General features: G+C 37.8%; 2 protein-coding genes across 2 annotated transcripts; one reads left to right on the top strand and one right to left on the bottom strand.

The window, feature by feature from the left end:
* Positions 1–1,546: 1,546 nt before the first annotated feature.
* Positions 1,547–156,265, bottom strand: LOC124157124 (kin of IRRE-like protein 2). The gene is made up of 6 exons (XM_046531629.1): positions 152,907–156,265; positions 29,344–29,549; positions 26,231–26,366; positions 5,853–5,986; positions 4,743–5,037; positions 1,547–2,461 (listed from the first exon to the last, which is right to left on the bottom strand). The coding sequence occupies exons 1-6, from the start codon at positions 152,965–152,967 to the stop codon at positions 2,346–2,348; spliced, it is 948 nt and encodes a 315-aa protein (XP_046387585.1). The 5' UTR covers positions 152,968–156,265; the 3' UTR covers positions 1,547–2,345.
* An 18,723-nt stretch (positions 156,266–174,988) lies between these two features.
* On the top strand, positions 174,989–179,830 carry LOC124157254. Its single transcript, XM_046531826.1, has 4 exons — positions 174,989–176,811; positions 176,903–177,202; positions 177,295–179,046; positions 179,820–179,830. The coding sequence occupies exons 3-4, from the start codon at positions 177,537–177,539 to the stop codon at positions 179,828–179,830; spliced, it is 1,521 nt and encodes a 506-aa protein (XP_046387782.1). The 5' UTR covers positions 174,989–176,811; positions 176,903–177,202; positions 177,295–177,536.
* The last annotated feature ends 63,963 nt before the right edge of the window (positions 179,831–243,793 follow it).

The raw sequence follows: 243,793 nt of genomic DNA, 5'->3' as shown, positions 1-243,793 counted from the left end.
TTTGGATTTTAGACACTTCTGCCCGTATGGTACTGTTTGATTGGTATTTCTAAACAAAATCTTTAATGGTGACTAAACCTCAGAATGGTAGGTGAGAAGTTCCTGATACACCAAAGAAATGAGACACAGCCCAACACAGAAACATTGAAGCCAACAGTGTGTAAGGAAAAGCTATTAGAAATCTGTTAGTTAATGGAAAAAAAAATTAAATCACTCACAAATGATAAATAAATACAAAAAATGCAAAAGGTTTCAAGGAAGATCAATAAATAGCTATTGATAACATGTAATTGTATGGAAATGAATGAAAACTCTAAAGAAAGTTCAGTGCCAGACAATACAGATAAAATGTAACACAACAACATAAGACATGTAAATTATTAAGCGGAGCAAGAAAATGCTTCATAAAATAATCTTAAATGATGCAATGAAATTGCATGAGTAGGCTGGTAATTCATAATTACTCTACATTCCTCTTCAATGTGACTATTACCTTGAAAAACATGGAAGCTTACCTCTCATTTGGCTTTCCCTGTCAGCATTTTTGCCCTGAGTATCACAACTACAATGAGGAATGGTACTTTGGTGAAGGAGGACCAAAGAGCACCTACAGGTGTTTCTTGATATTCATGTAATTTATTAACAGATACATTTATTGAGGTGCAGGCCCTAATTTGGTGTCAAATTACCATACTTCAAGCAATAGCAAGTATATTCATTATTTTAACAACAAATTTTTAAATTTTAATTAACAGCACGTTTATTCTAAACCAATTGCTCATGAAAGCTGAGGAAATACAAGACATTATGACTCCTGCAAGACATAACCAATTCTTAAGTTAGCAACTTTGAGTGGGATTAGTAATCATTCAAGGCTATTTTCAAGAAAGTTTCCTTAATTTAAGGTGCTTTACTATTTATAATTGTTGTTTTCATTTAATATAGTCCGATTTCTCCCAATGATGAAATACAAATCACAAGATTTGATTTAGAAAAACTCAGAACTTTATCAACCAAAATAGCAATTGATGCAAAAGCAGAAAGATTCATCCAGCATATAAAATAACGCTGATCAGATGGCAGCAAAATTGATGCATCCATAAGCTGTCATTTTTCACATAAGTTCCCCATAAGCATATGAAAAAAAATTAATATCATCAACACTTACCTCTCAGGCTTGGCTTTGGGGGAGCTATGGTGAAATGTGGGTTGCATGTACTGTTATTTTGAGACAGAGAGACAATGCATTTCATAAAATCAATTTTATATTTCGATTCCCAAATTGTTGAAAAATGTCATCATCGGTCATTGCCAGCCATTACGAAATGTAAATATGTTGAAAAATGGAGCGTTAGGAGATAAGTTCACCTGGGCTAGTGTTCTCCTCAGCAGATGCTTCGCGGGTAATCTACACAAGGGAAATTATTTCTGAGGGGAGAGGGGTGGGGTTAGAAAGGTGGGGGGCTGAATCCATTAAATCCTCCCACCTACGTATCCTTCACCTTCCAAATCCGTTCACACTTAAATCAAATAACGAAGAGAGACATATTTTGGGGATTATTATTTAATAAACAATTAGTTGTATGTACACTTATAAAATGGATCCACTCGTCGTCAACTCACAGTCCCTTCTTCCAAAAAGCCCGCAATGTCATTTGCTCGCCCTAGGGTCTCAATCGTAGATCAAATGGTCGATCACTGCTCCCAATGGAACAGAGAATAGAGACACAGTCACCCTTGGCTCCCCTCGACCCCTGAAGTCGTTTGAGTGACTAGGGGTTAAAGGGAGGTAAGTCTGTTCATCCTTAGTAGGCGTAATCTCACGGTGGAGGTGATGTAACGTCTGCTGCTATCCGGGCGAACAATATGGGTGAATATCTCTCGGATTGTAGACACCTCCGACTGAGACGAATCGAAAATCGGCGGTAGTTGAGCTCATACACGAGAACCACATGAATCACCGGGAGGACACGAGACTTATTTGCCGTTCTCATAAGTTGTCGGATCGAATAGCAAAAGAAGCCATCCAGATTCGAATGCACGTGCATACCACGTACGGACACACCCTCGCTAGCATCAGCACAACTTGAGACCATCTCCTGAAAGTCAAAGGTGACGAGCATGATAAAAATCAGGATAAAGAAATCGCACTAACCAGGGGAAGAATGTACATGATCCGGTGATTATGAACGGAATAGCCCTTGAGGACGATGGGATATTCGCTCGTCAAAACGTAGGAAGGAGAAACGAATGGAATAACCCAGTGGCTAACTCGAGAGATCTTCACCCGCTTTGGGCACGTTTCCTCACTTGGATCGAAGTCACGCGACGGCACTTTGGTGTCGTTACCTATCGAGGGGGCGCACGCCGCTCGTTGAGGAGACGAAGATGTTGTAGGCGGCCGAGAGGAGAAGGAGCAACAGGTGGAGCCACGTGAGAGCAGACCTCGTCGACGATGTGCCTGGAAAGTAGCAGGAGGGAAAGGAACACATTCCAGAAAAGTGCACGCGATATTCATTCCTTTAACCTCACCAACAATACCCTGCGAGTCAGATCAAGGATATGTGGCAGGAGGTGAGTATTTTCTCTCCGATATACAGTAAGCTACACGAAGGAGCTGCCACAATTGCAAACAAATTATGCAAAAGGGATAAACTCATACTAACCAATAACACACTACTACTTAGATATCAGATTACTACTGCCCGGCTATAACCTACGTTAATACGTCAAACCAGATAGACATTGGACATGCATCACAAACTTTATGCATGAAAAAATCACGTTCGCATCGGCAACGTACGCATTAATTTGCAATTTGTTTAATGCAACTGGGAACTTTATTTAGTAAATATAAATGTTATGCTTAGTAACTAATACTTATTTTATACCGAGTAAATAGACCTTTATTTAGTAATAGCAAAAAACATGACTACAAAAACGAAAAATTACAACACTGGCTAACGAAAAACGTTTTTTTATTTCGCCGTGAATTTTACGTTGCTCTTTATTTATTCTCGGGAAAAATAAATTATTTGACATCTCCGTTATCGAATCCATTTCACGATACCTTATACATCTTATAACTTCTACTCAACCGTTTCCTTAGTTCTACACTGTAAGGCTGATAATTTCAATGCAGTAAGCTTCCGCGAAGTGCTGCCTTCAGTATGATCTTTAAGCTCTTCGAAGTGACTCTGCAACCCGATCCGAAGAGGCGAATTGGACCACTTGAAATTGTAATTTCTCTAAGTAGCACTCCGCGGAAGCAATTATGATGGAATCGATATGAAGGCCGTCTTTTGACACGTTAATGAAAGCGTAAAATTAATATTCGACATTTATTATTCACGAGAATCAATTCATTCACTGTAATGGTAAATTTCTAATGAACTATTTATATTTCCGAATATTATAATCGTGGATTAATACTTAAAATACCCTTCCTGAATTTCAGCCAATTCGAGGACACCGTCTCTCTTCGTTTCATTTGTTCCCAACATGAACATCTCTCAATTTATATCTCATTCTTGGACCCCTTCAGTCATACACTTTTAGCAAGCATTTCCTTCAGCAAGAATGTTTTTAAATATAGCTCTGGTATTAGGTAAATTACAACCACTACCCCTGAGCCACCGCTTGAGAAATTCACCCACAAGAGGAATTACTAAGTAGATCCTCTTTCTTTCCTTCCTTTCTCTAATAATTTCCTTGCGAAAAAGTAAAAAGAGCCTTTAAAAAAGCGGCAGAAATTTACTGTACCTAACTATGACACTGTTTTTGGCACAATCCTCACCTAAATGTCTCCCTTTCCCGCCTCTATAAACTACACCATCACCAACGACCACCTACCTCCCCATACTCTCAATGATTTTTCATAGTTCTCTCTAAAAGCCCTACTATATTACCGGTTTATTTCTACAAATCTGTTCCTAATTTCGCAACATAAGTTATTTAAGGAACATTCGTTGAGACGGAACTACCGCACTCGACCAACTCAACCCTTTTGGAAACAATACCGCAGCTACACTCTCCTTTCTCCCTCTATCTCCATCTCAACGCCTTCATGTATCTTTTTAACCACGACAAAAATTCCCTCTCATCCTCCCTATATCCAACCGCTTCCTATTCTCTTTTCTCCTGATCTCTCGCTCATATACTCTGATGAGTACTTATCATCCCGGAAAAAGGTTTTATTTTCTCCAAAATATCATTCCATTCTCGAGATGCAGGCGAATTTCCGTATTACATCCATTAAAAATATGCTATGTATTCGTCATTTGTGGACAAATATGTTCAAATTAATGAATAAATAAACACCGTGACAATGATGCGGGAATTATAAGCTGATTTTATAATTTTTTGTGTAACATGTTAACTGCTAACTCATTCCTGCCATTAGTTTTGTCGTTGTTTTTAATGTTACGCATGGCCTGTAGGTGAAAAAAGTAAAAAATTACAGAGCTGAGTAAAATAGTATTTGTCCCTAAACATTTAATTCGATTTAGTGTCTCAAAGAGCCTATTATTGGATGATTTCAGCAAGAAAGTCTGGGCAATAAATAAAACTGAAAATAAGAAATTAAAAAATGAATACCAAAAAAAGAAATTTCTAAAAAGGGGCAACCTGCATATAAAATACTAGCCACGGTAGCAAAAAAATACATCAACAACGGTTCAGTAAATGAGCATCCATTCAAACCAACATCTCTACTGAATTTGATACATGTGATGCACCCTCACCTCCACTCCTATCTGCTCCGAACTCCCCCGATGAAGAGGCCTCAGCGGCTGCAGCGTCCCCTTGCGTCCACTTTCTTGTCTCGAGCGCGGGTGCCTTGTGTGGCCGGTCGCCCTCCACGCTCTCCTCGTTGCTGCGCCAGTACACCGTGGCGATGGTCGCTAGGCACTTGAGCTTCATGTCGCCGCCACGACGAAAGTGCTTAGGCCGCACCTTGAACTCCAATCCCAGCGTCGAAGTCTCCAGTCCCTCGCGGTCACTCGCTATGAACGGGCCGCGTAGGAAAGAGGAATTCGCCTGGACGAGGGAATATAATTGGAAATCATATCAACCTTACCCTTTTTCCCAAGCCATGGTGGCTGAGCGTTGGGGAACGAGTAGCCAAAGCCCCATGGAAGTAATGTGCTTCCGACAGTGCTGTAAAGCCGTGTTTACACGATGTATTTAGCCGTGCTGTGGCTGAACAAATGTTAGGTTTGGACGTACTTAGTTATGAGCGTAATTCATCGGTACTGTCAATTTTTGCAAGACAAGTAATCTTGTTAAAGTTACATTTCGAGGACCAACATGTCTTATCTAAACAACTGAGCTTATGAAAACCCAAGTACTACAAATGAAGAGGATAAAAATGATTCCAAATGCGACGAGCGAACGCCCAGTATTACAAAGTAATTAATATTAAGTATATGACATTCTCATTTTTCTAACAATATAAGTATTGAAAATATAGCCAAACACTTTCATTAAGAAAACAATTTTAAAAACAAAATTTATAAAACAGAGATTAAGATACTCAAAGAAATTCTCAGCACTCTTTGGGTCAAAAGATATAGTGCATACACGTAAACGAAATTGTCAGCAAATTTAAGGTACACTTTTTAGAAACAATTATAGAATAAATGGTCCTTTTTCATATATATAATCACCCTGGTAGAATTATGGCACCATCGAAAATCCCTTCTTTCATCTAACTTCTCCAGAAATTGGTGCTCCCTGAATTTGATGGATATGCATTAAAAATGACACATTCTTATCTTGATGTTTGCAATAAGCCGGGGTGTAGTGGGAGGTTGACAGACACGCATATTTGTCTTGCAAAGTTTTCGTCTCACCTGTTCCCCATTGATAAACCACATGAGTTGTGCGGCCGGCTTTGAACGCCCGGATGTGCAGTTGACGCGGACAATGTCGCCAGCTTGGTAGCGAGGACGGCCTCCCGTGATGCGAGGACCCTCTTCAGGCAGGGCTGCCAAGTAAAACAACATTTTCATAATCAATTTTCAGTATTAAGTAACATGGTGGGCTCTCCCGCAACGGGTGAACAATTAAGCCACCAAGTGATTCACTTAGCAATGTTCTTCTCTTACAATAGCACAATTTGCGTTGACTTGTTATGAAAAAATTCCGTTGGAAACTGGAAAGTAGGAGAGGAAAAAGAATTCCAGTTCCGGCTCTAGTCACAGTGACTGCAAAATCAAATAAATAGTGATCGTATCATGGTAACTAAAGGCTACGCAAAATTACAACCAAGGATATTTAAACATTGCCTTCTATGTTACTTATTACAGTAGTGTTACAACATTGTAGTTTTCAGTTGATTAAACATTACTTATTAATCAAAATAAAATTTATACGGTTATTATGAAGAGATTTATTTCTTCTACATGTAGATCTATCCCTCTGCGTCTACATCATACCCCCAAGCCACCCCGATAGGCGTGCGGAGGAGGGTGCTACGACACCAGCCTTTAAGAAATAAAAAGGAAATGCTCTTACAAGGTTCCGTCAAGCATTTTTAAAGTCATTTATTGTTTGGGTGAAAAAGAATTCCCATAACTACCTATCCTTTCGACGAAATATTTCTCTTAATTTTTCGTTTCTGCTGAATCCGGGTGAATAGCGTGCTTCTAATATGATAGCTAAGTTGAGGACATTGCCTAAAATGCCTATTTATATTGTACTCAAAAAGTCAATTTTATGAAGTTGTATATGGATTTAAAATTATTAATGGTGAAATTAAGGCAATGGTTATACTTCCTTTAAATGCCTATTTCACCTGTTTATGCCTTTTTCTGCTGATATCGCCTATTTAAGGGCCTGAAAATGCAAACTTTTTCTAACGTCATCAATATTCTCTTCAGTATAGAGCTAGCCTGTCATTTAATTTTATTTTTTAATCTAATAACGTTGAAATAATGTCATCAAGCACGCATAAAGAAATATCTTCCAAAGAATTATGATATAAAGAGCAGAAAAACTATACTATATATACGTGATGCGTACATGTGATGGTAACAATTGCCAAAAACTTGTTTTTGAACCACTCAGTATTTCTGAGTTTGAAGAGATTCTACCCCAAGTTCCTCTCACTCCGCAGCCAACATAGGTATTAATAGGTATTAGGGGGGAAATTTAGTAGTGGAGCAGGCAATACACATATTATGTTTCAAACCGACTTCGGTGATGGTTGCGTGAAGTATTCGCCTTCGATTCTTGGTACTACGAGTTCGATTCCCATATAGATGGGTGTTTCACCACTCAAGGCGTAGATACATACCAGGATCTATTTGTCAGGTCCCTGGAAAACCTTATTAGAGGCTTAGCCTTTAGCGATTCCAAGACTGGCAGAATCGACCAATATGGGAAAAAATATTTTAAGCACCTATTTTAAGTGCCAATTTAGGCCGTCTGTTTCTTCATTTTTAGTGCTTAACTGCCCTAAACTTGATGATTACCTCCGTTTCGCTCTGAAAATATCTATTTTTATTTCTCAACAAATTTAAGCCTAGCGCGAAGCCTTCAAGTCTCTAACAGCTTCCAAAACAGTGTTATGTAATATAAACGCAATGCAGAAAATTTTTAAAATGTGATGCGACTACCGCTACGAAAAGGCATCCCAAATACGTGAATATCAGGAAATCGCGACATTCTTGGGCACTCTGGAAACCACTAAGGTTACTGGCATCTCAAACAGTGTTTTCCCCAGATTCTTTTACGCTCGATTTTATTCTCATTTTATTTCATGGTGCTACTAAGCGGAATTTTTTCACCACCACATACCAATCTCCCAAGATACATTTGAAGTATCCCATCTTCGTCGTCGTGTGGCCCGTAGACTCATAAAAGAGACGGTTTACGACCAGAAAGTCCGTACCCTCTCGTACTTTTAGTGAGCGACGCTGTCAAACTCTTTTCATTTTTTAATGATAGCAACCAGATGGTAGGGTAGGGTAATGGGCATTGTAGTGCCGTAAATTTCCTCTCATTCGAGGTTGTGTCACTAATGTGTATGAAATAGGTGTTGCCCACGCGAGATGTGGACTGCGCAGAATCATTAGCAAAAATATAAGCAATATAAAATTGTAAAGCATTGTAAAATTTGTCATTAATAAAAAATCAATTTACTCTTTGACAAATTAGTCAGTAGGATTACAATTAAAACTACAATTACTTTTAATTATGCTCCTGTGAATGTTTCTACCACTGTCAAAAATTTCTCAAATAGGGAGGGTGAAACACACAAACCAGCATTTTAATTTTAATTTCAATTTCAAGTCATTGACAAAATAATGATTTAAATTTTTGATTTAGGCTTTTTAGGCATTAACAAATACATTTTACCAAAAAATTTTTAGCATCGGATGAGATAAATATAGCTGATACTGACTTTTCATCAAATTTCCTCTTTTGAATACTATGTTGTAACTACTAAACTAACTTACTAAAATGTAAGGGTGACAACCCATTAAGGTTAGAATTACGAGAAATCATCTAAAGCAATACGCTAGCGATGGAAGGTCTAGAACACAAAACGCAAACCTGTATGAAATATTTGCTCGCTCAACTTTTTATTGTTAATTAGCCTTTTCCCTACTAAAGGCGTAAATATACGTGTGGACGTTTCTTGACCCGGGAAAATCTTGTGAAACCCCTCTCAGACGCATCCCTTACGAATACGTACTTACTACGAATTCATGGTATGATCTGATGAGCGCGAATGAAAAGGTGCCTCTCACTATTTCTTTTGACCTAACCATGCAAGCTTGTGTGACTCGTCGCTTTGTTTTTTCATAAAGCCATGCTTTTTGCCATGCTAAAAATGCCGACTAGGGACGGAAAATCCCTGAGTTTGAGCAGTGGGAACAGGGGAGCAATATTCCTTACTGCAAATTGAGACGCCTAACTATTCCTCCGTTATTTCGTCCTATAGCATCACTGAAGGCAACTCACAACTCCTGAGAAGTTTCCCCGTTGAGAGAAGGCTTTTGGAAGGAAGGAATTTGAGCGAGACGCTTAGGGACCGAGAGACTTTGCTTCTCAAGTGACTTTAAGACCCACTTCATTAGCGACGCAGCTAAGTGATGCGATTTAATGCATAACGGAGTTCGTTTGGCAGTAACATTACATTGCCAGAGTAGCTCTCAGGAAATGCATGGGAATGCGAAGTAAAAACTAAATTATCTACACTAAGAAGTTGTCTGTTTGAAATTGGGTTATTTGGATCAATGCTCAGTTATTAGTTGAATGATGTTAGAATTAATTTATTATTTTTTACAATAGGTATCTTTTCTGTATCTCACTTTGTTATTAGATCAGTAAACTAGTTATTCATGTGTAAATATAATGCTGCCACCAGGCAAGAGCCTACTTGCAGCAATGCGTAGTAATAATTATAAGAATATGTGACGCAATCACAAAATAGGATAAGAGTACAGGTATATTTTCATAGGTTTGGTCAATGAAAGTGCATATTGACTTCTCCGCATTAGTTTGACGATTTAACTGTCACTTTCAGAGCTGGGAATTTAAACTAGGCTCAAAAAACAGGGAAAAAATAGACCATTTAGTATGAGAGTATATATAATAAACAGTATATGCAAATTCCCAGCCGTTAGGTTGCCAATATATCCGTCGAAACATTGACGAGGGATTTATGAATTTATTTATTACTTTTAGTGATCAACCCTCAAGAAAAATGGAAAACATACCTATAAACTTAGTGAGCAAGAGATACTGTCAATCATACAGCATGTAGACGATAATACTAAGATTGGGTGCTAAATTGAAATTACGCACTCTTGAAATGAATTATTGCCACATATATATGGATAAATAATTCAGTGTTCCCTTAGGTTTTAATAAACTAGGTTTTAATAAACTAGGTAAGAGTATCGAAAGGGAAAGGTTTTTCAGAAATGAGTGGTAGTCGTAAATTAAATTAATGTCAATTTAATTGTACAATCTGATGATAAACTCGAACAAAACCTCGTGATATGGGCGGAGTTAATCCATACAAAAGCTAGACGCGGGAGTTTACAACGAATTTTTCAGCCGTTTTTGAGATTGATTTTTTTAATCTTCTTATTTGGTTATACCAGAAGAATGTTTTTCGGAGATATCAAATACTATCAAAAAGCATATGGTATAAAATATTTATCTTATAATTACATGTCGATTTATCTTCCTAAATAGGGTTTTCACAGTCAATTTGAACTGTCGGCTACCACACAAATGCCAAATTGGGCCTATCGAGAAAAATTTTATCAATCTTTCGTTTAGAGAAATGAGTGTTGGCAGTCGAGTATTAAAAATATGTTCGCGAGGGGCCAAGATAAACGAAAGGCTAAGTTAAGAAAATTTAAATGGTACATTCCATAAAATTTCACATTTAACATAACTGTGACAATAAAATAAATACCGAAAATACGACAGCAGTAATTGATGGATATTAATTCCTGCGATAGCTATGAGCAGCGAGCAGAAGACTCAAATGATAAAAAATGCTCACTTTACCACTCTTCGTCTCAAGGCGGCAACAAAAATTTCCCTTCCATAAATACCACATCGCTTCTTTACTTGACTAGCAAAAAAATTATTTTCCCCATTATTCTCCCAACTTGCAACCACAAATATTACCCACAAAATCGAAAGCCCTTCCATGACTTTCTTAGTTGTTTAATGAGTTTTTGATTAATGGATGCGGCCAAAACTCCAGGAGAGCAAAATCAAACCGAATTATGTATGCAGCGAGGAAATTATAATAATGATGATTTACGGCATAATTTGTAATACTAGCTGCGTCACGACCTTGGCCTTGCCTTTCCTTCTCCTATTACTTCCCATCCACAAGCTCGCCTCATATATATGGCTCATCCTTCTCTAATTAACGTCTTCTTCTCATATTCGTTTTCTTTCTCACGTCGTGCATTTTCCCATTTAACTTTCCACAGGAATAAACTCCCGGGCGGGAGGGAACGACTAAAATTATTCGCTCAGGATCAACAACGCCTTAGTAGATTATTTATACATTAACCGATATAATGAAAATTAATTTGTTTGACGCTTAAAATCATACTGCTTTATAAAACTGTAGCCTTGGATTGCAGTCGAAAACTTTGGCCAAAAAGACGGGTAATCTTACCAATTACCATCATCAATAGGGACAAAATAAGAGACTGAAAAGCAGTCGATATTAGTGCTTGATATAATTGAAAAAAATAAATTCAAAATAGCTGTGGTTCAGGATAGATTTTTTTCATATTTAACTAATATCTAGCAGAACAGAATACGTCAACTACGTTGGTTTAATAATTTTGCCCAGGACTAAAACAGTAAATAATAGCCCGCTGGGAACTGCTGCCTACGAAAATGCTTATAAAAAATTCGAAATAAGAAATCACTTTGACTACATAAACATTAGGGCAAATTGATAAGAATGAACGAAGAAAAATGACAACGTAGCTAAGACAGATGTTTGGAGGGACACAATGTCATGAATTCTATTCTGATATGTTATCCTTACATTTATGTACATGGATTACTTCAAATATAAGCCGGAATCCTAGGAGAGAACACTACATACGCAGTAATCTACTCAGGAGTGAGTACTTGCTATAACTTTAACGTCGTGTACAAGTACTCACAAATGGAATACCATCGATACGAAAAAACGTTTAACTATTACAATCTGGCCACTGTGGAAACAAGAATCATAAAACGGCTAACCAAAATGAATGAACTCGTCAAAAATTGTATCAGGACGCAGTTTTGAGAAATGTGACTACTCCTAACCTACTGGCTTCTCTGATTTGATAGCCTCTAGGTATTATATTAGAGATGAGATAGTAAAACAAGGGGAATAGGAAAGAGGAAACCAGGATAAATAAATGAGAGATATAGGGGATTGGGAGGAAATGGCACTCTGGAATATTTCGTTCTATGCGTCGACTATGTGATTTTAATGGGAGCCCTGAAGCTACTTGCGTTCTCCTCTTTCTAGCCATCGCCTCCGTCCACAGCCAGTAAACATCATTCGTATTTTTTTAAAGTTAACGAAAAAAATTCTGACCCTGCTTCGACCTTTCTACCCTCACATGGCCTCATGACTTACCAATCTCTCAAAGAGCATGCAGCGCCGCCGCTGTAACCAGTGGCGCCGACTCCATGGGGCCTGAGGGGGCTCGAGCCCCGTCAAAAATTAGTTATGGGTGTGAGGGAGAAAAATGTCAGGCTTCTCGATTTTCCCGGAGTGTCCAGATATTGAGATTCGATTATCAGGGTTCTAAAATGTTAATCATATGACTCCTAAAATGCTTTAAAAACTTAAAACTCACTACCTATAACATTTCCCGGTGTAAGATCCCCGGTTTGGGTCCCCCCAATATTTTTTCTAAGTCGAACGCCCTGGCTGTAACCTGATGAGAGGCCTCTCCACTGATTTCCATGAAGCATTCTATAGAAAAAGAAGGAAGGAATGAGCAAAAAATTCAGACAAATTCAAAAAGTCCAGACAATCATCTTTTCTTGCGGTGAGAATCTCAACTCCTTCCCTTTGACTTTCTCCCTCTCGCAGTCTCTCGACCACATGCTATGACATGAAAAAGTAACGCAAAACCTTCTCCGTGACCTTTAAAGAAGTACCTATGCCTTTTTGCCTCTCCTACTACTTCCTTTTTTCCACGAAATCTACACGAGGAAACAGGTTAGCATATATTCAACCACTTGAAAGCCCATGAGAATGCCACCGTCAACTATTTCTCCGTCCGACCACACTCGTTAGCTGGTTCCATATCCAACTCAATCCACCGGGCAACGCTCGCAGGCAGGTAGTACTTCCCGACTCCCGCCTACGTAAGAGTTGATCTCTCTCAATATACGAAACAATGATAGACAAATTCAGAATGTCCATCATAGACATATAGTATAGCGCAGTATAGCTAAAGGTAAATACGGTGGCCTTAACACTTAGGCGTGCCTTCCCAAAGCCATCCGCATAATCACAGAATGCTAGGCATGCAGAATAAGACCATGGCAAAATCATTTTCCTTAACCTTCCTTTCATTTTTAAAGCTTCCTTTCATTTTTTTTGCCCAAATGTTTAGCGTTTCACTACATCGTACTCGACAAAATATTGTAGCGGACACAATGGTATTTTCGATGGTTCTTTTCGTCCATGCGTACAATTAGCAACTAATGCCATTAACACAGTATAAAATTACATATTAATGTAACAAATTTTTTAAATAGCTGCTGGCTGGAATAGTGAAACCAAACAACATTAAAAGCCATTTTGAATACCTACATTCGGTTGCCTTATTGAGGGTAACATTAAAAAGCATAATAATCGTTCATGCCGTCTAATATGGCAGGAATAGATGCTAAAATATATGCATCTGCTATTGAAGAAAAACATATCAATTCCCAAATCCTTACAATATGGAACTTAAGCATTCCTGTTAAGATTATTTACACGAGTCACAGGTTTACTCTAGATATATACTCCGTAGACGCTTCATCAATAAGAAGGAAAAATTGGCACCATGACAGATGCGAAAGTAATTTAACGAAGGATATCTATAATAATGGGTACTTCGCGATACTTTATGCGATTTAAACCATGAGAAATCTTTATTAGCGGTATTTTGGCACTTTTTCGCGCCAAATTAAACAAATTACTCGAAGAAAAAATGAGGCTTATAAGCCTACGGCGACGTACAGTACGAATGCAATAATCTGCCTAAAAGGTTATGCTCAACATTAGGGTTTGGCTAAATGTATGGCATACAATGCAATCAGTGTATTCATCAGATATTTTGTAGAAGGTGTAATCTTCCGTAAACAGTTACGTTGCATTTATTATGGCATCATAGTACATACATCAAACAAATATCCTACACATAACGTGAATTCATACACATTTTAGTATGAAAAATGGAGTAAAATAATACACAATGCCGGAAGATGGACTCGCACTGACGGCATCCGTAATTAAGGTAAATTAAAAAAATAAACTTTGTAAGGTTCACTGATATATTTGAAAAAGCACGACCCGGGTCTCGTAACACGATTAAATCATCATTTCAGTAACCTGACGTGCTTTTTCAAACATATTATTAAACCTTACAAAGTTAACTCTATCATTTTCCATAATGGAAAGGTTTTACAAAGTTAAGACTGCAATGATCATCCGTAATTAAATTGCATATCCCATTGATACATGAAATGTATAGCTCTATCTTAATTCACAGATTAATTGTGCATGTTAATTTTTGTTAGTTGGTTCGAATTATTTTCTTCTGTTGTATTTGATTAATTTGAAATTTTTGTAAATGTTAATTTTTGTAAATCGGTTCAAATTATTTTCTTCTCTTGTATTTGATTATTTTGAAAAGTTTTTACATGTTCATTTTTGCTAATCAAATCATCATCAAAGATTATTATATTTGTTAAACTGATTGCTGAGCTATAAACTGTTTATATAAAATTTTTCCATCGGATGTAAAAATCTGAGAACAATAAATTATATTATTATTATTTTTACATTATTATTATTATCATCTGATCAGCATCAACATGAATGCTAGTTCTATACGCTGTCTGGGCTTCCTTCTTCCCTATGACATGACGATACCTCCACTGCAAAAAACGCTCAACAATCGCCCACCGAAACATATCCGCACAGCTGCTAGTGTCCGGAGCGTAAACGCTCATCTCCTATTCTCCAAGTTTGGAGGTGAGTGTTTATGCTCCGGACACTGCCAGCTGAGCGGATTTCTATTTTTTGGCTACTAGATGAGCGGTTTTGATTTGGTGGGCGATTTGAGAGCATTTTTGCAGCGGAGGTATCGATGAGGAAGAAAGGTGGGAAAGAAAATGGACGTGGAAGGGAATTCCTAGGCACGAATAGACTGCAGGGTGGAAGGAAAAGTTAGAGTTTACATTTGGGAGGGAGAATCTTATTTAGAGATAAGATAGGAATACATATCAGATAAAACTTCCTTCTTTTCCGTTCCTCTCCCTCTCTTTCTCCAGTTCCAACCAGAGACGAATCCACGGGAGGCTTACGGGATCCCCTCATTGAGTAGGAATTCACGGTAGACAAAATAGCTTCATGCGAGGTTCTCCGCCCGTTACTTTCGTGGTTAGTCCATTCAGCCTCAACTCGACAATCTCCTAGAGTCTCTAGTGCATCAAACTGTCGCGTTACCATTTAATCGTCACAAATCTCTCTTATCTTACCGCATGCTTATCAAAGAGCATTATCTTTCAAACTTTTAGCGAACTACGGTCGCCCAATGCCATCGTGCCGAACGACCATAGTCCCCGTGAAACTTAACGGGATTGCGCAGTAGACGACGCATTAGTATTAGCAGTATTAGGGACTGGAAATCTCTACTTCCTAAAAACTCGTTGTCATGAAACAAAAAGTGGAGCTAGTGGGCTCATATGTACCATTTCCCTTGTAAAAGTTGGGCTATTTCAATTAAAGGTTACTAGAAATTTTCCACAGATACTTTAATTTTCCTACCACGACCGTTTCCAATGCATGTTGTATTACTCTAAAGTGACTTATTTTCAAAATATTTCGTTTAAATTATTTAGGCTGAACATAATTGGAAACAAAGGACCATTAATTGACATTTTTGCAGTATCCATCAGGAGATAATGCAAAATGATTTTCCATCGGTCTTAAAAATTATTTTTAGGTAGTTGTAGAAATGTGCCAGTAACCTATAGTTTACTTATACATTAGAAACTCCACCACATTAAGCCTGAAACAAGTCACCAACTTTGGAGTTCAACATATGTTCTAAATGCTTTTAAATGCTCCCCAGCTATTTTCCGCAGTGGCACACCGAAGGAGCGTTGTTCGTTCCTTGACGGAATTTAGCAGAGGGGTACCAGGATAGAGTCGCTTGTCGGATCCACGCTCTGAAAGTCAAATTGCCTAATAATAAGCTCGACTACCAAATCTTCATAGAAGGAGTCAAAAAAATTAACTATTTGATTAACCTATGGGTACCCTACTTCTCGAGCTATTCGCGGCGAAAAAATCGACGTTATAACCCTGTTGCAGGTAGCTTGCTGACGTCACGTGCGCCTTCCGAGTGGGTTATCGCTTCTCAGATACACCGGCCGTCTTCCTCTCATCGCCACCGATGCGTTTTTTTTGCTAACAATCATGCGAGTGATTCATTCCGTCACTGAGCGTTTCTCCTTGCACGAGTAATAGAAGGGGAATTCTTATAACATCACCAACTGACGAAAACAAGAGAGGCAACTATCATTTTTTTTATTTTAAAGCTATGATAGAATTTCTGATGAGGAAGATTTTGTACGTCGTTACTTAACTTTCCGGTCCAAGTGAACAACTCCATTCCCTGCCAAATAACGAGGGTTAAGGTTGGTGTGGTTGCCATTTGGAGTGGTGGTTATTGTGCTGCATTCCCTGTGGGCCCGGGTTCAAATCCAGACGGTGGCGGAGATTTTTCAGAGGCTTCCCAATCCCTACTTGAGTGCTTTGTCGCAAGTGCAGGACCCCGTCTGCCGTGCTGGATGGAACGTAAAGCCGCGATCCCCTTGTCAACTTCCGTTAAGAATATAGTGATGCCGACACCGGATTTCTCTCCATCTTCCTTCCCACTCCCTTCCCTGCATCGCAAATAAATAATCAAATCAATGATTCGCGAGTTCACTTCGTGGAATGGTGACGCAATAGAATCAAAAATAAACTTTTTTTATAAACCACACAGTATTTATTACAAACTCTACCGGTTTCGACCTTTTCAGGTCATTATTAAAAGGTAACAGTACAAATCAAATCCCTGCCTGCCCATAGATTTGTTCTGTTACCTCTTCACAACGACCGGAGTATGTCGAATCCGGTAGAGTTTGCAATTAATACTGCGTAGAGTAAAAAAAAGTTTATTTTAGAATCTAAAAATAACTTGGCTGTCGGTTGCCTCCTCAAAATATCATACCAAAGCAGTCTACCGGCATGTGCCATCTTAAGTTTTCCTCGATATCACACACTCACTTATACCACTTATTTTTTACACAGCGTGACCCGGGTTTCAACGAATTATCATCTTCAGGCGCACATTATGATTTCTTTATCTTATTATTGTTACCTAGTTACCTGATGAATTTTAACATAAAAATAATTAGCATTTAACATTAAAATTAATTTAGGTAACAATATTAAAATAAATAAATCATTATTTGCGCCTGAAGATGATGATAATTCATTGAAACCCGCGTCGCGCTCTATAAAAAATAAGTGGTATAAGTGATTGTGTGATATCCAGGAAAACTTATAATGGAATACCACAAAGTTAATCAAGAGTTAGTGAATTTTGTGCCATATTACTCCTCCGTTTCTTTTTTAGACAACCCACACATTTTACCCCCAATTCTGCGCATCTGAAGGCGTAAGATTTTAAATGGAGTTATTTCTCGAAACTCAACTCCTTTTCTTTCCAAAAGCCTTTTGCGACGATCAAAGCTCCTCCCCTCTACAGCCATTGATCTACTTGCAACCCTTTAGGAGTTTCGGAGACTAGTAGAAGGGTGAGTGGATATCCTACTCTCATTTCCTTTGGAAAGGATGGCAACCTTGCACCCGCAACGCTGGAGTTTTGCTCAACGATCCTTTAGAGAATAGCTTAGTGAGGAAATGATAGCTCAAAGTCACCAAAGAAGAAGACTCCTTGGGTGTAGGCTTAAAAGTAGCGACTGCCACTCAGAGCGATAAAATGCAAATATAAAATAGAAGACGCAAGGAGATCTTGCCAAATATCATGTAGCGTCTACCCACAAGGGCGTCGAAGGATGACAGCTATAAAATGCCAAGTGAAAATCAATTCAAGTCAAACTTCATGAATTTACGAGTTTCTAGCCGCGTGTAAAAATGCAGTTTATTTACCTTGAATGTTTAATGCGTGGATATACTAACTTTATTCCAATCAAGTAAAAAAATTAATATTTGTCAGTTTCCAACAATTTTCATACGTAGCTGAAAAATAATATTATCTTGAGACGCGAATATGCAATCCGAAATTGCGGCGTTGATGTAATAATCTAGGTACTTAGACATCAAATTAGTGAGGCGAAATATGTGACAATTGGTTTTCATGACATTTTCAACAAACAAAAACACCAGTCTGAAAAAGATACGAAAAGCATTAATGCATTTGGATTTGAGGAAAAAAAACATTATTCATGAATTATTTTTTAAAAAGAATCTGCACGCTCCCTTCTCCTCGTAGAATAACTTTCTTTATTTCTTGTTAAGCGATTTCCCTTCATTAAAGTAAGGTACAGCAAGTGCTTAGGAGCTGGAAAAGCTGCCATTTTCCCACACAAAAGAGACACTGAAATGATATATCTATTTATAATTTTTTTGGGAAGACAAAAACTGCATATATAGAATTCAAAAATATTTCACTCACAGTGTATAATTTAATAATTTACCTGTACGAAAATTTATTTTTATCATTATAAGCAATTATTATAAAGTCATCAATTATATCTTTTAATTACGGATTAATGCCTTCTGGGATCTCATACTTTCCCACGATTGTAGCTGTTTAAAAATGAATTTTTTTGCCGCAATCGCTATTTGATTTCCGGGGATGATTTGTTTAAACTGGTGCTATAGCATAAGTTCACGAAGCGAGCTGCACATATACTTAACTTTAACATCGTTTGCTCAACAGGGAATCGTAAACTATATCTCATACTGCGGAATACAGTCTGGACGAAGTTTCTGGGCCAAGCGAATTGCTTCCCGCTGCGATATAAATTTTATTTTTGTCAGAAGTTGGCGTTATAATCCACTCAACTTTCTAGCGTAACCACTGGAATGAAGTGAATTAAGTCCTCGACCATAATCTGGAGTATACCATAGTCATCTAATTCTTTGAAAAATAAAGAATAGTGTACAAGGGGGCTAGAAACAAGCAAGTTTCAATGAAAATAACTTTGAAGCCTGATCAAATAGGTTGATGATATAGACAATAATGAATTGAGATTGAAAAATATTTAATAAAAACAAATACTTTAGATATAATTTTTGAAATTTATTGCAGTACGAATTCAGGCATTTATTTTTTTATCAGTATTATATAAGGAAGATTTTTGTGAAAGAGTTTTCCAGCATACCATTTCTAGAGGTTCACAGAGAAAACAGTTTATTTGCCCCACATCAGCTAAATCAGTTTGACTAGCACTAACACGCCCCAGCGTAGGTTACAAAAAGTTATCATACTTTTGCAATTATCATTATTTTAACAGCAAGAGGCTCTATCGTAGGGAAGCTTCGGTGAGGACTATAGGGAGAGGTCGGAAGTGTTTTGTGCACACGTGGGCCTGGTAAGGAACGGAAGAGGGTTTAAACGGCGGAAGGAGAGAAAGTGAAGATAAGACGCTATATTACGGAGCATGAGAAACCGCAACATTACGGGGTAGAGTGGTGGTGGGCTAGCTAAGGGGAGTAGGAGCGAGGGAGAATTTAAGTGGGAGGAGAACGAAACGGGGGGATAAAAGGGGTCAAGCAAGGAGGCGGAGGTAGTAAGTGATGAGGAGGACCGCGGGAAGATAGCAAAGAGGCACTATGGAAAATTACACCAGCATAAGTAGATATTTCAAAGATACGAGGTAAGTTTCAAGACTATAACCACTTAGAAGACGGCAAGTAAGTAGGCAAGTTATATGAGGGGTTGAAAAGCCAAGGGATACAAGTGATTTTTTTGTCAACAGAGTTAGGTGAAGTTAATTGTTAGAAGAAATACACAAAAATTGGTTGCTAAGGGATGCGAGCAAGTCTCAGTTCTTTGCTGACATTAAGTGGAAAATAAAATATACTATCAAACATCTAATTGATCTCGTTTGTTTTCTTCCCCTAATTTCTGCACCTAACTCTTTTTATAAAAAAATCACTCGTACCCCTGCCTAAAAATATTAGCCTGCAGGTCCACAACGATACCATGAATGTTTTAGGCCATTAAATTAACTATAATTATATGTATCACCAAAGAAAATTTAGTAAAACATACGATTTGATAACAATGAGAGTCAAATGTCCGCCCATTACATTCATGGAAGATAATTATTATTTTTTTTCTTTTCTTGACCTTATTTAATATATAATATGGTATTTCCTGGAGTATAGGTCATTTAAACAAAAGTTAGCAGCCAACGTTTCATGGAAGATGTTATTTTCACTCAATCTTTTTAGCGCTACATAGACACGAAAGGTGAAATAAAATCCGTATATGACCACATCGCGGGAGGTAAATTTATCTAACTAATAAGGATCAGGTCTTACTTTTAGAGCTCTACAAAAAATGGTGAAGAAAAATAAATAGAATACCACAGCTTCGAAAAATTTATAAGAGATAATAGCAAGAAGATTCATCCCCCTCATCTACGCTGATATTTTTCCAAGGAATTAAATCAACATGGACATTGATCCCAGAATATTACAGCCTTGAACTTATTCCGATGAAAAGCGTCCGGGACATTCAAGTACTCTTCTAGAGTTCACATTGAAACCTGTACTATCACGCCCGTTCGAACATAATACGGCCTTACCCCATGATATGCAAATCCAGAAATCTAAGTATGGTCCATGACAACATTCCTACGGCTCCTACTCCTTCTACATATCTAAGAAGAAGCTCCAGTGCTTACACTACTTGCTTCATCTCAACACTCCTCCTCCGTTAATTGTGTAATTTGGAAACCTGGTTACCTCTTTGATAAACATGAAAGACACCCCCGCAGTTCTAGCGCAGATTGAGCTGAAAAATCCATTATTAGTCATTACCCATATTCTGATAAATCGTTAAATCCATTTTGAGCTTCTTTCTATCCTAAGTCGAGTCACATTAATTACTTTTCTGATCTATCTTTAAATGCTAATCGTTTCGTTTGTTCTTCATTTGAGTAACCAACATATTTTCAGAGAATTCGTGAAACATTTGCATAACCTCACAATTTATGCCTTACTACAGCTTTCATTATATTTTGTTATTTTCACCATTTTAGTTGCTGATTAAAGCTATGAATAATCAAAAGGTACAGTTTCCAGCATAATCCTGAGAACTTTTTTAGTATTTCACAAAATGCAATTACTTAATTTCATTTCCAAACTCTTATTTAGATTGGCATAGGTTTCGGTACATAGATTACATTTTCAAGAAAAATGAAAGTGGTATTATAAGCTGAAACCTAGGTTTGACCAAACAAAAAAGTATGGAAATAAGACTAAGTGATTTCATTGCGCTAAATTCTAAACAAATTTGAAAAGGTAATTATAGGCATTTTTAATCCTACATTTTTCATAGTAAAAGAAAAATAAAATGAGTGATGGAAGTAGGAAGATCAAATAGTAAGAAACTGTACAATCATCAAACTATCAATGATCTAGCAAATAAATTTTTCACACGACTCAACCACCAAAAAATAATTACACCATACAAAATCAATTTTGCAGCATCGTAATGACGAGGCAAGATATTCCGGCCATGAATTATTTTCGATTTGTGAAATTTCATCAACGTTCTCGTAGTAATAATTGAAACTTAGGCTTGACATTTATGATAGCTAATTAATTTCCATGATAATGTTGAAGCATAAATACCGCTTTTCTGAGTCATGCAATGGTATAAGCTGAAGGTATTCTGCGTTTATATGCGGCGTACATTCGTGCCAGTCCGACGAAAATTCGTTAACAGTTCATTAGCAAGCATCAGAGTGGATCCCATGAAAACGCTCCATTAATGCTAATTTTGCTCCATTTAAAGACCCAAAGCTTGATGATGAACTCCGAATTTCATGACGCACACGCTAACGTTTCGGTATAGACCTCAAACAACTTGATTGAAAACCGAACGTTTATAGTTCGTGTTAACGCTCCCGTCTCTATAAATGTTGAGTGATGGGACTGCATCTTGGTGTCTCTATAACCTAAATTGAAAGGGCATTCTCGTTAAATCTCTTTAAATAATACCGCCGGTAGCTGCTAATCCGCTATGGTAATGATGACGATCAATGCAAGGCTAATTGCATTTCCTAAAACCCCTGAACTTCACATTTACTCGGAAATGTGTGGTTCTTGAGTTATTTACGTGAACTTCGATTGAAATTTTCGAAAAGTGGTACACTCATCAGAAATTATTACCTCTTATCTTTTAACACTCGCCAAATGGCTTTCTTTTATTCCTTACTGTTTCCTCTAATCCAACAAAATTCTCACTCCCTCCTTTCCGTGAGCTTTGCCTGTCTCCTGCCATTTCCCTCAACCGATAATGGTAACTTTTCTTCCCATTATAAAAGAACCGGCTTCCATGGTGATATTTTCCATTGAAAATTTAAAGTTAGATCTTACCAAATGCCTGATAAAAATTTGCCGTTGTTTCCCTTGCACAACGTACACTTATTTTTTAATTTTTAGCAGCGTCAACAATTGGGTGCATGTCAGAGGGGAATATGGGCGGGTCACCCGAGTCTTCCCGTATTTAGCAGTACCAATAGGAGATAAATATACATCTCGTGTGGATGGTGCTCAAGCGTGTTGCAGATACTGGTTGCTAACAACTATAAAAGCAAAGCCGTTGCTTCTTGAGAAAAAGTAGAATACAGTTCGATTGTAATGACATAAATTTTGTTTTCCCATTCCATTTTCTTAAATTCATCCCCCAAAATACGATAATGTGCACGTCTTTCAGCTGGGCATCGGAAAAGAAATTGTTATTCACGAAAACGTATCCATCTCAACTCCTCCAATGACCACAATTCGAATGAAATTTGCGTTAAAATCACCAAATATTCTTATCACTGGCTTTCAAGGAGTTATCATTTATGATATAATTCTTTCAAGGAAAATTACTCCTCATCTCTTGCAAATGTGGCCAAGTCTACGGGAATACAAGTAACAAGAAAAACTTGGGTGTCATATTGAAAAAATTATATATTTTTCCTAGAACGTTTGTGAAAACACTAATTTTAAAATACATAGTTATGCATAAAAAAAGTCATCTACTTAACCACTTGACTAATTTGAATGGAAATGGCAACAAATGTCAAAATAAATTAATAAAATAATCACTGGTTGTCAAGGCATTATTTCTTACGATTTAATTCTTTCTAGACTAATTACTGTAGGTAGCAACCGGATTTCTTTCAGATGTTTTCCTGAGGAAGACTAGTAGAATCCTAATCACCAGGCTCTAAGGAGAACAGGAGGTATTTTGGCTATGGGCAACCTGACCAACTGTTTTGGCTGAACATTGTATCCCTCGGAACAACAAAATAAATAGGGTGACACCGAAATATTCTGTTGTTCCAACTTCTTCTGGGACAGGCTTGCTAAGGAAAACAATGGGATTCGGCGAAATAAAAATTATTTAAAATGTGACACTGGTTACCATCATTCAATTTCATTTAGAGGGCAGAAAAAACCATAGAAATCCTCCTTATTACCTACATTTAGACGATCCTTCCGGACAGTCAGGAGTAATAACAGTAATCTATGTAATTGTTTTAGCAGTTTATGGATACATCTCAACGAAGTTAATCGACTTACTAAATTCAAGGCAAACACTTATTCAATTCACTCACCCTGAGGTCGATGGACAAGTCATCCGTAAAAAATTTTGTGCTGTATAAATATTTAGCCAATTGAAAATCCAGAGAAGGCCTCGTGTAAATATGCTTAACTTGTATTCAGAAAAAATATTGATTTTACAGCTACTTCATGATTCACTAGTATATGAAAGGAGTAAATGAAGTTTCATTGGAATAATTGCTTGTATTTACTTATTATTATTATGAAAAAATCCCAGCTGTCTATGTTCAGTGAAAATACTTTTAAAAAATAAAACCAAAGGACCAAACTAAATCATTAGCATATTTAACTCAGAAAGGGTCTTTATGGGCCCAGAGGGCATAATAAAACTAATTTGGTAGAGTAAGAATCTTATCGTTGCAATAATACATTGGCAATTAGTAAATCTTTCGGGAATAATTGATTCATTCCTTGGTGTTGCATAAGTCGTGCTGTGCAAGGGCAATGCAAAGCAACTAACTGAAAACCACGATAGGAATCGGTTCCTTAGGGGACAATATCAAGAGTGTAATGTCAACGGTTGAGGTCGATGTTGGGAACGACTACCTCAACGGTGAATGATATAAAGGGGTATATCTATAGACGTGTACGACCGTGAATAAAAACCTCGTTCTTCGCTTACTAAACACGCATGCATAGATGCCGGCTCCTAATTAGGTACATCAGTCGCGATGCAACGTGATACTTACTAGTCTCCCTCTCCTCTATACTATACACTCAAGCATTGCATTGCATGGACTCGCTAGAATACTGTCTTCAGTTTTCACCTTCACTTACAGCAGAAAGGTAACACAGATTCCTTGCACTAACATCGCTGAATTACCCTTAGAGCACATCAGCGCATACATTACCGCTGATGAGGTGGATTATTCTCACCGTGCCAACGACCAGTTCCCGACCATAAAAGCTCGGGAGATTTTTGGGCGTGGTATTTTGGCGCCTCTTTCTTTCCTTCTTTTTTTATTGCCTTCCTAGCTTTCATCATAACTTCCTCTTCGTCCACTTGAGATTCTCAGCTCCTCTTCCTCCTTCACATAACCTTCAGCCCTCGCCATTCACCTACGAACAAATAGCTTCCCAATTTAGATGCAGATTGCCTTATTTGCATACTTACTCTACGTGTTCCCCTAGGAAAACTGTGCAAAAGCGGGACAATTTCGTGGAAGGATGGGTAGCGTGGGCTCCGGGCTGACAATAGGGCTCCGGAGAAGGCGTTCCCTCCGCGGCTGCCGTCAGAATTGAATGCTTGGTGGCAGAGAGATGACGGCCCTGCGTCCCGAGGTGAGTTAAGAACGTTGTGCGCCCAATGTACTTCACCACCACGACAAATATCACCCATATAAGTACATAATTGTGTGTGCATAAGTTAAATGTAAAGTTTATTTTTGTTTCTGAGCTCAATATTTTTTAAAGTAAAAAGTAAGAATGCGAGAAGGTTCTTATAAACGTATTTAAAAATTAAATACGGATATTGAAAAACTAAAATAAAAATAAGGAATTCTCAAACACAAACAGACAGAGTTAACGTATTTGAAATGCGATTCGGTTCCTTATTCGTCTAATCTCCGCTGAAATATAGCAGCCTAAGTGCCGTCATTGGCCTAACATGTAGGAATATAAAGATTTACATATAGGCCCTTCTATGGGTCCCTTCATTCCCACATGATCGGTTGAATTTTTAAAGTTTCCCTACGACTTACTTGTCTAAAACTTGTAAATGATGCCACACAGAAATATCCAGGGCACTCAAACTGATTGTTGATGAGTTGACACTGTGGAAGCCCATGGATAGTGATAATTGAAACAGCAGTAGTATTTTTTCAAACTTTTTTTATTCTTTCTCAACCGGTTTCAATGCTTACATATCATTATCAAGAGCTGTATCTGAAAAGGTCGAGAAAGAATACAAAATTTGCGAAAAAATACTACTGCTGCTTCAATTATCAATATCCAGGACTCATAAGATATACTTACCATTTTCCTATGTAAGTACCTCATATAAGAAAGTTTAACAAAGGAGGAAGTACAGGAGTAAAATATTTATATTTGAGAATGAGGTAAATGTTCGCAAGGGTGTACTTTACCTACCCTGAAAAATTCGGTATGTTATAGCAGGTTGAGAACAATAACATTTCAGGTAATCAAACTGATCAACGGTAACAATAAATTCTTAAAAATAATTAAACTCAATCCAGGGAGTTCAAAGTAACAGGATGGATGATGGAACGGATTTCGTTATTGATGAATAATTGCATACAGGTTGGATTTTCGCCTTCTGCACCGGCGACCAAGATTGAAAAGGCAAAATCTGAGAAAACAGGATGGCTGTAGTTGGCTAACTGCAACATTAAGGTCTCTTTTCGTGCTGTTTATTTACGTAGGAATTTCATTTCCTTCAAATGAAACACTCGAAAAGGAGTGGAAATGTCAGAATTAAAAAAAATTCTATACCTACGTATTTCATTTCCATTTCCCATAATAAAACAGAGGTTTGGTTCACCGTTGGCCTCAGAGTTTGCTTGCCCCAAAGCCACCTTGATTGTTATATATATTATCTTAACTCCTAATTATAAGACTCACCGACGACGACCATGTCTCCGTGGTCGGAGACGGTCTGGAAGGACGGGGCCTCGGCGGACACCTCGCAGCGGTAGCGGCCGGTGCTCGACAGGTTCACCGAAGACAAAACCACCGTGCTCTCCGTCGAATTGAGGATCTGAAACACAGACAAAATGAAAAGTAATAACGGTTTTGTGGCAAATCGTTACAAAAATGTGAAAAAAGGAAACACAGGAGTAATATTAAGCCCCTTATTTAAATTCGTGTGAGCGCTTTGTGGACTTAACTTATTGAAATATTTCTCTCCGTCTTCCCACCATCAATTTCGAATTTCCTTCGTCTTCTCTAAATGTTTCGACTTTTTTCCCTACTCCACAATAAACTAGTTTGCATCTTGGGATAAGTTTGAACAAAGTCTGCTCTTTACAGCTTATTCTGAAATGATAAACGTCTCCTAGAGTGGCTTTGAGTTCTATAGAAAATAAAAAAGAGATCTTAAACGAGCATAGATCTCACACAGAAATTTATCACTAGCGTCAAAGCCGACTGATCGCTCTTTCATCCGCGGGACACAAATTTACTGCATTAGGTGAAAGTATACGCAATTTTAGCGTTTTCGTAGGAGGTTCTTTTTCTTATAGTTGGCGCGCGCACCAGTCACTTGTAACACTGAATTTGACGGTGATATCCGTCGACCTGTAACTTATTAAGGTTTCAACTATGTCCACAATAATTTCCAGATCAGTAGATCTTTGTACACATGTATAATTTTTTGAATGGTAGAGAACACTCTGTGTGCTCTCCAAGAGAGACCCAAGGGTAGACTGCCCCAGCTCCGATACCCGACCAAGAGCGAGCGCTTCCTTCCACCTGCAGCTGCGTCGGCTGCATTTCCGAAGAGTGGCGTTAATTGTTCTCCGAACGCAATGGTATTTTTCTTGCAAGAAGGGGGGCAAGCATTGTTCAACTGGGCTATTCCTGGCTTGCCGCTTCCGGAGGAAAAGAGAGTCATTAGCACCTTAAAGCGTCCGAGAGAAAGCCGGCCAGCGCCCATTCTTACTGTTGGAAAAGGGAGAAGGAAAAGCCAACGGAACAGTGGTGGCATCTTTAATTTTCCAGACAATGTTATTTCGCGTCACTGTCACTCGCCCTATCAGCTGCTGAAAACTCCCGCTTATTCTCTTACTATGTCTTCTGTCTCTCTCCTCCTCTCTCTGGAGTCCCCATCAAGACCATATGACTGAGCGACACCGAGCTTATCCGCTCCCTCTCAGCTAGAAACGCTCTCCATTAGCACATCTCCTGCCCTCGCATTGCCCACTTCGCTCTGCTCAGGGGGAATTTATGGGGTTATTCTATTGGGGGGACGGTTCACTACTTTCCGCTGAGCCTTGGTGGTATACAATCCCTGTCAGAGATAACGAGACAGCTAATGGAAAATTAGCTATTAAATATCCACCAATCTATGCTGGTTGAGCTGGTGAAATTTTATTGGAGAGTCACCATCACCACCACCTTCCCAATTTCTCCACGAACGACAGCTTGGGAAAATCACATCACCTTACTCACCCCGCCTTTAGATAACGGAAGAGTGACGCAAGAAAATAAAAAAACGTAAGCTGTGTGGGACATTAACGAAATCTGAGGAACTTAAAATATGGGAGACGGGATTTGGCTTGCATTTTGATCCCTCTTCAATTTCACACCATCTCCTCCTCATCCCCTTCATATATCTCTTCTATTGAAAGTTACTGCACCTCCAGTACCCTTCTTTTTTCACTTCAGTTGGAATTGGATGGCAATGAAGGCGCCTCAGGCGGAAATTGAATGCCGTTAGTTTCGAAGGGAACAGTGAAAGGGTTCTACCGCTGTTTGGAGATATTTTTTTTCTTAGATAGCTTTAAGTAGCTTACTATGATCCCTTTTCATTGGAAAGGCATCAAAATAAAATTTTTCCTTTTAAACCTAGATGTTTTATAACAGCATTCCATTAATTGAATATGATATAAAATTAGTAAAACATTTTAATAAATGACACGAATAAAATAGGTAGTAATAATGACCAAAAAATGAAATAAATTCATTGAATATGTATACCTACATATTTCTCGGAAAGAGGATTTTTATCAATTTCTGGGAATAGTTTATAAATATTTCTAGAATGAATTACTAGATCGTGGAAAAAAGTATCATGCATCTAAGTCTGCCTCTTCAAAATTAAACTATGCACAGCTGATTTTGAGAAGCTTCAAATTATATGGTACTTCGGGAATTTAAAAAAAAATCAGACTCGCTGTTAATCTCATTATCAGCGAGGATAAACCAAAGCCATTGAATGGTAGGCACGAAATTTTGTCATACTCTCTCACGCACACCCTTACGAAATGAGCATTCAAGGCAAGAGACTTCAATCGGGTGAGTTAACCGTGATAAAATGAAATAAGATTCACCCTGACAGCAACGACAATCTCGAACCTCAAAACATGGATAATAAAGGCCGAATCGCGTTGTGATATTGAGAACAGTACAGTTATTTGTATTGCTAGTTTATTCTAGGAAAAAATCGAAAATAAAGTGTAAGAAATTATAAATATAATTAAATAAATAGCATATGACTCTCGTTCCGTCCGCAATTGGGCGGAAATCGAGAGAGCTACAGATGAGCCGGACTTTACATATTAACACGAAAGAAAAGTGGACTGTATGAAAAAAAGAGAATTGGCCTCCACAAGAGCACTGAGTGACTCACCCCAGGTCTCCAGGCTAGAGGCTCCACCGTCAGGCGTCTTGATGATAACAGTGATACTCGTTGGTCGGTGAGTGAAGCCGGGTTCGTAGGCTCATAGGCCCAGGAAAGCATTCGATAACGAACAAAAATTCCGACAGGTGTCGGGATAAGGGGCAAATCCCTCACTGCCCTCTTTAGGCCATAAATGAAAATCCACTCAGGGCACGAATATTAAACAGCACACATTATTCATCTTAAAATTATGTTACAAAAGAAGATAGGAAAAAATAATAGAAACTATCAAATCGCCAAAAACGCCAATGGCTGAAAATTTTGCAAAAAAAAAGGGGGAAATACAAGTGTGACAGTGGTAGAGGTCGAGGCTGATTGGGTAATTAGTACTCACGTCGATTGCGACTCCGGGCAGTGGGAAGACCTGCGCTGGGGGCATGTCCCTGGGGAGGTATCTGTAGAACTCGTTTCCGTCCTTGTACCACTTGACGGAGTAGAGGGACTCCCCTTCCATGTCGAAGTGACACTCCAATCGAGCGCTATGGTCTCTCACTGTGTGCATTGGAATCCTCACCTCCATCAGACGAATCCCAGGGGCACCTGCAAGAATAAATGCAGGTTTAGTTACAAATGAACTTTAAAAGAATAATAGGAGCATTTCAAAAGACATGCTCGATGGAAAATCAAATCTGCATGACGGTTTGAAGCAACTTATTAAGACATTAACTTGTGGAAATCGCAATAAAACCTCAATAGTTGAGTTTGGATAAGTACACTCAAACTGCAAGAAACTCGAGGTAAATTACCAGGAAGTACACATAACTATTTAATACAAAGACACCATAAATATGAAAGCAAAAACCAATATGTAATGTTGTCCGACTAATAATATATCAGATCAGGTAAGCTTTTTATCTTTAGAAAAAAATTGTATTTATAGCTTGAATTTCAGTACAATATATTCTTCCTATCCCTGAGTATTTTGTTGGGCAGCAAACATACTTCCAGCTTCGTAAAAATACTTAGCCACATCACATCATCTTGAGTAAAATGTTGTGTTTATTACCAACCATGAGGTGAGCATATCATTTTGTGAAGTCATTCATTGATTTTGATTTTGATAGAATGGAATGCAAATTAATCGAATTTATAAACTTTTCCACGACAAAGTATTTTACTAAATTAATTTTCAGCTCTAAAGTTTAACCGACTTGATACTCAATTTCATTAACTGCAAATAATAGCTGAGTTTCCACTTTTGAGTATAAAATTGATGTTCCTGCGAAAATAACATGAAAGTGAGGACACTTGAATTGATAGAAAATTTGCAAGATATTACGTTGGTATATTTCAGTTCATAAATGTTAATGACAGATATTTACGTTTTTTTTTGAGTGATTTTCGTGTTTCACACGAAAAACCCAATACGTAAAGAATTGTAGACAGACGTTGGAATTTAGGGAACAAGCATTCTGAGTGTGAATACAATGGTTTTAGGAGGATATAGGATATATTGAAACCAATTTCCTTGGGAAAGTGTAAAAACTACTTCGTGTGAGGAAATAAGAGGAAAAACCGCTTATTGTTTCCTGCGGCCATATAATTGCGGCGCACGCATAAGCCGTAAAGGTGTAATGAAAATGAAAGAAAAGAATAAAAAAGTTTAGAACATAGAAAGTATCGATTGGGTGGCTCACCCAATTACGTGAAGGAGATAGGCCGCAGAAAAAAAAATAACGCCGTCGGGGAATCGGGGAACGAAAATGCATTTGCGCGTATGAGAGTGAAAAAAAAGATACTAGGAGGAATACGCGGTGGAATCCAAGCTGGCGGAGGGGAAAAGAAATTACTATTATCGATCCACGATCTAATAAAAAAAAACTTGTTCCTTTTTCACTACCACCACTCTCTCTACAGTAAACTTATTACTTTATGGAGCACAATAGAAACAAGTCACTTTGTACGCAGTCACCCGCACGGGTGCAATGTTAAATACACCAAACGATGAAATTCGCCATGAAAAAATATTTGACTTAGCCGGGATTCGAGCTCGGATCTCTTGATTGCCGGTCAGGTGTGTTAGCCAATTACACCACCAAGCCGTTTCCTCAGAGCGAACTTCGGGATGGATTTTACCGATTTCCGACCCTCACTCCGACAGTGGCTTAGTAAGCACGACCCTCGCCACATGTGCCACATTGTGGGCTTGTGATGTCAGCATCTTGTACGGCAAAAGCCATCCCGAAGTTCGCTCTGAGAAAATGGCTTGGTGGTGTAAAAAAATATTTACTTGAGAATTACTTTTAAAAAAAGGCATTAAAATTTCAATCTAACTTGCTAGCACACCTGACCGGCAATCGGGATATCCGGGTTCGAATCCCGGCTAAGTCCAATATTTTTTCATGGCGAACTTTATCCTTTGGTGTATTATTATATAAATTTAGTGCATTTTTACTTCCACCACCTTTTCCACATCACACTCATTACTTATTATTATCATCAGCAGTAATCAATCCTACGATTGGTTTGACGGAGCCCCCACTCAATAGGGTAGTTTCCTTCATCAAAGAAAACGAAATGTTTTGATTGCGATTCCTTACCCACCATTAGTGTATTCATAATACAAATTATTTGGTTTTAGAAATCCCAGCTTAGACGAATGAAATGGTCAATTTTAACCTCATTTGAAAAAGGCCTGATTGGCGCCCATGCGATTCCACTCCACGTGACGTCACAGGGACATAGTTTCTATACGAGTAGATAGGAGTTTTACATCGTCTGAGATTACCAATGCATGCCTGAGGTACAGAGCTCAGGGAAACATCTCTTAATAATCACCAATTAAAACTGGCTAAGGTCGGAAAGTTTTCTTCGTTTGATAAGGTATTAATAATCCTTATTTAAGCCAAGCGCTACCAGTAAGCAGGGTACTCAGCTACCTGCTAGCAACCTGCGTCGTATCAGAGCTCAAACCTCGCCTCAAGGTCACCTCACAAGGCGGGAGGGGGAACCAGAAATGCGTCACACGGACTTTTTCCCATCATTCCTACTTAGCCGTCGCGTTTTCGCGCGCTTGAAATTTTTCACTTTTCGATTAATCGCGAAAAATAGATATCGTCATTTAAAAATCTAAAAGCGTGAAATACGTACTCCAGGAGTAATAGTCTTTCGATTTAGGCAATAAAAAATAATAGGAAACCACCCGATTCTACAATCGGCTAATAATTTTAGATCCTACAAAATTATTCCGCTTTATACCCTTCATCACCTGTACTACGTATCTCGCCCGTGGCCTCACTCTGTCGTTCTTCCCATTCACCTGACGATACATATTTATTTTCACTTTACCATCCTGTCTCTTGATTTGGCCAATTAAATTGTCCCGTCTTCTACTCCAGGTTTGCCCAAGAATTCTTTTCTTTCCTGCTCTCAGATCTTCCACATTACTCACATGATCTATCCATTAGACCGTCATCATTATTATAAAATACAGCATTTTGAAAGACACCAACCTTTTTTCTCCATGGCTGTCATCGTTCGCGCCTCAGCACCATAAAGAAGCATGCACCAAATGTAAGAAGTCCAAATAGGTTACTTGCTAACTTCTACGCTTATATGTTCAACTGTGAGGAGACCCCCACTTTGGGGAATGTCCTCTTCTCTTGGGCTATTATACTTGGGCTATTTCTTCCTTGTTTCACCCAGGGTTAGCTGCTCAAATAGCAGAGCTCCTTCACCACCTCAAGTTCACGAGTTCTTAGCATCATTTTGGTATTTGCCTCTTCTCTTATAATGCAGAGCAATGCATTTCTTTTCTTTTCGTGGATTCATACTTTTTATGTTCCAACTTTTTTGGTTCACAACTCACAATACAGTATAGATTTGGTATGATTCATAGGTCATGTGGCGAGGAGTACTAAGAGGTTAAGATGGGCAACTAAGGACACCTACAACCTATAACACGATATTAGTCTATGGGTGTGAGTTGGGAGGGATGGCATAAGACAGTAAGCCTAGTATAATGAGAAAGAAATTGAGGGGACAGGGAATTGATCGTGGTGTGAGGCAGTGAGGGTTAAAAAATAAGGAAAAGGAAACGGAAACTCCATTGCGCATGCACGGTTTCGATTACTTTCAATTTCGATTACGTTGGAAAAAGGACGGAAAAAAATGCTCCTCATTCCCCCACCTTTTGGCCAACCCCTGATTCCATCTGGTTCGGATCAATGTTAATTAGCGCGAACTCTTTCCGAAACCATTGGTCACGAATACCTTGCCATTCTCTTCCCCTCTACTCAAGTGTCAAGCTTGCCGATCCGTAGATAAAGTGCGCGAATATTGAATCTCTCTTTCAATTCGGGAGTCTGAGAGGAAAACTAATAAGCAGCAAAGACTTTGCGAGACACACACCTAATGGCGAGAAGATACCTTCGACGAAATTGGAGGAGAGCAGGTTCATTGTTTCACGCAGTCTTGCGGGAAATTTTGCTTGAACTTTCACGTAGCCTCTTGTAAAACTCCTTGACATGCATTCTGCCCGTCTCACCTTTCACGAGGTTTCTTGCATAGAAAAATGTAAAAATTGTACATGCTCGTCCCATTCACACGAGACACAAAGGTGGTTCTTCATTCTTATAATTAAACACAAGTGGTCACGAGTAAATTACAATTACAAAGTAGATATAAACACTTAGGTCTAGTGCAGATACTTAGGAGCGAGAACAACAAGCTATGACGATTATTTAAAAAAATGCGTAAAAATACAGATGATCTCTCAATAGAGAAGTTAAAATGTAACTTTAAACGGGTAAATAAAGTAAAAATGTCCATAATTGCTAAGATATGACTCGCTAAATAAGTGATCAAGTTTCCCCATTGCTTTTTAAGTTTGACGTTTTCCGTTCTGAATTATTAGCAAAGAATTTTTTCTCAAATTTTCAACCATAACCTTGATAGTCTAATACCTTTCAAATAATTTAAATGCCATTTTCTCGTCATCCTGGCATGTTGAGTTTTCGTCAAGTTATTCTACAAAAACCCTATCACAGTCTAAAATGAAAGACCAAGCACAAGTTATTTTACTTCCTACTCATTATAAAATATTGCTCTTATCTCACACCTTGACTTATCTCTCTTGACTTATCTCACACCTTGACCTCTGAACTGAAGAAAACACAGAAACCGCTCCACTAGATTAGTATCACCATTACTATTCCTCCAATTAGCACGCCTAAATACTCTTGCATTGGACATGGCGCAAACTATCAAGCCTCAGTTTGGGGAAATTAGCATCTATTTGCTGTACATTCTCAAAAATATAGGTAATATTTCCCCAGAATATAACTATAATTCCTCGAAATTTCGGATTTCCAGCAATCTCTCCAAGAATCGATCGATGAGTTGGGAGAGATATTTCGCTTCTTACACACATTCTTCCTCACTGTTTTCTAACCATGGTTAATTTACAATGAAGAATTACCCTTTTTAATACCTAGTCCTTGAACCGCATTTGGAAAAAAATATGTCGAATGTATACGATGTGAAATTTCTTTCCCGAAGATTCCTCACTAATCCCATGCCACTCACACATTATGCACGCGCAGAGTAACGTCAAAATTGAAATAATGACAGAATTAGGGCACGATGCACGCTGCCCGCTCACAGCGTCTTACGTTAGAAACACAGTGCCTTGCACGAGCATTAACACGCTTCGAAACATGAATAGCAGCGTCTTGAGCGAGCACAGTGCACGAGGCAGGCCTGTTGTTCGCCCCGGGGGGCAACGAGAGTGAGATGAGACGTGCTCTCGCTAATCTTTTCGCAGGGCGGAGCAGAGGGTGTAGGGGCGGAGGGGAGGGGGTAGAGTTCAGACAAAGGGATGCGCCTCTCCGCCTTCTTCTTTTTTCTCACTCGCCATTCTTTTTTCTTCCTTTTTGCATTCTGCGACCATTTTATTCTCTCGCCCAGGAACGAGAAGGAATACGTGCCGTTATCGCCGTTCGCTGCTTCAAAAAAGAAGATGGTTGCCAAAGAAGTTTCTCTTTTATTTTAAAATATATTTTTGTTACATCCTTTGTCCTCCTCTCATTCTTTTTTCTTTCAACGCTCTCTTCACTTGGACTACTCCGATGCGCTGGGTAGATTTTTCTCACTCCGCAGGCGTCCTCTTGATTTGTCACACCAACTCGACACTTCCTTCTTTCTATCTGCATCTTCTTCACTACCCTATGCCATCCCCATAACACCCGTAACTTCTTCGCTGTTGATTGGCCATACTTTCTCTCACGCTTTCTTATATTTATTATTTTCCAATTCGATGTTCCAATCCACCTTTATAAATCTACGGGTCTATAAAAGAGAAGCGTTTTCCTCCTAGCTGATTCTAGCCACGCTTTGGACATTCCATGGAATCACCTATCTATCAGTTATGCGCATTTGGCTTTTGCACTACGCTTGGTGATTTGGGTGACCTGCATTTCGGAGTGATATATATGAAAACAATTTTAACTTGCACTGATTTCAAAGAGTTAGACCAAAAGGTAGAAGAGGCAAAGCTGAGCACGAAAACCCTGAAATCGAAAATCAGAACATATCATTTGCTTCCAAATCAAAACATAACATATGACAAGGCATATCTCAAATTTACCTAAAATAGCAGCAATACTTTACGCTATGGGAGTCAGCGTAATACAACACGTGTCAGAAGTAGGCGGGGAAGAAAAAAGGAAAAAAAACTATTTCGATTAGAAATATTCAAAGAAAAATCGTACGCCATAATTCGACTCCACATTCTCTGATGTACACAAAGCTTGTGTACTTGTGTACACAAAGCTTGAGTCTAAAATCAAAAGTCTAACAAAAAATCATTTCTGCGTTACTCCCAGGTGGAGGGATCACGTACTCTGATAAATGCCAACATCATTAGTGAAATAACCCGAAAATAATTATTGAACAATTTCTTCAACGAGCTATTATTTGCATGAGAAGACGAGCTAGACACTTTTAATATCATATGAATCGGAAAATATTACAAGAACCTAGCAACCTTGAGGCTAAGTCACTTAACCTGAAAAATACAAATGTCTCACTTTTAAGTCCTTAATCCTTTGTACCATAGCCTCCAGTTACTTATCTTAAATTTGCAATAATATTCATGAAAACACGCGAGATAATAGTAAAATCAAGCGTTTGGAATGGTAAAAATATGATATCAACGTAGCAAATTTACGAGGTCACCTCATAAGAAAAATATAAATATTAAACTCCTGATTAGAAGGTTGTTAAACTCAATTTATTTATTAGAGGTTTATCATTTAGGGGAAGTAAGTATTCTCCGGACATAGAGGCCGCTCCAGGGGGAGCGAGCCAGGGGCCCACAGAAAAGGGGTTGCCAAGGGATGGAGCGCAAACGAGGCCGCCAATAACGAAGCGAGAGGCGAAAGAGGAAGAAAAAAAAATGAGAGGCGGAGAGCGCACCCTTTTCATGATCATCCCTGGCACCCGCCGTCACGTTTTTCCCAAGGAACTGATTGGGAGAGCGATGTAAGGCAACCCTTAAATCTTACTCCGCGATGCCTCGCTCCAACAAACGCCTTCCCTCTTTTTCTCTCTCGTCTTCCTCGTGCCATCACCCTGCGAAAATACCCCCCTCTCTGCCGCCGCTGCCCCGCATAACCACACGGAGACGTAATGAGGGAGGTTTCTCGAGGATTTGAGAGGGAATTGGGAAGGAGGGACATACGGATAGGGTGATTCGGTGAGGGGAAGAGAGGGGGAAGGATGAGAAAGTACGACGTCAAACGAGGAGAGAGGAAGACAGAAGTGTGTGTGAATGGGGGGCGTGGGGCGACTCTACCGTGGAGGCAGGCTCGCTATCCAATATGCGTGCTGAATTTTCGACGAAAGCTCACACGCAATGCCGACACTTTCACATACAAACTACGTACTTGTAAACAATGGCGAATGAGGTCACCAATTCGAAAAAAAGATACGTGAAGGTTGATACAATTTTATTGGCAGTGCTTATTCTTGAGTAAAGTACACTAATTCCGAGAATTTTTTATGAAATCACGTAATATGGTGATTTTTTTTGTTGCAATTCTTCAAAGGTCACCAAACTTTGATACAGCATAAATGGTAGAGTTTATTCTTAAAGTGTGATATCATGTTTCATATTACATTTTGAATTTTACTTTGTGATGCTTTTAGTACCTTACTGTAATTTGCTTGACTAATCTATATTTAAATTGCAATATTTTGTATTTATACCAGATAAAGATAATTTTATATGAAAATTCTGTTGATTCAATTTTTGAACTAGGTGAATTAATATCTGTATTAATGAAATTATTTCAATCATTACACTATTTTCCTTAATAAGTCATGTTCATTAATGGATCAACTCATTTTTTCATTTATTTGTGTTTACCGTTAATACTGTGGAATTGTAATTTATTGTAAGTGTATAAGTTAAAAACTGCGAAATTTTCCTATCGATTCTAATAATTGAGCTTTAATTAAAATTTGGATTATTAACCACAACTGAAGAGTGATTCAACCAGGAAAATGCTTTGCATTGGTGAGTGTAAGACTCGCCCAAAACTTAGCGACAATATTTAGTGAGAATATCACATGTTCAGCGTAGGGGGATATGATCCTCTCTCTGGGCTAATAAGGTCCAAAAGCTTCACCCGGCATTTGAACCCGCGACCCTTAGATAAAAAAAATTAAACCGTCTACCCATTCTGTCGTAAAAACATTAAGTCAAGCGTATAATTACAGAAAAAATGTACTTATTTATGGCCTTACCCGTAACTCGTCTCGCGATCTTTGATAGCCGCTTAGGGCGGATCGGTAAAATCGATTTTTTTCAAATCCATCTGGCCCAATGAAAAAAAGTTGTGGGACCGATCAAAAATAAGGCCTGAAAAATTTGAGACCTCTAGGTGAACCCCTGACCCTCGCTCAAATGCGATTTAGGGGGGGAGGGTCAAAATTCTAAAAGTGTAATATTTTATGGTCACACCCTATAGATTTTGCCGAGTTACTGTCCTTATAGAGCGAAAATTCCGTGCATTTTGACGTATCTGCCACCGTTTAGCCACAAAATGCCTAAGTTTAGTCCCCGTCCGCGAAGAAAATATTCCAACGCCCACGCAGCGTCGCGAATACAAGAACGGCAGGCGGATCCCGTCCCCTCCCCGCTCGCTTCTTCCCCTCCCACGCCTCGAATACAGCAAAATTCATCCCGCGTGTGCTGCTAGGAGGGCGTTCATCTTTAATAATATAAATCGGAAGATGGTAGAAGGTAAAAAAGGATGCATAGTGAGACGACTTGTCTCTTATTTGGCACCTCGTCGGCGTTAAACAAATCGATGATATCAGCTTTTAGAGAAGTGATGAAATATTTTTAGACCCGAGAACGCAGGAAAGTAGCCTACGGTCTATGAAGAGGCCGCAATCGGCAATGCCGCTCCTTCTCAAGGGTTGGTACCAGATGCCGATAAAGGTAAATAATGTAGTCTTCAAGTTGAAGCGTTGGGAGTTGTAAAGGGAAGAAGCGTAATTTTACTCGGGCATCCACGTGTTGCTTGGAAGCCACCATCTCCATCGAATTTGTGTTTTTCTTTTCTTATTTCGATGGACCCCGGAGAGAGCCGAGATATAATTTGGCTGATTCTGGCGCGAATTCAAGGGAAAAAAATTATAAAAATCAATTACAAACCTCAAAAACCTCAACAAAAAATTGAAAGTAGTCATGCTTTCTTGGAAAACAGTTGAATTCATGCCATACCACATGACTTTTCATTATTCAGATAAGTTTTGCTTCCTCGCCAATTATAAAAAAAAACTTTTGTCTACCCAATTGAATTAATATTGAGAAATATGGAGGACTGTAGATACGAATGATAGCGATGACAGTTTGATTAATCAGCGGAACATGCATTTACGAGAAATATTTCCATCTATTCATTTGCTAGAAATAAATTCTACACATGACAGCAAAGAATTTTGAAGGCAGGAAGTACCAAGAACTACGTGAACCGTGGCCTTACATCAGAACTAGGAAAGATATTTAATAATGAAGAATTGACCTCACTCAAGAATCAATTTCTTACAGCAGTTAAACTAAAACTTCACTGGTAAATTCACAATAAAAAGATATACATTAACACAGATAATAATGTGTTCTGGGCTACTTCTGGTAAAGGGTATTTCTGGAAAATTTTCATGGAATATCGAAAAAACTGAACGCCATGATATTTTCAAAAGCATTGCTTCATTTCCGAGTGCTAGTTATTATTTACAACGCTAGGGAATATGAAGCCAAAGAAGTTCGATACACGCTGTCTAAACAAATTAAGATGTACAGATGCTAAGACCCATTTTCAGAGAACATATGCATGCGTTGATCGAACAATAAAAATGGCGATGAAATAATAATTTAAGTGATAAGGAGGGGAGCTTATTAAACAAAAAGCTTATTTTTACGGATTTAATTCTTCTCCAAATAAGGCCATACGCAAAAGCGAGCAGGTGATGCTATTACCCCTCCGGTCTGTAAAATACCCCACGAAGAAACTTGCCAGCCAAATCCAGAGGAAGGAAAAGGGGGCTTAGGGGAAGGAAGGGATGCCGTCACGACTTGACGAGGCGAAGGTGAGGTACTCGGTCTCTCTCAAATGAACCTTGCCTTCAGGAACACCATTCTGGACGGCTTCTCCTTCCCCCTTAGTCGAGGAATTCATTTCTCCTCCATCTAATTCCGCCCATATTGCTTCCTCGCGTCCTATTCAGCTCCTTTTTATTCATTAGGGTCCTCATTTTCTCAATTTTTTCGAAGACATATATTATACCCCAATAAAGATGTCCACCATTGAAGACATTGCAGCTATGATGCTTATTCAAATCCATTAGTAGCTCCAGTTATATTCCATCTGCGTTATAGTTATAGAGAACCGAAACTTGAGCCTTTATCAAGGAAGTAACGCCATACACTGCCACATTTTTCCACCTTTTTCTCTGAGTGATTTGTTATACACTGAAAAATTTGCTTCCACGTGTCGACATAACGGATGTAAATTTTTTTCCAAATTAAATAATATATTTTTTTGGAATTTTCTTCAAAATTTCATATTCATTCATATATCTACTGAATACTAACATGCAGAGATAATATTGGGGGCATATTAGTCATTTAAATGTAAGACATGAAGATGTGCAAGGCTGATGAAGAGTTCCAGTACATAGGATTGCGAGGGTTTTCAGAGTGTCACTACTTTTCTTTAAAGAAACTCAGCATTCTTTTTTTCAGCCCTGAGTCACATTTTTCTCGTCATTCCCTAATTCATAAAAAAATCCACGGTGCCCAAATAAAGGGTCAGAAGCCCGAAATAAGATGAAAATTGGCCGGGAAGGCTGCAAGGTTATTGAAATATCCAAAAAAACAAATTAATGCGTAATTGTGAGTTTAAAGCCTTAAATATATTTCATTGACTAAAATCTTTAACCAAGATAACTTTATATATAAGACTTTCCAAAATTATTTTTCAATATAAAGAAAAGAAAAATCAAGGTTAGGTTTTTTCAATAATTCTCTTTCTTTGCGGCAACGGAAGATGAAAGATGAATCCCTTTTTACGATGAACAATACAAGTTTGTGAATTCAGCATGCATTAGGAATTATTAATATAAGCATCCAATTAACAGTAATAAATTTCCTACTTGAAAGTAAAAAATATATCGGCGGCTTAAGAGTCATATTAAAAAAGTAAGGCGTGAAGAAATGCAAGGATGATGAGCTCCAGAGGATAGGTGGGCGAGGGTTTTGGGGATGTCACTACTTTCCTTAACTGAACCTCACCCTCTCCTGAATAATGCACGGTTTTCAAAAAGAACAAGACAGTAGCCCGGTAGGAGACGGATGTTGGACAGAGGAGCGGCAAGGTGCCGGTAACTTCCGAAACTAGCAAAGTGGACGCGCCCAAGTTGATGGACACCGTGAGTTCCGCCCGTTCGGGAGTGAGTAGTTGGAGGGGACCGGAGGAAAATGTGTTTGCCTCCTATTCCTTGGGAGACGAGTCGCGCCTTCCGCCTTCATAAGCGGACAGGTGGAAGAGGACAGGTTGGCAAACGACCTGTCACCTTGGCTTGGGCCTCTCCGCCTAACACGACAAGGTGGTCACCGATTGGCAGTTGACGCGGGAAGGCGAGGGTCAGAATTGTGACGTTGACGAGCAGGAAGGACTTTGAAAGAGGTAAAATTTTATCAATGAAAACAGAGGGAGAGATGGGGTGATACAAGTCATAAGCAGAGATGGGAAAATATAGTTAACTAGGGACGCTTGACATAAATTTTTCACCTTTTTTGCTAATTAACTTTGTCAAGCGAGCACTTTTAAAACAGATTCTGGACTTGTAGATATTAAATTTCCCTTCTAAAAGAAGAAACAGAAGCATTTTAAAAAGTGGGGATACTTAGTATATATTTTTCCTTTCTCGAGTGTTTTCCTGGATGAGATAACTGCACCATATTTAGCAAACTGAAATTAACACGTTTTTAGCGTATCTAGCCTTGAAAATATTTCCAAACTAATTCCTGCAATTAGCGGACCGCAAAAGGCCGGATACATCAATAACGAAGACTGGTTATACAATTTATCATAAGAAAAATTTCATATAACGAAAAATATTGTAAGGTTGTCGTATTATTAAAACAGAGTGAATATATGAAAATTAGTTTATTTTTATTTCTTCCACGAAGAGCCTGAAAAATAAAAAGAGCGTGAAAAATCCGTAAATCCCCGAAGGAAAACCTGAAATTTGGATTTGGGTTCTTGGAGAAAGAGATGAAAAATGCGGAGGAAAGAATAGACGATTGGAAGATGAGACAAGAGACGAGGAACATATGATGAAGTTATTTCCACTAACATCCAGAGATTACCGGAAATGGACGGACTGTGCCAGGAATGACGGTGATGATTATCGATGTCACATTAGGGGAGGGGTAAGATAAATTAACGGAAATCGAAGAGGATGATAAGTCAACCCAAAGTTTGGAGCAATTTATTTAGTTCACGATGTCCAATCCAGTCATTTACCAGCAAGATGGCAGGCTTTTTGGGAGGTGACCATTATTTTCCTATAAAAGTTTCAAATGGAAGTAATGGATAACATTTGTATAAGCAGCGGAAATTTATGGATCACATGCACAGACAAATGGAAAATCGTACACGAAAATAATACTGAATGTCGGCCAGATCATGAGCATAGGGAATTGCCGAAGGCCATTCATAACAAAACGGACATAAGAGACCATGGCTGATGGGATGACGATAAGGTGGGTTGAAGATATGATGGGAGGCGGGCAAAAGAGTTGGACACCACCAAGATTATTCTAAGTCCGTGGGCACCACATATCACAGTCGTAAATAGGCATTGATGAAAATATAGTGGAAAAAATCATGAGATAGATCAGGGGCTATGAAAAGATAGACGGCATTTTTACCGGGCATATTTTTCATTTCTATAGCAAAGAAGTTGAAATTTTTCCGGGGTACTTGGGTAAATTTTTACCGGGTATTTCTACTGCACTTTTTCAGTCAGGTTTTCTTTGATTGGCTTAACCGTACTTTTTTAAAGAGTTATTCAACAACGTTAATCCGAGAGGCTATAGAACTTGCCAAAACGCCAAGAAACCTCTTTAGGGATAACAACTATCCGCTCCCCCATACGCGGAAGAGACTTTTTCTCGGAACCCAGGGTCAACACCCAAATGCGGCCTTAGTACATCGGAGCAAACCTGAGAGTCCTCGGCAGCTCCCACCACTTGGGCGTATAAATACAGGTGCATCTTGGGTTTAACTCCATTTCTGACCTGAAGATGGAGGCGGGAATTTCGGCGATGTGACGCTATCAGAAATCAAACAACGCAGTGGAAACCCGGAAGAAATGAAAATCTACGACTATCCATGGAATCAAGAGCTGAAGAGAGATGGAGCCCAGGAGAGACAAGATTTGGATAAGGAAATTGATTTATGACGTAGAGAAACTAGGCCTAGCGGGGGTGTGTGGAGATAGACAAAATGTGGGTGGACAATGTCCTCTAATATCATGGTTATTGATCACTTTTAATTAAAAGTATTATGCTACCATAATGAAGTGAAACCTCATTTATCGAGTGAGTGAGCTTCGAAAAAAGCGCAGTAGCCTTTGAAAAGTCCGCCAAGGTAACGGAAGGTGTAAAATAACTTGGGAGAGGAAGTCGCTGTTGAAATTCAAACAGTAGCAAGATAAAAAGTCAAAGATTGTGCGGTATTCACAACGCTACTGAAATAGGAAATAAAATGAAAAAAAAAACGCACTTTTCCGCTGAATTCCCAATGCGTTCAATGCTTAGCAAGGTCGACTGTCCGTGCTGGAATCTATCGGGCGATCGTTTTAGAGGTGATAATAAGACGGAAAAGCGGCGGGTATAATAAGTTTCAGCTCCGTAGTTGGTGCGCATGCGATGGGACGCAACTGGGGCTTTCCTCCTCTCAGCGGGGAGCGCATCATTGCCCGGATGCAGAGAACAACGGGCGGGCGTACGAAGGCGAAGGAATCAAGGGGGGGATTGGATTAAGGGAGAAGGAGATAGCTGCATAGGTACATAGGGAGGTTCAATGAGGTTGATGTGAGGTATTCAGAAGTTCACGAATTAAAGATATACTATCAGAGATACGTAATACTTAAAATTGAAGCCATTGGTCTTATTACTCGCCTCTAGAGCAATCATTACATCCATATATTTGAATCCATAATTTCTAATTTATAACTAAAATAACTTTGATTAATTCTCCGTTTGAACAATTATACAAAAAGATTTGGGCACCGCATACCACAGCCGTAAATAGGCATTAAACATCTAATTAGAGGGTAATGAAAATATAGTGGAATAAATCATGAGATAGATCAAGGGCTCTGAATAGATAGACGGTATTTTTAAGGCATATTTTTACATTTATATAGCAAAGAAATTGGCATGTTTTCGAGGTACTTGCGTAAATTTTTATTGGGCATTTCCACGGTATTTTTTCAGTTAGGTTTGCTTTTATTGGCTAAACCGTACTTTTTTAAGAGCTATTCATTAGTGTTAATCCGAGAGGCTATAGTACTTGCCATAACACCAAGAAACCTCAATAGGGAGAACTACTGTTTGAAAAATATTTGACCACCACATTCCATAGTCGTAAATAGGCATTAAACATTAGGCTATTGATAAATTCCTGCCTTTAAAATGAGCCAATAGGTATAGATACATTACAGTTTGGCGGACAGACATATTTCACGGCATCTCCTCCGGTAAAAATTAGGAAAAAATGCGAACAAATGCAAAAACTTTATTTCGCTGCCAAGGATAATTTAGTACAAGATGAAAACACAATAACACTATATTCTTTATTAAAGCCTGAGACATTATGGTTTAATCTTTTTTTTAGCTGAAATCAGATTATCCATGGTTTCGTTCTATACATACATTTCACATAATTGAATTTTAAAAAATTAATGCAAGTGAAATTGTGTTGACCAAATTCTATCGGAGACTCAAAAGATGCAAAGGCTGACCGAGATGCATGGCGTCCCGCATTAGCAGTAGTTGAAGGGTTAAAAAGGTGGGAATAGCGATGGAGAGAAGCGGCGGGAAGATAATAGAAGGTTTAGATAAGTAGATTTATTGATGGGAGAGCAGGAGGGGTCGTGAAAGAAGACAGACTGTGGGTATGGATGAAAGTAAACACGTGCTATGGAAGGTGTAAGCCAAAATTTTAATATTTCAGCATGAATACCAAGTATTGGAAGGACAGTACATGGAGGAATATCGTTGACTGGGGGGTTCTCTCTTCCGTAATGTCTGGAAAATTGAAAAATGACAACCTTTCAGGTGGCTCTCCAACAGAGGATTTAGATTGACAAGCTTGAAGATGTAGGTCTATCTACATATAATCTATAGGTCATTCTATAAACTATAGGTCAGCCTCTACACTGTAACAAAATTTGTAACTTGAGTTTTTTCGCACCAACCTGTTCTACACATATCAGACCTCAGACGCGTTATTGTTCAGAGGTATTGCATACCACCAAAGCGCCACCGCAAGTGACGAACCCTCTCCCAAAAAAATGCAGCGATCCCTCTGCGTCCATGTGGAGTATGAAAATGAAACAGTAGCAAAGATAAAAAGTCAAAGATTGTTCGGTATTCATAACGCTACTGAAATAGGAAATTGGACAAGATTACTCTTAGAATAGAAGGAATTTTCACATTGATAGCATGAATAAGGCTTCATTCCTGTTTGTGTGAGCAAGTGTAGGACAAGATTAATCTTAGCAGAGAAGGAATTTTCACATTGATAGCATGAATAAGACTTCATTCTTGTATGTGTGAGCAAGTGTAGGACAAGATTACTCTTAGCAGAAAAGGACTTTTCACACTGATAGCATGAAAAAGGCTTCATTCCTGTATGTGTGAGCATGTGCAGGACACGATTACTCTTAGCAGAGAAGGCCTTTTCATATTGTTAGCATGAATAAGGCTTCATTCCTGTATGTGTACGCATGTGTAATACAAGATTACTCTTAGCAGAGAAGGACTTTTCACATTGATTGCATGAATAAGGCTTCATTCTTGTATGTGTGGGCATGTGCAGGACTCGATTACTCTTAGCAGAGAAGGCCTTTTCACATTGATATCAGGAATACGGCTTCATTCACGTATGTGTACGCATGTGTAGGACAAGATTACTCTTAGCAGAGAAGGACTTTTCACATTGATAGCATGAATAAAGCTTCATTCTTGTATGTGTGAGCATGTGCAGGACACGATTACCCTTAGCAGTGAAGGACTTTTCACCTTGATAATATGAACAAGGCTTCATTCCTGTATGTGTACGCATGTGGAATACAAGATTACTCTTAGCAGAGAAGGAGTTTTCACATTGATTGCATGAATAAGGCTTCATTCTTGTATGTGTGAGCATGTGCAGGACACGATTACCCTTAGCAGTGAAGGACTTTTCACCTTGATAATATGAACAAGGCTTCATTCCTGTATGTGTACGCATATGTAAGACAATATTACTCTTAGCAGAGAAGGACTTTTCACATTGATCGCATGAATTAGGCTTCATTCCTGTATGTGTGAGCAATTGTAGGATAAGATTACTCTTAGCAGAGAAGGACTTTTCACATTGATCGCATGAATTAGGCTTCATTCCTGTATGTGTGAGCATAAATAGGACAAGATTATTCTTAGCAGAGAAGGATTTTAACATTGATAGCATGAATAAGGCTTCCTTTATGTATACGCATGTGCAGGACACGATTACTCTTAGCAGAGAAGGACTTTTCACATTGATTGATTATCATAGATTTCATTGAGAGCCAAAAACACGAATGGAGAATCGTTCTACCTTGGATTCAGCGGCTAATTGGAAGGTGTGAGAGCTCATGGTTTAATGAGTTTAGTTTATGTGGAGGTAGGTGAAGAAATGTCGGATGAAAGATATCGAGGCGAGGAGACGTAAGGTTTATAGAAGAAGCGGATTGATTGATATCCTGGAGTTAGCGGTGCGGGGCAGGGCATTGTGGGTGGGATGGAGTGCGGACGCAAGCTGTGGAAGCAGGCATTTTCTTCTCTCAGCGGGAAGCGCACATCAACGCCTCGAAGGAGAGAATAACGCATGGCTGGGCGAAGGATGTGGAAGGAGGAAAGGGAGGGGGGATTTTGCAAAGGGTGCTGAAGTCATAGGCGAAGAGGAAGCGCTGGTTTTTTTTTTAACACGCTGCGTACGGATCATGAGAATCTTCGGTTTTCCTAAGCTATGCTTTAAGGAAGGATAACGAGAATTCTGATTTTTAGTGCTGACACCTTTCATTTAACCCGTTTTATCCTAATTTTATTTATATGTTGTTCATATGTAACGGGAAACTATGATTAATAATATAATTTTGGATAATTTGCACAGTTCTGGAAATGTATGCATACACATTTTTTTTATAAAACTCATGTTCTCGAAGTCGTTACTTTCACGCATTCGCGTCAAACCAGGAAGGGTTGATAACACCTGATTGAGTACAAAAAATCCATTAAAATATAAAAAATAGAAAAAATGGCACTTTAAACACATCCACACAAACGTGTGAAGCTTAGCGGAACTCGGAGTGAGGTATTTAGAAGTACAAGAATTGAATATACACCTCTAACGATAGCCGTCATTTAAAAATATATGCGTCAAACATATTAAATGAAACTACTCCGTACTTTCGGTCGAACTCTTTAATTACACCGACTGATTTCAACAACAGTGCGTCATTTTAAAGGCTCTTGAGGGTCTTTAGTTGGTTCCCTCTCTTGAAAATGACACAATTTTGTTGAAAACTATTAGGTTAATTGAGTCGTTGTGGGAAAGGTATGAACTCATTTCATTCAACACGTTTACAGCATAGAAATTCCACGAAGACTTTTACAATTAAATTAAAATTCTATTGGTTTATCATTACAAGGAAAAATACATTTTACAGCATTGAGGCTCCAAAGATTATTACAGCTTATTTTGCTCACTTCAATTTTAACATTCTATGCGGCCGTTTTACATGGGCCACGTACTTACACGATCTGACGAGTGAACGAATGCGCAGTCAAAATTGCGTCATGTTAAAGCGGTAATTTGCAAGAAGGCATGCGAGAGTGCATGGACGTGAGATGACGTAATAGCACCTATTCTAATTACGTTCGTCCATTCGCGTCCATAAATAGAGATTAATGCAACTCTAACCTGCGTAATCCCGTGCCCCGAATAAAACGGCCTTTAGTTGGTGTTAAGGTCAGCGCAGCGGTGGACCAAGGCGGCGTGGGAGCCGGTGGAAGTTTAAAGAGATGTTGATGGGAAAAGAAAGACTCAAGAGGTTAGAAGACGGTAGGTTTGGAGAAGAAGGAAGGAGATTGATTGATATCCCGATAGCTGGGCGGAGTGGAGCGATGCGGGTGGAGATGAGTTTGAACGCGTGCTGTGGGGTGCAAGCAACCGTTTCTTCTCCCTCCGGCAACCACACATCGACGCTGGGAAGACGTAGGATGGCGGAATGAACTGAGGAAGTGGGACCGGGGAGGGTGGGATCCGGGAAGTGTTGGCATGGACGTAGCCGAGGAGGAGGAGGGAGAAAGCTGACGGCGTCACTCCATTAATTATAGAACCGTTTTAAATCCATCAATGACGCCGACACACGGAGGCGGCTTCGGCGGGCGGCGCTGCCGAGAGAAAGGAAACGGAGGAAGAAGAAGAAACCCCCGCAGGATTAACATTGAAACTACGTCAATCAAGAAAAATGAAGGGGAGGAGGGATTAATAAGCCAAAGAGTGAGTAAAACAAGGTAAGGAGTTTAGGTTAATATTTGGATAATCTGAATCTCTTCTTAGCTACCATGCTGTGGATAGCGGATACATTTGGACTAATGACCTTTATAAAGTACTTAATGTGATTTCAACCGATTCATTTCAATACCCACCACCCTGAGACAAATGCAGAAATTCCAGAATACCAAAGGGTATCATAAAGACAAAGGATCTCTGATTTCCACATGTGTATGCGAATTTGACTTCAGGGCTAACGAAAGGTATGTTGAAAATTATTTTATGAAAATGGAGCGCATCTTTGCATCTCCTCCATCTTTAAGAACTCATGTATGAGGTTTGGATTATGCATCACCGGATCGTCAAATTTTCCCAAGGGCAAGGTTTGGAAAAGTAAAGTATATGTTTCATGATAAAAAATATAATTTTGGACCGATTCTGAGATATAGCTTTTGAGAAAAGTCATTCAACATTTTTTTACTTAAATAGGAAAGGGTATTAAATGAATTTTATATATAAAGTGTCTTATGCAAAGTCGTAGCTTCAATATAAGCCAAAAATCATGGCTATACAGCTATTTTGTGGTGGAATGGCTGGAGTTTTATGATTCATGGCACGTTTTCTAAGCAAATACACGACAAAATAAAAATGCGCATGAAATGCAAAATATTATTCGAAAAACTGTCAAAGTATTTAGTTTAAGGTTGATACATACCGATTCAAAATATTTCAATGAAATCTAAGACCACAACGGACAAACGTTCGTTGGACATGACCCATATAAATTTACTATTATCATTTTTTTACCTGTTCACTGTACCTTTACATTTGGTCGCATCGTTTAAACGATATTATAATAAATGAACTGATACGTAAAATAAACATACCCATATACTATTAATGGCTATGTGACACATCTGTGCAACCCTAAGGTGACGTAATCCTCGGAAGAAAAGGCCAGACGCTCTCATCGACGCTTATTGATATAATTATGACGGTGGCATATGACGGCATCGGGACTCAGTAAATACGCGAATCGCGCTATCAATAATACAATTAATTGGATATTTAAAATAAGAAACTGCCTAGGAAGACAATTGTCCCCATCAAATTGAAAGGACAGAAATATAAGTTTATTAATCCGGATTTTATATCGACTGGCACTCAACACGATCCACATACTGCACACCATCTTAATGATAAAGCACACGAGCCGAGTGTTGTACAGAGTTTCCTAAACTGTATCTACACAGGGAAAATATTCCTCGGAATCACAATAACATCGATTTTTGAAAGAATTCTCTTGGTACAACCTGATACGAGTTTTTATTTTTGATTGATTTAATTTGTAAAAAAAAAAGGTCAGCTATTACCACAGGGCCCTGGAAGAAAGAATAAATCACTCAATTCCTTAAACAAAGACTTATAAAATTTTACTGAGAGTATTGCTCATCGTAGACTGATCTAAAATTAAGTGATTTTCACGTATGCATAGTAAGGCGGTCCTATTATTTCCCTGGGTTAACTCGAGCCCCGAAGATGCTTGCTTCAAAGAATTTATCCCACGCGAGTCAAAGAAGTTAAAGAGAGAGAAGGGTGTTGTGGTAATTTAACGATAAGTCTTTCGACATGAAGAGGTTACACTGCAGAGGCCGGGTCTGCAAGTCAATGGGCTTATTAACACTGAATCCTAAGAGGGGGCTGGATTAAGGGAATGGAGGCGTCGTCATGATGAACAAGACAAATCCTAAGGGTAAAGATTGGTTAGTAAGGCTCGGGAATCGAGAATCTCGCCCGTCATTGATGAGAGAAATTGCGGTTAAACTTTAAGAAGCCACGAAATTGGATATGAAAATACACTCGGTAAGTTCCATAACGATACTTTATGTCCAAAATTGTTTTCGAGAAATATTATGCCACTATCGACGATGTATAATGTATACCAATTCGCGATGGTTTCTTTTTCGTACTCCCTTAAAAATATTGCACCATTGGTTGGTTTGCAACTAAATGTAATCCTTTGAGCAGCGGCACTTGAAGAAGAGAAAATGTTCTTCCAACACCTATTATACCAATCAGTTCGTCTTTTATTATTTGAGTGCTAGATCTACAGCCATTATAATTAATCTTTGCCATGTTCATTAGTATGTACGAATGTTTCCTTCAATGCATAATTTCAATCACGAATTCAACACAATCACAACAGTATCCTCTGTCCATTAGTAAGATTTAATTATCTTTAATGATTTATCTTTTTTTTAGAAATTTGTAGTTAAATAAACTCCAATCAAGTATTTATTTTGAAATTTTATATGGATGTTAGATAATTAGGAAATCAATATAGTATTAATATTATTGCAATAGTTATTATCAGATTTCTTGATAATGGCATGCTGTTTCATGGTCAGAAAATAAGTGTGGAACGTAAATAAATGAGTTTTCATTTCTTATTTTCTATCTTACAGAAAGTATGTATCGATTTCTGTCGATAGTATCGAGACTGCACATGATGGATCAAAATCCAAAAGTTTCGCTGGACAGAGTGAGCCAGGGAAGGCGCAGGAGGTCGCGGGGAACAATCAATCACCCATTTGGACCCAACTCGCCAGCAACAAGCGAGGCAAATTCTTAAGCTGACGGAGTGAGACGATTGTTTTGCGCATTACTCACTCGCTTCCCAGACATCGCTCAACTTTTCCACACTCGGCCCTCAACTTCTCGCGACAGGCTGCAACTTCATCTTCTCGCCTCCTTCTTGCGAATGAGAGAAAATAAAATAAAATTGGGACGTAGGGCGACGAGGGAACCAATTTTCGAGGTGGCCCAATTCTTTCGTAAACCTTTGAGGGGGCAAAAAAAGAATATGACCAGGTCCACGTCCGGAGGCGTACTAGCGGTGGGTCAAGAATCTCTGCCGGGGCCCAGGATCTCTACCCGAGTTATTAATTTATGCTGGCTAAAGTATCGCGTGTAACAAAGTGTCTTGCGAGCGAATGTTTTCTTAGTCAAGATACAAACGCCCAGAGTGCACTATAGGGTGTTGCTTATTTTTTATATTTTCTCGGATTTTTTATTTCTACCTCTTAAAATATTCTATGGGGTGCAGAATAGATATCCTAAAAATTTCAGCGCGATTGTTGAACATTTAGAGGTCGCTCAAAGAGCATATATGCAATAGCATTCAATTTTCCCGATTTTTAAAATAAAATCATTTTTACGGTTAACACACAATTTTACAGCCCTTATGAACCAAAATTCGCTCCATTTTTCAACAATTTTCCAGGAATACAATACTTTTCCGCGACCTACAACCACGCGTCACACCCCTGACGGCAAGCTGGTCGCTCGCAGGCCGCATTCATGGTCAGCGACCGTCATTGCCTTACGGCACTCCCGCCTTCCCTGACGAAAGTTGGCGGAAGAAGGTAGGAGTTACTTAAAAACTTGCTTTGTTTTACATTGTCATACATTCAGGAGACTGTTTCGTTGCGATTAAGCAGAATAGAAGGAACCATCAAGAATGATGTTTAGAGACAACTATGTGTGTTTTCTTACCCAAGTTTAGGTGTTTTGCACCTCCTCTAACTCCATCGCAGTCGGATTTTGAATGATATAGAGTAAATATTCGGAGTCGAAACGCTATTGAAACAATATTGTTTATCGTGCGCAAGTCTAGTGAAGTATTCCTAATCGGCATCCCAGGAACTATAGCCCCCTGTTTCGCGAAAAATAAGGTGCCTTTGATTCGCGAAGTGCTGCAGGTGTTCTATCACCACTACTTAACCGTGAAACAAGGAATGTGTCCAAATACGAGACTAACGATGAGGTCCGTGGTCCCAATCCGGAATATAATGTCGAGAATTCAAATTATTCAAGAAATAGTAGTGCACTGCACTACTCTTTGAACTAAGAATATTTAAGCTTTCAGTTTGCATGAGCGGTGAGTTTTTTAGGCAGACGAAAATAAAATAATCGGGTACCAGCAAAGTTACCTACATTTTTAAATTGAACTCTATATTGTTTAAGCCATGAATAAATGTTCGTTTGAATGTTTCGTCTCACTTTTTTTCAAGGTGTTTCACTCTTAACATCCGCGACCATTGGGTAACAACTTCGTCCCTGGCCACAACATAAATTCGTCATCGGCTAGGAACGGTAAGTCAGTAGAAAACTGTTCTCATTTCCATCAATAAAGCACATATTACTCGGCGCGTCCAGATTTCCAGCACCCAATACAAACATTGAAAAACGCAGGTAAAATTGTATTAATTGCAAATCCATTATAAATACTCACGTATCACTGTCTGAGGTTAAGGAATGTAATTCGAAGTTACTTTCTATCGTAGATTAACACTACACTCACAACTTTCAGTGTTTCACAGCTGCATTTATGTAGAGACATCATGATATACCCAGGCCCTCACCTGAAAAGAAAAGAAAAATATATGAGCATTCATGTGGATACTAAAATAATCGCAATCCATCAAAATGTAAGCTCTAATACAGCAACCAACACAATTTTGGGTTTTGATTAATTTATTATAGATCGTAGAAGCTTTTAGAAGACACGATAAAAATAAAATACGGTTGATCGGGCTATAGCAGTAACTTAAGATATATTTTCATGAAAATACACAGGCGTACATTCAATTGCGCGTTGAAAACTGACGCCTCATAATCAAAATGCGACGAAAACGATTCTTTGCTACTCACAGTTTTAAGAAATGACTGCGTTTTAGGAAAAAAGTTGATTTAGAAGTAAATACGTTATTCTTTTTATTTTCCTTCTAAAGTTAGAATGAAGACTATTCACTAAAGATAACAGTGTGAAGAATTCCCGCTACTTGGGGTCATAAATACACCGAAAGGGAGTAAGACGCTCAACATCCAGCAAAAAGCAGTTCAAGTGGTCTTTAAAAGCAAGAATATGCAGCCATTTTGGAGGGCGGTAGAATTCTCCGAGGAGAAGGCTGTGTACGGAAGCAAACATGATAAGGAATGGGCGTTTCGGGAAATGGCAAAGGAGTTTAAATAAACCAAAAGAAGGCCGTGCGATGCAAAGGTTTACTATCGGCTGCTCTTGCATTCAGTGGGAATAGAGGATCTCATGCCTCAGGTGCACAGCGCCCTTTTTCATGTTTATTTTTTGGAATCTAGCTAGAGACCATAGTGCAGAACCTGACCAGAAGACACGATGGGACATGCGTCCAAGACACATTCCGTATTAATAGCCTCCAGGTAAAACTCAGCGTGATAAAAACAAGTTTCAATAGCACCCTTGCGCATACAAAACAGCTCCCATCCATTGCAATGAAAAAAAGTTGATCACACCGCTGGATGTGGTACTTAAATACTTAATGCACGGACCATCATTATTTGAGAAAAAAGGCATTATTTACATCAAATGTGATTTTTAATCCAACTGAATAAGAATCGTATTGAACTAATGTATGCGATGGATGCGCTGGAAAAAATTAATCAACTCTCTAATCTCCATAGCCTTATTAATATTTCGCAGAATATTATTTAACTATCACCAGTTTCAAATATAGCTTCTTGAATACACATTAAAATGCTACATAAAGGATACCAGCTGTATCACTTAATTAAATTACATGATGCAAAAAATTATCGTTGATAAATTCAAGTATGAGCTCAAAAATTGATACAACAACGGAGTCATTTCAAATAAAATGAGGAAAAGTATAGATGTTTCAATTCTAACACGGAAAAAAAAGATTTAATTAAAACTATCAAGCTGGTGAGTTAAGGAGTTTATTGTTAAATAAACTTTGATGTTAATTATTGAGCACTTGATTTATTTTATCAAACGCTCTTGATATATTTCATCGAACATTTTGATATTTCATATTTTGGTCAATTTAAAAAAAGGATTTGGTAAAAATAACTGAAATGGTTCAATACGATTCAGAATTTGGCAACTTTCATCGAAGTTATGATTAATTTTACTGAGGTGCTTGCTCGTTTGGTAACAATTATCAAACTGTGTATCGTTAACCAAAATTTGGTTTGATAGAATACACAATCGTGTTTCGTAACCCACAAACAGTCTGCCGTTCCTATTTTGTATATACATACTCACAAATACGTAATTTCAGTTGAAAGTTTCTTAAAAGGCCTTACTTAAAAGATAGGTTGGTAAAAATGATTTTATTTTCATTATTTGTGATGGCGATAACGTTTTAATTTTGCTTACGTTCAGTTTTCAATTTATGTCTGCTTTCAAGTGCAATGTTATCCATTGGCTTTCGCATCAAAGATAAGAAGTACTAGAATACGAAGGATAATTGCAATTATGGGCATTTAATTTTCAATTATTTGCTTTAAGAATATCACGTTCCATTGAGTTAATAAGTTATTTAGCTTTTAACATCTTAATAATCATAACTTTAGTAATATCGTAATATCTTTTTTATCAAAGGTTAAACGTTAAACTTCTAATATTATAATTTTCAATCGGAACAACTTTTTTTCTGGGTAGAATCTTTCATGTGTGCACGCTACGTCGGTATTATTATCCTCTTTTTAGTAGTTTTTATCGAACTGCTGAGTCCAGTTCGGCAACCATTACCAAAACAGTTTGATAGAAATTACCTCGAACTGGTTTGGTAATTGTTACTAAATTTTTCAATGTTCCATATGAACCGAACAGTTGGTAACATCAGAACTCGATAGTTCAAAAAAAATGTTTCCGTGTAGTTAAGCTTAAGTGCTAAAACTATGGACGTAAACAAAGTAATTCCTGCCTAAATAGGAAGAAAAACATTTGTCGTTTAACCCATATTGAGCGCCATTTTTCCAGATGCATTTTTAGTTGATAAACATTTCTGCACGCTTTTGGATCGACTAATTTGCAACAAAGCGCAGCCACCGACTTATTTGCAGTCTTCTTTAACACACTGCGAAAAAAAAGAAAATTACATCGACACAACCTACGTGTGAGCATGTAGGAGAAGAATTCTACATTTGAGAAAATAGGTAATTAAAATATTGCATACTTAGTCAATTGCTAATTATCTTCAAGCAGCTCAGCTCCAGAGTTTTATTTTTCTTAACCTCATCATGAAAAAATTCTTGGCTATGTCTTTTACTACGGCATGCTGACCCCCTTCCCATGAAGGCATAGACCCAACTTGCATGTAGGAAAAGGTGTAGCACATGGTCAAAGTCTTTCATGAATGGAATGCACTTTTTGATCGCCGCCAGTTCTATAAAAAAGCTCACATTCGGTCGTGGGTTCTGTCGAAGTTAATTTGGTCAATATTCACCAGCAACACAATCTAAACGTGGAGGAAGAGTTCTCGGGTTTCCAGCCGGGTCCAAGGGTTTTTCTGCACCGACGTTTCGAAGGCTAAGTCTGCCATCGTCTTCAGAGTGAATTCGGGGTGACGGGGTGAATTCAGGGTGAATCGTCTCCAGGGTGACGATGGCAGACTTAGCCATCGAAACATCGGTGCAGAAAAACTCTTGGACCCGGCTGGAAACCCGAGAACTCTTCCTCCAGTCTATTCGCCGGGAAAACCTAAGATGCTTAACAATTTAAACGTCTTCAATTTTTTCTTTTCCCATTTTGTCAGATAAAAAGAATAAAAGAATTCTAAACTAAGAAGAGTCGGACAGCAAGGATAAAATCGCCATTTAAAAGAATAGGCTTCGAAGGGATTCGAACCCGGATCCCGATAGACGATCAGACGTGATAGACAACCAAAATTAAATTGCAAAATAAAAATACACTTCCAAGGCAATTACTCTAGCCACCACCTAACCATTTTATCAACTTGAGGGTGGCCAGGTCGAACTGACTGATGCACTTGACTGTTGGTGCAATTGACTTGGTGTCCCAGATGGCTTGGTGGTATCGTTGACTGGCACGCCTAACCGACAATCGGGGGATACGGGTCCGAGTCCCGATTAAGCCAAATATTTTTTTACGGCGAACTTTGTCCTTGGTGTATATTAAATTTTCCACCCCTGAGCGTAACTGCGTATAAAGTCACTTGTTCCATACAGTGCTTTAAGAAGAGGAAGTTGACGGAATTAACTGACTAAGAGGAAGGGTAAGTGTGAGATAGAGATAGGAGAAGCTTATGGAGGACAGTACACTGGGGAGGAGGAAAATATAGCAGAGGGTTTCGGGAGTTAGAGAAAGGAGGGCGTAAATAGACTTTACCTCCCGAACCATGAGATTACTTCCTTCCTCTCAATATAGCAGCCACTCCACACGTCAGCCGCCCTTTCTCCTTCCAACCACGACGTCCTCCAATGGGAAGTCACTTCCCAATTCTCCCCAACCTCTTCCCCGCCAGCTTAATGCGTCAACCCTCCTCCTCCCTCTCTTCCTTATACACACTTCGCCCCTCTTTAAATCCCGTCCCGTGCCAGGCAGCTATAATTCCCGCTTTAATCACGAGGGACCGCTAGCCTCAAAACCCACGTCCTATATACCACAGCCCTTTCTGTATTTTCCAAAAGATAGCTTCTATCCTCATCGTGCCAAGATCAAGCACACCTTCTCCTTTTTAAGTCTGGGCTAGTTTGACCCGAAGCTATTCCTTTTTAAGAACCAATTTCTTAACTTACGAACCATTCAGAAAATAAAAATAGGCACAAAATAGTTGCAGGCATAAGCGTCTCTGCATGCGTTCAGCCCATATTCTCGGCCGTTTTTATAAGAAATGACCATAAGGCAATGTCAGGGTGACTAGAAACCAAATCATCCAGATAATTTTATTTTTAGTGTAGAGTTCTCGGGATAGCCACCGGGTCAGCAACTGCATAACTGCCGACGTTTCGATGCCCATCCGACCATCGTCCTCAGGGCTGTGAGTGTCAAGTGTGAAATTTAAGTGACTGTATATAAGCAAGTTAAATTTCTCACTCGACACTCACAGCCCTGAGGACGATGGCCGAGTCGGGCATCATAGAGTTTTGTTGCTTTTTTTGTAAAAAATTACTAATGCTATTAATATTAATTTTCTATCATTAATAAGAATTGTTTGAAAATGCGTTGGTCAATTATGCAAGAGAATTATTATACACAAGCCTTTTCTTTCTAAATGTACAGCTGTAATCCTTTCAATTCCATGGCTTTGAAATTTTTGATGTGGTTACCTTGGCAAGTGGAAATCAAATACGAGCAGCCATAAGTGACGCGTCTCCCGCCTAAAATGTATTCCACTTGCAGCACAAAAGTCACACATGGTCGCATATCAAGCAGGATGCACTTTAGACTCAAAGACAACGCTAAATATCTACTGCAAACTTCTTCAATGGGTAAGTTAGAATTTTGAGAAGTTATATCAACCAATTTCGTTCACTAGATTAACGAATAAACATACTTAAAAATATAAGACTTTGAGGGCATCACTTGCACGTAGGTATTTTCAGAAAAAAGGCAATGATTGACTGATCGGCTTCCTTAAGCAGTCACTAAGAATGCAGCTTCCCTCATAGACGATGTGAATCTCATTTTTTTAAACTTCTTGCTATGAATTACTTGTAGGACAACAGACGTAATTTTGCCCATTCAACTCTATCCTCCACCTCTTCAATGGCCCTAACAAAATCTTTAGAAAGCAAAAGTATTCAAATTTATTCATGGAAATAACCGAGAAGAGAAAAAATATTGAATATTTAAGAGAACAGCTATTGAAGTATGCAATAATCAAAGGTAGGTAAAAGGAATCTTTACATCATGCACTACATTTTAAGCTAAATTTCAATGGCAGTTCGAATTGCTATCCCAAAAACTCAAATATTTGCATTTTCATGAATTTTGATATTTCTTTTCCATAACATGCATATTTTAGGCTTTCAGTTAACTGTACGTTTTTGATTTAAAAATTCGTTATGATTATTACGTTTACCTATCTCTCCAACACTTACTCACTACACGAAACCCGGCACCTAATTACTTTCACGTTAGCCTTGAAGTTTGGTTTTTCTGCTGTGAATAAATGTTCGTCAGTTTAATAGTGAAAGCTATGCGCCGTTTTGAGGGAGTTTGTATTTCGTTAGCCTTGAAATGTTTCAAGCATTGTTTCCTTCCATCAAACCACCATCATTAGTCACGGGCAGCGAATTTGTAAACTTTCTCATTTCCCAACGCACACCATGCGAATTTTTGCTTTTCCATCATCACCTCTGCTCTATTAAGCTCTCATCGCACCTTTCCATTTTATCCTGGCTTGGAGCTTTGCTTTCTCGAGAAACTTCACAACTGCCATCACGAAGTTCTGAAAACCTCCTGATCCGGCAAGTGAACTCAATCCTTTATTTCACAGGCATTCACATACCTTTTTTAGAACAAATTAAAAAATTGCCCTTAGCTAAGGCAAGGAGGAGATACTCTTAGACGAAGGTAAAAATTGTTTAAAGCCATTTAAAAAATTAAAAAATACGTAATTGCAGGCCATTCAATAAAATATATTGTGAGGATTATAAAAGCTTAGGGAATAAAATAACGTAAGGACATGCTTGAACAAGGATGAATAAAAAGATTTACTATAATCAGCAAATAGCTACTATCACAGATGCATAAGAATGTAGAATATAATTAAAGATTTGCTCGGTAGGAAAACAAGAGGAAAATATAACATTATTATACAAGCGAATATGATCCACTTGGAAATGACGTAAAGCAGTATGTAATCAATTCGTTAATTATTTCACCGATGGTATAGTTAAATTAAAAGTAATTGTGATTAATATTTCAAATTCGATGATAGTAATATTAACATGTGCTCCAATGTGATAACTGTAATAAAAATAGTGTTTTAATGAATGCGAAAATGAATATACGTGAAAGCTCTAGAGGTAGATAAAATCACAATGTGCGAGCTAAAATATAATGCATTGTTTTATCTATTAATTGCTAAATTAATAAAGTTAATTACAACATTAATTTTACATCACGGCATTGGTAATTGGCAAGTACAATTTTAGAGCGTTAGCTGGTGCAAGAAGAATCTAGACGGGGTAATCACTGCAGTAGTCTGGCGTGCTCTTTCATTTCGCAGGTCATGCATCACTGGCATTGTCCAAGGGACATAGAGGGTGTTGAAGGAGTCGTGTCCCCGAGGCCATCCGGGGCCATCGGCCCCGTGAGACCCCGAAGGGCCGGAGACACGGCGAACTAGCCAGGCTTAGGATTCCCGCCCTCCCACCCTGGCTACTCCGCCCCTGGTAAATCATAAGAGGAGTCAACAAACTTGACATAGGAATCTACTTCACACTCACCCTCGAAGGCCATCCAAAGGAAGTTAAGAAAAGAGAAAATAAGGGCGGGTGATAAACCTAAATCCCTAAATTCGTTGTGTGGAGACACAGTCTAATTTCCAACCAATTACCATTTTCTCCTCAACCGTATTTATTCACTTTGACGAGACTTGTTTTCATTATTATTCCAGATCGATCACTTTTTTACATTTTCAATCTTCCTCCTTCACAACTACGGCGTAATCATGCACTTTGAACGAAATTTACGGCAATTTTAGCAGCGGGCGAAATAGAGCGGAAGCGAGGCTTTCTTCCTGCTTTTACCCAGCCACTGGTCTTCAATCAGATTCTCCTCTCATTCCCTCAGTTCTTCGACAGCAAATGCCCTCCCAACATGTTTTGAAATTATATAAAAACAAACCTTTCCTTCCACAACGCCCTTAAACTTTCCGATCCACCTAATGCAAAACGGGAGCGACCCCTTCCGCTCCCCAACCGTAGTTTCCCCCTCGAGTCCCCAGAGGGCTCCGCCCACCCCTTGCCGTCTAAATTAACCAATCAATCAATGTACCCATCGCCTTGGTTCCACCCTCTCTTCCCACGTAATGATCTCCTCATTGGCGACGTTGGCCCTCCGTGAAAGGCTGCTAAAGAGGAAATGAGCGAAGGGATAGGAAAGAGAAAGTGATGGAAGAACGCGGTAGAAAGGGAATAAGCAAGGGCTCACGCGACATTTTAACACGCTATGGGAGGGCCACAACTTTTTTCGTACGTCGCAGGCCATATATTTAAGTTTTGAATCAAAATGTGCGTCTTAATTTGCCCAAACAAAATTAAAACTTTACTTATATATCTAAAATAGGGTTCATAGTATAATCAAAAAACAGTTATAAACACAAAAAATGCATTACAATAATAATAGTTAAAACATTTAAATTGAACACGTTATGATTACACACTATCACTGTCTGGAGTATTTTAATTTAGTATTTATTGAAAACAGAATATACGGAATTCAATGATGGTAAAAGAAAGCAAATAAATGAACACGATCTACACATACGTTAAATGCAACGATAGCTGCACCTCAGCTTCATCTTTAATTTTTCAGATATATTTATTTAACAATGAATTTGAGGCATATTTATCACACAAATAGTGGAAAAAATAATAACCATAATAAGATTAAAATGATCATTACTAGGCAGGACGTAATTTTTTTCAGCAACAGGTAACGAGGTTAAACGACTATGTTTCTTTACACCTTATTATAAGCAAAGTTAACCATGAGTCCATTGAACATACGGTTTATTATAATTGAGGAACAGCGGAAATATGAGAGGGAAACGTTCATGACTTGGATTTTTGGGGAAGATAAAAGTAATAGATAGTGATCGACAGCAGAAGAACATACTGGTTGTTTGATCCAGGAAAAGGGGTCAAAAGGTAGGAAGGAACGAATTTGCAGAAGGGATTGGGAAAGAGGTAAAGAAGGGATCACAGACAGAGATATTGATGGCGAAGCGGAAGGACTAGGATTAGGTTAAGAGGATGATGGCGAGAAAAGCGATGGCTCATGATAAAAACATGTATAGCCATAGAAAAACGGGAAAGAGGTCAGATGAAAAAAGAGAAAAGAAGATATGTTGGAAAGAAACGACGTACCTTGACGGTAAGGTCAGAGGGAAGTGAAGTGGGCGGGTGCGAGGGGACGGGAAACGATTTATGACGCAAGTGGAAGAAGACGGGGGAAGTGACGATAACGGGTAAAGTTTGAGAGAAAAAGAAGAGAAAATGCACCAAAAGAGGGGGCGAGTATATAAAAAGGAAACGGAAAACGGAAGTAGAAAAGGCCTCCAATTCCTTGCCTGCCCTTTTATTTTTAGATGAGGAGAAACTTCACCTTTCCCACTTAAGGTAAAAGATGAAACTTGAGAGCTATTTCCCCTGGCAAGCAACCTTCAGAAAACTTTAAGTATGAATGCAAAAAGTGATTGCTCTTCTTAGGACCGGATTAAGGTCGTATTAGGTCCTGATTAAACAAAAATATCAGACCTACAACTTCTTGGATCAAATGTATGCAAAGTCTCGCGATCATTAGTCTAACAATAAGCGGAACGTTTACAGGATTCCATAGAATAAGAATACTGTGAGTAATTGTGAGGATCTACAATACTTATATTGCATACTAAATTTAGCGCCTTCAACACTATGCAGGACCATTTTATATTCAATTTTCTGAAACACACTTCAAATTCATAGCATACAATTTGAAGTGTGCCCTTACACTTTGAGATACCATTATATACGAAAAGAAAATTCACCTTATAGCCTTTACTACACTTTATTACCGATCATGACTAACCGTCGTTTTGATACGGATCATTGTTGATCTTTATAATGATTTGTTACATGGGTCGAAGCCATGGTCGGTAATTGAGTCATCGTGGAGCGTAAGCATTACATTTTAAATCTCTAGGTGAAAAGTGGGGTCAATAAAGACTAAATTTTATAAATTGAGCCATATTATTAAAATAATTTTATAAACACTTATTGAAAAATAAATCAGGCATACACCAAACGTAATCCAGAAAAGTATTTAAAGAATTTTGCAAACGCAGTTAAAAAATAAACACGATTAAACAAATTAAACACACACTTAAATCTACTCAAATATCACTAACACGATTCTCTACCTAATCACCCGATCAGAATATAGAGAAGAATAAATCATAGTCTGGTCTCCAAAGAATATTTGGTGCCGCTGTTATTTGGATAATCCTCCAAGAAATGCTTGTATCTGAGACGTCTGTTGAGACCCTGGAAAATTACCGTTAAGTATTCTCGGACGTGAATGATATTTCGAAATACGACCTACATCCCTTTTACCACACTGCAGAAACCTTCATCCATATAATCCAATTCCGGAAACCTACTTTTTCCGCTCATTTGATTTTGCGATTTCACCCTTCCCCCTTTGTCAATAAAATCGATGATAAAGTACACCGATGGGCGAAGCAAAAACCCGACTTATTCTGTGATATTTTATTTCACCATGACTAGTGCTCTTCAATTGGCGATAAAACGACGATGGATGATGCGGCAGGTTGAATAAAGCTTTATTTTTCCATCACTCACGAATAATAATTGGGCTGAAAGCATTTCACCACATTTCTGCAATAGTCATCAATAATAAGAATCGGTTTTATGGTAAAAAAAAGAGTAAAACCTATCAATCAATGCAATATAATGAACTTGAACTCTTGAATCCTGTTACGCTTTATCGTTGGGGTTCTATTATTCATTCGTGGTCACACCTAATTTAGAATGTAGGCCCATAAAATGAGTAAAAAGTTACATAATTCTTTTCATCAATCCAGGAATTCATATCCACCATATAGAGGGTGGAATATATCACAGATCAAGTTATTAAAGCAAGCCTATTGTATTTCGACAGTGAATAATAAAACCAGAAACCAGGGGACTGTAAAATGTTCACCCGACGTCCGTATTAACTGTCACGCAGTAGTTCGGGGGCAGAAATACAACTTACCTCCAAATCAAAATAGTCAACGCATAGATGTTGTTTTTAATTATTATCCTCTAAATCCATTCGGTTGAAAACTTAACTTTCACATTAGCGGCGTGTGATTTTCACAGCATGCAAGTAAATATCCGTAATATTTTCGGTTAGTTAATAATAAGACCAATAGAGACCGGACTATAGGAACTTACGGGCCGTTTTTTTGGAGACACCGCCATTAAATGATAGTACGGAACTCTCAAAGTGAGTAGGTACCTAATTAGGAAGTAAACAGAATAAAATAAAATAAATCAACAGGGTCGTTAACAATTTGATACCTATAATGCCTTGGTGATGATCATTAATAGGACTATAGATAATTAAGTCAATAATTTTCTTATGGTAGCATTTAATAAATCAATGCAATATTTGTTAAAAATTGCTACGATAAACATAGTCGTGTAGCTGAATTAATTAGGAATTAAAATGGGAAAGTTCAATCGCTTGAATGGAAAATTTGAGTTTAAATGAGGGGATAATATATCACGAGGTACAAGTGATTAAAAAAAATAGATACGCACAGAAAGGGATAAAAGAAATACATTAAAACTTAGTGACCAAGCGATACGATAGTCTCTATTCCCTGCTTAAATCGAGTGGAACATCAAATTCATTATTAAATAAATATCTAGCTGATCTCGTTTGTTATTTATACCTAATTTCTGTTCTTAGCTATGTTTAGAAAAAAATCACTTGTATCCATTGGTTTCTCACCCAATCAAATATTTTGCGGAGATTTCAAGTAGATTACTTTTTGCTTGATGTTCGAGATATCTTGAGAGAGCCGAACTCTTATGGAAGAAACGATCACAAGAATAAGATAAGGGAATTAGATCTAAGTTGCCGTTCTCTCCAGGTACTAATAGGGACCATAATACCCGCGATCTCTAGAATAGCTTGACTCGGAATAAGTAAAATAGATTTTGTATGTGTAGTTAATAACTTATCATAATTGTAAACACCACGTATCTGCATGCCTTTTTTTAAATGTTTTAACTCCCCATGAATCACTAACTACGCTAAATTTTCGTTTTCCAATCACTAAGTAGTAGTTTTATTTACATGGTAGCATGTTCGTGTCCTTAACATTCTCCTAGTTTCTGGTCTGACCGTATTTCGTTGTCCTGAGTGCTTGGTCTCTGCCCGGGCTTGGTTTCTCATTATTGTTAGGATGAGTGCTGCATGCCCGGTGTGGAATCACCTCGTGCCAGATACTCTGGCGGTGGCTTTCCACGGTACCTCGTAAATGTGGAATCTACGTTGTAGATGTATACTTCTCGCTGAGTGAAGTGATGTTGAGAAATACGAGAAAGGAAACAAATACCCTTTCCCACCATTTGTGAAGGAATCCATTACCATTATTTTCTATGGCATTAATTGGTTTTTTAAAGATCAGATCACATTAAACTAGTGGAAAATTACACATGACCAGATTTCATAATATCATGCGTGAATATTTATCATTTAAATGCTGAACAAAACACGCATCTATTCCACGAAGTAGAGGGATAAAACAGTCTTCCTATTCTCCGGGAATATGAGTTACCTGCGTGAAAATTAGCTTCGCAGTTTAGGAAGCAGAATGTGAGAGACTTCCTGTGCGAAATTCCACGAGCACAGTGCATGAATGAATAGTTTTATTACCGGAAAGAAGGTAGGTGACGGGACAGAAACGACCTTTACGAGGAAGGACAATAGTAAACTTGGTGAAGGTCATGACCACAAAAGGCGTGTAATTACTTGCGTGGCGGTGCGAGGGTGACTTGCGGAACGCGGCAGTAGAGAGGGCGTTTCCGGCCAGAGAGCCTAGTTTGCAGCCTGCGTAAAGACTCGCTCCGCGCTTATTCCTGCTTCACGCCTCCTGCGCGCCACCAACGAGTGAATTGCGAGATTACGGATCCCTCTACTTCCGTCAACTGAGGTTTGAATACGACCAGCCACTGAGGAAACATCGAACGTCTGTTGGCTAGGTATAACTGACTTCTATTACGTAAGGTCCGAAATAAGACCTTGATTAAGTAGGTGATACATTAGCAAATATTCCGGCTTCAATTTAACACAGAGTAATTTTTTGATATGAGTAATGTTTTTGTACGCCTATACTCCAAAAAAATTTTGTGGTTGCATTCATAAATTTTTGAAAAGATAAGAAAGACACCCTAATTTTTCAACGCAAAAATTCCATATTTGTTAAAAAATATTATGATATAACATTGAATTTACAAGTGTTATTGAAGATTAAACTTGCATCCAAAAATGTCACCATAATTTAAATGCGAAAATATATTCAAAGTATTTCTTTAAACACAATGCTTAACCTTTCAGCCATTAACAGCGGCGCATTTTCTCGAGCATTCACTTTTAAAAAAATATGTAAATACCTAGTATAACTCTAGCGAAAATTCCAGATTGCATTCTGCACCGGAGGTGGTTATGTATTAATGCCATATACATAGTTCTTTATTGCGTTGATTGCTAATCAAATGTCGCATTTATTTAATTTTTATCGCACATTTACCTGTTTCATCTATCAATTCAGCCAGCTGGTTTACTGGATTCAGCATTCACAATTTTGCCCGAAAGAAAGTTATCTTCATTATAAACAGCGGACACTGAGAAATAAGAGGGGTTTCTACCATAAGAAAAGTTTAATTTATATCTGCTCTAATTTCGTTCACTACTAGATTCTAATGCCAACCAGAGATTACAAGTCAATATTTCGCGAATAAAATCAAATAAGCAATAGCAGCAATATAATCAGAAAGCCAATAAAACATTACATGCATTATATTTCACTAAAAGACAGCAGGGAATAGGCTACTGAAAGAGACCCCTCACTTTGATTCACCAAAATCGATGCGACAACTCCAGATAAGCCTTTGCTGGTCAAAATAAATCTACATCCACGAATGGACAGGCGTGTAGACGAACAAAAAGCAGGGCCACACGACATTTGTGCAGGAACCTAAGTGATCCATTTACGAAGTGGGTTGAAGCTGTATCCGAAGTCTGGCTCCTGGGTAGCAAGGCACAATGGAATTTTTTTGCCCTTACTTATTCAATTCCTCCGCAGCCTCAGCTTTTGTATTCCCAAAACTGTTTCCAGGCAACCCTTTGCTCGCTCTTGGTACGGGGCTTAAAGCACAAAAACTGGGTCGGCAGTAGTTCAAAAAGTTAATGCAGAGAATTTTCTTCTCACCATGATTTTTGGATCAAAGAGAAGTTGAAATACTCGCAGTATTTCCTGCCCTGGAAGGGCTTTATGGGCGACCAAAGTTGGATGTAGATAGGAATAAGTACGCCATGAGATTTAAGTTTTTTTCCATTACTTATAATCAGTTAATAAGGGGAGACATGTTATGTCAAATAGCCTTATCTACCACATTAGACCTAGGTTTTTGAGCCATTCGTGCTGTGAACGAGTTATTATTCATGCATGTGAGTTACAATTCACCACAACGTAATTTTTTTTACTGAGAGCGATTTCCGCTGGGTAGAAATTAAGGTTGAAAGCTAATGCATATGCAGATACAGAAGAATGATGAATAACAGGATGGAGAGATTGTGTAAGATGGTCTAAAGGAAACTATCGTTGAAAGACAGGTGAAACGGAAGAATGGGCGTGGTGGGGGGCCTCGGAAAAGACACAACCGCAGGTGGAAAAGATGTAAGCACTAGAGTTTTGTAGGTATTAAAAGATTAGTCGATAGTAGAACTGAGTGGGGATATGCGTCATAAGGTCTTTGGGTTGAAGACCATGATGATGACTTCGGTATGCTAAGGGATTGATAATAACTTTATCAGTACTGAAATATGAGCAAAAGCCCCTGATTTTGCTAAACATATTGAATTTGATAGTATAATAAGGGCAAATAACAATACGAGATAAATTATATTTGATTACAAGAAGTATTACTGCAATAAGACGGATTGGAGTATTAAGCAGTGAATTGATAGGCGAATAGATAGATATTTATACATAGAGAGAGAACAAAGGTCAGCTCCGAGTAAGAGGAAAATTATACTAGAGATAGGAACTAAAGAAAAGATTAATACCATACGATTGATTAAGAGAAGAAGAATCGGATGAAAGGAAACATTAAAATCTTCGAATAATTCTCCTACAATATTACGAGATCAGAATGAGCAAGGAAGACAGCTCATTGCTGTACGTAACTGCAAAAGGTCCGCGTTTTTTTCGACCCCCAGCAGAACTTTTTAAAAGAACTACTTACGGCTAACCACATGAAACACATTCTCTCCCAGTTCATTATTCTTCTCTTCTTTCTCCAATAAACGGATTTATTCAAGATATCGTATTTCCACGAGTAGCCATATATAAACCGTAAATTGTATTTACTCATAGCCACTCGGAGCATGGATTTCGTATTGCTCCTTAAGCATTAATAAAATACCTCACTCCATTTGCTTGATGCATCTAAATCCAAATAGGTTTGCCAATTTCAATAGATAAAAGGCGATTAAAGTAATCACCTCTTGCCTTCTTAAGGAGGTTAAAGGACCGAATCTCTACGTATAATATGTTTACGAGATAGTATACCACGGAAAGAGCATTTCGAAGAGATGATACTGAACTCTCCAATCCACTGTTCATAAGGTTTATAAAATTCAATGTAGTCTACAGTGAAGGATACTGAATCGGCATATTTCCCATTAGTGGGCAACAAGATTTTTTATGAACGCTAGGTAAATTATGTCGTTTCACGTGAAAAGAGTAAACTGTTGTTTACAAAGGATTGATAATTATTTCTTGTTCTGCGGATAAAAACGATTACCTACATCAGTAATAAACTTGTGCTAAGTAACTTAAGAACTAAAAACATAAAAATAACAAATTCAAGTAAAACTTTATCGTAGATCACTGGGAAAAGCGAGAATAAATAATGCTCTCACTTTCCGGCATCTTATTTATGTAAGGACAGTTTTATATGTTTATTATCATGGCTCATGGTATAACCTAATGTCCTTATATTTCAAAACTTGGTGAGTTTAAAGAAGCAGAGAACATTTTTTATTTGAAAGCACCCGAGCCTCCACAAGACTATCGCCGCCGTTGCTACGAAACCATAAACAAATACAAAAAGAAAAAGAGCTCACCTGATATTTCCATAGCAGTGACTTGGCAAAAAGCCATTATGAGAGGGTCTGAGTAACGTCACCCTCCCTCAACCGATACTCATACACAATGGCATAGTGGGGAGAGAGAGGGTGGGAAAGTTACAGGGAGGGGTTAGCTGAGGAGTGGGATGGGTTCGGCGGAATATCAATCAGTCCGACACACAAGCGAATTGTCTCCCCCACCGTCTCTTGAAAGGAATGCAGACGTCCGCGAGCGATTTATATCCGGAGATCCGTCCACACGCCTACTTTTTTACTCACCCACGCCAAGGTGCATGAATCATTGTGTTCCGATTTTCGCTCAATTCATTTGCAAAAGGGGCAAAGTGGCCAGGGCGGACGGAAGGAAATGCTCGCTGGGGCACCAGAGCCCACCTTTTCGGTGACCCCTGGGGTCATGTTTCGTATTTCATCGGTTCACACCGATCGGTTAAGGCTTTTTCATCTACCGACCGGCAGCCAAATCGAACCGATAAGCCTTCTTGCACCGACGAATCCTAGCCACGAGATTCTGTACAGTAATTGGTTGCATATCATTCGGTAAGGCTACCCCTCCCGAATCTCCCTACCTACCAAAGTCTACCCCTAATAACTTATTTTAATAAAATCACTAAAATAGACATCGAGTGGATAATACCATGAATATCTTCGCTCCAATTATAGAAATATATGTAGCCTACGTTCCACCTAGCAAGTTCACCAGAAAGCCATTTTGTATCATATATGATTCATGCACATTTGTAAGTGTATAACCAATACGTATCCATAAATTAATTCAATAAATTCTCAGGTTGTTGTTTAGGGCTCAGGCAACAATAAAACATTTTTCTTAGCTTCGTTTTAGTATAAATTCTATGATATCACTCGGGTGAATCCATCTTACTCGTTTGTCACGCGGAGAGCCGACTTCCTTCTACGTAATGAATAGCTTATCACCTATAACACCAACTGACTGCTTCGAGGACCACATAGTATAACAACTGGATGCATCATATCTGATACATCATGTATTAGAAAAGAAGAATTGTGCTCTTCAGAAATAACCGTCACTGTGTGGAGTGAATCACATAGGATACAAAATGCAGTGAAGGGTTAACTCAGTCACTGCGAACTAGCATCAGTTTAATACCTTACACAAAAAGTGTATTTCAGGTACATTTCTGTTAAATATACATCACCTTGCCTGTGATGCAGGCAGGAAGACGAACGTAATTTTTTTTTACCGCACCGACTAATTTAAAATTCGATTTCATGCTCAAGAGGTTTTAGTTCGCTTTTATGAGCTATAATACATTAATCGTGTGGATAGTTAAGATTAAAAAAAGAAATCATGTAACTAGTCACCAGTAATTCAAACAACTAAGGTTTAAAGATAGTGTGGAGCAAGAGTTAGCCAGTTTAAAAAGAATATGTAGTTTCAAAATCAAAATTTATTATAATTACCTGCTAAATTTAGCTCGGGATCATTGAACTTATGGAAACTACTGATTACTAGACGAGTAAACATAATTAAATTTTTCATCACATTTGCTGAACTCCTATGTGACTATTGTTTCATCACTTGATTTCCTTGTTTAAAAAATTATAATCATAAATTAATTATGAAAGGTACTGATTCCTTAAACTTTTACAATGCTTTGAGTAAAAACATTACAGCTAAAAGCAAACACTGACAAATCATTGCAAGTGGGTACTTATACGAGACATGATAGCGGACGTAACTACAAAAAATTTGCAGAGGCAACTATCTGCATTTTAGGTTCATTCAGATTGCAAGAGGAAACATGAAAAGGAAAAGGAAATATTGTTCCATTCTAAGAAACAAAATAATTCCAATACAATGACTCTCGAGATCTACGCTGGAAGCCCATATTGACTTAATGTATCAAATTACTACATTAAACGTTGCTATTAGCAATTCGAACTGTACAGATATTTCCGCGGCTATATCTACGAGAGATCTCGTAACATAATTGAACTAAAATTTCATTAAAATTTGATCTTCCTGAAAGAATAAATCGTTATTCTCCATCGCCATCTGTTCACGAAAATCGATTGTCCTTTCGCCCGTAATCAGCTGAAAGCCCTGGGTGATCACTTTTCTTTTGACGTCGAGAGGTGGCGATACTTTCCCAGCGTTTCGCTACCATACATCCAACGGGAAACTTTATCATACTCCGAACCTTGAATGCTTTGAAGCTTTAGCGACAATTTGACATATTGCATCCAGCTGGTCCTCGACGTGACGGAATGGATTGCGCCCTCGGTGACGGGATATGGAGGATATCGAGGAGAAGAATGGAAAGTTGAATTCACTACATTCAAAGCGTCAAGACAGATGGACGAAAGGATTTATGGCCATCAAAATCTCCTCAACCGATAAAGTAGATCAAGGCTTAGGAAAAGGATATATGAATATTCAGCAGATGCAATCTTGGCTTTCAAACAATCTATTTTTAAGGTTATGAGTCAGAGAAAATAATAACGAAGGTTAATAAACAAAACAAATAATAAATATTTCAAATATTTTTGGGGCCTTTAAAGTAATTATATCATCACAGTTTTTTAAGACACAGTTAAGTCCACTGATAAGGTACAAATTTTGATTTTAGGATTATCGACCGACATATTACACGAAAAGAGAGCTTTTCCCGAAGGAAAAATATGCACCTGGTATTGGTTTACCAGAAATTTTCAGTAAATAATTGTTTATAAAAGTTGGCAGTGATGATCAAAGAAAAACGATAGCTGCTTCACACGCACCAGCAGCGCTTACTACAAAATAACTTTGATTTTCAAAGCCGTAAATTATCCTTAATACTTTTCGATTCTGAAAATTTATCGAACAAAATATTGTGGCCAATAATTTTGAGTTGTTTAAATTTGAGGGATTTTGGATTTCGAGGTATATTTGGTAGATTTCGTAGAACTCTGTAAATATTACCTACTCTAGTTCCATTTTCACCACAATATCTATTAACAGCTCATCTCGATATATATCTATGAACTATAAAAAAAATGGTGCAAGGTCTTAGAGAAATAGAGCCAGTTCCGATAATGTTTCTTTTTTTTCCTTTTCTTGACCTTGCTTAATATACGATATAATATTTATATATATATATACGATATAATATATTATATTGGATAATGTTTCTGTCAAATTTGCATCGCAACTTCGAAAAATCCATCTATAATGAAAAAAAAAAGAATAAATCATTACCAAATTTAGCCGAAATTAGAATGAAAATTATTTAATACAAAAAAATTTCAACACTTTACGTTCACGTATGTCTATTTAACTGCTACGCTTCTCACCCAAGAGCCTACAACTGCGTTCATTCAAGAACCTCATGCCCAATAAGTAAGTGTTTGTAACTTAATATTTAATGAGGGAATTTTGTAAAACTATGACCAACCCTTGGGTAAAATTGGGCAAGTAAGAAAGGAGTGGAGTAATTGATTATAAAGTTATATCACGAAAGAAAGTTTATAAACTGTTTGCTAGGTTGGGCGTAAAAAGAGCACAAAAGTAGATGTTCAATGAATGGCGAATAATCATTCTTCAAAGCATCTTCTTGAACATGAAAAAAGAAAGCCTTCAAATCATGTATAGTGATGTTAAATTCTCACTCTGACAAGTAGATATAGTATTGAGAACAGATGACTGAAATCCTGCTGGTATGTTTAGAAAATACTAATACTACACAGGGGGTAAAATGGCTTGATTAAAGAACTAGTAAAAAAAAGTTAGCACTTTAATGAAAGCAAAGCAGAATTCCGATTGTGCCCAGAAAACAGATATTTCAATATTTTACTGCAGCATATGACATTTTAGAAAGTATATTACTAACATAACCAACCGCAAATATATAGCGTGCAAAATAACTGATCGTGGTACTAAACTATAAAAACTAAATTAACTAAATTAAACGTGGTGGTGTTATCTTTTGATCAAAAAGTCAAATTTAAAGACTGAGAATTGAAAAACCGCCTCGAATTTTCAGTTTTAGGCCTCACAGACAATAAAAAGTGATTTAACAAAAATGCCTTGCGGTCTTTACTCCAAAATATGGCTTATTTCAGAATATTATGAATGACAAATAGGTTTCATCAAAGAGTGAAAAAAGTAATAATTTATAACAAGAGTAATTTACTTAAAACTGAACTTCCAGTATATTCCAGGAGAAAGTTTTAAAAATGAAAACAATATTACTATATTCTGAAATTATTACCTCTTCCCTGGAATATTTTGGATAGTTACTTGGATTTCGGATAGCGCGATATATAACTTAAAAATTTAAAAGGACTGGTCTTCAGCTTCATTGCAGAAAGGGAAAGGTGATGACTAATCTCTACTTTTATGCGGTACTAAGCTCAAAGTAAGTAAGCCGCATTCAGGCTAACTAGAACACCCGGGTATTGAGAATGGTGTGAATCGTGCAGGCAGTGACGTTGGCACAGCACAGTTAAAGCCATATCCGTCCATTTCCCGTCACGAGAGCTAGCTCGCACCACGAGTCACGGCGCTCAAAGCCGACTCATGCAGTCACGTCAGTGAATAAGACAATCGATCCCCTCGGAGCTGTAAAATTTCGCAGGAGCGAATCCTGACACATCCACGGCGTCACCGGCGGCATTACCCCCCCAGGGGGGTGTTTCAGAGTCTCCCTTTCCGAGCGGATCGGGAGACTTGACGCGGATTCTGCGTCACTTACTATCGGCCAGGCAATCCGTGCGTTTCAGAGCGGCTTCCTATCGACTCAAGGCCGGCTTTCCTATCGGATAGAAGTCGAGTGGGCTAGAGGTGCCGGAAACTCATTCCGGTGGCGAGTGGAGATATGTTATATTGCTGTTTTTTATTAAGTATTTGGCTATAATAAAATCATACCACTTTATTTCATGAGTGCTGATATATGTGGATATTCTGATAGAGTAATATAAGTGCTAGTGACTTTAATTCTCCTGTAAATTAGGCGATAAATAGGCAGACTGTATCACTGACGGTACAAGTTCGTTTGCGTTGTTATTTGGGCGAGTAATTTGGCAAAAAGAACGTGAAACAAGTTGGAATGCATGGCGTAATGACTTACAAATATGCAGGTAGCATAATGCATTGAATACGTGTCCGTGGGTTAGGAAGTGTAACAATTTGTATAGTTTGTAATGATTGTGTGCGACTTGACATCGTAGTCACATCGAATTTAGACGTGGATATGCACCTTATTCAGTTGATTCCATGGTACATGGTTTCAGTACATTCCATGTACATTCTAAATATTCATTTTAATATGAAATATTAGTTCAAGCATAACGGGAATAGCCACGATAACAACTATACCGTAGCTCCCTCATACCATCCTTTTATTTATAGCTGTTTATAAGTTACAAATTTCTACCTCAAATCAACAATTGACGGTGGCGCAGCGGGTTAAGGCAGCCATCCGCGAGGTTAAGGTTATAGGTTCGATTCCATTGTGCAGCAAATATTTTTTTTCTTTGTGGAATTTTCGCTCACTGAAATATAATTTAGAATATGTATTTCAAGGTGCATCAATAGCAACAATTTGTCATTTTCGTACCAAATAAAATGGTGTTATAGAAATAACCGAGAACGTGCAAAACAGATAACAAAATTATTTTGCGTTATTTTATCGTACATAACTCGAACCATTACTATTAATTCAACCTAATGTAATCGCTGTATTTTCTTCCAGCGTACCTCCACTTTCACGGAAAATTTGTAAGACGTTTACAGCATATCATGAAGGCCATAACATCATTTATGATGATCAATATTCATATTTAATTGAGATACTGAATGAAAATATGACAATTTGGTTAAACAATTGAGTAAGTAAACCATATGTTGTTGGAAAAAATTATGGATTTCGTGACTGCCTGTAGTTTAATTCTTAAGAACAATCAACTATGCTCTCATGAGAATGACAGAACAAACTCGTTCAAAATTTTCCTTCATTCCCGTAATTTGATCAAAACGACAGGGTATTACGTTAAAAAAAAGTACATACGAACAATTCTAAAATAATTTTACCCGGCAACAGCGTCAATTATGTGACACTGTATCAATTAGCACTTATTTATGCCCGTACATACCTTCCGCCTCCCTTGTGAAGTATCAAATCTTGCGGGAGGTTATTTTCGCTGCTCACTTGTCTCTTGAAAATTATGACGTGTTCTCGTTTCCCGGAGGAGGATGACTGTTGACGTCATACCAAAAGCGGAACGCTTTCCGATAGTATGTGTGAAACGCACGGAAGACGAGCGTAGGATAGGTTCCCGATCGACTCGGAATGAATCCGTTTCCGACGCCGCCAATCCTACGAGACTCTGAAACACCCCCCAGGTACAGCCTTCGCACATCTGCGGTCGCCTAGTGACGACAAAAGAGGCGCAACACGTCCGCGCAACAGTGCGCAAGCGAGCAGACCGGCGGACAGGAGGCGGCATATCCCTTCGGATTCGAAGCCAGCGAGTACAAATCCAAGCGGAAACTCGGGAAAGCGCTTTAGCGGGCATCCCTTCACGCTTAATCCCCATCTCCCCGAAGCGGAAGGCCATGAAGTAACGGCCCACCAAACGGCGCGTTCTCCAGCTTTTTGGAAGATCCCGTATATGTGGGCGCTTCATCCATTTTTGAAAAGCGTACCCATCGCGCTAAGCTGCGTCTCCGCTCTCTCACCCGGCCATCACGAAGTCTCAGTGAAGCTTGCTCGCCGTAAACCAATAATCCTCGAATATCTTGACGGGTAATATATTTTTCGGAAGAGGTCCCTAATCGAATCATGGATTTCCAAATGAGCGCTCCGCGTCCAAAGGATTTTCAGAAGTATAAAAGAGGTTCTGGAAAGAACTCGATGTGTCCCAAGGTATTGCGTCCAAATTTTGTTGGTCCAAGCTCATTGGTTTCTCTTTTTACTTGGCTATCACCCCACGCTTTTACCCTCTTCATCCTGCTCCCCTATAGGAGTTCTGGCGTTCAATTTCAAAATGCCAAGATAAAAGGCTCTCATTTTTCAATCAATCCACTAATCATGTGTCAAGGATACGAAAAGAGGACCTGCTTGCAAAATTTAGTTAAACACTTAAAATGTGCCAAAATTATGGATCCAATGAGGTAGCAGTTGTAAACCATGAATTAGCTAAGCTATGAAGGCATTGAAGAACCTTATACTCGACATATTAAAACACCAATAGATATTAGATGAATCTGACATAGTTATTGTGTATTTGTTTTGAACAATTCCCGTTCAAATTAAAAGTGTAAACTAAAATATCTCCTTAATAGAACATACAATGCAGTCGGTCATCGTAATTAGCTATCCCCGCATGATTCTACGAGCATTGCGTAAAAATGATTGATTTATCATCAGAGAAAAGACCGAATCTAAACTTTTTTCTATACAAATTACCAATGCAAAATACATATTTAATTAAGAAGATATTTATGTATTAATCGTTGCTCCATCTATTTTAAAGTCGGTGAATATTCGAAACATGATGTTACTATATTCTTCTATGAATGTCAGAGTTTAAGGCCATGTATTTATTACTCCGCAACTGTTTGAAAGAAAAAAACGAAGCTAAGCCGACGTTTTTGTCACGCTTCTCACTTCCAATTACACCACTGAAGTCTTCATATAACCGAGAATAAGGGCTTATCGCGAGGAGGATAGCAAATTATCTGGTCTCACCGTCAAGCCTCGGTGTTGATTTTAGATATTTTAAGTCGCAAATGTACTAATGACTGAAAGAACTTTGGTGGTTACTTACGCAACTCCATGACCTAATTGGCATTTGATTGTTTTCGTTTTATTTCGTAAGGCCTCGCAGTAGCAAAACCGTAAGGAAAAAGTTTATCAAGTTTAGAACAGTAAATAATCCCATTAACGGTATAAACTTATTAAATTTATGAAAGGTAACTGATTTCTCATCATAATAAGTAGGTACTAAATGATACATAGTAGATGAATAGTAAGAGGTCACTAAATTTCTCAATTCAAAGCTTTAAAGCCGATAATTACCACTTGTAGGCACTACAATAATAGGGAAGTGTAGAAGTTTGACATTTCAGTCAATCGTAGCAAGGCCTACGTTTTCCGACCCTCAGATGATCGGAAAAAACTGAATGAAAATTTTGTATCTTTCGCTTCAAGAAAAAATATAACTTGTTGGCAGCAAAACGTTTCGTAGATGAAACGGCTCTCATGGCATCAAACATCAATTCCTACTCATTCACTACCCACATTCCTATTCGTAACATATAAATCGCTTCTACCTCGCGTTGAATATCAATAACAAATGACAACGAAACCAGGTGCCTTTTCATTCTTCCATAGTCCCACTAGAGGGTCATTGAGAGCTTCGAGGCATTGAGAGAGGTCATTTGAGTCACTGAGAGCTTCAAAACTTCATTATTTGCAAGAATGTATGCGCGTAATAGGATGTACCGTCAGTACTCAACAATTATTATTTCGGAACACAGGCAAAGTAAATAGACAAGGTGCTTGAGTTTTATAATACCAAGCATTTTTATACAATCAAAAGTGTTAATTCCCTCAAATACAAAGATAATCTACAGCCATGGCATGCTAAAATTCCATGATGACGAAATACTATATGTGCAATTAATAAATATGGCAAAGAAACCGAAACGTTCAGCATTAACACATGTAGCAGAATAAAACTGTCTCTGTCGAGGAAAAACTAATTACACTTAAGCATATTTTAAGCATTGAGGAAAAGATAATTACACTTGAAGAAGGATATTATAATTAGTTTTCATTTTATCCAATTTATCCTCGCATTTATACAAAATATTTTAACAATTTTTTATGGCTGCTACGCAGCTGTAGAAAAAATCGGCAATGAATCGTTATGGCCATGAGATCAGAGATAATAAATCCCCAGAAAATAAAGAGGATAATAAAAAAATCTTCACTGAAACATTGAGATTACATATTTTCAAGAAGTTTTTCAACAGATATTAAGTGTAAATTAAAATACCATACTTTATACCATTTTTAAATATCCAAAATACCGTTCGCGGAATTTCAAAGGTAATTACGCAAAAAAAGATACAAGTTTTAAAATGTTTCATTCATTGCACTTATATTCCGATGAAAAAAGAGTTACTACTTCACCACATTAAATAATCCGTGTTCGTATTCCTTAATCGAATGAAAGATTTTTATATTATTATTTTATTGTGTAACACTGACAGCTATGCAAAAATATACGAATACTTGGCCCTTGATTACCAGAAACAACAATCCTGGACTTTAACTAAATTGAACCTAAAAAAACTCATTATTTTTTAATAATACTGCTATTCTCTTGAACTACTCTGTTATCCTCGTGACGGTTAAATCGACTGAACGACTTATAATTGCATGCATTATGATTATTTTCCTTTTTGGGAAAAAGACTCTCAGACGAAGGAAGCGCAACGTTTCCCTGTGCTGAACTTCCAACAATCCTATAAAAAATAAGCCCCGAGTCCGAATAAAACGCCGTAAAATCCAACGAATGAATTCATTACTGATGAATATTTTTTTATTTTGGGCTACATAAAATTTCCCTTCACAAGACCGCATTACTAGGCGAAGTAAAAATCACTTCCTTTCAAGGTAGTGGTAGTTTAGTTAACTATGAGGCTTTTGCTTCTTATTCTTTGCGAATGTATATTGGTTCAGCAGTTAAAATATTAAAAAAAAACCGTAAACTTCTTATCCGTTAAAGAGTCCACCTTAATTTGGAGTTGGTAACAACTCAGTAATGACGAATTAGATCATAGTATACTATCAGTGATAATATTGGCTTTACAAATAAAAAATCTATTTTTAATCCAGATAACTCATCCTATTCAATTCCGACATATTTGATTGAACGAATTTAATGAGGTCGTTTACCTTTAAGTAAGGCTATTTGCTACAGCAGAAGAATTGAATTGCCATTTCATGTATTTTTCGGTGCTTTGGATTTGAGATGCACCATATTTTCTTATATGATACAGACTTGGATGCACTATTTTTCGAAACCCTTCTAAGGCACGCTACCATTGTGGTTGAGACGTTATGGGAGTTTCTGTGTGCTCAATTATTTAACCGTTAGGTTTGGTTTTAACATATTCATGTAACAAGGAAGAATATAAGTATTCTGAAGCATGCCCAACAAATTGAAAATCCACAGACTTAAAACACGAATAGTAAGAAAAAAAATAAAAATCTCATAAGCATGACATAAAGGTCTAAAGTAAGGGTCTAAAAATACTTGGTAGATAACGCAATGCAGTATTTTTGCCATCATAGCAGAAACGGCAAGGTAATCAATCTTCCACCTCCCGTAGTCCCCATGCTAATTTCATCCAATCGAACGGCGCTAGAGCAAACTGCTTAGGGTGATAAATTATGGAGGGAAGGATACCACAGTAAGGGTTAATGGCAATTTACTCGATAATTAATTATCCGAGCTGTATAAAAAAGGGTTAAAAATGGCGAGATGAGGAGTTTGTGGGATGAATCGAAGGATCGTAAATCAAAGATGCGTTAAAAACAAACTTGTGTCAAACCAGCGGCCGTCATTATACTTTCCAATAGCTTATATACATACAATTCATCTGGGCATGAATGGTCAAATCATAAATGCATCGGCAACATTTGCCGTTGACTGTTCAAATCAATGTGCCAAGATACATTAAATAACACATACTTTGCTCATTAAATGGCATAGATTCCATACGTAATCTTCATATTTCCAAAGAGAATGGCGCTTTTTAATTCTTCAGTCTGGGTTACAGCATCGGCATAAAACGTAGCTAACACAATTCATATGCATATTAACTTTAATCGCCCTGCCACTAAGTTCCTACTAGAGTCACAGTTTATACCTAACTAACTCGACCTTTATGTTTAGGGACGTGTACCTTGTATAAAACATGCCCTTGCTCCCTCAGAGATTTATATCGAAGGTTGGCATAGATAGGTTAGGGTAGAACTCTCCTCAAACTAAGCCACAGGCGTACGAATTTTGCACATTCAAGGTAGGGGGGCTAGCACCCTTCTCTCGGCCACAATCAACTCTCCATTGGTCACGTGGCGTCTACCAGACGCTAAGCCATTTTCTTTACTTTACCCCAATCTTATTTTCAAAGTTAGGAAACTGTCCTTCCTTACATTTTATTATACTATTCTTCTGAATTAGTCACCAATATGATTTTATGTTTCATCGCATTTCTATAATTAATAGGAATATTTTGTTGCTTTTGGCGTCTGGTAGACACCACGTACAATACCTTATATGCTAATTCCTTCAGGATATTAATTGAAAAGGTTTTAAATGCGTTTAGCAATTAATAAAAAACATTATCAACAACTATTTTAAGTATTACATTTGGGTTTCCTGACTTTTTGCTACAAATATATGAGTGCAATCAATATATCATATGAATTAAACTGTTATTGCTATAAAAAACGTGAATTAAGTATTTTAATAATATGTATATCTCCATTATTTTTACGCATGTATTTGATGCACATTCATGGGTTTTAAATGATATATGAATGATTTTTTTTCAGTTAAAACAGTTATTTCTACTGGCATTTTTTTCTTTAACCATTACTAAATGGCGTCTGTGAGAAGTATTGATAAATAGAAATAGGTAACATTTAATGAAATCACAATTAATTTTTACGTAAACGAAGAAGCATTTAAAACATTAACTACCAGTAAAAAAGACGGAGAATGATCCTTCTAGGTATCAACACAACCACGGTCCTTCTAATGCTAAGAACTAAAAACAACACGGCCACAAACTCCTCTAAATTGACTAGCGTTCCTTCCCTCCATCTTTGACGACCCCATATTTTTCATACCTCCATTTAGTGTCGCCAGCTTGCTGCTCCATTATGGCTTATAATATCTCGGGTCCTGGAGTTCACTATGGCTAACCGTCCTCCCGTACTGCGTTAGGTGCCGTAACATAATTCAGACAGTTCCATCGTCTCGCCTGACGTTTAATTCCCTTAAGCCCCTCAAGCACAGCAGCTAGTTACGTCCTCTCATGATGGGTGGTGGACCGATGCACCACATTGATACTCGCACCACATTGATACTCCCACTGTGGAGGGAAAAAATGGGAGAAAATATCCTGAGGACAGCTGATAGGGTTAGGAGGAGAATAACAAAATTTATAACACTGAGGAAGTCACAAAGCTGACTGATGGAAGGGAGCAATATACTAATTACGCCAACTCACAGTTTTTACCAAAAACCTCAGTCATTTCGCGTCGTAATAAAATACGTTCAAAACTGATAAAAATAAAAGTATAAATATAATGGAACTGTAAAATATATCAAATAAAATTTGACTAAGTGAGCCGACTCTACTATATTTTAGATGGCATTGATACACAAAACCAATAAAATCGTGTGTAAAATTAGTAATCATGACTTTTAAAAATAATAAAAGAAAAATTACGAAGAATGAGAAACTTAAAACGTTTTAGTTGCAGAAAAACGAATTATAAATGAAAACCGAACAAAACAATGAAGGGTGCCGTGTCATAAAAGTTTCCAAAAATATATATTTTGATGCACAATTTTGAGTAAAAATAATTTATAAAAGGAGTATCAGAAACATTAATTCTAAAGTCAATAGTATTTTCATAGGATTAAAAACCGTTAATGACATTATGTCATTATCAGTAGTTGCGTACTTATAATATAATTTCTGACTGCTCCTACAATCCGAAACACAGATTTGATGTCAAAATATTACGAAAAAATTAGCAGTAATTTGCTCTGGTTAATCGAAAACGTAATAGTTATTTAGCATATTAGGTTATGTTCTCCGCGTATGGTGTTATGGTTTTTCAACTTATCACGCCTTCAATTTATTACCGAATCCATAACGTTCCCGTTGTGCCAAAAGATGTTTCCATTTCAAGAGTTATGATAACCTTGTTTGGTTAGTGTAAAGTGCGGTCATTTGAAGGTGATGGCTCGGAGGCTAGCGATGTAGCAGAGAAGTAGTTGAGGCCAATGTTTGCAACATCTGGTCGGAGGAGTGATTTGGTGCCTCGCTGCTATGATAAAAGCGAGATTTTGGGGCTATGCAGCTGGAAAGAGACGAGGCATTGAAAACATCAACGGCTTATGATACAATCGAGATGACCGTGAGTCAGAGAAAGGCCACGGATTGAATTTTAGGAACCTTTAGTAATGCCTATCCATTTAGCGGGTGCTTTCTGAGCGTACGAGATACCATACACCTCCTCGTAACCGTTCGCATTTCATGACTACCTCAACTAACATTTACGATTTCAAAAAGTGTAATCTGATCATAAAATTTAATTAAACTAATTTAAGGAGAGTCGTCGCATGAATACGACATGGGTATTATTAATAAACTCTTGGGAAAATTCCGCATGCATTGATGAGTTCTGGAAATACTGGGATAATAGCTACCGATTTCAGGAGCTGATGCAAGGTGAAATTTGGAGACCCATTATTTTGACCTACTAAGTACAAAAAATATGATAGCCGTTAACCACACATGGTCCCGAGGAAGCCTTCAGCAAAAGAAGGGCAAAGTTAGTTGATATTTTAAGAAACAGGAAACTATGTGACATAATAATTATGTGTGTCATTGATCCGAGAAAGTTTAAGCCAGTTTCAGAATGGCTATCGTCGAATAGGGAGTTGTCACCTAATTTTTACGTGAGCACTTCCTCAAATTTTTATATTCTAAACTTATTAGCAAAGTATTCTTATTAAATTATATAAAATAAAACGTTTATTCTAAACTAACTAACAAACCTACGTGAGCCCGTTTACTATTCGACACGCTTACGTAAATTAGTATGGAAAATGAAAGAACTTTAACATTCATGGAACTGCATAACATTTATGCTTGAAACTTTCAACGTTCCAATATTCCTAAATTGGTCATTATCAAGGGACTTATGATGAAGAGACATGAAAACTCGAGGCTTTCCCCAATTAATATTCGTGGAATCATAAAATTAGAAGTTGTTTGCTACTTACGAGCCTAAATAATGCCTTAAACAGCCCTTATAAACGCCTCACATAATCGGTTGTGATTGGATCAAATACAACTAATGCTTAAAGTCAACATAAGTAGCGGTGAGAGTTCTCGTCCTTAATAGGCGACCACATAGTTGGAGTAAGATTATTGTCTTTCAATGGAAATAAGTCATTATTGCATTTATGACAAAAAGAAAAAAAACCATCCTTCCAAAACGTTGAGGACTTCAAAGAGTGGTTCATCAGGGAAAAAATAAACAAGTATGCAATACAAAGTTATGATGTGACCCGTAAGCGTAAATTTAAAAAAATTTGAGGATTCCTATTTCATTCTTAATAATCTAAGCACAAAATATATAACACACGCACACGCGTACTTCGACTCAAAAATATTTCCAAAAACCTAGATTTAATGTGCCTTTAGCATTTTTCCAAGCGTAATAAATATATTGATATCAAGTCCACGATCGAGATTGAGTGTAATTGAGATAATGAAATAAAAAGCATAAATGGAAAGGCAGATACTTCTATGCGATGCGAATATGTCAATTTCTTTCCCATATACCGTCATATTTGGCGCTATCAAGCACCCCCACCGAACAAAATAGCTTTCCACCCGCGACCCATACCGCAGCCGTAATTCGCAATGGAATCACATCCAATTAGGAATGAAAAGCAGACGCGAAAGCCAAAGACCTGGATTATGAGGTCGCTCCCCGTCAGTAATGCCCATTGGTCGATATCCTACTCCGCATCATCGCACTCCATTTTTAATGACAAGCTGCCAGCAAAATCAACGGTTTTTGGTCAAAAAAAGACGACTTTTGATACAGTGGGACCAGGCGCGTCGATATGACTGCAAACGAGTAATATGCCACGACGCGCCGTTTTTACCACCGGTCGGTTCGTTTCAGAAGGGTCATAGGCATTAACATCGCCATTAATCAAGCAAGGACCCTAATAATTACAGAGAATTTCACAGCTCCACTGCAATTAATTGTTTGTGACTTGCTACATACACTCACCAAGAGTCTAATACTCATCAAGTGGAGAACTGCATTTCTCCATCCATCAATATAGAGTTAACGGGACCATTTGTCCCGAAGTGAAGTGCAATGTCTAGGTGTGATTGTTCCCACCTATTCAGTGTTAACACTTATGCAAGATCACGAAGGGTGATAGCGAAATAGAAAAAAGGGCCATTATAACTTCTCGTGTTGACGGAGAAGGGACTGAATTTCTTGACAACTGGCCACCGCATGTTGCGTGGGCCTTGCGGTCCAGAAAGCGGTATTGAGCGTGATTAAATAACGAGAAAAATATAAATCAAGGGAAATGAGAGCAATTATCAAGCTTCTGCTGGACGGACTGGGGCCTAAGGGTGATTACGTAATCACAAAGTTTCGAACTTTTGCGGGGCTTTTGGTGATTTTGATTTCAACTTGACCCAAAATAAAGTCCACCAAATACGGGCCGAATCGAAAAAAGTTTCGAGGTTTGTTTCAAATTATGAAAAAAGCGATGTTTTCGAATCCGCCTGTTGTTACTAAACCTTCTTTTGATGAACTCTATCTCTGGACGAAGACGTAATTGGAGGATCAAACCACAGCTGAAAAACATTAAAATCATACTTCGAATGGACATTTCATGCACTAAAACGCCATATTAAATATGTAAAACCGACAAAAACCGTGTTTCCTTACTGAGAAAATGGCTATTTTTCATAATTTAAAGCCAGTTCCGCGACTTTCAAACGTCATCTGAGCCCAAATTATTTGGGGTTCATTTTGGGTCGATTTGAAACCAAAATCTCAAAAAAATCCCCACAGCATTACGAAACCTTGAGATTTTCTAATAACCCTTCACGGACCTCCTCTATAGAGCCACCTCGGCTTGAGCATTGGAATTCGCCATCGAATACATTACTCATTCCTGGGCGAGTGTGTTCTCCAGCTGACTCGCGAATACCATTTCCAGCGCTATTTCCTCCATCTGCACCCACTCTCTCCCCCGCCCACTATTTCACTCTCCTCCAAGAGGCTTCTAATCACATACACCTTCGTAGCCAATCCTCGGGGCTCCAGCAAGATGAAATATGGAACAAAGTCGGATGTGATGGAAAAAGGAAGAATAGAGGCAAGTGAATTTCCGGGATGGGATGAAAGGAAAAGCAGAAGGGAAATGCTTTTAAAGTGAAAAAGACACAGTCGGAATGGAAATGGATAAAACAAAGATAAATACCGGAATAAAACGCATTAGGACAATACGCTTTCACACAAAAAGTAAAGGATGAAGATAAGTGCACTTTGGCATATGCTGCGTCTACTCTTTCAAGTTGTTGGAAGTAGGAGACCCAAATGTGAGGACCCTAATGGCTGACATGAAATCAAAGGTGATATCTTATGAATTTCTTTGACTATACACATGCACACACAAATTTAACATTGTAATGAAAAAGCTATCGTCACCTCCCCAAAGAGAATTAACTTTCACCCAATAGACCGAATTCATTATTCTTTGCCACATATGTCTCATTTTAAAATATTTTTGATGATAGATAGCATTTGAGTGAAATTTATATCAGTATAACGTAATATCTCCGCAAAGCATTGAAACTCCTTGAAAGCCTACATTTAAGCTTTATTGAAATGGTAACATATTCATATAATAAAAGGAAGAGTCAATCATGAGGCAAGAATGACAAACGAAAATTTACTAGCCTAGTATAATAGGATAAGTAATAAATTTACACCTTACTAACAGTCATTAGCATTTAAATTTATACTAATCAATGTCTCCTTTAACTTTCGCTAATCGCTTATCACAATTTTATGGCATGTGACAATGATAATATCAACCTAAATATATTTACCTATTGGGCCATGGTTTTTGATGGGAATTCCAATGTTAGGACAAATATTTGACACAATATTGCAACTTATTACCATTATTTAAGATTTCAATAAAGAATTTTCTCGTCCCTGAGGAACGGAAATGGTCTCAGTACAACATATTAACCGAATTATGTTTGAAATAAGTTTCTTTCTATAACTCATGGTGTAATTATTACTATAAAAACCTGAATCCTTGAACTGATTGAGGTGAAATTTCCGCTTTTGGAAAATGATCTCATGATGACGTCATTTTGTATAATAATACAAAGCTATTTTTTTTTAAGATTTTATCAACAAAATATCAATAAATTTCAACTTGTTTCGGAGTTTTTTTATCATGGTTCTGAAATGAGGACGTCAATTTTGAAGTTACACATACGTTTTAACTCTCACTGTATTTACGAAAGTGCACCTAAATCTGAATCATACATGTCTAACAAGATGTTTACATCAATTATCAAAATGTAAAAGATGACGAAAATAGGACCGAAGCGGACTGGGTACCCAACATAAATAATTTGGATGTAAAGGAAATGAAATATGGTTTGCGCTTATTTATTTGTGGGCTGAAGACTTAGGAGCCGTGTGGAAATATAATGGAAGAGATGAAGAAAATGTTTTTGAGGTACAAGGAGAGAAGAAAGCGTACATTTTCTGCTTGAACTTCTCCCTGAACAGGTTTCTTCAGGAGAGAAAATGAGTATAAAACACGATAAGGGTGAGTTGATGGAAGGAGCGAGGCCAGAGGGGGTTGAGGAGAGCAGGAGCAGAACGAGGGAAACAGTGAAAAACCTTCGTCAGTGAAATAAAATAAAGAAAATGAAGTTACGGAGAAAATAAGGGTAGTGACCTCAGGTAAATGTGCCGCGCAGAGTGAGGGAATGAAATTATAAAACAATGGAGAGACTCGAACGACGCCAAAAATGATAAAAATATAAAACGTAGGATTGAGGACACGTTTGGACTCATTCAAATTCAAGTACCTATTCGTACGCACAATTCACAATCACATGCGTTATCCTTATAATTTCGCCAAGAAAAATGTTTGGACCACTAAACATGCTTAGTCGCATTTCATAATATTACAAGATATAAGATGATACAAAATATTATGAGCAGCAACGCCTTGAGATTTATTCGTAAGTAATTGACTTCTAAATATGTTCTATTGGAACAGACCACTCCAATACTTCCCGATAACAGAAATTCCATCGGAAACTTTGCAACGACAGTGCATTTTCAAGACTGTAAACATTACAGTGTAGGGTAGTCAAATATATATTAATTGATGGCCCAATAGAAAATCTTACGAATTCGCATTTCGTGCTTTAAGGACGTACTCAAAAATTTAAAGCAAGATAGTGATAAAAAATTTAAACATAAATTAATGCTTTTCCTCGTAAGATATTGGATAAATTGTCTCCACGCTTGTATGGAGTCGGAATTAATGGGCGCAAGTAACTTAGCTAATAGTCATCTGGCATAAATGCGTAAATGACTTGAGAAGTTACATTATATCAATTTCCTTTATCTTGAGAAATGTACAATACAAAAGGTAAAATATACTATAGTTGTCCAAGACAAGTTCTTAGGGCACCAAAAAATTACTAACGTGGAATTCAGTCTTCATAGAAATGACTAATACGATCCCGTTTTAAATTCATGACGACATCGACTAGGATTGATTAGAAAATCTCGCTATGGTCTTTTACAATTATTTCCGGGATCCAAAGCTTTCATCTCATTTAGCAAATGGAAGCATCAAAAATCTTTAGAAACACAATGGATATCATGAAAAGTTGGTAAATGAAACCTCCATCATACCTTGAAAATTAACCGAGAAATCATGTTAAAGTAGTCATAACATGAGTTCCCGGAGACATGAGAGGAAGGAAAAAAAGGGCTGCTTGCTTTAATCAAGTGGAGATAATAAAAATACATTTACCATCACCAGGTACTAATTTAACGAAGACAGGACATAAAATAAGAAACACTAAACATTAATTTTACTCAGTGAAATTTTTTATCCGACATTTGAGTGTACATTCTTAAGGTACGTATGGCCTAAAAGAAGGTAAAATGTACCTACCTATTCAGGAAATTAACTTAATATTTAATTACCGTTTTAAAACATTGAAACCCAAAATAAATTTAAAGAAAAATTATTTTTCCTACTTTAAAAGATAAATAGGATGTAAGATCAATTTTCTTTCGTTGAATTCGGCAGAGGATAAGAATAAAAGCCATTTTAATTTTTTTGCAGGATAATGAAATAGCTCAGTGATTTATCTTCAACGGTTTGCGCTCTGGTATACGTGGATGGGGGTTTCATAGGATGCTCTCTTGAGAGTGATGAGATCGCAGCAGCTGTGAGAGTATTTGTGAAGATAAGCGAAGACAGTAACTCGTGGAGGTGGAAAATACATTAAGGAGAGGAGTAATGGGAACATTTTTATGAGACTCGCCAAGATCCAACAGTGTACTAGAGGTTCACAGCGTGGGATGAAAAGGTGGTAATTTTATATCGATTTGGTGAGTAAACAGCATAAAACGTTGACCTCGCCGATGAGCCACTCAATGATCAAAACGTCTTCTTTTCAAACCAAATTGAAGTTTCCTGTGGCAAACCAGGCTGTGCGATATCCAGTCGCTTTAATAGATCTAGTGGATATTTATTTCTTCTCCCATATCGTGAATTGATGTCAACGAGGGATTTGGGTTCGCAGAAGTCATTAAAACTTCAAATCCTCAATTTAACTTGAACAATTGATATTATTTCACTCTGGAATACCAAATCTACTGTAGTGATAGAAACAACAGAGTGATTAACAAAACATAATGAAAAAATCGTAGTATGAAATTATTTATGATAAATGTTCAAGAGAAAAGAAGACAATTTCAGACTGGATGGATGGTAATAACCTAACGCACTTTCATCATAAGTCCCTGATATTTATGCAGGACAGTCTTTGCAAAAAAAAGTCCCAAAATATTATAGGGAAATTCAGAAGCTACTATCCACCTTGCTCCCATTCGTAACACGTATTCACTGTCCGAGTAAATATAATAAATTTAAATTAGCTTCCTTATATTGTTGCCACTAACTATAGCCTATACTTAATTGTGGAGATAAAAACAGTTCGGAAACCCAAGTCTACGATGAAAAATAATTGGTGGAATACCTTCAATCATAATTAATCGTCGCTGACTCAATTTTGTGGGATATCGTCAATTTAAAGGGAGTAAAAACATCAACTACTTTTTTCCACAACGATCAATTAACCTCACCGGTTTTGGTACTTCCTTTGTCATTCATAAGGATATTACTTCCCACCTCGAGCTATACTACTGTAATCACATTGACATGATAATAATCATGGTTTAAGTGTGGTCCAGGTTTAACCCCAGAATTTCCACATTGCCCATCTAATGACCATCGCACATGAGTTATCATGCGCACTTGAGTTTCCGGAGGAGAGGGTGAAGGGTAAGCCCAAGAAAAGAAATGACGCGATGCAGCAGATCTCATGTCGCGCTCACGCTAACCCAAGTTTACTTCATTCGACACTCGCGTAATTGACGTTGATGTGGCACGAGGTTGAAGTGAGGGAAATGGCGAGGCAGGAAGGAAATGAAGAGAAGGGCGGACGGAAGAGGGCCGCGGCTGCGACGGAGACGGAGTGAGCGGGGATAAAAAATTCATCCCTGAAAAATTACCAAGGGAAACTTCGTGGAGAGGCGCCCACGGGAGAGAGGGTGGGGGGAGTGGCCGCCGAAGGGTGCGGTCCTTCGCCACTCGAGGTGGCAGCACTTGCCGGAGGCGTCCTTCCCCACCCCACCCCCAAGCCTGAGAGAAAAACGAGCAGCGGGTGTGGAAGGGGCAAAAAAAAAAAGTTGAGTTGAGGTGAGTCTGAAACGATGGATGCCTTGAAGGTTGCACGGAAGGCAAATCATCCAAAATGACAAAATATAATAATGAAGACTCGTACCGAGTGGGTGAATAACTACGACATACGGGTTTTAAATTAAAAATATAAAGTTAAAAATATAAACTTTCCTAAAAAATATAAAAAAATAGAAAACATGAAACATCGAAAAACAAATCCAAGGAGTATTTTTTCCGATTTTCTTCCAGGAGCTTTCTCCATTATCTCCATTTTCGAAATGTCATTCCCATTTAAGGTGCAAGGTAATTAATTTCATAAATGTACCTGTCTTGATTGCAATGTTGTACATAAATTACCCGTAGAATTTCAAGAAATATTAGTATTTTATTCGCCATTATACGTCTCAACTCGAGTCATTGTCATTTGTATAACTCCATGTGGAAGCTGCTTGCGTCATAACCCTGGTTTTGTTATTGTCTTAAACCCTAATAGTAGCAGTAAAAAAACCATTTATATATAAAATATCCATTTTTTCGACTGTAAATGCATGAAGATAGTAGTCATTGACTACAAAAACATTTCCCTGAAACAGATAAAACTAATAACCGAGTAAACAAAACTTATTCATATTTCTGCTATGGGGCCTGGGTCTTTGTAAACAATCTGAGAGCTAAATATATTTTGAGATTACTTAATATGTTAAAATGTTTACCTTAGAGGATGCGGCAAAGTATGATGCATGCTTTGAAACAGTTTTAAACGTATTTATGTCCTATCAATAAAACCAAAATCAACCGAATACGCTTACTACTTCTTAAAAATTAAGCATACTATATCACTTGTAATTTACACGAAATTAGCAACGAATTTCCGCGTGCAACATTTTGAAATACGATAGTGTTGAGATGAAATACTTTCAGGTTTTGCCAACGCTGTGGCCTACTTCCTATTATTAATACATTTTCAAATTATCAACAAAAACAGCAACAGTACCAACTGCGCCGAGAACAGCTCTACATACACTTTTCGATGATTTCAAACATGATTCTTCAGTAATCTTTTCTTTACTTCCAATTTATCATTATCCTTCAAGCCACCTACAGATGTGTTTGGCCGAATGTGTACCGTTACCAATATCCAGAGGATTAAAATATACTGTCACGATCATACTCAACGCAACATGTGACAGATCTATGAGACTAATCTATACTCTGCTAACGAAGGCAATCTGCATATGAAGCTAGAAAAAGAAAAGAAAATGCTGTGAGAAATACTAGGAAAATTCAGAAACATACATCAAGGCATATATTTTAGCATAACATTTAATAAAGTTAGTAAGCTACTTCTATCAGTAAACTAACCAATATTCCTATCCCTTTTATCCATTTCTATCCCTTGGCTTCCAATCTTCCTCAACTGAGGGGAAAAGATGAAATAATTCGAATTAAAGAAAGAGTGAAGAGAGAGATGGATAGATAAGGAGAGGGAAGTGGGAGATGAGTAATCGGCAGGGAGAGTAAATTAAGGGAAAAAATGGAGGTGGGCTTTAGTCTAAAAGTTTGAAGAGATGAGTTGGAAGTGAAATTGGGCAAAAAAGGGAGAGATGAATGGGAGTGAGAGGAAGCGAGAGATATATGAGTGGAGAAGTATAGGGTTTGAGATGCGTCGGCTACGGAGGTCGGGCTGAAGGGACTTTTCGCGGGCGAGGTCAATAAGTCAGAGGCGCGGGAAGGGGTGAGGTGCGGCCGGAGTGGAAGTTGTGAGTTGAAGTAAGGAGAAGAAGGAGAGTGGCGAGGGAGAGGTGAGGTTAGGTGGATCGAGGTCTAAAAAGAGGAAGACTCCGAAGGCTGCGGTGGTCTTGAGTTACGGCTGGGATTCCAGCGAGCCAAGAAGGACTGAAGGCAAGAGGAGTAGGTACGTCAGTCGAGGGAGGCGAGAAGTTGCACGAGGAGGTAGATTCGGGGAAAAGGAGTCGGGTGCTCGGACGAAGATTAACGAAGAGGAGCTCGGACTCCCTCGGAAGGAGGAGTCTGAAGGGTTTGGACGGGGAACCAGGGAGAACCCATGACTTCCTCCAAAGTGTTTGAGTGGGCACGCGGTGAACCGTTCATTTTTTCCCCCTTTTTCCGCTTCCACGGTGAGAGTTCAAGGGGATAAATACTTAGTTAAGAGGACGCGTACCTCCTTCTGGTCGTATTTTGTATTTCTTTGGCGAGGTATTACCCATTTAAACCTTATCTAATCAACTTGAAAATTTCGTGGTAAGTAGATTTGCATGCGTCTAAAGTAAATTAAAATACAATTGATATCTGCTAAGGTAAACTTGTCAAATTTATGGCAAAAGCAAATGTTTCACATGGTACATCGACCACGAAGGCCCCTACATGGAAGTAGAGAAAAAAAATGATGACAGGTGGGAAGAGGCTTAGGTGGTAAAAAATGATAGATAACATGGAACATTAGTGCGAGAGAGTGAATTTGGAATGGGATAGAAGAGAGGCGAAATGAATTATACAAATGAAAGACATTGCTCTCTAACACACGTAATGCCAAAAAATACTTCAATGTTTCGCAGCGCCGGGAAAACTCCAATGAGAAAATCGATAACTATGATATCCAAGTGTGTTAATGCAATAATTTTTGAGGAAAAGTTTTCTACAATATAGTATTGTTGAGGGAATTTGGTATAATTATTGATAACTATTAGACTTTCCATAGACCTTCATAAATCTTCGATTAAGTATGGACATTCCACAAATGATTTAAAGAGAAACGAAAAATGGTAGATCTCATCTCAAGCGCACTGAAGCTGACATCATGGGTAAGAAGAGTATAATAATAATTCGTATTTTAATTAATATCATAATACCGTTTGAGAAATACTTCCATTTATTTCGTGTTATGCTGTATTTTGATAGGCACACTACACAGAAGTACGGGCTTTCTAGTCGATTCTTTAACCGTAGAAACTATATGAACGATAAACCATGGTATACCTACTTTATTTTTTATAATAATCCGTCCACCATCCTTTAGTCTCCCTTCCTCGGTTAACACTTCTAGAAAGCCAGTAATAAAAAATATTTACGTGAGTGGCCGTTGAGGAAGCTATGTGGATAACGGTGGACTTCGTGAAAAAAAATTACGCTCGAGCGTATCTCCCCTGGAATGTCGCGAATAATAAAGGACAAGAGGAAGAAGAAGCAGGTGAAGTGAATGGGGTGGAAAGAATAGTCCCGAGGGATGTGCGAGTACACGGAGGATAAAGAGGCGAGCAGGAAGAGCCTTCGCCGTAGCCATCTCTTGGGAGACACTGCAAACAGCTGCCTTTATGATATTCGCCTCGGGCGTAACTCATCATGGGTACAGAACAAGCCTAGGCCTTCCCATTTAAAGGAAATGGTGTGATGCCATGATGACTGAGAGGACAGAAGGATGCAAAACTACCCTTCTGGCAAAATTTTCTACTGTTACCGAGAATAAAGGACATTAATTAGCGTATGCTACGACCAAGCAGTTATTTTTCAGATTTTATTATTTCTAGCTTTCTTTGTTTTAATCCCTACGCTAGATAGCGGATAATTCTCCAAACGTAGCAGCCCGCAACATCTCTACAGTTTTCCCCCTGCATAACCATATGCCGTCCCGTTCCATCACAGAGCCCGGACATCAAAAGCACCATCTGCGTCCCTCAGTGTCCTCTTGATTTCTCTCCCATGTGTTTTTTTATTTGACGATTCTTGGCTTTCACCATCCATCACATTCATTTCCCCTCGCCTCATTTGAGGCTAGTTTTCGGAAATTTCATTAAGACACATGCAACCATTGACTAAATATGTGTCATCCCATTTTCTTGTTTTTAATTTTCCATTACAACAGTTCAGTGTCCAACTCTACTACGACACCGCGAAGCAGAAAAATCTAACAGAAACAATATAATTTTTCTGGGCACAGGTTATCACAAAGAAGTTCGAGCAAATATCCAAAACGGTCATGTATATACAAGTGAAACCTAGTGGATACAAGTTAAAGAAGTGAGCACCAAAAATGCTCAACACCAACACAAATGCCATGCTAAATACTCTATTGTTCTCTAGAACCTCTCATGGAACACTTCAAGGATAACACATGTACACCTCCCAAGGACACCTCCCACCACCAAGGATACCTCCCAAAAGTAATATAAAACGTCCTTCAAATAAATTGACGACTACATACGCATGATTAAGATTGTAGCTAATCATAAATACCCGTAAGAAAAGGTTATAAATGATTTTATTTTCGCCTTTAAAACTCTATGGTTCACTAAAATTCTCTCAAGTAACTTAATAGACACTATTTCCCTCTATTTAAGAACGCTAGCTCAAAAACACGAGTCACACGTATAGGTTGCGAAAAAATTGCTTATCTTTTGATAAATAAACAAACCCAATCACTCCAAGAAATACAAAATAATGCAAAATGCAAAGAAAATTTATTTTGGGGTAATATGTACAAAGGAAATACAAAGATGCTAAATACTGATACTAAGTAAGACCCGCAATACATAAGAAAGATATTACATAAAATGATGTTTCCTGGAGTTTAGGTCAATAAATTAAAAGTTAGCAGCCAACGTTTCGTTTTATTTTAAAAACATCTTCAGGGCTATGTTAGAAAAAAAAATGTGAAACAATATAAAATGCAGAGAATTAGGCAATATACAATATATATACATAAAAAAGGAGCAATCGGGCTTTTTTTAATAAACAATATATAAATATAAATATAAAATATATATAAATAAAAATATATCTTCTATATATATAAAAGAAAGTCGAAAATCGTGTTAGTTAGAACACTTATAACTCGAGAACGGCTGCACCGATTTCAATGAGATTTGGTTCTTTGGATTCGTCTCAGGCGGGGTTAACATATAGGCCATTAAAAAAAGGATAATTTCACACAAAAAATTCATCTCTTTCTAACAATATGTTTTTAGGAGTTAGCAACGCAACAGCAATTGATAAGTCGGTCAAAACTACCAATTAAATTATTTATTTTGTTTTTACCCATTTAATAACTGAACTTCGTAACAATATAATATTTTAATTATTAATATATTCAAAATATTGAAATTGCATTTAAAATATTTAATTCTAGCTAATTTTAAGCCCAGCTCGAGTTGACTCTTCACTACCGTGTTTGTAAACAAATCTCCAAACAATTGTTGACAAAAGGTAATGTCCGTGTTCCTGTCGAGGAATCGAGCAGTTTGATTACACTTTCTCCGAATATTTGCAATTTTTTTGGAAGGTGAGCTCATCAACAAAGAGTTCCAGAATATGATTGATCACCACAAAAATCAAAAATGGTTGATTGAGTGAGCAATTTCGACGGCCTAGAACGAAGATGTGGATCACTCAAACTAGGTAAATCAGGATCAAATAATTGGTACTCTGCATGAATTCAAATCTTTTAACTGAGTAATAAACGAAGACGAAGTCACCAACCATCTAACTGAATATATAAAGTCCTTGGACGTACCTTGCTTACCACGGCACGATTAACAGCTAAAGGAAGGCTCTGTGTTCATGATATTTCGAAACCTAAACTCACCATAGCTATCCAACGGAACGCGTTTGGTTATTTAAAAAATTGATAATGAATGTGACTCACGCGACTTTACTCAAAGGAAAACTCAAAGATGAGGAAGTTCTCATTCCTCATCTTTCCATGATCCCAACATATATGCCCTTTTGAGCTTAAATGTATTCAATTTCCAAGTAGTGTTGCATTCGCGATAACGATTAACAAATCGCATGGTCAGTCTTTCAGTTTTAGTGATGTTTGTGCTCATGTGCTAATGAAAACCCATGATTTTCTCATGGTAAATTAAACCTGCTATGTTTACGAGTCGGTAAACCATCCGCTGTATTTCTTCCTTCGCTTCAAGGGCGCAGCTAATACTACGGGTCTTTAGGGTATGGAAAACTCGCTAAGGTAAGCGAGAGGTGTGGGGGCCCTCCCCCAGACATTTTTTCAAGATAAATGGTTCAAAATAGCGGATTTTGCGGCTGTGTGAATAGTTAAATATGTTTTGTTTGTTACCTATCCGTCCCCCTAATATTAGTAACAAATTTTTTTATAAATAAGTTCTCTGAGCTCTTGGGGAGGTTTTAACCCCCCAAAACCCCCCTCGCTGCGTCATTGCTTCGCTTCGCCATATTTATTTAGCGTCATCTGTTTTATATTGCGCCTGATAAAAGAAAAACTGTTGTTTATCATAAGGTGCTTGACGCACTACATTAAACCCGAATGTGTAGGACACACCGAGGTGCGTTTACGCAGTGCATTTTTTCCAAACAGAGATACTGTAACTGGCGCGCCTAAAGTCATTTGATACGAATGCTGCTGCTTCATAGGGGCTTTTCTCACACGATTTTGAGCATCAGTCAAGCGTCGGTCTGGCGTTGTGTTAACCTGCCCCGTGAACGGGCTAAGTTTACGCTACAGACTTGGACTTAAAAACTTTTTTTTACGGTTGAAAGCCAGCATCAAATAGCCAGAAAGTGAATGCGTATAATTTTTATTTCATTAACTGCTTTATAAAACTACAATGCCCAAAATTTCTTAAGCTATTTTCATGCTCATTTACGTAGTTTTATTGAATTAGTATCTTATTTTATTATAATAAACATGATTATAAACGATACAGCCGCTCTTGATTTATAAATGTGTAACTAAACTGTTAGTTCATTGATTGTTAGGGGGTACGAAGTCCGCCGGGTCAGCTAGTATATATATATATATAATATAAATATAAACAATATAATTTATATATTGTTTATTAAAAAAAACCGAACCATCGTGATTTCTAATAGTTAGCATAAACCATAAATAGTTAATAGTTAGTTAGTTTTGTAGATTGGTGGAAGAAACCACACAAATCGGACAGATTTCTAAATTTCCAATCACATCACCCTCTTAAACATAAAGTAAATGTAGCGCTTGCACTAAAATTTAGAGCTCTGAATTTGAGCGATAATATATTTCACGAAAAAAACATTAAAATAAACAGAGGATATTCTAAAGAAAAACCATTTTCCAAAAAAACTTGTTCATTCTATACTTCACAAAAACAACACTAGATTTTCACGTACTCAAAATTCACTAAACAAAAATGATTCAGCAAATACAACATCCCCATACCGTGGAATCATCTATATTGGTAAATTATCTGAACAAATTACGAACGTATTCAAAAAAATAAATTATAAAATTGCACACAAGAATCATAACACTCTAAACAAGCTCCTATACACAAAAATAAAATCTGAAACCCCTAAAAATCTAAACAGTAATATAATACATAAAATTTCTTGCCTCGATTGTGACACTTGTTATATAGGACAAACATCGCAACATTAAAAAAATAGAATTTCACAGCACAAATCAACAATAAAAGGTGGTATAACTCTGTGTGATCTTGCTAGCCATAGCATAAACAATGGCCATATTTTTGATTTTGAGAACGCCGAAATTTTGGATCATGAAATTATATTGAAAAAAAGACTTTTTAAGGAAATGGTTTATATTTCAAAAACAAAAAATTGTTGTAATAAAAAAACAGACATCGATAACCTCAGCAAAATTTATTTTTATTTAATACATCAAAATTAATGGTAACCTAGGTTGTGGCAATACCGTAGAAACCAAATATCAATAAATGTATTCAAAGTTTAGAGGCATGTCAAAATTTTTTTGTATAATCCATTCTGTTCATATATATATGTTTATATATATATTTCTATAAATTATATTGTTTATTAAAAAAAAACCGATTGCTCCTTTTTTATGTATATATATTGTATATTGCCTAATTCTCTGCATTTTATATTGTTTCACATTTTTTTTCTAACATAGCCCTGAAGATGTTTTTAAAATAAAACGAAACGTTGGCTGCTAACTTTTAATTTATTGACCTAAACTCCAGGAAACATCATTTTCTATATAAAAATAAGGTCAAGAAAAAGGAGACAGAAAGATATTACGTTACATAGGAGATGTATTCAACATGAACCAGATGTATGGAAGCATCGCAACATTCAATAACATGGCATTCAGCATTCAAGGAACCTAAACTTTTGGACATCTCATCAACAATTCCGAGGTCATGTGGTTAGCATTACATCATTTTTATGGCTCTTCAATTTTTAGATCTCACTGAATACGGTAGCCAGACCTAGAAACCGCGGCAGCCGCACCCGTCACTTTGCTCCTGCCAAAGGACAGTTAGGGGAGGTACTGCTTCCTCACGATCTACTCATCTTCAAGCGTACACACTGTATGAAAATCAGCCTGTGGAACGTTTTGCAATTTAATCTCGATATTTAACACATGGCAACATTTAAGCATAATAAATTGTTGGGTATAATAACCATGGTAAAAGTGCGTAATTTGTTATATTGGCACATGTTACTCAAAAGAAGCTCATGAAGATATGAATAATCACGATTACTCTTTGGTCCATTAAACTATCCAAAATTAAGGTTTTATGAGTGTTGAATGACATAACTCTTCAGGTACACAAAAACTAAATTGTGGATATGTTTACTCGGGCATCAGGAAAACTTTTAATTTGCATTGTAAATTGAGCTCTTTTATTTAATCCATTGAAAAGTACTTATGTAATTGTTTCATATCACTTTTTGAAGGGGGGTTGGCCTTTTGCTTTTGGGGCTCCTCGACCGCGACCCTATTTGTTGTCACTAGCTATAAATTTTGCTGAGTGACCTCTGACCTAAAGAGTTACCCATTTCATCGTATCAGCAACCGTTTAGCCACACATTGGCTATTTGTATTGCGTGGGTGGGATACCCTGGCCACTCCAGCCCTAGGGGTAACGGCTAACCTAGACGACTCATACTTTTTGGACTCTATTTCGAATTTTTTCACAAGTATTTTTCAGTGGTCCAAGTTTCACAGGTATTTATGTTAAAAGTGTTTTTCCGATCCGACCCACTGTACGATCGGCTGAGATAAAAAATGGCAAAAACTTCAAAAACAGTTTTTTTTGGCAGCGATGAAAATGAAACTTCACATTTACATTCTCAAATAACTTTTGCATTATGAGATGCTTTTGTATTTTCCAAAAAGTATGCGGTTAAAGTAACAAAAATGCCGAAAACAAACGCCCTCCTCCAATGTTGCGGTAAAGTACCAAACTTGACCATTTTCTGCCCTGTATTGGGAATTATTAAGGAAATATTCCAACAAATATCACATTATAAAGATCATTCTCTCTCACTAGACGCTGAAAACTTATTGGAGTACATCATACATAAATTATTCCAGAAATATTACACCAAGTTTCAACTTCTTGGCTCGATAAACCAATTGCCGTATTTTTTCGGCTCAATCGCCCGTGAGCCGGTGAGGTGTTAATCGTTTTTGCCACCAATTTCAAAATCCGTTGTGCTATGCCTTCAATATATATGTATACCTCCTGCCACACAGTCACGATAAGTATACAGCAAGGACCTTCTTCTCCCTAAGTATATTGCAGCCGGCCGCATTAGTCAATAAAATGAAATAATTTGGCTTATTTAGTTAAGTGATAGATACGAAATGTGAATTTATTCGATTAATCGATTTGATAATTTGATCCTTTCAAAGATTCATATTACTAGAATCATTGCTTCATATCCATCGATCATCGACTCATTTTCATGAATGCCAAGAAGCGACAATATGTTAGCCTCGCTGCCTGCAATATGCTCACTTTCCCTTCCGTTCCTTCTTTTACTACTCCCACTCATTTCACCTTCTCTATTCTGAGACACAGTGCTCGCAAAGGATTCCGCCATCTAGATACAGAGATAAGGGGCGCTAAAATGGGTGGGAGGGGTGAAGAAAAAGATTGGAGAGGAAGTGAGAGCAAACAGTACACTAAATGGGCAAAGTAGTAAGAAATTGAATACATGAAATTCCGAGATGCATTGAACAACACAAGTATTTAATGTAGCACGAGCATAGAAGCCAACAGCGGCGAATAGCTTGTGTTCAGCTAGCTTGTTAAATTGTACCCTTAACCTTTATATGCTACAATATGGAATTATTTTTAATAAAAAAATGTTATATTTTTTTAATGATGGGCATAAAAGTGATATGATAAAACACAGGCACACGACGAATGTGCTTTGCAGCTGTCGATGAATTCTAACATCTTCATATCACCGGCTACAGGAGCACACCGGCAAGAATAAAGTGGTTTCCCACCGCTATTGGCAAAGCTCTTTAAACAGCATGTCGCGGCACAACGTCATCAATATCTCTTTCCCTTTAATTCTTTTCCAGCGCTGCATTTGCAAATACACACAGCTCTCCTACAGTCAGGAAAAAGGGTCGGCTGTGTGTGAAAATGACCTGAATTTACCAAACCACCGCATTCTGTTCAAAGGATATGTCATCCACGTTCACCATTAAAAATAAGGCAGAGATTATACTTTGGTGATTGAATATTCGAAATAAATGATAAAAAACATTGACTTGAAATATTTTCATACGAGAGAGGTTGATAAATAGAGTTGAAAGAAGAATTATAGGATATGATTTGAAATATTTGCTTAGATATCCCCCAACTAGAGAAATCAATAACCAAACGATTATCCAAACCACCGTAAAATTTTCCAGAGAAAATAATTTTTGCTTGAGAGGTATATTTACTAAATATTAAGACAAATGAGTCACTCCGTTATATTAAATGAAAAATACAAATAATAGAGGTATAAATTATGTATAGTAGGTTGAAGTAAGAGAGATTTTGGTATGAATTACTCATTACAATAATTTGAGGGTTAAAAAATTCCATTGTCATTAATAACTGAAATACGATAGGAAAGGAGTCATAGGAGATGGAAAATTAAGGTGCGAATCACTTAAGGAGAAATGACATCGGCAATGATTTGGATACGTTAATATGACGTAAAGCCACATCGGGCATGTGCAGAGAACTTAGCTTATATTAATAATGGTAATCTCCGAATTCTACTCTAGGCCGCACTTTCACCAATAGGAAGCTTGTTTGGTACACTTCTACTGCGGTCCAACTCTTCTCACTGGGCATATTTGTGGCACTTTTGAAAAAACATAATGGTATTTAACATTTCAATCCTACCGTGGAAACGGTGAAATTCGTATGACTTGCCATAAAAAAAACATTTTTCCATTGCAATTTAATTGGGCATATAATAATGATAACCTGATTTCAAATTAACCTGAAAACAAAAGACGACGATCTCAAATAAAAATTAACGAACTACCTCAAACAGAAGAGACATCTATCATTCATCTTCGAGTTAAAAAAGGAGCATCGAATTTCCATTTCTATTTCTCACGGGCATCACGCACAGAGGTCATGAACGCATGGGTCACCGCTAGATGTCACTTCCCTTACAAGTAGTTCGTGAAGTGCCATAAGAGGTTGTCCTTGATTGCCGTACCAACATAACTATTAGTTATTTCTAAAACGTCCTAAGCTTGTGATAAGTTAAAACTATGGACACAAAATTACTAACAGGTAAATCTGAGGTCTTTTAAGAAGAGTCATGAAAGAAAAAAACTTTAATAAGGGGTCCAAGAATGCTTGTTGTAGTTATCCACGTCATATTTTAAAGCAAAAGATTTTTCTCTGCTGCTGCAGAGATTTCATCAAGGCCAATGGTGTAGTGACGGAATAAAACTTCGAAGACAACTGCTACGGCCGCTCGCTTACGTTGCGAAAGATATGTGTATCAGCAAGAGACGCGGAAGGGATAAGAAGGGGGTGATGGTGCGTTGGGAATGATAAAAAGATATATGGAAGATTGGGATATTTCCAGGAATAGATGAAGCGATAGGAATGAGGAATTTACGACCGACAAGGAGAATGGTGGATAAAGATGCGGCGAGGAAGGCGTAGTAGACGTGAAAGATATACGATAAACGTAATTGCAGGCATCCGCCGTTAGATGCATGCTTATCAGAAGAGACACATCACAGTCATTTGATTCGTTTAATTTTTTTTCTCTTCTTTTTATCCCTCTCGTACGTCAGCAAAGGGTCCGCTACTGAAATCCAATTGCAACAGTAATATTCTTACAATGGATATATATTCATATATACTTTCTATACAACATTACGTCTACCTTCGCCAAAATATTGATGGGCACCTCACGTTCGCTCACAAAGTCAATGCAAATCAAGGAAAAGCTTTCAGAGGAGGGATATGAAATTGCTATCACGTTCATTGGAGACTACTATATCAGAATCACAGCACTGTCAAGTATGTCTAATGGTGATGAGGCGTTGTTCCGCTCACTCACACAGTGGTTCTGCCCAAAGTTATTTTTAATAGGTGAAGGCAAACATTTCTCAGAACAAAGCCGCAGGACTGTGAAATTCACATATTGAGGAAAATTTTCACTGGGATTTGGTCCTTGTGGGTAGAAAAATTCGCCATTGTTCAAATGGTTTAGGGTTCAAATCCACGAGATTACTTTGGATTCTCCTACCTAAAATTTCATCGGGGAAGAAGTTGCTCCACGTACGTGAACCTCATGGTCTCATTTCTGAGCGAGTTATTACCTCATCTATGCAGTTTTATCACCGGAATGAATGAATTATATAAATGAGAAAAAATTACTTTGCGTAGCCAATTCAAAATAATGGCGAAATTTAAAGAAAAAAGGAAAAGTATCACTTCCAATAATTTTTTTCGGGAAATATTCCGACAATACTCTGCCGAACGCTTTAGAACACGTTAAATTGGAAGAGGCGAAGGCGTCAGCGGGAATATGAGAAAAAAGTCTGAGCTGCCTATATATAGAAATGAATGGAATGAGACCATAAAATGTGTCATCGACCATATGCAATACCTCATATTAGGATTATTCCAATTTCGAATTCAATGGATTTACGGCCACCAATTAGAAATGCTCGAATGTCAATAGGCTGAGGACTTTTAACAGAAAACTAAACACGCGATTTCATTAAAAAATGTAAACATATTTAAAACCTTCAGGCTTGGATGTTCCCAGCAAAACGTTCGATGTATTCTAAAAATAATGCCTTCATTTTAATCTGACACCTGTACAAAGAAAATTGATTTAAAGCCAAAAATTAATCATCAGATCAACGGCTTCAATCGGACAGTTGGAGATTAATCGTGAGGTTGAAATTAAATTCCGGGGATTTTGCTGCAAATTATTATGATCCTCTGCATCAAATATTACACGTTCATCTGCTACACACAGTATTCATGGCAACCAACGTTTAAAATGGATTCCGCACACGCCCTTCCGGTGGGCAGTAGTTTAATGTGATGAAGTGATGATTCTGAGACACATTGATTAAAAAACTAAAGGTGATGCCTTTAGAGTGAGTTCACGGAATATGAATCGATGCTAACAAAGTTGACCAATGTGCATATCTAATGAATTTAAAAATAATTCCACATGATATGACTACTTTTTCAACTCCAAATAATAACTATTGCCCCTCTGTGGCGATTTTAAACTCTAACATCTCTCACCAACTACAATCCCGCATTTCCTTAACCCACAAATATTATTCCTTCACTACCAACCATTTCATTCTTAATCTGCTCAAAAAGTTTCATTTGAAGAAGCATAAAGACCATTAAAATTTTTTCATTCCAATTTGAGGGTAGGAGTTATAAAACCAGAAAAAAAACTTCAAACATACCACTAGAATCTATTACAGTTAGTGAATATAACCCAGTGGCGTTACTGATGAGTTTTCAGAGTTACGAAAAATCCTGAACTTAAGGATATATATTTCTCACAACCTCTCTTTTTCATCAAATGCTCTCAAAACATTTCATAATAAATAGTGTTGAAAATAATAAAAAAATATCATTGAGATATTTTGCAGAAGTTAATGAAGAACTCTCGGGAAAATTACCATAGGAGTCAATACAATGCATACTCTCCTGCGGCACTATTAAGAGTTAGTTACGAATTAAAAGCATCCCTTTAGAATAGAAATCAAGTACGAACAAAATTAGATCATTACACTTCACTAAGAAGAATACAAATATGTTGATTTCCGAATTTATCAAAATCAACCACTGTTGTGCTATGAAATTCTATCACATTTTCGAGTTTTTTTTAGTGAAAATCCAATATAATTGAAAACTTTATCACAAAAAATACACAGCCAATTTTCTCATACTATTGTTTACTTAATATTCGTAGAAATGATTTAAGATATTAATCATAGAATTTCTCAATTTTACACCATTTCGAGCTAATATCTTCATGTGCCCAAGCTAGCCAATAGACAGCCTTTTAACCCTTCGCAGATGGGGGCAGGAAGGTGGGATGGAGGCGTCGTTGTGGGGCAAAAAACGGATTCCAGAGATTAAATGACCCTTTAAGATTCTCCATTTTTCATCGCTCCGACACGCCCAACGGCTCATCGCCTCCACGCCTCCAGAAAGTCTTGGCAGAATACCCTCGGGGGATATTTAAAGGACGCCATCACGATGTGTGCCATCGACCGGAATAGCCAGGACAAAAGACACCTACCACCGTGGGGGCGCAGTGCATGAAAACAATTTGCTAAGAAATTCAAAGCAGCAATTGCGATAGTGAATTTCCCATAGAATCGATAATATTCAACCCATATACCAGAGAATACCAATGCCTCAAAAACAACAAAACATAAAATCCATCACACAGACTCCTAGGTTTCCATATTACCAAGACGATCACCAAACAATCGATAACTTTTGATGGCCAATTGCAATATTTTAAATAAATATTAAAAAGACTAATAATGGAAGTAAACCGGGAAAATAATACACGGAAACGAAAGCAACATCTTCGTCATTCACGGTAAGTAAGCCCATATTCATATAAGTAAGCCCACGCCAATTCGTCCTCCATAATACTTATGTATACATATTTTAGAGGCTCATTTCAGTTTCCCTAGCTTAGACTGCTCCCCTCAACAAGATAATTCAATAAATACATGAAACATGTCGTCAGGTCATATTTGTTAACAATCCAAAATTTATAATGAGCTAGCATATCGCTGCCCTATCTCTTCTTACTCACATGCATCCAGAAAAAAATACATATCTGGTACAATTTGTACACAATTTAACACATGTATAAATCGTTGGTTGACATTTTCAGCTTGAAATATTACTGTATTATATCGTAATTCTTTTTTAAAAGAAGTGAACGTTTCTGTGACCAAATTTGATCGTTATCGGTTGGCAAACCCTGAAAAATGTAGTAACTAAAATCTGCTTAAGTTATTTAATTCTCAAACGCCCTGAAATTATTGCTATACTAAATCGTATTTAACTGATAGCGCGCAATGGTAAAGGCAAAAAATATCTACAATATTGGTAGACGTAATAATAATAGGGTGGTTTCCTGTTATTTTTTATTGCCTAAATCGAAAGATTATTACTCCTGGAGTTCGCATTTCACGCTCTTAGATTTTCGAAAGACGATATCTATTTTTCGCGATCAAACTAAAAGTGAAAATTTTCAAGCGCGCGAAAGCGCGACGGCTAACTCTAACTAAGTAGGAATGATGGGAAAAGTCCGTGTGAGGTATTTCTGGTTCCAGCTGCCGCCTTGTGAGGTGACCTTGGGGCGAGGCTTGAGGGCTGATATGACGCAGGCTGCTAGCACGTAGCTGAGAGCCCTGCTAGCAGGTAGCGCTTGGCTTAAATAAGGATTATTATTCCCCTATCAAACGAAGGAAACTTTCCGAACTTAGGTATTTTAATGTGTGATTATTAAGAGGTTTCCCTGAGCTCTGTGCCTCACGCATGCATTGGTAATCTCAGGCAATGTAAAACTCCTATCTACTCGTTTAGAAACTAGGTCCCTGTGACGTCACGTGGAATGGCATCGGATGGGCGCCAATCTGGCCTTTTTCAAATGAGGTTAAAATTGACCGGTAACATTCGTCTAAACTGGGATTTCTAAAACCAAATAATTTGTACATTATGAATACACTAATGGTGGGTAAGGAATCGCAATCAATGTATTTTGTTTTCTTTGATGAAGGAAACTACCCTAATGGGACAAGATGAATATCATTCCATTAAATTTAGGTCGGAAATGACAACCCAAATTCTCCTTTACTGCTCCTTATAGTCTTTTTCTCTCCCTCGTGCTATGTCATTCATTCTTTACGCAATAAATTTCTATTAATGTAATGATACCATAAAAATTATCATTGGGATTCGTACCCCTAAAATTAAACTCTTTTTGAGTGAAAGTGACATCGTCAGTCAACTCTCGAATAATATTACTCTATCTAAGTTAAAAATCTCTCCTATTCTTACTGACTAACAATGTCAAGAGAGCCATTTGATTTCATATCGGTATTCAATTTCACATTCCGCGATTATCTATTCAAAGGAACTGAAACCAAGAGGTAATGGCTTGGATAAAACCGATAGGAAACCTACCTTCTCTCTTTCCCTAGAGTGCAAGTGCTTTTGATAGCCAAATGAGTGCGAAATACGTTAAAATAATATACACAGAGAGAGCTCAGAGGTGAGGGAGCTATGAAAAAAACTGGTTTCATACGCCCCTTCCCTTTTCCCTCTCCAACAAAGCTTTACCCTTCGATGAAAAAATTCAACCTACGAGCATTATGGAAGGGTTGGAATTGGAAGTTTCGAAACAGCTGACGCACGTTCAGGTGTCTCTCCCCTAAGGCATTCGCACGTGTTTGCTGAAACAGAATACGTCCACGAATATGGACGACGGATCTTCGATGCCCATATGCGATCAAAAAAAATTTCAATCAACTATCAAATATTTAATCAAATAAAGAGCTACCATTGAATAGGTATAGTATTATCGTTGGTAGCCCGCACTCCCGATATGGAATTAACATGTACTGATGTGATAAGCAGTATGTATATGTAATGATCGTCTGATTAGGACAAGAAATAGGATCTAGAAAACCAATGTTAAAGCATATCAGAATTACATCATGAATTACAGAAAATTTGACATCATGCATTACCTTAAATCATGATATCATGCATAACAGTTACCGGAAATTTGTTTATACTCGGAGATAATCTATTATTTATTTTTTCTGCTACTTATTTGCAAACAATAAATCAATTTCCGAATACCTATTATGTAAATTTGGAAAATAAAATAAATCAAAATCATGATGAACTCACCAAGGACTATAAAATAGAGTGAAGCATATATGGAGGTATTTTTTTGTCTTATTTTACCGCTAACTCATTTAAAGAAGCAACATTAAATCATTGTAATAGGATAGTTATAATTACCCAAATTTGCAAAGAGGAAGCGTAGTAGTAGCCATATTTATAATTCAATAATTTTCGGAAAACTTGAGTAAATAATTCTTTTTATTCAAATTTGCTAATTTCAATGCCATATAATTGGCCAAATTATAATAAAAATTTCTGAGTAAATGCAACAACAACGGATGGTTTCATTAATCTCATTGCTCTTCCAGAGCTAAAATGAATTAGTCAATGCCATTACAGTATAGGTAGGTACTCAATTAAAAATCGGCGATAACTGTGAATTCTCCAATTTTCGACAAAAATACAATTATATCTTTTAATAAAAAAAGAAAAAAGGGGCAGAAGATTCCACGATTGATTTATTCATAATTCATTACACTTGTGAGCCTAATTATCCTCTGATAAATTCTTGGATTCCACAATCCAATACCCCACCATCCCGATTGCAACATTTATTTGAATAATTAACCAAAATATTCTCCTTGATTTAATAGCTGCAGCAGTTAATTTATATTCCACCGTAAATAAATTATTTTCCACTCCATGAAATAATTGGAATTCCTTCAGAAAGTTAATTAATTTAAATGAAAATGCAATTCAATTTAAACGTAGAATAATATATAATTAGACTATATTATTAATTTTATTCCCTGCATCGCTCTCAGTCAGCCCTTTAAGAATTGAGAGTAGATACTAGCAATACTTTCAGGCTGAATTTCAAAGACAACACTCATTTAGATGCATCAAATTCCGTTCAGAGAGAACAGTTTTACAATATTACTTTTTTATCACATCTTAACGTGGCAATATCTAAAAACAATGAGCAGATTGGTATTCGCGTACTAATTCAACAGAAGTTAATGCTGAAAAGAAAATACTGCTGTATTGGGCAACGTGTAGAAGAAAATATTTTATAGTCATTATACCTTGCAGAATTTTGAATTCAGTGGACTCAAATGAACTGACCTAGATGGTTTGGAAGCCTAGGGACGCGTATGTGCACTATGGGCTCCTTATTAACAAAAAAAAGATATAATACTTTGTTAATGAAAGACACGAAATACCAGATATGCTACTAGAAAAGAAACGTGTAAAGGGAGTAACCATACAAAAGTACTATGGAGTGATATTGGATAAAAATAGGAAGTGGTAATCAAGAGATCAACAACAGAATTACGAAGGGAAGTACTATCACAAAAGCTCAAATTTATATGATTTGGGGCCAAAATATCAGCGGAACACCGAAAGTAAGATAGCAAAATAAATGATGGAATGTATGAAAGCATATGATGCTGACGTATGGGACACTAGGGGAAGAAACAGAAATAGGTTTTTGATGACCGAGAGAGATTGATTTGCGGAAAGAGTAGACTAGATAAAGTTATAAATGATACAACAATGAAGATGAAGGAATTGGAAAGCATATAGCCGACGAGATTGAAAGGAGGCAACTTCCCCCGTTTGGTCATGCTAATAGAATGGATGACAGCAGACAGCGCATTTAAATATCGAATTGGAGACCTACAGAAAAACTGAAGATAAAGAGTAACTTGGATACATGGAATACGAAGGGTAATCGAAACAAGAGAAATAATTCAAGATGAGTGCAATGACCGAGAGATGTAAAAGCCGAGTGCCGGAAAATGTTGCAATTTATAACTGCGCAGTAATTAAATGTGGTTCACATTGATCGAACGCAATCAAAAACACACACAGCCTAATTTAACTTGCTTCGGTTCAACTTCCAACATCCAGATAAACAACTTGGCCCACTGTTATTTGGCTAAAGATGGGAGATATATCGTTCGTAAAATACCAATCAAAGGCATTTATTTTTTTAAATATATTTTTTCAAAGTACCTCGAACACATGAACGCAAGTAGCTTTCATCATTATAAAGCTTCCTCTGTTATTCCTCATTTCAGTATCATTTCGGATAGTTGGTCATACAAACATACTTACCAATTTCGAAGCCAGAAAAAAACCGCTTCAATAAATTGAACGTATTTTTACAGCTCCCGCGAAGTGGTAGTATACAGTTGGAGACGTACCTAAAACAGAAAAAATATTTCTCATAAATATGCAATGACAATAAAAACATAAATTTAAGCTATATCTTTTAGTACTTTTCAAACTCATTAAAACGAGTGCAGACTTTATGGGTTTTTTAAGTCCTCTAAAACTCGATAATTGCACTACAACTGTATCTATAAGCAGGAATGTTTTGAGGCGGCGATTGATTAAAAATATCACGGTGGTTGGAATATATACTAATGCATATAAAGACAATTGAAATAAATATGCCAGAATAACATAGGATTTGAGTTTACTAATAGCAATAGATTTCACAATAGGCGTTGTTACATATTGAGTAGAATATTGGGATACTGTCCGGTAGGCAATGGGTTGAAATCCCTGGTAAAGTTTTGGCAACTTCCGGAAAAAATTCCCACTTAAACGAAGCCAATCTTTGGAATGAAACACTATACAACAGTAAGGTGAGCTTCGCCAGAAGGTATTCAGACCTTCATACTTTGATCAAACAAGCTTCTCATTCCTTAACCAAACTATACCGCTCAAGCGTTGAACCGAAGCACAAAACATTACAAAGATCAATTTACTAAAGAGCAATCATGACAATTAACCAATAATCTGTAAATATAAGAGAGTTGGCTACCATACCGAAGTTATCTTTTGGCGAAATTGATCTCGTGAATGAAATTGCAAACAATATTTCAAGGCAACCGGAAACTTATATTCACAATTACACATCCAATTACAAAGATTTTGGACATCCTGAACACGGATATATTTTCACAAAAAATCAAAACTTTCGCATGAAAATATAAAAAAGCACTAGAGGAACAAGTGAATTTGTACGCAGTCAAGCGCACGGGTGCAAAGTTAAATATATCGTTCGTAGGCGTTTTAATCAGTTCCACCACCAAGCCATTTTATCAGAGCGAACTTGACCGGCAATCAAGAGATCCGGGTTCGAATCCCGGCTAAGTCAAATATTTTTTCATAGTGAACTTAATCCTTTGGTGTATTTATGAAAATATAAAACAATTGATGCAAACAACCTTATATCATTCTGTTGATCTCAAACATTCAAGGCAAGGAAAAACATGCTGTATTCATATCATATGACGTGCGTCGCGTCGCCGACGCGTCGGCAGAGGATGTGAGTAGGATATATGCAGAGCAAACGAAAAGTGTCAAAGGAAGGAAGAGGAGGAAAATCAACTTGATCATTGGCTTTTCTCAAATGGTGAAGGAACATGAATATGATAATCCTCATTGGATGATACTGACGTCTTAAAAAGTGTGGATTAGACAATGTCTAATGGTCCTATACACGATATGAATGATCATGCTCAGAAATAATATTAAAAAATTAAATTTTGAAAATCATGATGGTAATGAATTGGATTTATATTACAAGTAGCAACAGAGCAGATGTCCGTTACGAAATTTTAATAACATTGCACGCATTCAAATAACAAATGGAAATGTGAGACTAAGCGCCAAGTTTAATCAGACACAATTCCTTTCGACCGCAATTCTCTTTCTCCTCCTTATAATCACACTATTTCCTACAATCGTAAGTCTAGTGTCTATTTATTACTTACCATAGGTTTTGATTTATTCATAATTTACGCATGTAGCCACATACAGGATATGCTGTTAAGTTCACTGTTTCAAGACTTAAAATTTTTAATAGCAAATCAATCATTATATTCACCTTTAATCTTACTTTAGGAAAAATATACCGTTAGTTGATGCCCATAACGTCTCGTGCAAAAAAGGTCGTATCATTTCTAAACTTGTATCCCAGCAAGATGCCAGCTGGAGTCTTTGTGACAGAACATTGTCGTATGCGATAACTCTTCTTTCCTTTATTCCGTAAATTGTGTACCATGGTAATCTACAATAACCAAGGCCCTCCCCTTTACAGCGAGGCACATGAAGAAAATCCGCACGGCCAAGTATACACGGAACAAGGCAAAACATGCGAACCAGCTGACAGGGAGGAGGAACGGTGCCGAAGAGTCGTAAGAGGAGGAAGTGGAGAGGATTGAAGCGTGAGTCACGAGAAAGCAGAGCTTTGGATGAGGACATCAATGGCATAGACCACGCACCCATTTAACTCCCTTGAAAGGAGGGAACGGCGGAATGTGTGCAGGGAACCCCCAGGTTATGTTACGCAGGCCGAAATCTGAGGAGTTTCCAACTCCGCGCACATAAGTTAAGCAAGATTAAATTTGCAAAGAGCTAAGGGGTAAGCTGGCTTGCCTTGCTGCATGAAATTCCAGCTACAAAAAGAAAAGCGGTCCGCATAATATATTTTACGGTTTACATCTGTAGAGAGAGGAAAATTAGTACAAGTCAGCCACCAAGGGATGAAATTTGAAATTTAAATTACGAGAACAAAGTTTTTCATCTTCTTCATATTGTTAGTAATATGAAGGTTGTGGAAATCCCTCGTTTGGGTATGCATTAAAACTTTTCTTCGAAGGATTAAACCCTGGGAACTTTTTTACCCGCTTTGTGCAGTAACAAATGGTTTGTTCCGCACTTCAGCGAATTATACTCTTTTCCTTCGCCGATGTCTAAGACATAACTATCACTCGAATATTTTATTTTCTAAAATATTAACATTACTGTGGCTAGTTACTCATCTGTGATCACAATCTAAATTACGTACAATTCCTCTAATTACTCAGAAAATCATTTATATTGTGAATTTAAACAGCTCCTAAACGTTATTTCTCTAGTAAGGTCGGCGAAAACGTCCCTAAAGGATTTTGTTCATCCAGTACTAGGGGACGTCTGCATTTTGTGCGGAAATGCAATTTCCCGCTTTTTTGTTGAAAAAGATAGAGAAGGAATAAACAAATCACGAAGAAAAAATAACACCATATCTCCTTGGTCCCTTAATATTAATCAACCAACCAAGATTTTTCCAATTTTGTATTTTTGATTAGCAGCAATAACAAATAACACTTTGAGACCATAATGTAGCCAAACATTGCGGTAATGTTTCGAATCCGTTTATCCACCATACATCAGGGGAATGTTATTTTTAACAAAAACCAAAATGTACTAATGATAAAAACATCAATTTCTGGTACTTTATATGCATGAATTTAGTACAAAGAAATGCTTATATTTAAAAAGAAAAGCACAAAGCTAATCTCAAATCTAAATATACACATACAACTGCCTTGATTACCACTAACTGGGAGTTGAATGGTTTCACCATTATGTTGATAAGTTTTCGAGCATCTACATTAATACGGCTACCGAATCGATTTCAAACATGGGTCGGCACAATTATTCACAGAACGATCCATTTCTTCGATCGATTTTCAGTTGAATGTATACATGGAGGCTGATGATGATTGATGATGGAGCATGGATACATGGAGCATACCTGATGATGATTGCAAGCCAAACTAAAAACGTGCAGTAGAGCTGTGAAATAAATTTATGTGGGCAGTATTGTATCTTTGTTTATGACTTGATATGATGTTCCACGACATCTCTCAAGAGAAAGTTGACTTTAAAACTGTAAAAGCGCAAGGCACTTTTTCATGCGTAGACTAACGAAATTCTGACTCCTCACTTTATGGAACCAATACTGAGTATACGATCATCAAAACAACGAACTGATAGACTGAAAATATTCTAGTTTTACAATGGGAACTTCAAATATTGCGTTAACCATAACGCTAGTCGCATATTTTCAAAAATTGTGAATTTATAAAATTAGCCAACATTTTTTACATTTTATCTGCCCAGTCGCCCTCATAAAAATTAAAAAGTCTCATTATATTTCAAATTTTATATTATCAGACAGAATAATGAAAAGGATTTCAAATCGAAGTATCCATCAAAGAAAATTCTAGTGAATCTTTCCCTTTCTTTTGGACCCTATGGCATCTTCTTAAAGGCCTTCACACTAAACTGGACAATCTTGAGACTCATATGACACATTTCATTCATAACAACTGCTTCTCGCACCGATTACTAAGTACAATGCAAATCTCTTTCTTTCCTTCGGCGTTGCTTGTTTACTCAGGATTTTTCATGAAGGTTGATCCCTTTGTGTTCCCCTTGAAAGAGGAGACATCATTGGCCAGAAGAGTGCGCCTTTTATTCAATGTTTTCGTCCGTTATTTTTCAAATGGTCTTACGAGGATAAACACGAGGGAAGTGGGGGTGAGGGGAGGAATGTCCCTTTTATTCTAGAGCCACTGCGCGGAAATGACGAAAATATTCGTGCTACGCGGCACGTGAAAAACTCCTGCACTTGGTGGCTTTTGCGAACCCTTTACACCCCAGCGCCTCACAACAATGCCATCCTCATCCTTTCTTCTGTCATCTCCTTTCTTCGCCTCCGTGCAAAAGCCTTTCCCTTCGGTGTTTCGCTTTTACTCATCTTTTTATTTTCGTCAGCTACACCCTCTCTTATTCTCTCTCCGTACGTCCTCTTCCCCTTATGCAAACACTTTGCTCACTTTGCCGCTCCCATTTTGTGCGATCCTCAATTCCTTCCCTCATTCACAATGACTAACTTGGCGTTAATTGACTTATTATGATTCAGACCAGGAATGGTTAATCTGTATTTCGAATATATATATGGTCACGTTTAGGATTTTCAAATTAAACGTTCAATGAGTCACTCATCGCACGATTCAGCAATGCATACACGATGAAAATGAACCGTTCTCGTGGATAAGACCGGTTTAGATCATCCGTCGTTCGCGCGCCGTAGGCGGTCACTCATTGAACTTCCAAAATATGGCCATATTTGGCTAAATCCGTGACGTTATCTCAATATGAACCCAAAGTAGGAAATACAGAATAATTCCCCAAGACCAACTAAGGGAACAGAAAGTATTCCAACTAAGGGAACAAAAAGATGCCCAAAGTTTCATGAGAATAAATCTATATTTCCATTGCAAAAACGCTCATCAATCGCCCACCGAATCAAATCCGCTCATCTAGTAGCCCAACAATATGAATCCGCTGAAACCTCCTATTCTCCAAGTTTGGAGGTGAGCAAACACTGCTCCGGACACTGCCAGCAGAGCGGATCCGTATTGTTGGGCTACTAGATGAGCGGATTTGATTCGGTGGGCGATTGGTGAGCGTTTTTTCAGTGGAGGCATCGAAATGAAACTTCGAATAATGGTTGAAAAATATTTTGTAAAATCCATGAAAATGGCCAATTTGACGACTTTTCGAACGCCTTCAGTGAACTGAGAGTTAATTAACTAGTCGATATTTTTTAATTTTCTAAAATATTCGCCGATGACATTTTATTTGCACTTTATCAACTCAGCATTATAAAATTAAACTCTTTTCGCACCACCATAAAGCACACCTACTTCATGACGTAAGTAAGTTTTGGCTGGTAAGTTGGGAGGAGGAGACCGACTGTAAAAGTCTGCGGAAGAATTGCAAGGAAACTATCAACTGAAATTACAGCCCGCAGCAACCACGTGGGATTAAACGGAAACAAATGAATGGACAGTCAAATATAAATATAAAAACTGAAGAGAAGAATTCAGTACCTCCTTATTTCACGAAATAAATCATTCAACGAATGTAAATTAAACGGAGAAGGAGATCAAAACGAGAAATTTATGAACACAATCATTACTAATCAGTGATGGTTCTGTGGAAAAATGTGAACGATGAAAAGAGACACAAGTTTAAAGGAACATTTTGGCTCCATTATTGCCTTTCCAGAAAAATGATAGCTACGCAAGTACGATAAGTATGAAAGTACGATAAAATACAATGCAATGCCTGTTTCTCTGTTTCATTGGTATCATTTAATAAAAGTCATTTCTTGTAGTAGATTCGATATATATGTGCAATAATTTCTACAAAGCAATAAATCCTTGTGTTACTACTAATGTTTATTCCTTATATAAACTTTGCCAGGGGTGGTAATGCAAATTTTGGAAGTGGAAACGGACGCATCCAAGCTAATCGCGTATATTAAAAATGCATTTCATTTAAATGGTAATGTTTTTAAAACCGAGCAAAACATATGTATGCAACAATCGATTATGTTCCAAATCGTTTCGATTTTCCGGGAGCACTTCAAAATCTCGTTTTCTAATAAAATAATAAATAAAAATTTGTTTCCAAACATGTAATGACCATAATTTCGGTTCACGCTCTTTTGCATGCAATACCATCTTACGGAATTCATTTTGGGTTATTTGGCGATGTTTTCATGCTTTTGAAAATATTACTGTATCAGTTTAATATCAAAAGCCATTGCAGTAATTCTTCTACCTAAGTTAGCATACGATATCTTAAAGTATACTTCTTCGAATGCATATGATGATAGAAAAACTACTTGGATGAATTAAAATAATTAAGTTATAAACAAATTAGCAAGTTCATGCGGAAGAGATTAGAACACAAAATAGCAAAATAGTAGTCTTTGGGGATTCTAATGGTCAGAACGAGAGGTAAAATAATGTTGTTGAGGAGAGAGTGATTCCAATGGAATAGAGAATATATAAACTTATTGGTGGCCCAAAAATTATGACAATTTGTATAAGGAATGAATATATGAGATCTTGGTGGTGGTTAGCGGAAAATCCTCTCGACCACCTTTGAGAAAATTCATCGGGTGTCACTGGTCGATGGCACGGAGGTGGAGTGTCACTGGAAGGTTAGCCGAATAGGTGGGGGAAGGGCACAGATATGATGTGGAGTCAAGGGACTCACAAAGAGGATAAACCAACGTCACGAAACGTAGTGATAGTAAAGTCAATCTTATTTCTCTCATTTACAAGATATTTTTATAAAAATTACGTAAAAACAATGGTAAGTTTGAATTTAAAGATTTATTGCACCATTAATTGTGAGCGAAATAAATGTTACTAAAACCTACATTTTTCTTTAAATAACTACATGAAAATTAATTATTTGTCCTCATTGGAATATCAGTTTTTCTCCGAGATATGATCACTATAAAATGTTATCTTTTCAAAATAAAACTAAATTTAGGCCTTAGAGACAAAATTTAGGACTGAAACTCAGTTCAAGTACTTTTGTGCTTAAAACTGATATGTTAACTCATCATTTTCAGTCTCCTTAAGAGTTTCAGAAGAAGGGAGCTTACAATCACGAGATAATTAAGCTACATAGTGTAATGTCAACAAAAAATCGAATTCCCAGGGAGAGTTTCAAGGCTATTATATACTAACGCCATGCATTTAATTCTATTTGTATTCTAATGAAACTATCAGTTTTCACATTCGTACAAACGTTAAGTATCTCTGTGAAAAGTACGGCAAGGTATAGTCCCTTGAATCAATCTTTCCAGTAAATTTCATCCTTATAATGCTTCTAAAAGAGAAATATAATTAGGAGATAGAAGTAAAAGTGCATTTTAACGTACAATAATGGATTGATAAAAATGAAAGATTTGGAAAAGCTTCTACACAATTCGGAAAATTCCCTCAATATTATTTATTCAAGTGTTCAAGGAAACCCTAAGAGAAATATTGCTGAAATTTGGCGGAAAAAACGATTTCACTCGCTCCTAAAACTAGTTGACAACACTTTAAAAAACATTTGATTTTGCTTTGAGGACAGCTTATTTAAAATTCCACCGAAAATATTGCTCACCACCATGTGCTCAATGCATGATTCATTATTAACGTCTGTAAATAAAAAATTTTTGTGAAAGTGTTCAGAATACAGAGAGGAAAAATAAATGATTCGGTGCTTAACTTTTATCTTCGTTGATACGTGAAACTGCGATCACCGTAAAATCAACAAAAAGAAATAAATCAAACTCCAATGAAATATGCAGAGTTGTTTAAACCACGAAAATAAATATCCGAATGACAACACGATCAAAAAAATCAGAGCACCATTTGGTATGCCGCAGCATTCTTTCCCTTTAGCTTGACGTTTAAATTTTAATTTATAAATATGAATTTCCACCGCATGCACAGAGCACCATAGTTGAGGGACGACTGGCAAACTGCGCATGAGTTTTATCAGTCTGAAAACGTATTATCCCGATAAGGCGCTGAATGGACTCCGTAAAAAGCAACAACATCATCTCGAATGCATAAAAACTCGTCAGTCAATAACTTATTTCCTCCATTTATTACCCCATAAAGAGCCGTAGAAAGGAGTATCAAGTCCTCACCTTGTTCCAGCAAAGGCTAGACTAGAGATTCAAAGTTTTTTTTCGATTGCTCGCAAAATGAGCCTCTCATTACGTGGTCTCAACCACTAAACCCAACACTCCAGTAAACTACCTAGTGGGCTAGTTCGAGTTGAATAATGAGGACGGTATCCTGTATGATAGATGAAATTCAAGAAGTTTTCACACCATTAAACGATTGAAGTCATACAGTACCAAACGGGAGACTTCCACTTAGCAGTAATTTGTAATGAATGCTTGCTGTGCCTTTTTTCGGCGCTATTCGAGATGCTACTACTATTAATTATTTTCCTTATTTACCTACTCATCGCTAAAAAGTCAAAGTGTCACCCACCAGTCCAAGTCCACCCAGTGGGTGCAAACTTGGAAGGCGGCGCATACTAGCCTTGAACTAACTCATACCATAGCTTCAAAGCTTCATGGTTTATTCTTAAGCACGAATATTACAAGAGATACTCACCGATCAGGCGAAAAATGTGTTGTCCCCACCGCGCATTTGAATGGGTTTAAAAAAAATCAGCACTCGCGCCGGTGAAGGGAAGGGCGATCCGCATAGTACGTATACATTACCTATGATGAAGGCTGTTAACCAAAATATATATTGGTGAAGGTGTTAACAATAAATTTCATAAATTTCCAATGCTATTACTCGCCATTGAAAATAATATACTGTGTTGCAGATATCTGGAATGAATAAACGTATCGCCTTGCACTACTCGCCGTGCTGCGGACGTTTCTGGAAACAAATGACAATGCGCCCCAAGCTGCTACATATATTAAGCTCCAAAGAAACGGCCTGAGGCCTACTCTGTGTAGCCATTTGCTCAGGAGACACCTGAATTCCTATACTAATCCATTCGTCCTCTTCCATGTCCGTGCGAGAGATGGGCCAAACTCACAGCTGTATAAAACATGCAACAATTAAAAGCAGGTATCACCATCATTGCAAAACGTTATAATAACTTATTTGGCTGCTGGCCTTCAATTTGTTAAACATCTGATAGTTTATTTACCATTACGTAGCTAAACTTTCAAAATTGCAATAAAATACACATTCTTATTGTAACATAGTCTTCAATAGAATGGTGAACGCTCATTCTTCTCTTATACTCTGACTTATTTTTTATGTTACTGGAGTATAAAAAATATTCCTTTGGTAATGAATTTTTAAAAATATTTCTATTGCTAAGTAATTATAGAAAACCTCGGATATAATCTGCCCAAGAATATCACGTACGGTATCTTCCTTTGACAGAAGTATACGTACTAATTTGCTCTGATCACGGATACAAATTGCAAACCCAAAAACAATTATTTTGACAAAATTACCTAATAACTGAAAACATTAAGTAAAAATAACATTAGTTTTATTATTCAATCACATTAACGAGACTAACCTTGCGATTTATATTTTAAGCTTCCAACACATTGAAATGCGTAAATAGCAATCTGACGGAGTACCGCATTTTTTTTCATTTTTTCAACGTGAAAGGTGGAAGCACAGAGCAGCTATTTTCGAGAATTTGTGAAAGCAATCCGTGGGGGGGCGTGAAAATGCATTTCCGCGAAGCAAAATCCAGCCCCAGTGAATCTCCCGTGGCTCCACTTTAAAATTAACGGGAGGAGGGGACGGCGAGTGGCGGGAGGCGGCAAGGTGGATGAGGTTCTTCCGCGGAGGGCGTCGAGATGGTGAATAACAGGCGCTCGAGAACTGTGAGTCGGAGAACAGTGAAGGATACGGCAAACATAAAAAAAACGAATTCCAGCACAAAGGGGAGACAAGTGCGCTCAAAACCGCAGGCCCAGTTTTGAAAAAAAAAATATCAAAGTGAATTGTAGCACACACGCTGGGTGGAAATGAAAATCTACGTTCACAGAGAAAACAGAGAAAAATGATAACAATGGGTCATTCAAATGCAACTACTTTCGGGTTAAAACTCCGGAAAACCGCAATAAGGACAGAAATGACACTCAAAAAAACGAAAACGTGTCCGATAGTAAAATCAGAATTATTACTGCAAAGGGGAAACAGAGAAAAGGCAATGATAGTTACACGCAGATGCCATTCACTCCGCTCTGAACAAAATTACAAAGTTGACAGTAAAACTCACGGGCTGGATAGGAAAACAGCATTTACTGAGACAAGATAGGAAAAGAATCACAAATATGAAATCATGTAATGGTAAGCTTAAAATCTACGGAAAAGCGCAATGAAGAGAGATCATATACACAATCCTATGCCTGCTCGTACAATCAGCACTATAACTACAAAGGGGAATGAAATAACGGTAATGAGAGTCCTACGGATGTCGATGACCATAAAGAAAAAATTTAAAAAGTAGATCGTCGTAAATACGCTGTTAAAATAGAAATCTGGGTTCACAGGGGCATGAGAGAAAAAGGGACTTTTCGTAACTAAGGAACATTTAAGATATTTTCGGATTAAATCTCCGGACAATGAATTGAGATATAAATAACAATATACCAACTAGAAAAAATAAAACAATAGCTGATTACAGACGGTGGTGATACTGCGATGAGAATTACAAGCGGATGGCATTGGCCCATTTGAAAAAACAAAGGAAGTGGCTAGCACTGTACACGTATTGGAAAGGAAATCAGCGTTTACAGAGGAAACGAACGCTTAAATCCCACGTAAATCACATGGAGAGATATGTCCCTCATGTGTACAGCCATCAGCAAATAGGCCCGTTAAATAATTTTTCCTGACGTATCCAAGAGTGCTTATACACCCCTATATATTTAGTGAAGAGAAAATTTAGTTTTTGTATTTATAGTTTTTCTTTTCTATTTCTAGTTTATAGACTTTTTATTTCTAGCCTGTAGTAGTTTCTTGCATGATTGTGCAAAAAGCATACCAACGCACACAAAATATTTTTTATGAAATGGCTTTTTGAGAGTTATAGCTTTCACATATTCTTATCTCGGGTTTTTTAAGTTAAAAGTCAACCTGTGTACGACATCTTTCTGATTTCCAAAGATTCTTCTGCGCCCTTTGCAGATCACGCGTGGGTACCACCGTATCATTGGCGCCCACGTAAGACACGCGAATGCACGTGACTGCTAATATGATCAGAGATATATATCTGCAAATGCGATGGATTGCAGCGCACATACGGTGGTGAAATAAGACCCAGCTTTAAGAGAGACATAATGAGGAAAAGAATGACAAAGGACACCCCATTTCAGTAACTTTAGAGTAAAAAACCGGAAAACCACGACGAAAAGAGGCACAAGACTCAAGGTCAACTCAATAATAAACTGTGTCCCCACAAAATTATTAGAATTGTAACTGCAAAAGTCAGAAGAGAGACGTTGATGAGAATTCTACACGGATGTCACTAGTCCAGTTGAAATAAACGACAAAGTAAATTTTAGTGCGTAGGTACCTACACGGTGGAAACTGAAATCAGGTCTAACAGGCACTAGAGGATGGACAGATTACCAAAGGGACGTCTCATTTATTTCCAGGTATAATCTCAAGGAAGCAACAAGGAATTCGGTGAGATATGAGAGTTAATATGCAAACCTGTCATCGGAGGTAGAATCAGATGTACTAAGGGAACAGTAAACGTCACCGGGAATTCTACATGGGCACTACTGGCCCAGTTGAAAACTAAAATGAGAATATTTCCGCGCGCGTAGAGGAAATTCGCATCCGCATTAGCTGAGACAGCACAGAAAGAGAATTGCAAGGGGACAGGTCATTTCATTTAACTCTCCCCGAAAAACCCCACTGAGGATACATTATGTAAAACTATGTCCCTGCAAATAAAATCAGAACAATATCTACAAAGGGAAACATAGAGACGGTAATGAGAGCTCTAGACGTATTTTGGTCAAGTTGAACAAAATAGTAGAGTTGTTTGTAGCACAAACGAGTTGGATGTGATATCTCCTAAGCTTTAACGTGCAGACAAGTGGAGAAAAAATAATCGCAGAGTCATTCCACTTCATCTAATCTCAAGATGAATCTGGAAAATTACAATAGAAAGAGATATAAGACTCAAATACTCAATATTACGCCCGATAGTAAAATCAGAGTTACTTAAAACTGTGAAAGGCTACATAGGAACGGCCCTGATTGAGAAACCTACACTGATTTCATTCGAAAATGATAAAAACGGAGCCTCAGACACGATTAAGTGAGTGCAAGATCTTGAAGCTTTGGTATGAATTGGAATACACCAAAAGTCACACTCGTAGTGCAGGATAATAATTGCATAAAAGGTCAACTGAAATCCTAATTCTACGTATGAGGTATTGATAAATTACCTATGAATTAACATTGCATTAGCAGAACTCAAGGATAATAAAGAGATAGATAAAGAAAAGACTGGTAGAAACTATTTTAAAAATACGTCAATTTGTTTACTTCCTAAAAGATATTTGAATTTAACTTCAGCAAAGAGTCAAGAGAGAGAAACTTAAATTGTACAATGTCGATCATTAAACTTTAACAAGACATAAATCGGTCAAATTCACATTATTATAAATTTCATTGCCTTCACTTAGGAGCCTCTGTTTGTTCGTATCTCTAAATATGGTACTGCACGATATCGTTTATGCATACAATATTATAATAAATAAAACTGAAAATATTTTTAATGCTATTCGACCTGACTACTAAATTATGCAGCAAACATTTTTTTAACACACAATAAAATATTCTGACTTCGCTAATAGAATTGCATTAGATTATTTATGCATCGAATATTTACAGCAGAGAAACTCAGAATGCAATGAGCACTGACAGACGTTCTAATTATAAAACATAAAATATCGCTCCAGAGAAACACAACAGAACCGTCTTACACACTTTCTTAATGCCTTCTTCTAGAGGCCTCGTTTCTCTTTTACGGAGGTCTGCCCAGAAGTTTTAGATAGTGTTCGAAAACCTTTTTAATTGTATAATAACGCAACATTATAATTCCTTCAATTTATTTTTTCCAACACTTCAGAAGATAGTTAACCCATTTCAAAAAGTAACCGTTTTATAAAGGAATTATAGTTGAAGGTTAAATGTGGTGTAATAGTAAAAAGCGATTGAGAGATTTTTCGTGACAAAACTCGTTAGGTTGCAGAGTAGATAACGCGACTCACACGGATAAGAATCTGAGAATGAGTCCCTCTAACCCTCGGCATTTTGTTGAAACTACCCTACCTTTTAGTTCGTTATTATAATTCCTTTGACCGCCTTAGAATGCTAGTTCCCTCTCACAAAAAATTTAAGCGCTCCTTGCATATGTCATCGTACATTATATTGAGCATAAGAGCTATTTTGGTGGCGTAGAAACACGTACTAAAAATCAAAATTATGTAATACGGGAAGAATTGAGTACGCAAGTGCTCAGAATTAAAATCTATGCATACTTCATCAGTCGAATCAAATGAAAATAAATGTAGCTACTATTTTTAACTTGATCATTTTACTTATAATGAATTGGTACCCTGTGCATTTCGATTCATTGAGCTACCAGACAATAAAATGCAACTTTTGGATTAATAAAAGTCGGGTAAATCCTGCCATTAAGATAAATAGGTACTTATTTTCTACAACTCTTGCCGATAAGGACTAAATGAGCGTTTTTGTACCTGATAATTCCTTCAAACGCTGTCTATAAATCTTTATATTTATGTCTATAAATTATACCAACTCCTATCAATATTTTTCAACTGAGATAGGTACAAAATGGGAACAATGGCTGGATGAGTGGGCTAAGATAATTTTGTAATACCTGTTCTCGAGTACATTTGGTACACTCAACTACGCTGGCTTCACAATTCTCGACGCAAAATGCCTTCAAGCTGGAAATCAGTTCCTCAACGGGTGCGGTCTAAGCGTTGACCTTTGTCCACAGATTAAGGCACTTAGTTGGAACTGGAGCCACGCAGGGTCGCGTGTGACCAGCCTCCACACCCTCCAACATCTCGTGTCGCAACTCAATTACCTTTTTTCCCCGTAATTTTGTCATGCATTAAGTTATCGCCGATAAAATGCCCTACCTTCACCAGATTAACGTCAATGGGAAAATCAGAGGGGAAGAATGACTAAATGGCAAAAACTCCAGCTCTGAAAGAGGATAGAGGGGCTATCACGGAAAAAGATCCAAATCGGACTTATCGCCGAAGGAAATGCTTCGTGATAAAAATAAACTGAGTCCAAAATAAAGTTGTAAAGGTGGAGGAAATCACACAGTTTTTCTGAGAGGTATACGTGAGACAAAAAGAAAAATGATGCTGGATGTTGTATATTCACTCTGCATTTCCGATTCGGGGCGCACTAAAATATTATTGGAGTCATCACCGGCACTATAAGTACCCTCAAAAAATAGTTTTCCACTGTAATATAATGTAACAAGAAAAGAAAAAAGCAAAATGCATAAGAAATGGATTTCTATTGAAATTAAAAGGCTGACAAAATCCGAGAAATAAATTAAAAATTTCTTTAATTGGCCATATTACCTCGTAAACGGTCCTAAGTATAAGAAAAAAAACAATACCTGATACTTTAATACACACATTAATCTACGCTATCAAAATAAATCACTTATTTCGTTAAACTAAATGAGTAAACAAATAGGTAAATGAAAATTTTGAGAAATACAATCGTTAATAACAGGAAAAAACGGGTTTGACAAATTTTTCCCTGGTCAATGTCTTCATGGGGCTTACGTGTCGCGTTAATACTTTTCCGACAACCATGGGGCTGAGGCAAGTTGCTGGGTTCAGTCAATAACAGATATTTGTACTGTTCCTCTTAACCCTAGATATATATTATTATCCGGCACTTAGCACTAAATCTATCCTCAGCCCTAAGTAATGTATCAAATATATCCAACGGGAAAACCTAAAATATTTTAATAAATGGGTGCTATACATTTATACGGGTGGTGTAAATTTATATAAGTTAATCTCAGCACTATTACGATGGGTGGGAAGTAAAGCAAATATCATAAGAGCGATTACTTATTTATTGCTCTTAAGATCACGGAATTACGAGGAGAAATGAGTAAGAAAACTTTTAAAAAGATAAAACTCAATAATCAGACCACAATACGAGTATGAGGGCATGAGCAGAGATATTGCAATATTATATTCATGTAAACAAGTGATACACGCAATAGAACATAGACATGGCCTATCTGACTATCTTTATGATCAAACGAATGCTGTCAAAAATTTATTTTACCATCAAATACCTCGTGAAATAGATTTCATCTAATACCACATTCAAGTGATGCTTCTTATCAAAAACATTTTTTGTTACCTGCGGTGACTTTGCGTACACTGACTCCAATTGGTAGACGTAGAATTCACGCGGGATATTGCATACTTTTTCTAGTCTGAATAATGATATATTTGGCAGTTTTTCAGCATATTTATATCCTGAAATTTCAAAATTGAAAAAATTCTGAATATTCCGAGTCCGTCATTGATATACCTATATTCAATCATTATTCCTTCGAAAATCGTGAAAATAATCAGAACTGCACCTGCCTGTATACTATGTGCATATTATCGATAGATACACGAAATATATTTTAATACACATACATATCAGAAATAATACTATATTAAGATGATAGAATGATATGTGAATCGACAAATTCTAAATATGTTACCCAAGAGGATAAGAATTTCCTTATAGGGCTTTATTCACATAAATTCACACCCGCCTAAATTGAGTAAAAATGACATAATTATAGTCAATAGAAGTTCTGGAATTTTTAGCGGTACATTTAATCTATTTATTACCAACTTGGTGGGGTACAAATCCGAAACTTTCCGCCTTCATATTGATTGTACATATTTATCATATATAAATGAATGTCATCAGTAAACATACGTTAAATACATCCTCATATTAATTCATCATAAAAATATTTCGTAAAAACAAAGATTATTTGAGTATCAGGAAATGTAAAATATAAAGTAAAACTGTATAGGTAAGCTATGTGTGTCTTTCGGTAAAAGGATACCTAAGGCTTTACTATTAAATGTTAGCCTTAAACAGGTTATCCTTCAAGGCTACATAAAATAACTCAAAATTTGTTTCAGGGAGTAATAAAACATTAGTATTCTTAGCATTGTTAAAACTTGTATGTACATACATATTAAATTAATAATTAAAGTATTCCTTTCTCAGCACCGTGAAATAACTCTAATGCAACGAGTACCTTCCTCTAAATTTTGCACAAATTCTATCGACATACTGTGAGAGAAATTGAGAACCGACGATGGATTCACCTTCAAATAGCCTCGACGGGAGGGTCAAGAGAATGAATTACTGCGAGGACGTGGGCGGAGGCCAACGCTTCCCGAAGAGGGATTTCAGAGTGACCGAGTTACATCGGAGAGAGGGAGTGCGCGCCACTCAGCTTTCTGCCGCCGAAGAGTAATATTTACAGTCTAAATCCGGCGCACGTTAATGAAGGCCGTAATCCTTCAATTTCCCTCCACGTCCCCCCAACTCCATATAATGTCCTTTCACTCCGTTCCAAGCGTCAAATATATACGCTTCCCTCTACCGTGCAATCCACCCTCTCCCATTCACAAAATTCCCTCCCCTTTACACAGTCCGAACGCTTATTAGATCCTTTCACCTCGACTCTCCATCATCCTCATCCCACGCGCATATTAACAGCCTCTCACGAGGGGATAGAGATGGATCATCCCTCGAAGGATAATCTTTTCTTTTTTCCCTCTCATGCTATTTCACAATGAAGTTTTAAACAGTAGAAAGAGAGACCGTATTGATCTAGTGTTCCACCTTACTTTTTGCAAAGAGAATCACTAGATGCAGCCCGTTTACAAGAACTAAGTCAAACAAACACGTACGAGAAACAGGGGGTCAACAACTATAAAACGCTTACTGCAAAACTCTTTCACACACTAGTTTTGAACAGCAGAAGGAGAGATCATATAGAGCTAGGGTTCATGGATTCAAATTACTTTTTGCAAAGGGTTCATGGATTCAAATTACTTTTTGCAAAGACATCCACTGGATTAATTCCGTTTATAAGAACTAAATAAAGCAAACAAGCACACGAAATATGGGGTAAACAACACTTAAATGCTTGTGAAATTAATTAGAATTTACCACTTCGCTTGGCATGGATTGAATTTAGTGAACATAAAGATGTTCTGATTTCACCAAAAATCATAACGTAAGTAAAATAAGCTTAAGTTGAAATTTCTAGCCTACTAACTCTTGAAATAGGGAGGCAAGGTCATTTTAAGTATTTTTCAAGTACGTAAGTATGCAGATGGAATTACCAGGTTCATCGAACCGTGAAATTTGGAATTAAGACACCCAACCATAGAGCCTTAGCTGATATTTTTAATCTTTATTCTTCCACTGAGCTACTGTGAATAGTTTTCTCCCATTCAAACTTTTAAGCATGGTCACCGATGGCGATTGCTTCTCAAATACAAAAATTTAATCAACTCTGGACTGATCCAAGAAAAATAAAATACACCGAAAAAATGCAATTCATTTATCGATCCAAATTTATAGATTAATTTTTTTTGCAGCGGCTTGGGTCAACTGACGGGACAAATAAATACCGAGTTTCAGTCGCAGTAACGCACACTTTTCTCTTCACAGTAATTATTGACTTTAAGATAATTCATCACTTCATTTGATCGCTTAGGGTTTTTTAAGCATTGCTCGTTTAAAAGTTGAAATGTCATGAATAAATTGGCAGTGATATAGATTAGACCTTAGCATAATTTACCCTCGTCTATAAAATGAAAATCTTAACTTGCTATTTCCTCATGAACAGTACTTTCATTTTACAGAAGCAGTTAAATGTTGATACGAGAGTAAACTCTATGAGAAGTAAATTTTATTAATATATTAATATATTATATTATATTAAATTAAAATAATATATCATATTATATTAAAATAATAAAATTTATAAATATGAGAAATAAATTTTTGGCCAAGTGGACCGTTATGGTAAAAAAGCTTGAATGATACGTCCTCTTACTGTGGAGGCCAACCAGAACACTCATGACGCACTAGGGGTAGCATTAAGGACATGGGGAGGGGGTGAAACAGGAAGTATCCACAACACAGCAAATGCGCCGTGCAATGCGGCTTTCCTCCCCCCCTCCAACAACACTATTCCACCCCACCCCACACCAAAACAAAAGAGAAGCAATCCCACACCCCTTCTCACTTTACTGTGTACCTTTTCCCCCGCCCCCTTCCCGGACCAAAGACACACACAGACTTTCTCACACAACTCGAGAAGGATGACTCCTTCATGGCTGAGTCAAAGAAGTGGTCCTTATCCTTTGTGTCCCCTTCATCGCGTCGCTCCTTCCGCCCCTCACAATGACTCTTGCCGCAACCCTCTCCCAACCGCGCCACCCCGTTGCTACCCACGGTGTGAGGGTACGGAGAGTGGGAGATTGTTAGCTGAGGAAACAGGATAAGGGCGCGAGGGGATGCGCGGAGCAAAGTGCACTGAGGTTGAAGTGCAATGGGAGAGGAAAGAAGAGGAGGGGGTTGGATGGGAAATGTCTCGGACAAGGGGACTGCATGGAGTAGGCCACCGTCCGTCCCGCTGAAGCCTAATGTGTGTTCCCTCCTGATTCAATTGGTTTCCAAAAATGTCCACAGCGTGGTGATGAGGTGATAGCGATCCATTCATTCTCAATGTTTACTATGCCATGTTTTAAATCATGAAGAATTGTCTTAAATTTTAGTGCGTAGGTTTTCGCGGCGATGCTCACGATCACTGCCGAATTCCCGATTCTCCAACCACGTTTGTCGTTCGGGGTTGACAATATTATTAAAATAAGACATTGCAATATTTCCACTGAGTTTTATTATTACAAAACACGTTTCGTCGTTACAAACAACATTGTCAAGTGTATTGTGGTGTATTGTGACGACGAAACGCGCTGTGTCATAATAAAACTCAGTGGAAATATTGCAATGTCTTGTTTTAATAATATTAAGAACTTCCACCATATCGTGCCCAACATTATACAAGGTATTCGTGATTGACCATTTTTTCAAAAGCTATCCTGAATCCTATCTAAAAAGCTATCCTTCATCTCAAACAGGACAGGTCAGGTGATACCTTCGACCTGAATGCGAAAGCAGGATGGCTTTTGAAGCTGTTCTCAATCATAAACGATAAAGGCGGATAGAGAACACGGAGTTTGGCAGTCATCAGTATTAAAATTTCCTTACCCAGTAAAGCTACGAATGCGTTCCAACTTACAATACACGTAGTAAAATCGCATATTATTTATCGACGAACAGATTTCGCCAGTCAAATTAAGAGTGAGTAGTAAATGATGAATTACAAGCTTAATAAAACTAACAGAAGCAGGCGAAGTGTATTGGAATGATAATAAATGAGTATTAAAAGAAAATAGAGATGGCACTTTTCCACAGGTTTATTTGAAGTATGACGCGTTTCAACCATTAGGTCATTATCAATAACAATAAGTCATTATCATTCTACTTGATAATGACCTAACGGTTAAAACGCGTCGTACTTTAAATAAACCTGTGGAATAGTGCCATCTCTATTCTCTTTTAATACTTATTTAATAATTACAAGCTTATGAGGAGCCAATACGTTACCGAAAGTTGACGACTAGAATCTCTCGTAAGGGGCAGTAAAACTGGTTGCGATGCGAGGAAGGTTACGGAGATGAGTAGTACGTTAAAGGGGAAATGGCTTAGAGTAACCGGCAGAAACTTGAGTATACATTTGTAGGTTATGTGAAAAGAGACTGAAAATTGAGTCGCCAGCGTGACATGTTATAATCAAAGACGCAGGGTTTGGTCTAGCCCATAATTATGCCTTCAAGTATATCACAGCACGTCGATAGTCCGGAATCATGATTGCACCCAGTAGGTGCAAAACCGTTTCAAACCCTAAGGCTGGAGCTCAAAACAGCCGACGTTAACACCGGCTTCAAATATTCTCCCATAAGCTTCTCCTGTTGAAGGCTACGTGAGAACGGCTGGACATTACAGTAAGCGATGATTTCTGCGCCCATGTTTACTGGAAAGCCTGGAAACAAGCCAGCTTCATTCATAAAGGCGAAAATCCTGTTCCGATATTAAGCGCTTTAGTGCCAATCTGATGATCAGAGGAAGCATATGGAGGCATATCAGTGATCCAATAAAGGATTTGCGAGGCATGTAGGATATTTGGCTAGTGATATTGCATTAAAATCTCCTTTGATGCATCCCACTGGCCGGTGATTAGACTGCTAATCGGACATTAAATATTTACAGCACTGTGCAGAATTCATATAAGTACGAATGAATAACTGAATAAAATCAGCGCATCGTTCAAACCACAAAAATCAAGGATCCATCACTTTAAAATGAAATAATGCATAAACAGACGAAAAACCCTTAATGATTATCGATTGATATTAATTATTTAATAATTGGTTATTAAATAATTATTATTAGGTTACTAAATTACCGGTATTCAACCGACAAAGAACTTAAATTATTGTAAATGTTAAACGTCAAATATTGATTATAATTCCATAATAAATTATTCCAACTACTTTTAAAGAACATATCTAAAAAAGGGAAAAAGTGCAGTTAACGAAAAAGATACGGTGTAGCGTCATGAGGTTAAAAAAATTGCAAGAATAGGCAGAGTGAATAGAAGCGGAACCGGAACTAGGGACCGCAGGCCCCCAGCGAGAGAAAGCGAGAATCTAACTATAATTGTAAGCCAAGTTTCGTAATCGTCAAAACTCCAACTCACTCGTGGATGACTCCGAAACAGATACGCAACGGACCCTTTCATAAGGTAATCCTTGAATCATTGCCATTAGAAATATTTAAAAACCAGGTTAAAGACATTCTACATCCATACATGACATTCAAATATTGTAAAAAAATGCAGATAATTGAAAAAAGGTAAAGTCAGCAGCTAAAGCGGTCCTCCTACCGAATACAGGATGGCATATTAGAAATACAGTCATAATCACTAAGTCGAAAATAATAAACCGAGAAATAAATTAGTGAGTAGAGTCCTTGTAGCTCTCACATTTCACAGAATACCTCTCACAGTTCACAGAATACTTGGGACTGAAGGAAGCTAAGGAAGAAGTGGAGACATATCAATTAAATGAAATTGAATTGATTAAGATGGCCTCATCAGGTGCACTAGCTCTTGAGAGTTTTTTTGGTTTGTAGTGGCGATCCTCGTAAAACACTGCCCATTAATTACAGATAAGAATATATGCACCACCGTTAAGATACGAGTCACGAATATTACAATAGAAGAATCTTCAGTTCACAAAAAAGGGTTGTCGCCCACCGCTCATTACAATGGGTTCAAAAAAGTTTCCGCCTACGTCGCTGACGGGCAGTGGTATCTTAGTTTCACGGAGAAATGAGCTGCTTTTAGACTGCAAACCAAAATTTAAAATCTTGAAAATATGATGTTACAAGCTTTTCAATTTTCGATATTATTCCTAGCAAATGCAAAACGATACCTCCACTGCAAAAAAGCTCAGAAATCGTCCACCGAATCAAAGCCGCTCATCTAGTAGCCCAGCAATACGAATCCGCTCAGCTGGCAGTGTCGAGAGCATAAAAGCTCACCTCCAAGCTTGGAGAATAGGAGATGAGCGTTTATGCTTCGGACACTGCCAGCTGAGCGGATTCGTATTGTTGGGCTACTAGATGAGCGGATTTGATTCGGTGGGCGATTGTTGAGCGTTTTTGCAGTGGAGGTATCGGAAAGCTACTTGACAAATATTGAAAAATAACGATCGCTATGCACTCATCGCCTTGCTGTGCGCATACCGGGTGTTTCAAAATTAATGACAGGGTTTAAACGCTTTATAACATTTATAATACTTAACTGACAACGATAAATGATAAATCACATGAAAGAGCAAACTAACGTTTTTTTTTAAGAAACGATGCGCATGTGAACCTTAAGTTTTCGTCCCCATTGGTTAGAGAGCGCTGGTATCAAATATGTGAACAGAAAACTTTATGTGTTTTACTGTTTGCAAAGACGGAATCTGCAGTTACTATGCGACATGCGTTCTGTGTTAAATTTAGCTGCGATCCTGTGGGTGATAAAAACCCTTTCATACACTATCAGCTGATTTGCACGAAACAGGATAGAAACTGTTGATGCAACAATTTTCAAAAGACACTAATCAACGCTTGGGAAGAACTCACATGTCATCATTACGTGTGTTGCATGAAGAATGGTGCACACATTGGATATTTGTACGTTTATATGCAAAACTCTTTGAGTTGCTCTTTCATTTGATGCATTATTTATAGTTCTTAGTTTAGTGTAATAAATATAAGAAAGCGTTAAAATCCCTATAACACCCTGTATTTTAAAAACCAATTGATATGCCCCCGAAACGACAACAAAAATCATTGTTTCACGGGATGAAATGGTGCCTCCTCCATGCAGTTCAATTGGTAGGAGTTGTCGCCCAAGCACTCAAGAGCGCGCTACACAATGGGTGTACGGGTGCCGCTCGGAGCGATAAACCTAAAAGATCAACGGCAAAATCAACGATGTGACGTCAAGGCGGTGGTTAGTCTACAGTTCAGCGAGCAACCAATTTTAAAACTCAAATTTGAAATTTGTAGCTCACTAAACTATGGACTAATCAGTGCATTGACGCTGAGCTGACTAATTTTGCGCTACTGTCACATATTATCGTGCACGCCTATTTTTCACCTGCCTTTGGTCAGTTCATCATGTAGGTGCAGCAAAAGCCAATCCCCAAATTACAGTTCCCTCTACATAATAACCCATGTGCTCCGACTATTTTAGTCCCATAATAATGACACACATTCTTTGAAATCGTTAAGGAACAAAACTAAAACAATGCGAGAATCTTAAAACGTGTACTTATTTAACGTTAATAGTATTTTTTTTTAATCCAACCTTAGTTTTCTTCTGCTATACTACACCACGGTACTGTATATAGGAGACAACAGTCTTCCCCGTTAAAACTTGATTTTTGTTGCCATATCTGAAGTATTTTGATCGGTTTTCGCAAATGCCCGCACCGTGGCCATGAGGCGCGAGCTATCCATTTATTCTCAATATTTACTATCGTGAGTGATAGCAATGAAAAGTCATGACTTTGACGGAACACATCATCACAAATGTAAATTCTGGTTTACAGTCTTCTTAAATAATTAAAGCTTACTCCCCCGTGAAAATCAGATGGCTCCTCCCCTCTTCGCGACTCGCGACTTTAGCAAACCCATTTAAACTCGCCGTGAGTGAAAATACATGAAAAGACCGGCTGGAGAATTCTCCGTCGCAAAATTCGCGATACTATCCCTTAAATCCCTGCTTTGATAGTCCATGCACAATCAATCGGATGCGCACAACCCAGCTGATGAATTTAAGCCGTCGATTTACGGCGTCTCCCGGATGTTTTCCGCACCTGAATCTTACATTTGCCGCTGGCGGAGCGCCACGGGAGTATTTGCGTTACGGTGGTGCTGTAAATCCGCCAATGCAGAGGGAGAAGGTGGAATGATATTGGGGAAGCGCTGCTGCCACGGTGTATTCCACGAACCCGCATCCCCGCACCAGACCACACTTGCGCGCCACTTGTCTTTGTTTTCGCTTTCCCAGGCAGAGTCAAAATGAGTCCACAAATCTCGATATTCGGATCCGTTCCTGCAGCAGGTGACTCCAAGGGAATCATTTGGCCTTGCAGGTGCTGTGTCCCCCGCAGGGAAAATAAACTACTCGCTTTTAGAAGGGAATATATTTGCATTTTTTTAAGTGCTAGTGGAGAATGACTTGGATAACCTCGGTGCGGAATGAAAAAATAATAGGAGAGACGAAGTAAGACAGGGCAGGGTATACATAAATGTGCCATGTCAATGACGCATGAACCTGGACGATTATCTCCACGCATAATTTTATAAAAGATGCACGGACATAAAATTCAAAGATATAAGAGTGCTAAGGTAAAAAATATAACTTTAAATGATACAAAAATATACAAATGCATATTTAAATGATAAAATTTTCTATCCTGAGCGAATATTTCCACTGGTAAACCAATTTTTATAGTTATTTTATTTAATTTCTTAATTTTTTATTTGGAGGCAACTTCATTTCCTGCAAAGAGCAAACATACATGAAATATACGACAATTGAAACTTCCAAAAAGTTATTAAGTTACATGTATCATATAACTCTATTTTCAGTTTAAACTGACGCATGTTATTGTCGTTCTGGATTAAAGAGGTTCGTTAGAGGGTAGAGTTATCCCAGCTAAGTTTATGCCGCCACCAAATGGACTACTATGAGGAGGAACCAGATTGTTGAAGTCTGAATTTTGCTGCCCCTTTGGGCGCATTTTATTCACTTTTCACGGATAATTAGATTTACTTGTCTTGACCTCTTATTTTTTAATTAACATGAGTATCTTGGAGTTTTGGCCAAAAGATCGCAAAGCTTTTTTGCCGACGTTTCGGTTTATTTGTTAACCATCGTTAAATGAAAAATAGAATGTACAATATTGATACATAAATAAAATTAAAGGTTACAAACAATATTTTTTACAATAATATAATCAAAAAAGGTAGATACAAGATTTTTACATACCTGATTTTTGCACAGGGTTGTTTATTGATAGTAACTAAGTTACAATCAATTAGTTACTATCAATAAACAACCCTGTGCAAAAATTAGGTTTGTCAAAATTCTTGCGTCTAATTTTTTTTTATTACATTATCGCAAAAAATACTGTTTGTAACCTTTAATTTCGATTACGTATTAATATTATTCACTCTTTTTTAATTTAAAGCCCTCATGATGGTTTAAAAATAAACCGAAATATCGACATAAGAGCTTTGCAATCTTTTGATCTAAACTCAAAGATACTCTTTTCTCGAATGTCCGCTGTGCGGTGATGATAACGACCAATCTAAGTACAATATTTACTATAATATATTTTTCTATTACAAGGAATAACAATGAAAAGCTATGAATATCATACATCACACCATCATTATCAACTATAATTACGCTAAAAAGGCCTAATTTTATCTAATTTGTTCGAAAAATTCCTTATGCCCGTAAGCGACGACAGTGGCGACTTTCGCGAACTCATTGAAATGCGCAGTTGGTGACAGCACATCCGATGACCGACTGGAGGATATTCTATTGTCCTATTCATATTCGCCACTATCCATTTTCGAGAAAATCGGTTCCCATGCAGATGGCCCAATATCCTTGAGCCGAATTCCCGTGAGGTGGATTCAAACATGCCATCAAAAATGTCCCAAAAAGGGTTACTCCACGAGCCGCGACATTTTTAGTAATTTCATCAAAGACGTCCTATTGTTTCCATCGTTAGATCGGAGATGGAGCCATAACAACTTACCTACCCCGAACGTAATTAAGGTTAGCCATCTGAACGGTGGCCTGTTGGATTATTCTGATTCAATGCCTTTGATATGTACCATTTAGCGTCATTATCGGGAATTCCTCGTATTTTTCCTCTTCCCCTTCTTTTCTATCCATATCAAGCGCCTCTATTGGCATTAGGGTGAAGTAAAAAAAAACCAATATCACAGCAGAGGATATTTTTACGGTGAACCTCTAGATATACTGACACCCACTGCATGTTTAAATGGATTTACACAAGTAGTCTCATACGTCGCAGACGCGTTGAGCAATCCAAATTATAAGATAAAATAAGCTCTAATGAAGGCTGTTAACTGAAATATATATTTGTAATTATAGTATTCATCTCCTCCATAACTTTGAAATGCATTTCCTTGCGATTAAAATGCAACGTTAATATTTAAAATAATGGATCGCTCTGCCCTTGTCGTTGCTCTACGGACATGCTTGAAAACCAAGTTAAGCGCTCTTAAGGTGGCAACAGAAACCAAACTGTTACGAGAGGGACTGGAGTCTCCAATACGAAGTCCCATTGGTCGAACGATTCAAACATGAGTCCACTTAGGTGCCAAAGCTGGAATCGGAAATGGGACACCGTTTATTCTGCAGTGGCTGAATAACTTTACTAAACTAACGACTTCAGAAAAAAATGAACCAATCTGTCACAAAATTCTACAAACTTTCAATGAAATTTTAGGAAAATTCTAGAAAAGCAAGTGTAAAATGAGAGCATCTCAAGCGTACTCTGACGCGAAAGAGTATGAAGGACAGAGGGTTTTGAGTCTAAATCCAACACCGATGTTGCAGGCACCGACGTTTAGGACCTTGCGTCAAGTCTGACAAAAAAAACTCGACGCACGATTCGCAATACAAAAGTAAAAAAAGACTGATAGTGTTAGCGAATTCCGCCATCGCTTCACCTGCATTCAAAAACGAGAGGCTAGACCGTTGAGTAACCAAGTTGTTTTCCGCTAGCTATACGTCTAGGGAAACTCAACTGCCGCCCCGTCATTGTTTCGTAAAATTCCGTTCAGTCCACCCATTTCGCTCCACATACCGGCTCCGCAGCGCAAACCCTGCAGAGACCACCGATGCAGTTAAAACCGCGCCATGAATAATTAACAATTCAGCAGCAATATTTCCGCGTTTATTGTCCCGATGAGCTGCATAGGGTCATTCACATTTCCGGTCTGTTCACTGTCGAGCTAGAAACTAGTTTTAAGCGCGGCATGCTAAATTTTTTTTACACTTATCAATAGCAATCGATGACAAAAAATGAATTGCACTCAGAAGAGACGTTTAGATAGAGGGAAAAAGGCCAAAAGGTGACACTTAGGTGAGCAAAAACCTAGGTCGAAACAATTATAAAGTACAGCGAATAAATAATGGTTCACTAATGCTCAGGGGAAACCAGTGAGAATGAAGGAAAGAAATGACATATCGTATTCTGCTCAGAAACAAATATCATTATAACAAAATATTCTACATCAGAGATAAAAATGTAACTTTTGGTTTTAAAGAAGCAATAACTAAAACTCACAATAATAGATTGTTTCTAAAAATTTTCTTTGCACATGCAATAAATCAAGTCTAAAGCAATGTCTATCTTAGGCCTCCTGTACCGTTTCACTGAAATTAAGGACCCCTAAGCACTTCGAACTTTTTCTTCCTCTATCATTCTTCCAATTATTACCTACTCCTGTCTCATCTCTTCACGAACCAATTTCTCATCCCTGGACTGTGTCAGCAACTTCTTTGCCAAAATGTCAAAAAATAGATTCCCGCATTTACGCAACATGTCCACTAATGCTATTCACTTCTCTTCATCCCTAATCTCACTACTCATAGGCTCACAGCTGATTTAAAAATTATTTATAAGATTCTCAATTCCGCCATCGACTGCCCTGAATTGCTCTCTTTAATCAATTTTTAAGTTCCACCCCGCCCTACCCGTTCTCATCCCCCAATCCACATATGCCCATTCCTAGACTTACACTTACTAAATGTTCGTTTTTCTACCGCATTACTTCTGTGCTGAACTCACTGCCTCCATACATCAACCCCTCTGCACTTCCATTGAAATTCTTCATAAGTCTTTCCCTATCCAATCTGTCACCGAAGTAGGCTATACCTGCAGATTATTGTTGTCCTTTTGTTTTTGTAAATATAATTATTGTTTTCTACTTGTTATATTGCGTCTTCGTCCTCTATTTAAATGTATTGAACCCTGGCCACTATAAAATGGCAACTATATGCTGTATGTGGTCACCTTTCTTTAATATATAAAAAAATAAAACAACACAACGAAATATTCAAAATATTTACCAAAGATGTTATAAAATATTTACAGGAATTGTTTCGTCTCTCTGTAATAACTTCAAAGAAACTTATTTAATGATTAGTAGTACCTCTACTCAAAAACATAGATATGACCATAATTAAAAAAAAACATTTGCATATGGGTTCTTAAATTCAAATAAAAATTTATTTGATTACACTAGAAGAGAATAGAATAATATCTCACTATGGACAATAATTCGGCCATACATGTCAAATTTCCAAGTAGCTATTTACGGTTTTATTCCTAAAATACACCGTAATTTCTCATTGACTTAGCTTAGTTTCCTAGTACCCTAGTTGTTTCGCCGAGGAGTTCAAATGTGGTTCAGAAAGGAAATGATTCTCAGACAACGACAGATTACCTTTCGCTGGAACGGAGAAATTACGTATAAGAAGATCATTTTATTGCATCCAACTTAAATCGAATGGATTTATTAATTTTTTCCTCGCTATCCCTCGCATATAAGCCCTTGAACACACGATTAGCATAGTTTGCAAATGTACGCCACGCCAGGCACGAAGTGAACCGGCTTCATAATAGGCTCGTTCACCTTTTTCATTTTATTATTGATAGAACTAGAGTTTGAATAGTAAGACTTGGCCATTGTTAAACCATGAAGAGACCCATATTTATCCGTTTTTTGATCCTTTGCCAAATAGGGTAGTTTCTTTAATCAAAGAAAACGAAAGGCACTGAAGGCGAATCATTACTCACATTAGTGTATTCATGCCAAACAAATTAATTGGTTTTTCAAATCCCAGTTTAGACGAATGGCAATGGTCAATTTTAACCGCATTTGAAAAAGGCCAGATTGGCGCCCATGCGATGCCACACCACGTGACGTCACAGGGACCTAGTTTCTATACGAGTAGATAGAAGTTTTACATCGTCTGAGATTACCAATGCATGCATGAGGCATAGAGTTCAGGGAAACATGTCTTAATAATCACCTATTAAAACTGGCTATGGTTGGAAAGTTTCCTTCGTTTGATAAGGTATTAATAATCCATAATTACGCCAAGCGCTACCTGCTATCAGGGTACTCTGCTACCTGCTAGCAACCTGCATCAGCAGCCTGCGCCTAGCGGTGCACATGTCCTCGCCTCAAGGTCACCTCACTTTGTGGCAGTGGGAACCAGAATGACGTCACACGGGCTTTTCTTGGCATTCATACTTAGCCGTCGCATTTTCGCGCGCTTAAAATTTTTCACTTTTCATGTAATCGCGAAAAATAGATATCGACATTTAAAAATCTAAAAGCGTGAAATTCTTGCTTCAGGAGTAATAATCTTTCGATTTAGGCAATAAAAAGTAAAAGGAAACCACCCTATTCTACAGAAATTCGTAGTAAAAAATCAGCGGCTTCACCTCTTTCGCAGGCAGCTTGATGAAGCCACTGACTCCTTCCGAGCGGATGACCGATTCTCAGATAATCCTCTACTTTGGTTAAAGGCTTCAAGTGGTTTGCTCTTGCTTGCACTCTTATGAGAGATTCCTTCCCTCCCTGTCCTGTCCACCCTGAACTACTCAAGGAACCGGAACTCTTATATCGTAACAGACTCATGAAAATAAACGGAAACTTTCGCGTTTTATTTATTTAAACTTATGAGGGAACGTTTGAATGAGATAAATGTATTTCGATGTAACAAACATTCCCTTTCCATCTATCTAATAGATGTAAAGATTCCGCTTTCGGGACTGAGTGAACAACCACAGAAAGTATGCCAGGCCAGGGTGATTCCGAAAAAAGTTATTTTTTGTTAAGTGCTATTGCTGATAAAATTTTTGGTGTAATTGTATTAGAAAACAATCCAAAGAATAAATCAGCATGATTGCAATAGATTTGACCCTGATGAATCCCGTTCGAAATTTTCAGGAGTGTTTGGTCGTCGATAATAGCATAATTTATAGGGACAACCCTCGGTTTTTTCCCATTTCTTCGGCTGATATTTCGGATATAAAAGTTAAAATCAACTCTTGATGATTTAGTAACTGCTATTAATGACATAATTACACTTAAGAAGGTTAAAATTTTTTTATAGTAGCTTAAAAATCATCTCAACCACCATGCTTCCATAGTAGGTATGTAAATTTTTTTGTACGACTCAGCCATAATCTGGCAATGCGTTCTTTCATGTCCATTATTATTATATTATATCTTCTGAACAAAGTCTGTGATTGGAGGAATTAGGCGGTAATATTTGTAATATTACTGAGTTTTATAATCCGAGGATACCCCCAGATAGGTAATGAAAAACATAATATCCAACTAGAATTGGCGGGGTGCTCGGTTATGCTGATTTCTCCTTCATTCGTTTTAAAATGAATCTACAACAACAGAATAATTCTCACTTGCAATGTTCGAACAAAATTTATGCCGGACCACAATAATGCAAGGACAGTAACGCATTGAGCCGGCTGTAGAATGGTGGATGCCAATTTGCGAATCGTGGCTCTCTTAGCTCGTTCCCACACATCCTCGTCATTGCTAATCCCGAGGGTTCTTGATCAACCACGACCCACACCAGATGGAAGGAAAAACACAGCCGGCAAGGCAGGTAGTAGGGCTTTTGAGTGGGGTGAAGGACGAAGAGTCCTCTCTCCCTACCCGCCAGCCGGGCGACATATAAACCCACTCGCCCGCCAATCCGCGGGGACTAATTGCACCTCTCTACACGGCGCCGCACGCTCGCCATAATAGCTTCCCGAGTGCAACGCGCACTCCCGAGGTTGTAAAATAGTCGAGGCATCCCACTAGAGTTAGCCCCGCATGCGAGACGTATCGCCGGATTCTCTCCCATCAATTTTTCACGGCCAGCATCTCGCCAAGCCGTCTTCAGCACGCCACGTATTTCAATGAGAGGGAACCGCGCATGAGGAGTGCAATGGATGAATGGATCCGGGAGGAATTCACTAATTAGGACATAAACCGTTGCATGTGCGGTTGACAGCTCCGCCTCTTGACGATGAGAGCATTTTTGACTCGAGAGCAAGTTCCTATCCAAACGTCTTCTCTCCTGATAATGGCAGGGATTGATAATAATTGATTTTGATTAATACCAATGTGAAATTCAACATATAAACTTTTAGTAAACGTTCCAAAAACATTGGCTTTAAAAAAGAAAATATTCAAGAATTTAAGCATGCACCAGAGGTAAACATTTAAAAGAGCAAAAGTTATCAGAACTTGAAGATGGTGTCCCGATTCCCTTCTACCCTCAGAACCATTTCAAAATTGTTTACAAAAAAAGAATTCTATGCTGTGAATAATCGCAGTTTACGCCGGACTTTCGTTGCAAACAAACTACTTGTTGGGCGGATTCAACGCAATGTTTATCTTACTTACTAACATTTTCCCCTCGAGCTTAACGCTTCTTCAAATTATCTGCGTACTTTTAATTCTTACGTAAATTCATTCAAGTGAGCGTTTCATATCCACTCAATAGTTTGAAAAAGGAAAGTGGAAAGAAAGACTCCAGCACGAGAGAGGAAACGTCAGTGAAAGTGATGAAAAAATTACGGAAACACTGAAATATAAATTTATTTCTTCTCTCACCTGTGTTTTAAATAAATTTTAGTGTTTTAAAGATAATTTAAAATTTGGACAACTATTCATTACAATATGTGTCTCACTTAATATATGGTTCAACATATTGAAAAATCAGAGAGGAAAAACACGAAGGATACGTATTGGCCATAAAAATATTCCACAGAACGAAACAGAATTTGGATAATCAATGTATTAATAGCATGCCACTCCACAGGAGCACCTTTTTTCCTAAGAGATCAATTTTTTGTTCCTAAAAATTATTTTTAAATATCATCAAAACAAAAAAACTTAAGAAAGCCAAATTCAGGGAAAAGAATGATTCTTGAGTGCGAGCCATGAAGAATTCCTAAAATAGTGCCCCAAAATCTGTTTACCCCTAAAACCTTCTGGCAATCGGACTTGAATAAAAGGCGGTCTTCCGGATGGGAAATCCGCCAAAACGCAAAGAAGCTTACGATGAACAGATGTATTTATTAAGTGAACTCCGTTGTTAAGAATATTAGTCGAGATGTTTTCAAAGTATCATACTCTATACTCATAAATCATTCTGAAGGATAGCATGATAGATATTGGATAATGACAGCCATCAAAGATTTTTCATTTGGAAAATACTTAAGCTTCTGAAAATAAATATTAATCTGCTGAAATTAAATTCATTGAAATAGTTGGAACAAGTGTAATTCATTCGTTCTATTCTCTGAACATATTCTTAGCTTTATAATTGCAAAGGGAAAAATCTGAGAAGCAGTTTTCCCGTTGCGTCGCTAAGTACCCAGCCACTATCATTGATCTTCAAAATTAGAACTCGTAGATAAATATATCAATGAGATGGGCACCGCAATAACATAATGGGCACAAGATAACCAGTAACGTATGTACTCATGACTCACGCAAGAAGACTATGTAAGTTTTCACGCCTCTCAAAACACATAAATATAAAATAAAGGCCAAAGTCATTCACAACGTCGACTTTCTTACGTACTTGAGTTGTTAAATTACCCGCACGACGTATTCTCCAGGAAAATTCTTACTAAACAAAACTAAATCCTTAAAGTGGCTGGTGGAAGAGATGTAGGAATTGAGTGAGAGATAAAACACGGGGACAGCAGGAATGAAGGCGATACAGACACAAGCATAGCCAAAAAGAAACATGAGGAAGTGCGTGAAATGCGATTTGGTGCGGTCCCCTTCCCTCTCCACAAGAGGAACAAATGAGAAGAGTGTAGCGTGTGAGTTTTAGTGGAGAGAGAACACGAAGGCGTCCTAAAGAGAAACGATGGCGGGGGAAGGGCCTGAGGAGGGGAAGAGAGAAGGGAGGAGAAGGAGCTAAAAATGGGAGGGAGGAAGAGCGTGGGTGGTGGGAGAAAAACTAAAAGGTGAAGCAATACGCGAAGGAGAAAATGAACGTAAAGAAGTAAGGTGAGAGAGAAATATGACCGAAGAGAAAGGGAGGTGCTATTTCGCACTCGCCAGCCCACACCTTGAATACGATGTGAGATCCAGCGTAGGAATACAGAATTTAACAGGAGCTAACGTCGAGGTTACACTGATAAAATACAAAGGATAGCGGCGCAATTCGTCCGAAGCGGCTACGAGCGAGTAGAAAGAGCTACAAAGTTAGTGAATACGGCTGGAAAAGAAAGAGATTCTGAGAGTAGGTGGCTTGGATCGCTTCAGCAATTTAGAATTGATATCTTTTTGAGCGACTCAGAGAACATCACCTTAAACCTCACTACAATTCAAGGTCCTACGGAAACGACAAAAAAGAGAGAACAAATCAGAATAGGAAATCGTTTTTCCTAATAATAATAAATAAATATTTATAAATGCTACGTGGAACTTCGTATGCGTATTTAATTGTTATTTTAGTAGCCGTCGCGTCGGTGCCCAAACAACGCGCGTTACACGTGTATTGAGGTAGCTAGTGAGGTTGTGGGCATATTTATAAAAATCGGTTAATGTCGACAGAGAGGGACCATCGTGGTGGACTGATCCAGGTGGTCAGGCGTAGCCTATCATCAGAACACACATCGGGAGCGACCCTTCGTATTAGGAGGGGCAAAGCCTTGAGCTGCCCGTGAGAAGTTCACTTTGGAATTTTATTAACATTTAAATTTTCCACATTTTTAGCCTCCTCATAAAATTAATCACCTCATGGCATAAAAGAGCGTATTTTAGTCGATTCTCTACGATGATAATTGTGGTTTTTTAAAATAGCACAGTAAATACGCCTATCCGACTTGGAAAAGCTGCCTAGAGGGCAATGGGACGGAACTTTTTTAGCGGTACGTCGAAAGCTTTAAAACTGTATCCTATGATGTTTTGTTCTCATTTACGGTACACGGTATCAGGAACAGAAATAAGAGTATGATATTTTCCTATATTAAGTGAACGAAAAAGTGTCTTATAAATATTATATCCTACAAACGTTTCAACCACAAAAGTTTAGTTTTTCCTAAAAATGTTAGCACAAGCAAGAAACTAATTAAGAAAGAAATTAATTATCTCCAATACGAAACGTATTCTATATCCCCTATCCATCTATATTAACCTTAGCTGCTCACTCAAGCTGTCGGAAACTGAAAATAAGTTAGTATTTCTTGAATTTATTATCAAGTAAAACTATCTTACTTTCACCGAGATGACTAAAAAAAGAGGCCATTTCCAGAGATAATCCTGAAAATATTGCGCAAAGTATTGAAATAAACGCATTGCTTCATAAAAATCGCACTAGGCATTGATAAAGATCAACTAATTAAGAACTCGAGAGGAGGAATACGGTGAGAAATCGCATAATTCGAAGTAAGAAAGACATTCAAGAAGAAATGGTGGTGTATAGTTCCACTGTATTTAAACAAAGGAACTATTATACGATTTTCCCGGCTTAAAGTTCCATTAAACGATTCCTTACACCTCTCTAACGTACGACAAGAATACTTTTGGATTCGTGCTGAGCTACCAAGCTATTCGTGCTACCAAGAGTTTTCCTCTTGAACTTCAGTAAAATATTATTTACCAAGCTTGGACTAAGCTCAATTGATGAAGCCGTATTTTAAAAACTGTAACCGCAAACACCTTTGACAATAATTACGTCTTACTAAGCATCTATTTATTTCATTTTCATGCCAAAAATGGAGATTTCCATTTTAGGGATTGGAAAATGGATTGAAATCTATCATATAATATCGCCTCATCAAATTGCCTACTCAGCAGTGTTGTCAAGTCTACTGGGCGCATTTCCTACGCAAAATTTGAAAAACTTCATTTTCATCGTAAAGAGTCGTTTAAATGACGCTCATTCGTGTCGCGAGATAATTGATTTGAGTACAATGCGATAAAACGTTGTTAATTTATCACTTTGCGTGCGAGGGACATAATATTATGCCACGTCAAATCCTTCAATTTTTGCTACAGCGTAATATTACGCCACCCGTATTTTGATCGTGGTTTTTCATATTTGTTTACTCAGTGATACTCACCTCTAAATAAACAAATGAAAAAACAAAAGCAAAATTTATTCTTCAAAATGATTCCAAACACTTATTCCTCGCTTCAAATGTTGGTTGTTCAGATATAACACAAATGTATTGGAAATGGCCTTCACTGGGATACATATTTACAGTACAAATGTCAGCACGGTAAGTGTTAACAATTTATAAACTTTCAAAATTTCTCGCGGTCAGTTCAGGGCGTTTCCTTTCTGCCACCGAGCGGTTCGTTCCCGTAGCATGAGGATTAAGAAGCGAGCAAGAGAGAGAGATAATGGTATAATGAGGGTACATTCAAACTACCCTGACCTTGCAGTGCGCTTAATGTCTTCAAGATTAATTCCCTGTTCTCTCAACAATGCAAATATATTCTTAACAGCTTGAAATCATATTTCCGACATAGGTGTCTAAGAAAATTCAAGGATGCACCAGACACTTCGTGGTGAGTTCAGAAAATCGACATTTCCCCTTGTCTTCCTATTAATACGTATTGAGAAAAGTAGATCTTATGGATGTTTATTCAATTCAGCTCTTTCCTTTTTAAATATGTATATTTTAAGCTATTTAAAATATTTTCCTAGCAAACGTGACATTGCTTTTCATTTCTGTATTGATAAAAGGGAAGACCACAAGTATTCGTAAAAAAATATCTTTTTTGGTTTACCTTACCGTAATAATGAATGATATACTTACTCCTATCAGTTCAAATAAATAACTTTAAAATTTTATCTTTCTATTCTAAAAAGATAGGTAGAATCAGCATCTGAAACCGTCGACATAAAGAAACAGACGGGAAAGCGATCACTGAATAGCAGGTGTTCCGAGCGTATGATGGATGAGAGAACGCGATTCAGAACAACCGGCACAAACTACTATGCAGTTTTTTCCCTGTTCATGTATTTCCCTTGCCCTGAAGGGTAGGATAAAAAAACAATTACGCATCCGCGTAAAAGAGCCGCTTAAAAGCTAAGAGCAGACCACAGGATGGCATTCTGCACATCTAAGGATCCTTGCTGACGCATGGAGTCATTAAGGAGATACGAAAATTTGTGCCTTAATGCAATTTGTCTGTGTATGTCACATGATAAGGAAGAGGATTAATTTTGAATTAATTAATCTCAGAAGACTAATAGGATTAAAAACTAGGGAAGAGGATTTCTCATACGGAGAGTTTCATACCAGCGGAAGCGACCATATGATTGCCTCTCTACTTTATTCTAGCCACGGCAAGTTAATATTCATGAGGTAAATGTAAAGAAAATTTATTTTAAAGGGATTTAATAAAAACTTTTAAGCCGTAATACCCCCCAGTTCGACTTTTATGACTTAATTCTGCGATACAAAGGAGATAACAGAGCTATGGAATAGGAATATTTTTAATTAAAATGGAATATACATTTCAAGCGAGATTATAAGATGTCGAGTCATTAATCTCACTAATTCATGGCTAGTTGGAACCAACTTTAGTACGAGGTACGACTGACATAAACATTTTAAAATCTTATTAGAAATGAATGCGAATAAAAAATGATTTTTCCTTGAATGTGAAACAATTTTAATATTAAACGGTGTTAATTTTCATAAATTAGTAAGAGAAGTAAGAGGAAATGAAAATTTTTCAAGACGGTCCAAATTTCAAGGTAGTCCATTTGGTAGAACGCTGCGTATAATTGCCTCCAATTTTTAAATTCTTGTCTTCAATAACCATAAAATACTTGGTAATACATGGGAACTACTGCTTGCCCTGCATTATTCATTCGATTATGAAAAACAAAACCGATTTTTCATACGCATAATAAGTTTTATTCGCTGACTGGGTGAGGAGGTGCAGTTGATAATGCAATCTGAAGTACTCTGATGCGGCATAGGCAATACTTCCTCCCCCGATAATGCCTCTACGTTATGTTCACGCATTGCCGGTAGCAGGCAAGCCACGTTGAATAGACATGAAGGCTTTTGTCTCCAACCTTCTCGCAATGCAATCCACTGCACGGAAGTGGAATCCACGGCCAACCGTGGAAACTCAAGCCTTCATGGGAGGGGGAGAGAATGATAGAATGGCGGACGGACATTAGGTTCCAAGATCCGGTTTTCGAATCATCCAAGTTGACTACCAGGGCCGGACAGGGTGCAGAGGAGTATTGCATTGCGTGTCTACTCAAAAGGCACCACTACTTGCATTGATAAACAGGCCAAGCGTCAATGTGCTTAATTTCATGCATAAATGATTTCAACTCAACGAAATGGGTGCCGTATTTTTGGCAGAGGGTCTTAATTTATTTATGTTATAATTTTTGTATATTACTAGCTAATATAATTCCTGTTCTAAAAATGGTTTTTAAATACTTATATGTTTTGGCCACCTTTATATACTTAACCGAAGATTAAACGAAAACTGTATTTCATAAATTGTTTTATTCATGGCCAACTGATAGCTCTATCAAAGCATGAATCTAAATTCTTTCTTTCCGCGAAATAATTCTTTATTATGTATGATACACAAATATTGTATTTTCAGCTGGAAAAATAAAGACATCAAACCCTCTCTCTTGAGTTTGATCCGTTGGTGATAAAACGAGCGATTAGAAGTAGTCTCTCAAGAAAAATTCAAATGGTCATTGCATTTAGTTCATCTACTTACATTCATCCCAGCTCATACATTGTATTTAATTCGCATACTCACAGTCATTCTAATTGAGTAACTCTTCCTTCTCTTTCCTCTATGTAACCGTGATCAAAAAAATATTAAAAAATTATATTAACTACCTAATGTGCATACATTTTTTATCGTTTTGACCGGCAGCAATGGCAAAAGAGGATGGTCAGAAAAATTATAATTTTAATTGAATGATTCGCCGAAAATAACCGCATTACAAAGTAGGTGAGGCCATTATGTTCCTCCGTCTAATGTCGAGGTTAGCGAGCGAGAAGCAAGAACGGAAGACCCCAATGGATCCCAATGTAATAGAGGGCAAAACTCCGTATTTTTTTATGATGCGGGAGAAATATTGAGTTGCAAATCGTGCTTAATTGCGGAACTCCACTCAATGGCATTGGCTGACTGAAAAGGATGCTCATTAGTTGCACCTCCGTAAGCAGCTGAGGGACAATCAATGGGGTAGATTCAGCGCTTCATGTAAAATAAATCAAGTATAGATGCAATTAAAAACTTATTTCCAGGTATTCCAATGGTTGCATTGACTCTCTAACAGATGCGTTATCATTTAGTTCAACGTTCGACTCTTCCCTTCCTATGTCATTAATGAGTTCGTTTAAGAACGAGTCGATTCCAAAAGCCAAGTCTCGATTCCACCAATTCTCCGACTAGGAATCGATCAACCAGATATGATTATGATTCAATCGCATCCAGGTAGATAAATAAGTTGAACATGCACTCTAAGCTTATCTCGTCAAGTAGTGAATTAAAAACTAAGAAAATTACTGTGTTATATTCCCTGCATAACACTGGTTTTAAAACCTTTGAAAATTTTGGAAAGAAAATTCGCGTGTTTATGCCACTTTCATGAGGCCGCTCAAACATTACGATAGACGTCATGTGCAGTGTAGGAATAAAACGAATGAAATTTTCTAGCAATTAATATAACAAAACTTTTGATGCAATTATTTCTTGAAAATTTCATTCGCTTTTTTTTTGAGTTGCAGGGCCACAAATTACGTTATCAGGCATGATAGAAGAAGGGGTTTTTGAAAATTTTAAGGAATAAGTGCTTTTCGATGCCACCCATAGCAAATATAATGTGACACCGGCAACTACTTGCGTCGTCATTTTCATACAAAGATCTATATTGAAGCTACGCGCATGCGCATGGATGGCAAACACGACCGTATCAAAACTCAATGCTTATAATTAATGCAAATCAGCTCTTTATAAAATGAAAACAGTAGCTTATATTGAGAAATATATATTACGGAATATCATGAGATATTTTTACTTTTTAGGACCGTTGAGCGTAACATAAACTTCCATTTCACTCTATCGTGAAATTTCACGGCAAACTCCGTTTAAAAACCTCACTTGAACCGGAATCATCATAATTCCTTTTCTTCACATACATTTTTCATTTTTGTAAAAGTGGAAATCAGAACTTGGAGAGTAAAGGGGAATCTTAATTGAGATCAGTTCTGAGTCAAGCAAACGTTTATGGGCAGCAAGATTAGGCCTCAAGTCTTCGAGTTACAGTAAATGTGAGAATGCGTATTCATAAACATTGGGAAATGGTTTGAGAGTAATCGTGTTCGATTTTCTACTTTGAGGATAATTAATTTTTTTTTCGAATTTGCCTTAAATAATTTTTGGGTAAGCTATAAATAAGGTGTGTATCAAAAGTTTTACTGAAAATTTCTCATGGCCAATCAACATACTGCAGTATAATTTGGTCGATGACACTTTAATTCGAAGGAATAGCATAGCAGGTAATGGAAGGATAAAATTTTTTTGCATGTCTTCACGTGGAATAATTAACATGGCTGGGACCGTTATTGTCACGCGATGCTAGAAGGTGAGTGACCCAAAAGAATGTAATTCCAATTTTTTTAGAGGTAGCAGGACGAATGAAACTTTTTAATCGGATACCTGCATGCTATCGTCTGCATTAACACTTCATTAAGAGAAGGTTTTTTGCAGGTACTGATCTTAGAGTTGGGCCGCTTCAGAATAATCGTATCGGGTATCGCTTTCTCCATATATGTATCCTAAATTATACGATACTTTGATTCATTACGGATAAAATGACTGCGATATTGATTCCGAATTCGACAGAGAAAATGTTATTTTTTTAATGCCGCCAAACAATAGAGCGGGAAAAATCGGCACTAATCGGGAGGCAAGTTCAAAAGAATGAAGGCATGAAAAAGCAAGGACTTATCTTTATGCCCTAAAATTAATTAAGCTAATTCCAAGCATAAATGCATTATAATTACTCAAGACAGGAAACTAAACCGCTAAAAGGCTTCTGTGGGATAGTAATTTTTTGAAATATGTCTCTTTTCCTCCGAAAACGAAATAAAAGTTGCAAACCATATCGATCACAAATATGCATTATTTAATGCAATAGAAGACAACAATAATTAATCATTGTGTGACTGCTCTACGCTCGATAAGACGTATCGACCGATAACGAAAAGGTGACGAAAAAAACCGGTCACCGTGACAACTGCAGCATACCACATTTTCCTAGCACTAAAAATACTTAGAAATGTATTAAAAGGTGTTTCCAACCTTTGAATCGATGCCCTAGATAAGAGAATATTGAAGAATTTTTTCCATCATTTAGCAGAAGCCACGAATCAATAAAGGCCGATAAATACACATATTAGCGATAAATTATCCTTAGGAAGTACTTGGCGTGAGAATTCAGTAATCATTCGTCAATGATGGTGTTCGTAGAAAAATAGCGTGTTTCCTGGCTAAGTTGAAGGAAAATTAGCGTAAAAATTAGGAATGCGTAATGTCGTAGTCATTTTTTTATCATGCGCTTTTCACCCGACTGCTGTTATGTCTAGCCGTGAATCATGGAAGAAGATATGAAAACTAACATGCATATAACATAGAAATTAGAAGCTAACTCCGGAAAAGACATGGATTCAGCTACGAAACAACTCGGCTAAAATACCTTGCGTGCGACAGTTTGTTGCTATTTCTGCGGAAGAATGTTTGATAACGTCATGAGCTATAAAGGCAGCGAAAAAGAATTTTCTCTAATTGCCGCATTAAAGTTTACTCTAAATTTTCTATTAACTTGGTATTGGAATGAAAAATAAATTCCCCTGGACCGAGAAATTTATAAAAACGTCAAAACCTAACATGACTAAGAACTCGCCCCTTGAGTTTGAATTCCTCAATATCAACAAAAAAATTAAAAATTGTTGGTAATCATTTCACTTTAAAGTAAACTGATCTTCAATTACATACTACCAAGTCATCGCGGTCCCGCTGATAAAGTATTACTCGAATCGAAAAGACAACGAGAACGTAACACATACGTTCTGTACGATGCGTACAGAACATATAATGTTGCACAGATATGTATTGTAGAACAGCGACTTCCAGGATTTATTAGTTTATTTACAAATACAGCGTTTAAAACTGTGTTCATGCGAAAATGACGGACCAATCAATATTATTACTTTTCGAGCTCAATGCTTTCCGCCATGCAAATGCTTCTTGCAAAGTAGAGAAGTGATTTATCGCAAAAGCAATATCATAAAAACGAAGTCGAAAAATAGGCTATAAACCTATTCTCAAATGGCTACACTCCGGTTTTGGAAAAATATGCGGCTTGAAGAAGCGCAAATTCATGCCCTGTTTAAAGCAGCTAAAAAAGAGTGAATAATACAATATTTTTGATTGACTCACTACAGAATGGAATATGCAAACTCATGGCTCGAACTGTATATTTTCTTAAAATACTCGCAATGAATTTTCCTGCATACCACACTTTTTTTCAGTTATTTTTTAAATTATTAATTTAATCTATTTATTATTTATTTAATTTTATTGTAACGAATAAAGCATAGCATTCTGCTAACTACAAGATTGCAAGAAGGCAATACCTGCTATTACATTTCGATCGTACTCGTGTACGCCACTTGCAAGCTCCCTTTAAACGTCTTCCTCCCCTCCCCAGGGAGCAAATTCGCCACTGGGCAGAAGCAGACCGCGACTGCGGTCTCTCCGGATACTTCCGCTGGCCAGAACAACGACGGAAGCCGCATTGACGGAGGACTCGAGGACAATGGGTCAGAAGGCCCCCTGAGCCGCTTTCATTGTTCGCAGCCAAGTCTCCGCGATAAAGGACGTCCTGTGCGGGCGGTAAGCGCACGACGAATCAAGCCCGCAAACACGAGGTCAACTCATGGAGTTCCGGGAGGTCAACATCGCGCCTCATTCCGCCATTTTTTTCCTTAGAGCGAAATGTAATACTAAGGAAAAGTATTAAATTCACACCGATATTATGACTGATTTCTGAATAGTGAGCCTGCAATCGAACACGCAAAGCTTCTCATAAACTTGGGAAAACATATCGATGGCTAAGTTCTAACAACACTTATCTCAAAATTTGGCCGGTCTGAGTTAATATTGCAAATACTGTTTTTAAAAAATCATACAAAAACAAGTCTTTGTTTTCAAACGCATGCTTCTTTGTCAGTTTTATTTATTTTTGGTTTCTAATTACAATTAAAATTAAATATAATTTTAAAAATAAATATTTATTTTGCTCTCCTGAAAAGTTGCTATTTTTGAGATACGTGTTGTTAGAATTTAGCCATCGATACATTAATTATTCACCATTGATTTGTGATTATGCCTGTTATTTATTATCCATATTATATTACGTTTTCACTGACCTTATGGCTTTAGTAACTTATTGGTTCTTTTTATCGGTCTATTTCAATCTTTTGGAATTAGAGGAGCAACAGTTAAAGCTATTATAAATTATGTTATCAACACAATTTTAAAAACATACTTTAGAAAAATGTTTTAAGGAAGGTAAAATTTTTATGAGAATGATTTTTATTAGTACGAATGATCCCTTTAACGATATTGATTAGTAAATTTGGATAAATAAAGAAAAAGAGACTTACGAACATTTAATCCCTAATCTAAAGATTCCATTCAACTTTCAGCCTGAGTTTTAGAGATTATCAACTCATTGCCCACTTTAATTTATTGGGTGCATATTTTTAAAAATCTACGAGAGCACCGAAAATAAATATTTTTTAATAAAATTCCATCCTTAATTCCATTTGTCACCAAAAGTTTTCCATTTTCGGCAGAAATGTGCAAAGAAATGCAGTTGGCTGCTCGCTAGGCGCTGGTGACCAAAGGTGACCAAAGGGGATATCGCAAAATATCATTCCATTTGAACGAAAGCAAAATCGTAAAAAACAGGAATGTAGTCGAACTAAAGAAACATCAACAGAAATTTTTTAGTAGTAGGAACTGATTTAATTTCGCCGAAAATGTTCTACCCCTAACTCAAATAGTAAAAATATTTATAAAAATTCAGTACTGTTCATGGAAAGATACTTTGAGGGGAAAAAACTAAGCGAAGCTATAAGCTTATTTGAAATATAATTTATTTCTAATTATAAATATTACTTAACGAATGTTTCTGGTATTAAAATTTACTCCGCGGAATATTTGAATAAGTTTTGTTCGAAATATTTTGTTGGAAAATATTTTAACCACTGTTGTCACTCAAAATTCCTTAGATATCAACTGGATAGCTGTAAAAATACGGCAGCCACTGACATTCCACGAGTTTTAGCCAGGTGGTGTGGTCCATGATATCCGAAGTTTCATCGCTATTGGAGCAACTATCATCTTCAGTGAGTGAATCGAATATTTCACAAGATGAGGAGAAGTGAATTGGAGCGCGAGCGCCGGCTATTATGGGCCAAGTTACACTAGGTCCCTATTTTGTCGGCAGCTTGTTATTTTTCTGTATTTATGTATGGCAATCGAGGTGTGGGCCTACAGCAATAAAATCTCTAACTCAACCGATGACTGAACTACGGGGTTTGATATGGGGTAGTACCTGAACTCTCCGTACTTGTTCGTCAAGAAAAGTAAATCCTAACAAATCACTAGCATGTACTAGACAATGACAGAAATACCATACGTATTTACCATAAATTTATCGCCAAATCGATTACCCACAATTCATTTACACCTATAATAATAATAAAGATAAAGATATATATTCTTATCTACCATATACCTTGGAATCAAAGAAAGTTCACATAATTTACGCTAATTTTCTTCTCCGAATAGCAGAGCAATAGTCACTACGAATGAATAATTGGCATAAATAGATACATTTTATGCAATGTTATCACCCTAGCGATTAACCCATGATTCCATTACGACAGAAATTATTATACGGCCAAGGAGTGATAATATATATCTCTTAAAATTATTACAGGTTTTGTCCAATGGTTGGCTACCTTTCCCTGCGAACATTTTGCTTCCCTTATGAAGCATCCTTTGCTTATAAACACAGTTTTAACGCAATTAACGTTTATATAAATACGCTAATGAAAAACTAGGGTGGCTTGGTAGAAAAAGCTTGTTTCCAAATACCATTGAAACATTTCAGCTACCACAAATTCCACAACAAAATGCAATTCACAGAAAATGAAAATCAGAACAATGAACTTCTGTATCTTGATGCAAAACTTAGGATGAATGTTATGATACCTTTGCGATTGATGGCAGGGAGAGTGTTACGTTTTTCCTATGCCTAGGATACTTTAAACACAAAAAAGTGATGCAAGGCAATTTTGATGGTTATTGATCGAATCTTCAAGAATTTTTTCAAAAGAAATATGAAAACAGAAGTGGTCAGTAACACTATAATATATATACAGTCATCCTCATCAATGGCGTACCTTTGAAGCAAGCCAAGGTGCAGAGCAGCATCCATCCAAGACATCTTCCGAATCGCCCCATGTTCGCAGCTATGCGTCTTCCTTGCTACCCCGTTACTTCCTCTCCGCACGACCTTCACCCAAATCCTCGCCTCGTATTCCTCCTTGCACTCCTGTGAAGCAATCCTGGCCGTTGGAGCTCGTATGCAAGTTCACTGAGCCAGATCAACACACGAGCTATTTCACCTCACGTATATGTTGATTAATACGCACACGAGCACACAAAATAGCAAGCACTTTCTCCGCTTAGTACAAAGCTAAAATTGTTCAATGAAGAGGTTTATACAAAAAGATAACTGCTATATTACTCAGTACACTAATTCGACACTCAGAGATCAATATTTTCCACTATGGGAATATTTTTCAATAAAATACGATTTTTATTATTAGTCATGAGGGAAATAATACAAGTTACGATGATGGATTAAGTCAAAGCATCCTGCTTGCCACTTTAAAATTGAGCAGGGCCCAGGAGAGATGTTCTTTATTCCGTATCTTTCGCCCACCCTCAAAACTTATCTGAGATCAACTCAAAGATTGTGCTAAGTTCAATATATACACTCAAAAACACAACCAAACACGTAATACTCGCACTCCTGCCGAAGTTATCACACGGCGAAAAGGGTAAGAACATTGATACGTAATAAGTTACATATAAAGCATCAGTTGCTTTTAATTAATTTAAACTCTTGACATAGACTCATCAAGACTTAGGTAAAGAGTTGAAATACATGAATTCTTAGCGGTAGCATCAAGAAGTTTTCTCTTTATACTAACACCTCCGAGTTTGGAAGATTATATAAAAATGGAGTAGAACAATTAATGATTATCTTGGAGGTTAAAATTTCTATTTGAATAAATAGTGTTCCCTTAGCACACAAAAATACTCTCATTATCTTACAAGACCAAAAATAAAGAAAGAAAATACCACAAGTTGTGTTGAAATGACCATTCGCCCTATTTAATAGGATTTTACATGAGAGTCACCTAAAAATTAATTCACATCTTCGCACATGGATATTTGCAAAGTGGGGACCAAACTCACTTCTCTGAATGAGGCTTTCTTCTTTATTTCCGGAAAAGTGGAAGGCCAGTGGCGACTACAGGACCCTCGCAAAATTAACGATGTCAGATCCCTTGGAATTTCGTTACGTGCCGAAGCGTAGAATACATGAGGGGGTATGAAGCGCGACAAAGACCAAGAGTAATTGATCGACGCAGCGTATAAAATCCTTTCTGAAGATTATTCTCACTGGATAATATTTTACGATAGGACTAATTCCCTAAACAGGATAAGTGTATTTTCTCAATAGCATTTCTTCCTTGCTTTCAGTAAAATAAAAGACAGGCTGTTTGGCTGAAACCTGATAGTCACAAACGTCATCCGACCTCTTACCATAAGCACATGTAGAGAGGAGATTAATGAATATCACCGAAAAGGCTAAGAATATAATAGATGAAAGAGCAAAATTGATCGGCGAAGTAATTACGTGCCTCCTGGATATGAAAATTACGTATTTCAATGAATATGCAATAAAAATTCTATCAAGACTATCATCAGTGGAAGTCCTCTCCCACAACCACCCTTTTGAGGACTTAATTATAAAAATCTTACGCGCTGTCTCACAGAAACATAAACGTTTCTCGGATTAAAAAAAATCTACCACAAAAGTGGGATTGTGTTAGTAAAGGTCTAACGTGAAAATATTTCGAACAATCCTTCGCTATATATCCTCATATTCCTTGCAGATGCATCTGGCATCAAATGCTCAAAACCTATGAGAAAAAATTAGTATTCACGGCGTCGAGAAAATAAGGGAGTACGTAGTAGTATTTGGCAAAAGAAAAGATAACTCAGTAAGTGAAGAAGGAAGTAGGAAAAGCTATCCCTGAACGTTTAGCTCCTGAAAATGCTGTCCCATTTTACGACTCTTTCCCAACACAACCTTCGCCACTTTCCAAATATCACTCACACCACATTCTCTTCGACTATTTTGTTTACACTTCTGAAGCACGAAAAATAACAGTTTAGAACACGATGAGTCACCCTCTAAAGAGCACAGTACAGCTTTCTGGCTCGTAAAAAACGGAAGATAAGAAGTGTGCGAAGAGGAAGGCGACGTAAGATGTTTTGTTCCGCTTCTTCTCAGCGAAGGAGTCTCGTCTAAGCGGCGAATATCTCTTCTCCCGCCCGCTGGCCAATTCGCATACCACGGCAGAAAGCACGCCACACGGTCGACGGGGTCCCCTTGCGATGCACGCCCCCCCACAAGACCAGTAGCTCCCCCTAGCGGCCGACGACCGGAAGCGAAGGCAGCGGCGGGCGCTCTTTGGCAGCGAGCTCACAGAAGGAGAGGACACACACGCAAGCGAAAGGGATCGCGCCTAGCACCCGTGCCAAGTCCTCGTTATTTCTGCACACTTATGTCACACGCGCGGCGGACATACGACTAGGGAGCAATTCTCTGAGACTATGGAGGCGCAGAGAACGTCAAAAACCGCTAGTTGTTTCACCAGCAGCACCTTGATTTATCAGCTGTTCTTGTCTACAGCTGTTAGATTAAGTCATCTAATCAAGTTTTCTCTTGTTATAAAGAGGCAGCCGATGGATAACTGAATGTCCTCCGAAACAATATTTTATAGCACTTCACGAGGGCGTTTTTTTTTTAAACGCAATGCATGACATAACTGAGAATCGCTCAGATATAACTGCTCTTGATACAGATGATGAATTTCCGCACTCGTAAAAATCAGCTGATCTGTCGATAAGAAGACACAGTCGAAGAATCACCGGCAGCCATCCCAAAACAACAACTCATGACACTTCACGGGGGTGTCTTGAAGGCAATGCTAGATATCATTGGGAATCACAATCGAAGAAGCGAAGCGTGTCGGTTGTGGGCGATGAGAAATGTGATGGTAACTCAGTCACACCCTTCGCTCCGACCGCACTTTCAGCCAACGGCATGAGCACCTACGCGTGTCAAGTGTTCTCGAGCACGCTCACTTCGACTCTCGAGCACACGCGAGCACCCCACTCGGGCGGCGATGAGCCCAGCGGTCACGCTTCCCTCGCAGCAGACAATCGCCAGACGCGGACGGCGCGTGCCGATCGCGAGAAGACCTTCCCCAGGAGGCAGGGCTGAGTAGCTCGGCCGACGCGATGTCTCAAGAGTGGTGGTGCACTACTGGCGCACGGCCAGGGGGTGGCCCGTAATACTGCTCCCGCGGTTTCATTTCGACTCTGGCGGATAAATGCGAGGGATCGAATTGAACAGCCGCAAGGAGACCAGCCGCGTCGAGGCGACCACATGCGCCGCGGTCGGTGGAACACTGCCGGGGAAAAAGGCGAGGACAGGGAAGGGAGGGGAAGTGGAGCGAGCGCCCTTGGAGGGGAGGGTGGGGGTGGAGCGTCGCGTTTGACGGCGTCGTAGCGAGGAGGGGGAGTCAAGGAGGAGGAGGGGGGGATTGCGCAGAGCGGAACCAAAATGGAGGGGGTGGCAAAGGAGGCGAGTGGAAAGGGTAGAGATGGCCCCCAGAGTGTCAGCTACTGGCAGGAGGGGAGAAGAAGGCCATTTATTAGCCACGGCAATAAATAAATTAGTTGGTAATTTTACGCCCTAATTAATTCATTATCCTTTACTGGTTTCAACGAAGTAACACACAGGCGACGTATTAATAATACAAATAATGGGTAGAGAGATTTTGTCAATAATATTGCCAGAGACAACCTTTCCATACTTAATTTGTAACCATAAATACGCGAAATGTTAGCCCTCGGAATGGAAGTTACCAGTAAATGAAGAATCTTTGCGTCGGAACAGATAGAATACAATAAAGTAACAAGTGAGAATAAATTTAAAGAGTCAGAGTATAAGTCTGACAATGAGAAGGGCTTCAAGAAATGGCATCTCCCTTATTTCCACTATTGTTTTCATTTTTACCAACGATGGTGTAATTACAGAGTAATATTATCAAGGTGTAAGGATAAATACGAAGTGATTTATTTGTGATGAATAGCTTAAAAACAGCATACAACACCTAATATAAAACTCTAAATGAGGTAGTAAGAGGGACAAGGCGTAAATAGGTGCGGATTTGAAGGTATTGAAGCCGAATAGGAAAGAGGCTAATACCTTTTAATGAAGGGATATGAGGTAATAAAATTTCATGACAAAATATGCTACGATATGCTTAGAGAAATATTAATTTTAAATTGAAAATAGAATGAAATAGATAATAAAAATAAAAATTAACGTAAAATATCAGTTTGCATACATTAAAGACATGTTATGGAATGATTAAAATTGGAAATGCATAATTTTAAATTTTTGCTTGAGAGAACAAACTACACTGACAACATAAAACATGCACCAACAATTAAATCCGTTGTTAATTAACTGGTTAGGATAAACCATTGTTCATTAGAACGGCTAGTGAACGCGGCTGCAAAAAATAATCAATAGACATTGTCGGCGATAGATTGCGTCGAGTAAAAAGGAAGGCAAGAAGCTGGAGGAGTTATAACGGTGCGACACCGCCGATGAGGATTAAAAATTACGATCCATCGGGTTCCAATTTAACCCTTAGACTACCATTTTTTTCTCCTTAATTTACAAACTTTTTATTTGTTCCTATCTCTTTATTATGGTTTCAAGAGGCCATAGGGTCATTTTCTTACATGTCAGATCACGTGTTTTCGGCAGGGGGGTGTGGGACATATATGTCCCACTGGTACTAATGGGTGGGACACATATGTCCCACTGGTACTTACGGATGGGACACAAATGTCCCATTGGTACCTATGGTTGGGACATGCATGTCCCATTGGTATATAAGGTAATTCAACTATCCACACCAATACAAGGGAATAAATACGTTTTGAGAAAAACATTTATTTTGAAATCGGCATACGTGTAGGTACAAAGAAGCAAAATACACAAGAAAAGAGATTGAGATTGAAATCGTCATGAGGGTTACAATTGAAAAAAGTAGATAATAAAGAGTTGAATAAAAAATTCTATTATTACAAACAAACAATACTTCAGTTTGACAAAAAAATTGATGAAACAGACAAATCAAGTTTTTGAACCCTAGGTGTGATACGGCGTAAAAAAATTTTTACATAACGGTATGTTACACATACAGCAAATAGTGTTTGTTCTTTTTTCCATTTTGTTCTGCGCACCTCGACCAGCGTCTCCTGGTGTTACCCTCAATAGGCAGATGGTCACCCACATTTATCATGAGCTTAGCTGCTTTCGATGGCCTCCCTCTGCATCTTTTGCGTTTTACATAGCTTTTTTCTTTCCCAGTTGCCATCAATTTTTCGGCCAGTGGAACAACGAAATGTAGCAGTTTTACATTTTTCTTTGTTATTTCCTTGTGTAAAATCCATGCATTCACCACTGCTAGCATTAGTAGTTTGTAAAATACCTTTTTCCACCACTTCTTTGACCGCCTGGCGAAGTCATACAGGCAAACCTTTTGGTCGGAGAGATCTACTCCTCCCATGTATCTATTGTAGAAACAAATAGCGGCCGGACAGTCTACCACCAACTTTGTACCATCTTTTTGTTTGCGATTTGCAGTGTGCGCTGTAGTATCGTGGAAGTTGCTAAGAACAGTAACTTATTTGCTGTCCTGCCACCTTATTGCTATTGTCCCATGCTGATTCACAACAAACTCATACTCTCCCCTTTTCAATTTTCCTTGGAACTTCGGCATATGTTCTCTTGAACTGATAGCAGTAACCACTGATGGAAATTTCATGGTATTTATCAATTGTAAACTTGTGAAAAATCTGTCAAAAATTAGTGTGACATCTGGTTTTCTTATCGTCTTACATAGAGATAGAACAACTCTCTCTCCGTGAGTGGTCAATGCAGAATAGTTTTGTCCGGATTCTTTCCCAGAGTAAATATTCAAATCATATGCATACCCAGTTACTGCATCGCAGCGCTCCCAAATTTTTATCCCTCTTTTTGTTGGTTTCATAGGAAGGTATTGCTTGAGAGAGGATCTGCCTTTGAACTTTGTCATGGACTCATCAATGCTCTGGAACGGACTTTCTTCCTTTGCCTTAGGAAATGTATGTTTGAGGCAAGAAATTACCTCATCAATATAATATGTTTTTGAAGAACCCATAGGTTCTTCAGGATCATTGAATTAGAGCTTTGATGATAAAAATTGGAATCTATTTCGTGCTATTGATTTTTTGATGGCCTCATTTCCCAAAGAAAGGTTGTGGGACCAATAATCTGAAATATTTGGTACTTCGTTGTAGCTCATTACGAGCATAGAGCCAAGGAGCAACATAATTTCCCCAGGATCGGTGTCTCGCATAATGTTATGTTTTCCCTTTTTTCGCAATATATCCAAATGCTTATTCGTACTTTGACTGTTGAATATAAATAAGCTGTTAGGAAATAATTGGAGAAAACAGTCCATTTCATCCAATGGCCAACTATCCGAAATCAATGGCATTGTAGGTCAATCAGGTATGCAACAATGTCTCGAAAGGAATTGTATCTTTGATGTAGTCCACATAATCTCACTCGGAATGTCACTTGTCGATAAAAGGGTAGAATTATTGCTTTCCTCTGTACTTACGATGTCTTGGATGTCGTCGGACTTTTTCATTGCTCTCTTCCAGAAATCTCTCATCAGTATATTCACTCCCCTTACTATTTTCAAAATCAACCCTGTATTTTTCGTCGGATGTATCACCAGATGACGCGTGTTCGTTTGATGATTCGCCCACCGAAATTTTGTTGTCAGATGCATCCAACATCTGGAGTAATTATTCTTCATTGCACTTTCTCTTGTGGCTCATTTCTTGTGACTAAAATGGAAATGAATATGTAAAGGCTGTTATGGAAGCAATTATGTACAAGGACACCAAATCACATTGTGGCATGTTTACTCACCTGGTATCAATCTACTCCAGAGGTTACACAGAAGTAGTTGTAAATCACTGTAATCCTCAAATAGCTTCAAATGACTGAAAGAAAGAGCCTCATCTAGAAGTGCTCGACGCAGTGGTCAGTATCACATGGACACATATAGCAGACTTATTTATCAGACAACGTACAGAGCCTAAAAATTTACCATGTGGTAAAAGTTCATAACGTCAAAATAACAACGGTAAGCCAGAAAAATTATTTCACGTCGGCACTCATAATTGCAGATGTGACAAGGGATAAATCATTGCGCAAAATGAAGAGTGGTAATATTGTGCAAAAAACAAGTATCCTAAAGTAACATGGTTATATACTTATCATTGTAGAATTACTAGCCAAGTCTAAATTTCCTCTGCTATAAAACCAGAGGTGACAATGAAAATCTTATTCAAAATGTCAATGTACTGTCATCTGTTGGCAAAATAAGAACTAAAAGTCGGTAAGCTCTTCCTATACCAATGGGACGATATCGTAGGTGTTTATAATAGGCCTACATCCCAAAGGTTGTTTTGTAAATCTACCTGGGACATATGTGTCCCGTTGGTAGTCTAAGGGTTAATGGCCGAGTGGGGAGAGGAAGGAGTTTAAGGAGGGTTTTCATGAAGGTAATTAGACTGATTATCAGTCCCTAACTTAAATACCAAGCAATTAGTTATGGCCTATGCCTACCTTAAGTCCAAATCAATGAGCAGTACCTAAACAATTGAATGGTTTGCGGCGTAACTTCGTGAAATTGCCTCATATTAGAATGAAAAAACTTTGTAAATTTCACATTAATTTAATTTAATTCACATTAATTTAATTCACAATAAAATTAATGTGAAATTTACAAAGTATTTTCATTCTAATATGAGCAGTACCTACTCAAGGAACAATGCACAGAAAAGCATATTCGTTTGCTATTAATTTAGAGGAGACGACAGAAATCTTACGTCATTCGCCGCAAGAGGGAAGGGCAGAGAGAGACCCGGCGTCGGCGTAGCCTGCTCCTAACGAAAGGCGTCAAGCAGACCACTGATTAGCGTTTAATCTGACGGACAGAGCACTTTTTCAAATGATCTCCACACATTATTAAAGTAGGGATCGGGCGGATTCTGAAGAAAAATCTCTGACACCACAGGTATTCGAACCTGGGCCCATGAGGTGTAAAGCCAATACAATGGCCACCAGACCAAACCAATCTCCAGAGTATAATCATATTCAGTCGAGAATACACGTACGAACATTATCCGGTGGCCGATTAACATTCGTAGGCTATCCTTTACATTATTAATTATCATTATTGCCCAACACCGTTACCGAACATATAGCTTCACCGCCATATACTCTCAAAAACTCTTATTTAGTCGCTGCTGGATCAACTTTTTGGAATATCGTCATGTTAGTATATATGCCATGTTAAGTATTGAGAGGAATAACGCTATAGTATATTTCTACAGAATGTTATTAAATCCACCCGGTTAAAAATGCACTGTATCATTTTCAAGGGTACTTACCCCATTTTCAACTTTTACCCTCGAGGATTACTCTGCGCCAAGACCGTTTGGACAAGAATAAACACCGCGCGAAAAATTACTATTTGTAAGTTATGAATCCCACTAACTCATCCATACCCACACCAGGATGGTTTGTATAAGTGAGGGTATTGCTAACCCTGAGCTAAGCCGTGCGATTAATTGAAAAAGAACGTCCTCAACAGACTCTTTAGTGATACTTTAGTCATAAAAAATTTATCTATATTTTCAAATTAAAGATGCACGCAGACTTCAACAGAGGCGTACTTCAAGGGCCAGAAAATTTCGACATTATTGTGCATGGTTATTTTTCACGATATGCAATGAATACGTCCGTTCAAAGAGAACTTATGCAAACTCCTACTACCTCCTTTAAAACAAAGGAGAACAAACTCCTTTACGCGGACCACCTCGCCACGCTATCTGGCAACGCTCCTTTCACTAGGCCATCAACGAGTTTTGTTTTTTTGGCGATTATAGGCCTCACTACGATTTAAATCTGGGATTCTTTGGATCGTAGCCAAGCACACTGCCAATTACGCCTCTACGCTCCGGCTCCGCAAAATAGATTTCTAGTCTTTCGGGTCATCAGGAACACAGGTTTGGGTCGCATGGGAAACTGCACGCACCACTGACGGCACTAACCTTGGTGCGGCCCAGTTTCAGCCAGGGGCGCTTCAAAAACCTTTCGGATGTCGCGGACCGCAAAAAAAAATCCCCCTCACCCCACGCCGTCACGGGCCGATGCGCCTCTGTGTAGGGTCACCAACTCCATGGCGCCGAAATCCGCTCCAGTGCCCACCTCAGAGTACAAGGAGCCGCGTATACAGACACTGGAATTTAAAACTGGGCTCTACCATGTGTAAACAAAATGCTACGCACGACTGACCACGACCAAGTGGATTACATGGAGGAGGTCCCATTTCATCCCGTAGAAGTTTGACTGCCGTTGCCGGTTTGGGCACATTTTAATCCATTTCCAAACATGCCAACAGCTCGGCGATGAGTAAAGTGCGAGCAATTGATTTTCAGTATTTCCAATAGAGTATCTTCACTCGTGAGGAATGACAAAGAAAAGTCATGAATTCCACAGATCGCTTCATCGAAAATGTAAATTTCGGCTAGCAGCTCTAATAATAGCTTATTCCTCCCAGAAATCTGGAGCGCTCTTACGGTCAGTGACGCACGTGGTGACAATTGTAAACCTTTTTCAATTCGCGGTGGGTAACAACACAGTCAGTTGCCGACTGGATAACCCTTTTTTATAATACTCATAGACAGGACCGCCACTTGAAAAATGTTTTGTGAAAGCTTACTCACATAGTGTTTCAACTCAAAGGTTGGTTTCAATAGGTCAGGGTAGAGCTCACCCCGATCTTAGCCACAAAGGTGGGAATTGCATACACTCAGGGAAGTGGGGGTGGCAAGTCATTTTCCTTAGCTATATCGCAATTCGATCATTTTGGTTTGCGGTTTACGAAGGCTGCACCCAGATTCTGAACAACTCCCAGGACTCCTCTATCAGCTGGCAATTTCTTTACCTAATAAGGTACCATATTCCCTTGTGCTAATTATGTCTTAGGAAAAAAATATATTGGGGACGTGGGTGTAAAAATTGTGGGATTATAAAAACATCTAGAAACAAAATTTCACTAAAACACATAATTTCGAGCCTTTCCGAGTGAAAAACAACGGACTGGTCAAGAAGGAAGTCATTCCTCACAAAGAGGAGTCTTAGTACAGCTGAAAATATATTGATTATTTACGAAAAATATCAATTTATAAATACATTGGACATAATTAATGAATGACAACAATACGTTATCAATACTCTACGCATGGCTGAACGTCGAGTGCCAGCTAAGCCGATTGCAATACCACCACGACTCAACCACTAACGGATGCTGGAAATTTATTGAAGCATTAGAAATCCGCATCAGAACTTCGCCCACCAGAGAATCGCCAGGGTTTCCCGACTCACAATGTGCTTCGAACCGAATTAAAGGTTGGTTAGGTTATTCGTGAGAAGAGGTCGTCCCCGGACGAGGGATTGACTTGTGAATTTCAAAGAGTCAAAGTAAGGGAAGTCGCTGTCACAAATCGCACTTCTAGGATAATATGTGCTGCCATGTCTATTCCTTAATTCGCGGAGAACTCCAAATTTAAGTCCATATAAGTGATTTCCTTACTTCTATGTTTCAATTTCCCACTCTAAGTGGATCTTTCTTTTCGTGGAATGCTCTCTTTACCTGAACCATTCTACATATAATTATTTTCTTGTGTCAGCCATTGCTAGTCATTCTGCTCCCCAAATTAAAATTATTCGCCCATTCCACATTTTTCCTCAATTTTAATGATACCTTTAGCTTTCTCTCCTCTGCTGCATACGTATATCTCATTTTTATTTGCGCTTATAACCCCTACATAACGGATGATAAAAAAATCTGCTTTTTTCAATCAAATCAATTTTTTTTCAAAAAATCTTTTTTCGTTCACTGAGCGGTTTCAGTAGACACCAGTAGGGTGAAAAAAAGCGTCCTGCAGCACCTGCCATTTTTAATTACCTCCCCCCTACAATTAATTACGCTCCGCCATCTTTAATTACGCTATCACGTGACTTTTTAATCGACCGTCACTTGTTTTATTGATCGTCATTTGTTTCCCTTTCGTATTCGTATCGTTATTCATCTATTTTCGCTTATCATTTGCTCTCTCTGACGTTATTTACTATTTCTCCTTTCGTTTATTTTCCTAATATATAGACTGGCACTTGTTTTATTGATCTTAACTTGTTTCTCTTTTGTCTTTTATCTATTTTCGCTATTCAATTATTTACCCCTCCACTTCTCGTTTGTTTTCCCAATATCACAAGATTTTCGACCGTCATTTTCTTTCCCCAAGTTGCTTCCCCTCCACCCCCCATCATCGTCCCCCCTCCCCTTAATCGATGGAGGTTCTGGGTCCGATAGGAAATAATTCGTCAAATGAAAGAGATAGAGGTGTTAGATAATTTTTTTTGTTTTTTATTTCATGCATGCAAGTTTACAAACAGTGACACTATACATAAATTAACAACAATCACCATCTAATACTAATTTTCTTTTACAATTCATGGGTGATACAGACGATACATAGGTTTTATTGGTCTGCAACAGTTTATCCAATTTTCTAACACCAATATTTTCGTTAATCCATCTCTGTAATTTTTCACAATTTTTTACTGCACACGCATACTTTTTTGTCTGATGAACACGGAGACTACACATTACCCCTTCTGCTTCTGGAAGCGTTTTGAGGCTAGGCACGTTAATAAATCTTTCCAGCTCTATAACGGGGCGATTAATGAGCGTGGATATCGCAACTGATTTTTCTAATCCTTTGGTAAAGATAAAATTATATGGCATTGTTTCATTCTCGATAATATCATTTAAAAGATAATATGGTACATTTCCCAACCAATGGTCAATTCCATGGTAGTGATTAACAAGCCAATAATTTTCTCGACTGTTATCAAAAATTGGTGGAAGTTTAAAAACCCACGACTTTCCTCGACCGGAATCTAAATCTTTTATTGCCAATTCACGTATCACAAACAGTTTTTCTTGTCCTTGAACACATGCTTGGAAGTCGATAATAGCTTTGCCCATCCTTCCACATACATCGGGTCTAGGGGAAAATATGTTGTGGCAATGATTGTTTGCTCCACTCCGAATATAATCTTCATATCCTCTATACCCAATCTCCGAGCTGCATGCTCGAAAGGTAGGAAGTATTGTTCCAAATCCATCTGATTTTGATCCACTAAATCCACAGCGAGTATCACATTGTCTAGCATATTTGCGAGAACATGCCATTCCTCTTTATTTAATGCAACTGTTTCTTTTCCTTGAATGGAAAACACAGCGTAATTAATTTCAAAATATTTCTGGAATGAGACGGAGAAAATAGGATTGGCTACTCCGTTAGGGAATTCTGGAATGACTGCACCAGAATTTAAATATTCCGTGATGTGATGTTTGTTATGTTTAAGAAGGTAGAGGTCGTTGTTAAATAGATCAATTACATCAGAGTCATCCGATATTCTCGCAAATGCTCGTCCACCGCTTAGCCCCCAACCGATGCGAAGATTTTTTTTACCACCAAGTGAAGCACCAAGGCAGTATAATACTTTATAATCCTCCAAGGGTGAGGGTAATTTTATCGAGGATTTTATGTGTTGTAAACGACTGGTTTTTTTTTCTATCTTCCTCGAATAATTTTTTCTAGGATTCTTTCCCTTTTCTCGGGTTAACACGAGTGACGTTGACGGCACGTCCAATCCGGTAGGTACCTGGATACAGACTGATTCATCGGGTGATATCTTCTTTTTCTCTCCCTTATTCATATTATTTTGTTTACTTCCCTTTTCCGTTTCTCTACTCATCTTCCGCTTTCTCGAAGATGGCTTGCAAGACTTTTCCTTGGTAATATCTTTAGGTAGCGTAAGACCATCCACGAGTTTCACTCCGTTCGAGGAGAGCGTGACTTCTTTCCTGGAAGACTGCATCATGACTAATCGTTTTCACAATTTACGCAACCTATTTCTCCAAGTACTTGTCTCTACTAATGCGCAGCAAGATTGAGACCTTGGATTACATTTGCGATTTATCCGTCCACGTCCAAACACGCGAGAAAAGATCGAGGTCACTTTACAATCATTAAGCTCGGGGTGGGGAAATAGCCGGGTGAATTGGGTCAGCGTACGATTTATTGACTTGAAGTACGCATACAAACAGCAGTACTCCCCGCATAAATCAGATTTGAAATTTTGCAACCGCTTACTATTTTTCTTTACCGAGGAAAAGCGACGAAGAAAAACTAGTATATCGGGTACGAAAGGAGGCAGCGCGTATGAGTCGAAATATTCTGCGCGTTTTAGATTGATCACATGAATAGCAACCCAATGAATTCCAGGACGTGTAGAAGGATCAAAATTGATTATATATAATCCAGGTTTGATGTTGATTTTCTTAATAATATCGGATGCGAAAACTCCTCGAAAAAATGCTCGCGTATTTCGATTACTCGTGAGAGCTCTTATAATTCCATTTGTATCCATAATGCCCGCAGTGCCTAATTGCTTATGTCCAATTTAAGGTGACTTCCCTGTTTTTATTTATTAAAATTTCAGAATCGTACTCGGCATAAGTAAGAACTGTCACTGCGTGCTCGAGGGGTTTTTTAAATTTACCATGTAATCGTAAATTCCCCATGCGAGATAGTGAAACGTGATTTTCACTCACGGAAGCATCACGAGTGAGATTCCATGCTAGCACAAAGTATCCATGTTGAAACATTTGTAACGTAATTTGGTTCCCGCCATCGGCATGGTGTAATCCCAGTGCGGAGAAAAGCTGTCTATAAGCACGTGTGCAAAACTTTTTTTGTACTGTATCGAAGTCTGTTTCAATTCCTCCACACGGATATTCTTGATCATCGACAAAAACAGAACAGTTATACAGGCTAAAGTGACGAAAATTGAATGGATTTTTATTTCTTTTTCCGAGGAATGCATTATCCTCTATCATAACGGCTAGAAGTAAATTCGGGATCCGGCCTAAAATTAAGTTATCATTGTTAAACATGCTGCTATTCGCAGGAATCGTGAATGATTTCATTTCAACACGTTTATAAGGTAAAATACTAGACATTCCGTCTGAGAGTATTTTTGCATGTGCAACTAGAACGGAATGATCAAGGTCATAATGAGTTGCGTAAAGTGTGGCATCTTCAATTTTCAGAACTCCTTCTCCGTCTGGTTTATCCATTAGAAAGAATGTAGGTTTTGCAAAAGACAGTTCAATGTCTACGTCAACGTTGTTCAGAAGTAGCCTGGATTGATGGAGTACGTCTGCATGTAGTTTCCCTTCCAGTTCTATAAGGTTGCTATTTTCAAACATTTCTTTCCTAGTTTTTAATCCTGTATTTGTTTCAAGACTATCTAAATCTTCTCCATTATCAAGTACCCAACCGATACACTGCAAGTGCGTACGTGCCGCATCCGTTCCATAATTAAGCAGATTTTCCAAATAACTACGGTAGGCGTAATGTTCCGACGTTGTCACTCTTCGCCCATTCAGATACACATTGCAATTTTCAAAAAGAGAATGGAGTATGTTATTTACAATTCCTGGTTGCTCTTGACCACTCACGAACGATTTGTTTCCATTCAAGATTTTGAGCTTAATATTCAGGGATATATCGTTCAAGTCTATATATCTATCACCGTTTCCTTTGATGGAAAATTTTAATTCTGAGTAGGTATCTAGAGCAGTCACTGGTTTGTATGCAACTATTCGGTGGCCTAGAATACTAGCTTGGATGGGACGACGAGAAAATATATCCAAAGACGAGGGGATAACCTGCGTCATTTTCGTTGATGTACCTTCCACCGTCCCAGCCGAAAGACTAATATAATATTTCATTGGATTTGTATTATAATGAAAATATATCCCTTATGCCAGCACCTCGCTGTTTTTTCCCACGTCCTTTCCTTCTCCTTACTGGTCTTCTAATTTTCTTCTTCTTCTTTGAGATGGGATTTCGTTTTATTCTCTTCACCTTTTTAACCTTTCTCTTCTTTTTAACGATTGGAATTGCATTCACAGCCGCTTTTTTTCGTGGTCTCTTTGCCGTGCGTAGACCAGCACCCACCATTCGTTCGACTTTTTCTTCGGCACGTCTTTTTAAATTACTACCCGCCTCTTTAAGACGAGTTTTTAAAATTTCCTTTCCAGGCTTTGTACCGATATCTGTGAGGGCACCAATTCCTGATTTTACAGCCTCCTCCCCAACTGCTTTCAAACCGCTAGTGAAAAGAGGTCTCACGGATCGCCAAAGCCCGCTAAAAAAACTCCCTAATCCGTTCCCTTTCTGTCTATATTGACTGGCTCGATAAATGGGACCAATCTCACCACCTTTTTGTCTTGAAATGTAATATTTCAAGTATCGATCTACATCCGTAGACATCTTGATGGGAACTGAACTTTATGAAAATTATTCCTTTTTTTTAAAGTGAAGAATCAATCTTGCAGGTTCGATGCTCGATTCAAAAGGGTATGATAGACCCATTTTATCTCCCAGAAATATCTCAATACTATCAAATTCCATCCGTTCAACAGGGACATAATACGGTTGTTGAAATACTTGATGTCTACCCCTTCCAATGTTAATGACTCTTAAACATCTACTCATCGTGTCGCCTATAAATTGCGGTTTCACGAGATCGTTATAAACAAATACGATTCCAACGTATTCCTCTTCCTTGATTTTTGGTGGTTCTTTCCTTTTAATTTCCAATGTGTCAGATGAAGACGTTGGCAATGCCTTACTAGGTGAAAGGATTACCGCATCTTTAGAAATACCATCACCTTTATCCAAATTTGCTATTTCGATATCATATTCTAATAGCCTGTCTTCAGGTATGGACTCTCGAAGTTCACTGAACAATGAAGACAATGTATATCTTGGTTTCGTTAACGTGATTTCATGCTCGTTGTTGAGCATTCGAATAGACACCTTATTGCTCACTGGTGCGCTAACGCGTGGTAATGATATTTCCACTAACCCAACAACCCATTTTTCTCTTTCACTGAGAGTGATTCTCCGAGCAAGTTTTGTGCGAAAATGAGCGATCGAATTGTCTGGGTAAAATTTTGCCGAACTGTCGCTAAGTAGTGTGATATAAAAATCATTCATATTAGCTTAATTGTTAAGCAATCTTTTCACAGTGGAAGCTAATATCCAACTGTTGAAACTGTCGTCGTAACCCTTCCATTTAACGAAATATTCCAGCTTAGCACCTTTTCCTCTCCGTTTTAAAACCCTTTCAATTTTGAATTCAGTATTATCAGTTATTCTACTTCGTACTAACTCTTTTCCGTAAAAAGAACCTCGTATTTCTTCACCATTTAAATCTTCCAATTTATATGTGGGTATGAGAAAATCCCTTGAAATGGATTTCACTTTAAATATTTCTGTAGAATAATTCGGTGTGTAACCTTTAGCGAATGGTAACTTTTCCTTGCTAATACGAACATGGTCACCAATCTCAAATTTCCTACCGCCATCATCTTGCTTAAGTCGTCTTCTCGACTGATACACAGCAGTTGAAAATGCACTCGATTCGTTTACTTGAGAAGGAGCAATTCCAATACTGGAATGCTTTCGATCATTGTATCCTTTGAGTAGCTTCGGGAGCACACTCACGTAATTATAAGTGTTATTTTTTGTAAAATATTTATACATTTTACTTTTCAACGTTCTGTTAAACCTTTCCACAATGGAGGCCTTAATGTCGGGATTATTTATGGAAAAGAATTTAACTCCTCGCTCGTCGAGAAATTTTTTGAATTTAACATTAACAAATTCACCACCTTTGTCACTTTGAATTTTCAATGGTTTCCGTTTGTTAAAAATCGAGCGAAAAGCATGTATCACACTTTCAGGTTTCTTATTTTTTAAGGGTTTAGCCCATGCATATTTTGAAAAGAGGTCTATCACCGTAAGAAGATATTGATAGCCATTATTATATTTTTTCAGAGATCTCATATCATTTAGATCACACTGCCAAGTTTCATCGATGTATGACACTTCGTAATGATTTCTACGAAATCTTTTTCTAATCGGTTTGTGAAGTGTATAGCTATCTTGTGACTCTAACCATTTTTGTACGTTTTCCTTTGAGAATTTTTTTCCCGATGCAGCCCATAGAGCATCTCTAGTCGAAAAACTAGCTGGATTGGAAGGGTCGAAAAAGATTTTGCTTAAGGATGACTCAACCATGGAATCTCTCTCTCCGTAATTCCTTTCTTCCTTTTTTTCTTGGGGTTTGATGGAGGTGTTTTTTTTTTTTCTCTCCTGTTTTCGACGATCTCCTTCGTCGTCTGATGTCTTCCTTGGAGTTTTCGGGGACATTGTTATTTTCTTTCCTTCTTTGTTGTCTAGTGATACTGCCCTCTTTTTGTTCCTCGGAGTTGGCGGTGAATATGGTACTTTTTTGACTCGTTTCCGACTTCCTCGCCTCGGTTTTGCCGGTGATGAGTCTAGGTACGCCAGGTCCATTTGATCCTTTAGCAATGATTCGTCTAATTCTTGTTTTATTTCCACGTCTTCGTCTCGGAGTTTTTGCTCGAGCTCGTTCAATAACTCCTCCATCTTCTCCTTTCCTTTTTCTTGACTCTTTTCCCATCGGTCTTCAATTTCTGTGTAATTTTTCAATATGTTTCTTCCTTTATTCTTTAAATCGTTGATTTTTTCAGCCTTGGGTGTATTAATTCTTTCCTCTGGAGTTCTAACCGTCTTAAGATCCGCGAGAGGAATGCTATCCTTAGATTTCGAATTGTTTTCTAAATACGAATTAAGTAATCTCTTATAGTATTGCCATTTCAGAGAGTCTGCAATGTCTTTACGGTCTAAAATCCTCCGCATTTCTTTATCCAAATTCGGAGTATTATTATTTCCATTGCCTAATTTACTAATAACCCCATCCCTAGGGATATTCAATACTCGTTTTCCTCTTTTAACAGACTCCAGCTTTTTTTTTTTTTTGCTTACCTTCCTTCGATTTCCCATTAAAATCATTGCTTTTTGGAGGAGAAAGAACGTTTACTAAATCAAGTGGAGGTAAAAAATCGTCACGTTTACTCTCTGAAACATTTTCTAGGTACGCATCTAAAATTCTCCTATAGTGATGCCATTTCTGTGAATCCTCTAAGTCCTTTCGTAGTAAAACAGAATGCATTTCCTTGTCTAATTTAGATAATTGCTGCTCAGTTAAATTTTCGGATTTCACGATATCGTCCGGATTCACCAACAGGAACTTTTGAAAACTCATATTAATTATTTAATAAAACTACCTATTAAACCACTAAGCAGAGAACCCAATAGGACTGGTAAAAATCCCCCTTTTTGACTCAATAATCGCCGCTTTTTTTTCAGAGGGACTTTGTAGCAAGCTATTTCTCTAATAGCCTTCTTAAATCTGGTCAATTTCTTCTTAGACTTCGGGCTTATATGAACGTTACCATTTATAATATTTTTACAACACTCGCTTAATGTTTTAATGAGGTCTGAATTTCCTGCTTCAATTATTTTCCTTCTTCTGTGTGGACTAGCTTGACTTATTTCTTTCAAGAGACCTTTATTTCGCTTTAATCTTTCCAATTTATTTTTTCTCATATTTACGAATTTTTTTTGTTTTACAAAGTTTTTTCTTCCATAAGCTTTAATGGGGTGTAAACTTCAGTGATCTCTTCAGGAAAGATATGAGTTCTGAATCTCAGCCGATTGTCAGTTTCCTGAGCAAAGTCTAAGAGTAAATAAGTGTAAGGTTTTGAGGTAACCTGCATATATACCTCAGTCAGCCCTCTTGAATCTTGAGGATAGACTTGGCTCGCTAAATATCTAAATTGTGACCGATCCCTCACATTTCTGAAGCAAACAATATATTTTGCGTTAAGAGATATCGTGCGTGAAAATGGGGAACGATAGAAAATATTTTGACTTATTAAAATTATCGAAATATTGCAATGATGCGATCCCTTTGTAAATAATTCGCTAACCTTATTGTTGTTAAAAGAGTCATGCATTAAATCATCAATTATATATAAAGTTGGTGTCTTTTGTGGGTTGATGAAACTTTCGGGGAGTTCGTTTAAAAAATTTACGCCTTTAATTAATGGTTGACTATTTGGTGTAGAACACCATATTATCTTGGATATATTCCCTTCAACTAAATGCGGTAAATTTTTTAGGAATCGCAAAACAAAATTTGTTTTCCCACAACCAGACGGACCAGCACAAATGCACGTGAATGGATGTTTCCATTTCAAAGACATCTAAACACTCTCACCACGTTGACGGGACCTACTTAAATGCTTTATTATAGTAGATTCAATTAATTATAAATGTTATCCGCTGTAATGGATTGCTTGAATTTAAAAAAACACTTATATAAAATTTATTTTCATTTATTATTAGTTTTTATGATATGAAAACATTAATAGAGGATAATAAATATATATATTGTTAGAAAATATATCAATGTTTTTTTTTCACAATATGGTATCATTAGTTATTAAACAGAACCAATAGATTTACTGTTATAAAAAATATATTTTTTGAAAAAAAAACAAAAAACAATTAGTATATTACAAAAAATCAAAGCAATTAATAGATTACAATAATTATAAATATTGGTACAACAGAGATGATCAATAGATTTAAAAGAATTTAACAATACAAAAAAAGCAATTAATAGATTACAATAATTATAAATATTTTTTTTTTTACAACAGAGATGATCAATAGATTTAAAAAAAAAATTTAACAATGATCTTCACTATATCTCAAAAGATTTCACAATTATTTTACTGTTTTCTCAATCACTATCTTCACTATCCGTCAGCATGTACGGGAACATTTTCAGTCTTTTAAATACTGAATGGTCGTTAAAATAACTTTTATAATTGAATCTCTTTAACCTCGATTCAATTATCTTGACATCGTTGACATACATAAAATCAGTTACCTCCTCTGTTCCACAACTGGGTATACAATAATCTGTTGGATGTATGTCAGAAAACAGCGATCTTATACAGCAGTTTTCACACCAACTACTTAAGCACGATACTATTTTGACTGGATCTCTAACTAAAATACTTTTTTCAACAACACTAAAAGTATCTGCAGAATAACTTTTAACAAAACTTGTTATATCTTTGCATTTATCTAGCACTGGATAAAAACACATAGGGCAGAGTAATTCACGTCGGCCATTCCTTTTGTTTTTAACAAAATGCTTGAACTTTATGTGTATCGGTGTTCTTCCCCTTAGCATTATCACAATTTGTCCATCAAAATATCTTAAATCTCTTATCCCAAAGTATTCCAAGAGAGTAAAATCTCTTCGGAAAATTATATTTGCAACTGTTTTTCCTCTGGCTAACAAGTAGCTGAAATGTGTCAGCGCTGACGGGTTCATTTCTTGTACACCTTTATCAATATCTGTCCGCATCAACTCTTTAAACAGATGCGGATAGTAGTTTCTTAATAACTCGGCAATTTCTATTAGATCCGCCTCTCTGCCTGTACCACTCCAACCTCTGACTGTTCTGATACACAGCGTCTGCAGAGAATACATGATGATCGTATATTGCTGTGAAGGAACGATTCAGTCCATTTATAGGTGCATAACTTTCCATCCTTTCTTAACCTTGTTTTCGCTGATATTACAACCTCACCCATTAAGTAGGAAGTGGACTGGAAATGCATACATCAGAATGGTGACAGGCGTTGACGTCATTACTCAGAAGATTGTATCGCATCCACTTTGCGAGTGAGTAAGCATTTCTTAACGCACAAGTACTATTACGTAACTTATGGCAAGGATTTAAACATCCTATTGTCTCAAAAGAACATAATTCCGGCGCCGGACAATTAAGTTCTTTTTCCAAACATATGAAAGTGCGTTTTGTTAAATCGGAGAAGAAATTACACTCGACCTCGCTGAATGCGTACAACGCTGTAGCACCGTCAACCACAGCCTCCAAGATTGGAAGAATTTCTGCATGAGGTATCATACCATTTTCGAATGAAGTTGACTCGCATTCAAGTGGGTTTTTAAATTGGAGTTTTTTACCACCAACTGCTAGCTTTGCATTTCTTTGAAAGGTGACCCACAATACGCTATTTGTGTCAAGATCAGTCGCGGCCAATTCCAACACTCCCGTCTTAGAAGTAACTGCACTCAATACGAGCCTCATTATTACGTGTCTCGCTGGCAAGTGAAGTGGTGTTTATTGTTAGTGGATATATATACCTCTTGTGTATAAATTCATAAAAACGGCGCTTAAAACGACCCTTGTTAGTCCGTGTACCGCTCTTAAGTGAAGTTGTGTGTGTGCTTCTAACCCATCCCATCCTCAACCAATTTATTAAAATGGTCCCACTAGATCATTCCAGAATTCCTTCGGAAAATTGCGAAAACAGATTCCCGAGTGAAGAGATGGGAGAGGAGTCGCTGGATGAATTACAAACCTATTTGCTTCATCTCGATTTTGAAATTTTAATGGAGGAATTGGACAATGTTTTGAATGAAGACCCCGCCTTATTGGATATGCTACCGTTTGAGATCCAGATACATGATGGAACTCCTACAAATAATTGTACGTATGCAGTTTTACTGTTATTATCAGTTGCGGACAATCTACCACCTTTGAGCGCTGAACAATTGTCGGCTACCGCTGAACAATACGGTTTACCCCCAGGCTCGTATTTCGATCCCACGGGGACGGGGCGTTCATGGGGAGTGGTTTGGTTCGTAACGGACATGCCGAGTGCAATTGCATTGTACGTAGGGAGTCCTCAGGCGTTTGGGTTCGGGACAGTGTTCATTTTCAATGAAGACGGGGAAATTCTAGATATTTCACAATTTCTTTAATATTTCTCTTAATTAGTATTCTCTATGTTTGAAAGATTTTTTTAGGTAAAAAAAAGTAGAGATAAATTTTTTTAAATAATTTTTTAATTTTTTAAAAACATCATATTATACATTATTATTCAAATAATTTAATTTCATACAATTAGCGGCTACTCTTTCAATTCTCTCCACTCGAACCGAATCCCTTACATCCTCTCTCAGTTTCATTCATATAATCCACTTCTTCCAAATCAGGATTTAATATTTGTTCACAAATTAATTGTGCGATTCTGTCACCAGCATTTATTTTAAAGACGACGCTACTATTATTACAAATTATAATTGACACATTTCCGCGAAAATCGAAATCCAGTACTCCCCCTGAAATATCTATTCCATATTTTAAGGCCAGACCAGATCTCGGGGCAATCCTCCCATAGCACCCCCATGGCAGCTCAATTTGGAGATCTGTTTTTACTAACAGACGACTTCCTGGTGAAATGGTGTAGTCATATGCGCTTCGAAGGTCAAAACCAGCAGCATTAGTAGAACCCTTGTATAAATCACGCGCGTTTTCTGTAAGTTTCTTATATTTAAGTTTGTAATTCCTTTGCTGACTCATATTTCTTAATAGGTAATTAAACAGCCGTTTGTTGTGCTCGGTCTCCTGCCTGAGATATCCAACAAGGTATATAGCGGCGGATACTGGATTTCGGCGTGTGAGTTAGGATAGGGAATGCGTCTTTTAATCTATCAAAGCCGTTTGTGCTGCGAGTGAACAGGGAGACGCTATATGAGTGTATAATGGTGACTAATCGCTTAGTAATAATCACACCAATTGTAAATTCTCATGTAATAATCATAAACATCTTTGTTTAAATAACGCAGCCTTTCTATTATAGTTGACTTTAACGAATCTTCAGTTAATTTTTGAAAGACTTCTCTCTCATAAAATGCTTCATATTGATCACAGACATTGTGCAAAGCACTCGGATCCGGACTTATTTCCGCCTCTTGGAGGATTTTTTTAAATTCTTCGTCTGCTTTTTCTTTTAATTTGAATATGAATTCCTCTATCTCTTTCCAAAGGGTTAGAGAACCCACCGGCTGTGCTAAAAGGCTGTTCATGATTTTTGTAATGAATTTTCGCCCGATTTATATATATATATATGGATAGTGTCGCAAGTAGGGTGGGTAAAGGGGTTCAAAGACCATCGAGGGCGCCATTTTAGGTTTTCCCCAGTGAACCTGTTGGTACCGGAAATAGGGAAAATTTTAGGAATTCTGGAATATCAAGTGGTATTACATCATCCCCTAATTCCTCCGCTATTAAGCGCACACGTGCCGAGGTCGGCCTCTCACGCGGAATCTGCGCTGCTCCACCCACTTCGCCGCTGATCGACATGCACGTGCCGAGGTCGGCCTCTCACGCGGAATCTGCGCTGCTCCACCCACTTCGCCGCTGATCGACATGCACGTGCCGAGGTCGGCCTCTCACGCGGAATCTGCGCTGCTCCACCCACTTCACCGCTGATCGACACGCACGTGCCGAGGTCGGCCTCTCACGCGGAATCCTTGAGAGAATTTCCAACACTCTTGATGAATGCTGATTCATCTTGTGATTACCATATCCGCCTCAGTGGTTCACCGCAGTGATGATGAAAGGATAAATACCACGTGCAGCTCTCAAGGACATTTTCAGACCTCTTGCTTCATGCTTCGGTACTGGAAGGTCATCCTCTCACTTAGTGCAGTTCTCCTTGGATGATTACGACCTACTCCCAGTTATTTCCCCCTAAGTGATTCGAAAGTATTACCCCTCTTTTAGGTATATAAGAGCTCGCATCTTCCTCCAAATTCACCACTTCAATTCGATCGGCGGTAGAGTACATCAGAGGCGATCCAATATATAGTATCCAAAACCGAACGCAGTAAGTGGGGCTTAGTTTTCTTCCTCACATGTATATATTTAACGTTATATACGATTATTTCCCTAATACTTAACATGTATTTTCTTTCTAGATGGAGAACTTGAGAAGGAAAATTCAGAAGGTGAACAATGAACTCCCTCCCTTCCTAAAAAAAGAAAACCTTGTTGTAGGTTTTAGATATACCATAACATATCTATGGGTGGTTGAAACTAGGTATGGGGATGGGGTTTCGGCAATGATTGAGGGTGCTGGTCAGCGAGGGAGGCTCTTCCTCCCTAAAAGATACTTAAAGGTTTTCAACAGGGAAGCGGTGGATGCTGTGAACCGGGGGGAGGGGGAGCCTCTCACGCTCACCTGGGACGGAGAGCGTTTGTCCTTGGAAGATTAAAAGGTATCTATGATTTAATATTATTTAATTTTTTTTAAATTAGGTTTTTGTGTTTAATTATATTTACTTAAATTTTGATCTTTCTTTAATTACAGATTATTCACATCACTGTGTTGTAAAAAAAACCTTTTTAAAATAAAAGAAATAATTTGGAGAAGGAATAAGTTTTTCTTGAGAGAATATTAGAAATAGAAAACACTTTCCCCGGTTTCCTGCTTGTTACGTCCTGCTGGTCGGAGCTCTGGTTTATATATAACGGTAAGTAGCTTATTATCTAGCAGTGAATAAGAAGATTAGGTATTGCGAAGCATCAGTGTACATAACATTCATTGAGAACATGGACACTTTTTGTGACATTTGTTTCACTTATTTTAGAGATAGACTTGCTCATGAAGCTAGTGACGTTCATCAAAGACATGTTTTACAGAATAGTGTTGGAGTTAATCCGGAAGAATATAAACTTTGTGAAATTTGTTACACTTATTTTAGAGATAGACTTGCACATGAAGCTAGTGAGGTACACCAAAGACATGTTTTACAAGGTAGTGTTGGAACTAATGCGATAGAAGATAAACTTTGTGAAGTTTGTTACACTTATTTTAGAGATAGACTTACACATGAAGCTAGTGAAGTACACCAAAGACATGTTAGTGTTGGAGCTAATACAATAGAAGATAAACTATGTGAAATTTGTTACACATATTTTCGTAACAAAGTCTCTCATGAGAGTAGTGAGGTTCATAGAAGACATGTTTTACGACAAGTTGGAGCAGGAAATGTAAAGGGAATGGTTGAAGTTCAATCGGCAGCGAAAAATAGATTAAAGACTTACTGGGTTAGTGGGTTGGATGAGGGAAGTGATTTAATCACATTTCTGAATAATATCAGGTTACTGGTCATTGAGAAAATTAAATATGTATTGGAATCTTCTCCGGTAAAAATCAATGTTTTGGTCAAGTGTAATTTTTCTAAAGAGGAACTTACGGATGAAAGATGGTTTAAAACGGAAAATGTTAGAATATTTGAGACTGACAATGTAGATGAAATTGTAGAGCATCTGTTTGCTAAATTACTAAAAGAAAAATCCGAACATCAAGCAAAGGGATCAGGGTGGACTTTACGTGAAATTTCAGGTTTAGAATTACGAATAAATAAATATCGTCCTCTGGGCGGATCCACTTTCATCGAACTCCCAAAGAGAATTTATGATACCAAATCAGTAATAAATGTTAAGAATAATGATATATACTGCTTTAAATATGCGATTTATTCCAAATACATGGCAGAAACAGCACCTAGATATTCATGCTCTAGAGTTATAAAATATATTAAGGATAAAAATTTTGAAACAAAGTATGATTGGAATTGCATTAAATATCCGGTTATTTTGAGAGATATTAGTAAATTTGAAATAAAAAATAATATTTCTATTAATGTTTTCGGTATAGATGAGAAAAATAACGTGTATCCTTTAAAAGTTGTGGATGAAGAACTATCTGATCATAGAGATTTACTTTATCTAGTTAAAGAAAATAAATCACATTATTGTTGGATTAAATCGTTTAATAAATTGCTTCATTCACAAATTACGAAAAATCATAATTATATATACGTTTGCAAACGCTGCTTCTGTCATTTTCATACGCATGAAAAACTCGAAATACATCGTTTAGATTGTATGAAAAATGCTCCTTCTAAAATAATTATGCCGGGAGATGATGAAAAATTGTTGAAATTTAAAAATGTTGGTCGTGCAATGCGTGTCCCTGCCATAGTTGTAGCCGATTTTGAGTCAATACTTCCGAAGGTTCAACATTGTTGCTCGAATGATGAGCATTCTTATTCGTGTACAATAGAAAAACATGAAATAATGTCTTTTTGTTTTTTACTAATTTGTACAAATAATCTAAAATTTGAACCAATTTCTTATCGAGGGAGAGATGCTGCGAAAGTTTTTATGAATTGGATCAAAGAGGTAGCCGAACTAGTACAAAATATGTATCAAAATACGGTACAGATGATTGCGTTAACACAAGAAGAAAAACAGGCATTTGAATCCGCTAAGTATTGTCATCTTTGTGGAGAAGAATTGGGTGCTGACCGCGTTCAAGATCATTGTCACTTGACTGGAAAGTTTAGAGCAGCTTTACATTCACAATGTAATTTAAAGTTTAAAATGCCCAAATTTCTCCCTGTATTTTTTCATAACCTAAGCGGATATGATGCTCATTTTATTGTACCAAATTTAGGTTACGATAATAAAGAAATTAATTGCATAGCGAATTCTGAGGAAAAGTATATATCTTTTAGCAAAAGTATCGGTAACAATTTCAGCATTAGATTTGTGGATACCTTTCGATTTATGGCTTCGACCCTATCAAAATTAGCTGACAATCTCCCCCGAGAGAAATTTATTCATACAAAACGAGTTTATGGAGATAAGTTGAACCTTGTTACGAGGAAAGGAATTTTTCCATACGAATATGTTGACAGTTGGGAAAAGTTAGAGGAAAAATGTTTACCACCGAAGGAGAAATTTTATAGTCATATTAATGGAGAAACAGTAAGCGATGACGATTATGAATTTGCTCAAAAAATTTGGTTTGAATTCAATTGCCAGACTCTCGGTGAATACTCCGACTTATACCTGAAAACAGATGTTACGATTTTATCCGATATTTTTGAAAATTTTCGGGATGTTTGCATGGAAACGTATAAGCTTGACCCTGCATGGTATTATACATCACCGGGGTTAGCGTTTGATGCTATGTTAAAGCATACAGGGGTGACTCTCGAGTTGATGACTGATTACGATATGCTGCTGATGACAGAAAATGGAATACGAGGAGGTATTAGTCAATGCTGTAAGAGGTACAGTAAGGCAAATAATAAATATATGAGGGAATATGATGCGTCAATTCCTAATAGATACCTTTTGTATTTGGATGCTAACAATCTCTATGGGTGGGCAATGTCTCAACCTCTTCCTCGTGGTAGTTTTAAATGGCTTAGTGAAGAGGAAATTCGAGAGTTTAATTTGAATATTTCAGATGACAATCCTAAAGGATATTTTCTCGAGGTTGATTTAGATTATCCCGATAATATACATGAAACTCACTCGGATCTTCCATTTTGTCCAGAAAATAAAATACCTCCTACTGGTAAATTCAGAAAATTATTGACAACACTTGAGCCAAAAGAAAAATATGTAATTCATTATGTTAATTTAAAACAAGCCCTTAGATATGGTCTGAAGCTGAATAGAATTCGACGAGTGATCGAGTTTGATCAATCGAGATGGTTAGATCCTTACATAAACATTAATACCGAAAAACGGAAGTTGGCAAAAAATGATTTTGACAGGGATTTCTTCAAACTTATGGTAAATAGTGTATTTGGTAAGCTGATGGAGAATTTAAGGAGAAGAATTAACCTTGAATTGGTGTGTAACGAAAAAAGACTGAATAAATTGATCTCCAGTTCGAGATTTTTAGATAGAACTATATTTTCTGAAAATTTGGTGGCTGTTCACAGTAGAATGTCAACGATTAAAATGGTGAAGCCAATTTATGCAGGACAAGCAGTTTTGGATCTAAGCAAAACCCTAATGTACGATTTTTTTTACGGTCATCTTAAAGTGAAGTATGGGAATAAGATATCGCTCAATCAAATGGATACAGATGGTATGATTATTGATGTTGAGACTAATGACATATACGAAGACATGAAAGAAAACTTAGAACTGTACGATACATCTGCATATCCCTGTGATCACAAGTGTTTCTCAAATTTTAATAAAAAAGTGGTTGGTAAGATGAAGGATGAATGTAATGGTGACATTATGACGAATTTTGTCGGCTTGAGAAGCAAACTTTACTCCTATCGTATGGAAAATGCTAAAGAAGTGAAGAAGGCTAAAGGTATTGCCAAGCCCGTCATTCGAAAATCTATTAATTTCGAACATTACGAAAAGTGTTTACTCGATAATTCCGTAGAGTATCGACAGATGTACATTTTACGATCTAATAAACATGAAATGTACACTCTAAAAATAAATAAAGTAGCCTTGAGTGCAAACGATGATAAACGCTATATATGTAGAGATGGTATCACGACATTAGCCTGGGGTGATTATAGGATAAGAGAAGAATCACGTAAACGGACTTATGATGAGGCCTTCCCCCTCCCTCATCGTTGAAAAGTGTATAAATTCAGTTCGTATTAAATTGTGAATCTCATTTCATTCCCTCACGTGTTACGCTTCACACTGAAATGAGAGCAGTCTATATCTTTTTGCTCTTAACTGAGCTTGCTGTACAAAAGGTGTTATCCAGTGAAAATACCCACACCAATAAAACGTATTGCGTAGCAGAATATCTTCGACAGTATGGATATTTGAACGTGACCGAAAATGAAATTACTAGCATTGACCATACGGAATTGAAAGAGGCTTTGGAAATTTTTCAAGAATACTATAACATTACAAAAGATGGGGAATTGAATGAAATGACTCTGAATTTAACCAATAGACCACGCTGCGGAGTTGTTGATGATCCTGCGTTTTCTGTATACCATTACAAATGGAATATAGGTATAATAAAATGGCATTATGGATTTGTGAACTCGACGTACATGGAGTTAGCTCGGAAAGCGTTTGAAATTTGGAGTCAAGCAGCTAATTTAAAGTTCGAGCATGATCCTAAACATCCGGATATCTTCATAATGAATACACGGTACAATCATAAACAATATTTAAATAGACATTTTTGTTCTTCGCCTTTGGATGGGATTGGTGGAAAATTAGCTCATGCACAATTACCATCAAGTCGAGATATTCCACTAGAAATCCACATCGATCAAGATGAAATGTGGTACTTAGGAATGGATCATCCTGAACTTCCTGAATTTCAAGTCAGTTTGCTCGCCGTTCTTCTCCATGAAATTGGTCACACTCTAGGAATTACACATTCGAATTATGAGAATTCTCTGATGTTTGCGTATTATAACCATTATGATTACCGTCTGACACTACATGAAGATGATATACTAGCAGCTCAATTTCTCTATGGACCACCCTTGGAACCTCAGAAGGAAGATGATCCAGTTCAGGGGAACGATGATGATGCTGAGGGAGCACCTGAATATCCGGAGGATAGATTCAGAGCAGAACCGAATGTTGCAAAAAATAATACTCACCGTCCGACTTTGTGTGAACTTGATAATGTACGCCAGTTACTCATAATCAATAATTTGCTGTATTTATTTCATGAAAAATGGTTTTGGTATGTGGATATGGAAGTGACTGAAAAAATAGACATCGTTGGCCCTCAGCTTATCACAGATTGGTTACCATTTTTACCTGAGCAAGATTTCAATGGTTTTGATGCTCTTTATCGCAGGCCTAGTGGAGAAATTGTAATATTTATCAAGGGCCTGATATACATGGTTAATTATCCAACAATGGAGCTAGTTGAAGGTCGTCCTATGAATATTATATCCGCCGGCCTTCCTAGAAACGCTAGAATTCAAGCAATTGTTAATACATACTCTGCCCGCACACTAATATTTCATAGTGGGGAATTCATTGTTGAAATGGATGAGTGCACTTTTAGACCGAAGAGTCAAGCTCGTCACAAGAAATTAATGCCACAGATACCTACAGGTATACAATCTGCATTTAGACATACTAATGGGATCCTCTACTTTTTTAGAGAGAAAGATGTTTACGAATACAGTGAATTTAATAACACTATGGTGAGGGCTGGAAGAAATGATCTCAATCTCTTTGGTATCCCATGTCCCAAGAATTACCCTTCAGATTTATCGAGCATAGCAAATGACTTGAAAACTATAGTTTCCCGAATGGATAATATTATCGATAATTGAAATTTATAAAATGTTTGTAAACATGCATACATACAATAAAAAAAAAAAAATATCTACCACCTCTTTGCCTTTCATTTGTCGAATTATTTCCTATCGAACCCAGAACATCCAGCGGTTAAGGGGGAGGGAGAGGTTGGCGGGGTTGGAGTGGGGGAAGCAGCTTGGGAAAAGAAGATGACGATCGAAAATCTTATATTAGGAAAAACAAACGACGAGAGAAAACAAAATGAGAAGCGTAAAAAGTAAATTATGTCAGAGAAAATAGAAATAGGTGAATAACGATAAAGAAAACGAAAGGGAAACAAATGACGATCGAAAATCATTTGCTATTGGTAAAACAAACGACGAGAGAAAATAAATGAGAAGCGTAAAAGTAAATTACGTCAGAGAAAATAGAAATAGGTGAATATCGATAAAGAAAACGAAAGGGAAACAAATGACGATCGAAAATCATTTGCTATTGGTAAAACAAACGACGAGAGAAAATAAATGAGAAGCGTAAAAGTAAATTACGTCAGAGAAAATAGAAATAGGTGAATATCGATAAAGAAGATGAAAGGGAAACAAATGACGATCAATAAAACAAGTGACGGTCGATTAAAAAGTCACGTGATAGCGTAATTAAAGATGGCGGAGCGTAATTAATTGTAGGGGGGAGGTAATTAAAAATGGCAGGTGCTGCAGGACGCTTTTTTTCACCCTACTGACACCATCCGGGTTTCAGAACATAGTAACACCTTAGCGTGTCGTGATCTCGTGTGCTACAATTTTTAGAAACGACTCAATAATAATATTATTAAAAACCAACAAACTATATCTGATATGACGATCTGAAATCGTCCTGCTCACTGAACAGAGTAGGTAAGCTGCATAGACTTTCCAAGGAAACCACTTTAAATTTATCCAGTCTCACACCCGTAGGACTCAAATGAAGGGATCCTTGATTTTGATGGAATCAAAGTTTTGAGATTCATGACTGTCTTAAGTTTCATTTAAGGCTAAATGGCTTTATATACGATATTGTCCACGATTTGGAATTTTTAGAATCCAACCCCTCATCTAAAACATAAAAGCAATGGTGAAATGATGTACACATATGCAGGCAAACATGTGTAACTAGCGGGTGGTGGGATTGGGAGTAAGTAGGAAAACAGTTGGAGTATGTACATGAATGCAGTTTTAACCAACAGTCCCTTCAAAATTACCTTTCATTTTTCCACAAACGCACCTTTGCATTCGATTTTAATCTGCTGTAGGTACATTTGGTCACGACACCAGCAGACATCTCACTATGTACCGAGGTCGCATCTCATGTAGGATGAGTGACCCTAAATAATTAGACCTTATTTTTATTTAGGAAACCAACTAATGTATAATTAACATCTCAGATAACGCCAAAAGCAGGTTTATACCTCCAGAAACAGTGGTTCATTCGCACGAAATGGTCACCATCCCTTGGTTTAGACACATGGAGTCGAACAAACGTGACCACGCACCGTACGAAAAGGGAAAGTTGTTCGCCGACCCTTTCGCCATGCCTTCGCCCTCGAGGACCGATTCTGTTTTGTTTGATACGTGATTGCGGATATCGGAATACGTTTGTTTTGCGTGCTCTAGCAGCGACGACGCATGGGAGGCACCAAGGATTAACACCTGGCCGCACAGAGCGGTGCGGGGTTGACGCGAGTCGTTCTCTCCTCGCAACCATGTGCTCTTCACGCATTACTTTCTGTGCCAGTGGACCGAGGACCAGGCCTCCTACACACGCATTTTTCTCCTCAAGCGAAAAGGAAACATCCCGCGAGGCCGGACTCAGTCACGCGTAAGCATCATCTGGCCATGGCGTTCTTTTGACTGTATCGAACTTACTGCAGGAGAGAGTAAGGGCCAAGCTACATTTGCACACTGGTTCCCCTGGGAATGTAATTTTTTTTTCATTTTATTATTATTTTATTTACTATTTCCAGAAGTTAAGATATGTTAAGCACAAAGGTTGGATCAAAGACCATTCATACCTTTGTCGCTGCAATTTAGCTCGCAGTTTACTGGTGACATTCAGGTTAAAAAATGGAAGTGGTACAACGACCGGAAAAGATCTTTGTGCCATCGTACAATAAGGCCCCTCCCAGCCATATAATAAATCTATAAATCAACTTCAGCACACCGAGGTGTTGCAAAATATCGTTGAGTGGTCGTAGAATGAACAAATAAAATACTGTGCATACAAACTTTGTCTTTACTCATAAGTGATTTTATTTTAATTGGATATTTCATTAGATTCGTTAGTACTTTGGTCGGCAAAAATTAATTGTTTTGGCTATTTTGGGTTTACTGATTTTATTACTTTATTATACACGGCGATTAAAAAAGAATACTAAAACTTTAACAATCTGTATTTAATCAAAGAAACACAATGTAAACTTGTGTTACACATCATTATCTAGAGTATTTAATAAAGTATTTTCACTTGAAAACAAGTACATAAATGTTCCATATGACCCCCTCCAGACACCTAAGCGATATCAACCAGATACTCAAACTTATTCCACACTATAAATTTCATATCGGGCGTAAATACATGCACTTTTCCAGAGCAAAGTATTGAATAGAAAATGGACCATTGACTCTCATTAGAGATTGACTCAGGTGCGTAGAAGAAGAACGATCTTCAAGTCTAGAAAATGATGCAGGATAATTCAAGAAGAATACCACAACGTTATAAAACGATAACTCTACAGAGAAGACAAGGAGTGCTAAGCACTATCTGTCCTCGAATTAAGGAAGCTCTGAAATTATCAAGCTCTTAGGTTTCATTTAGTTACTCTTTTGTTCACTTGAGGCGTTGTTGACGTCAGCCTATGACAATGCACTTCATCCCTGGCCTCCCATTTATCCTGAACTATTCCCCCGTGATTTTATTCTTATGGGGGTATGTTAAGGATATGATGTTTCGACCATTAGGTATTGATGATCTGAAAAGAGAAATAATAGCAGCTGTCCAAACTGTTACGCCCGATTGTTAATTAAAGTGTGGAATAAGTTTGAGTATTTGGTTAATATCCCTCGAGTGTCTGGAGGGGGTCAAGTTGAACATCTATGCATTTGTTTTCGAATGAAAATAATTATAAATACTCTATATAATGATGCAGATGATGCCGATGCTATGCGAATCTAATAAAATATTAAATTAAAATAAAATTACTTATGATTAAAGTCAAAGTTTGAGACAGTAACTCACCCAGTACTTCTTCAAGCCGCAGACACAGTGAGGAACTATAGATTATAAGGGAAACTGGGTCTGTTCGAAAAGAAGTCATGAGGAATATATTTTGCCTCGCATAGGAAAATTAAACCTGGAGGATAAAACATAATATGGAGATACGGGACCTTTATGAAGAAAATGAAGCTACCGATGCGATGGTGTCTGGGCAATAGGGACATTTAACTCATTAATGCCCAGGGAATTTTTTTACAATTTTCATCAAAATTTACAAAGTTTCCTTGCAAAGGTATCTTATTTCGGGAAAAATAATTTAATAAATATAATGCAAGTGGAACAATGTTTTTCTTTGCTGGTAAATAAAATGCCATCAAAGTTCTACAGTTATAAATTACAAGTACATCATTCGAACAGAAAAGCATTCTCATAGTGACATTAAATGTATGATACGTACGCGCATTCCACAAAAACATTCAGAAATATTCATAATATATCATGAGAGGCACGAGTAAACACTTCAATGTCAAGTACGGGAATGACCACTTGTGTAACCTTCACAGACTCTGCCTCGTAGTTGCGGTTAGGTTAATTGGCATGATAAAACACCGACCTTGCTCGACAAAGAGAGAAAGTAGAGAGCATAGAAAGGAAACAGCTGGTAGTGTAAGACCCATAGTGGGGGAGAGAGGAGTATTAAAAAACGCGCAAACATTTTGGCAGCACAGGTAGCTAATAGGCGTTTATGGCTCAATAAGAAGTAAACATGGCAGACTCTGACACTGGCACTGGCATTGGAACAGTGATTATAGGAGTTACCACGCGATGATCAGAAGGAAAATGACAACCTAAGAGACAGAAGAAAACAACAGTGGACGACTAGGGACAACAGTGCACGAAGCGAGGAAGATTTTTAAAATAATGGCACTTGTGGGTATTAGGCCAAATCGCAACTACTTCGTCACAGATAACAATGACAGCAACAGTAGGCACATACCCCTCTGATTCGAATTTTTTTAGATTTTTGAAATTCGCTCTAATACCTTGAGTAACATTTTTACATGTTTTTCTCCAACTTATACCCTTTTTTTAAACGACCCTTTACGACTCTTTACCGTCAACTTCCAGAAACGTAGAAAAGGAAATGGATACCAAAACGAGCGCAGCGCTCAATAGCATATGATTATTGATTCAGGGGTGGATCACAGCCTCCACCGGACATTCATTGAAACTACAAACTTTTAACATATGAACAAAACTCGATTAAAACCTTGGATCCCAGATTTACCCGCACCGAAGAAACAGATATTCAGTGTACCTATTTGATAAATAATTGAGGTAAAAATACTGTGCAAATGACTAGATATGAGGGAAAATTCTTTAAAATGCACAAAGAATTAATTATTCGTGTATTTCATTATCTATCAAGCTGATAATTGGATACGTTGCATTAAGAATCGTAGAATTGAAAATGAATGCTTTTATGAAATTATATACAATTAAAGCACTCGGTAGAAATAACTTCATCACTTCATATATGCATAAATACGGCGACGAGGGTATGACGTCTGTGAATAATGGAATTATAGAATACCCAGAAACCGAGATAACTCTTCTTTTCCTTTACATAGGTAAGGTATTATTAGAAAAGCATGAATCATCTTCTACCCACAATTCTTATCCCACACGAAGAAATAAAATCCATGGATTCACCAGTCCCATGAAACATTTTTACCAAAAAAATAGACTCTCCCCAGATTCCTGGTTTTTAAATTCAGTTACTGAGAAGCTGGAAAATTCAAAAAGCGTGCCATATTCAACAGAATATTGAGGCACGGAAGGTCATTAAACCATATTATAGTTTTGCGTTGCATATTTTAAAGGTCTTGGACTCCTACATGTACGACATAGTTATCAACTAGGACAGTTCGATTCTTAAGAAGATGAATAAAAAATATTGATATGAGTGAAAATTATGAAATTAAATCATTAGTAAAACCGCTTAGGCACTCACCTTGCGCCATTCGAAGGTTGTATAAATTAGTGGAATAGAAAAATTAAGATAACTAGAGCTGGATTAAGTCTTTTTAATGATACATATCCATAAACCTGAGAGAATATCCTTCCCAGCAGAGAATTAAGATTACTAGGATTCTCATGAACTTTTGCACTAAATTGGAAAGATCACAGAATTTGGCCATGACTCCCATATTTGATATAATCAAAATTAAGAAAAGTTATTCGAGACATCAAAACTTATTTAAATACTTAAGTTCAACCACATGTTCAATCTCATATACCTAATATAAAAATGAATACGAAAACCATATCTTCTAGTAAATACAAATGATGAAACGGTATTTTCAAATTCAATGTTGCTACCCAATAGTCCTTGAAATAGTTTTTGCGCCTATTATCAGTTTTTCCAGAAATATTAGTCTACATTTAAATGAAGGTGTTTTTTTTTTATTCGTCCTTACATTTCTAAAACGCAATAAAAGAGGGAAAATTCTATACATTGCACAAAAAATTAATTATTCATATATTTCAAAGTCTACCCAGCTGATAATTCGATACGTTGCATTATGAATCTTAGAATTGAAAATTAATGCTTTATGCCCAGCGATTAATTTAACAAACTGCACAATTGATAATATCATTCTCAAAAAAACTCCGGCACACAAAACACCGTAGCTTTCTTTTGGCCGAGGCGATAACATGACGTTTTTGTCAGTGATCACTTTTAAGAGGCGAGAACAAAGGTAATACACATGATTAGATACTTCAAAAGAAGAAAACGCTAAAAAATGCAATATCGCTAAACCAACAAACAGAAGTTTCACGAGTTCGATTACCCGATTAGATATAAGAGCTATAAATGTAGATAACATCGATAAAACCATAAAACTAATTAACATGTCCTATTAATTAACTTGAAATTCTTAAAATTCCTTTTTTATCTCAAAGAATACGAGGTTACGGTGACTGAGGATTCGATAAAGCAAGTCTCACGCCATTTTCACCGCATTTCTAGGAAGGAACGAATGAACAGACAAAACTTTGAGTCACCGCGATGCCTTTCCATTGAAAGATTCCATTACATGCAAATATTAAGCACGTACCCATTCATAATAACCTAATAGAGGGTCTCTCAACGCCGCAAACCCTATAATCCCTGAATTCTGGGGAAGACCAGCCGAGCATATATTCCGCCCACCGAGAAACATCCCCCGTTCCCTTTTACTAATGCATAATGGCAAGCGACGAACGTATCATTCCGTGGTCACCCGCTTCACACGCGATGGCTCGACCGCCCTCACAATAACCGTCCACTTCACCTCATTCCAATTCCCCTCTGCAAGACGGGTCGATAAACTAGGCGGATATATTGGACTTTAACAGCTTAAAAAGCAAACATTTAAACCTAATTGAAAAAATACTTGGTAAATATTAAATTCTCTTTTATTTTTTCCTCTTCTTGACAACAGTGACAAATATTTTTAGAAACTAGAAGATTCATCAGAATATTATAAAAGGAAATACTTATAATTGGTGAAAAAATTCTAGATCCATTCCAGTGCTTTTAAATACAACTTTATAATTGGAAGGTACAATTTAGGAGCGAGTACACGTCCATGAGCACAAAATAATTATAATACTTCCTTTCCCTCAACATTCAAGGGCGGAGACAAAGGGATGCTCTTTCACGTTTAAAATGAGTTCATTCACTTGTACTCAAAACTTCAATTCTTTGAAAGAGTTCCGTATATGGGAGGAAATGTACGTTACTAAGAAATAATATTCCACTCTAATAAATAAAAGCGAACAAACTATGTATAATTCACCAATTTATTTTTGTGGTACTACTAGTTTCGACGCAGCGGCGTCATCATCAGGTACAAAGGCTATAAAGAAACAAACATCCTTATATATCATGTGGTATCGGGAGGAAGAAGGTAGGTGGAAGGGGTGGCTGGGAAATCTGAGGTGTGTGATTGGGCGTTGTGGGAGGGTGGTGAGAGTTGGAGAGGGGTGGTGTGTGGAAGACCGTTGGTCGGGAGTAACGGAAGGTTTTTGGTGACTAAGGTAATGACGGGGGTGTCCGTGGGAGTGGGGGAAGGGGAAGGATTATGGGTTGTTGGTTTTTCCGTGAGGTTCAGGGAGGCTATTAGGAGGGGGGAAAGGTTCTCAAAAAGGATATCATTAAGAAGGGGACGTTTCTTGATGAGTCTTCTAATCTCCAACTCTTCTAGCTTGTTCATTCTTCTGCCTTTTTCCTCCCTGTGCAGAATTTTTGGCATGAAATCACTGTTGTGGTTCTCCTCCCACAAGTGCTTAGCAAAGTGGGATTGGGAGAGGTTACACGTCCGAAAACTCCTCTTGTGTTCCTCCGCTCTCTTTCGGAAAGTGCGGCCCGTTTGTCCGATATACGCTGCAGTGCAATCATTACATTCCAATAAATAAATGCCACTATTGTCCAATGGGTCACTCCTTTCCTTAGTGTTATTAAATAATCTTTTCAGGTTGTTGTTGTTATAAAAAGCAATCTTGTACAGGTTTTTAGGGAAAAGGTTGCTCACTTTTTGTGATAAAACACCGTAGAAAGGTAGCTTTCGGACGGGCACCGAAAGACAATTAGACATTTTTTTAACAAGTTTAAACAACCAGTGTGACAGAATTAAATTCACATGTGAAAAAGAAGCGAGTGGTAAGTTGAATTTCCTTGATGTGACTGTTTCCAAAAGTGCTAAGTGTTTTGAATTTGCTATTTTTAGAAAAACCACCACCACTGATCATGTAATCCCCAGTGACTCCCGCCATCACATTTCCCAAAAGTTGTCGACGTTTCACTTCTTGATAAATAGACTTCTTAATATCCCCCTATCGGAAGAGAACTTCAATAAGGAATTGGAAACGATCAAAGCAATAGCAGCTACGAATGGTTATAACAGATCTCTTGTGGATAAAATACTCTTACAAAAACGCTCCCTAAGAGCACAAGAAATGTTATTCAGGCAAAGGGACTCAAAGGAGGAAAAATTTAAGTGGAGAAAGCTACCTTTCTACGGTGTTTTATCACAAAAAGTGAGCAACCTTTTCCCTAAAAACCTGTACAAGATTGCTTTTTATAACAACAACAACCTGAAAAGATTATTTAATAACACTAAGGAAAGGAGTGACCCATTGGACAATAGTGGCATTTATTTATTGGAATGTAATGATTGCACTGCAGCGTATATCGGACAAACGGGCCGCACTTTCCGAAAGAGAGCGGAGGAACACAAGAGGAGTTTTTGGACGTGTAACCTCTCCCAATCCCACTTTGCTAAGCACTTGTGGGAGGAGAACCACAACAGTGATTTCATGCCAAAAATTCTGCACAGGGAGGAAAAAGGCAGAAGAATGAACAAGCTAGAAGAGTTGGAGATTAGAAGACTCATCAAGAAACGTCCCCTTCTTAATGATATCCTTTTTGAGAACCTTTCCCCCCTCCTAATAGCCTCCCTGAACCTCACGGAAAAACCAACAACCCATAATCCTTCCCCTTCCCCCATTCCCACGGACACCCCCGTCATTACCTTAGTCACCAAAAACCTTCCGTTACTCCCGACCAACGGTCTTCCACACACCACCCCTCTCCAACTCTCACCACCCTCCCACAACGCCCAATCACACACCTCAGATTTCCCAGCCACCCCTTCCACCTACCTTCTTCCTCCCGATACCACATGATATATAAGGATGTTTGTTTCTTTATAGCCTTTGTACCTGATGATGACGCCGCTGCGTCGAAACTAGTAGTACCACAAAAATAAATTGGTGAATTATACATAGTTTGTTCGCTTTTATTTATTAGAATGAACCTCCACAAAGTTGAGCCTGTTACGATAGAGAAATATTCCACTCATTCAGCCATTTCCCGGAAAGATTCCATCCACTCATCAGGAGTTGATGACGTTATTAAAGATCGCCCTTACACTAACCGACCTTTACGACGCGATCGCACAACCTATGCCTCCTCGAAAAGACGAAGATTACGCATTTATTCCTTTCCAACACTATCAGCTAAGACCCCTCAGCATTTTAATCCCCGCGAAAGTAATACCCTGGGAACAGAACGGATGAAATAAATTCGCTAACAGCAGTTGTTAACAATCTCAAGGCTTGCCGTGCGTGTCATTTAGAACAATCCAATTCAGACAAATTTGCTAGATTAGCTTGTAATGCAGCCAAACTACCAGCCTCTAATTATTCCTATAACTTAGATCCGAAATTAATTACGATGACCTTCTTGGAATCATAACCTAGTATGATAATTCAACTTCGGACACCTTCAGCAGTAAAATTTTGCGGCATTAGATTTGAATAAACATCAACTATGACCTCCTTAATTTCTCCAGCATGGTGGTAGTTTGTCAATGTTCACTTCTACTAAACACCAAATTCAAAAATCCACTTATTCTTGTATGTAGTCTTGAGGATCAATTAAAAGTTAGCTAAATTTTCGATTCGAGATTTTGAGTACTAAAAGATACCACCTTCCTAACCATGATTTTAATCAACTTATACATCTGACTGATGCCTTATAAGATCTAGCCAGAAAACGTGCTTGTATCTTAATCCTTTGATAAGCCATAAAGGATTGAGGCAAAAAAAATCGGAGCTACAATGTACCATGGGCTAAAATATTTTTAAAAAATATAGAAACTCGCAGTTTTCGAGGCACTAACCAGAAATTGAAGTATTGCGAAGGCATATTCGAAGAAAAAATTAAAAATCCCCAGTGACACCAAAATTTAAGCCTATTTTTGAACACGGGGTCGGGGCCAGACTACGGGCACTGTGCGTTGTTAGCTCGCTACTCATCAAGCTATATCAAGTGATAGCAAAGTTATTTTCACCAATTTTCCATTTTCTTGGGCTGCTTAAGTATTCATCAATATTTATAGGTACTAAAACGATATAATATCCCGGATAATGTGCCTAATGAATGGAAAATTATGCAATGAATGTTATTTCATTGGGAGTACTTCCCAGAAACATATCAAATTCACACTCTCTAACCCTACATAAACGACGTTGTTCAAACCACGACCACCGATTAAAATTAAATTGAGCTCGATGAGGTCTAATTGGCATTTTATGGACTTTGACGCATGCTTTTACATTGAATGAATACGAATAAAAAAACGTGACAAGAAAAAACAGTTGTTTGAAATCTGTTCCTACTATCTTCTATATTATTTCTACTGTATAGATACATTTTTCTCAACTTATACGCAACCAATCTCTACAAATGAGGCACAAAAATGCACAGAATTTATCAGAGAACAAGCGACGGCATATCTTACTTCCTAAATATTGCTATTGTTTCTTAAAATTGGTTTTAAAATAATAAAAAAAAAAACAAAAAAACTATAAATATTCCTGACGGTAACGGCGCACAAACTGAAACATTTGTTCATTTGCAACAATATCTCGCATTCTTTAAATAACTTTTATCAAAATGCGGCAGATTCCACATTCAAGTCTCCTGTTGATACGTAAGTATGAGTCATCATGTGTGTTTAACAGAGGATAGTGTAATTACTTCCAATGTTGTGTTTAAAGAGGTCCGCTGACCTCAATTTGTACATGAACATTCCAATTAAATTTGTACATAAGACCTTGCCTTTTTTTTCTACATTTAAAATTAGAAACGCGCCTATCCCTCTGTGGACCTACATTGAAAAGAGTGGGGGAAGCCCGCTGGGAGCGGGTGCAGCACGCTCGTTACTTATAAATATTAATACACAAATAAGAATGAGCACTGATTCCCTCCCACGGTCTACAAAATACTCTTGGACCTCAAAAAGCGATCATCTTTCCTCCCGGTAAAAGTCAGAGCACGCAGCCGTTGAGCCATTACTTGTTTCGAATTGACGAAAACAAGTGAACTCGGAGGTCTGGATAGCCTGTTCTGCATGTCTGCGGGGTTGGTTGGTGGAGTAGCGGTTGGGCTGTCTTCCTCGTAGGTCAGTGAGGAGCAGAGACGGGCCTGTATGCTATTGCCTGGACTCAGGGGTGGGGGAAACGGGGGGTGGGGGAAACGGGGGGCGGGGGAGGAATGAGAGATGTCTACATTGCGGCAGTCCGACCGCCTATCGCATGAAAGAGCAACGGCTTCCATTTCGTGTTCTGGGATTCCGTGGTTCTCCGCTGTCTACAATGCACTCCACTATCTGTCGTCCGACTCACCGCGGACCTCACGTGGTGGTCAGTCTTGCATTTAAGCCGCTTGTAACACAATCGGTATTTATGTACCACTTCCCTCTCTCTATATCTCTGAACGCTTGTCCCTGCCCCATTCCCTTTGGCTACAACCTCTTTCACGTGAGATAGGGGACGGTCGCAGCGGAATAAAATGATACGGAGGATTAATGATGCCCTGTGCCTCAAATTTTACAAAATGCAGTGGAAGGGAAATAAAATGATTGCATTTCTATTTCTCGTGGACGAGTCCCACGTTTATGCCTCCGCTTTCTGTACCTACACGTTAATTTCCATTGGAAAAGTATTCCCAGGAACGGGAACGGAAATTCCTCTGTCTTTTGTAATATTTCTCTATGCTATCCAGTTTTCTGGGATCTCAAATGTATACATTTTTGCCGAAGAAAATTAGTCCAATTTGCAATTTTCTATTAGTTCTGCGCAGTGGTCTGAAAATCCAAAGGTATGATGTTCCGTTTCCGGATTTGGCGAACTTTTTTCCACCTCGATTACAAAGATTCGTCGATCAAATTTGCAATTCCAACAAATGTATTAGGTGAATTCAGCACACTCTCATCCCCAAAACAATTATGCATATTGAGATATCGGACCACTAAGCCTTAGAAGAAGGCCAGCGCAAGAAAATATGGTTAAAATGGAGATTGACTGCAACGCCGCAACAGACTTCGATTATACTGTAACTTTATTCATTAAGAGTAATCGTGTGCTCATGAAACCCGACTTTTAGGAAATGTAAAAATGCTATCTGTTTGAAGTAAGCCACACTCAGATAGGGTTTCTCACAATTTTTTGCATTTAATAACAACCAACCCCACCCTCTTATCACCACCAACCACACCATCTTATACACCAGTTTTACTTAAAAGGATTTCTACGATTGATTTCTAATATGCAAGGCATAGAATCATGTCGTTAACAAATCATATATTATTTGGATTCACACAAAAGCTTATTTACGTCTGAATAGCCTAGTTATTTATACCTCGTAACTGACGTTCTCAGATTATATTATTATTTTTCTCCAAAAAATGTAACCCGGAATATATTTTTCCGCACAGCAGTCAAAGCGTTCTGTTGCCTGGATTCCATTTAGCTTCCATCAATTATCCGTAGCGTTCTACTTAGTGACTTCATTTTGCAGATCGCTACTTTATGCTTTATGTACCTTTAGATAAATTTAAAAAATGTTAGAATATACGAATCGATCAATCTAAAATCAATTCGTAAATTAATAATGAATTAATGATCGCACAAAAACTATTTTGCATTCTGAAATTCGCAGAGATTTTGAGTAGAGCAACCATACGCTCATTTAATTTGTGCTTCTACGTTAAAGTTAGGATGGATAGATGAGGAAAACTTGGGGAGGGCGTACTTATGTTAGTATTTAACGAAAGGCGCCAAGAGATCGCAAGTTAATGTATCATCAACGAACAATGTGTAGCATTTGAACTTTGGCACAACACTCAAGACGAGATGCGGTTTTCCTGAGAAAATATCTCCACCACCGCCCTAAATTTGAACCCGGGCCTTTGCTATGGAATGATAAAACACTGAGTATCACACCAAAACGATACCAGGAACGTGCATTTTTTAAGTACCGCAAATTAATTGTAATAATAATAAATCTTTCGTCAAGCATCAGTACCAGGCTATTAATTGGCTGGACACGGAGGAGCTGGTCTGTTTTTATCCGGCTGAGCGTGACAATGTACCATGTTTCGGGACAATATCTTCTACATCTACATCTACAAATTACCCTGCGAGCCACCTCTAGGGTGTTTGGCAGGGGGTGATCAATCACCAGCATGCAGCATGCATTTGGACTCCCACATGCACACCACACCGTCCAAGAAACGTCCCGTATAATAACAAACTATACTACTATATGCTGTTAGAAATAGAATATAGAATAGAAATTCAGAAACATGCAGTAAGTTTTACATAGGTTAGTAGGCTACACTACAAGTCATGCAATCTATTTACGCGTTCTATTGCTGCCGTTATAATCTCTTATTGATCGTGGAAAAAATGACATTCGGAATCTGTCTGTTCTGCAATCTATCTCTCTTATTTTATTTATATGATCTGATCTTCCGTAGTACGTTGGCGTCCGCAAGATATGGTTAACTTCGTCAGAAAAGACACTGCTCTTGAATTTATCTAAAAGGTTTAGTCTATTTTTCAATCTACGGTCCGACAGAGATTCCCATCCGAGTTTATCTAAGAGGTCAGTTACACTAACAAGACTATCGTAACGACCTTTCACATACCTGGCAGCTCTTCTTTGCACGCGTTCTAACTCTGTTATTAAGCCTTTTTCATGAGGGTCCCAAACACTGGCAGCGTATTCCAAATGTGGTCTAACGAGGGAAAAGTAGCTAATTTCTCTCACTTTGTCGTCGCACTTTCCTAATATTCTTTTGACAAAACCCATTTTACGATTAGCTTGACCGGTTATTTCTCGAATATGTTTATTCCACGATAGATCATTATTGAGTCTAACCCCTAGATATTTCACAGATTCAACTGCCTTTAACTGCGCGCCCCGAATGACATAGTTACGCTGTAGGGAGTTATTCTTCTTCCAGAAATTCATTACGACGCATTTTTCCAAATTTAATTCTAACTGCCAAGCATCGCACCAAGCTTGGATAGCAGCAAGGTCATTCGTTAGTTCATCTTCCGAGCAGCTCTTGAAAAGATATTATGCCGATAATCCAAACTGTGTCCCATTAATTCCACGAATAAGTGTCTGACAATGCACGGAGAAACAAGGGTAATATTTTACCCTTCACGCCTGCAACGAGGAGTTCAGCCCCCTTCGTCTTCACTCCACTGCGGGCTAACGTATTTACGCTTTACTGCCGGTGCAGACATTGTATGCATTCAACTTCGGAGAAAATCTAGCACGGTAACAAAAATCAATGCTGAAAAATCAGCTTGGTAATATTTTTTATTTTATATGATGTCTAACTTCAGTTTAAAATTCAATTTCAGAAATGTATACATATGCTTTTAGACATGAATGCATGAATTCCGATTTTTTTGTTGTAATGCAACTTGTAAAATTTTCGCATCTACAAAAAATTGTGCTTGCTGGCCCCCAGCTAAAACATTTCATAACCAATCCCTTGCTGGAGCATTCCTATACTTAGTGGGAGTCTAAAATAACAAAATAATCAATATCGCAAGAAAAACACTGTAATAATGATTTTCTATAGAAACTATTAAATACGTAAATATGTTACTAGTCACCATCAATGTTTTCATCACATATCAGACCAAATCCACATTAGCCCAGTAATAATGTAACATAGTTTTCGGACATTTCTAAGACAATTTAAAGAATTTTCTCTTAAAAATGACTCGATACCGTCAATAAGAGTTCGGTGTACATTAAATATTAATAAAAATTAGAAAAAAATTGTTTTCATTATACATGGGGTCTCAGGAGATTAGCTCTGTCTTTAGAGAGGTAACAAAAAGGTCTTCGGTAAATATTATTTTCTCTGACATCCTATGAACGCAATTCAAGTGAGAAGCTGATAATACAATGCTAGGATCTAGGACACCACTGATCGAAAAATATTGAAAGCAGTTCTGGCAATAAAATTTTGACAGGTATATGTCAAAAGGTAAATGAATAGGTTTATATTCGGGGCTTTGATGGGAAACGTTCCCGAAGCGACTATGAATTAAAAAATTATCCTTAACTTCTTCAGGAAACAATAGAAATTTTCCAATTTGCAGCAGATGGCTTGGCCAATGGATTAAAATTTCATCAATATTCTAAAAATAAATAACACCAACTCGACTAAAACTGGGAATTTGACTTAGTATTCTCCCAGTCCATAACATGGTATATTTGCACTTAACAAGAACAAATTCCCGAATATATTTTAGTCATGCAAAAATTAAATTTTCCATGATGCCACAGTCGACTGTGAAATATGAACTCCAGCTTATTTTCGTCGTACACATAAATATTATGAGCCAAATCTCGCGAACATTACCGTTTCCTACTCATATATTTCTCTGCATGGAGAAGCTAACCATTCTGCACCACGTGGAAAAAAAGTTACGAGAGGAAATGTACTGTTTTGGCTCTGTGATCCCTGATGCTCATCGAACCGTTGACCTTCGGTGTCACTTCGGTGTCTCGGCCACTAACGTGATTCAGCATTATTGTTCTCCAACGCTCTATTCTCCGCCATAAGGTTTCTCAATGATGACCATTCTTCTAAGACAAGTCATGTAAAACGAGGCGAGGCTATCCTTCATATGTATGCACATCAACACGACAAAGAAAGCACATGCACGGTCACGGTCTCCAAAGAAACCGGAACCCTCGAGTCACGAAAACAGAAGCCGTGATAGTCCCCCTCCCAGTGCACAAATTTTAACGCCTTAGCTTTCACAAACTACCACTAATACACTCAAAAATAGATTTTTCTGCGTACAATGGCCTAAAAATGAAGCATTGAATAAAATTGATGGTTTGAGATGTAACATATTGAAATTGATTCATTATGAAAAATGAAAAAGAAGAAACTTTGTGCTTTCACATGAATATTTATTCACACATTTATACGATCATGGTTTCAACGTTAGACGTCATCATCAGGTTAACTCTACAGAGGTTCAACACATCATTTATATATATTTTAACATATATATTTCCACCTGCCATACCCTCCCTAAGAGAGCCTCCTCCCCCTAACGTCTTTCTACCGTATGACCAAGTTCTTTCCCCCTCCCTCATCCCTGTTGACAGATCCGTTCAACCTAGTTACCTTCCTCCCTCCCCTTCCTAGCCTGGAATAAAAGGAGGTGATGGACCTCTGTTTTGTTCACCTGATAACGACGTCTAACGTTGAAACCATGGTCGTGTAAATGTGTGAATAAATATTCATGTGAAAGCACAAAGTCTCTTATTTTTCATTGTTCGCATTGAATAAAATTAACCCACCCTAAAAATATCACCGTAAGTATAAGTAAATAAATATGCATAAATAAGGAATTTTATAGGGTAATAATCGTAAGTAACTGAGATAATTTTGAATTAACACGCTAAACTTTCCCATTAAAAATCTTTATTATGATAGGACCCCTTGAAACATCAAAGTGATGTGCAAATCTTACTGCGGTACAAACGTGTGTACCACATTTCCCATATTAAGTCGGCTAATCCTCTAATTTTAATGCTAATGATTTCAAACGACAATGAGATTAACACCAAAGATGAGGTTCACCATGAAAAAAAATAATTTAGATCAGTGGAGACAAAAATCGGAATTACTGCTATCAGTAACATCAGCAGTAATATCAGTAACACGCCAGGGAAACCAGAATCAGAGGCAGCTATTACGAGCAATATTCTTTCAAGATGAATTTTAGAGGAAATGTCCCAAACAACCCTTGAAGGTGCAACTGGTAGCATTCCTCACCGGTAATTTGGAGATCTATTCCCGGCTATGACAAATTATTTTTACTTGACAAGATGCTTCAATGTTTTAAAAATTACTAATGCTACTTTTTTCAGTTCTTTAGAGGAAAAAAGCCACAAAAAGGAATTCATACACAAGATATCCCAGATGAATCATTTCCACACAGTCGTTTTGTGAATGTAACGCAGGAGTAGCCGGATATGCCGGTGCGAATCTGATGGCGACGGGATACCGTATCTAAGGGAAAGCATATACACAAGGCCACATTACGATCTCATGCGGTCCAACCCCAACAGGTATATGGCCAACATGCATATACATTAACACTCACTCATATGGGATCCACGTGTATCCCAATCTCCATCACGACAGACTCCTCTACGACAAGGCAGTGCATCGCCCCATTCCCCCACAGCCTGTTCACATCTGACCACCCATTACACATCAAATGTCCATGGCCCTATTGTCCCAGTCTAATTGGCCGTATCTGTCCGTCTGACGTCCACACTACCATGGTGCTACAAATGACTGATCGGTTGTGGACATGAGGATTATCAGGGGAAGAGAGACTGTGCGCAGAGCAAAATATCGAGAGACCTGGTGCCTACTCTCAACCTCTCAACTTCCATTGCGATTCCTCGAGTGCAAAGCAGCTGGTCAATCTGCTTATTTACCAAATCTTAATAGGGTAGTTTCCTTTATCAAAGAAAACGAAAGGCATCGATTGCGATTCGTTACCCACCATTACTGTATTTATAATATACAAATTATTTTGTTCTAGAAATACCGGTTTAGGCGAATGGCAATGGTCCATTTTTATCCTCATTTGAAAAGGGCGCCCATGCGATGCCACTCCACGTGACGTCACAGGGACCTAGTTTCTATATGAGAAGATAGGAGTTATACGTCGTCTGAGGTTACCAATGAATGCATGAGGCGCAGAGCTCAGGGAAACATGTCTTACTAATCACTTATTAAAACTGGCTAAGGTCGGAAAGTTTTCTTCATTTGATAAGGTATCCTCCTTATTAAGGTATAATCCTTATTCAAGCCAAGCGCTACCAGCCAGCAGGGTACTCAGCTACCCGCTAGCAGCCTGCGTCGTATCAGCGCTCAACTCGCCTCAAGGTCACCTCACAAGGCGGCTGCGGGAACCAGAAATACGTCACACGGAGAGATTTCCCGACATTCATACTTACGCGTCGCGTTTTCGCGCGCTTGAAAATTTCCACTTTTCATTTAATCGCGAAAAATAGATATCGTCATTAAAAAATCTAAAAGCGTTAAAAGCGTACTCCAGGAGTAATAATCTTTCATTTAAACAATAAAAAAATAATAGGAATCCACCCTATTATTGTGGATTGCCATTGTGTTTGAAAAATGAAGAGAGACTCATATTTTTCCTTTTTTCGATCCGTTTCCTATTTTTCTAATTAATAGAGGTGAAAATCGACGGGCTTAAACCTTTCGTAGGAAAGTTAATGACATCACTGACTCTTACCGTCCTGCTCACCGTTTTTCCGCCACTCCTCGACCTAGAACATCCTTCTCAGTTGTTCGCTTGTGGTGACACTCAAGAGAATGTCGAGAATCGGGTCTCCTGAAATAGTTAGTCAGACAGAGTTATTATGGTTTCAAAACACAAGTATCATACCGTACCGCTGATGAAAGAAATAGCAGTTTTATTGGTGGGAACATTTTTGTAATTATTTTGTAATTTAATTAGCCGTCTCCATTCTTTTTAGCGTGATTTCTCCAGATAGACCATCAGAGCAGCTCATATTGGTATTCACAAAATAATCTCCGTCTCTTTTTCTGCAATGACAGCTAGTACATGGCTCCCTTAGCTCACTGCCGAGGTTTTGGGCTCGCAGTCATATGCATCGATGATCGCTTGATCCCCAAGTGTATGTCCAATAACATCCCATCCTAGCCTTTGCCCGCTCCAGTCCCCAACTCCCAAAAGCCTCGGCCCCACTGTGGGTGATCGTCGTATCACCCCATCTCATTTACGAGCTACAACGGAATCCATTTACGGAAGATATGATTTTGATGTATCTACATTTGCCAGTGTACTCCAAAGTCACATCGCAGTGCGAAGCTACTAGCGTCGTATATGTCTTGACATCGATCCGCACTTCGATTCTGAAGCCATTCTTCACTCGCATAAAAATGTGGAGTCGAGCAACCCTCCCTAAATTCCATTGTCACGGAACTCACAACCATTAGAATGGAATCGAATAAGATACATTAGATACACCATTACGATAAATCAACCTTAGATTATCCAAAGTACATTTCAAGCAATAATTACTTCACATTAAAATAACATTATTTTTGCTATCAGAACGAACCAACGCTCCAATTTAAATTCAGAGCTAATGTAAATAGAAGCTAACATTTTATAATTGATTTAATAACAATAATTAGCTCATTATCATCGAGAAGTAAATTTATAATTGAAAAAATGCGACGGCAACGATAAACTGCAATTTTTATCAACTTGGAAACTAGCCCGATATTGAATACGGGTCTAAAACAATTTAACGTTCCATTTATTTAATCAGCACACATTCCACATAAATGTTTTTTCTCTGGAAATATCATTAATAGCTACATTCCGCCAATCAAATGCTAATTAGCCTTACCAACGCTTTCCATCTAGTTCATTATATGCTCCATTTATCAAAACATTCTATGAAAGGGCATTTTCAAATCACGAAGGAAAATAAATATTGAAGTATTGCAACGAATCTCTTCAATTATCACGTGGAAATTCAATAAACAATTTCTCTAAGCCACAGATGAGTTTTCTTACAGTGGTCAGGAAGGTAAAATCATCGATAACGATTTTAATTTATGAAAAAATATACTACGAAAATACAAATTTCTTGCGTCTCACAGTACGCCAGCAATTCGGTCTCCAAGATCTACAACGAAGTACCTTCCACTAATGCAACCATTTGTTTAATGAGTTGAGCTCATTCATCCATGTACACATTTTGACGGGCGTATAAGTCGATGTCTTACGACCCTGGTCTCAGGAGTATATCCCCATGGGTAGGGTCCTATTCTCGATAAAATTATCCATGTTTAGCTTCTATAAATCAAGAAAACTGATATATTTCTTTCTGATTGGCAAATTAAAGCTCACAAATTCGTGCCTTCGTATTATCGAAGAGTTGGAAATTCCATGAACAGAAGGACAGATGCAATATTGGTAAGTTCCTTTGATACAACTCAGGGGGCCGAATAAGGCAAATAGTAACGGCAGTCTACTATTTCTTACCATGCTTTAAGGAGTTAAATTTTTATTAATAACACCCACACTCAAGAAATTGTGAGGACAAATGAAGATTTTAAAAATGAACCTAAGAATATACAGGAAAGATTAGGAAGCTTTTTGCAGCAACTTAAAACAATTAACATTCCATTTCCACTCTACATACGTTTTTCGTGCATCATTATAAATGAAATCATCGATACTTCCAAACACATTATTGGCAATGAAACTTTATTATATTCCTCTGGATGATAATTATCGCATTTCAAGCTAGTAATCCTAATTTTTACAACTTACTTGTGCAAGTCTCTATGAAAAACATATGTTGATGTAGTAGAAATGTTACCGACGTTTTGTAACATTCATATAAACGACAGTAAATTTAAGAGAATTGGATGAAAAGTCAAATATGACAGTGACATTCATACTGCTTCATTTATGAATGCATGAAAATAGCGTAAGTAGTTCAAGTGAAACTGTGCCGTACCGATATTTGCCTTCGAAGCAGGGATGTCTGCGAAAAAACGAGCTGGCAGTATGAGGCTGAGAATTGGGGGGGAGCTCCAAGTGCGGTTGTCACATGAAAAGCGTCGTTGTGTGCGCTCACTCTGAGTTCGGCAAAGAGCACGGAGGACGATGTGCCGTAATGACAGGAGAGACCGCAATGAAGGGACTGCCTATCCTCTCCCACCTCCAGCCACCGGTCACCATTGGAAACCGAATCCGTTTGATTTTCAACGCTCTCAACTGCGCAAGTGAATTCTCTTCATTCAGACCGTATGTGATCGTTTCATCTTCGCACCCCACTCAATTTTGGCTATGGCCTGGGTGGTCATACTATATTTCTGAGTAAAAGTGATCACATTTGAAGAATTATTGAATATTTAAGTGAAACGTTAAATGAATCATTAATTGCTCGTGGTAACAACAATGATTAGACGGAAATGATACGTTCCGGTGGATGGGAGCTCTTAAAGTGACCGCCTACGGTGAGAAAGTAATGGATCAATGATCCGTTAAGCGGTCACTTATTGCACTTCCAAATACTGATTGTATTTGATTAAATCAGGGACGCAATCCGAATTCGAGCCCTAATTCGGAAATACTGGATAACCCCACTCCGCGGCGGTGAAGGAATTAGATGAAAGCAGGCGGAGGTCATAGCTGGAACATAAGGCAGCCAGCTTCCACTACGATGGACTCTGTGGAAGAAAGTTGACCCTGAGGACTAAAAATTGACTTCTTATAGTTATGAAGCGTATAATATTCAGAATGAAAAATAAGGCCTGCCTCTTAACTTAGCTTAACTTAGTCTCTCAACTGCAAACTTTAATTAGCGCATAACGAAAATTCAAATAGTAGGCATACTTTAATAAGTAAAGTTTGGGAGATTCACTGTTATTTTTAAATGAATCGGTGCTGCCGTTGACGCTTGGAACAATTGTTGTTTCTGGACCTCTTTAATGAATTAATCGCATTCCAGAACAAAAGAAAAATTTTCTCTTGAAAGATTTTTATAGCTACAAAATTAAGATTTCCACATGTTGGTGCCCATGGACCACGCGAAAAGGGAATCGTACCACGCACATAAGATGCTCCTTCCCACGCTCACTTTCATTGTCAATTCTACGGAACTCTTATATCTTCTGCGCAACTCATGCTGATACTCTTCATTCTTTTCTTCCAGGAATATTCACCGCAAATTTTCCGTAAGAAAAAATGTGGTCTGTATCATATTTTGCAAGGTTTCTTGGAATTCTCATAACTTAGCAGGCCCTAAAATATAAAAATATATATCTCTTAGTGCCAGAGGCGAGTGGATACGCATTTATATACACTCCTCCGCATTTCATTAATTTATACATAATTTAGTACCCTCAGTACTACTAATTTCGATGCGAAGATCAACCGTACACCTTTTCGATATTACTGAAAAGAGCACAAAAGTTTTGATGCACTGAATTGTTGAGGCCTTTACTTTGTAGAATTCCATTACATGGTTGGAATGAAATTACTTTGCTTTCCTACAAAACACACACTTCATTGCCGACTAGTTTCGGTTACACTGTACCATTTCGAGACTAGTCTTGAAAATGGTACAGTGTAACCGAAACTAGTCGGCAATAAAGTGTGTGTTTTGTAGAAAAGCAAAGTAATTTCATTCCAACCACACAAAAGTTTTATATTTTTATTCAAGAAAATATTCAGAAATTTATTTTTTGCATGTCCTCTTTTAATGCCAAAATTAAACATATTCAATTGGTGCATAAACCACTTTGTTGAGAGATTTAACCGAAACTGTGGAAATATACATAAGTGTATAAAAATTTTAATACACCGCTAAAAAGTGCTCTATAGTCGGTAGCAAACTACTTTTGGAACTAGCGAAAAATGTTTGGGGGATCTTTAAGCCCAGGTGGCACCCTTTCAAGTTACGTGACTATAACTACATGAAAGTAACGGTTTTTGATTTATAAATTAGCAAAGGGACGAGTTTAGACCACACATATGTTAGGGGAGGGGGCAGTAATATTTTATTCAGGGGGGAGCGCTTTATACATGCTGGTCTTGTAATTATGCGCCGATTGGAGATTTGTCAGTCGTATGAGCGGTATTTTATTGTAAATTTTTATTGACTTCTTTAGGAATATTTTTGGTGATTATGCTATAGTTGCTTGGAGACATTTTGCGACCTATCCTAAACATTGGTAACGCTTCATGTGTCTAATAATTGGCAACAGCAAAATAAATGCTTTTTGCATGGAATTCCCAGAGGAAAAATTACCCGCATCATTCCAGGTATTTAATTAAATTTCATACAGTTGGTGAGGGGTAAACATCGTGGATGTAATAATAATATATACGTAGTAGGCCTGCAGTAGATGCGTATGATAAAAAAACTTAGTCGTTTTTAATTTTATAAGTTAACTTTCAGAAGACAGATAAGATACCAATGAATAAATAACAATATATGCCCTTCTGGTGACCGAGATAATGAATAATTGTTTCTAGAAATCGATTATAAAATGCCAAAAAATACTTTGGAAAATAAAATGGAAAGACTTTTTTTAAATTTCTTTTATTTTGACATGAACTCTCATTATTTTTACTTATCAGTTTCCAGTTTGGGAACTCCATGGATTAGTAGAATAAACATATTATCATGACGGGGTATGAAACCAGGATTGCTTTCTCATGTCCATAAGGGTATGATTCAGGGCAAACTGAGGTGAAGCAATACAAACAAAAAAACTACAACTACATACCGTTTGAATGACATGACATGGAGGGCAAAAAAAATCAAATGTATTTTATAAAGCTAATAAGCTCATTAACCAGGCACAAATGATAAGAGTGACTGAGTAAGGGAGGGAAACATACTGTCTCCTGATCGTAAAATACGATCCCCAGGGTCGCAACGTGACGTTCACTCGTGTTTTGAGATCCAAAACACAAACTAGAATCACCCAATGTCGGGCGAAATTAAACGCAGCTATTTTAAGGCACGGAGGAAGTTTGGAGCCTAGCTCATTCAGTGGAAGCCATATGCCATAAGTGGAAGCTCATAAACCTTTTGATGTTCGGTACGTTTCCTAATACATGGACGTACCGCCAAGGCCATAAATTGTTCAATCTACGCTTGATTGAAGCCCCGGTTTCCAAAAAAAGTTCATGTCTACTTGGCAGTAATTTGAGATGAAAAACGTTTTACATTTTTTTGGCGAGACTATAGCTAATTATGAGAGGCAGATTGACCATAGCAGAAGAGCAGGAAGCCGAGCCCAATCGAGGTCCCAGGGTAAAATCATAACAGGAGAAGCATTTAAAATCACAGCCAATCACCTCATCCACCTTAGCTTATCTCGATAAAATGTTATGAAGACTTCTACGCAATCGAATAAAAAACCCCTTTTCGATGACTTCACACCAGAGGGCCAGAAATCGGAGAATACCTATCTGTAACGAGTTACTTATTAGGGTGGGCCGAAAAAAGGTTTTTTCCTGATCAAATTTGCTCTATGCAGGAAAGTTGCGAAATGATATAAGAATGTCGCACACAAATTTTTTTTCAAATTGGATAATATTAACCACTGCCGCCCGAGTTCTAAAGTTTAAAATTTTGCGAAAAATCAGGCCGATTTCAGAATCAAACGGCTATGAAGACGAATTTTATGAAAATATGGGGTAATGAATAATATTAAAGAGTGCATACATGTTTAAAGTTTATAAAAATGAACTTGGAAGTTTATATAACAAATTCTATGGTTTAAACGAAGTCTATAAATTAACAACAAAATAATAGTAAGACAACCAGCACAACACAACTCATTTTGGTCTACGTTTCTAAAATTCCATTTTGGGGCTAAATCGCAGGTAAAATAATATTTATTTCCAATGAAATTAAGTTTTTAGCAAATAAGTCATCATATGGTAGTAAATAATCTCACAAAAAGTAATAATAAGGTCAAATATTTTAAATTAGCATCAATCATAATGACGAATAACGTGCCTGTGGTGATATTTTCAACAAGAAAGTCGTTACTGAGGGGTATAAGAAACGCTAATGCCCCAAAGTAACGACTTCGGGGCATCAAGTCATCTACTCGGTGAAAAATGGGCATACAACTACCACATTGAATTTTTTTGTCTTATACTGATCGTAAATTTTTTCTCTTTCCCTTAAACGTTCCACTCTTGGGCAAACAATCAAATATTTCTCATTTTTTCCCTACATTTTGAAGCCTGGAGGCAAAACTGTTAACAGAAGATATTATTCCATTTGCGAATAAACTAAATATGTATTTTGGATACGTGTAGGAGAAGATTGATGAGCATTATGGTTCCTGTCGAGGATTATTTGACGAAACGAGGCCACAATAGTTACACGGTCATTATTTCAAACAAAAATTTGGTGCGAATAGTTATGAGAACAGGTCGGCCTTAACCAAGCAAAAGGTGGGCGAGTTTTCAAAATTTAGAGCAAACCCAAGCGGCAGTACCAAATCTCTAGCAGCTAGGCCACCATGCTGCCGTAGCTGTGGTATGCTGGCTTAAAATATTTGGGGAAAAAACAAGTGAATGAAAGTCAGTCCCCTTTTCCAGGCCACCTACATACGTGAAGATTTTTGCTCTGGGGGACCAAAAACTGGAGCTGGGATTTGAACCTAAACCAAAACCTCTAGCCACTAGACACCACCATCTCCAAATCGTGCTAAGTTAACTTAAAATACTTGGGAAAAAAAAAACGCTTGCATACACCGGAAGGAAGGATGCTCTGCTCCTCCAGAAAACACCATCTCCAATCTCCATACCATGCCACTTTCCCTGATCCTTAAATTTATTTCTATTCCCATGCACTTGGTTGGGATGGATGGAGCAGGAAGAGGGGCGTGCGGAGGAATAAGAAGCTGTGGGATTTCACTCACGTGGCGCGGAAGGGACTGATGCAAAGTGTACGGCCGAAAGAGCGGGCAGAATATCCCCATTGAGGGGGGAGGGGGTCAGCAGGGGGCAGTGCCCCGCTAGGCGGTATAGCGGATTGGAAGAAAACGGGGGTCCGCTGTTTATTTTGTGCGTTATGTTGACGCAAAGGATTGCCTCTGGGACCTCTTCGGCTTAGAATACTCTCGCCAGTTGTCGCCACCACACCCTCGCATCCCAAACTCTCTTCCCGTCTTTCATTCTTCCCATTTTTCTCTTTCTCCTCCTCTACTCCCACTTATTTCGCCTTCCATGTACATTTACATCAGCTGCAGCTCAAATTTCCCCTTAATTTTCGACTTGAATGAAAAGAGATTCTACAATTATCTACAGGTATCTACACTTTATGCCAAACTGTAACAACTCTTAAGTGAGCTTTATGGTCAATAGATTTTTGAATGCACTGCGTTGACTGAGAGCAGTCATTAAGATTCCTAGTTAAAGCTAAAAAAAAAACTTATTAAACATGTTTTGATATAACTTTTAGCCTCTACTTACACCACCACCTCCATATCTCCTGCATTTTTGCTTCGTTATCGCATTCATTTTATGCACATTTTTTAACAGTATTAAATAACTCCACACATTTTACCACGTCCTATTTAACCAATGATTTTCCGTTTACACCGGAAGGCCTATAATGTTGGCAGACATCTTAGCGCCATACTACGGCAGGAACAGTCAGTACATTTCCACTTCTCTTCCCCAGAACTTTTCCCTAGGTCTTACAGCCCGTTAGCATTCAATCCGTTTCTTTATCTCATTTTTCTAATTATGTTTATTCCTCCCCAATGTACCTCAGTTAATGAGCCCAATGAATCCTGAAAAAATTATTTCATGAATTTCGTGAGTGCTCGTGCTAACATTTGAATGAGTATATAATTGAAGAGGCTATTGAACTCTGAATTTATTAAACTTCCTGCCCATTAAGCTCGTCGAACCTCTTTTATTGCAAAGCATTTTGCAATATGGCTCTATTTATTGGGTGATCGTTAAAATAATTTCTTACAAAAGCATAAAATATTCCTCTATTATCACCTTTACCAGCAATCCATAATATCTATCATTAATATTTTTCTCCCTCTCCATGAATTATGCTGTAATTTCAAACACATTATGATAAATACTCTTATTTTCGAATGTTACGGAATATAAAACCTCAGTCTGAGGTTTCAGGCGAGACTGAGTGGAAACGTGACATAATGAAAATGAAAAAGCAGGAGCAATTTCCACAATTTTACATTTATTAATACTACCGGTTTCGCTTTTCAGCATCATCAGGTACAAAAATATGCCCGCCCCCCCCCCCCCCTCATCCTCCTCGACGGCCGACACCATGAGGCATCCAGGGGTAGCTGACCGGACCGAGCGACTGGAGCGTTGGAACCCAGCGGAGAGGGTACCAAGGGCCTTCCCACCTTCCCCTTGGAGGAAGACATTAAGGACAATTAGTGTATTTGTCATACTCCTCTCTAACCCCATCCTCAGTTTTCCCAAGCCCCGTGACTGTACACCCTCCCTCCATCCCCTTCCCCCGCCTTACCGCCCACCACCCCCTCCTACCTTCCTATTTAAGCGTAGCGCACTTGATATTTTTGTACCTGATGATGCTGAAAAGCGAAACCGGTAGTATTAATAAATGTAAAATTGTGGAAATTGCTCCTGCTTTTTCATTTTCAAAACCTCAGTCGGCGAAATGAACAGTACATGGGGGATAGTTTAAAACATTGAGAAACATGCAAGAGAAAGAAAGCAAAAAGTAAACCAGAACTCTCGATTTAAGGGAAGATGAAAAAGCAAAAATCATATATTGGTATAGTAATTTGGAGGAAGCGACGAACGGCTGAGGTCACTAGCACCATTTAGGAAAAGTCGCAAAGGATTGGTGGAGAGAAACGAGGCGTCGCCATTAGCCTGCTCCTAACGGAAAGCGCCAAGGGGTCCATAGCTAGGTGTCCTATCCCATGAACGTAGTGCTTTCCATACTAGAGGTAACCCCACACAACGTTCAATCAGAGATTAGGTAATCACCGATAACATGCGCAACCTCTGGGATTCGAACCCCGTCCTACGGGGTGTGAAGTCACCAAATCAACCCGATACCACTAAAAAATCAGTAAAATGACGCAAATGGTCTCTTTTGCGGGTTTATTCTTTCGTTTACGGCTTTAAATTTTCCATTATAATGTAGCTCACTATCAAGATGGTATATTTGGCGTGTTACTAATTGTTTTTAAAAGCACGCATTTACTCTCCAAGCAATTGTTTTTTTCCATACGATATGAGCGTCTGCTTGGTTTTGCAATCGTACGCACTTGACGGATGGGATGGGCAATTGTAGTAGCGTGGATATATTGAATGCACGTATGAAGCTGTGTTGCCTACGAGTACATTTTTAATTTTTTGTTGATATTTCTATTTCAACTGAGCAATAAATACTTTTCGTCTCGTGCGAAAGATCCACAGCGAAACAATCATCCGCCTTTACCGGGATCAAACCGGGATAAAAATCATCCCGGTAAAGGCGGATGATTTTCTCTCTGTGGATCTTTCGCACGATTGTGCATTGCGGGTGACTCCCGTATAAGTTATCACCGCGGCTAGTCCCGGTATACTTTAAACTTTTCGTCTCATCTGTTGACTCCTCCGTGCTCTATATTCCCTTCTAATCGGCCAGTGACAGAAAGTGTGCATGATGTAAGGGTTAGACCAATATTCAAGTTACTAATAAATTGGAAAATAAAAGGCATTGAATGAAATATGGAGCCAATTAAACAGAGGTGTGAATCATTAGGAGGCACTGAGGAAGTGTATACGAAAATGAATAAACATAACCTACACCTGCCATATTAGCCAAATGATACCTCTTCTGAGTCTCCATCGGAAATATTAGATGTATGACGATATATTTTACAGATTAATATGAGGAGTGAAAGCAGTGTAGAGAATTATGAATGTGGGCCCTGATTCGAATCCCGGCAGTGGCAGAGATTTATCCAAGACTGCTTGAGCGAATAGTGGAGACCACTTCAAGGTTTCTCTCCACCCTTCCCTTATGGCGAAAATGATCTCATCATTAGTTCATCTCCTCCAAATACCATACCATACCAAGATTTATAAAAAGAGAGTTGATGCAAAAAAAAGTGCCAAGACTTTTACATTCCTGCGTAAATTATGATATGCCATGTTAATTTGTAATCAAACTCGCGAATCGCAATGAATGAATAGAGCGGAGAAGAACATAAGTTTGCAAAATTAGCGGACATAAAAATATAGTTCCTATAATGAGTATCCGGATAAAAAATGGAAGGTAGAAAACACGCACGGTAGTTCTAGGGGATTTTTTACGCGTTTATTGCGAGGTGGAAAGGATAAGAGGGGGATGGGAGCTAATAGGGATGATGGCGTGGGAGAGGTAAGCTGTAAATGCATGGATCCGTGTGAGTAGCAGTGAATGATTGTTCCCGGGAGACACAAAGGGAGAGGATATAGAGAGGCATATATTCAGATGGGGTACGCCCTGAAAATGTGAAAAAGATTAAGGCGGGAAATATATTGCGGAGTGCGAGCGATGGTCGCGGCTGAACTGGAGTAGTCTCTCAGTTTATTGAGAGTTCCCAGCTAACTCTGAGTCCGTCTATCCTATAAACCCTCTCCGCCAACTCTTCTTCTCTCCAGAGGGCGCCGATCCGAAGATATATGAGATGGAAGGGGAGATTTCAAGCGGAGATAAGATGGAGTGGCGGAGGCAAATTTCGCGGAAGGAATTCTTCCCGACGAAAACTAGTAGAAGTCATCGCTGAAGCTAAATCGAAGTCTGAGACTTAAATAGACTAAGACTTGAAATACGCAAATCAGCTTTGCCACGAATAGGTATAACCTTTATTATCCATTATATGCATCCGAGGAAGCAGAGATATATCTAAATTTACGTGATAATGCGCAAGCCACCTTAATAGGCGTGTGGCGCAAAAGGGTTGTTAGGACACCAACCGTTGGGAAAATAAAAGAAACAAAAGGGAAGGAATTCGCCTCCTGAGTTCCGGAATAGCATTAATCATAGATATTTTATTGATCGAAAGAAAAATGAATTCCTACGGTCATCCGTTTGGAAACATATTTCTTTTAATTAATAATTTTTGTTGGTCCTTGATCGAATGTGGACCCAACGCTGCTGAAGCAAGAATAAGAAAAGGGGTGAAACAAGGGTGTGCACTTTCCTCCTTAATTTTTAATGCTTACATAGAGAAAGCCATCAATGAAATCAAGGAGAAAGCTTTGCGTGTCGATATCTACGAAGAAAAAAATTAGCATGCTGCGATTTGCTGACGACATAGCACTCATAGCCGAGACAGAGAAGGGTTTCAAGAAAACTTTGACAAATATTGAAAGAAAAATGGTCAGATATCAGTTGAAAATCAACGAAAATAATACTAAGATATTAGTATGCTGCAAAAATAGGAGGCTAAGACAAACATTAACCTAGGAAACATAAGATTGAAGAGGCGAAAGAGTTTTCTTATCTGGGAAACCGAATTACCAACAATGAACGACGCAAGAAAAAAAATAGTCAGTAGAATAGCCCAGGAGAAGAGGGCTGTCTACAAAAAGAAGAATTTTCTTACAGCTGAGAATACAAGGATCAGCCAACTTTTCATAAGTTGGCGATGTCATTGGAGTTTCAAATCATTAATTCGTTCATGAAGGATCGTTTATTGCGGTAAAGAATTTCACAGAGGAGTAAAACAACAACGAGCCACGCGAGGTCTAAGAGAGGACGAAAGAGCCGAGGAGCGGTTTTCCCCCAGGTAAACCCAATGACGTCATTAACTTATTTGTGAAACAGTTATGGCAGCCTCCATAAGTAACGCCCTGTATAATTCGGTAAGTAGGTGACCGATTTAAAAAATAGTTAAATGTTAAAATTAACGCCGTTTTAATTTGCAAGCTAGATAACAAATAGAATAAATAGGTGAACGATATCATTTTCCTCAATGTGCTCGGCGCGCTTTGCGTTGAAGGGTTTTGGGCGCTTAGGAGTCGGGATATCGTTTGACTCACAATTGACCAGGTGGCGCAATGTGCAAACGGCCATCTGCTGACGCGAGGTTTCATCACACCTGTGAATCACGAGCACCGATATTTAACTTTTGATCGCTTCCTAGCTACGGCGAATGACCGCATGAGGGCGAGATGCCGCGATCCCCCTTCCAGCTAATCTGTTCACACCTACGTATTTTTCTTCTTTACCTTCTACTTGTAAAAATTTTATTCGTGGAATTTCTTTTGCTTTCTTACCATCCACTTGTCCCTCGACGATCATCTACCGCAGGCCGCCGTGCCCTGATAAAAGGCCCATTAAGCTGTTTTGTCTTGTTCTCAAGGTTTTCACGAGGTCTCAAATTTTCTACACTTCTGGGAAATAGAAACACGCGCATTCAAGATTTGTGGAAAGGTGTAAATTACGGTGAACTAATTGAAGAAAAAATAACGTTTAACCTTGAAATTACAAGTTGACTATTTTATCAACGTCATTATGTACATGGATTATTTAAGAGTCAAACGAGCTAGAATACCTTATTCTATACCCTTGTTTAATCCAAAATCAGTTGGTAGAATCGATTCTGTACAACGCTAACCCAAAACAATATGGATTGCGATTTTTTCAAATAACTAATTCACATCCAATAAAAAATTACCTTTAAAATGCATACATAGAAAACAAATGAAAGACTTAATCATAAAACAACCAGTCTCCGCTGAGTAATTGAAAAATAAAAGCCAATCGCTATATAAGACCAATGGCTACTCCATCGGGACTGTTTATTTTGCCTTCGAAATTTTCGTTCATGGACATTGGACACTATAAGTATAAATTTTTCTCAAGTGACAAAGATTAATTATAGCCCGTAAGACGCGAGAGAGGAAAATATAACACGGACTCGTATGAGGGCTCTAACATTGTCTGCGGTTGCCTACGGATACCACGACTTTATAATACCACTACAGTAAGCAGTAGGGGAACCTCGTTATGCATCAAGTACAAAATACAATTGAAACTCAATAACTTGAGAAGAGCGTAACAATGCCTCACTTCTGTCTCTCGTTACTTCCAAAGCTGCATCCGAGACAAAAATAGGAAAAATAACGATATCCCCCTGGAGCGGAATTTTCATCCACGACTCATTTTTATATCCACGTGAAAAGCTTACATAAGAAGCCAGGTCATTGTTGTCAACTTCGGTATTAGGAGTGATTAATGATGGCGGAGGGAAACATCTGGTTATGTTTTTCACTTATTTTATTACGTCTAGAGGGAAGGTAGGCTGAGGAATAAATTATAAAAATGCGTATATAGGTATTTTCCATTGGCCATTCATTTGTGATTACATGTATACACATACATATGTACATTAGCTCTTTTTCCCCATTGTGTGAAAGATGATACGAAAGCCATTCATCAAAAGAGACGCCAAGTATCGGGAGAGACCTATTGTAGACGCATGGTTTCAATAAAAAGGAATGCTAGAAGCTGACAGCTATTTTGCCTTATCGAGAGAGTAATATGGTAGTGCTCAAGAGTAAAATATTACTACTAAGAATATTTACACCTTAAATTTTCGTGCTTTTCCGCTACACTTATAAGGGAGTGCCATTAACTTTACTAATCTAACGCTGACAAGCGGAATAAAATGAAAAATGGATCAAAACTCGGAAAACTTAATCCGACTTCGGGGCAAAATAAAGGTATATTACCTAAATCTAAATGTGAAAAATGCACAAAGCCATATCACTTCCATGAGCAATATAGGTGAACTATGTCTATTATATGAGTATCCAATACTTAATTATCCTTTAGACAAATAATGAGTAAATGGCTAAGCTACAAATTTCTGATGATTACTGCAAACTACGAAAAATGATCAATCATTGGTTAAAAATAACCTATGAAAGAGGCATGAATTTCATTTCACATTCAACAGCTATTAGCTATACTGATAATAGCTGATTGCTATTAGCTACTAGCCTTGAGCAGAGGACATTAAACAAAGATAAAGGCTTCCAACTGAGCAGTGCCTGGAATGCCATAATTAAGCGGTACATCCGCACGCAAATATTACGGCAACCAGGGATATGAAAAAATAAATAAATAAGTACCGTAAAAAAGTATCATTAAGAGTAAACCGCTGAAGACGATGGCAGACTCAGCCATTGAAACGTTGGGAGAATTAACCCAATACCACACCCGGGGGGAATCCCGAGAAATTTTTCATCAATCTATACGCCGGGAAAACCTAAAATTTTACATTCTACGGTTGGATGATAGGAGAAAGCAATGGCGAGCTGCGTCAAACAATTCTTTGGATTATTGGCGGGGTATTTCGTACCTCAATAATGTTGGATTTAGATGAGCAGGAACCCATGAGTGGCAAGAGTTTAGGTAACGTTTAATTTCGACAAAAGAGCGGCAGGGTAGCCTGTTAAAGTAGAGTATTTAAAGGTTTTTGAGGTTGCTGATAACGGAATATGCCATTTCATGAAATCTAAACATTGGTAATTGTACTTGAGGAAGGCCGAAACCTTGTCACCCAAAAATTCTCCCCAGTACAAAAGATTTGTTCAAAAAATTCTTTTTGAGCAAAAAATGAAGATTGATGAATATAATGCTCGATAGGTACCAGATAAGTATAAACTACAAAATTCTTGTTACAAGTCACTCGTAATGGGTATACGCAAGGCACAGCAGGAGCAGGGTTTATGGTTGTCTTCATTTTTCAAGCACAACTTTCGCATCTGGAAACTTGTGATCAGTATCGGACATGCATTTTAAACCTTAGAAGTTTGAGAAAAAAACTTACTAATGCTTGCAAAGCAGGATGAAGGTCAAAGCGTGTGGTAATGTATTTACGCCTTCAATACTATACCCTGTCATCTAATCGTAAAAAATAGTTTAAATAAGATATTAATACGTTTCATAAAATTTATCTTTTAAAATTAAATATTGATTCTTTTGTTTACAGATTACAGAACTGAAATAGGAGTAATAGAAATGATGATATAGCCTATTGAAAACGAGGCTTATTTACCAGCGGACACACAATCAATACACCGGCAGTCTCGAGTGCACTCACTTTCACATTGACCAATGCCGACGAGTGAATTCCTAGGTACCTGTTAACATAAAGAAATGCAGAAAACTTTATGATTGCACATAAATTTAATGATGTACGACCTAGGCTTCAATGAGGCACTTCATCATCTGGTATATTTGCATCGAAGACCATGCACCAGATGATGACGTAACAAGTAGCAACCTAGGTCGTACAGAATAAAATTTATGAGGAATTATAAAGTTCTTTTTTTCATTCCATTATGCCAAGTCAATTCCACGAAAACACTACTGAAACGACTGACTAAACCTGTTAAAATCACTAATAGAAGCAGGAATTTTCCTATTGTTTCCTACCCGTCAAATTGTTCGGCAAGAAAGTTCATTTTTGGGCATATTCCTTATATTACGGGATCCGCAGACCGCTGCGAGTCGCTCCACCTCCTCTTCCTCCGCCTATCCTTCAACGCTTTCCTCCATATATCCCTCTTTTCCCCCTCCTCTTCTCTCCTCTTTTTCTCTGTTTTCTCCATGTGAAACTCCCACCTCCCAGTCCCCAAACACCTACTGTCTCTCCATCCTGAAATATTCACATTCACAAACATCCTTCCTCTATATTTATCCAGCCCCTGAGACTATTTTATTTTTTCGTCTTTCATTTCAACCCGCTCACTCATACAAGGGCTCACCTTGGATTGGCCGGGTCCGAGAGGGGAAGGCAAACATCTTCCTTTGCATACAACTTCAATTTTCCGCGAACGGATTCTTTAGTCCCACGTTGTTTTTCGTCCATCCGTCCGCCGTCTATCCGGATGCCATTCTGCCTAGAGCTTCCTACTCTCAATGCAATAAAAACTTATTCTATGCTAAACCTTGAGAGGAAATGCTCGGTAGTAAAAATACTTAACCCAATATACTTGAGATGAACAAAATGAATTAATAATTTTAATTTTTGATGAGCGTTTACAGAACGTTTCCTCAATAAAACATTTATACACATGAAATTTACAATAAAAATACGAAAACTATTTATTAAAGCCTTGGCATCATCGAGCTACGTGCAACAAATTGCATTTCATAATTGATGCACGGATAGTGTAAAATATTATCGCAATTCAATATCATTCCAATTTAGATCTTCAATTGCACCCTTGTACGTTCAACAAACCAATTAAGCTAATCGTTATGACATAGAAACTGATTATTTGCTAGAAATAACTTAAATTATAGTGGATAGGTATCAAATTAAAAATAAAAATTGCACTTAATTTCTTCAAAACAATTTCTATACATTTGTTATCAACCTCTGGAGATATAAAATCAAGGTGAAAGCAATCAAAAGCGTATTTATAATTGCTAACTCTTCCTATAGACTATAATATTCAGTGAAGAATTTATAAGAGAACGTTCACCGTGATGTCAAGGAGGTAATACGCACGTTGTCTGCGGGAGGTGCAAGGAATCCGACGTTCTGAAATGAGGTTTTCGCGAGGATTATGGAAGTCATTTCATGGCGTTGGGCATCTGTTCGCCAAAGGCCTTACTGAGAAAATAATTAGGCTTTCTTTCCAGAATTTTATTTCGTGCCGAGCGAAAAGACGACAGCTGAGATTCAAAGCCGTGTTAGATGTAGGAAGCGTACAGTGAAGAATGGAAGGCTATTCTATTTCTATGGAGTGAGAACTCTTATTCCAAAACTGTGACGTCAGGATTCAACGTATCTCTTTGGGAAGAGGAACAGAGCCGGAGATGAAGCTATTAAAACCTGCGTATTGAGCGCGCATTGAATTGAACACGGTCAGCAAGCGATGCCAGGGTAATTTTAGTAAGACGCAACCCTTTTTATGTGGAATATTCAGCAGTTGCCAAATAGGCAATTATAAATAGTAAACAATTTTAAGCAATGATCAAAATTGTGATGATATAAGAACATTAAAACTTTGTAATTTTTAACACTTTCATGACAGTGGTAAGAAAAAGAACTTTGTGTGTTTTATTATTATAATGATTGATCAATACCACCAAATTAACCGAGAGTATATAGTTTACAATAATTAAAATTCTTCGTAATTGGATTTCAATAAAAATGCAACATCACCTGTTACAAAAAAATTGTAAATCTCTTTGACTAAACCAATGACCAATCACCCAATATGAAGAAAAAACGTATGCAAGAACCTAAAAATTATTTCTCAGGTTCACTTTGAAAAATATTTTTATTTTTTTGAAATCGTGGACATTAACGATCGAAGAATGTTTTACCGCTCGTAAAAAATTCAAATTACCCATTTCAAAATATTGACATGAGTAATTTAGCTTGAATTGACTTTTGGATATTTACTTAAAGGGAACCTAAAAAAAAGGGTTTGAATGAAGAGTTTCACTGACATTTAAATGGTACCGTAAACTCGAGAGGTTCAACACTTTGACCAACTTTTTCTGCAAAAAGGATAAATTAAATTTGCACGAATCTGTAAAGATATTTAAAGAACCTGAATGCAATTTACTACCCACATACATCAAAACATCAAAATATGAGGCTTGGACCTTACTAAAGCCACTTTGTATTAAAGTCATTATTTTTTAAATTTTCTTTCCCATTTTATTTTCAGAAAACTTTTTCTGCTCATGACCATCACCTGTTTTTGTCGATGACCGATTAAATTATTCATACATTGTTTCTAAGGTAAATACCTTGAAATAATAAAACATTATTTCCATATGAGCGTAACTTGCTGACTTTCCTGACCTGAATGAAGATGATCTTTATAATGTAACTTTGGAATGAATGCCATATTTAACATAAATGATCACTGGCTTTCCCGGCGAATGCTAGTAATAAAATCTTCTCGGCACCGAGAAGATTTTATCACTAGCAATTTGGCACCGGGTAAGGCCGTTTAAGGCTTTCTTTACGATGTTACATGTGGCGCCTCCATGATATACGTAGCAAAGGGGATTCAATCAAATACACCACGTACCCGAAGCTTATTATTAAGAAAGGTATTTTTTAAATCTAGGAACTATTTGTATACTGTCAAGAATGAGAGAAACCGCAACGTGGACAGTTAAGGCACAGTCTGACCACAGCTTCCTAGGCCTCCCTGAATAGATTTCCTTCCTCGACCAGCGTTACTACCGCCGGAATCCACGGGAAACCTTTCTCCTTCAAATACCGCTTCATTTCCATTCCTAATTCCTTTTCAAGCCTGGGGAAGCAATGAGTTAGTAGACCCCAGTCTTGATTTCCGGCATCGCATGAATGACGCACCAGACATCCTCTCGTATTATCTCATGAGGTCGCACGCCACGGAACATCCTCAAGTCCACTTGCAATTCAAACTGCCCACAGCTATATCAAAAGGGTATTGCAATAGACTCGCGATTTAGGTTTCCTTGGCCAGTCCAAGTTTAATACGTAAATTCAAGAACAATTTATTTTTCGAAGTAAGCCACATCTTAAGAACGCCAACATATTACGTGCATAAGATAGACTCACAATGACGTATTTTCCTCGATCGATAAGAGATTGGCCCTTTCTAACCCAGAGCTGTTTCTGGGAGAAATCAAATTTCAAGATTTTTCATTTTGAAAACTTGAAAATTTTTCACTCGATCATAATATTTGTGGCAGCTAATTATTTCACCATTATTATTTACACCACAGAATAATACATAGATGAAATATTTCCTAAATAGAGCAGAAAATGTATACCTATTTGATGTTGCTTAGAAGCAACATTGGGTTTCAATGGGTTAACACTTTCGCTGCGGCGGACGCACCGGTGCGTCCTGCGCAAACTATTATGCTGAGCGGAGGACGCACCCGTGCGTCCTGCTTCGACCCGTTTTCAAATGCCCATAGAATCAGCCGAGAACGTCTTGGGCGCGCCAAATTACCTTTCGCTGCTCTATTACATTCCGTACTATTCAGTATTGGCCGTCGTTTCTAGGAATCACCTTTCATTATTTAGGTAAATACCTTTTCATCTTTTCTCTATTTTTTCGTAATTTTTATGATATTTTAATTTTTCTGACCTAAATTGTCTCGGAACCGGAGATAAATGGGTCTCGTATGCATTATAAACTCTTCTAAATATTATTTATGTCAAATAAAGTTTTATATTCAGTTTATCCGAATATGTGGAAATGTGTCGATATATCCGAAGATTGCAAAAATATGTGAACACATTGGTTTGGACAATTGTCATGGCTGCTTCTTTTATACATAAAAGATATTACGTTTAGCTATTATAAATCCTTTGAAAAAGTAATACGCGTGATTGAGCCAGGTTCGATGCCAGAATTTTCTATACATGTCCCTTTATCGTGCATAACGTGGAAAAAGTTAGCTCTAAGAAATTATCACCAGGCATATCGAGGGACATTATGTAATCCCATTCGATAATAATGAATTATAATCCATTGCACTCTTCTTTTATTCTTCCATATAGCCTATTGATTATGTAAACATGCCGTAATGTTGCCGAATTTTGCTGAAATATAATGAAAAATTTTGTTGAACATTGAATCACTTGTTCCACAAAACCCCGAAACACAATATTATAAACAAGTGTCTCGTTATATTACGGTTCAATCACAAAGGCTATGTACTTTGTTAAACTGACAGATAGGTATATAATTACCACTCTGCGTATACATTACACACGGAACTGAAATCGACCACCATTTCAAGATAAAATATTTTACACAGGATCCATTAGCATTGACCTTGAAAATGAAATTCAATGCCGGTAAGACGGAAATGTAACACCGGGAATTCCAAGACGATCACGATAATGTGTGAAATAAAAGGGTAATATTTCGTCTCATTTCATGCGGATATCGTTTCGTATGGCCTATAAAAACGAAGTCGTCGAGGCATTCCTTTCACTCTCATCCCTCCACGCCCTCTGGCCGAAATATCATTGCAAGTACGACGCTGCCACAGGAAAGTACTAGGTGCTCGGGGCCTTCGGAATAGATTGATATGCTCGATTTTCGGAGATATCTATCCTCTGAAGTATCATCGGAGGTGTCACCGGTTACCTGAATATCTTGATTTTTTCCTATTACATTAGATGGCTGAGGAGCCAGTGGCATCAACGTCTGGTTCAGCGGGAACGCGATGAAAAAAGAGATGAATATCCTTAGAGAATTTTGAAGAAAAAGACTAATTAAGAGTTTATGGATATCCTTATGCAGTTTGATGAGGAGATGGACAGCAAGGAAGATAATGCATCCCAGGAAGGAATTCCAGAGGAGTCGTTCAAAGAGAGTCAGGAAGAAAACGCCCATGCTTCTTCATCAAAACTGTTCCGAAAGCACTCAAATAACTTCGATTTATGGTACAAAGATGAACTCCAAGTAAAAGATATCCCTTTTACTGGCACCTCAGGACAAAAATTAAATGTTCCCAGCGGGAATCCTTACGACTTACGACTCATTGCCAATGATGTTTTTTGAGTTGCAACAGAAACGAATATCAATGCTGAATATGTGGTTCGAAATAATACTTCTCCAAATTCGAATATCGTCTTGGAATAAGCCTTGAGTCGAAGATAATTGGAAACTTTTTTGACCTTACATTTCCGATGGGTTTATTTCTCTTAGTAGATTATAATATTATTGGAAAAAATCTGAAATATATTATCTCCCTGTTTTTTCCATATACATGTCTCGAGATAGCTTTTGCAAATATTGCGCGCTATGCACTAAGATAGAAATGTGGTTGAATGCGAACACTTACCCAGTGATCCATTTTACAATAAACGACCCTTGCATGATACATTCTATGCAAGTATGAGTGAATTGTACTACGTGGAAAGGGCTGTGAGTCTTGACGAATCCATGGTTCTATGGAGTTGACGTTATCCACAGTTACTATTAAAACAAGTCATTCCTTACAAACGTCACAAATATGAAATAAAATTGTACATGATCACTGAACCACGCGGTTTGAATTTGGATTGCTTGATATATTGTGGCACCGAGGGTAAAAAAGTGGGGGGAGCATGGAACGCAGAGAAAGTAACTCATAAATTGTTGGCAAATTTAAAAAATAAGGGGCACGCTGTGTACAGGGATAACTTTTACGACAGCGTGAACCTTTTCCATTGCATGCAAAAACATGCTGTACAGAGAAAACATACTGTACAGTCATTCTGATAATGAAGAGATGTGAAGATGATTTCCTCCGAGTATGGACACGATTTTGCGGGCAGGCGGGGAAGGGTTTCAACTAAGCCCAGTATGGTGGACGATTACAATAAACATTTTGGAGGCAAAGACAAGACCGATCAATTGTTGTCATATTATCTTTACGAAACAAAAACTCGCCGTTGGTACCTAAAGTTGAGAGTATACTTAATTCAGATAATAATGATTCATTCTTTCATTCTATACCAAAGATTTAGTGGGAAACGTGTACATTTGTTAGAATACCGCGATGAATTAATAAACTATACTATAAACATTGCTAAATGTCCAACCTGAGGTAATGCCTTCAATGAGTTCCCCTAAACATGGTCACTCACCACATAATTTGGAAATGAAAAGAAAAGGAAGAAAGAAGTGCCGAGTATGAGCCAAAAATAGAGTGAGGAAATATGTTAGCACTTACGATCCAGGTTGCCCGTAAAAACACGGTTTTATGCTTTAGGATATTTTCTAACATCTTATATTTATTGCTGACTTAAATAGCACTCTTCATTCTAGTGTTTTTTTCAGGATGATTCTTGAAAGATATCCCAAAACCATGAGTAAATTATGAGTTTGTAATTATTTTACGAGAAAATTATATTTTCATTAAAAAAATTATCATTTTCAAATACTCCAAATTTTTGAAACATCTATTTATTTGCAAAATCAGTCGAATAATAAGAACGTTAGATGAGAATTAAGGGAGATAAAAATATTGTGTAGCGGGTTGCATAACGCATGTGACACGGGTTGCATAGCTTTGGCAATGCTGTGAGCGTGCGTCCTTCGTTTTATTTGTTTAAAACAATCATAGGATTTTTATTATTAATTTTTACGGTATCCATAAAGACATATCTACTTGGTTATGCAGAAAAACCACTGCCGCTCACAGCGATATTTTTCATCAAAATGGCCAGCAGCGAAAGTGAACAGCACCGTTAGGACTTACAAATAGGTTGGTTGACTAGAAGTGAAGGCCACTAATTTATCGATGATTCCACTAAGAAAACGCTCAGCAATCGCCCAAAAAATCAAATCCCTTCATCTAGTAGCCCAACAATACGAATCCGCTCAGCTGGCAGTGTCCGGAGCTTAACCGCTCTTCTCCTATTCTCCCAGGCTTGGAGGTGAGCGTTTGTGCTCCGGACACTGCCAGCTGAGCGGATTTTTATTATTGGGCTACTAGATGAGCGGATTTGATTCGGTGGGCGACTGTTGAGCGTTTTTGCTGTGGAGGTATCGTTATGGAGTCTTAAATGCATGTTTATGAATTTTCCTAGAACATCTAACATAATTTTTTGCACGTTCTAGCTTCATAGCAAGATTGCCTTCATAAGTAGTTGGCAATTTTTCCCTTTTTATGGATGTGGAATGCGTGTTATTTGTTTATATGAGTAACATGTTTATGACCATGTGTGTGCATGTGGGAACTCTCTTGCATGCTGGTGATTGAAACATCCCCTGACAAATATCCTAGAAATCGCTCGCAGGGTAATATGTAGATCTAGAAATTTATTATCTACGTGACAGAGAATTCATTTACTATTCCCTTCAAAGCAATATATTTTAAAAATAAAAACCTATTACCCCGACATAACAAGCGATAAAATAAGATATAGCAAGATATAATTGCCTCCAGAAAAGCATCGATGTATTTAGGTTCTAATCTCGGAGGTATTTAATGGAAGGCCGTGTCAACAAATTAAAGACTGAATCATTACCAAATTTCTTGCTGTAGCCATTAGCAACTTAGCCAGACTCAAATGATCACTTTTCTCGTGCAAGCCTCATAATCATTTCAGCTACGATTTTCAATAGCAGGGAAAATAATTTTTAAGCCATAATTTTCTGTATCACAAATTTACTATGTTCATCACCATGAAGCTCAATGCCGTCGCCACAAAACACGTGTGGTCTCGTGAGCTGATTGGCTGCTGCTATATTTCACGGAGAGTTTTCTGTGATGGAAAATACGACTGCAAAAAATGATAGAAATCGGGATGGTTATCAATATCCTTGCAGTCATCCCTGAAAATTATGACATTATTTGAGCTGACAATGTCACCATTCCTGACCTTGTAGGTGAATGAAAAATATCGTGCGATTACGATTTAGCCTCAGCCCTTCTATTTGTTTTCGTTTCTTTTCTTTTTTAGATATAACTTAAACCTGTGTTTTGGCGTTATTCATTTAGGGAGAATTCCAGTGGAAGCGACATTAAATTTCAAGTAACAGAAATGAAGATGTATTTATAATCAAGTCAACTTTTGTAAACCCTTTGAAGATTGAATCGGGATAGTGGTTCTAAGGGAGGGAATTAAAAGAGTGATGGATGATGAAATCTACGTGACCAAGGATGGGGCGATGAGGATGAAAAATCTAGGAATGGAAACGATAGGGTGCCTTAGTAACGGGATGCATAGAGCCAACGGGGTATAGAGGATCAAATATGCGCCTCTACAGAGGTCCGTTGGCAAAGTTCAAACGATTGTCAAAGCTATTTTCGGGAGTAAATGAAGAAAATTTTGAACAAATATTCCCAGCATCTCACTCGAGACGCATAAATATCACGAAGTATAGGCAGGAGGAGATTAGGGAGGGCAGTTTTCCCAACCGCTAGGACTGTGTTCCCACAATTTATTGGTCATTACGCTTCCCTTTTTAACTACACCAGTAGTTTCAGACTTCCAAATATCTCAAGCTTCAGTTATGGGCTTGATATTTATAACTACATTACGAGTCGGTTTTTTTACACTCCAACTACTTCCATTACCATCGTATGAGTCAAATAATAATCAATGAAAATACTACCGCAAAATTTAGCATATTTACCATTGATAAATTGAGATTGTTATAATTAAGGTTTAGCGCCTACTAGGCACATTACTGGGTAAATATTTAAACATTCTCCGAAAACTCTCCTTCGTACTAAGTTTTTTTTTAATTTAGGAAGAATTCCGACCTGAATAGGCACGATAAAATCAATCAACGAAACTAAAATTAACGAAAAATAAAATATTCTTAATTGCCTACGTAATTGCGAAAACAATTACACCAACCCTCAGGGACACAAACCATTTTATTCCATCAGAACTGAATTCCGAAAAACTCATTAATAATGGGGAAAAGGAAATTGGAAGACTATGTTCGATTACTCCGAGGGATTACCACTGGTTTTTCGTGAATCCGCGGCAGCGTGGCAGAAACTTTTCGACTGATTGTCCCATCCGCGAGCAAGTCTTGCAACTCCTCGGCGAGCAGCGACGTAAAGGTTCCTTACACTGCACGTCATTCCAACCGGGACCGAGTTTCACAACAAAGCGGACAAATAGTAATCACGGCGACGGAGCTGATGAAGCGTCACGAGCTAAGATCGCTCCGAAATTGGAACAGGGGTGTTTCTTGGGGGCTCGGGGAGTAATTGGGAGACGCCACTTGGAGCGGCGGCAAACCTCACCCCCGCTACTGCCAACTCGGAAGACATCCACGCGCCTTTCTCCAACGGAGTTCCTTCAGTGCCTCCACCAAGAGGGCTTGAATAAGTACCTAAAGACGTTGCAACTGATTAAACACGCGTCACTAATACATTACATTAAGGGAACGAATCTCGAAATGTACCCAGCAATTTGTCTCTTTTCACGATTTTTCATTTGCTTTAAACTTAAGATAAGAATTGAAATTCTTGTTGATAAACAGTATTTCATTGTCAACATTTATGTGTATTTCAAGCATAACATTTCCATGCGATAACATGATGAGGTAATGTTTCACTATTTAAGACACAGGCAAATAAAATGTTGTTTGAAAATGTTACCTCATAATTTTTTCAAATTCAACTACTTATATTCGATACAAATGCAAACTTAAATGGCCGATCACTATGTAAGCTTGGAAAATTTCAAGAAGATAAGTTCTAAAGAAGAAATAAGAGTAGTAAAAAAGATGAGCAAAACGGGAATCCTGCGGTCTCTTAACTCAGTAATTCTATTTTCTTCTTATGCTTCCTTTCAATACAATATTGCTTTTATCAATGTAATACGTTGCTAAGATTTTATTAAGGCATCCCTACATGCTTCTCTATTCTGTTTCAATTGCATCGCCAAAAATGGGAATATATCCTCCTGCCATCTTGAACTTTCTGTCCTACATATTTTGATTCATTATAAAATGGAATTTTTAAGCCCATTTTTCTCCCACTAATGCTACCCAAGTCAGCTGCATTCCAATTCATTCGTATTTCACCTTAGCGCACGGTTTGCTTCTTGCCACTTCACGTTTTCCAATTTGTTTTCCCCTCCTGTCAGGCCAATACTTTCCCATGCACCCTCTTACCTCTTTCGACCCCTTTCAATACCCTCCTCCCCGATATACGCCTCCCCTTCCTTTGGAGACGTAAACACAACTTGGAACTACGGTTGCAATGGTGGCAGCAGAAATTGGGAAGTCGCACAGCATGCACAATACCGGGAACACCGCTGAGCGATGCCGTAATGTTTCTCCTCTCGTAATGAATGTCTCCCTGCCGAAGGGTCGTGGCAGAGAGTATAATTCAGCACGAGCGAATGCTGATAGTGTGAGTTCCTTTGGAGGAGATGAAGCGAAACAATTTCCTTACTCGCGTGTACTCACGCTATGTCCCCCAACCAGCTGCGGCGATAAATGGGGAATGTGATCTAATAACCGCAGCCAAAGCGTCGTCAGAACGTTTGCTGGTTCAACCTATCCGAAGAGAAATTTCAATATTTATATATCCAAGCAAAATGATAAAATTCAACAGTATATGCCATTACCTTGACATGCCTATCAATAATTATTTTGCTTTCTCTAAATACATCTTTATGGCCATTTCCCAATCTGCAATATTCTCAAAAACTTTTTCGTTTTCTTTCTCATGTTTTCTGGCGGGCCCATTAAATATATGTTGACACTTAAAAACGGGGACTCAAAGTTTCCCATCAACATCATCTCAATGTGAATCAATCAATCTCAATCAGATGTAAATGAAAATTTCGCAGTGTAAATGTAAAAACAGCGATGTAAATAAGAATTAAAGGTCGCGAATACTACAGATGAAAATACTTCAAACGGTGGAGGAAGGGTTAACACTGGTATAGTCAAGTACCAGATAGGATGGTTAAATAAATAGAATGAAAACGATGACCGGTTTCAATATTCACATACAATTCGATTGCGTTTGTTCAATGAGAATAACGCAAAAAAATTGAAAATATTTGGGGCTTGTAGATAAAAAATTGTGTGAAATTTAAAGATGTTTTAATCCACTTATTTAGCCGTGAATTTACGATTCCACAATGCTCTCCCACAAAATATTGAAGATATACCTGGTGGGATGTCTAATGATCTGGGAATGAACGGTTAAGGGAAGGAGAATTGTACGCAGAGGCTTTCCCGAAAGGCCACCTGGTGGTTGAGAATGGTACTGCAATGTGGTGGGATGCAGTTGAGCCCCTCTTTACTCTTTATACTCAGGCAGGGAGAAGGAATTTCGATGAAGGATTGTTGCCCTAATTACGTACGCCACAGCATCAGCGATTGGGGACGTTCTCGTGATAGGCAGGCAATGTCAGCGCGTAGCTATAGCAATTTGGAGTGATGGGAGGTTCTATTGTGAGTGTACATTAAAAGATCAAATATAAGAAAAGGCTAGTGCAAATCCTGATATGAGTAGTGTCCTTTTGGGGAACAGAATCTCGGACGCTGAAGAAAGAGTACGGTAAATTACTGACGAAGTTCGAGATATGAGTGTGTGGGACCGGAGGGAAGGTGAGTTGCACAGAGAGGAAAAGCAGCGAGATAGTGCTAGAAATGGTGAGCAACGAGAGAAATCTTTTAGAGGAAATACGGAGTTGGCAAAGTCTTTGAATGGATCGGGGAATAAGCGGGGAGGAAATACCTACTACAGCGTCGGGGAGAGGTGAATGTTAGGTAAGCGGCAGAAATGGAATTTTTTACGGATAGAAAAGAAAGGAAGGAAGGAAAAGAAATCGGCACTATGAATTGAAGAGGATTATTTGCAATTGTTGTTGAGATTAGCTATGTAGTGTGGTGTGAAAAATACTTCGTGTAAACCTACCCTCAAAGGTTCATTAAATATAAATACATAGTGGTGTTTTCGACCAATTTACGTTTTAATTTACTTTTAGAAGAGAGGAGATTAACTAAACTCTAGTAAAATATATATTTTCCCAAGATTAGATCAGCTAAGTTCGATGTTTCAATATCGGCTAGAATATATCCATCACATACTTCTAAAATACATTCCGTAAGTTTAATTTACTTTTAGAGGTGATATCATTTCAAAATCAAGAAAAATACCGATAGAGCAAATTCTACAGCTGTGTAGGCAGCCAAACTTGAACTCAAGTAAAGTAAATCGCGTATGAAGGGACTGGAAAAAAAAATATTGCCATGATATCAAACGCCAGGGAATAAAACGGGCCACAGTGAGAAAATCACGCTCTATGAAATCCCTCTCGCCCAAAAGGTTATTCTGTTTATTGGGCGTCAGAAAAAAATAACGATGAATGGGATTGTTGCACGGGGTCCAGGCAAATAATTGAGCCAAGCGCAAGTGCCTCATGGGAATAACATGTACGCAACGTACGGACCCTTCTGCTTTTGAGACCCACGAAACCCATGCGGTGTAACAGTTACACATCCCATGGGAAGCAAAGGGGCCGATTCTATATCATCATAAATGTCACCGCAGTAGGTATAATAAAGCCCTTCCCTCATTCCCAGCTGTGCGGCCGCTATGGAAACTGTTCATGTTTATTCTTTCGACGACACTCCCACTCCAACTACCCCTTCCTTTCCCTCCATCCATTTCATCACCTTTTATTTTCCTCCGGCTTGTTCATTTACTCGTTACGGCGAGCGGCAGACACTTAAAATCGAAGCTTGGTCTCATTCCTACCGCTATGACTCTTGGAGAGGAGGGCGGTCAGGACAATGCCATCGTGGTCGGACCACAAGCAAGGGTCAGTGGTCATGTGGTCGTGGAACGCATCCCAAAAGTCAGCCCGATGTTTATCCTCTGCCCCACCCCCCCACTCAAAGCCTCTATACATTGCCACACCCCCTGTAGACGTTTCCTCAACCCTATTGTCCTCGGTCGCAACAATGTGAGGTCCCAATCCCGTTCGGTCGCCAACCACCCACCCACCTTCCACCACTTCACCGCAGTAACTGTTTCCGTCTCCATTATGCGCCTCCCAAAATAACTAAATCAACAAAGATATTTTAATTTACAGAGCATTGATTTCTCGGGAATTTTTTAATGCGCATTCAAGTATTTATGATTATGCCGGGGATGAAAAATCTTTTATCTGAACTTAACTATCACCTCCCTCCGTTTTACCGCCATAAATGCATTTATCTCCATCATTTACTTTCAAAAGTAAATGTATCAATAAACATATTTCCCTTTCCGGAGAGTAGAGCTCCTCGGAAAATAAATTACACGCCGTAAATTTATGTATACATTAATTTTCAGGAGGCTAAAAGCCTTTAATTCGGTCCTTTAATTGATAGAATATCTACCCAGGGTGGCGTTCACTCTCTATTCTGTGAAAATAAATCGATGAGTTCTACAGCTAGAGATAAGGTTGAGTGAAGAGGTGATGAGAGATATAAAATTTGAATAGGTATCATAAATTTTAATCACTGATTAAATTTAAGAAATGAATGAATACATTTTTCACTGTGCTGGTCATGATAATTGACCGATAATTTAATCGCATACCCAACGCCAATTAAGTTTAACCTCTTTTCTTTCCTTTAAAATAATATTTTAACCGATTCCCTCTCCCAATTTTTATGAAGCCGAACTTCACAAAGGAGCTGCGTTTGACCTCATTAGGTATGCACAGTAGTGGTTGCATGCGAGGCACATTGACTTTCATGGAGTGAATGAAGACACAATAGCCAATTTTTAAAGTCATGGCTACTGCAAAATTACAGGGAATGTCATTAATTTCCTAAATTCCCGTAGAAATTTGGAATTCATTTTTGGATTACGTGGAGCGGAAAATGTGTAATCTAAATTCCAGGGTGGAAAGCAAAAGCGTTTTAGTATGGGTAGGAGTAACTCCAGATAAAAACGAATTAAAAAGTTATTCTTTCCTGATGCAACTATCAACTTTTTTATAATTTATGCGAAATAATTATTTGAAAAAGTCTTTTCTTTAAAAGTAATGCTTCAAGAGTATCATAACAACAACATCCATGGCTTCAAGCTCCAAGTAGCGATGATAAGATATTTCGTGAAAAAACTACTTTTAAAGTATCAAAAATACAACATTTCTCTGTAGGCTCGTAAATGCGACTGCTAATTACTGAGGGTTAAATGACAAATCTGTTAAATGCAACTAAATTTGAAATTTTACAACGAGAGATGGGAACACGTCCACGCTTGAATTCAAGTCATTGGCAGAATATACTATATAGAGACCGTCTCGTTATGCACATAGGATAAGACAAATTTTATCCAATGAAAAGTAGGAGGAAATAATACCTTCCTCCAGTCGTGATAAAATGAAATAGATATAAAACGAATGGTTTCATCAATTAATATTTTCATGCCGAATGAAGAGCAAATAACATGGAAGAAGTCTCGTGATATAAAACGTTCCTGAATTTGATTATACTTCCGGGAAAGTTACACTTTCCTCTTTTTTAATTCTATTTATAGGACTGTTAATGTTACGTCCCAAGTTATATAAAATGCACATTCTGTTCTGATGATCAACGACGATATCGTCTTCCTCACACATTTTATAATAGCGATGATGATTGTGTAGCAATTGAAACATGTGTAGTAAGCTGTAATAATAAAATATGTGGGCAATACTAAACCTTCGTTGATCCACAAATATTTTGTTCCGCGACATCTCTCCGCAAAAATTTGTCTCAAATTTTGTTGCTTGAGGTACTATAGAAAGAGCCAGACTCAATGAGTGTAGCATGAATCAATTAATGTCTCAACAAAACTAATGCAATGCACCGTATTCTAATCATATTTGAGATAACAGCGAAAAGGAGCATGGAAGATGGAGGTCGGCTGGTGGCAGGAGATCAGCTGGAAGCACTTCCATTCTAAGTTCCAATTCCTCGGCCTTTCCAACCGATCTAGACCACCAACAGAGAACCCTTTTCCTTATTTCTCCGGCGCAGGGGCCAGCCATCATTCTCCGACCAGCAGCGGCGCACTGGGATTGGGGAAAACTCATCCGGGCCTCTTCCTAAAAGGGATAAAGAGCTTTTTTTCATTCCGCCCGCTACCGTCCTTTCCATTACGTCCCATTCCGATTCGCACTCATTGATTATTACTGCATGATCCGGCGATTACACATCTGCTCCACCTAGCCGCTATTTTCGTCCGCACCTGCTCCCATCTTGCAGGGACGTCCCTGAAGCCGAAAGGAGGAACAGAGGGAGAAGAGGGAAGTAAAGAGGAGGTTGGGCCTTGGGCGAGTAGGTGGAGGTTGAAACTTCAGAGGGATGCTTCACGGACTTAACCTTGTCATTCATAGGAGGAGTTAGAAAGAAGCGTGAATATTTTGGCTGTACATTCGCATTAAGTAAAAATAGAGGATATATAACGATGTGATTTCATACATGTTTTTTCAAAAACGAGCCTTTCACAGTTTTTTTACGAATGAAAAATAATTTTTATACCCATAAATGCTAAACCTAGGCGTTCTTTTTTTCCAAATTTTCAAACCACACTTTTACGCTGCCATTCTTTGGCTCTTCCACATTAATAATCATAAATTATCTTTGTGAAAAGAAAACATTAAAAGTCTAATTTTTAATCGAAACATTCGACATTTTGGCAATCATTTGTACCGCAAATTTAATAGTAACAGCAATTTGAAAAATATCATCACTATAAGAAACAAGAAACAAGTATTTCAAAGTTCACCGTTTTATGAGTAATTTATTCCTCCGCAATTTTACCTTAATGCACATATCTCAGGGTATTTTCATCTTATTTTCATATACTGCAGGGTAAAAAATCGCACGTTGTAAGTCGGTTTCCCTATATATCTACGAGAATCGAAATCTAGAAAATGAGGAACTACCTATTGTATCTATTAGGAAGGACATAAGAGGAAGTACCTAGACCAGTTTTGAGGAAAATAATATTCCAAACAACTCTCATCAGGAAGTACCTATTATTTCGCTCCTTGACTGAATTCTCCTCAGGGTTAGCCAAGATTATTAAATGGATGACAGTTTCCTCGGAGGATCAGCTCGTTTATCGACATAAAGGAACGCCGTCAAAACTGCCATGAAAAATGATTTTCGCGGAGAAAATCCCAAAACAAGACTCTCTACTTGCAAAGCATTTTTAATCCATAGTAATTAGGTTAATAATGGTACCTAATCAATAGGAAGTGGATACCGTTGCATGTTAACACGTGGGGTACGTCTAGTCGTTTAATCACGGGTCATTGTCAAAAACCGTAAGGTAAAGCATAAAAATGTTAACTATTAATCCTGTTTCCTGTCAGGCCCTGTTCCGACTTAAGCAGAAAAATACTCATCAGCATCTTAACGTGAGGAGAGGATTTCCATTGTATAACCAATAAAGTAAATATTTTATTTTATTCCTCGAGTTAACAATAAAATTATAACTAAGAATGCATTAAAAGAATACATTCTGCAGACATGGCACTACTTATTTATCATTTTGTATAGCAGAGCTAACAAAATATATTCATAACAAGGGTTGGCTTTAAGAAGTAAAAAGAAGAAAAGGGAAGGTTTGCACACTTCCCGCGGGGCTCGTTTACCCAGTGCTAGGCTATAGCATCTATGTATGACATAGATATCTTAGAACTTATCGTATCCATATACTTGCGCTCATACTAGAAATGTGGATTCATTATTATCGATACATTGTTTGTATGAAATTGCACAGAATAACACTGTAAAATTTACTTTTCCAACTGTTTCACAGAAAAATATAGCATGCGTACACATTTAAAGAACTTGTAAGCTTATATAGGAATTAAATTAATTAATAATTTATTATTTTTTATAATTGCACATCATTTACTACTGAATTTTCACGTTTTCATATTCATAACCAAAATAATAGAGATGAGTTAACTTGCGCCATAAACGAGTTTTACACGCTTGACTTGGCTCAAGAAAATTTTTTCGGGCATGAAAAAAATTAAATGCACCAAGTGGCTAGTCAAATAATTGTTCGTAATTTTGTGTAATTTGGCTCTGTAATGTTGTGTACTTTTTGTTTTTAAATATTACCTAAGAAGTAATACGAAAATCAAAATCCGTGTACATGCGATTCGGTCTCTACCAGAACTCTCTTTTTACCTCCTGCGAGTCCGCTACAACTCCATTTCTATGGATTCATAGTCAATCAGGCTGATTTTCTCATGGATTGCAATATATTTTCTCTTCCTTTCCCTCACGGCATATTTGTTTCTTTTCTTGGTGACGCAAACATTTTATTAAGGCGTCGGTCAGCATGATGAAGGAAAGAATACGGATGACGACATTTATAGAGCGCGATAGGAAGAGGGAGCAGCCTATAAGAAGAATTGGAAAGCTGAAGAAAAGGAGAAAAAGGAAGCGCAGTCGTGAGTATGGTGACATGAAATATCACCGTCTACTCAGAAAGTACTGTCGCACGCAGCTGCGTGAATGTGAAACTAGTAGCGCCCTTACCGATCGGGAAGTTCAAGAAAGCGCTACGATCAATAAACGCAAGCACATTATGATAAATTTACTTCCGATAACTGGCTCAAACATAAATATACTTATAAAAAAGTTAAGGTGTGTGTGTACTGTAATTTAAGCCGATCATTTTCAGTCCTTCAGGCATTTTGCAACCAAAATCCTTGCGTTCATCTACGTGCAGGTTGGAAATGCCCATTACTTACAATTAAACTTTTGTTTGGTAAGCCACATTCACGATAGGATTTTATGGTTGCCATTCACTAAAAACAGCCAGATTAATAAGAGGAATACAACAGAATCTAAAGACAAAAGCTTAAATAGCAGCCAACTCGTTTACGTAAATCATTCGCAGCGCAACCGTTGCTAGGAAAAATAGAAGATGCCGGTTGCTCAGTAGGCATAGCTTCAATTATAAAATTAAAGAACCGCTTGCGGTCAGTAAAGTCCGTACGTATAGCATTAATGTACACATAACGCACATTCGTGATCAAAAGAGCCGTAAACTATTTGGGCAAAGCGAACGATCTTACATTCTGGAGCAGGTAGAAATTAGTGTAACCCAGATGAGCCGACGAGGATGCCGATATAATGGAGGGGAGAAGAGGAGGCGTTATGGAGGCATTGTGTACATTGCTTGGCTGGAGTTGGGTCGCTGAGGACTCGAAAGACGGGTGCCGTGGAATGATAATGACAGATGGAGACGGGGGGGGGGGGTGTTAGAAGTCACGTGCGGATTAGCGTGGGCTGTAGGAGGCAGAAGGGTAAAGGGTGAAGGTGAAGAAAGCGAGAGGTGAGGTAATAAAAAGAAATAATAGACCTATTCAATAGCGAAGGAATCGGATGGAACAATTGAGAATACGCCACCATGTATTTTTACAACGTTTTCATAAACTCGCTTTGTTGTTTGTCGTCCTGTACGGGTCGAATCTTGCAACTCAATTTTAATCCATTTTCCAAAATTGTTTGCATTATTTTTTATTCGCGATATTTCGATTCGCGATAAAAACGTATTTAATAGAAAATATTTGCATCATATCTTATTTAAAACCTTTTTATAAAATTGCTGTGTTGTTTTTCATCTTATAATCTTCTGTCAAAATCTTGCAAATCAATTTTAGCACACTTTTCGGTTAGCTATCAAGCTGAAATTTTCAGGACCAGATGAAAATACAATATTATATCACCTTTAATATAATTTGAGCTGTATCTCGGTATTTATTCTGATTTTACCATTAAATTTTTTGATTACTTCAATATTGGCCACCAACTAATTACATTTCCATTGATGTTAAGTATAAATTGAGAGTTATGTTGAAAATACGCCCAAAGTTTTCCGTTGCATAATAAGTAATTTATTTAGAGAGACTGTCAGGCTCTTAGAAAAATTTTTTCTCAATTTAATTTGCAATAAAAACGTCTTTTTTATAGAAATTTATTTTTCATATTGTAATATAATTTTCAATACATAAATGAAAAAGAAAAACTGCTAGGGAACCAGGTCCCATCTTCCGGTTATTGTTGACACAACTGCCGAAGGTTCGGAAGTTGGTTCCCATCTTCAGGGAAGCAAAACCTTCACCAGCCAAACCCAATGCGTTTGTCATTTGTAATACAACCGTTACTCAACAGTGTTGAGCCGACATTAAACCTATTCATGGCTTTAGGTGTGAACCTTATAGATTCCCCAAACTTCGCCAGCAACGTCAATAATTACCCGGTGGGAAACCCGATTAGCCTTCCAATGCGCTGTACGCCGGGAAAACACCGAGGAATACTTAATTAAAATACTACATCATAAAATTACTCATATATCGTTACCGATCAATCATGAAAATACTTGAACATGATGATAATTCGTGGAGGCCAAATAATTGCATCGTATTCCGTTGACAAGCTTGATTAAAATTATAATTACAGGAGTAAAAAATTTAAAACCTTAAAAAATAAAAGAAAGAAATAAAAACTTCCTATTTTCTTGGTCACGGCAACCATGATTTCCAGAATATTACTTCAACATCATCCACGCTCGTATGAGTGAAACCCCTGCCTTAAGCTCATTGTGAACATGTGATATTTACCAAGCAGCACGCTTTATTACGGCATGACAGTCAGAACAATCATGTATGCTGATATCCAAAAGTTGATCGGTAAATCATTTCTAATATTCACCTTAAGAGAAGATATATTAGTGTTATAACTTACCAGCAATTGGGAGATCTGGATTTGAATCCTGGCTAAGCCAAATCATTTTCCCATGGCGAAGTTCACCCTTGAGGTACTGGTCGGTTCTCTATTGGCGACCATTGATTAGTAAATGGAACATCGATGGCCTTGAATAGAGAAATATATTGAATATGTTATGCATTAAAATATCACATTTGGATTTTCTTCATTCTGTCTTGCCATTTCATTTTCCTCGCATACCATTCATTACGTCCTTAGATACATCTGTGCATACATTACGCCTAATAGCTGACTACCTACCTTCAGGTCTTAATTTATTTATACATTATAAGAACGCAACGGTAAATATATGGGCCGTTTCAGCGCGTCATCCAACGAAAACGTTGTCTCCTCAACCAAACGATTGACTTCCTGGAGTTTTTGCCGTCATCATTCACTACCTCAATCCCCCTTCCCGGCTACATTAAAGTCTAAGCCCTTCATTATTTCAATCCTCTAAGAACGGTTCCTCGCCAGAGTGGGACCTAACGCATCCGCGAAATTTTATGCAACAATGGTTTTCGTTTAGCACGAGAGTTGAATTTTTCAAGTCCGCTGTTTCATTTGTTAAAATAAAAGATATTAAGCTAAAAAGAAAACAATAAATGTTATTTGCTGGAAACTATTTTATGCATAGTACAGTTGACATTCCCATTACCAAAGGTGCTAACTTTTCCTCAGAATATATTTCATTAGAATACCCAAACAAAAACTGACATATAAAACTGATAAATTACAAATTACTATTATTAAAGTACACATAAATTTACAGTAAAAAATCTTTGTTTTTACGTGTATTCTTTTCTATTCAACCTGAAATCTTCTGGTATCTACAGTATCTGTAGTGAATATATATTAGGGCGGATCGGAAAATTTTTTTATTTCAAATCCATCTGTCCCATGGAAAAAAAGTTGTGGGACTGACCAAAAATAAGGCCTCGATAAGAAATTTTTGAGATCTGTAGGTGATCCCCTGACCTTCGCTCAAATGCTATATAGAGGGAGAAGGTTCAAAAATCAAAATAATAAATTTTATGGTCTTTTCCTTTAGATTTTACCGAGTTACTGCCCTTTGGGCAAATTTTCGTGCATTTTGACGTATCTGCAACCGTTGAGCCACAATATGCAAAATTTGAGTGCACGTCCGCGAACTTGAATAACCGGAGAATTTGAAATACTCTCTGTATTAAAATTATCTTGTCTTACCCTACGAGATTGGGCACACACACATTATTTTGTAAATATAGAGATTACTTTTAGCTACCGAGGCTTTGATGGAAGGCTTCTGAACTTGAAAAGTAGAGTTGATAAACTCTTTGAAAGGATGGCGGGAGAAATAATAATTGGGGATACATTATCATCTTTGAAAACACTGTTGCGATAGTCCATTTCACATGTTATCACATTTCTATCATTATATTTTCTTTAATAAGCCAGTATATTTTTCACATTTTAAAATAGAGGAAGCAATACTCTACTGTGCTGCGGAGATGAACAAAGAGGCAATTTTGAAACATTTAACTACCCTAAACAATAATATACTTCTATATTGGCACACACAATCCAAAAATCTACATTGTATAGTGTAAGAAAATAATTTGCATCACCTAAACTGTTTAATGAAATAAAATATATAATAGATAATTTTTAGGTATATTCAGCAGAGAAAATATTGGCACAATAATCTTATAATTGTGCTGAAAAATTATAATTATAAAAACAAATTTTTCTTGTCTTTAAATTAATATGAATCAGATACATGTCAGGAAAGAATTAATTTCAGGGGAATCAAACTTCAAATATGACCCCGATATGTATCCACACACTAAAAAAACACAAAATCTATACAAAAGTAACTGGTTTTTAAAAAATAGTAAGCAAAAATGTTGATAAGTGCCAGTAAAATGTCACAGTGCTGTAAAGAGAAACGAGAAGTATTAGAATAAACACTTTCAATGTTCCACGACTTTAAAATTTATTCCGACATATAGATTTCGATGTTACTGCATCATCTTCAAGATACAGATGGTCTATAGTGTACTCAACTTATAAACGTTTTACCTGGAGTTAACTTACATTCTTTAACTTACTTTTATTTAACTTAACTTACGTTCTAACCCTAATATTCGAATTTTAAACTTACTTTCTCCCACTCCAGCTCAAAATTGTATAAATTGAATGCACTACACACCATCTGTACCTTGAAGATGATGTCGTAACATCGAAACCTCGGTAGGAATAAATTTATAATCGTCGAAAATTGCAAGTGTTTATTTCAATATGGAGGAATTCCAGTCCATCACTCATGAATCTTCAGATTTTATTTGAAACGAGTAGTAACTGAAAACGCAGCGAACGAGATATGGGCAAGAGAATGGATGGAAGACCCCGCAGCCTCTCATCTCAGTTGCGAGGAAGGAGTGTTGGAAAAAGGAGAGGGGGGTTAGAGGCAGTTGTCGAAGTCGGCGAGGAGCATGTCCTTGAGGCGCAGACGCCGGAGGAGCAGAACGTGCCTCGAGTACGCATACCGCAGAGGGAGCGGCGAGAGGATGGGGGAGATATAACAGGGATACGAGGGGCTTTGAGGGTAGATAAGATGGGAAAGGGTGGAAGGCGGGCGAGGGGTTAAGGGTAAGATATGGGGGAAATGGAGAGGAATAGGTGGGAAGGCAAGGGTTATAGACGATTTGGAAGGGGGTTTTCCATGGTATCAGACGGGCAGCGAAGGAGAGGGACTCGCATCGGTAGAAAACGAGAAGAAGGAGAAGAATAGAAAGAATGTACTACATACTTTGCTATCGTGACAACTGTATGTTAAATTAATCCCAAAAAAATATTCTTCTCACACTGTAAGGCCAACTACGGCGATATTTTTTGACGTGTTGGTCCGAGTGAATCGCGACGTCTGTATTTAACATCAATCCCAAATAAATACTCTTTCCACAAAGCATGCTACGACGATATTTGTTTACGTCTCGGTCACCTAAAATAAGACACCACATCAGTCTTTGAACCACACTGTGAGAGGCGTAATCCGCTAAACTACAAGAAAAATAATGCACCAAATATAGAAAACACGGGTTAGACGACGTAATACTAGATGGGGTACTGCAATTCGTTGATTTTGCAGATAAAAATAGGTGCGACGAACGTGATGGCGAACATAAATATAGGAGATGGATTAGAAGCAGTTATTTATTCAATCGCAAAGTGCAAACAACGCAATCAGAATCGTTATCTGCTGACATACAAGAAAAATAATGCAGCGAGTTGCGAGAATCAAAGGCTACAAGATGTAACCCTCATTACGTTACTGCAAGTCGTTGATTTTACAGATAAAAAATAGGTGCGCCACACGTGGAGAAGAAACTAAATAAAGAAGACGTAGTACGAGTCGCTCCCACAAGGTTCGTCAATTATTTTTTCACGACACTTTTTTTTATCTCGTAAAAGTAACACGCTCGACACCGGCTTTGGCCATGCGCAGGCACGCCCTCGGCCAATTTGCTCTCAGACGCAGAGTTCGAGTCCGAGGGAAGTCACCGTCTTGAGATTCAAGGCGTGTTATCCCCGCAGACGAGAACACCTCGGGTCAGAGATTTCACTCCGCTCCCCTTCGATCCACCTGTGTCCCTTCCAGCAAACCTCTCAAATGCCTCCACATCACGTCCAAAGCTCATCCTCCTCCACCCTCTACTTCCCCTACACCCGTTCCATTGTTTCGGGATTGTCTCACTGAGGCGGGACGGTCGAATCCCCCCACCGGCGGAAATCATAGGCTGTGGCTCATTTTTAATCGACAATGCCCGATTCGAAAAATTATTTCCGCATTCATCCCTAGCGATTTCGCTCTGATTTGAATGCAGCGCAAAATTAAATATATGTGAAATGTGAAACCCTCTCCCCCAATCCCCTGAAGTAAATGTAACAGGAGTAAAAGAAAAATGCTTAATTTATATTCATAATACCTTGTATGATGTTGGGCACTATATGGTGGAAGTTCTTAATATTATTAAAATAAGAAATTTCAATATTTCCACTGATTTTTATTATTACACAACGCGTTTCGTCGTTACAAACAACATTATCAAGTGTAAAAAGTCTCAAAGAGTTCCTCCTTATATATGTCTTGGTGCCCCCTTCCCTTTCCCTCATATTAATCCCTCCCTTCAAGCACTAAGACATAAACTTTGCAATTCATAAATAAGGAGGAACTCTTTAAGACTTGTTACAATTGATAATGCTGTTTGTAACGACGAAACGCGTAGTGTAATAATAAAACTCAGTGGAAATATTTCAATGTTTTATTTTAACAATAATTCTATTCATATGATCATCATGGTAATTATAATGGTGCAACTACAGGGAGCGGGGTGGCACCCCCACCCTAAGCACGTGAGTTAGAATATAGCTCCTCCAAGAGAAAGTCACTGGCGAGTGATACCACACATTCTGAGTTCATTGCCCTGGGACACCTTGCAATTGAAGGATTTTTTTTATGGGAGTACTCGAAGCCTTTACTCGGGATTTGAGATCGAGTCTCTCTGATAAGCAGTCCAACGCACTACCCGCTGGGCCACCACTCTCCCTTGAGTTTACCAATTGAGAAATAAATCGGCTATATCTTCTTATAACATTATGCAGAAAGTCTCAGCCGCGGCATTAGTTCATTCAATACCGACTTTTCGATGTCTTCAAAATGGAAAACTTCTAAAAAATAATAGACACTCTGACGATAAAGAAATAATGCACGCTGGTCTGATTTCTATGTTATTATAACTTAGTATCATTGAATTGTTACAAGTGTACTACTATCCTGGTGGTAACATGAACATGCGATGCAAAAACAATTGAAAACATCATAAGAAACCCTTGTTCCCTACTTCTTTAATCGCTCTTTAAAAATATTTAATTTTTTCGGGAAGGGCTCAAACAGTTTTGCTGGTAGGTCGTTCCAGTCCATTATGGTCCTATTCAAGAAGGAGAACTGCTCTGCATCTGTAATTTGTGATCGACACTTTATCTTGAACAGGTGATCATTTTTACCGACAAAGCTGGGTTCTGAAATTTCCTTCCCAAACTCTTTCCATGCTTTTTCCCCACTCATTATTTTAAACATACCACAGAGGTTTACATACCTTTTTTTTAATATGGTGGAAGAAGGGACTTTTTAGTCTCAACCTTGCCCGAATTAAGGCATATTATTATCATTGTCACTGTCATTGTCATTATCATAATCTTTATTATTATTATTATTACTATAGCCAGCTCCTTTTCCTTCTCTCATATAAACTCTCCCACCCCAAGAATCTGCGCATTTCTGAAACGCTCTCCGTTTTCTTGTGCTTTATCAACACATACAAAGCATATTTTCTCTGCCCCTTCTCCAAGTTCGTCACATCTCCTTTATAATGTGGGTCCCAAACAAGAGATGCGAACTCTAAGGTTGATCATACTAGAGTTGTGTAGGCCTTTTCTTAAGTGGCCGAGATTTTCAATTCATCTCACACACCTATTCTGATAAGTTGATAGCAAACCTAACGTAGGTCAAACGATGAACATTCCAATTTTTACAGGTGAATTATAGCGATTCATTTGTATCTGGTTTGATTCCAGGCAAAATTCTCCATGAGGCCTGAGGACGACGGACGACTCGACTATCGAAACGTCGGCAAAAATAGACTTCCTGCCTCGGCGGCAAACCCGAAATCAATTTAGTTCAAAAGATATTTCCCTATTCGCGGGCAGGTGAAAGGGACGATGCTATGAATCTGCACGGGAGAGGAGAGAACGAAGGACCTTGGGGAGGTCTATCCTCAACCAACTCATCCTCCCAGAGACAGATAGGGCTTCGGAGGGAATGGGTTTGAACCAACGCAGACGGATTATTTCGAAGTCCTTCCCTCCCTCACCAAAGTACGGCCAAAACGTCCGAAAACCTTGAAGGATACATGGGGATGCAGGAGCACCAATTCTATTCACAGAGTCGGAGGAAATGCAGGGGTTTCCATCACAGTTGGGTAAAGGGCAAGGGAGTTAAATAGATGGCTGAGGGAAACTGAGGTGTTTCAAACTGCGGCTTTAGGCAGAGGGATAGAGACAAGCTGGCTTGCGGGCAGGAGATCCAGGTGAATGAACCGAGGTAGTAAAAGGAGATTTATGCACGCAAAATTTGCTGAGTGCACATGTCGGCCATCTTCCAGTTCGTACCTTCACACATCCCCAGGGCTTCTACTGCAATCTCTCAATGGCAGTAGCAGCGAATCCGGAAGAATATAGAGTATTGGTCCTGTCACGTTAATTCAATCCATTTCAGCAGTTAAAAAAGTATACAATTTGTGTCCATAGATACACAATATTGAAAAAGGCGAACGTGGCAGCCCGTTGGTGACAAGAACTTCCTTCTGAGCTCATTTTCTGACATCATATGCGACAAAAAGATAGGGAAAGAATATAAGTAGCCGAAATATTAACATGATATATTAACGAAAAATAAAGATTCGTCAAGAAATCATATCCAAGGATATCGACTCTTTTATACTACTTTCATGAACAATTTGATGATCTCTAGCTTTGCCAAATGCCAGTGAATAAAAATTACCCGCTTGCTACTAATAAAAAACAGTTTTCACGGTTTCATCGGGCAACTTCATAATGAACTCCACTTTTCCCACCACAAAGTAATGTGTTTCTTAAGCAGTATGGGAAAGAATAAAAGAGAACATACAATTTCTGGGAAC

This window comes from Ischnura elegans, chromosome 4 (assembly GCF_921293095.1).
Source record: "Ischnura elegans chromosome 4, ioIscEleg1.1, whole genome shotgun sequence".
Taxonomy (NCBI): Eukaryota; Metazoa; Arthropoda; class Insecta; order Odonata; family Coenagrionidae; genus Ischnura; species Ischnura elegans.
Note: the sequence above shows the minus strand (reverse complement) of the source record. Positions and strands in the feature narration are given on the sequence as shown.

Bases quoted from the DNA above. Each gene is read 5' to 3' on its own strand.
- LOC124157124 (XM_046531629.1), bottom strand. From the start codon at position 152,967: ATGGGGCGATTCGGAAGATGTCTTGGATGGATGCTGCTCTGCACCTTG. The intron at 29,550-152,906 runs GTACGCCATTGA...TTATTCTTGCAG, and splicing joins CACCTTGGCTTGCTTCAAAG to GTGCCCCTGGGATTCGTCTG. The intron at 5,987-26,230 runs GTGAGTCTTATA...TTTACTTGGCAG, and splicing joins CGGAGACATGGTCGTCGTCG to CCCTGCCTGAAGAGGGTCCT.
- LOC124157254 (XM_046531826.1), top strand. From the start codon at position 177,537: ATGGACACTTTTTGTGACATTTGTTTCACTTATTTTAGAGATAGACTT.